General features: G+C 38.8%; 5 protein-coding genes across 9 annotated transcripts; 4 read left to right on the forward strand and 1 right to left on the reverse strand.

Annotated features, from left to right (window-relative positions):
• Nucleotides 1-4,225: 4,225 nt before the first annotated feature.
• On the reverse strand, nucleotides 4,226-214,087 carry LOC109411133 (oxysterol-binding protein-related protein 9). 2 transcript variants are annotated; one of them, XM_029872961.2, is made up of 15 exons: nucleotides 213,807-214,087; nucleotides 112,607-112,735; nucleotides 112,301-112,531; nucleotides 112,153-112,230; nucleotides 112,041-112,091; nucleotides 101,566-101,647; nucleotides 101,336-101,443; nucleotides 89,412-89,508; nucleotides 47,474-48,054; nucleotides 41,165-41,272; nucleotides 40,745-40,919; nucleotides 40,509-40,644; nucleotides 5,166-5,383; nucleotides 5,000-5,105; nucleotides 4,226-4,941 (listed from the first exon to the last, which is right to left on the reverse strand). In XM_029872961.2, exons 1-15 carry the CDS (start codon nucleotides 213,912-213,914, stop codon nucleotides 4,855-4,857), a joined length of 2,295 nt encoding a protein of 764 aa, XP_029728821.1. In that variant the 5' UTR covers nucleotides 213,915-214,087; the 3' UTR covers nucleotides 4,226-4,854. The 2 variants fall into 2 exon arrangements, with proteins under 2 accessions (XP_029728821.1, XP_029728822.1); XM_029872962.2 differs by lacking the exon at nucleotides 101,336-101,443 and having other exon boundaries at nucleotides 213,807-214,086.
• LOC109411138 (elongation of very long chain fatty acids protein 7) lies at nucleotides 101,505-117,844 on the forward strand. Of its 4 annotated transcripts, none has more exons than XM_062852020.1 (7): nucleotides 101,505-101,660; nucleotides 116,608-116,667; nucleotides 116,720-116,816; nucleotides 116,875-116,968; nucleotides 117,023-117,266; nucleotides 117,327-117,469; nucleotides 117,542-117,844. In XM_062852020.1, exons 4-7 carry the CDS (start codon nucleotides 116,879-116,881, stop codon nucleotides 117,707-117,709), a joined length of 645 nt encoding a protein of 214 aa, XP_062708004.1. In that variant the 5' UTR covers nucleotides 101,505-101,660; nucleotides 116,608-116,667; nucleotides 116,720-116,816; nucleotides 116,875-116,878; the 3' UTR covers nucleotides 117,710-117,844. The 4 variants fall into 4 exon arrangements, with proteins under 4 accessions (XP_062708004.1, XP_029728823.1, XP_019540140.2 ...); XM_029872963.2 differs by having other exon boundaries at nucleotides 116,608-116,653; XM_019684595.3 differs by lacking the exon at nucleotides 101,505-101,660 and adding an exon at nucleotides 101,717-102,171 and having other exon boundaries at nucleotides 116,608-116,653.
• LOC109408199 (elongation of very long chain fatty acids protein AAEL008004) lies at nucleotides 126,445-131,647 on the forward strand. The gene is made up of 4 exons (XM_019681439.3): nucleotides 126,445-127,588; nucleotides 130,536-130,873; nucleotides 130,935-131,074; nucleotides 131,143-131,647. The coding sequence occupies exons 1-4, from the start codon at nucleotides 127,404-127,406 to the stop codon at nucleotides 131,365-131,367; spliced, it is 888 nt and encodes a 295-aa protein (XP_019536984.2). The 5' UTR covers nucleotides 126,445-127,403; the 3' UTR covers nucleotides 131,368-131,647.
• Nucleotides 143,579-146,259, forward strand: LOC109411136 (elongation of very long chain fatty acids protein 4). Its single transcript, XM_019684593.3, has 4 exons — nucleotides 143,579-144,619; nucleotides 144,686-145,023; nucleotides 145,099-145,238; nucleotides 145,315-146,259. Exons 1-4 carry the CDS (start codon nucleotides 144,450-144,452, stop codon nucleotides 145,528-145,530), a joined length of 864 nt encoding a protein of 287 aa, XP_019540138.1. The 5' UTR covers nucleotides 143,579-144,449; the 3' UTR covers nucleotides 145,531-146,259.
• LOC109411137 (elongation of very long chain fatty acids protein 7) lies at nucleotides 185,106-203,987 on the forward strand. The gene is made up of 5 exons (XM_062852017.1): nucleotides 185,106-185,989; nucleotides 200,968-201,064; nucleotides 201,187-201,280; nucleotides 201,392-201,638; nucleotides 203,260-203,987. The coding sequence occupies exons 1-5, from the start codon at nucleotides 185,920-185,922 to the stop codon at nucleotides 203,568-203,570; spliced, it is 819 nt and encodes a 272-aa protein (XP_062708001.1). The 5' UTR covers nucleotides 185,106-185,919; the 3' UTR covers nucleotides 203,571-203,987.
• Nucleotides 214,088-230,520: the final 16,433 nt, after the last annotated feature.

Consider the following 230,520-nt stretch of genomic DNA (forward strand, 5'->3'; position numbering starts at 1 on the left):
TTTCTTGCAAATTTGATGTACTTTCATAAAATTAGGGCGACAAACTTTTTTGACTTTTCTTAATAGCATTTTTTGAAAATCGTAATTTTTTAAAACATTTTTTTTTCATTGTAACCTATTTTTCTCCAGAACAACCCACTGTGCACTAGATAGCATTTTTAGTCAGCTATAACATAAGGATAATAAAAAAAATATTGACATGTCACTTTTGAGGGAAAATCTATATTTTAGTTCAAATCACAAAAACCAAACATTTTTTTTTACCGTGCATATTTTCTCCATATAGCACCAACAATTGTCTAAAACTTCGCCGAAGACACCAAACCGATCGGACAAACCGTTTTCGAGATACAATTTTTTGAAGATATCATGTGCATTTTTCATAGGCCCTTCTCATAAGTAACGCTAGATTCAAAATGGCGAACCAAGTATGCAAAACGGCGTTTTTCTCCCCCAAAGACTTGTATGCAAGGTTTCATGCAAATCAAAAAATACAAAAAATAAAAACTGGAAAAAATTCCCACTTGTTCGTGGAATCGCTCAATAGATTCGCATGACTACTATTCAACATCCTCCGTAAACGTGTAATTTTCCACAACCTTGACTGTTGGATGTGTAAACGGACTGTGATATCTAGAAAATATATCCCACATTCAGATATTCGAAATTTTTATTGCATTCTTTTCATGTTTCATTTAGTTTTCCTCTCGTTTTGGACAATGTCCTAAAATAGGTTGCTAAGGATTTCTTGCAGCTTTGCTTTATCAGTAATTATGTTCACTAATCGTTAATTGCAAATAATCAGTTTAGTTAAATATATGTGTGTTGTTTGAAGATATCTCGATACTTCATTTTTTTTTCATTCGTATTTAATTAATTTGCAACTGCTCAACAAGGAATTGTGTTGTCGTTGATGTTTTTTTTATCTCATTATCTCATAGGGGTTCTCTTTGTTTGGTGCAACGTGTTCGAACTGCTTGCTGTTTGTGATCATTTTTTGTTGTATACCTGTTACTAGTGTGTAAATCTGCTCTCGTTTTTCACTACATTTAAGGTGCATTTTACTTGAGAATATAGCAACTTGTCCACCTTTTTTAGGCTTACGATGTAGATACTGATAATAATGACCCACGGTATAATACCTTTTGTTCGTCCTAGAGGGTAATTTCCAGTTGTTGTTCGATACTCTGCAAAACTCCAATGTTAACGTGTTCGCTTGTTATATCGCTTTGAAGCGTTTTTGCTTATTTTCATTGATTCGGAATCAGGTGTTTTTGTTTCTGTTCTAGGTAAAAAGGAGCTACTGTGAGTGAGTTATAAGCGTTCTGTTTATTTTCTTTACTTGTATATTCAAACTGTAGTAGCTATGTAACGATACTTGTTGCATATAAAACAGAGTTTTTTTTTCATTTAAAGTTTGTGCATATCACAAAAATCACCTTCTCCGTCAATAAAAATATGGACAAACCGTTTGTTGTTGTGTGTATGTTTTTTGTTTGGTTTTCTATATTACAGAACTAGTGGAAGAGTTGTGGTCTTAGAAGTTGAGGCTAAATGCTTTGACAAATCACTGCAAATAGATGTCCAAAGAGATCGACGGGCATTTCGCGGAAACGAAATAAGTCGTTAGGCTACACGTTTCTTACATAAAATATCGCCCGGTAACATTTGGTGGTTGTTTGCTTTAAATGAGTTTTGCGCCATATGATGTATTTGGCTGACATCATCTTATCAGATTGCATTGAACTTTTATGCATTAGAAAACTACTGCCTATTTGAAAGAGGCTTACGGTTTTCAGTTTGTGCTTAGTGTTATCCATTGATACACATAACGTTCCATTGCTACATAGTCGCACAAATTTGGATTTTAGTGTGTCGGCTACATGGCTGAGCAAATAATTTGGAAGTTACAGGGCTGTTACAACTGGCGCGGATTTTGCGTTTTGCGCGGTTTTTGCGTTTCGCGCGGATTTGGCGCGTTTTTGCTAAATACGGTGCGGATTTTGCGGAAATGGTTTTCAAATGCACTACCATTAAATTTTAAGACATAAAGTTCAACACAACCAGTAAAAAAGTATATTTTCAAATTAGAGTTTTAGAATATTCAGATTGAGGAAAAACAATGTTTATTTCCCTGGTTTGGACTACTACATAAGTTGCTCTGCATTAAAAGCTCAGTGTATTAACTGAAAAGACCCTCTTCTGAATTTTAGTGAACTCTTGAAGTAATTTCTGTCTTAACCCCGAGATTAATTTTCGGTTAAAATATTGGATACAATTAAAATTCGGATAGAGTAATGGCAGTGGTTTGAAAAAAAAACACTAAATCATGACAAGATGTTTGAAATAATTCGAGCTTTTTACTTAAATATCTGTTTTGTGGAATTTGTAAAAAAAAATCTACCGGAAATTTTGGAGAAACAATTGGTGGAATTTTTTAATCAAATTTTACAGAATCTCTTAAACATTGGTTTTGTAGACTGTGTGTCTTATAAAAATCAATCTAATTGGTGTTTTCTGACACAGTATGTCGTGAAATTTATGATATTCCTGATAAAGGATACAGGTGAGACGTTCGAAAGATTTTAAAGAATACCATAGAAACAGCTGTGGAAAAACTCTAATCATAATATTTTTTAGCGAAAGTTGAAAAATCCTTCATTTTTTGATTCATTATGGAAGAGTTCCAGAATGATGGAATTGACCAAATTCCTCAATCAGTTAATAGTGGAACTTCTGTCGAATGTTTTTTTTTCTTTGCTAAAAACTCATGATGAAATTTTTCTTTTATTTCCAATCGTAGCACTCGTTGAGAGGGGCGTTGAGGGTACATTTATTAAAGGGTTTCTTGGTGGATTTTTGGATGATTTTTTTTTGCAAAATACTTAAAGAAATCGTCGATGCTTTCGGAATCCCAAGACTTAGGATATTTTTGCTGAAATCTTCACTGAATTTCCAAGAATATGGTGTGGCCAGTAACTTTTCTCATAAAATTTTCTTGAATTAATACTTTTCTATATATTTTTAGACTTTTGTTCAATATTTGCCAGACATTTTTTTTTTTAATTCATCCTTTTTCAGAATTATTTCCTTTAGGAATAAAATTTATTTGTCATTCAATAAATAAATAGCACTAACATTATTCCAATCGTATTTTCACAAAATAAGTATCTGCAAAAAGAAATACATGAATTTCTCAAAAAGTTGCTGAAAATGTTCATGCATTTTTGCCGAATCAGATTTTGGGACTTACTCCAGATTTTTTTCAGGATTTCTACCATTATGTTACCTATAAATTATTTCAAAAGTTTCGTCAAGAACCTTCCTTTTTGAAATTGTTGCAGGGAACAGCAAATTCAATTCTCGTAAAACAACGTTAACACCCTGATTGATAAGCAATCAAAGAATTATTGATCCAAAACTGTTTAATTCAATTTAAAAAAAAAACTTTAACCTGTCATCACAATTTTGTCAACTCTTGTTTGAGTTGTCATTTAAAGTTCTAAATTTATCAATGAAAATACTCTATATGTGTATTATTGCAGCAAATGAAACAAATAGTTGATTTTCTCTGAAAAATTCTGTTGAAAAATTAGTTCGATTCAGTAAAGCCATATGTTGTTGTACTGGCGCGGATTTGATGACCTTGGCGCGGATTTCATATGGCTTGGCGCGGATTTTGCGGTTTCCAAATCGACACTTTTGTAACAGCCCTGGAAGTATCACGCCTAAGAAAAGTTGAACCTGGAAATAAAAGGCCCGGTCGTTACGCGCGGTGTTACGTACCGACATTTACCACAGTTACCACGGTGAGCGCCGAATGATACGTATAGGAAAGTGCGTGCCTTACCGTATATTAAGCGTCATCGCCTACGAAAAGCATGTGGGCCTACAGGTTGATACCTGCCCAACAAACATAATTGCTTTACAAAAGATGAATAAACCGCTCTTAAACTTGATTTTGAAAATTTTGGCTGAATAAGTTGTTATTTAGCTGCCATTGTTACTTGGGTGTACTTTAAGGAAGTAGTCTCCCACATCTCCTTGACACTAGTTTTATCTGGTCATTGTTGCTTTAGACAACAGCTTTAATACAGATTCGATCACGCAGGTTCATCAGCATCCCAACAAACATTTTAGCTTTATAAGAGTTGAACAAACAATTCTTAAGCAAACTTTGGCTTGAGTAACTGTTATTCATCTATCTCTGTTTCTTGGGATGTCCAGAGTATGCGGCTATTGAAGAAATTGCGGAGCACGTACTGTTTGATCAGCTTCTTTAGAATTTCCAGTTTCACACCGATTTGAAGAAACATCAAAAGCCAAGTTTCATTGCATTCCGAGAAGGTGCTGTCATGACCTGAGTTGTATTGATGCAAAGTTCATCTTTAACAAAAAGTTGAGCTAACTTTAGTACACAACGAAAAACAGAAACCGGTTTCGAGGATTGTAGCTTGCAAATACATAGACGATATATCTAATGTTACTCTGTTGTTGGTGGTCATCATCAGAATATAGCTAATAGTTGTAAATGACGCTTTCACTAGAAGGTACTGTGAACTAAGGTGCAATTGTGAGCTTTAGTAACTGTTTCGATTCGGGGTTTATAGAAGTTAGTAAACCGTAGATAATCAATTCTTGCACGGTCAGCGACCGACAGCGCAGCCTGATGTAACACTTACATATTTCCGTTTGCTTATCACCATTTCGAAAATCGATGATAGGGGGAAAGGAGGGGGATTATACTGATTCGCTTAACCCGTCACATTTTTATAACAACTGTTGTTAGCGCTACTAATGTTACCTTTATTGCCTATTTCTGCTAGAACTAGCACAGCTCCCATCGTTGGATTGCTATCTTTTGCTATCACGTCTCTCCAGTGTAAGTCTATGCAGCAGTGGATTATTGTAGATCCACGATTCACCAACTGATTTGAAATACTGTGAAGCAAGATGATTTAAAAAATAAATCAGGCCATGTATAAGACTCAACACTTACCCTATTTTCCCATTCTCCACTGTTTTCCTTCCGTTCGCGTGCTTCAACACGCTGCTTTTGTTCGACCTGAAACTTTGCATTCGTTGCTTTGTCGATATCGTTCATCCTGAAACGGCAATAAAAAGAACCTGTTGCAACCACATCACCACAACACGAGGATACTCACTTCAATCCGGCAGTGACCTCCTTCCACACGTTTCGAGACTCGTTTTCCGTCTGTTCGGCTACGGGGCGTACCTTCTTCTTGAAGATCGGTATACTGTTCACGTCGACGAACGTCTCGAACTTGGACGGTTTGCTGCCGTCGTTGAATTTGTACTCCATTAGGCCGCTCCATTCACCGGCGATCGAGAGGAAAGACTTCTTTTCGTTGGGGCTGTAGATCTGCAAGACGGAGGGTGAATGGGTTGTTTTAGTTATGCAGATTATACAGAAGGTTCAATTCGAGTTTGGTTAGTTGACCCTCGTAACAGTAGCAGACTAACGAGCCTGGATAAAACAAAGAGGAGAAACGTCAAAATTGGAACAGTCGATTTAGTGTCATCCCCATAGTTCCAATCGAGCAGGAGACCTGTCAAAACGACAAGGATTCGCCACTTTGGTATACTCGAGACACTTTATAGCAGACGAGAAGCGATCGAGCGCACACTAGCATTGGGCAAGTTTGGCTGAGACATCGATTTTTGTGAATCGATTCGAATCGGACCAGCAGAATCGATTCACCGATTTAATCGAATGCTTTGAATCGATGTTTTCACATCGATTCGGCATTATTAAATGTTGCAAAACCATAAAATGTTTGCAGCATGGAGTACAAGTTGATGGGATGATTTATTTGTCTAAATAAATTTAATATCAAAAATTGTACATCGAACCGTCTCTGGAGGAATTCCTGAATGAATCCTTGAAGCTTTCCTGGAATTCCAGGAAAATTTCCTCTAGGACTTCCAGGAGAAATTGTTGGATGAATGCCTGGAGCATTTTGCATTCTGGAAGAAATCTCGAAGAAATTCCTGGTTGAACTCCTAGACTAGAGGTTTCCCTAGAGGAAATCGCGAGACCATAGCGAACGCGATCGATTATGCTGAGATACTCACCCCTTACAGGAGCGATGCGTGCACAGCAAAGAACAACACGATACCTACTCTCGACCATTTTTCCTCAACAATCCAGAAAGAAAATCTTATCGCGCGTCTCCACCCCAATATGAAGTAGAAGTCTTTAGTTCAATCCACACAGGAATGAACTGAACGCAACGCTTAGTTTAGGAAAGAAAGCTGTTACGTTTGACATTGTTGTAGTTTAGTTAGATGCCTATAAGCTAAGAAAGCAAGTACAATTATTACTCGCCATAATTGGAAACAAAAGTTGCCACGCCCGCTAACACAATTCGCTCCGTGTGGGACCATTCGAACATCATCGGTCGCGCTTCACAGACACTTCACAGTAATAAAAAGGCTATAGCGAAAGCGAAAGCAGCAGCTGTCATCGGTCAGCACCGACAACTACTACCACACCGGCGAAAAGGAATCACCGAGCAGAAGCCGTCAGAACAAGAAAGTGCTTGTGCCGTACGCACGTGTTTCAGCGGTGGCATCGGAATGTTTTTCCGTTCCGTCGGTGCAAATAGCCACAAGTGCAACGCGGAGACACAAAATTGGTCCTCGCCAAGTGCCTAACAATCCGGACAGAAACATCGGACATCCGTCGCGGCCGAAAAGCAGGAGGAAAGACAGTATTGTTGGAGCACGTGGAGGCGGCCGGAACGACCGCTAATTACGGTGAAATCAATTGGCCGGAGCACGGCACAGAACTACGAACCATTTGCCGCACGAACACGGTGGGCTTCCTGCACGACACGAGCACCTTGTGCTACGCGGAAGGTAAGAAATTCCGAATTGTTAGTCGTTTCTCCGTGACCAATTGGAATGCCCTATTTACAGCTCCGTAGGACACCAAGAGCTTTGCCGGAGCCTTTCCAAAACCCCAACCAGCTGCAAGACCCACGGGAGCGACCAAAACGCACACCGAGACGAGAGGCCTTCCATTGGAGGTAATTATGAGCAAAGAAACTCGGTGGAATTGTGTGCTGATGCCAGCGGTCTCCCGCAGGGCCTCTTTTTTCTTATTTGTCGTTTTTGCTAGTGGTTGGACAATCGATCGGAGCATCGGACGTGAGGAGAGCTTCTAATTAACCACCGGGGATTCTCGAGCAGATCACTTGTTGAGAGGACACGTCAGCAAGGCACGGCGCGGTCGGTGGCCGAAGAATCCTCCGTGTATCCGTATCCGTCCAACAACTTCTGGGGACGCACGAACGATTGGAGACGATTTTGGTTCGGAGTTTTCGGAGGAGGCACGAACAGCTTCACGGATTCGGAAGGCAGTAAAACCCAGCTTCGTGGCCAACAGCCGTAAGGCCGCCCGGTAAAAGGGCGCGGTTCCGAAGCAAAGCTGCCAGCATCAGATAGGGGATAGTCGCCTACCGTGGGTGGCGTAAAGGCAGAGGTGAAGGATGGAGCGCATGCAGAGCTATGGCGGCGTGGCGACGAAAGAACGGGTGCACCCACAGTGAGTAAGAACAAAAAGAAGAATAATAAGTAGAATTAAGAAAGATAAGATGAACAAGAGGAGTAGGAGGCAAAGCAGGCTTAGTTAAGGCAAGAAAACTAAAATAAATGTAGTTTGTCAATGCTACTTGATTTGTTGGATCATTTTCAGTTTTGTGAGGGCAGCCAATTAATCGTCCCATAATAAATAAAAAGTTTTCCATAAATAATTCGAAAATTGCCAATAAATAAATAGGGGTGGAAGCAATAATAAACTATAAAAGTTCCATAAACAATTCAAAAGGCGCATAAATAAATCAAAACTTTCCATAAATAATTGATTTTCGAGCAATAAAAAATGTCAGGATTTCCACAAATAAATCAACAATTGCAATAAAAAACTATATTTTTTCCAACAAAAAATTTCGAGCATACTACATCATAGAACTATGATAGAAAACTGAAACTATTGTGCAATTTAACAGACAATCGCTTGCTGTCCGAACTCGCTAACGCTCGTCGGACTTTAAAAAAGGATAACATCTCTGTTCGCATTATACCGGGCAAATTCTTGGATCTGTGGATTGCCTAAAACCGAATCGACGCAGTTACGGCGCATCGGCTTTCGGAAACTTCGGCGGCCTTCTGCCGCCTCAGTTCCTCAATCCTCTATGCGGCTTCGCCGCATGGCTCGCGCGGTACTTTTACTTTTCTCATTATTTCGTATTTATTGCTAAATTTTCAATTGCTTTTTTGATGTTTTTCAATTGGGAATTTTTAAATTATTTATGGAAAAATCAGATTTATTTATGGAAAATTTAAACTTTTTTTTTGGAAACATATAGTTTTTTTATTGCAATCGTTGATTTATTTGTGGAAATTCTGACATATTTTGTTGCTCGAAAATCAATTATTTATGGAAAGTTTTGATTTATTTAGGCACTTTTTGATTTGTTTATGGAAATTTTATAGTTTATTATTGCTCCCACCCCTACTTTTTTATTGGCAATTTCTGATTTTGTTATGGAAAATGATCACTTTTTTATGAGTCGTTTTTATTTTAGCCGTTTTGTGAGCGCATTTCCCTTTTGAGCTTTCCGGGGCTGATCGAGGGTTTCTGTTCCCCCCCTCGACAGTCACTTGCAACATTGGCGCCCAACTGAAAATCCACACATTATAAACTATCGTTTAGCGTTTTGAGTTTTGGTTTTGTTGAAATTTGGTTTTGTGCAATTTCGATTATCTGGCCTACGATTATCGAAACAATTTTAGCCCTTACGCATATAAGATTCAACATAAGACATGGATTACACACACCTAACAGATGAGGAGGTGACGTATGAGTTAGCTCTGCGTCACGTGGTAAATTTAGGGCCTACCACCCATAGAGGAAAGGTCCTCCGTCTAAAGGCACTCGTCCAGGAGGAAGCCTTAAGAGATAACCAGCCCACTAGCTCAGCCCATGTAATGAGTCCACAGTCCAACATTGAACACTGTGAAACTCAAATACAGCAGCTGCACATTAGCACTGAAGCGGCCATTCGAACAGCCGATAGGGCTGCAATCAGTCAAAACCAAACGCGTCTTACCCACTATCGCGACAGATTACGATTAATCCACCCTCCGGATGAACTGAGAGAGCTGCATGGGATGCTAACCATGCACGTGACGGTTTTGCTCAACAAAGTGAACGGTACTAGTGTAGTGAGTTGTGTGCAACGAGGTGAGAATGAGGTGAACCACACAAGTTCAACGGGTGCCATAAGAAGAAGCAACAACGAAGAGGAAGGAGCAGTCGGTGGAACGGCGGATGCCACGATCCCAGTGGGCAACCATTCAAATCAAGAATCCACGCCACCGCCAGCCTCACAGCCGCCTTCAATGACGTCATTCTCCGGCGGACAAGGACGAGGATTGCTATTTTCTAGCTCATTCCGAGCGCGAGACAACGAAGACGCAGGGGAGACACAGCCTAGACAACGGAACACCTCACCACCGCCTCCCTATCTTCCCCGGGAGCGAGAAATATGGAACCGGCCAGCCCCAGAAGCACAGTCACGAGAAGTTCAGGAGCTGCAAGCGAGAATAGCGGAGATGCAGGAAAGAGAACAGCGGACGCGTGAAGAAAACTATCGAATGCGAGACGACCTGGAGCGGCTAATCCGGCGAGATCAACCAGCTCCGGAACGAGCGGACGATCGCCGAATACAGAAGGCGGTACACAACTGGCCTTTCAAATTTCGCGGCGAGAAGGACACGACATCACTCAACGTGTTCCTAGATCGCGTGGAGACATTCGCGAGGTCGGAAGGCATGAGCGATGCCACACTCCTGAGTTCGATCAAGCATCTACTCCAAGAGGACGCAATCGACTGGTACTCGCGAGCAACATCGCAAAACCTGTTGCGGACCTGGGACCAGTTCAAGCGGGAGATCAGAAGGGAATTCCTGCCCAGCGGATACTCCCAAATTCTGCGTCTGGAAGCCAGCTTTCGATTTCAAGGAAGGGAGGAATCCTTTGCGAAGTTCTACCGAGATATCTCAGCGCTCTTCCGCTTCGTCGATCCACCCATTCCAGACGACGAAAAGTTCTTCCTGGTGAAGAAAAACATGAACGAGAACTACGCAGCCATCGTCACAGCAGCTAGGCCTCGTTCACTGGAAGAAATGGTAGAAGTCTGCACCGGATACGACGAGACGAGGATGCTTCTGAACAGGCAGCGCAGGATTCCCATTCCGCACAGCGCACTTCTTGAACCGAACTTCGCCACGCCAGTAACAACAAGCAGACCACCACCGGTTCAGCATCATCAACAGCCACAGCGGTTCAACAGAGTTCACGCCGTGGAGGTAGAAGAAGGCGCATTCGAGCACGAAGCAGCGGAGGAAGGACCAGAAGACAATTGGCAGCACAACATCGACGAACTGGTGGAGCAAGTCAACGCGTTGAAGTTGAACATTGAGCGGAGGTCTGCGAGACCAAGCTTTGCCGCACGCGACGAAAGGCAGACAAGGCCAACGGATAGGTACAACCGGACAGAGGCTGACGTCCTGCGAGCAGCGCGGCAGAACACAAGAGAGGCGCAAACGCCGGCACAGCAGCAGCGGCCGCAAACCGCATCGTACCAGACTCGGCTACCACAACAACAGCAAGAACAGCCGCAAAGAGCACAGGGCTGCCCCGAATAAAAAATACAGTAGAAAAACCGAATGTTGTATTGTAACAGTACTATTTAGAACCATATTGTTACAATAAACACCACTGTAAAAATAAAAAATACAAAAACAATAAGATGTAATGTTAGACACCATACAGTGAATTGTAAATGAGATTTTTACAATATACTATACGGGTTGTTAAGTATCGTAACAATATAAAAAAATATTTTTCTCCATATATATTTTTTTACAAAACCATACATTTTATTGTAAATGAATTGTTCGAAATACTGATACGTGGGCTTTAATATACCGTACATTGTATGGTACACGTATGGTTTCAAACAATAAAATGTACCGTAAATATATTGTTTTTAATTGTAATTTCACTACTGGTTATAAATTTAATCATGGTTTTGGAATGGTTCTCTTTTGTTATGTTGTATTGTTTTACATTAGATAAACCATATAATGTTATATTATCTCGTCATGTTCCTTCGATAATGGCAGTTCTAGCCAAACTAACCTAAACTCGTCTAAGTCTGAGTAGCCTCTGATTGCATTAACAGTTGAAGCTTAAGCTCCCATGTCCCACCAGCCAGATAACCGGGTTTTGCAAACTAAGCATTATTTGTGGCAACACTTTGAGCGGCATGATGGAACTATGCCTAGCGCGCTAAGTGTTATTAGACCACTAATGTAGTTGCATGAAGTGGGTGACGAGGTACATAAGTATCATTACAGCGTGCTTAACCATTATTGCAATATTGAGGCTCCAATTTGACTGAACTATGAAATGTGTACATAACAACTCATGAGAAAACTGTCAAGTTCGATTCAACTATAAGTTAAGTTAAAAAGCGAAGACGAACTTATTTTAGAAGTCGTTTCAGTGTCCAGTCCAGTCCTTATGTTATTTAAGAATGTCAAAGATAAATCGCATTTAATTCGGTTGTTGTACAAGGCAATTTCACATGAGAGAAGAAGAGAAAGAATAGTGTTGAACTCATCCACTGATTTACGGTAATCTGGCCTGCGTCTTTCCGGGTTGACCTACATTCGTATTCCTCTCATCGCACTCTACATACCTAGCCCACCATATCTCTTGGATATGCAGTCCTTAGGACACCTGGTTTACCACTTTATTTAAACATTTTATTGACTTTAAATAGATGTTTCAACTTATTCACTTTTTTCTCTTTCATTTCCTTTGCAACAAAAATGTCACGGACATCAACAAAACAAAGCACGGAAAAAATCATAAACTGGATAAAAAATTAAAAATGCACGGAAAAATATTGTTTCGGAATAGTGAATGGTTCAAACGTAATAAAAACAGTATAATATATTGTTACATAAAGATCGGATGTAAATGTATAATAGCTACCAATGTGCAAAGCTTTTAGCGAACCATTCCATTACAATACACTATATTGTAGCTGGTACACTGTATGGTACAGGAATGGTTTTCACCAAATACCCTATGGTTAGTTTTTATCCGGGTGGCAGGCACGACAGTGGATGCCAAGTTCGGATTAGAGCGACAATAACCGAAGAAGCCAACGTCTGCTGCCAGAACCAGCCAGACAACGGGAAGATCGCCAAATACAACAGGAAGAAGCTCCGAACGGCCAACGAATAGCAATGCTTTGCTGGAACTGCGACGAGGAGGGTCACAGATTCATGGACTGTCCGAAGCCGCAAGCCATCCTATTCTGCTACCGTTGTGGAAGGAAAGGCTACTCGTTGCGCAGTTGCTTCACGTGCCGCATGGACGCGGTAAACTACCAAGCGGAGAACCAGCAGTAGAGGGGAGCAGCTCTCCGCAAAAATCTCGGAGACCCCTCCGATATCCCGGAATTTCAAAACCTCAACTCGATCATTATCAACCCCGGAAGTGACAATCGACCGCACGCCGTCATATCAGTGCTGGGAAAGGAGTTGACAGCTTTGTTGGACAGTGGAGCGAACTGCTCTGTGCTAGGAGGAAGAAAAGTCGAACTGGCAGAGGAATGCGGATTGCAGAAAGGAGCCGTCAGGCGGCGGGATAAAGACGGCAGACGGCACGAGACACAACATCGCGAACTTCGTCTACTTACCGATCGTGTACAACAACCGCAACGATGTTCTTCCAGTGCTATTGGTGCCTTCGATTCCAGACTGCATCATCCTGGGAATGAATTTCTGGGACAAATTCGGTGTAAAAGCGGTGTGTTGCACACTCGAAGCGAAGCAGGAAGATCAGATCAGCGAAGAACAGGAGATGAAGCAGCTCAGTCCGGAACAGCAGAGGCGCCTGGAGCAGGCGATTCAGAAGTTTCCGAAGGCGGTAGAGGGAAGATTAGGACGCACGAAGCTGTACGAGCATCGAATCGATGTAGGGAATGCACCGCCCCGCAAACAACGGCATTACCCCATGTCGCCGTACGTTCTGCAGGAGGTCAACAGAGAGATCGACCGGATGATTGCGCTGGACGTCATCGAGGAGGCGCAGTTCTCGCCATGGAACAACCCGCTGGTCGCCGTCAAGAAGAAGACTGGGCAGTATCGCGTCTGCTTGGACGCGCGACACCTCAACTCCGTCATGGTGAACGAGGGTTATCCGATTCCCCAGATAGCAGCGATCACCAACAACCTCCGAAGTAGCAAATACATTTCTTCGATCGATCTCAAGGATGCTTTCTGGCAGCTACCACTCCATCCAGGTTCGAGACAACTGACAGCCTTCACCGTTCCATCCAGAGGCCATTTCCAATTCAAGGTGGTGCCGTTCGGGCTGTGTACGGCAAGCCAAGCCCTAGCGAGACTGATGACCCACCTATTCGCCGATCTAGAACCGCTGGTATTTCATTACCTGGACGACATCATCTTCTGTTCCGAGACATTCGAAGAGCATATCGCGCTGCTCGAAGAAGTAGCCCGCCGGCTACGTCAAGCGAATCTCACGATTTCATCGGAGAAGTCCAAGTTCTGCCGGAAGAGCATGAGGTACCTCGGCTACGTAATCGACGAGCAAGGTTGGCGTGTAGACGACGAGAAGATCCAAGCGATCGTACAATTCCCGACTCCAACAACGCGCAAAGAGGTGCAGCGATTTCTCGGTGTTTGCAACTGGTACCGACGCTTCATCGCCGGTTTCTCGCAGCTAGCAGCTCCTCTAACGAATTTAACATCAGGAAAGACCAAGTTCCGTTGGAATCCGATCGCCGAAGAAGCGTTTCTGAAGCTGAAAGCCGCTTTAGTTTCGGCACCGGTGCTAGCGATGCCGGACTACAGCAAACCGTTCGCCATAGCGTGCGATGCCAGCGACACAGCAATCGGAGCAGTGCTAACGCAGGAGATCAACGGCGAGGAACATCCCATCAGCTACTTCTCGCAGAAGTTGTCAGCGTCGGAGAGAAAGTACTCGGTCACGGAGCGGGAGTGCCTCGCAGTGATCCGAGCGATCGAGAAGTTTAGAGGCTACGTAGAAGGAATCCGGTTCATTGTCCACTGTGACCATGCAGCACTCAGCTACCTGAAGTCGATGAAGAACCCGACGGCTTTGATGAGCCGGTGGCTGTTGCGTCTGAACGCGTTTGATTTCGAGATCCGGTACAGGAAGGGTTCCATCAACGTTGTTCCAGATGCTCTCTCGAGGACGGTGGCAGAAGCCGTTTTCACGGTAGACCAAGTTCAGGATCCGTGGTACAGAAAGCTGGTGGAAAGAGTGAAGAGCGAAGGAGATAAGTTCCCGGACTTCCGCATAGCCAACGACACGCTATTCAAGAACTGCCGTTGCAAGGACGAAGTGGAAGCAGTTTTCCACAAGTGGAAGCAAGTCGTTCCGAAAGAAGATAGGTTCCAACTAATCCGAAGATTCCACGACGAACCGGCAGCAGCGCATCTTGGTTTCTACAAGACCTGGCACAAGCTACAAGCCCACTACTACTGGCCACAGATGCAACAGGAGATTCACGATTACGTTATGAACTGTGCGACCTGCAAAGCGTGCAAGGCACCGGGAAGAAGAATGATGCCGCAAATGGGAAACCCAAAGCCAGCAAAGACTCCTTGGGAGATGATATCGGTAGACTTTGTCGGTCCGCTCACACGTTCCAAGCGAGGAAACACGGTGCTGTTGGTAGTAGTCGACTGGGTCAGCAAATACGTGATCGTTAAGCCGATGCGCACAGCGGATTCGCAGAAGATGGTGGAGTTCCTGGAAGAAGAAGTTTGCCTGAAGTTCTCTCGGCCACGGCTGATACTGTCCGATAACGGGAAGCAGTTCGAATCGATGGTGTTCAAATCCTGGCTAGCGAAACACAAGATCGGCCACATGAAGACAGCGTTCTACTGCCCGCAGGTCAACAACGCCGAACGGGTCAACCGCGTCGTAGTAACCTGCATCCGGGCATTGTTGGACGGCGATCATCGAGAGTGGGACGAAAAGCTACCGGCGATCACGGCGGCTATAAACGCTGCTCGGCACGAGGCGACGGGCGTCAGTCCACACGAAGCCAACTTCGGACGGAACCTGTTGTTGCACACGGATCTGTACACGCAGCAGGAACTCAACACGCCAGAAGACCCGAAGGTAGCGCAGGACCTGCGACTCTCTGCGATTCGCCGAATCCAAAAGCTTATCATCGAGCGGATTAAGAACAGCCACCAGCGGGCGAAGCAGCGATACAACCTTCGCACAAGATCAGTAGCCTTCAAAGTCGGAGACCTGGTTTGGCGGCGATCGTTCGTACTATCCTCGAAGGCGGACCAAATCAACAGCAAGCTCGAGCCAAAATTCGTTCCGGCCATCGTCAAGGAGATCATCGGGACGAACCTATACGTGCTAGAGGATGTTCTGAGCGGCAAGAAGGGAAGGTTCCACGCGAAGGACATCAAGGCGGACTAAACGAACATGCGCAAGCTATGCAAACAGGCGGTGCCTGTCAACGAAAAAGCAAACGCTGAAGAAAACACCATAATTGGGCACTATTACAGCGAACAGGAAGGCAGAGAAGCTTCGACCGGATTCTGCACTTCCGTTACACCGATTTGACGACTACATCTACTGGAATCTTCGTTCCCAGCAGCGAGATTCAGGGCTGTTCAAGCTATGTACACAGGCGGTGCCTGTCAACCACGAAGCAGTCAAGCTAGCCGAAACACCAATCACGGGGAGATTTGATCACGAGAGCTGAAGGTGAGAAGCCGTCGCAATACTGCTCCACCACAGCAACACCGATTGTGAGTCGACAGCAAGGATTTCCGTACATCCGTACGAGGTTCCACAATGTTAAAGCTATGTCCGCAGGCAATGCCTGTCAACCATGAGTACCACGCTCCAAAAATACGTAACAAACGGGAAAATGGTAGAAAGTCAGGTGTGATGAGCAATAACTTCTTTACGACTACCTCTCCACCTCGACAAAACAGCCAGAATGAACGATTTGTGATTCCATCACCCGATCCGTCAGAAGGCCGAACAGTAGCAAGTGGAGGATCAACATGCGGTACCCAAACACTTCCATCGCGCCAGGAGGTGTACCGTGAGCCGTTCGCCAAGCGAGAGAAATGGCACCCTGTGATTCTGGAAACGGGACGCAGGTTTCTCGTCAAGGCACCAGATGTATTCTCTGATAGGAGGAGTGGAGACCCGGAGATCGACGACCAAACATCGGTTCGGCGCGGAGTTGAAGCTTACGGCCACTATCAGGCGCAGGGAGACAGCAGCTGGAGAGCTTTGGGAGAGCAGGAGGATGTAGCAAGAAGCCTACAGCGGGCACGGGAAATTGGAACCCTGAAAACCATCGTGAGTAGGGAGGCTCCAAATACCAGGACGAAGACACGCCAAACACCAGGACGAATCGACAGCCTACTGAAGGCGAGGGAGACTGGGACCCTGAAAACAGCAGTGAGTAGGGAGGCTCCAGATACCATATCAAAGAGCGCCGCAACCATCAGCCTACAGCGGGCAAGGGAGACTGGGACCCTGAAAACAGTAGTGAGTAGGGAGGCTCCAGATACCAGTACAGAGAGCACAACAGTCATCAGCCCACAGCGGGCGAGGGAGATTGGGACCCTGAAAACAGCAGTGAGTAGGGAGGCTCAAAATACCAGGACGAAGATGCGCAGCAACCAACAGCCTACAGCGGGCGAGGGAGACTGGGACCCTGAAAACCGTCGTGAGTTGGGAGGCTCCAGATACCAAACGATCCAGATAACGAGTGAAGCGCAACAACACCCCGAGGAACCCTCACACCGAAGCACACTAAATGGTCATGCCGTTAGCCGATCGAGACAAATCGAGCCCATCTTCAAGAATTCGACCATCCTCACTACACAGAGCTATGAGTGGCACCACTACGAAGGAACAAAATACGATCTCGGCAATCCAAGCACATCCACGACTGGATGGTGCACACGAACCCTCAAGTGTTTCCAGTCAATTCGAATGCGTGGCCAAGGGTTAAAGATCTGGGGGTCGTCATGAAATCTTCATCCCAAAAGTAACGCGACCAGGGGCGCGGTAAAACCCTATTTCCCGGGCTCATGACGATTTAGATTAGTAAATTTTTCTTTTCTCAGAATATGCACAAACCAGAACAAACCAATTTTGTCCTTGTAGATAGTCTGTAAATATAGCTTCTTAATGTTTTGTGTGCGATTAAGCCTATTTTAGTCAATACAATAGGCTAGAATCCGATTTGAGTGTTTTGCCGTAGGATTCGTGGAAGCTGGACAAGGACATTGGTCAGAGACGATTTGTGAGGTCGAAGATTTTGCCAGGCGCAGCTGGCGTGAAGTTTAGTTAGCATTAAGATTATGCAGTTTGGAGGATAGAGAAGATTTGGCAAGCGACCAAGGCTTGCGTATGAGTTTGGTTTTAGTTGAGGAAACGATGTAACTTGAGGTCTGCTCAAGAGTTAGGTTGACCGACTTGTCTCTGACCATCATCCTAGGAGGATGAGTAATGATTTTGTGAATTTTTCATAAATCGCTTGATCATCGATTTATGAAAAATTCTTCCGCTACGGTAGAGTTGTGTTACGTTTGACATTGTTGTAGTTTAGTTAGATGCCTATAAGCTAAGAAAGCAAGTACAATTATTACTCGCCATAATTGGAAACAAAAGTTGCCACGCCCGCTAACACAATTCGCTCCGTGTGGGACCATTCGAACATCATCGGTCGCGCTTCACAGACACTTCACAGTAATAAAAAGGCTATAGCGAAAGCGAAAGCAGCAGCTGTCATCGGTCAGCACCGACAACTACTACCACACCGGCGAAAAGGAATCACCGAGCAGAAGCCGTCAGAACAAGAAAGTGCTTGTGCCGTACGCACGTGTTTCAGCGGTGGCATCGGAATGTTTTTCCGTTCCGTCGGTGCAAATAGCCACAAGTGCAACGCGGAGACACAAAATTGGTCCTCGCCAAGTGCCTAACAATCCGGACAGAAACATCGGACATCCGTCGCGGCCGAAAAGCAGGAGGAAAGACAGTATTGTTGGAGCACGTGGAGGCGGCCGGAACGACCGCTAATTACGGTGAAATCAATTGGCCGGAGCACGGCACAGAACTACGAACCATTTGCCGCACGAACACGGTGGGCTTCCTGCACAACACGAGCACCTTGTGCTACGCGGAAGGTAAGAAATTCCGAATTGTTAGTCGTTTCTCCGTGACCAATTGGAATGCCCTATTTACAGCTCCGTAGGACACCAAGAGCTTTGCCGGAGCCTTTCCAAAACCCCAACCAGCTGCAAGACCCACGGGAGCGACCAAAACGCACACCGAGACGAGAGGCCTTCCATTGGAGGTAATTATGAGCAAAGAAACTCGGTGGAATTGTGTGCTAATGCCAGCGGTCTCCCGCAGGGCCTCTTTTTTCTTATTTGTCGTTTTTGCTAGTGGTTGGACAATCGATCGGAGCATCGGACGTGAGGAGAGCTTCTAATTAACCACCGGGGATTCTCGAGCAGATCACTTGTTGAGAGGACACGTCAGCAAGGCACGGCGCGGTCGGTGGCCGAAGAATCCTCCGTGTATCCGTATCCGTCCAACAACTTCTGGGGACGCACGAACGATTGGAGACGATTTTGGTTCGGAGTTTTCGGAGGAGGCACGAACAGCTTCACGGATTCGGAAGGCAGTAAAACCCAGCTTCGTGGCCAACAGCCGTAAGGCCGCCCGGTAAAAGGGCGCGGTTCCGAAGCAAAGCTGCCAGCATCAGATAGGGGATAGTCGCCTACCGTGGGTGGCGTAAAGGCAGAGGTGAAGGATGGAGCGCATGCAGAGCTATGGCGGCGTGGCGACGAAAGAACGGGTGCACCCACAGTGAGTAAGAACAAAAAGAAGAATAATAAGTAGAATTAAGAAAGATAAGATGAACAAGAGGAGTAGGAGGCAAAGCAGGCTTAGTTAAGGCAAGAAAACTAAAATAAATGTAGTTTGTCAATGCTACTTGATTTGTTGGATCATTTTCAGTTTTGTGAGCGCATTTCCCTTTTGAGCTTTCCGGGGCTGATCGAGGGTTTCTGTTCCCCCCCTCGACAGTCACTTGCAACAAAGTATCGCAGGATCATACATAGTTCACTTCGGTTATATAACTTTTTGATTTTGAATCATACCTTGAAAACTTTTGCACTATTGTTCGCTTCACGCGGAAAGCAAACAATGGATCATCCATGTAAGATGATCGGTCAATGTTTCTTCTCAAAACGTAATCTAGTCTGCGAAAAAAAAAAGAGTCAGTGCCGTTACTTGGAGTGATGGACTATACAAAGTTCGCTTTAGAAAATAAAAAAGAAGTCTACGACTATCTTAGTTATGTTATTTTACAACGAATATTCACAATAAAATAATAGCATGAAACGAGCTCACCCATTTATGTGTCTCCATCGCTGGTTGTCTGTGTATCTCGACGTCGAACAAAGCACAAAAGCAAGCGTGCACTAATTTGAATGATTAGCTACAAAGCTAGCGCACAACTCCGATCTTAGGCTACCAACCCACGCGTGCCATATAGAAGCTGTATATGTAATGTATCCTAATATTTGGAGTAATGTCTGGAGGATCTTCTGGACAAATTCCTGGAAGAATCCCAGGTGGAACACTTGGAGAAATTCCTAGAGGTATTCTTGAAGAAATCCCTGATTCCCTGCTGGAGTAATCTTTAGAGGAATTCTGGGAGAAATCCCTGAAGAAATTCCTAGAGGAATTCCCCGAGAACGATTTATGGAGGAATTGCAGGAGAAATTTCTGGAGGAATCTCTGGAAAAATCCTAAGAGAAATCGCTGGAGAAATTTGTGAAGACATCCCTAGAAGAGTTCCCAGGGGAATTTCTGCATGAAATAAATTCCAAAACGAATTTCTGAAGGAATCAATGGAGGATTTCCTGGAGAAATTGCTGTAGGAATTTCCGAAAGAAGGAATTCCTGGATCAATTCCTGGAAGAATTCCTGGAGGAATTCCTGATGAAATACCTGGGGTAATCCCTGGAGAAATTCTTGGTGGAATTCCCAGAGCAGTCCCAGGAGAAATGCCTGCATGAAATCCTGGAAGAATGCCTGGAGGAATGCCTAGAATAATTCCTGGATAAATTCCGGAAGCAATTCCTAGGGGCATTTCTGAAGGAATCCGTAGAGAAAATCCAGGAGGATTCCTGAACAAATCTTTGAAGAAGTTCTTAGAAGAATCGCAAAAGGAACTTACGACAGAAATTCCTGGGGAAATTTCTGCAGGATTTCCTAGTGGATTTTTTGGAGAAATTGCCGTATGTATTGTGGAGGTATTCCTAAAGGAATTCCTGGAGGCTTAGAGCAATCTTAAGAAGAGTTCCTGAAGGTATGCTTTAAGGAAACCCTGGAGAAATTCCTGGAGACATGCCTGTAGGAATTCCTGGACGAATCTCTAAAGAAATTCCTTAAGAAATCTCTAGGCGAATTCCTGGAGGAATCCCTGCATACATTATATGGTGAATCCCTGGAGAAATCCTTGAAAAAGTCCCTGGAAAAAATCCTGGAGGATTTCCTTGAAGAACTTCTGGAGCACTTTCAGGAGGAATTCCTGGAGGAATCTATACAGGAATTCCTTGAGGTATCTTAAGAGGAATACCTGTAAAAATCTCTGGAAAAAATCAGAGGAATCTCTAGAGAAATTGCTAGAGGAATTCCCGGACGAATCCCTGTATGAATTACTAGAGGAATCCATGTAGGAATTCCCAGAGGAATCCTGGAGAAATTCATGGAGGAATCCCTTGAGGAATTCTTGGAGGAATCCCAGAAAGAATTCCTGAAGAAATCCAAGGATCAATTTCTTAGGGAATTCCAGGAGGAGTTTCTGAAGAAATCCAGGAGGAAGTACTGAAGAAATCACTGAAATTCCAGAAGAAATCCTGAAGGAATCCTAAAAAGTGGAACTTTTGGAGCAATCCCTGAAGGAATCCCTGCAGGAGTTCCTGAAGAAAACCCAGAAGGAAGCTTGAAAGCAATCCCAAGAGGAATTCCTAAGGGAATCTCTAAACAGGAAGGAATCCCAAAGAGAATTCTCGGAGGCATTTTCAAAATAATCCTGGAAGTTGTTCTCGAAAGAATCATAGAAGGAATTCCCAGGTGAATCCCTGGAGGAACCTTGGAGAAATTTGTGAGGAAACCCCATGATAAATCCCGCTTTTTTAGCGAATTCCTGGAAGAATTTATGTAGGAATCCCTGGATAAAAATTTGAACAAATCCATGTCTGCAGTAATTTCTGGACGAATTTTTGAAGGAATACTTGGACGGATTCTAATGGATTTTTTGAAGAAATTCCTGGATTAATTTTTGAAAAACCTCTAGTAAAATTTTCTGAAAGCATTTCTGGGAGACATTGCTGCAGAAATACTTCGAATAATTCCAAATGGAATTATTGGAGCAATCTCCTGCGAAATTCTGGAAGGAATATATTGGAAATCCTCGAAGAAATCTCTGAATTAATATCTGCAGAAATACCTTAAAGGATCTCTGGAGAAATTCCTGAAGGAAACCTCGAAAACAGCACTTGATCAATCACTTGAACAATCACTGGAGGGACCTTTAAAGATATCCCAGGATAAATTCCCGTAAAAATGTCTTGTGGAATCCATAGATGAATTGGTCGGCGTTAAGTCAGAGGGGACCAAGTAACAAAATTGACGAAAATGAGATTTTTAAGGCATTTGATTAAGAATTACTTTAGCTACTTGGAACATTACCCGATTTTCTTAATGTTACAATTAACGAGAGTTGTAGCACAATTTTCTTTTGATTGATTGCAAAAATCGATAATAGTGTGCAGTCAGAGTGGACCAAATGCTTGATGTTGAGAGATTTGAAAAAATATGTATAGGTTAAAATCCAATAATCAAAATAGTTTATCATCAAAATATAGTACATTTCCAAATCGTATGACTCCCTAACGCATTTTCTGATGATTATTGATCAAGAGAGCACGTGAAAATCCATTTTATTATGGTCAATATCGTATTTTACAGATCATCGTATTGAAGCATATTGTGGCATTTCGCGTGCAGACAGCGTGGACCATGTGTCTCTAAGAAAAATAGTTGAATTTACCTTTTTTCGTAATCATTTCTAAATCAAAATATGTTCGTTTAGTAGCTGTTGGGCATCATATTGAAGTGTACCAATACCCGTGTCATGAAGAACTTGATTTTATCGATTACTATTTAAGAATTGTGTACTTGGTTCACTCTGTCCGAACGAATTTTTGAAAAATGCCAGTCCTCTGAATAAATTATTATGAACTGTGAAACCACAATATTTCAAAAACGTACCGTATTATGAAAATACATTCAAAAGTTGTTAGCTATTAAATGTTCAAGTTATGGAATCTTGAATAGCTCATTAATTGACTACCCTTCATGTGATATTGAACTGTGGTACTTGGTCCACTCTGACTGAACATGAAAATTGAAAATGTTAATCAACAGTGTAATAACAGATATATCAAATTCCACACTTCATTCCCAGTTGTGCATTTGGACGAGTCGGACGTGTGCTCCGTATCTCACCACGCGATAGACCTCGTATAAGTGGAGTTTTTTCCCCCGCAAGTGCGGAAGGTTTTTTATATCGTACGTTTTCCTGCTTGTGCGAAGTGTAGTGTCGCAAGGTGGTATCCAGCGCAACCCGGGAAGCGAGGTGCTTGCATCATCGTACATCAAAGAAGAAGCATCGCATCCAAGAAAGTCATCTTTATCGCCATCATCAGCCCCTCCGTCATCGAAGAGGACGGCGGCGACGGGTGCGAAGGCAGACGCGACGGACAGCTTTACCATCGACCTGCCTGTGATAAATATCTACCTGCTTCGGTCAGATAAGTATCACTCTTTCGATACACTCTTTTGTCCGCCCAATTTGTTTTGATCGCTTTTGTCTATTGTATCCCCAGTCCACATTCGACCACGTGTTTTTTTTTGACATCCATAACAGTGGTTCCCAAACTACTGTATACGGGTAAGGGTGTACAAACTGTAAATAACGGACCATTTTTTTTTGTTTTTTTTTTATTAGCAATTTTTTCTTTTTTTTTTTCTCAATACCGTTTTTTTGCATCCTACAGGGTGCGCTAAAATAAACATAAGAATTGAATTCGTATATTATTAGTACAAGTTTTTTTTTTTTTTTTTTTGCTTTATTTTTTTTTTCTATATATTATTAACATTGTTTGGTTTACAAACCAAACAGTTGTCGTCCTAAGGAAGAAAGTGCACTGTAAATACTTTAGGGTTTTTCTCTTCCTCTTTTGCACTTTTGAGTTATTTTCCATAAATTTGTTTCCACATGGACGATTCGATTGGAGGCGAAACGCCTCCTAATGATATCATTGCTCGTACGCGGTTTTATCAGCCATCTTCGCCTGGACCTTGGGTTGTCTATTTCCGGCGCAAATGCAAACCATTGAATATGCTTTCGATTTCTCGAGAGCTGACGCGTAAGTATCCCGGGACCGTTATTCACCAAGTGAAAGCATCCAAGCTGCGTGTTACCGCACCTAGCTACAAAGCAGCAAATGAAATTGCTCAACACGAAGCGTTTACTGTTGAATACGCCGTCTATGTGCCAGCACGAGAAGTGGAGGTGGAGGGGAAGATCCTCGACGAAATGCTGACATGTGAGGACATCAAGACCGGCTTTGGTCGATTCAAAAATAGGTCAATTCCTGATGTGGCTATCCTAGACTGTAAACGCTTATCTAAGGTTTCCATGGAAGGAAATAAAAAGGTGTACTCGCCTTCAGCGTTTTTTCGAGTGACTTTTCCAGGTTCCGTCCTCCCGGAATTTGTTGTAATTGATGGTGGTTTTTACCCAGTGCATCTTTTTAGGCCGAAGGTTTTTAATTGTACCAAATGCAAGCAGTTTGGTCACAGTGATAGCTTTTGCGACAACAAGCCCCGTTGTGGCAAATGCAACCAAGCTCATTTGGAGGACTCTTGCACACAGGAAGCGGAAAAATGTAGCTACTGTGGCGGAGATCCACACGACTTGCAAGTTTGCCCGGCTTACAAAAGACGCATTCGAAATGAGAGTCGCTCTATTATAAGGCGCTCCAAGCAGACCTATGCGGAGATGGTGAAATCTTTTAAAACACCAGATTCCGTGTCTGAATCAGCTGTCCCAGTTGAAAATCCCTATCAGGAGTTGTCTTCCGATGATCAGGACGATGGCGAAACTGATGAGGGTGGATCTCTTTCGGAGGTACACGCACCTGGAAAAAGGAAGTCATCATCTTCCCCGGGATTGCGCCGAAAGGTCTTTTTGAAGTCTTCCCTCAAAAGTTTGCCTAATGTCAAAGGGGACGGGGTAAACTTAAAAACTCCGAAGAATCAGGTTCCTCTAGCATCAGATCCATGTTGTAGCAAGAACCTGTCACCCCCGTCTCCGCCTGTTAAATACACTTCAAAGAGAAATAATCGACAAGGTAGCAAGAAAAAAGCTACCAAAGTTCCTCGCAATTCAAGCAAGCCTCCTAGACCCAAGCGAGGACTGTTTACTTTTAGGGTTCTCGTGGATCGCTTATATGATGCCCTCAGCCTTCCAGAAACATTTAGAGGCATTATTGATATGTTTATACCTACAGTAGAAGAATATCTTCGGAATCTGACACAATCATGGCCCCTCCTTGCTGCGATCATATCTTTCGATGGATAATTCATCAAGTGAGGTACAAGATATGATCACTGTGCTACAGTGGAACTGTCATAGTCTAAAACCTAAATTAGACCAGTTTAAGTTTTTGATTCACAACTCTGATTGTGATATATTTGCCCTTTGTGAAACATGGCTTTCTTCTGAAGATGAACTCAACTTCCACGATTTTAACATTATACGCCAGGATAGAGATGACCATTATGGGGGAGTTCTTTTGGGGATCAAAAAGACTTACTCATTTTATAGAATTCCAATCGCGACTCATCCTGGCGTAGAAATCGTCGCTTGCCAAATAAACGTAAAGGGTAAAGAACTTTGCGTAGCTTCCGTTTACATTCCTCCAAGAATTTCAATTAACCGCCGTCATCTTTGGAATGCGGTTTCTGCACTATCACATCCAGTTTTAATTCTGGGTGATATGAACGCGCATGGTACAGGGTGGGGCGAACCATATGACGATAATAGAGCGGCCGTTTTCTATGATTTGTGCGACGATTTCAATTTGAACATTTTAAATACAGGTGAAGTGACACGTATTGCATCTGACGGCAAAGAAAGTCGTCTCGACCTATCACTGGGGTCAAGTTCACTATCATTCGATTGCTTGTGGAAGGTAATCGAGGATCCTCATGGTAGTGATCACTTACCCATTATAACCACCATAAAGCATAATAGTGAAAGGTCAGACCTTCCAATTCAGGTTCCTTTTGACCTCACAAGGAATATCGATTGGCAAAAGTATGCAGAAGCGGTATCTTTTGGCATCGAATCATTCAATCCCCTCCCACCTTTGGATGAGTATCGATTCCTGTCTGAACTGATATATAAGAGTGCATTAGAATCACAAAAACGACGTGTTCCAAGTGCAACCTTCAAAAGAAGACCAGCCACACTAGGCTGGGATGATGATTGCACCCAGTTGTATCTTAAAAAATCGGATGCTTTCAAAACTTTTCGTAGGCACGGTACCTCAGATCTTTATCAAGAGTACGCAAAGCTCGAAAGACAGTTGAGAAACCTGCTGAAAGCGAAGAAGCGTAGTTATTGGCGACACTTCATTGAGGGTCTCTCAAGAGAAACTTCAATGACAACGCTTTGGAGAGTGGCTCGCAACATGCGAAACCGCTCTTCTTCTAATGAGAGTGACGAATACTCCAACCGTTGGATATTCAGCTTCGCGAAAAAGGTCTGCCCAGACTCAGTCCCAGCACAACCGATTTCTTGGGAAACATCCCCAAGAGACGGTTCTCTGGACAGACCCTTCACTATGCTGGAACTTTCTATGGCTCTTCTTTCATCAAACAATTCCGCTCCGGGACGCGATATGATCAAGTTCAATCTTCTAAAGAATCTCCCAGATATCGCGAAAAGACGATTACTGGACCTGTTCAACTCATTCATGGAGAACAACATCGTTCCGCATGAATGGAGACAGGTCAAAGTAATAGCTATTCAAAAGCCTGGTAAACCAGCGTCTGATCATAATTCATACCGTCCAATTGCTATGTTATCATGTTTAAGGAAATTGTTGGAAAAAATGATCCTATCACGACTCGACCATTGGGTCGAATCGAATAACTTGCTTTCAAATACACAGTTCGGGTTTCGCAAGGGCAAAGGAACAAACGATTGTCTAGCGTTGCTTTCAACAGATATTCAACTGGCCTTTGCGGAAAAGGAGCAACTGGCTTCAGTTTTCTTGGATATTAAGGGCGCCTTTGATTCAGTTTCCATAGGAATATTGTCAGAAAAACTGCACAATAGTGGACTTCCAGGAATTTTAAATAATTTCTTGTATAATTTGTTGTCAGAAAAACATATGAGTTTCAATCTCGGACAACTGACAACTTCCAGAATTAGTTACATGGGCCTACCCCAAGGCTCATGTTTAAGTCCCTTGCTTTATAATTTTTACGTGAAAGACATTGATAGTTGCTTGGAAGGACAATGCACGCTAAGACAACTTGCAGATGATGCTGTGGTTTCTCTAAAAGGCCCACAGGCAGAAATGTTGCAAAGACCATTGCAAAATTCTCTAAATAATCTGTCAATCTGGGCAAGAGATTTAGGGATCGAGTTTGCTCCGCAAAAAACTCAATTGGTTGTGTTTTCTAGAAAGCGGAACCCAGCCCAACTGAAGCTCAATCTTTTGGGAATAGAAATCGACCAATCTTTGACTTCGAAATACCTTGGGGTCTGGTTTGATTCAAAAGGCACTTGGGGTACCCAAATCAAGTATTTGGTGCAAAAATGTCAACAAAGGATCAATTTTCTACGCACAATTACCGGAACATGGTGGGGTGCTCACCCGGAAGACCTCATAAAACTTTACAAAACGACTATTCTCTCTGTTATTGAGTATGGCTCTTTCTGCTTCCACTCAGCAGCAAACTGCCACCTAATGAAGCTGGAACGAATTCAATATCGTTGTTTGCGTATTGCCCTCGGTTGCATGCACTCAACGCATAATGCGAGCCTAGAGGTCCTGGCAGGGGTGAAACCTCTCCAGAACCGATTCTGGGAGCTCTCGTTAAGGTTACTTATCAAGTGTGGAGTGAGCAACACACTTGTTATTGAAAACTTCGAAGAAATGCTCAATCTGAACACTCAGTCAAAATTCATGAGAATCTATCTTTTCTACATGTCATCTGATATAAGCCTCCCAGGTTATAATCCTCCTCGTGTACACTTCACTAATGACAGTTCCTCTGTTAAATACGATCTGTCCATGAAACAAGCTATTCATGGAATACCAGATCAACTTCGATGTATATCTATTCCTCGCATTTTTAACGAAAAGTACCAAAATGTCAATTCCTGTAAGAGATTCTTCACTGATGGGTCTCGCATAAATGGATCCACTGGTTTCGGTGTCTTCAATGAAAATTTCACTGCCTTCCGCAAACTTCAGGAACCTTGTTCGGTTTATGTTGCTGAGCTGGCAGCAATCAACTTCGCTTTGGGGATGATTTCCAACATGCCCGTAGACCATTTCTTCATCTTCTCGGATAGCCTTAGTTCGATTGAGGCACTCCGGTCGATGAAACCTGTAAAACATTCATCTTACTTTCTTACAAAAATAAGGGAGCAGATGGGTGCACTGGTCGAAAGATCATACAAGATTACCTTTGTATGGGTCCCCTCACATTGCTCAATTTATGGCAATGAGAAGGCGGACTCTCTCGCAAAGGTGGGCGCACAGGAAGGTGAGATCTATGATAGAAGAATTTCACATGATGAATTTTTCCATTTTGTTCGCCAGAGTTCTCTTCAAAGTTGGCAAAATGATTGGCGAGATGGCCAGCTGGGACGGTGGTTACATTCCATTATTCCTAATGTTTCTTTGCGAGTGTGGTGGTATGGTTTGGATGTAAGTCGCAATTTTATTCGCGTGATGTCAAGACTTATGTCCATTACTCGCTAGACGCGCATTTACACAGGATTAACCTCGCGTTGAGCAATGTTTGTACTAAGTGCGGTTCCGGTTATGATGACATCGACCACGTAGTTTGGCAATGCCCGGATAATGACGCCTCCAGAGCGCTACTATTGGATACCCTTGAGGCCCGAGGTAGACAACCCTTTGTTCTTGTGAGAGATGTGTTGGGGACCCGCGATGTCACATACATGGGATGTATTTTCGACTTTCTTCGCTCTGCTGGTATAAAAGTTTAATTCGCTTGTGTTTTCTTCTCCAGTTTTTTTTTCTCTGTTTTGTCCTCTTTGTGTTACCAAGCTGCTCCTGGCCATCCGGAAGACCAAGTCCCAGAACAAGTTGGTACCAACACCACAAGGCACCGAATACGCTAGCAAGATGCGATTCACCACCGGATGAGCAGCAGTGAAACCTTTGACTCAATCCTTACCCTGTCCATCCCTCAAAATGTGACCTTCTAACCTCGAGCTGCCACGAGTACCCTGGCTTCCACCCATTACTAACAGATATCATTAAAAAGTTATTACTCTGTAAAATGTATACTATTAAGTACAAAGAAAGATCCTCGGCTCCGTAAAGCGTTATACGCGATTGAGCCCCAAATAAATGAACTAGATAAAAAAAAAAAAAAAAAAAAAATTCCACACTTCCTGCTCACATTATTCACCACTCCTTTTAACTGTTGTCCTACTTGTGCATTATTTTTTCATCAAATATGTAAAAACTTGTGTGTAAACTGTAGTTGGTTGTAGATTTTCCAAAAATCGGTCAGTCAGAGTGGACTATGTACAATCAATTTCTCGGTTTCAAGATTTATTTTAAGGTACCCCGGGGCAAGTGAGACCTACAGCTATAACTTTTTTTATTTTTTATTTTTAAGGCAAACATTCTTCATAGAAAACATAGGTATCACACCAGCGGATACTTTGAATTCAAAAATTGTTATTGTTCTCACCATAAAGAGACCATATATGTTATTGTTGTTCAAATGTAATTTTCAATTATAAGTAAGATTAACGTACTCTACTACATTCGTCGTTTAAAAATAGAATAACAAATAAAGTAAAACTTTTTCAGTTTCAGAATAATATTTGGAGTGCTTGCAAGTTATTTTAAGCGAAAAAGCTGTAATTTATTTTCATTTATTACCTTTTGTTAACTGCTCTCACTTACCCCAGTGTATTTCAGCATCTGGGGCAAGTGAGACCTATGAGAGTAAACAAACACAATTTCATAGTTTGATCTCGCTTTCTTCAGCCTAAGTCGAAATTCACACAAAATTGAAGTAAAAATCGGCGCCTTAAGTAATCAACCGTTGAATTATACTTAGTTACTTCTATTCTAATGGTGAAGCTATTGTTTAAAATGATAGAACATATTTGTTTTCTATGGTTATCTATTTTTCATATTTTAGTTCAAGCAAATTCTATTATTTTTCGTTTTTTGCTGCATAATGAGTTTTTCTGAATGTTAAGGAACTAGCCATAGAGTATCAAAAAATTGGAAAACGACTTATTCGGAGTTTACGATTTGAGAATCTTTATTTATTGATCGTAATATTATGTAAGGGAAAACATAACATCTGTAAATGTTGAAAAACCTTTTGGCGAGACTCATCAACTACGTAATATGAAAAGTAAGTTTGGAAATCTTTCGACATTTAACCTTAGGGCGCTTTTTGAATAAATAAAATCAATTTGTTTTGCACGAGCTGCTAGAGTTAAATCATTTTTTTCTCAGTGATTCGTTGTTATATGTGTTACGTAATTTATGCACGATACCACAAAACTTTTCCAACATAAATCGCTAAACATAGTTATTCGCATAACATATTTATAATTTATGCCACCTTACATATATGTTAAGCCATTATTACAAAAAATCCGAATAGGTCCCACTTGCCCCGTGATACGGTGTAAATGAAGAACTGTTCCACTTTTCATAATATGCATAATATACAGAATTTAAAAATTTTGAAACAGTTTGAATGCCCATTACTAAGAAGAAATATACCAACAATGTCTTTTAGAACCATTGGAATTATAAAATTATTTATGTTTAGAATTTTTTGGCTTGACAAAACCAAACTAGCATTTTTTTAGGTCCCACTTGCCCCGGGGTACCTTACGTTTTTTCGCGATCAATACAGAGCGATGCTTTGATGAATAGTAATTAAGATTTATTGCAAAAATTCAAGAACATTTGTTGAAAATCTCAAAACTTATAGAGTTGTAAGCTTTGAAGTCGTTTTTTCTAGAAATTAGGTAAAAGACACATGGTCCTCTCTGACTTAACGCCGACCAATTCTTAAAGGAATCTCTGGAAGAATTCAAGATGGAATCACTGCATCACTGCACTTCCATCACTCTATGAAAAAAAAAAATCCTGCAGGAATTGCTCATACTCATATAGTTAACGAAACAAGAAACAAATCTAAAACAGTCATTTTGATTCCTCAAAACTGCAATGCTTATTTGCATATCCACAGCCCATGCCGCTTAAAAGTCAACTCAAATCAGCCCTTCTTCCCCTGGGCACCCTCCAGACAGAAATCCTAGCTACGCCAATGATTTTACGACTCTGTGTTGAAAATTGATATAACGTTGAGACAATGCATTTTGAAGAAAAACGAAAATTTTATATTTTTGAATCGTGTGGGGTTTCAACATCGATTCAAAAAATCGACGCTAGCGCACACACGCTTTTGTGCTTGGCTATGTTCGTATAAACGAATTTGAACAAAGGATGGATCGAGTTCAGAAGAAGAACACAATGGATCAATGAAGCCAACTTTTCTAGGTTTCACCGCATGTACACTGAGGTGCCACCGTATATGGACATTAATATTGTGACAGCAGTGGAGTAATGTCAAACACACAAGGCTACGGCCGGCGGCGCTATCTGTCGATTCTTCAACATCAGTATAATAAACGTGCTCAAAGCCCACACTCCGAAGCACTGGTGATGACAAAGACGCATTTTACGCGCAGCTCGAACGCGAGTACGACCGCTGCCCAAACCACGACGTCAAGATCATCATATGAGATCTAAACGCACAGGTAGGCCAGGAGGAGGAATTCCAGCACAGGCTCCCGTATCGTTACACCTGGAGATCACCACAAAAAACGAAATCGCAAATCGACCACGTTCTGATTGATGGACGGCACTTCTCCGACATTATCGATGTCAGGACCTATCGTAGCACAAACATCGACTCTGATCTAGATCTGTGCGCCGACTTTATTTTGCTCGGCGGCGGCGTGAGGGCCATTTTTGGCCGGCGGCGGCGGCGTCATCGGCGTCACGCCGGTGGCAGCTTTCGGCGGCGGCGGCGGCGGCGTGAATCGGCGTGACCAAAATTTGACCGTAATGTCAACATTGGCGAAACAAAGATGTTGTCTCTACGCTGTAGAATTCGTAGTTCAGTCTTTGCTTTTCCATGACCATTTATGACATGAATTATTATTATGCCAGTACACAGGATGAAGTATTTGACCAAAAAGAAACCAATGCTCTAACATCTTGTTTGTTTCATTAGTGTCAAACAGATGTTTTTTTTTTCTTGAGTTCATTTGTCAAATATTTGACCCTGTGTAATTATAACCTTACGTTTGAATGAACACCTCTTTTTCATTCCTGTTCGGGTCCATCACTGTGGCCAGTAATAAGACCTATTGTGAAATTACCCGTATCCGTATTAGTACATGTTGCATTACTCCATTGCAAATTAAGGGCAAAAATATAGATTTTGCTACAGTTTTCGTTTTGTTTTCTTAGAACCTTCAGAAGCTATCACATTTGATAATAAGGTCGCACTATTTTCAAGGAATGATTTCCAAAAGAATTCCAGGAGGAGCCTTGAAGAATCTCCTGGAAGAATCCAAAAGAAACAGCTGGATCAATCCCTGCAAGAACTGCTGTATGAAACCCTAAAGGAGCTTCTGCTGAAATCACTGATATGTAGTTCAAGAATCTCGAGAGATCATTGGAAAAAAAAAAACTTATGAAGAATTCCTAGAGGATTCCCCAAAAGAATTAAAGCAGGAATCCCCGGAGGAATTTCAGAAGGAATCTCCAATGGAATTTTAGGAGTAATTCTGGAAGGAGTTCCAGGAGGAATGCTCGTAGGAATTCCATTAGAGAGCCCTGAAAGAATTCCAGAAGAATTTCCCGCAGAATTTGTATAAGGAAATCCCGGAAGAATTCCAGCACGAATTCCAAGCAAATTCCAGCAGTAATCCCCAAAGAAATCCCAACAGGAATTCCCAAAGGATTTCCAGAAAGAATCCTCGGAAGTATTCCAGTGAGAATTTCAAAGTGAATTCGAAAAAGAATTCCTTAAGGATTTCGAAGAATATCCAAGAGGAATCTCTGAAGGAATTCCAGGAGAAATCCCTGAGGGATTTCTAGGAGGAATTGCCGAAAGACTTCCAAGAGGAAACTTCGAAACCCCAAAAGGAATTCTAGGAGAAAACCTCAAAGGAATTCCAGTAGAAATCTCTGGAAAAAAAATCAGGAGGAATCCTCGTTAAGGTGAAACTCCTTCGAATCCACAAAGTTATGTTTATATGTACTGGTAAGCACACCGTTATTCTATCCTCGTACGGGTATTGGTGAAGCACTTAACATTGGACATGGTTGCCAGTATTTTAGTTATCATTACTTTCTTAGAGAAACATTTCCATGTTGCAGGAGATTGAAAAGCTACCGCATTAGAATACTGCTCCTCACCTAGTTATCATCAATCGGCTTAAGGATGCTTTCCAGAGCACTTTACTTTGCAAGCACGCTTGGATTTGCATTCTGTTTTAATGATAGGATGATTTTCATGACTGCGCTGGAACTCTACAGTCACCCCACAATGGATTTTTTTTCTACAAATTCGCACTACATGCTACAAACCAAAATGCTAAAATTGTATGTCACTTATGGATGCTCCTCAATTCTCACTGAAATTGAAAGCTTAAATCAACTAGGGAAACTTACGTATTTTCGCCCGTTTTGTTCTCTTCGTCTAGGTTTTTTTTTAAACCTAATGAACTCCAAATTGGCTCTCAATCTTTCCCAATCAAGCTGAATTATTTGATAAAGTTTCAAGCAATTTAGCGGACAAAAACCCCTCATGACGAAGAGAATAAACCTGACGATAATACCCTTTATCACCCTATATTCAAACGAGATTTAGCTGATCCGTAAGAATCCACAGGACTCGAACGGTTTTTACCAAGCTATATCAAACGCGTGATGAGATTGTCTTGAAAATTCCCCCGCTTCTTCTGCGGAATGTGTGCCGTGTTCGGATTCAGGTTTAACAAAACCCACAACTCCTCGGATTTTCAAAACTCCACACCGCAGAATCGATTACCTTAATTTCTCTTTTATCCCGTTCAAATGAAATTGCTGCATTTCGTTTTTTACGAGACGTGGCATTATACTTCCACCGAGAATGCGCATCAGCTGACGACGCTGACATCACTGCACAGCGTAAACAGAACAACACTGATGCATTGCACACATCGCAGCTGACATCAGATTAGAAAAATAAAAAACGCAGCATTTTACGATCGGGAGTTGTTCAACAGCACCGTTTTTATTTATTTATTTATTTATTTATTTTTTTATTTTTCGTGGAATACCCACTAGTGAGATGTGATAATTGTTTATAGTTTGACAGTAAATTGTTCCGGAGTGGCTAAGTGAGGTGAAAAAAGTATTTTTTAGTGAAATGTGTCGGTGGCTCGCGAGGGGCAAAATGTAAACAGCCACTGATGGTGATTCGAGTGGGGGTTGAAAATAAGCACGAAATTAATGATTTGGAGCTATTTTGTGCAGCAAATTTAATAAAATGAATAGTCAATAGTGTTCTAAATTTGCTAAAAGGAATACTGTAACTGAAAATTAAAGGTAAGTGGAATTTTTCGACCAATCTTTGTGAAACGGTGGTATATGTGGTAGTATGTGTGAGGCAGCCATTTTTACTGCCATGACATGGACGCCCTCCCATATGTCCTTAAAGTCCAGGAGGAATCCCCGAAAAAAGTGCAGGAGGAATCCCCGGAGAAATTTTAGGAGGAATTCTCGAAGGAAATTCAGGAGAAATCCTCGAAGAAATTCCAGAAGGAATGCCAGGAGAAATCCCCAAACGAAGTCCAGGAGGTATAGCCGACAGAATTCCAGAAGAAATTCCTGCAGGAATCCCAGGGGGAACCCCTTTAAGGAATTCCGGGAGGAATCTCCGAAGGAACTCCTAGCGGAATCCTCGAAGGAGTTTCAAGAGGAAACCCCGAAGAAAGTACAGGAGGAATCCCTGAAGATATCCCCGAAAGAACTCTGAAGAATTCCTGCAGGAATTCCAAGAGAAAATTCAGTAAGAAAACCTGCGCGTATCTCAAAGGAGTTCAAGCAGTACATCAAAGAAATTCCAGCAAAAATCCTTAAAATAATTTCAAGGAGGATTCAAGAAATAATCCCCAAAGAATTGTGAGGACGAACCAACGAAATATACCCAAGAGGAATCTTTGAATAAATTCCGGGAGAAATTTCTAAAAAAAATCTAAGAGGATCGAAGGGCCCATATAGCCGATGCGGTAAACGCACGGGTATTCAGCATGACCATGCTGAGGGTGACGGGTTCGATTCCCGGTCGGTCCAGGATCTTTTCGTAAAGGAAATTTCCTTGACTTCCTTGGGCATAGAGTATCTTCGTGCCTGCCACACGATATACGCATGCAAAATGGTCATTGGCAGAGGAAGCTCTCAGTTAATAACTGTGGAAGTGCTCATAGAACACTAAGCTGAGAAGCAGGCTTTGTCCCAATGAAGACGTTACGCCAAGAAGAGAGAGAGAGAGAGGATCGAAGGAATTCCAAGATGAATCCCCGGAAAAATTCCAGGAGAACTCAGAAAGGCGGAATCCCCGAAGGAATTCTAGTCGGACTCACCGAAGGAAACCCCGAAGAAATTCTAGGAGGAATTCCATGAGGAATCTCCGAAGAATTTGGAAGTGAAAGCTCCAAAGGAATTCCAATAGGAAACTTTGAAGAAATTACAGGAGGAATCCCAGAAGCAACTGTAGGAAGAATCTCTGAAGGAATTCTAGGAGGAATATCCGAAGGAAATCAAGGAAGAATTCTAGGAGAAATCTCCGAAGGAATTCTAAAAATAATCTCCGAAGGAACTCCAGGAGAAATCCCCGGAGGAATTCAAGGAGGAATCCCTGAAAGAAGTCCAGGAGGAATTTCCGAAGGAACTCTAGGAGGAATTCTAGGAAGAATCCCCGAAGGATTTCAAACCGAAATCCTCGTTGCATTTCCAAGAGGAATCCCCATAGGAACTCCAGGAGTAATTTCTGAAGAAATTCTGAAGAATCCCGAAGGAACTTTAGAAGGAATCTCCAAATTAATTCCAGGAAAAATCCCGAATGAATTTTAGAAGAAATTATCGAAGGAACTCCAGGAGGAATGCTGGAGGAATTCCATGAGGAAATCCAGGAGGAATTTCCAAAGGAGTTCTTAGAGAAATTATCAAAGAAATTCCAGGAGGAAACCCTGAAGAAATTCCCGGGGAACTCCACGACGGAGTATCAAATGAAAACTCTGAAAGAAATTCTGGTGGAATCCTCGTAGGAACTCCAGAAGAAATCTCCAAAGGAATTTCAGGAAGATTTCCTGAAGGAACTCTAGGACAGACCCAGAAAAAATTGTATGAGAAATCCCCGGAAGAATTCCAAGAAGGAGGTTTGGGTTGTATCTTCGAAGGAAATCCAGGAGGAATCCTCAAAGACAGTCCAGGAGGAATCCACGACGGAATATCAGGAGGAATCCTTGAAAGAATTTCAGAAGAAATCCTTGAAGGAAGTCTAGGAAGAAACCCTGAAGGAAATCTAGGAAGAATCCCCGTAGGAATTCCAAGAGGAATTTTCGAAATAATTCCAGGAGGAATTTCCGAATGATTTCTTTGAAGAATCTCCAAATAAATTCCAGGAGGAATTCCCATATGAATTTCAGGAGGAATGCTCGGAGGTAGTCCTTGAGGAACCCCTGAAGTAAGTCTAAGAGGAATCCCCGGAAAAATTACAGGGCAAATTGCTGAAGGAATGCCAGGGGGAATCCCCGAAAGAATTCCGGTAGCAATCTCCGAAGGATTCCCAGGTGGAATTCTTGAAGGATTTTCAGTGGAATCTGCCGAGGGAATCTTTCTGGTAGAGGGATCCCTGCAGGATTTGTAAGAAGAATTCCCGAAAGATTGTCAGGAGGAGTCCCCGAAAGAATTCCTGGAGGAATTCCAGAAGGAAATGCTTGAGGGATTCTTGTATAAACTCCATGAGAGATCCCTAAATAATATCCTGGAGATTATATTCCTAAGGAAATGCTCTAAGGAACTTTAACAAGATTCCCTGAAAGAACTCCTGTAAGAAATCTCTGATATAACTCCTGGTGCATTCGTTAGTCCTCCTGGAAAAATCTCAGAAAGAATCCCAAGAGCGATCCCTTGAAGAACTCATGGATGAATTCCTAAATAAACTTCTCGAGGAATCCCCTAAGGTTATCCTGAAGGATTCTGGATGAACTTCTGAAGGAATCCATGAAGAAATTCAGGAGGAACCTCTGAAGAAACATCTTCATGAATCCCGGAAACTCCTGCAGGAATCTATGAAGGAACTCTTGGACTTATTTCTGTAAGAACTGCTGTATGAATGTCTAAAAGAACTTAATAAAATAGCTGTATTCGAATTTTGTCCAGACTAGATTTCGAATGTCAACACTAGATAAGCCATTTCAAAGTTAAATTCTATCGCAGTCGAATCCAAAAATCGTTAATTGCTGTTCGACAGAACAACACTGGACGAAAAATCAGCAATATCTGAGTCCCTGAGGAAGTATTAAATGTAACCGAAACGTCGGACAAGATATAATAATAGCTGTATTTGAAATTTATCAAGACTGGAACAGGCATTACAACGTAAAATTTCTAAAGGAACTTCAAAAGGAATGCCTGCAGGAACTCCTAGACTAGTGTCTAGGACCTTCTTCCTGAAAGAACTTCTAACGATACTCTTGATGGATCTCCAGGAGGCATCTATGAATCCTCCTGAAAGAATCTCTGAAGGGACTTCTGAAAGAATACCCGAGCGAACTTCTGTTGAAATAGCTTAAAGAACCTCTGAAGGAATTCCTAATGAACACCTGGAGGCATTCCTGAATCCTCCTGGAATTGTTGAGGAGATACCTGAAGGTACTCGTGAAGAGGTCACCGAAGGAACTTCAGGAGCATTCCTTGAAAGAATTACTATACTGCATGAATCCTTGAAAATGCTCATGAATTAATCTATGGAGGAACTTCTGTAGGAATATCTGAAGGAACTCCTAGATAAATCCCTCAAAGAACTCCTGAAAAAATTTCTGAAAAATTTCCATGATGCATACCGAGAGGAACCCTGAAGGAATTTCAGGAGGGATTGTTGAAAAAAAATCAAGGAAAGATTTCTTGAAGGAACCCTTGATGAAACTCCTGGAGTGATTTCTGAAGAACACAGAATGCCAGGAGAAACCCGTTGTTGGAATTCTAGAGGAAATCCTGAGAGATCGTCTAGAGGAATCTCTGAAGAAACTCATGGACTAATTCCTGAAGGAACTCTTGTATGTATTCCTGAAGGAATTTCCGAAGAAATCCCTGGAGAAACTCTCTGACTTATCTCTGAAGGATTTCCTATTGGATCCCCTGATGAATGTTCTGGATGAATCTCGGATGTATTTCTAGGAGGAATCCCTGAAACCTCCTGAAAAAAAATCTGATCGTACTCCTGTCGAGATCTTCCTGAGAGATCTTCTGAAAAAAAAGCATGTTAAAACTCCTAGAAGCATCCCTGAATCTCTGAAGGAACCACTGGAGACATCTTTGAAGAAACTCCTGAAGAGATCTCTAAAGGAACTTCTGAAGAAGAATTCTTTGATTGGAATGTTAGAGAAATCTTCGAAAGAGTTTTAGTATTTTATCTCAACTTAATGTAAACAAAATTTTGTTCATGCACTGATCACCGGCGTGAAAAATGAAAATCGGCGGCGTGACAAACATCGGCGTATGGCGCGCCGCCGATATCACGGTCGGCGTCGGCGTGGGGCAAAAAGTGTCGGCGGCGGCGGCGTGGCGCGGCGGCGCACAGGTCTACTCTGATCACTACCTGGTGATGGTTAAACTGCGCCCAGAACTCTCCGTTATTAACGATGAACAGTACCGGCGGCCGCCCCGGTACGTTCTAGAGCGACTGAAGCAACCGGATGTTGCCATCGCATACGCGCAGAATCTCGAGCGTTACCGAAGGAGGGTGTGCTCAATGTGGCCCCTCTAGAGGACTGCTGCAGTACAGTCGAAGCAGCCATCAACAACGCAGCCGGGAGCACCATCGGGTACGTAGAACGGAGTCGACGAAACGATTGGTTTGACGAGGAGTGAAGAGCGTTTCCGGAGGAGAAGGACGCAGCGCGGGTGGTAATGCTGCAGCATGGAACCCGACAGAATGTGGAGCGATACAGACATTAGTTAAGGATGCCATCCATTAGCTCAAAAACAACAAAATGGCTGGTAAGGACGGTATCGCAGCAGAACTCATCAAGATGGGCCCAGAAAACTTGGCCACCTGTCTGCACCAGTTAGTAGTCAAGATCTGGAAAAACCGAACAGCTACCGGAGGAGTGAAAAGAAGGGATAATTTGTCCCATCCACACAAAGGCGACAAGTTAATGTGTGAGAACTTTCGAGCGATCACCATTTTGAATGCCGCCTACAAAGTGCTATCACAGATCATCTTCTTTCATCTTTCACCTAAAGTAAATGAGTCGGTGGGAAGTTATCAAGCCGGTTTCATTGATGGCTGGTCGACAACGGACCAGATCTTCACCGTACGGTAAATCCTCCAGAAATGCCGTAAATGCCAGGTCCCAACGAACCAGCGGTTCATCGACTTCAAGGCGGCATACGACAGTATCGATCACACAGAGCTATGGAAAATCATGGACGAGAACAGCTTTCCCGGGAAACTTACCAGACTGTTAAGAGCAACGATGGACGGTGTGCAGAACAGCGTAAGGATTTCGGGTGAACTATCCTGTTCATTCGAATCTCGACGGGGACTATGACAAGGTGATGGACTTTCCTGCCTACTATTCAACATCGCCCTGGAAGGTGTTATGCAACGAGTGGGGCTCAACAGTCGGGGTACAATCTTCACGAAATCCGGCCAATTTGTCTGTTTTGCGGATGATATGGATATTATTGCTAGAACATTTGGAACGGTGGCAGAACTGTACACCCGCCTGAAACGTGAAGCAGCAAAGGTCGGACTGGTGGTGATTGCGGCTAAGATAAAGTACATGCCGGTAGGTGGGACTGAGCGAGACAGGACAAGCCTTGGCAGCGATGTTACGATAGACGGGGATATTTTCGAGGTGGTAGAAGAACTCGTCTACCTTGGTTCCTTGCTAACGGCTGACAATAACGTGAGCCGTGAAATAAGAAGGCGCATAATCAGTGAAAGTCGTGCCTAAAACGGGCTCCAGAAGAAACTGCGGTCAAAAAAGATTCACCCCCGCACCAAACGTATACTAATTAAATGAAATTGTTTCTAAATAAGAACAACTGGCAACTTCCTCGGAGAATCCGGTTGTTATAAGATTCATACAAATAGCCTTAAAACAATATGCTTCATAATTTCATTAAGTTTTATGAGTTGCAAGTCAGGTTTCAAAACTGACTGAAAAATTATCAACTATTAAAAAATTTACTATTTAATAGTCATTGTCAGAGAAAGCTCTCATTTAATAACAGTGGAGGTGCTTATAGAACACTATGCTGAGAAGCAGGCTTTGTTGCGACAGTTACGCCAAGAAGACGAAGAAGAACAATGAAAAGATAATGAGTCCAAATGCACTAGTACATTTTATTTTAGGAAAATTGACGCACTTAAGGCGTTAGATCGTTTCTTTATGCATGTTGAGAAACAACGCGTTTGGCGCTGAATTTCTTGTTGTGATGATTGATATTGATTGATAGACGAAACTCAGCCAAGCCAGAAGACCGAATGCTCTTGGCATATCAAAGCACCATTTTCGCAAACAAAACGACCTTGCTATTATTGGCTTCCCATTGCATTGCATGCAACTAAAACTAATTGAATCAAAACGCTTTATGACACCTACCTCGCCCTGGATTTTGTTCCGCTTCCCACCGTAGAAAGGCTTCGTGAGGAAATCGATATCGGCGTGATAACCTGTCTGCGGGCATGTGATGGTAACCGTACCGCCCAGCTCAATCCACGGCACCGTCAAAATGGACCTAAAATGGAATGATTTACTCACTTATGTAGGTATTTACAGAACTCGAGGGGGTGGCAATGCGGGTGGTTGCATAATTCATAATCAAACGCACTACTGACCTGCCATAACCGTTTGGAAAGGTGACTATATACTCCTCATTTAGATCACACAGCGTCACGGTGCCTTGGCCAATGTTGTGCACTCCGATCGACAGCCCAAGGAATTTCGATTTCGTCCACACGTGGGCCGAAAAGCTAATCTTCTTGTTGTAGTGCTCAGCATAAAACGCTGAAACTGGTGGGGGAGCGAATGAAAGAGATAGAAATGTTAATATCATGTGAATCCATGACATTGAGGCAGAAGGTGAAACGTTGAAAGGACAAACGGTGGAAAAACATGTTGAATGAATTCGACTTTTTATGATCCGGCCTTCCGATGTAATCCATCCATCGATCTTTTGTCATTTTGTTCTTCCGCCTTTTGACCTTCTGTTCTTTACACATGAAACAAGTATTAGCTATTTCAAAATTTATACTAACTTGGAGGATGGTGCGAGACTTGTTCGGCTATAAACGTTAATTGATCCTTTCGGCACCATGGCACTGGACCATCCTTGACTTCGATGTTGGAACTGTCGTCTCCGGTGGCTGTACGAAAGAAATAAGAAAACATGTGAAAACAGTTTTAGTCCAATGTTCTCATTCACAGAAAAATATGTGGCTTCAATTTTCACACGAAAAATAATCCGTTACAAATCACTTAATGTACTGCAAAAAGGACACTGATTAAAAGTGCACGCGCACGGAGGCTGTCCCCGGAATGTACATACATGATTCATATATCATTCCAAAGATCTAATGGAGACAAAAAAAGTTGGTCTGATGTCAATGGTATCCATAAAAATAGCAGTGAAAGCCGTTCTCCATACAAAATGACCTTTTTTGCCATTCCTTCACTGTTACTGTATTCTGCTATGACCGATTGGTCTAAAAATTTGACAGAGAACTACAAATAATATTTAATATGCAATCCCATGGAGATTCCTGAAGGAATTTAGGGTAAAGTCACTGAAAGAACTCTTGCCGAAAATCCAGAAGATTTCTTAAAAAGAAAACCCTGAAAGAATCTCGTGAGAATATCTGGAGGAATGCAATGAGAAATCCCGGGTGAAACCGCAAGAGAAACCAGAACAAAATGAATAAAATAATCCCGGAATGAAACTCTGAACAAAAATCGAAGATAAATTCCTTAAAAAATCCCTGATGAAATGTTGGGAGGAGGCCTTGAGAGAATCCTGGAGGAATTCTTTAAGGTATCTTGGTAGGAATCCTGGAAGAAATCTCTAAAGTAATCCCGGGAGAAATCAACGAAGGAATCACTGAGGAAATCTCAGGCGAATTCCCTGGAGAAATTTCGAATTAAATTTCTGTAGTCTGTAGGTATTCCAGGAAACTTCTAAAAGAACCACGGGAGGGATCCCTGAAAGCATCCTGGAGGAATTCTGAGAGTAGGCACTGAAGAAATCCCAGGAAAAAACTGTAGGAATTCTTGGAAGAAATCAATCAACGAATCCCGGGAGGGCCCTTTTTTAAGTAATACCGGGAGAAATCATTGAAAAAATCTTGGAAGGAATCCTCACAGGAAAAATCTCCGAGGGATTCCAGGGATAGATCAATGAATGATTTCTGGAACCTGAACGAATCTCGTGAGCAACTTCTGAAGGAATCTAGAGAGGAATCCGGTTGGGAATACCGGGAGAAACCGCTGAAAGAATTCCGGTATTTCTATATAGAACATGTTACCAACTCTAATCAAGAATAATCGTACATTATATGGATTTAGGCGAGAAAGTAGTTTACAGTGGATAAGACAATAGTTTAGAAGATAATTGAAATTCATGCTGATCTAAACTAGTTGTAGTAATTTAAAAGGAATTTGCCTTACTCTGCAACAATTAACGGAATAAATAAAATAAAAAATAAAAATTTCTGGAGTAATCCCAAAAATAATACTTGACAAAACACCAAGAATTAATGGAGGAATTACTAGAACAATTGTGATCGAATTTTTGAAAGAATCTCTGGATAAATTCTTAGAAAAAAATCTAAATGAACTCCTGAAAGCATGTCTAGGCAAACTCCTGTTGAATTTGGGAAGGGCCTGTAGCAATCTCTGTAATAATTCACGAGGGAATCTTTGAAATAGTTCCTAGTAGAATCGAGTTCCTGGAGTTTCTGAAAGAATTCCTGGAGGAATTTCAGGAAAAAATCGTGATGGAATTTCTTGAATAATTGTTAGAAATATACTGCCTATAACCGCATTTCAGTCCCATATTTGCTAGGTGTCCTATTCATATGGGGCAGTTATGCTATCATACGCAGTAGTAGCTTTAGGCAATTCCTAGTCAAATATCAGAAAAACTAGCCATACGAAATCACGGAAGGGATTCTTGGACGATTCTCTGACTGGATTCCTCTCTAGATGTGAGAGAAAAATGCGTTTTTTTTTAGAAAACTCTGGACAAATTTCAAAAGAAATCCCAGAAAGGTGCATGTAAAAACCACTAAAGGTATTGCTATGAAAATGCCTGGTGGGATCTTTTGAGGAATTCCAAGAGAAATATCTGGGGGTATTCCTGTAGTAATCTCTACAAGTATACAAAAAAAAGTTTGAGTGAGCTTGTAGAAGAAACTTTGAAAGATCTAAAGGAACCAACGGGAAAATTCAAAAATGATCTTATTTTAGTTATCATTTTAGATTAACACTGACTAATGAGAAGTTTGCTGCCGTTCTAAGCATAGTTGTCCCATGTTACTTTTTGACGATTTTGACTTTTTTGCACCAAGTGCTCTAGTTTCACATATATTTTCATGAAACATCAAAAAATAAAATACTTTGTTCGAAGACTCTATGAAAAGCATGTCAAGTCAAATTGTCCCACTGTTGAATTTCTACGCATAACAGTCCCACTATAAAATGTCTACGTAAAACCGATACAATAAGCATTTTTGGTAGCTTAGCTTCACCTAACAGCATGGCTATTTCAATGCTGCATGGTATAAACCCTTCTTTTATGTTGGCATTACGCTCCAGCTGGAACAAAACATGTTTTTTAGTAATACAAACGAAAACTGTTATTTCTTTGAGACTAGCAGTAGCAATCTAAATTCAAATATTGCTGCAATGCGCGTTGAGCTCATAAACCAAACAAACATTTTAACTTGATTAAGAGGCTCAAATGTCGTGAAGCATGACGCAGCCCACCTAATATAATGACAAAGAGGATGCTGAATTGAATAACTGGTATATGTGAAAATTTTCAGAATTTAAACAAGCTTGAGATATTGTTGGTAAGTGAGTTAATGAGTTTCACTATTTTATTTCAATGTGCTATCTCAATAATTTGATTGAATTAGTGAATCGGTAAGTAAGTGGCTTGGTAATCACCCATTTATTTTTATGAATAAAAAGGAAACTTTTGGGTTAAAACCAAATCGAAGACCAACTGCTGGAACCTGGAAGTACTGAACAATCAATCAATAAATCAATTCATGAGAGATCAACCGAGTAAATAATTTAAAGAGTAAGTGTGTGTCTTGGAGAATGAGATTTTGTAAGTGTGTGAGTTGATGAGTAAATGAGTTAGTTAATAAGCGAGTGAATTGATAAGTGAGCTGGTTTATTAATGGGTTGATGGGTAAGTGACTGACTGTTTTGAATGAATGTGTTAATGAGTTATTGAGTAAATTGATAAAAAAGTGACCTAGACGCTCAGAGACTTGATGAATAAGCGAATTCTTGAGTAAACTTGCGACTGGGTGAATTGGCGATGAAGTTTATGTTAGTGAGTTGTTTCGTAGATAAGCGGCTTTCTGTGTATATTATGTAAGAGATGTGATAGAGTCAAAAACATTATCTAAAAAACATTTTTGCTGTTCAATTACTGAATTGCTTTTCAACTTGATTTAAAAATTCTTGGTTGAATAAGCCGTTATTAAGCTATCATTGTTTCTTGGGTATTCTTATTATTGTATTTTTTTATTAAAAGTGAACGTGGTACCATAACTGCTTGTTTTCGAATAGGATGAATATAGAACCGTAGCATTACCAACGGCATTCTGACCCTTCATATTCAAATAAAGATACATGAAGCAATTATAAAGACGTGACCTGCCTCTAATGACAAATCACTCCCAATCTTTGCTGGGGTTCCTATTCATATGACCCATACAAGCAGAGGAAGGCATGGTGCAGAATGTTTTGAAAACTTAAGCTGTTGTATTTCTAAACATATTTTATTTTAATGACATGTAAGGTACACCGGGGCAAGTTGAAACGGGTGGGGCAAGATGAAACACGAAGTTTTGAAATAGAATTCAATATAATTTGGAAATTTATCCTTCCCTAAAAGATTGTTTGAATCAAAAGCTATGTGTTGTGGCGATCAAACGGTTTATCATCATTGAAAAACATCATATTAACCCGCTGTTTCATCTTGCCCCACCCGTTTCAACTTGCCCCGGTGTACCCTACATATTTCTCGTCCTTTAAAATTAATACAAAAGCTTAATCAGTTGTATGCTGTGTTGGTCATAAGGCAAAAAAGGCCGTTAGGCCGGGAAAGTCATTTAGCCGAATAATTCAGGTATACAGGTACTCTTCGATATAACGTACAAAAAATAATTCTCTTTGTACGTTATATCGAAGTGTACGTTATATCAAAGCAGAGAAAAATTTAATATTTTTATGCTAATGTTGATGTATTCGACGTGAAATTAACCCCAATTAATGAGTTCGGTGAAACTCACAAAACAATAATGAAAAACATGAGTTTTCATGAAAAACTCATTTCGTTTTTGTGCTTCGATATAACGTAAGTTTTGCTTCGATATAACGTACACAATTTTTTCCCCCAAATTGCGCTAATTTTGGGTAAAAAGGTTAATGCTGCAACAAAACATTGATTTGAGTGATTTCGTAGTTTGTCGGAGAGTTATTCCTGGGAAAAAATAAAAAAATCAATGTTGTACATTACATCGAAGCAAAATGTACGTTATATCGAATTCGCTATATCGAGGGTACGCTATATCGAAGAATACCTGTATTTAAAACAAGCTCATTTGACCAATACCTCTTCGGGCTAAAGATCTTTTCGGCCTAAAGACCTTTTCGGCCTAAAGACCTTTTCGGCCTAAAGACCTTTTCGGCCTAAAGACCTTTTCGGCCTAAAGACCTTTTCGGCCTGAAGACTATTTCGATTTCATGACCTTTTCTGCCTAATGACGTTTTAATGATGTTTTTGGCCTAATGACTTATATTCGGCCATATAAATACTTGTACATAACAAAATTTTGCGGTCACATGACGTTTTTCCGACCAAACGATATATCGGCCTAGCAACCTTTTCGACCTTTCGGCCCAATGACCTTTTCGACCTTATAACGATGGAAGAGCTGTTTAAGTAAAAAAATGAATCCATTTTCGTAATAAGCATCCCCGACTTATTTCTTTAATGGAGGTTTGAGTGTACCACACGCAGTAGTGACCCAATGAAGAACTCTCGCGTTGAGTATCATACAGGCGTATCTACAATGATCGAATTCTCTTCATCGATTTTCTCTTTGGATTTTTCCGGGAAATACAATCAGGATGATCTCTTGATGTTTTTCGATGCAGGACAACAAGGACTAGCATCTAGAACAATAAAAATAACCGGAAATTATTTGCCGACCGAGTTATTGACCAATGAGAAAATCGATGAAGAGAAATCGGTCATTGTAGATACGCCCGTATGATACTGAACGCGAAAATTCTTGGTTTGATAGAAAGTTTTCTCAGACTGGAGTGAGAATCGAAGCCACACTACGTGGATATCAGTACGCCTAAATGGCTGGTGCTGCTAACCGCACGGCCACGAAACCCATACTTTATAACTCGCTTACTAACTCACTAATTCACTTGCTAATGCACTCACTTACTCCTACAGAACAGAACTCACATACTCAAAAACCAACAAACTCACTTACTCACTAACTTATTTACTTACTATCCCACACACACTCACCAATTTAATAATTCTCTTACCAACACATTAAAATTAACGGGGCAACTCCCTGTGAGCTGTAACTTTCCTAATTCGTAACTGACTCACTCATCAACTCACTTAATCTTGGAGCACCTCACATTCACCCTCTCGCCAATTCACTCACCTAGTTCCTACTTACCCGGTTATTAAGAAAGAGTTAAAATGTGAAGCCACTCTTATGTTGTCTTTCGGCTCCGTTTTGCCTCGAGACATTTGAGCCTTTTGCATGAGAGCCTTATAATGTTATAAGAGAAGCTAACATTGTATGTTATTAAAAAATATAACAAAAACGTACAGAACACACCACATAGAACGTGAAAAGAGACGACTGATTCTCGTGGGACTGATATGCGTAGAAATTTCACCAACAGGACCACATTTCTAGGCATAACAGTCCCACCAATCATCTTTTTACCTAAAAACACTATATTTATAAAAATATGAGATTGGACATACTTCAGACTTGAAAATATAAGCGATTTCTAACGATACTATGAAAACTTAAAACCAATTTGTTGAACCATTTGGCCATAAAACAAGAAAAACCTGTTTGAAACTTTAATCGCGATTTTCTCAGTTTCAAGTTTTTCAACATGGGACAACTATGCGTAGAGCGGCAGTTTGGTTCTTTTAATATTGATTACATACAAAAAATAATGCAAATAAGTACATCATCCGTCCCAGAGCATATGAAACGCCTTTTTGTCTTGAGTATATAAAAATTCTTACATTAAAAACTGCATTTCTATGGAGCATAACTTACGCATATCGGGCGTGTCCCAGTGACACTGGAAAATTTCACCGAGGATAGGATTGTACGGTTTCTTGGCGACGGAGCTCTTCCGGCCGGCGTGGTACGCGCTGAGGTACCACCGAACGACCTGAATCATCCGTTCGCGTGGATCGTCCAGGTCGGCAATCCGCAGGAACAGATCCGGGTGAGCAAAGTAGTCCGCGTACATTTCCAGCAGCGACCGCCGCTCTAGGATGAACGTTGGCAGTACGACCTTCGTCAGATCCATGCCGATCTTCACCTGCGAGAGCAGATGTGTGACCACGGAACCGTGCGATTCCATCGACAGATCGTTGTCCGATTCGTCTTCGTATAAGGCATCGTAGTCCAGACTTCCATCGTTTCGTATTGGCAGCGATTTGGAGTCGTAGGATTTCCGCGAGCTGGCGTGCGCTCCATGACTCAGGTCATTCGGGATGACAGAAGCGGTGGATGTTTCGAGACTGTCTTGCTTTTTGTGTGATACGCTATTGCTTGTGTTATCTTCGGCAGTAGCAAAGTGCTCCTCGGCGGACAAGCGTGCAGCTGGATCGGATAGTGTTCGTGTATTGCTGTAATTCGGAGAATAAAACGAGTAAACATTAAAATCTTCGTTTACGTATTGACTGTAAATCTACGTAGAGCTAGATATAATATGGTGGAGAAATGTCCTTATTCTTTAATTAAACTTTCGCGCATACACCAACAGGTGGAGTAGGAAGTATCTATTCCCCAAATGTTGAAATGACCGACGCTACATGTCTCGGCATAAACTTTTTGTTTACAGCTGGTCCAAATCAAATTTATGTTTTGTTACGTTTAGCATTCATGAGAATCTTTGAATGGTTTGTCACCGGAGATGTCGGTATTTTCACAATCTGTCAAAATCTCTATAAACAGATTACATAGTTCATATCACATACCAATGTGAATCCAGATCGTGTAAGTTATTATCCTTTTCCCACTAGAACTCCTTCCCGTGACAATCGTAGAGAAGCAGAGGTGATATCGGTTTCTAGTAGCAACGAACGTTACACTATTTAACATTTCTTATCTACTCAAACGACCTAATTCCCATCCCTAAGGACGTGGCCGGCGCCTTTATTGATTTGATTATGTTTGAAGTTCTTGAAGGTGCACATTGAGAACAGTAAGATAATCTCAAGCTACGCTTGTTAAATGTTACAAAATATAGTATCCGTCAAATAATAATAATTAGAGGAAATAAAGGCATTAATCTTCTGGAGGATCGACTGAGGATTTTAATCTACGATTTAAACGGCTACGCAGTCTTTTAATATGGGAAAACGAGGTTTATTATTTGCCCGACGTTCCGACACTGGGGCTTTGTGTCACCTGAAGATGACACAAAACCCCAGCGTCGAAACGTCGGGCGAATAATAAACTTCGTTATCCCATATTTAAATCGTAGATTAAAATTTTCTTAAAGTGCGAAGTGATATTCACGGTGAATATCATTGGGATTTTTCGAAGGTAGTCCATGAAATTTACCTTATATATTCGAAAAGTAGTGGTTTTTCCGTGACTTTCTTGCAGAACTGGTTTAGCCGCACAAGTTTTTCATATACCATATTCTCAGGTTCAGCTTCTAAAATGAGCTGTAGGTGGTTGAATTTAGATATGGGGAAATGAACTTTTCAGCAAAAAATGGTCTGTCTCAAGAGAAAACTTATGTGTCTCTGACAGATTTTAGGCCGCTGAATCCGAATCCAGGTTCAGATTTGCTCCAGCACGTCACAATTTTGAGCTATACCCAGGGATGGGATCATTCATTAGCAAAGAGTTACAGAGCGATTCCAAGCAACAGCATCAAAATTAAGGAAATTTTTTAATTCATGATTTTCTATTGAACTGAAACTTTGCACAGTTTTTCAGTTCCATTTAAATCGCCATTTTTCGATATCAAATTTTTATTTTGAATCACGACTAACTTTTTAAAAGGGTGTATGTGAAAATGGTTCAAAAATATTCAAAAATCTGCACAGCCAAAATGGTTCGTTCGATTGCTATGAATTTTTCAGCAAAGTAAGATAACTAAATGGTGATTCCTAAGAAAATATACACTGTGAAAAAACATCTTTTTTAATATTAAAAAATATCATTTTTGTCACAAAAACTCAAATATCTCAAAACCCTATCTTTTACCATCGTAATTTTTTTGGGAAAGACGGTCCATTGTATTAACAATCTACCATAAAAATTTGGTGATGGTAAACTAATAAACAAAAAAGTTATAACATTTCAAACATTTCACTATTTTCACATTTGGTAAATATTTTTTCTGTGTAAATTATTTCGGTCAGAAATCGCAGTTTGATGCTGATTTTATTGTTCAGCAAAGTTAGATAACTAAATGGTGATTTCTAAGAAAATATACACTGTGAAAAAAAATATTTTTTTAACATTAAAAAATATCATTTTTGTCACAAAAACTCAAATATCTCAAAACCCTATCTTTTTACCAACGTAATTTTTTAAGGAAACCGGTCCATTGTATTACTGCAGTAATTCTGAAAAGTGACGTAAGCGCCATTCAAAATTTCGATATTTTTTGGAATACAGTGGAGACCCGATTTTGTCAGCCCCCGATTTTGTCTACCCCCGATTTTGTCAGCTTTTTGACCCGATTTTGTCAGCCTTTTTTGAAGTAAAAAATAAATTTGTATTTCATTCAGAATTTCCATTTTATAATCATTATTAATGCAGTTGATGTCTTTAGGCGTCATAGAAAAATTACGCAATGAACAAAACTCGTGTAACTTTTGAAAACGGCCAAACTTTTTTTGCAAACTAACACATTGAGGCAATTTTAGGACCCAACCCTCGCCAATGTTTTAAACCAATGTTGTTTTAAATTGCTAAAAGATTCCAGCTCTCTCTCTTCTTGGCGTAACGTTCCAACTGGGACACAGCCTGCTCCTCAACATTATATTTTATGAGAACTTTTACAATTTTTACCTGAGATCCCCCACAGCCAATGTTTATTTTGCATTTGTACATACATCGTGTGGTAGTCATGAAGATATACAAGGTAGTTAAGGAAATGTCGATTATGAAATGAATTCTGAGCTTACCAGCAATCAAACTCGTCACCCTCAGCATGGTGTTGCTGATTGCACGTGCGCTTACCACTAATGCGCTTAAAGACTATTCTTCTTATTTTTCTCTGGAACAGAACAAACAATAAACGCTGCCTGTTGTTGTGATTTCAAGTCAATCCAAGTCGGGGCCCATGGTACAGTGGTCCACACGTTCGCTTCATAAGCGGATGGTCATGGGTTCGATCCCAGCCCCGGCACTTGCAATTTTTCGTCAGTTGCTCTTTCCCCCAAGAGCAACTGACACCTGGCCTTCTTCGGAGCATATGCTCTAATGAACCCGGAAACTTTGGATATCGGCGAACCGCAACTCATAATGGATGACCCCCAATCGGACTGGAAATGGAACAGCAGCCACACATCAGTATCATCGTGCTCATTATTCTACCGTGGACAGGGTAGAAAAGTTGAAGCAGCACAAGGCACCAGTTCGATATAGTTGAAATAGAATAGAATACATGTAGGCGCTGCACAAAGTGTAAGTGCAGCGTCCAATTGGAATCGCTCACGTAGTGCCCTAAGAATTAAAAAAAAGTCAATCCATTTACTTATTACCGGTATCTCTGGGATTCCTCTAGGTTTACTTGTTTGGATTGATCCAGATAGGCTAATATTTGAAAAGGGCGCAACAACCATTTCGAATTTTTGCCTCTCCCTTCCTTCTGAGCACATGGCTCATTTTTCATGTAATCTCTGACCAGTAACAGATAGAGCAGACTCCTTTCTATCTGATAACGGGATAAGTTTGCATAAATAAATTGAAATACGCCTAGACGGGTTTGGAAGAAGTTGAGACATGCAATGGTTGTTCCGCCCTTACATATTGGTCTAGATTTATTATGAGATGTATATTGTAGATTTCCTGCTTGGGTTGCTTAAAAAATTGTTGTGGGAAATGTATTCATTAGAGACCCTTGAGGAATTGGAGACGGGGTTCCTCCAAGAATTCTTGCTGCGATTTCTTCAAGAACTTTTGCGTGGTTTCTTGTGAGAATTTTTGCTGGTATTTCACTTAGAATTCTGCCGGAAATTTTTGAATGAATTCTTTCGGGAATTTTATAACGATTCATTAAAGTGTGTCTCTTTAAGATTTTTGCAGGCATTCCTCCTGTGATTTCCCCAGAACCTTTTCTTGAGACTTGTTCTGAGACTCCTGCTAGGGTTCCTCCAAAAGTTTTGCTGATTCTGACAGCATTTTTTCTCAAAAATTTTCTACATGAACTCCTACAGCGATCTATCCAGGGGTTTCTCCAAGGATATCTTCAATAATTCCTCCTACAATTGCAACGTGGATTTATCCAGGGATTTCCCAAGCGATTCTTTCAAGACATCCTGTTGGCATTTCTCCATACATCTGTTTGGATAGTCCTGGAACTTCTGCTGGTGTTCCTCCAAGACAATTTCTGGAAATTTCTATAAGAACCTTTTCAGATATTTCCCTAAAAATAATTCATGCATTCTTCCTATGATACCCCAAGGTTGACGAACTCCTGTTGAGATTCCTTCAGAAATTCTTGCCGGTATTCCTGTAGGACTTTATCCAGTAATTTCTACAGGAACTACTGTAGTGATGTAGTCAGAGAATTCTGTAGATACTTCTGCAATAAATCCTATATGAATTACTGCGTAGTCCATGAATAAATCTACGGACGGCACAAATTTCCCAAATGGAAGAGAACGTGCCCCTGGAGCCAACCTACTGATGAATAAATCTAGCGATTTTCTTAGTGTTTTTTTTTTTCAAGAATTCCTCTTAGGATTCCTTCACGGATCCTTCTAGAAATTTCGTAAAATGTTCTTCTATTAATGCTTTCGGTAATTACTCATACAAGAATTCCTCTAGAGATTTCACTATGATTCCTCTGTTAGATTTCTCAATTGATGATGAAGATGATTGAAGTGTACCCACCATCAGCGCAAGGATTACCTATGGCTGCAGAATGTTTCCGGAAGAGAATTATCTACCTGATGGTTTATTGTAGCAGGGTGAGTTGAAATAGCTGAATCCCTTCGGTAGTCAACATAAAGTCTCATGACAAAAGTCTGGCTACTCCACGAACTTAAGTCCGGTCATCAGTTCACTCAACTCCTTTAGACAACCCCTCCGTGTGTGTGATACCCGTAATATAAATGAGACACTTAAAACTTCAAACATCGTAAACTTCACCACAGGAACCCAAAATCCTCGATACCAGGAAAACTCCTCGGATCTTGCGAACTGCAGCCGAATCCCCAACGCTTGAATGATACCAGAAATTCGACAGCAACGCTATACCAATCTTGAAATAATTCACTCTTCTTGAGCTTTCGAACTGGAGCACTAATAAAATTAAGGCTTTCTTCCGGAACAGATCAAAACGTCACACGAAAATCCCGGCTGCAGAACTTTCCAATGTTGTATGTAAAATTCTATTGGATTTCCCGGGGGTCCCGCTTCAGATTTTTCCAGGGTTACCTCTTGGTATTTCTTTACGAAAATCCCTTGGTATTGCTTTTGAAATTCCTTTAGAAAATTTTGTTGGAAACTCTTCTGGAATTTATGCTACAATATAACAATTCATTCCTGGTATGGTTTCTCCTTAAACTGCTCCAGATATTTCCCCAGTACTTTTTCCAGGAATTCCTCCATGGATTTCCGAAGGAGATTTCTTCAAATATTGCAATAGGGATTCTTTCAATTACTTTTCAGAAAATGCTAAAGAAATGCCTCTATAGATTTCTACGGAGATTGCAGTAACGATTCTTTCAGAAATTACTTAAGGGTTTTATCCGGAGCTCCTGTAAAGGTTTTTGCAGAAACTACTTATGGGATCCCTTCGGGAATGCCTTGAGGGTTACGTTCCATATATCCTCGGGTAGTTTCTCTAAAAATTCCCCCGAACATTTCTTCAAAGATTTCTCCAGAGATTTTTTAGAGATAAGGCTCTGGAAATTAAAGTAGAAAGGCAGCGGAAACGTAGCCAATTCGGACAGTATGAGTGTCTATACTTGTCAATCAGATGTTGGTTCATTTTCATTCGTTGACAGCTAAAGTTAGATGTTATGATTTGAACTGCGCTAATCAGTGTCAACCGTCTTCTGTAGGCCACAATTGCTAAGCTAGGAGAAGGCTGTGTTCCAGTAGGGATGTTATGACAGGAAGAAAAAGAAATAATAGATTTAATAGTTCTGCTGTAGAAAAGCACTGAATGTTAACTTTGCAAAATACCATTTTTTCTGTGCCCTTAACACCGTTTCGATTTTTTTTTTACCATAAAAGGTTCGTTCAAATATTACGTAACGCAAAATTTGGCAATTTTAGACCCTATCCGCTATCCCTCCACCGCGTAACTATTTTTGAAACAGAAATTTTAAAATTTTGTATGAAGCGTAACACAGCGCTGGACCCCCTCATTGGCGTTACGTAATATTTGAACGAACCCAAAGCAGACCCTCTACACCTATCTCCGTTTCTGACGTGCTCAGAATAATTTTTCATGAATAAAAAAATGATTTTAAAAAATGTCCCGATTTTGTCAGGTACCCGATTTTGTCAGCCCAAAATGCTACCAGGGGCTGACAAAATCGGGTCCTTACTGTATTATTTATAATATCTGGGGTGAGAATAACACTGTGGTATTCCTGCTGTATTAGAATGCAAGATCTAATCGTAATCTATCATCTTTGGAAAGAAACTTAAAGGATGAGCAAGAGTTTTATGCATAATAACCAAAAAATGGACCAAAACTATCAATGTCGCTTACGTCACTTTGCAGAATTACGGCAGATTAGCAATCTACCATAAAAATTTGGTGATAATAAACTAATAAACAAAAAAGTTTTGACAATTCAAACATTTCACAATTTTCACATTTAGTAATAATTTTTTTTTAGTGTAAATTATTTCGGCCGGAAATCGCAGTTTGATGCTGATTTTATTGTTAATGACCTTGCGTGAGTAAAACAAGCTGTTTTTATTATGTATTATGTATATTATATGTACAGTAATGTTCCGATTTTATCACGCCCTCCGCGCATTAGTCGTTTATTCATTAATTTGCTGTTACATTTGAGGACAAGTGTTTTCCCTCTTCTTCAAGATGAATGTTGAAAGCGTGTTTTGCAACGTTAAAAATATTGAAATGGGTATAGATGTTGAAGTATATTTCAAAGCATTTTTGAAAAGGGGCGTGATTATATTGTTTAAACAAATGTCGCTGATGGTATGGTGGCATGACTCTCTGCACTTAGCACTTCTGGCAATTTCTCAGTTGTTGTCGTTTTCGAACTTCCTGCGCCCTGCTTTACCGATGATATACAGATGGCTCGTCTGTCAAAGTCTAGACGGCAGGACGTGCAAATGCGTAAATTTGTATTCAATTTGGGCATAACCAGTTTATCTATGGTGCTTTCGGTGAGATTTCGTAACTCTTTTGAACATTTTTTTTCATCAAACGGTCTACAAGAGAGCGTTGAGTTGAAGACCTTTGAGAAAGCGATTGTTCATGTTGTTCGTTAGATTATAATAAACAAAATCACTTATTAGTTTTAACTGACTAGTTTGGTGTTGTTTACTTGGCTGAAGAAAAAATTTACTATAAAATTTTTAATATCCATAGCGGTAGTATTTTTTTTTCCTTTTTCGTGAGCATTGTCATGGTATGTATACAGACAAACAAACGTAACACTGACGAAATTTTCATTGACCACGCCTTTAACGATCATTTTGAATCTTGGTTGTGGCTTTCATAACCAGAAGAGTGCCCATCGTTTTTCTTTGCGTTTGACGTTTCACACTAGCGCCTTCTGATGACGATATTGCACAACGCAGTGTTTCGTGAAACATTTCCACCAGGTGGTGGTAGTGGGAACTGGGCGATGGATTTTCACGAATATTATTCTAGGCGTTTCGTCTGTTTGTCTGTGGTATGTACCTCTCATGCATTTGTTGTTGTTGAAGTTACTCGCATTCTTCCGATCATAAAGTCTGTTCTCTAAGAGGTAATTTTTTTGCAGATCAACTAGACGTATACGCGAATATATAAAACTTTTATTATGCAGCTTTCGTCTTAAAAATAAGTTTAATTCCATTTTTCTTATGATCAACAGCTTTTCAACGCTATCAAGGGAACTTTTCACCAGTCACGTACAATAAAAAGTATGACACTCTCAATATTTTTGATCACAACACTGAATCGCGTCTAAGTTTCAAATAGATACTATAGTAATTATGAATAATCAAACAAAAATATCATGAAAACAACTTGTTTAATTCAGGCGGTAGCCTTTACAATAAAATCAGCATCAACATATAATTCTCGAAATAATTTACACAGAAAAAAAATTTTTTTTTGTTACTAAATGTAAAAACTGTGAAATGTTTGAAATGTTATAACTTTTTTGTTTATCAGTTTACCATCACCAAAATTTTATGGTAGATAGCTCATATATTGGGCCATTTTCCCTAAAAAATTGACGTTGGTAAAAAGATAGGGTTTTGAGATATTTGAGTTTTTGTGACAAATATCATATTTTTTTAAAGTAAAAAAAGAAATTTTTCACAGTGTATATTTTGTTAGGAATCATCATTTAGTTATCTAACTTTGCTGAAAAATTCATAACAATCGAACAATCCGTTTTTGCTGTGCAGCTTTTAGAATATTTTTGAACTATTTTCGCATACACCCTTTTGAAAAGTTAGTCGTGATTCAAAATAAAAAATTGATATCGAAAAATGGCGATTTAGATGAAATTGAAAAACTGTGCAAAGTTTCAGATATTTTTGAAATGGTCGCTCAGGATCGACTGACATGACTCCGTGGAACGCCTCTACATTCACTTGATACTATCTCAGTTCAGAAGCATTCTATCAAAAAAACTATGTATGGATGAATTGAACCTTGTAGTTTTATCTGGAAGCTCGCCGAATAGCATTAGAGTCGCACACACATACCAAATTCGTGAACGAGCTGTGAAGGCAACTCTCCACGCGGTGAATGTAAATTACATTCACGCCGTGGAGAGCTGCGTTTGCTGCTTTCTGTTGACTTTATTATTGGCGCTACACTAGTACATTGTTCTACAAAGTTTCAGGTAAAACAAGAATGAAAAAGTGCTCCATACATTAATTTTTGCTACGATGTTTCTGAAGCGAGTTATTCGCAAGTGAATGGAAATGATTGCAAATGAATGATCCCATCCTTGGCTATACCTCAATTTACAGGTCAAAATATGCGATCTTGGGCTTTTTTGACTGCAAACCATTAAGCATGGAAATTGAAAAACGGCAGCACTTTTTTTGTACCAGTAAAACCACAAAAACGATCCTTAAACAAATACGAAACGATCCATAACATATATTTGCATGTTCCACAGAATTGAACTGAAAATCCCTAAAAAAGCAGTAATGATCCATACAAAAGTGCAATACGATCCATAGTTTATGCGAAAAGAGCAATAAAATTGCTTACAAGACCCCATGAAATGATATTTTTATGGATCGTTGCGCATTTGTTTATGGATCATTTGGTTTGTTTTATATGCAAAAGGATGTTTTCCCTTTTTTAATTAATCAAAGGATAAATTAGTCAATTAACCTTTAAATTAACAACTCATACAAAATATTTCGTTTTACCAAATAAAATTTGATAGTTTTAAGCGATTTATGTTAGGTACGATATTTGCCATACAAGTCCAAAAATTACATACAAGTTTACATACAGACATAAAATGCTTAAATCTATCAAATTTGATTTGGTAAAACAAAATATTTAGCATTAGTCATTAATTTAGATGTTGATCGTTGGGCAATTTTAAATCGATGTTCGCAACTCGATGTTTTTGTTTTGATTAATCGATTTTTTGAATCGATGTTGAAGCCCCACAAAATCGAACGAATCGATATTTTACTTCCGACTTTTCTTTCGATTCAAAAATATTAAATTTTCATTTTTCTTCAGAATGCATTGTCTCAACGTTATATCAATTTTCGACACAGAGCCGTAAAATCATTGGCGCAGCTGAGATTTTTTTCTGGAGGGGGCCAGAATATGAGAATAGGCAGTTTTGAGGAATCAAAATGATTGTTTTTGGTTTGTTTCTAGTTTCGTAAACTATATATGAGTATGGGCAATTCCTCCAGAAATTTGTCCACAGCTTGCTGCAATGATTCCATTTTGAATTCCTCCAGAGATTCCTTCAAGAATTCATCTAGAGATTTCACCAGACATTTCTTCGGGTATTTGTCCTGGGATATCTTTAAAGGCTCCTCCAATGATTGTTCTAGTGCTGTTTCCAGGGTTTCCTTCAGAAATTTCTCCAGAGATCCTTTAAAGAATTTCTGCAGATATTTCATCAGAGATTTCATCAAGGATTTCTACATATATTCCTTCCAGAATTCCATCCAAGTATTCCTTCAATAATTCCTCCAGAAATAACTTAAAACATGGATTCTTCAGGAACTCCTCCAGGGATGCCTTCAGGAACTGCTACAGGGATTGCTCCAAAAGTTCCTCTGCGTACTCTTTTTGGGATTCCTACAGGATTTTCTTTGGAATTTCAACGATGTCTTCACTACTTCCTTCAGGGATTTCTTCCGAAACTCCTCTTATAAGTTCTAAAGAAATTGATCCTTGGATTTCTTCAGGAATTCTTCCTGGGATTTCTCCGAGAATTCATCAAGAAATTTATCCAGGATTCCTCTGGGAATTCCTATATGGATTTCTCTAAAAAATCTTACAGGGATTCGTCCAGCAATTTCTCTGTAGCAATTTCTCAAGAGATTCCTACAGATCCTCTTGAGATACCTAAAGGAATTCCTCTAGAGATTCCTCCTGCTCCAGTAGTTTTTCAAGGAAATCCTCCAGGAATTCCACCAGGGACTTCTCTAAGGATTCCTCCAGGGATTCCCCATGGAATGTATACAGGGATTCCTCCAGAAAATCGTCTACAGATTTCTCAAAGAATTTCTCTACAGATTTCTCCAGGAATTCCTACACGCATGCCTCTAGAAATTTCTCCAGTGGTTCCTCCAGGCATTCCTTCAGGAATTCTTCCTTGGGTTTGCATTCCTCCAAGAATTCCTTCAGGAATACATACCTCCACAATACATTCGGCAATTTCTCAAGAAATTTATCCAAAAATTCCTTCAGAAATGGCCCCAGGAATTCCTCCCGGAATTTATTCAGGAGTTATTCCAGGTATTACTCCAAGCATTCCTCCAGAATTTCATCCAGGCATTTCTCCTGGGACTCCTCCAGGAATTTCATCAAGAATTTCTCCAGTGATTACCCCAGGTATTTCTCTAGGAGTTCCTTCGGAAATTTTTACAACAATTCATCCAGGAATTTCTCCACGGAATCATCCATGGATTCCTTCAGAAATTATTTCAGGAATTTATACAGGAATTCCTCTAGGAATTTTCCAGGGATTCCTCCGGGATTTCTTCCAGGGTTTCCTCCAGGAATTCCTCTGGGACCTCCTCTCTTCTTCTTGGCGTAACGTCCTCACTGGGACCAAGCCTGCTTCTCAGCTTAGTGTTCAATGAGCACAACCACAGTTTTAAACTGAGAGCTTCCTCTGCCAATGACCATTTTGCATGTGTATATCGTGTGGCAGGCACGAAGATACTCTATGCCCAAGGAAGTCAAGGAAATTTCCTTAATGAAAAGATCCTGGACCGACCGGGAATCGAACCCGTCACCCTCAGCATGGTCATGCTGAATACCCGTGCGTTTACCGCCTCGGCTATAAGGGCTCTTTCCTCTGGGACCTCCTCTGGGAATTTCTTAAGGAATTCCTCCACGGATTCATCCAGCAATTCCTCCACACAATTCCTCATGTACAATCTCAGTTTTTGATATAAAATAAATCATCTCATGAACTTGTACTCCATGCTGCAAACGGATCATTTTATGGTTTTGCAATATATTATAATATCAAATCGATGTGAAAACAACGATTCAAAGCATTTGATTAAATCGGTGAATCGATTCTGCCGGTCCAATTCGAATCGATTCACAAAAATCGATGTCTCAGCCAAACTTGCCCAATGCTAGATTGAGCAATTTATCCTTTGATTGTTTAAAAAATATATTTCCATGCTGAATGGCTTGCAGTCAAAAAAGCCCAAAATCGCATATTTTGCCCTATAAATTGAGGTATAGCTCAAAATTGTGACGTGCTGGAGCAATTCCGAGCCCGGATTCGGATTCAGCGGCCCAAAAACTGTTAGAGACACATAAGTTTGCTCTTGAGATAAAAAATGTTGCGCTGTGTAATCATCATTACGACTTAAGTTCTTATTGAGATATTTCTCGTGGGCGTTGGAAATGATTCTGATATACCAAATGGCATTCAGTCTACCTTTCTATGAAACCGGAAGTCCAGCTTTTATTGAAGAAATGCAGTTTCACACACTGTTAGTAGGTATCCAGTCCCATTTGCTGTTATAAGTTATACAGCTACTCAAAAACAAGCGGTCTCCAGTCTGAGACAACAAACAAAATAAAATCGTCTTGAAGGGTGCCAAAAACATACACATTGGAGATAAATACAACGGTACCATGTTGTATTTAGTGATTTTAACCTTTCTGAGGAAATTTACTGGAATATGGGGTATCTGTTAGGTGGAGAGTAGAATAACGCAATATGCCATTCAGCATCCAAACACGACTGTAAAAAGCTGGGGTAGTAACAATGCGTGGAGATGTTTTTTTTTCACTATATATTGATCCCCTGATTTTATATGGGGATATGCTGAATGCTAAACGATATTTCAAAACTCTATCTATTGTCTAGGATAATGAGAACTTCCGTTATAATGGTGATATATGATATTTCCAGCAACCCGAGCAGGAGAAAATAGCTGAAGAAAAACAAACTCAGGTATGGAAAACAGAATACCAACAACCTGAATGAGGTATCAAGCAGCTCTGCATAAGAGGTAAAATACCTAAAATAATAACTGGTGGGTATTCTGTGCATTAGGGGTAGGCGGGGCATTATGGACACCCTAAGGTTTTTGCCAACTTTACCTGGCAAGATGTCAAAAAAGTTTAGTTTTTTGATACATGTATCCTTTTAAAGTCTATTTAGCATCTATTGCATAAGAATGCTCACGAAGAAAAATGACTTATCCACTTCAAAAAATGTTACGAAAAATGTTAGTTTTTCATGACCGTCTTCAAGCATACGGGGCAGAATGGACACCCCCATGGGGCAATATGGACACCATGAGACTTTTACGAATTTCGTACATTATTTACACCTATAAAGTCATTTCATTACAAAACAACTATTTTGGTTGAATAATACGCCGAAGTAGTTCATTTTTGTTCAGTTAATTTAAATTCAGGCTGTTTTGGATAAAGCTTCGTTTTTGTCGGCATGTACAGCTGTGCCTAGAACAACTATTTTTCACTGCTGTCGTTTTTTGACCAATTTGTTTCACCCTATGTCTACTATAGTGAACATTTAACCGGAAATGTACCGAAATCGAAGAATTTGGTTGGTTTGTGATTTAGCTTATATTTTTCCCTTGCCGCTTCTTTCAAAAAGGTGAGTGTCCATTTTGCCCCGGCAGCAGAAGATATTTCCAAACTTGATTTTTGATATAATAAAGAAGAAAATATAAACATATTAAGCATGTAGATACAGCAAAACTACTTGCACGTGTTCTAGAAATATCAGGTTTTAATCGACCTGCAATAAATTAATCACTTAATCTTATTTTAGATGGTGTGAAAATTATAATTTCCATGCACAAAAAACGGAGGACGCAACTTTTTCGTGTAAAATCAAGTATAATTTTAATTTCGAATGTTTCTTTCCTGAAACTACGTTTTAGACAAATGGACTATATTCTCCATTTATTAAAAGTTCAAAAGAGTTCGCATATTTCAAAATATTGAGGGTGTCCATTCTGCCCCGGGTGTCCATAATGCCCCGCCTACCCCTACACGTGAATAATGACATCAGGTATGGCAATACCTAAATAATAATCGGCAATTTTTCCATACAAACAGCGATTTTTCCATAATTGAATAATATCTCATGCAGTCCTCAAAACCAAACCAATAACTGGTTAAGGCATTTTATTGATACTTACAAAATACCAAATTAAGTTATTTTCCATACCAGGACAACCTATCAATACCTAGTCTAGGTATGATACCTGACTTTGGTATGCTGCAGTTATGTGTCAGTTATTCGCTCCTACTCGGGAAGATAATGCTTCATATCAATAGGTGAAATATCAATTCATTGGTTTCAAAGCCATGAAATTCCTGTCCTAGCTTGATCGCTAACTAGCATAGACAACAATCGTATTGAGAACATTTGAAGAATATTGATCATCGGTTGTAAAATTATCATACTAAAAATCGCCAGGTATTCGTTGTAGCATTCGTGGCTATTTGTTCAAAATGGCATAAACTTATGATACCGATTCCAAATTGTACTTAAAGAATATTGAAGGCTCGTGGAAGTATTATAACCTCGATGATTAGGAGTTTCTTAGATAGGACATCACACTTTCTTTAGTAGGTCAACATAGTGCCTGTAATTTTGGCCAGACAGTTTTTGATCAATTCCAAGATTTTAATTAATTTTTATATGTTGATATTTAATCGTTTGAAGTAAGATACGTTGTATTGTTAATATGTTGTCAATAGACTAATACTAAAACTATTGCATTTGAATAAAGCTATCTTAAAGGAAGATTTATCAACATAAACATCGCATCATGAGCATTGCCTTTAATTTTGGCCAGTACTGTATATTTTAAAAGTTTTGTCCATCTCCTAAACATTTGAAGTTGCGAAAACTGTGGGATTTTTTTTCTTATTTTTGCGCAGATATATTATTTTCTAGAATGCTCATGATATAGGAAATTTTTTTTTTAAAGAAAAATTTCGCAAAGAGAACGGAATGCTACAATTTCTGAAGATATTAAAGACAAAGCGTCAAAGTTCGACCAAAAAGTAGGTGTTTTTTGGGATGTTGGAATGTTGGGGATTTTTTTATCCGAAAAAAAATTTTTTGAAAGCTGGTATTGAGTGATTTGTTATGTGTACATAACTGCTAGTAATAATTATTATTTTCCATATTTTCACCCGTACAATTTCATTTCGCTACAAATGATTGAAACGTTAGAAAAATTAAAAAACCATAGGATTTTGCACAGATTGTTATTTTGTGTAGTGTACTCACATACCCATACTCCTAGAGGAACTCCTAGAGGAATGCCGGAATTTTCAAAAGAAGGAATCTCAGAAGAAACTCCGAGAAAGCCATGTAGAAATGCTAGAAGAATGGAGTGAATTGCAGAAGGAACTTCTGAAGGAATACCAGAAGAGGTCACGGTTGAAATTCTTAGGAGACATCTTTGAAGGAACACTTGGATAAATCCAAGAAGAAACTCCTGGTCAATCTTGGAAAATCTTGGAGGAATCCCAGAAGATACTTGGAGGAATAAAAAAAATCCAAGAAACTCGGTGAGGCTTCTCAGAAAAAACTTGAAAAAAAAACAGTGGGTAATTCTCGCTGAGACCGGCCCACTATTTACACCTTGTCTTCAAAAATGTTTAAGGTGTTGATTTTCTGAAAGCCCTCGCCTAGAAAGTAAGAAAAATGCATTTGGTTACTCAAATTAACCCTCCAATGGATACCTGGGGTCCATTGGACCCTAGAGCCACTTTGAAGTGGTCGCAAAAAAGTTTGGATTGACACATCGGTCCCGTTTTCACAGCACCTTCAAACTACACCACGATGAGTTATTTGTGCAAAAATAACAAATATTTCATGGCGTACTATAGATTATTTTTTATGTCACAGTTGAACCGGGCGATTTTGGTCCCCTGGGGTCCATTGGACCCCACGACACGAATGATTATATCTTGTGATTGTCACTTCCTAGAATAATGCTGTCTTCGACAAAATTGTTCAATAGACCAAGGGCAATCTTGTGACGAACAAATTGAATTGGAATTAGCCCAGTAGGTGGCGCTATTGTTTATTTAAATTATGGATTGAAAGTTAAATTTAGCTTGAATATCTTGAGATTCGGAATGTATAGAAAGTTTGTGTCTTCGGCAAAAGTGTTCAATACATCAAGGATTATTTGGTAATGAAAATTATTTTAAAGTTTTTCTGCAAAATAGCGCTAATACGTTCGTATATGCCCAGCATCCTAGATTACCGAGTGGCAAGCGTCCTCAAATAAGTACGCTTCTTTTGAAGTGAATATCTTGAGAATAACACAATATAATTACATTCTGTTCACAATACCAACACTTCCAATTTGGTGGATAATTTACTTCAGAACTGACTCACCCGGATACCTCCAGGAATTCCTCCCAAAATTTCTGAAGGAACTCCTACCAGGGTTCTTCCAGAAATTAATACAGGGATTCTTTCAGTAATTCTTCCCGAGGTTCCTCTACGATTTCATCTGGGAAATCCACTTAAAAGCCCTCCGGAAATGACTCCCAAAACTACATCTGGAATTCCACCAGGGATTCAACTAGGAATTCGTAAAAGGATTCTTCCACAAATGCTTTCCGAGATTCCTCCACGAAATCCTCCCAGAATTTCTTCAGGAATTTGTCTCCGAATTGCCTCCGGGTTTTCTCCAGAATTTCCTCCCGGGTTTCCTGCATGAGTTTTTCTAGGAAATCCACTTGAAATTTCTCCTGGGATTTCTTCAGGAATTCCTCCGGGGGTTGCTTCAGGAATTGCTCTTGGGATTTCTCCAGGAATTCTTACCGGTATTTCTCAACGAATTTCTCCCGGGATTCCTCCAAGAATTCTTCCTGGCATTCCTCCAGGAATTCCTCTCAGGATTCTTTCAGGAATTTCTCCCGGGATTCTCCAGAAATTTCTCCCGGGGATTCCTCTAGGAGTTGCTCTCGAGATTCCCCTAGAAATTTCTTCCAGGATTCCTCCAGGAACTCCTCACGGGATTCCTCCAGGAATTTCTCTTCAGGAGTTCCTCCCGGTTACGGGAAGGAAACGTTGAAATTTACATTCCATTTTATTCGATTTTTCATGAAAATATATTTTGTATCACAGAGAACAGACATCCAAGCCTATAGAAAATTGTCTCGAAAGCTGTGCAAGGATTCAATTTTTTTAGCGTTGACAACACTAGCGTTACCTATGCTGCAAGTTGCTACAATTAGTGGTGAGTACGCATATCTACATAAGTTTTATATTCACCACCGACAACAGCATGGGAACATTGGGATAGCAGCGCCACCACGATGTTGCCACTTGTGTTGCCATTTCAAATGAACGTTTAATTCCTTACACAGTTTTGAAACTGAGCTTGGATGTCTGATCTCTGTGCTGTGGAAAATTGTGTAGATTATGATCACAGTATAATTGTATATATCCCATAATCTGTAATATAGACACTATAGATTCCATATGCTTTCCAAGGTGCAGACAACTGTAAGGGGCCGTCCATAGATAAAGTGGCATCAGCGGCGTCATGGTCGCAATTTTTTCCGCAGTCAAGTTCGCAGATTGTGAACAATCCTCGGTACTCACTTTACATAATTTATGTTTAGTCCCTTACTGTCAGAGCTGTCAGATCAGTGTAACACGCTAAATAAAATTTACACAAAAGGCAATTTACACGGAAAAAAATACACGGTTATGAATATTTATTGGGTACCGGACTGGTCATTGAAAATTTGATCGCTTTCTTTGGTACATCGAGGTCTTGAAATTAGTCTATGGTGGCATTTTAGGATGGTGGGGAGAGTCTCTGATTATGCTACGAGAAATGTATTAGGTATTGTAAAATAGGGTGAGAAGGGGGGTGTCAAAAATCGTCAAAAAATGGTACGCCATTTATGGATGACCCCTAACCAAGCGATCTATCAATTCGTTTAGCCAAACGAGATTTACGGAACGATAACGACCTTGATAACGACTATGGGTTGTGTGACGTCATTTTCTATTAGTACACACTAAATTCACTATACACACTCTAAAGTTGAGTAATTCAACTATTTCTCCCCAAGTCTGTAGATTCTATAGTGTCTATATTCGGTAGGTCCATGTCCTGCCAAATAACAGCTGTAGACACCATCTCTATAAATAATAAGCATCCCGCACCAGCGTCTCCCAATAGGAGAATTCGTATCAAATGGCCCATCAACTGAACATTTTTGACCTACCCAATAACTAAGATACCATTTTTCTAAGAAATCAGGATTCTGAGATATTATGAGATTTAAATTTTAATAGTGTTACGTCTGTTTGTCTCTGATTCCTCTTGGGTTTATTCAAATATTACGAAACGCAAAATTTGACAACTTAAGGGCTCCTCCCTTCTCCGTGCAACAACTTTTGTATGGAAAATTTTGAATGAAACGTAACACAGCGCTAGACCACCTCCCACTCCTTTGTGTTACGTAATATTTGAATGACCCCTTTTGACCCGCTGGACATATATGTCTACTCGTCTACAGCAATGCGATTTACCCTATTGTTTCGGTACGTCTTGTCCTTGTCCGCTTGTTTAGGTACGTTATATCCTGTAGATCGGGGGCATTTTCCAATGCTCACTAGCACCACCTAGCGGAAACTTCCCGAACTAAATTGTTCATCACTAGATAGGCCTTGACTTTCCTAACATCTTTGCTGAAAACATCACCCTTTCAAAAAGTAAGGATCACGAGATACGCGAGAATATATGTTGGGGTCCAATGGACCCCAGGGTTCCAAAACGGACCTTCATTTAAGGTATCCTCTTGAGGGTTAATGGACCCCCCGTTAGTTGTAGCCACAACAATTTTTGCAGACCCCTCGATTTTGGTCAAATGGTGGCTCACTTAAACCGTTATAACTCGAAAGTTTCTCCAACAACCACCTCAAAACGAATTGTTGTTGAAAAGAGGAAAGATAGAGCTGCTATTTACAATAATAATAAGTTGGGTCGGCCATATTGATATTGGCCGCCATCTTGATTTTTTATACCAAAAATTTTTTTTCACCGTCCTCATGGTGAAAAAAAAATTTTGGTATAAAAAACCACCGATTTTCAAATTTTTTGCATCAATTGAAAGCTGGGACATTTATACATAACATATCAAAAAATTAGAGATGTCTTTTTCTTCTTTCAAAAGTTATCTGCAGTTAAGTAAATTAAGCCACGTTTTCTCCATACATTTCCATGCGCACCGGCAACGACATGCAACAGCATTCGAGTTTACGCCTGCATGTATACACAAAAGCGCGTGCCGCAAAATTTGGCCAAACCGGAGGTTCGTTTCCGTTTTTGACTGTTTCTCAATGATGCGGGCATTGTTTTTATAACTTTTTTAGTGTTTTGAAAAGCTTAAACCTTCAGCTTTCCAATAGTGGGTTCAGAATTTAAATTCGTGTTCGTAAACACTGCGAAATAACGCTGGGGCCCCTATAGCCGAGGCGGTAAACGCACGGGTATTCAGCATGACCATGCTGAGGGTGACGGGTTCGATTCCCGGTCGGTCCAGGATCTTTTCGTAAAGGAAATTTCCTTGACTTCCTTGGGCATAGAGTATCTTCGTGCCTGCCACACGATATACACATGCAAAATGGTCATTGGCAGAGGAAGCTCTCAGTTAATAACTGTGGAAGTGCTCATAGAACACTAAGCTGAGAAGCAGGCTTTGTCCCAGTGAGGACGTTACGCCAAGAAGAGAGAGAGAGAGAGAACGCTGCATTTATGTAAACGGCCGGCACCGGGCCCAGTGCGCAAAAGTGGCATGATTTACAAAACTGCAGATAACTTTTGAAAGAAGAAAAAGACATCTCTAATTTTTTGATATGTTATGTATAAATGCCCCAGCTTTCAATTGATGCAAAAATTTTGAAAATCGGTGGTTGCCCTCATGGTGAAATAAAAGTTTTGGTATAAAAATCCAAGATGGCGGCTGAAATCAATATGGCCGACCCAACCTTTTTTTTATTGTAAATAGTAGCTCTATCTTTCCTCTTTTCAACAACAATTCGTTTTATGGTAGTTGTTGGAGAAACTTTCGAGTTATAGCGATTTAAGTGAACCACCATTTGACGAAAATCGAGGGGTCTGCAAAAATTGTTGTGGCTCTAACTAATGGAGGGCAAGGTTGCAACCATTCATTTGCAAAAATTTACATTCATTTGCTATTATCTCAGTTCAGAAGCATGCTATCGAAAAACAATGTATGGATGAATTAAACAGCGTGAATGAAATTTACATTCACCGCGTAAAGAGTTGCCTTCACAGCTCGCTCACGACTTTGGTATACGTTTGCGACCCCAATGTTATTCGGCAAACTTTCAGATAAAACTACAAGGTTTAATTCATCCATACATTGTTTTTCGATAGCATGCTTCTGAACTGAGATAATAGCAAATGAATGTAAATTTTTGCAAATGAATGGTCGCAACCTTGATAGGGGGTCCATCAATTCGAGTAACCAAATGCATTTTTCTTACTTTTTAGGCAAGGGCTTTCAGAAAATCGGCACCTTAAACATTTTTGAAGACAAGGTGTAAATAGTGGGCCGGTCTCAGCGAGAGTTGCCCAGTGGAAACTTTTGAAGAATTACCAGAGGAATTCTCAACAAGGAAATCCTAAAAGGAACTTCTTGACGAATCCAAGGAAAAACTTCTTGTAGATTCCCAGATCTAATGCCAGAACTACTGGAGGAACACCAGAAGAAACTGCTGGAAAGCAGGAACTCCTGGGGACCCTCGAAGGAACCTCTGCAGAAATTTTAGAAAGTACTTTTAGATCAATCTCTGAAGGCACTCCTGGAGGAATTTCAGAAGCTCCTGAATGAATCTTTAAAGTGATGGAGACGCATGGTCGATCATCCCTCATACGAGTACAAAACTTGCAGCTCAAAAACGACTTGAAGAACATTTCTAATTTTTTGATATGTTATGTAAAAATTGGTACTTTTTCGTTAAAAAAATATGAAAAAGTATAGTTGTTGTGGTCTAACATAGTGAAAATCATATCATGCAAATCGGTCTATTTTAAATTTTACAAAGAATCCGAGTGTGAACCAATAGTTTGATGTTTACGGCCGTATTTATGAGTTATAGTGGACAATCTGATCTTGAATACGTCGAAACATTGTACATAATGTCACGGTTGAACGTATCCTGTACGTATCGAGTTAATTAGAAATCAGTATCAGAATGTTTAACTTTTCCACACTGGTTTATTATACAATTCAAATGAGTTGTATAAAGAAAAATAGAACCTAAATAATATTCGTTTTTTTATTCATTAAAATATTCAATCTCACCAAACCCAAAGGGGGCCGCAATAAAAAGCAACTCGCAAAATATGTTATTTTCCAAACAAACTTTTTTGTTTCTTGCAACAGAAAAAAAAAACTCCATCGTAAGTTCTGAGAGATCTATGACCGGCCGCTCTTTACTCTCGCCGTCGAGACTCACGTGTGCCGTGACGTCATTGAAAGCAATGCAGTTGTTGTGCTCTCTCGCGCGCGCCAGGTCGTACAATATAAATAAATGATGAAAGATTTCATCCCGTATACGGATGCCAAGAACGTACAAAGAAAAGCTGAAAACGTGAGCATCCGAAAACACATTCATATATCTAGTAGGTCTATAGGGCTAGGATAGATAACACGGCTTGAAACACGGGAAACAGGTCGACTGACAGGTCGGAAAACCATGCAGCAAAGGGATTGAATTTACCTATCAATAGCCACTGAGCTACTCCTGCGGAATGAAAATTTCTCTGCCAATGAACGGAACATGACTTTTGCTTCGTGGAAATTCGTCCGCAAACACAATTTGCATACACGCACACTTTTACGGCATCGTTGTTTCCGGAATCGCACTGTGGAAGCTCTCTAAGGGTTCACGATAAAATCACATTGCTTTTCGAAAGATTGGAGATTTTTTTCTGATTAGGACTAAATAAATCTGTCTCGTATTGGACCCGCACTTGATGTTCTGCTTGCTCTCTAGAATACGTGCGACGGTCGTGCCGTGCCGAGTGAAAATTGTAATAATATAAACTAATCGATAAACATACATATAGTTATACTTCGTGCAATATCACTCTATAGACCCGCGTTGATGATGGGTTTTTCTCATATTCACATGTGTCACACACCACGTACAATGTTCGGAAAAGGGAGAATTTCATGTAGACGTCTGTATACACAGAAATTTGGGAAAACTCGGCGGTTGGTAGAACCGCTTGCACTAGGGATGAACTACCGCCGCCGCTCACTAACTATGCCATCATATAAACAGGGTTAAATAACAGAAAATAACGCACCACGTTTGCAGCACGAGATTTCGCAGAAACGCGCAGAGAGTGTGTAAATGAAATACGGTTCCGTTTTGGTAGAACAACACTGCATGAATAAAGTTTAAGGACACGATGTGTTACTGCTCTGCTTACTTTGTGGTAAACAGCCAACGCGGTAAGCATATGGGTATTCAGACGCATTCCCCAATACTATGCTGAGGGTGACGAGTTCGATTCCCGGTAAATTCATGAACTTTTCATAATAAAATTCCCTTAATTTTCTCTAATCCCACCCGAAGGAGGTTTGGATTGTGAAAAGAAGCAAACCATGTGCGACTGTGTAATCCAGTTCAGTTCTACGCCTACGGGTACGTAGAACGGAGTCGACGAAACGATTGGTTCGACGAGGAGTGCAGAGCGGTTCTGGAGGAGAAGGATGCAGCGCGGGCGGTAATGCTGCAGCATGGAACCCGACAGAATGTGGAGCGATACAGACAGAAGCGGAAGCAGCAGACCCGTCTCTTCCGGGAGAAAAAGCGCCGCCTGGAAGAAGCGGAATGCGAGGAAATGGAACTGCTGTGCCGTTCACAAGAAACACGTAAGTTCTACCAGAAGCTCAACGCATCCCGCAAAGGCTACGTGCCGCAAGCCGAAATCTGCAGGGATAAGGACGGGAGCCTCCTGACGGACAAACGTGAGGTGATCGAAAGGTGGAAGCAGCACTTCGACGAGCACCTGAATGGCGAAGAGAATGTAGGCACGGAGGACCAAGGCGGCGAAGCAAATGACTATGTTGGTGCAGCAGAGGACGGGAACGAACCAACTCCCACGCTGAGGGAAGTTAAGGATGCCATCCACCAGCTCAAAAACAACAAAGCGGCTGGTAAGGACGGTATCGCAGCAGAACTCATCAAGATGTGTCCGGAAAAGTTGGTCACCTGTCTGCACCAGTTAGTAGTCAAGATCTGGGAAACCGAACAGCTACCGGAGGAGTGGAAGGAAGGAATAATCTGTCCCATCCACAAGAAAGGCGACAAGTTAATGTGTGAGAACTTTCGAGCGATCACCATTTTGAACGCCGCCTACAAAGTGCTATCCCAGATCATCTTCCGTCGTCTTTCACCTAAAGTAAATGAGTTCGTGGGAAGTTACCAAGCCAGTTTCATCGACGGCCGGTCGACAACGGACCAGATCTTCACCGTACGGCAAATCCTCCAGAAATGCCGTGAATACCAGGTCCCAACGCACCACCTGTTCATCGACTTCAAAGCGGCATACGACAGTATCGACCGCACAGAGCTATGGAAAATCATGGACGAGAACAGCTTTCCCGGGAAGCTTACCAGACTGATAAGAGCAACGATGGACGGTGTGCAGAACAGCGTAAGGATTTCGGGTGAACTATCTAGTTCATTCGAATCTCGACGGGGACTACGACAAGGTGATGGACTTTCCTGCCTACTATTCAACATCGCCCTGGAAGGTGTTATGCGACGAGCCGGGCTCAACAGCCGGGGTACGATCTTCACGAAATCCGGCCAATTTGTCTGTTTTGCGGATGACATAGATATTATTGCTAGAACATTTGGAATTCAAATCTCACCTTGTTCATCGAGCACATGTTTCTGTTGTGCAGATGGATGTTAAAACATTTTCAACAGTGTAATTTTCACATGACTTGGTCAGCCAAAGCAGAATCAAGAAATTGTCATTTTCCTTACTTTGTTTGCGAAGACTTTTAGAAAATTACCATCTTAAACATTTTTAAAGACAATGTGCAAATAGTGGGCCGGTATCAGCGAGAGTTACTCCCATACAAAATTTGCAAAATTTGTATGGACCGCAGACATCTACGACCTAGACCTCAGAGTCTACGTAGTTTATAAACGATCCCTAATAATATTATGGCCCATCTTTCTCCGTCCCGCTCTACATGCTGTATTTGCTAATAAATAAACAATAGAGCGAACCGGAAAACGCCAGATATTAAACAATCCCTTGTTGAAGGTGGCGGGTTCGATTCCCGGCCAGTCCAGTTTCGTAATGAAAATTTCCTTGACTTCCTTGGGCGTAGAGTATCTTTGTGCCTGCCACACGATACGCATAAGCAAAATAGTAATTTGCAGAAGTGCCTGTAGAACACTAAACTGGAAGGCAGGTTTTGTCCCAATTAGGACGTTTTTTATATTTTTTTATCAACGTGCATTAGCTTTTACTAGCTATTCTGCACTTCCAATTTGAACGTTGCACCGGAAACAAGAAGAAAATCATATGTACATATATTTCATGTTTTGTAAGCAAGGCTAACACAGGCATTATAAAAAAGTGTCCTCAAACTTCCTTCATGCAGTGTATATTTGATTTGAGCACTATTTATTCAGCATTATTCTTTCCTTATTTTGCACTTAATTTTCATTGGAAGACTAGCGGATTGATTAAACTTTTGTTATTCGTTATGGGCCAGTCGAAAAAAAAATTTCATTCCATTTGCGTAACAATTCCTTATTTCGAAACCACGGAAACTTTTCAACCCCTTCCGCCGGCACAAGCTTGTTGGTTCAGTAACAGTCACATCCTTCTCTCGTAATGACGATTAATTGCTCGTTTTCATTTCCATTAAATTTAACCGTTCACTCGACCGAAATCATCGCATTACAGAACCACACGAAAAAAAAAATCTGTGTGCCACCCGGTGCTAGCCGAAAAGTCCGTGGCGCTCTATCGCCGAGAGCTTGCGTTTCCAACTGACGGCGGCAGGATGTCCGTGGAGACAGAGAACCTTGAATACCATCGTCACTATAGGTACTGTGCTTTGACGAAAAATTTGCTGATGCCGAAGGAATCTGCGATAGTGATGATGATGATGATGATGATGACGATGGTGATGACGACTGGTTTTGATGGGGAAAACGAACGGATGGAGGCGCGTACTAATAATTGATGATATTTTTTTTCTTTGCGGCATAGGGCAAAGGATTCAATGATATTACATCAATGCGGTAAATGCAAGGGAAAGTGTGACTGTCTTCAAATTTAATAGATGTAGGTAGATTGACGTCACAACCCCACTGAAATAAAGCCTGAACTTCAGCTTTGCTCTCTACAACTATGAAATGTTATGGTTTCTTTGCCGTAATTGCAAGTTTTTCCATTTATATTTTCCGAATGCAAGCGTAGCTCAAATGAATCTTCTATCCACTTCTCGCCCACCACTATTTCTGGGCAGCCTTCCTTTCAAGATGAGTTTTTGGGGAGAGTAAATCAAGTTTTCTCCCAAAAAGAAATATGCAAATTAGGTCGACAGACAACCAATAAATTGCAGTTAGTGATAGCGATAGGGCTTTACAAGAAAGTTAACTATAACTATATATTCTGACGTTAATATTTTTAACTCACCAATATCAACATCAATATATTTCAAGAGAAAAAGGAAATAAAATGAATTTAAAATAAGAACCAATAACAAAGCCAAGGCCTGAAAGTCTCTTAAATAAAGACAAATCAATCAATCAACCAATAAGAAAATAAGTACAAAGAGTAAATTTGGCGAATGCTGATTTTGAAAAAAAAAATGAAATACTAAAAGTTTGTTATTGGAAAACTATCGTTTATCTAAAAAATGAACATGTCAAAATTTGAAGTCCGTATCTTAACGCTAAGCACCACACACACACATATAGACATTTACTCAGTTCGTTGAGCTGAGTTGAGTGGTATCGTCCCTCCAGGCCTCGGATCGAAAGTCGGTTTTTCGAGCGATATATATCTTTCTTATGGGTGTAATAAAGGTAAAAATTAATCAAATATTTGTCGTTTGTTAGATCCCATAGAAAATTTTTCGGAATAAGTCTAGTAAACATGTCCGGATGATAGTCTCTATGAGACAAATCAATTGGAAGCAAGTTCAACGGAATTTTATGAAAATATAAAGGAAAAGAACTTCCACGAAAATTGTAGCGAATTTTCCAAAAGAATACCAAGTGAAAGTCTTGCAGGAAATCAAAATGGAGTTCTTAAAAAATGCTTTAGTAGACTTTTTGTGTATATTTTTATCTAAATTCTCAATGGAATCCGAGAAGGAATTTTGGAAAATTTGTGCAGATAAATTGTCAAGCAGTTCCTGAAAATTTCTCTGTAGCCGCTCATCCGAGGTAGTGTTTAAAACTATCTGATATCAGACAATTTTGATAAATTACGATTTTACTATGAAATTTACTGAAAACATTCAACTTTCAATCGTGTTTTCGAACTTTTAAAGCAATGCAAGATTTTTTTCGAGATGATGCAATATTATTTATAACACTAACCTATGGTACTAAACCAACGTAAAAACATGGACAAACATAATACAATTTCACAAAACCAAAGAGGCACGAACAAAACAACGATCATTTTAATCGAAGCATCGATTTTAGATATTGAAAATGGGGACTTCATTAATCCTCACAACACTTTGCTTCTTTTTCTCACTTCTTGGCGCAGCGTCCTCACTAGAACAAAGCCTGCTTCTTAGCTTGTGTTCTATGAGCACCTCTGCAGTTATTATCTGAGAGCTTCTTCTGCCAGTGATAAACTTGCCTAAATAAACGAAGATTTTCTATGTCCAAGGAAGTCCAGGGTTGTTACGAGAAGCGTGAAAAAAAAAATCCGCGCCAATCCGCGCGAAAAAATTTGAATCCGCGCCAAATCCGCGCGATTGTGAAATTGAATTCGCGCCAAATCCGCGAGAGTGCGGAAGTAAAGTTTCATTACGTATATATTAAACATAGAATTTTAACAGTCTACAATAGTGTATGACGAAAAGGCACTTTCAATTCAACTTGAATGAACTATTTGAGTGCTGGGTGGGAGGTGAACTGTTGATTCGTGAATTACGGCATCTCATTCCACAACTCTATTTTTTGTTGTTTTTTTTTTAGCAATATTCCTTCAAGAATTTTAAGTAAAATCGCTGTAGCAATGTACAAAGCAAGAACGTGTATCTCTAAAAATATCCTTGAAAAAACCTGAATGAAACGGAAAGAATTTCTGAAGTTTTTGTATGCAGAATCTGATGAAAATTTTTCGAAGAATTCTTAGAATAAATAGCTTGAATTTGAGTAGGATATTGTGTGGGTAATTCGTAGAAATTAACTCTGTGATTTTAGTAATGTCTGGAGTAGGACATTCTAGAAAAAACTTAAACTTTAGATATTCTCCAGGGAGAATACTTTAGAGTCCGTCCATGAACTATGTAGACTCTTAGGGGCGGAGGGCGGTCTGGTCAAAATCTAAGCTTCATACTAATTTCGAAAATTTTGTATAGACAAAGTCTATGAGGGTAGTTCTAAAATGGCAAAAATTGAGTCTACGTAGTTCATGGGCAGCGTTTTAAGAAAATACTGAAGAAATGCCAAGAAGAACATATGGGGAGATGCCTGTACAAAGAAAACATACCTTCCTCCGCAGTTATACTATTAAAAAATCTTTACAGCAATCATTGGAGTAAACTCTGGGAAAATTTCTCGAAAGTCAATGTTGCATTTTTTGAAAATTTTCTTAATGGTTTAAAATTCCTTCAGGTTTTTTTTTTAATATTTCCAGTTATTTATTCCTTCAAAAATTTACCAGAGTTATTCTCCTAAGTTTTCATCAGCAATTCTCACAGAGATTTATATGTATTTCAAAAATTTCCTTCATTGTGCCTCGAAAGTTTTTCTAAAATGATATAAGGATTTCTACTTGAAATGGCTCTAGAAATATGCGGTGGATAATTCTGAAAATTTCAACGTTAGTGACTTCTGATGGATGGATTATTCCATATCAAATAACAAATTTTATTTTTTTTATTTGAGAGACTTGTATCAAAAAGATCAATTGTATCATATCCATGCGCGTAGCTACAGCGCATTTGTCCCATCAGTTTCAATGCCATGTGCGCTTGTTATACACTAAAGCCAGCGTGCAAGACTTTAGAACTAAAAATTATTATAGTTTTGTCAGAAACTCTTTCGAGAATTTTCTTTTTCTTTCGATTTTTTAAAAGATATTTTCCAGGCATTACGAAACAATTTACGAGAACTTTTAAGATGAAAGCATTCACCCCAAAAAGAAAACAAGATAAAAGTATATTCACAAAGATCTTAAGAACAATATCAGAAAAGATCCTTAGAGGAATTCCGGAGATACACCCTGAAGAAGATCCTTGATGATTTCCTGGATTTTGTTATAGAATTTCTAAGAAGTATTCGGGGTAGAGCTCGAAGTTTAGTTCATTCCTGTAAATCCAATAGATATTATATGTTATTGTCATATGATCATTTATAAAGGTGAGAAAGTGCTAGCGTGTTTTACTTAAATATGTTGTAAAAACTAAGTATGTAAAATGAAGTTTATTGTTACGACAATAAACTACATAGACGTAATGTAACTAACAAGGGACTATTTTTGATGCATTCTACATGTGGAAATATGAATAAATCCAAAGCCTTTCGGGTGATGGTCCAGTGGTGTAGTCAGGAGGGGCCCTCATAGGGGCAAATTAGGGAAAATATAACATTATTGAAAATGATAAAACGTCATCAAAATGCAAATTTCACAATGTATTGACGTAGAAACAAGCAGAATATGCATAAATACACGATTCCGTATAAAATTTAATTTACCACAGGCGTTGCCAGGGTAAGAACCAGTTAAAGTTATTTTAATAAAAATGTATCACCTTGTTTATCACCCATCTCACCCTGGCAACGCCTATGTAAATAAAATTTGATACGAAATCATGTATTCATGCATATTCTGCCTGTTTCTACTTCAATACATTGTGAAATTTGCATTTTGATGACGTTTGAGCATTTTCAATAATGTTATATTTGCCTAATTTGCCCCTTTGACAGCCTCTCCTGACTACACCACTAGTCCATCACCCGAAAGGCTTTGGATTTATTCATATTTCCACATGTAGAATGCAATAAAAACAGTCCGGTTAAAGTCCCCGGGGGACATCATCGTAACCTTCCCTTGTAAGCTGGTTCAGTTCATAGCTTTCTAGATCAATTTCGTAAATTATTACTGGAACATATTGCCTGGCTCTAGGATTCATATCAACAGGAATAAAAGTTATTTCAAGCATGTTAGGCTTAACTCTTAGTATTTTCATATGCAAGATTCACAGAACAAAGTTGGTCGAGGGGATTCTTCAAACGCTGGTTGGTAGATAGAAAGAAGGCAATCTCACACGAAAAAACTGTGATGCAAATCAGACAAAAATCATGTTCAAAATTCAACAAAATTTGCATGACGGAACAGCAAAACCAATTCCGCGCCAAATCCGCGCGAGGGCCAAAATCTAGGGGCAAATCCGCGCCAAATCCGCGAAAATCGCGAAATCCGCGCTGTTGTAACAACCCTGGAAGTCAATCAAGCGAAAAGCAAACAAATAGTTTCGAAGTTAAGAAAGAAGTATAAAATAGATTCCTTTGCGAATTATGAAGAATTGCGAAAACGAGTTTACCCTCAGTGCCTCGGATCGAAAGTCGTTTTTTTTCGAGCGATATTTATACCCTTCTTATGGATGTAAGAAGGGTAAAAAGATATATATTTTTGTTCTCCACCTTGAGCCACTGCGTTAGATGTCGTTAGATAAAAAAAACACAACACATATTTTTTTTTTTTGTAAAAATTGATTTTTAAGTTTTATTATTTAACCCTTCAGGACGCGCGCCGTCGTGAAAAGTACTTCCAAAACACTTGCAAAAAAACCAAGCTCGTCGTACACAGCTTGAGCGCGGTGCAGTTTCAGCTGCTTGATAGCGCGCGTCCTGAAAGGTTAAATAAAATACAAAATATTTTATATCTGAAAATTGTTGTAATCGTCAATGACAAAAAATGCAGCTATTTGTAGGAGATGCAATAAAAATAAACTTACACCTAATATAGCATAGGATTTGCATAAGACATCTTGAAAATATTTTACTTCAGACTTCTCGATTTGATATGTCAATGAACTAAACTTAAAGGGATGGTCCCAAGTTTTTCCGGCCCAAATTATATTTTCTTTTGTTATGAAGTTGTTTTAAACAGTAAACTGTATTCATAAACAGCAATCGGGAAAATATGTGAATCTGAGTAAAAAATCTTTCAAAACCCGACGCGTACATAATTTGTCGAATTTGCAGGAATCCATTAAATAGTCACAAAAAGCTACATTTTTTTCGCCTTCAACCGGACCGAATGCAATGTATAATAAACGAATGTTCTGAATCGTTGTTGCCCACATCGCTTGTGTAATATAAACATTCTTAATTGGGACGCTCATTCTATCAACCAATTATGTGTGCGGTTTTAAGGTCAACCCCCGTTCACTAGCGTCGATCATAAGCACTACTTTGTTGACAGATTTTACTGTACTACGGCTGACAGTGACCCAAAAGATGCTCACATTTGTATAATTTCCTATAATACTATTTATGCTTTGTGACATTTTTGTTTTAGCTTGGAATTGTTCAGATATAAGCAAATGCATGACAGGATGAAGCAGTACATATTTCCGAAAATAAATTAACGAGGGAGGGAGCAGTCATATTCCCAGGGGGTCACATGCTCTTTGCGTGACAAGCGTTGTTGATGACCGGAATTTTTGAGCTCTGGAAATATTTTGCATTCAGACAAGTTCTATTTAATTTTCGTGACTCAATAGTCGATAACCATGACTAACAAAGAAACAATATTTTTGTGAAATTCTAGAAATAGTGCCCATTTACATGAGATAGGGCCCATATAGCCGAGGCGGTAAACGCACGGGTATTCAGCATGACCATGCTGAGGGTGACGGGTTCGATTCCCGGTCGGTCCAGGATCTTTTCGTAAAGGAAATTTCCTTGACTTCCTTGGGCATAGAGTATCTTCGTGCCTGCCCCACGATATACGCATGCAAAATGGTCATTGGCAGAGGAAGCTCTCAGTTAATAACTGTGGAAGTGCTCATAGAACACTAAGCTGAGAAGCAGGCTTTGTCCCAATGAGGACGTTACGCCAAGAAGAGAGAGAGAGAGAGGGTATTGGTTTCCTTATTAAGCATGTGGCTCCCATTTTCATCCAACGAAAAACAAAGGATTGAAGCGCTGTTTGTTTTGTTTCTTATTTTTGTATTTTTTTGTTAGAAGTGAGCACCCTTTACTTACTTACCTTACCGGTCAGGCTAAGGCCGGGGTGGCCTCTGCTGTACATAGTAGCCGCCTCCATTCCACTCGGTCCATGGCTGTATGTCTCCAGTTCCGCACTCTGCGTAGGGTCCGCAGATCGTCCTCCACTTGGTCGACCCACCTAGCTCGCTGCGCTCCACGTCTTCTTGTACCGGTCGGATGACTCTCGAGAACCATTTTAGTCGGGTTGCTATCCGACATCCTGATGACGTGACCCGCCCACCGTAGCCTCCCGATTTTCGCGGTATGGACGATGGTTGGTTCTCTCAGCAGCTGATGCAGCTCGTGGTTCATTCGCCTTCTCCAAGTCCCGTCTTCCATCTGCACTCCGCCGTAGATGGTGCGCAACACCTTCCGTTCGAAAACTCCAAGGGCGCGTTGGTCCTCTGCACGTAGGGTCCATGTTTCGTGCCCATAGAGGACCACCGGTCTAATCAGCGTTTTGTAGATGGTTAACTTCGTGTTACGGCGAACTTTATTCGATCGTAGAGTTCTGCGGAGTCCAAAGTAGGCACGATTTCCTGCCACAATGCGCCTCTGGATTTCTCTGCTGGTGTCGTTGTCGTCGGTCACCAGTGAGCCCAAGTACACGAATTCTTCAACCGCCTCGATTTCATCACCGTCGATATGAATTCGGGGTGGCGGGCGCGGTAATTCCTCCCTGGAGCCCTTTGCCATCATGTACTTTGTCTTCGACACATTAATGACTAATCCGATTCGCCTGGCTTCACTCTTTAGTCGGATGTACGTTTCCGCCATCGTCTCAAATTTACGAGCAATAATATCAATATCATCGGCGAAACCAAGCAGCTGAACGGACTTCGTGAAAATCGTCCCACTCGTGTTTATCCCCGAAGTGAGCACCCACGAAAACAAAAAGAACGGAATCAAGCGGTGCCGTAATCGCTTGTTTTCGAATAGGATGAATATGGGAGCGTGAGATTACTGATGGCACACATACCCTATCATGTAAAATTACATAATGATCGTTCAAAATTCCACCATCCATCGCGTCGTCCATCATGAAGTCCAACCGGTAACGTGACTGTTAGCGGAAGTATACACGATCATAACGTTATTTTACTTGACTACTGATGTTGGGTTTTGGGTTTTGGTTAATAAAAGCATGTGACTCCCTCTTCATCCTACGAAAGACAAAGGATTGAAGCGCTGTTTGTATTGATTTTTATTTTTGTAGTTTTTTTTGTTAGAAGTGAGCGCGCATAAAAACAAAAAGAGCGGAATCAATCGGTGCCCTAATCGCTTGTTTTCGAATATGATGAATTTGGTAACATGAGATTACTTATGGCACTCATGCCCTAGATGTGTACTAAATTTAGCATTCCCTTTGCGTGCATGTTTTACCAAATTTTGCAATTGGTGAGATATTGTTGACCTTGAATTTTGGTTATTCTAATGGTAAATTTTGATATTTGTTTGCAATTACTTCCCATCCAAAAAACTTATAAGTTTTCATTTTGTTATTGGAATAAACAACTTAATATACCCTTCTTTTGGATGACAAGGGAATAACTAATTTTGATATTGTTCTATTTTCAGTAACTCAATAATGGTATATTTTGCAATTCTCTATCTTAATTTTTTTTTTGTTCTAGGTTTGTCATTGTAATGTCAAAATTTGACATTCTTTAGTTATTTTATCGAACAATTTCAGTTATTATTTTTGTCCTTTTGTCACTTATTTCAAACAAACCAATGACAAATTTTACCATTCAGTAATTCTTTTTGAATGGTAAAACTTGCAATTGTTTTGTAATTCATTTCTGCCCGGGTATCGCTTAAATTTACATGAATATTTTTGTGTGTGAATTAGACATGAAAATATTCTGAATCAGGAACCGATCCCAGACGCAGTTATCCTGATCTTATGAGATACCGATTTTTTTTCAAGTTGTGAAGAAACTTATAAGACAGTGACGACTATATTGTCACCTCAAAACATTATGTTTTTTTCTGCTCACTTAGACCAAGCCCACCCGTGGGCTTCATACTACACACGCAACAGCACGTCGTTAACGATTTTTAATTTCGTTATCCACCCATTTTCGCACCGGTCGTTCGTTTCCATGTGAGTAAAATAATGATCGGTCGCCTTTGCGCACCGGTGGTCTCTATTCTATCCGTACCATCGGTTCTGTAAACTTCTGTAAATCATCGCAATATTTTGTGTATTTCTATGGTGTTATTGCAAATCTTATTCAGTATAATAATCTGTGCTCATATTTTGAAAGAAGGGGTTTTGGATAAGACTGAAAACTGTTAGTAAAAATGAACTCAAATAAGTAATTCCCTTGGAGATTTGTACCAGTTTTGGCGCGTTTTAAAATATCATTTTCTCAATAATGTATGATTGTATTTAATCCCGGAATTCAGGCAATCTTTTTTTAAATTATATGTTTGTTACTTACTGTATGACTTGTAGGTTGAATTTTTATCTAAAATAATATCCTTCTCTTCAATATCCATGTTGCCTTTCTCGCAAGAAGTATATCTAAAATTTGAGATTATGAGCATCTTTTTTAATAGTTAGGTTTATTGAATAATTACATCCCTTGCATTTCCAACACATTTATAACGTAGTTGTCTCCTTCACAACTTCACGTAGGACAAGATTCTTGAATCCTGGTCATTTTTTTCCTCCCCTGTTGGGGAAATTAATGTCGAATTCGTTTATTTGCACCGCCTGCACCGCTTTGCCACCGGGTGTAGCAAACTTGCACCGAAACCGTTTGTTTATTCGCAGGTACTGTTCTGTTTTGACACCCGATTGGCACCGGTGCAAGGAAATGCTATACCCAGTTTGAGCGCGGTGTAGCAGGTACAAAGCTAGTTTTACCAATACATGCATATCGCTGAACTTGTATCGTGGTTTTGTTTGGATAGGAATGATGATTTTCTCTTCGACATTACGTAGGGGAATTAGGGGCATAATGGACACCCTAAGCAAATGAGTACGTTATGCCTGTATAACAGAGTAAAACTTAACATATTATCATTTGACTTACAACTTTTACTTGTTTCCTACGTCTTCCAATCATTTACAGGAGGTAGAATGTCTTTATTGTGAAGAAATAATGAACTGTAAACCGTGTGTTTTTTAGGGCTGGCAGGAAAGGTACGGGGCGACACCCCTGCATATTTTATGCTAATTCTTTGGTTACATCGACCAGTTTATTAATTTGCCTACGGAGATCAATACCACAGACATAATACTCCATGTTAGACGAGTTTACATAACATCTAAGTTAATTAAATAAATTTTAGGCTAAAATAATCGGATTGATTTTTTGCAAACTTTCTAAAACGCCTAACAGTATGCAATGCACGTACATTCATTCGTAATTGCCAGTGTTCATTTCGCCCCGAATCGACTACAGCATTAAAATTGTTATTTTAAGTAAATTCTGATCAAAATAAAAACTTCATCCTTTGCTAAATCTTCGTATACATGTAGATAAGGAAACAATTCACTTGTTTTTATGGTGGACACACTCCAACACTCGTAATACCTTATTTGATGCTGCTTCAAAATTATAAGAATTGCACCATATGAAAAACACATTTCAATTTAAATGATATTTTGATTATTTTGGAGCAATATATATGATACTTTTGAAAAATAGAACCATGACTTGTCCCTTTACACTTATGCATTAACAGTTTTACATAAAAGTCAACGGTTTCGGCAAAAACAGGGGTGTCCATTTCGCCCCGGGTGTCCCTAATACCCCTAAACAGTTTTCTTGGATGTTCGTTTATTTTGAGATGTTTTAATTTCCAGACAGCAAATCTGTGCGTTTAAAAATGATTTTAACTTGATCGATGATTATCACGCCTTTCAACTTCTGAGGAATCTTCAAAATATATCGGTAACATGAAATTTCAAAGAGTTGATTCAACGTATATATTTCCCATCACTATTTTTTTTTTGTTAATCGCAAATATGTGGGTTACTTTTAATGATTTTAATCATCAGAATTTTCTGTCGCATGGTGATCTATTAATTATGAAAAAAAAATTGACGTAATAAAGTTTTGGTAAGCCCAGAATAGAATAAAAATCTATTCATTCAAAATGGACTGAACTATTACTGAAGTTACATTTTGTAGGTACAACCAGTTTCAAAAACCGTAAATTCTATTTTTTTTTCTTACAACAAATATTGATTTTTTGAATTACATTGAGTCAAACAAATGTCACCAAAGGATGGTTAAAGCGTTTTTTATTCTATCTATGTTTTTAATATGAGTTGCGTTTCAATAACGTTATGTTTTAAAAAGCATTTATTTATTTTCATTTTCACGTTGTAGCTAAACGTTTTCTATTGAACTGCCTTTCAAATTTTTTGTGTTGAATTGTGTTGAATTGTATGTATCCTTTTTTATTGGGCAACGGAAATTGATAAATTCAGCACCAACATTTCAAAAGGGAATTATTAGAATTATTCTAAAAAGTTGCTTGTATTTGAAAAATTATGATATTACGAGAATTTATAGAAGATAAGTAATGTAGGAGTGTTAAAACATTGGATAACAATTTTCAAGTAACATTTATCATTAAAAGTTTATCATGTACAAGTGGATTACTGAAAACTTTTAAAAAATTGTTAAATTGGATATAGAAAGTAAAAAAAATAAAAATATATCAGAACATTTTTTTTCATCACGGAAATCATGAAAACATTGATTATGTTTATTTTTGATATCCTTTATTGTTTTCATTGACGCTCTCACGCGCTCTTACTAATACTATCATAAGCTGTCAACAAATTGCACCGAAACCGTTCGTTTTTCCGGTGTCAATTGCTACACCGGTGCAGTGCACCGTCGGGAATAAACGAATTCGACATAAGCCACTGCGTCCAATAGGCTGAACTTTTGTGGCATGTCCCGTTTTGATATTCGCATCTAGCCAGCTAATTACCATGTGTCAAGTAATCAGCTACTGCCACGGCGCGTCGTCTCCCAGTCAGGTGCAATGGAATTGATAAACTCCAAGACCTTCCCAGGTTTTGCAGACCAGATCTCACTGGGTTGCAAGCAACCACTATTTAGAAATCTTTGCCTGCGCGTGTATAAAGCACCACAACTGCAAAGCAGATGTTCCGAGGTTTCACGTTCCATATTACAGAAACGACAGATATCACTCTGAATATGGCCAATATTTTTCAAGTGATACCTGCTCGGGCAGTGTCCAGTTACTAGGCCAGTGTATGTACATAGAGCTCTCTTGTTGAGCTCTAAGAACTTTTTGGTTTTATAAGCATTTGGTGTTATAAATCGTTTTGACTGATTGCAATTTTTGACATCCATCCAATTGGATATCACCCTCTGCTCAGCCCAGCGTTTCAGATCCATTTTAATTGTACAGTTTGATATACCACAGAATGGTTCTGGGCCAGCAAACTGTAAATTGGAACCACTTTTAGCAAGCTCGTCTGCCATTTCATTCCCTTCAATGCCACAGTGACCTGGAACTCAGTATAAGTTTACTGAATTCCCTTGGCACAGCCTGCGCAGTGAAAGAATGCATTCCCAGACAAGCTTTGAAGTACATTTGTAAACGCACAATGCTTTTAGTGCAGCTTGACTATCTGAGAAAATACAAATATTTGCATATCTGTATTTTCTCTCAAGGCAGATATTTGTGCATTTCAAAATAGCAAGAATCTCTGCTTGAAACACCGTAGGATAGTGTCCCATCGCCACTGAAATTTGTATTCCAGGGCCGTAGATTCCTGCTCCTGTTTTTATTCCAACTTTTGAGCCATCTATATAGAATTTGATTGATCCTTGACGAACAGTGGGACCTCCGACTTCCCAATCTGCACGAGTTGTTTCGTGCAACTTGTAAGGAACATCATGGTTCTCCACAGGTTTCATCCAGTCTTTAATCATTTTCATTACTGGCCTATTTTGGAAGTATTGTGAAATGCTCAGGTGACCTACAAGATCACCTGGCATAAACATTTCAACTCGTTCAAGTCTCAGCAATTCCTTTTCTGCTTCTAATTGCACGTACTCGTGCAAAGGTAGCAGATTGAGAATCGCATCTAAAGCTTTTGATGGTGTGCTTCGCATCGCTCCTGTAACAGCAATGGACGCAGACGTTGAATTTTCGCAAGCTTTGATTGCGTGGTATCCTCTTTTGTTTTTGGCCACCAGACAAACGAAGCATACGTCACTTTTGGGCGGATTATGGCAGTATAAATCCACATTATCATTTTTGGTTTCAAGCCCCACTTCCTGCCAATAGTTTTGGAGCTTAACCAGAACGCACTTGTTGCCTTACCGATCACGGACTCAATTTGAGCATTCCAGTTCAGTTTAGCATCCAGTATCAAACCTAAGTATTTGACTCGATCACTAGGATGATGCTGGTATATGAATATTTTGTTGGAAGCAGATTCTATGCGCTTGAAGTAGACTGCGTATTTGTCAAAGTACATAATGAGCCCACTCTCCTTTTAGGCACTTCATACAACAATTGTTGTATTTTAACATTCAACACCTTGCTTTTTCTATAACCCTTTCGTGACGGAGCGTAAAAAAGTGAAATCTCCATACAAATAGCTCAACTTTGGATCTCCAGAACTCCAAGATTTTCCAACAAAACAACAATTATTTTACCTCATTTGAAAGAACTACTCTTTATCTTTCGATTTCTAGCTTTGACTACCTAGATAAATCGGAAATAAAAAATATGCGACAGATGAAACTTGTTCATGTTTTACGACTTTTGTCCACTTTTTGTTTACCTTGTTGTAGTGAATCTCACAAGCAAAGTAAACAAAAGTTTGTTTACACACAAACAAATATAAGTAATGGCTGAATTATAGAATCAGTTTACATCACATGAAAGAAAGTCTAAACAGATGAAAAAATATGCATAACTGTTACCGATCAACAGCACATTTGTGCTGGTTCGTCACGAAAGGGATAACGAGAAACCTACAATATGGCACTCCTGCACACCGCCTATTTTAATTGATGAAACTTGGCAGCTGGACTTCTTTATTAAGATTTTTATCGGTATGATTTAAGTATGTTTTTACAAAAAAAATATAACTGTAGTGTTTCTATGATATCTGAGTTGAGTTAGGTACAGTTAAGGCATCTTTGAAAAATCGTAACTACTCTTATCTAATCTTATACATACGCGGAATCACCCTGGAAAGCAATCGTGTTACTTTTCTTGTCAATACTGATGCTTGCAGCATATCACAGATATGACACATGCATCAAAGCGGCCTGGTCTACTGCGTTGTATTTATGCACAAAGATGAATCTTCGAAATACTTGGAATACAGAATATTTTATTTCGGCAAGGTACTTCTCGAATTTACAGGGGAGGAAGGACGCGTGGACATATTGTACCAAATGATCCAGATTACATGTTGATGAATATGTTTTGAATATATGAAAATGTGTATAATGAATAAATGTGTATTATGAATAAATGTGTAATATTGGAAAGATCTCCCCAATTGTTGGGTTGTTTTTATAGATCTAATGTCGAATCTCCTATTCTGTATGATCGGTGTTATTCACATGGGGTTCGCTAATTTTTTTCTGCTTCCTTATTGTTTCTACAAGGATGAAGTTACTTATTTCGCACACTTTCTTCCTAATGTCTCGCTTATTTAATTTATATTTTTAAATTTAAATTTAATAAACCACCCACTGACAACCACTATTTTCAAAAACAGCAATCAAACCAAAACTCCTTTGCCTTTTTGAAATATATACGACAAAACGAAACGCGAGGCACAGCTCTTTCAAAGCGGGGGATCTCAGCCCGGAAAGTGAAGAAAGAAATCCTTGTGGTCACTTATTACCGTCAAATGGTCAAATGGTATCTTTTCGGGTTAGAAAATACGCACATCTTCTCACCGGAATCTGCAACGGATGACGATAATTTTGAAACTTGTCGGAACGAACTTCGCGAGTTATTTATTTGGACATTTTTCTAAATGTGCGAAACTAAACTGTACTTGCTGCGTAGAAACCCCGGCTCAAACATGTACGTTAGAGATGGTCGGGTTTCAGATTTTTCAGACCCGAACCCGACCCGTACCCGAAAAAAAATAAATTTCAAAACCCGTACCCGACCCGAACCCGAGAATTTTTTTATGTCAAACCCGGACCCGACCCGAACCTGAAAAAGTTTCAGCGGTCAAACCCGAACCCAAAAATTTTTTTTCAAGAAACCCGAACAAAACCCGAGTTCAAAAATAATTTTTTAATATAACGTGCATGACAAAAAAAGCATTTTTAAGTACCCAAATATCTACACTGGTACTCAAACCCGACTTGAACCCGACGTTGAAAGTTTTGGAGCTTTTGAAACCCGGACCCGACTCGAACCCGATTTTTTTTTAATTTTCAAACCCGAACCCGGCCCGGACCCGTCGGGTTCGGGTTCGGGTCAGGTTTCGGGTCGAAAAACCCGAACCCCGATCATCTCAAATGTACGTGTTAAAATAGCAAAACTCACTGAATCACTATACATTTCTTCAAATATTAGTTTCGCAACGATCGGCCGAATCAAAAACTAAAGGCGCGATTATGAGCAATCGTTATTATTTTTGAAAAAATCAATACATTTTCGATATGCTTGATCCTAAAATGGCGAAGAAGGGAAAACTTTATTCATAACATACTTAAGCAAAGCTTGTCAATTTAAACCTATTATTTTTCTGAGTTTGTATTGTCACTCTATCACAATTGTATGTCAGACAATTTGTTGTGTTATTCGTGTAACGATCTATGATATTAATTGGTTAAAAATTTCAAATATTTGTTGCAAACTAAAATAAATTCCTACCTATACAAAACAAGAAAATCATTCTCTAGAAACGATATACCTGGCAACAAATCCATACTCATGTTCTTTCGTCTCCTCTTTACGCTACCCAGAGAGCTAAACGCGAGAGAGCGCACGAGCCTACGGATAGAGACCGTACTTTGCGTGTCTCTATATTCTAAGCCCTGCTACAAACCGTACGTAAACTTTTCGCATTCGAGCCCTACTTAGCAGCGACCGGTGCGGTTCGCTTCTTTGTTCGGGGCTCTACTTAACGTTAAAACGCTTGATTGAGCCCATGAGTGGGCTTGGTCTTAGTAAATCTTCTCAATTTCCGTTTTAAGTATTGGACACATTTGACCTTTATGAACACTCATGAGTTTTTAGCCATAATGAATATAAATTGGCCTTTTAAGAAAATCGATTGATGGCGCATAGAAAAAGTACTAGATACAGTACTAGTACAATAGACATGATTCTTCAAATAATCGTCCAATCGTAGCCTAATCCAAAAACAATATGATCAATAAACGCATTACAAACTAACAGCATTTTAAACTTTCTGGCAGGAAAACTGAAATTCAGATATTTTTATTCAATTTTTGTAATATATTTGAAAACAATATAGTTTTTCTTCATTACACTACGTGTGCTTTATATTCCACTGTAGTCTAATAAAGATTTAAATGACTGGAAGAACAATTTGATCTGAAATTTAAATAAATGATAGGGTTTCCAGTTAGCCTAGTGGTCAAGGTTATGGATCGCCAATCCGGAGACGGCGGGTTCGATTCCCGTTCCGGTCGGGAAAATTTTCTCGACTCCCTGGGCATAGTGTATCATTGTACTTGCCTCACAATATACAATTTTATGCAAAGGCAGCAAAGAAAGCCCTTCAATTAATACTTGTGGAAGTGCTCAAAGAACACTAAGTTGAAGCGAGGCAGGTCAAGTCCCAGTTGGGACGTAGAGCCAGAAAGAAGAAGAATGAAGCAAATTTTAATTTTTTTTTTAATATTATCGAGACCCGATGAAGTTTCATAGAATAAAACTGGCTATGAACTACTTAATAAATAAACAAAAAAATAAATAAATAGATAAATAAATAAATAAATAAATAAACACATAAAAATAAATAAATAAATATATGAATAAATAAATAAGGAGATAAGAAAGTTTCCAAATTATCCTCGTTGGCGACTGTTTGTATCTCAGCATGCATATGGAATGCTCCATGTTATGCGTACTGCAAACCCCAGCTCACAAAGCAGAGAGCAAAATATTGTGTACAGATGGGAACGCAAACTTGATGCGCATAACACAAAATATTGTCAATGTTGTCATACAGAAGCTGCCACCGCGGAAGTGCCTATAAACGGTGGTCGTGTACCATTACCATACGTATCTCACGAGACGGTTCGCTTGTCAGCGCTTCGAATGTTGATAGTTGCAGAAATTGGATTTAATTATGATTATTATATCGTAGCTCTAGGTACTCTCTGTGGTAGTTCGGATGGAACAACAACGTGTTTGAAGTGGGCACTTACCTTGTCGGAGTGTTCAGTTGACTAGAGGTGAATGGATCATCGTTTGCGTCGAAGAAATCGTCCTCTCCCTCCGAGCTGGAGTAGGAAGTTTCCGGAACTGTGGAAAACATTGAACCCTTGATTAGCATGGATTTTCGACACTTGGTCAGAACATTTCGTGCGAGCAGCAAAATCCACAATGTTGCGAGGGCGCCGCAGAACAGAACACATGCACACTCCAATATTTACGGGTTTTCACGGACCGGAGGAGAAGATTAGCAGACCGAAAGAAAATCGCGATTTTTGCTTTTTGTCGACCGCAGGAGGAAAACCTATACGACCACCTAAGGGATGATGACTGGTTCTGTCCGCAGTGGAGAAGAAGGTACTGGAGAGAAAAAGTGTGTATACTCTAAACTTGGCCACAACATAGATACCATTGTCGCGGGCATATATACAGACAAACACATGCTGCCCGTAGCTGAGCACGTGATTTTGTTTGAGAGAAAACACGCCAAACGGACGATGAGAGTTGGGTGGAAAACGTGGAGCATGGCTTCGTACGACAGGACAGAAAATAAATAATGCTTTTTATGTTATTTTTCAAAAGTTGATGTTGATAGATATTTGAAATTTCAACAGTGTGTTCTTCTAAAAAGTGTTTTAGAATTTTGTTACAAACCGTTTTAAAATTTTCCTATCCTTAGCAAAATTAAAAACGTTGTTGAAAATCCTAAAAAATGTTGTTATTTTTTATGAAAAAAAAATATAATGAACGGGATTGTCATGTTATGAAATGGACACTTTTGGTAAAACATATGCATCTACTCCCAACTTTATCCTTCTTAAAACAAAGTATTCGAGCGTTGTTTTTTTGCTTCTAATTTTTGTATATAATTTGAAAAGAGAGGACTAGGGTAAAACGCCAATTGTTGCGCGGCTTAAAATTCACCAATTGTTGCACACTTCATAAGAAAAGCATAGAGTGTGCAACAATATGATTACAAATCGGCAGCGTGACCCTAGTTCAATTTTAATTGTATTTTTTTTTTAAATTAGCTAGGACAGTATTATTAATATAGAAAAAAAAAACATAGGGAACTCAACGGAATGAAAATAATTGACCTGTATGTAAACCCGGGTAGAGGTGAATGGCAAACCAAAAACAAAAGAATAACAAATTTTATTGTCATAACTAATTTTACCATTCATGAGTTCTTCATGAAGAGCTTAAAACAACATATCAATAGCAAATTATGATATCATATCAAAATATGTCATTTGATTGTCATTTATCAAATGATTTGAAAATTGGAAGAATAACTACTGAATATCTTATTTTGTTATCATAACTAATTTTGCAATTGGCAAGATATTGTTGATCTCTTACGAATTTGATGAACCATTGCAGTTTTGGTACTTATTAAAAACAACATAATGACAAACTTTGAATTTTGATTATTCCAATGGTAATATTTGATATTTGTTTGCAATTGTATTCCATTCAGAAAACTTATAAGCTTTTTATTTTGTTATTGGAATGAATAACTTAATATACCCTTCTTTTGGTTGACAAGAGAATAACTAATTTTGTTATTATTCTGTTTTCAATAACTCAATAATGGTATGCTTTACAATTTTCAACCTTAATTTTTTTTGTTCTTGGTTTGCCATTGTAATGCCAAAATTTGACATTCTTCAGTTATTTCGTCGAACAATGTCAGTTATTATTTTTGCCCTTTTGTCACTTATTTCAAACAAACCAATGGCAAATTTTACCATTCAGTAATTCTTTTTTAATGGCAAAACTTGTCATTGCTTTGTAATTCTCTTCTGCCCGGGAATGAAACAATATGACTAAAAAGGTTAACCAAATTTTGTAAAAAGGTACTGCGACATCACCTAGTTTAAATCACTTTTTTCGGTTCCCAATTCTGTTCACGGAAAGTGGCGCTTTGGGCGCTCCGGCCGAGAGTTCTCAGCGTCAAACGTTGGATTTGAGCGTCAATCGCTCAAATAATAACTTCCACGTTGCACGAGGGCTTTGCAATAGCGAAGATCAACGGGGTGTACTACTGCAGTTGTTATGCCCCTCCCAGGTGGCCGATAGACCAGTTCTCGCCAATGCTGGATTCGTTATCAAGCGCAATAGTGGGATTGAGTCCCGTGGTCATTGGTGGAGACTTCAACGCCTGGGCGATTGAGTGGGGTAACCGTTTGACTAGCGCGAAAGGCTGGGCTCTCCCCGAAGCTGTGGCTAAACTGAACGTGGATGACGCGAACATAGACGATAAAAAAAAACTTGCAGTAGGAACGGTGCAGAATCCATCATTAATGTGACCTTCTGGAGCCCGGGTCTAAACCATAGCCCGGACTAGAGGGTCGACGATGGATACACGCACAGTGACCATCTGGCGATTCGATACAGGGTGGAACACGGAGGAAGACGGCCACAACCGAAGGTCATAGATTGTCATCGGGGATGGCTAACCTCCCGCTTCGATAAGCTGGCATTTGTGGAGCTTATGGAGGGTAACACCGACGATCTATCCCGCGACGATCTAGTCGTAACTCTACCTATGCCGTGCATGTGACGCCGAAAGAGACGAACCAGCCAAGGGCTGAAAGTCTCTATAATTAAGTTAAATCAATCAATCAATGTGACGCCGCAATGCCAAGCCGATTCCTATATCCATAAATGGACGCAAACCGGTATACTGGTGGTGTCAAGAAATCGCAGAACTCCGCGCATTCTGCCTAAGAGCTAGAAGGAGGATGCAAAGAGCTAGCACCGATAAGGGTAGAATGGAACGAAGTGAGGCCTACATGGCGGCTTAACTGACACTGAGCAAAGAGCTTAAGGCACATAAGCGGGCGTGCTTTGAAAATCTCTGTCAGGCACCCAACACGACCGACCCCTTAGGGTGATGCCTACAGAGTAGTCATGGCCAAAACGAAGGGCACGTTAGCACCCCCAGAATGCTCCCCTGAGATGCTGCAGAAGATTGTGGAGACGCTGTTCCCGCGCCAAAATACAAGACCATGGGCCCCCGTCTCCTATGGCCAAACCGGCCATATCTAGGTCACCCCGGTGACGAACGACGAATTCATTGCAATAGCGAAGTCGCTTAAGTTGAACAAGGGTCCGGGTCCGGACGATATCCCGACAGTAGCCATGAAGACGGCCATTGAGGTCTGACATGTTCAGAATTGCTATGCAGATGTGCCTAGACAGAGGCGAATGTCCGGGGAGGTGGAAAAGGCAAAGATTGGTTCTACTGCCCTATCCTGGGAAGCCACCTGGCGACCCGTCGACATACAGACCTATCTGCCTTCTGGACACCGCCGGAAAACTTTTGGAACGGATCATTATGTCTAGGAGTCCCGGTTAGCATATGACGGATACTGGAGAGTTACTTGCAGAATAGGATGCTTATCTATGACACCGATGGAGGCGAGAGGAGCTATTACATCACCGCGGGGGTATCTCAGATGCTCAGAATACCTCATAGCACTGTGGAACGCGGCATATGATGGCTTATTGAGGCTCAAACATCTATCGGGCGTAAAGCTGATCGGCTTTGTCGATGTCGTGGTATACGGCGAGTCGATATAGAAAGTGGTACTGCAAGTAACGGTCGCAATTGGCATAGTTGAGGACAAGGATCGCTATATTCGCTTCACTCCTTTCATATAATATATAACATATATAAGCGTTAGCTGCTCGCGACGTGGTGTTCATACTACGGTATGGCGCCGCTGCACAGTCGCAAAGGACGAGCTATGCGTGCTAGCGGGCATGATGCCCATAGCACATATGGTGGCAGAGGAGGAAGAGTGCTTCGACCGACGCGGCATAAGAAGCGCGAGACGGATCGCCAGAACATCGTCTATGTTGAAGTGACAGAGGGAATGGGATTTCTCCAGCAAGGGTAGATGGGCACACATGCTCATACCGAGCGTGTCTAAATGGACGAGCAGGTCCCATGGTAAGGTGAACTTTCACTTTACATTATATCTGTCAGGCCATGGGTGCTTCGGGTGGTATCTGCACAGATTCAGACATGGTGGCTCCACCGCATGTCCGGCATGCGCAGACTGCGATGAGACCGCGGAACATGTGCTTTTTGAAAGCCCACGCAACGCAGAGCAAAGGTAGAGAGTATGCAGGAGATATGCGATAGAGATATCATTCCGGACAACATTGTTGAAAGGATGTGTACGGGGGCGCACAAGTGGGTTTCCGTTATTTCCACAGTCTGCCGAATTGTACTTGAACTACAGAGAAAATGGCGGGCCGATCAACAGCAAGTTGAGTTGGCCCCTTCCCATCCGGGAGCTTAAGTCCAACGGATAGTCTACAGTACTAGCCGGGACTCAAGCTTCCAGGAAGAGAGGACAACTTAAGGCTGGAACGCTTACCAACAGAGAATAATAATGTACGCCCTCCCCCCTTCTCGAAGTTATCCCTAACGGATGTATCAAGAAGGTAAAGAAGAGAGAGAATGAGTTTTTAGTGGGTCGATTCCCACATAACCCACCACTTGGGTATCTGATCAGCAGATTTTCTCATTCTATAAAAAAAAGATAGAGTAAGGTGGGGAAAACCCTAGATGGAAATGTTATTCAGAAAACCAAAGAAAACAAAAATAAATGAATACCGTTTGGTGTTTCTTTCACCCAAAGCTTTGTTGAACAAAGTTACGTCTAATATTTTTTCAATTGAGTTTTAACATATTGTGTATGTGTCGCCTATTTTCCCGGAAAACTCAGGTGAAAATTCTTTGTTTTCCCCTGACACTATTTACTTTGAAAAATCATAACTCAAGATCGAAGCATCATACAAACAAAGTGTTTATTAGAAAATGAAAGCAAATTTTCTCAGAAAAAAAAAATATGAACTAGAAAAAGTTTTCCACAAAATTTACCACAGTGGAAAAAATTCGTAAAGAAAAGCCAGAAAACCAATGCCCGAACTCGTAAAAAATACCAAAAAATATTTTTGTGAAGGGTATTCCATAAGATTTAATCGCAGAAGTTTTTGGAATGCATTTTTTTTTCGTTTTTGAGTTATAGCCAATTTTGTTGAAAAATGTCCAGATGTTTCATATAAGCTTTTTCTTTGAAAAATCATAACTCAAGAACCTAGCATCGTAGAAACAAAGTTTTTTTCAAATGAAATAGAAAGCAAATTTTCTCAGGAATAAAAAAAAAAATATGTAAAGGAAAAAGTTTTCCACAAAATTTTCCACCGTTGAGAAAATTCATAAAGAAAAGCCGGAAAAACTATGCCCGAATTCGCGGAAAATTTAAAAAAAAATATTTTTGAGAAGGTAGTTTCATAAGCTTTGATGTTTGAAATTTTTGGAATGCACTTGTTTTTCGTTCTTGAGTTATGGCCAATTATGTGAAAATGACCATGTAATATATGCGTAAATGGTTATTTTTCATAAAACTGACCATAACCCAAGAAAAAAAAAAGTCCCATCCAAAAATTTCAGCGATCAAAGTTTATAAAATTACCTTTTCAAACATATTTTTTTGGAATTTTTTCACCAGTTCGGGCATAGTTTTTCCGGCTTTTCTTTTTGAATTTTCTCAACCGTGGAAAATTTTATGGAAAGTTTTCTCCAGTTCATATTTTTTTTTGATTTCTGAAAATTTGCTTTCATTTCTTAAAAAAAACTTTGTTTCTATGATGCTTCGTTCTTGAGTTTTGATTTTTCAAAGTAAGTAGTGTCAGGGGAAAACAAAGAATTTCCACCTGAGTTTTTTTTCACCAGTTCGGGCATAGTTTTTCCGGCTTTTCTTTTTGAATTTTCTCAACCGTGGAAAATTTTGTGGAAAGTTTTCTCCAGTTCATATTTTTTTTTGATTTCTGAAAATTTGCTTTCATTTCTTAAAAAAAACTTTGTTTCTATGATGCTTCGTTCTTGAGTTTTGATTTTTCAAAGTAAGTAGTGTCAGGGGAAAACAAAGAATTTCCACCTGAGTTTTCCGGGAAAATAGGCGACCCTGAATTTTTCTCATTTTTTGTTCATATATTCATGAGCCCAGCCTGTGAAAAAAATTTCATGAAAATGTGAGACCCTTCGGCCCAATTTGTACGATAATAAAAAAAATATGCCCTACTATGAAATTCCATATAAAGAGTTAAAGTTCTACTGCAATCTGGTGACCCTGTTATAGTTAGTAATTTTCAAGCGTATATCAGGAGCTATGATATAGAAACTTTATGTTTACCGGTGTATTGAAGTAACATCACCACAGAGTTCAAAATTGTTAGATCGAGTTCCCTGTAACAAAATGACCTCCATCGCTTTCAACACAATTCTCCATCGGATTGTAAAATTACAGGTTGTCTGCAGTATGGAGCTTGTTTAATACTTTGCGTGCAAGAGCTTCTTTTATGTAAAATCGTATGAAATAAAATGTAAATTAAAACGTTCTAATATTTACGTCACGTGTAGTTTTCAGAATTTCTTTCTGTGCAGTTATTGGATTATTTAATGTAAATCGATCGGTGTTGCCATCTGGGGTCACAATTCTGAATAGTGAATGGCCACACGTGATAACCCTTGGTCAATACGCAAACTTTGCTGAACACATGGAGAAGGTAAACTAGCATTTAGTACTTGTATTTTGACGCCAAGGAAGTAGGTAAGTGCTTTTTTATGTCCAATTTAACTTACGTCCTCCTACAGTGAGCGAAAATACGATCGTAATGTATACAATATTCATGCAATTTCACAGTAGGGGAACATGTTTCAAAGTGCACTGGTGGTCGGTGGGGTAAAATGGCACAACACATAAATCATCCTTGAATGTGATGTGATCATTACTATAGGTGAACGTTGCCGAGATATGTTTGCATGAAACATCCTTCTAGAAGCCAAGCAGACAAACCCACAGGTATTCTTCTGATTACCCAATGAAAATTGGAAACTATCTGTCTTTCGTGCTTGCGATTAAAATTTTCTGATGATTTTATTATTCCAAGGACGTCCCGTAACGTGGGTAGATCACCTTATAATGGTGCGTTACGGCGTAAGATCTACCAAAACAAATTTTGATCTTGTATTTTTTTAGCTTTGTTAAATGCAGAAAAAAAATCCAAGATCACAATTTGCTCTACTTTTTTTTCTTTTACATGTTATGTTTTTCATTGTTAATAAACCATCTCTTTCAGGAGGATTCAGGTAATTTGTAATTATGTTACTGTTGTGAGCCTATCACCATTTAAAAATCTATAATTTTACTTTTTATTTCAGCTTTGGAATCGAACAAGGAATTAGGAAAGGAACCAGACATCAACCAAAAATATTGCGTGCACCTGAACGTTGACCAAACGTTTCCTTTGAACTTTACCCTTCCACTAACATCCAAATTCCCGTGACGCCTAGGCCTGAAAGAATGTAGAGGTCTCTATGTACTTTCATAGGTGTCCAACTAATCTTCCTTTCCCATCCCTCAGCTGTCGCAAGGACGTGGCCAGGACAGCACTCGACCGTTGGAGGATTGCGTCAATCTTGTCTAAGAGTCAGAGATTAGTCCCAAATCTTTGTGCTTTGATAACGGACAGGAAAGATGCAACCCTCATAACAGCGATCCAGGGCTGTACCACCTACGAATTTGTGCGACTTGCTTAATGCTAATGCTAATGCTAATGCTAATTTTATTATTCCAAGGACATTGAGAAACACATGGAGGCGCATGGTTGTTATTGAAAATGCTGCCGATCTTACCCATGCCACATGACTTTTTTCCCCACTTCCATAGTACGGAAAAAAACGCTAAAAATCCACGAAAAAGCATGAGAATCGTAAATGTTTCCGCTGAAATATCAAGCAAATATTGTTTAGTTACCAAATATTAACACTTTGAATGTCTTTCGAACGAAGCTATTTAACATCGTAAATGAGGGAAGTTTGAAAATTGCATCTTACCTCACCTTACTTTAAGCAGCATGAGCATGAGCATGAGCATAGATGACCGTACTATTCGTAGTTGCTACTCCGTGATTGACCAGAACAATCGAAGTTGCACAAGGAACCAACAGACGGAGCTTGGGAGTAGCTTACCGTCCTCAATGTGCATCTTCGAGAATTCCAAACTTTATTAGGTCAATAACGGCGCCGGCCACGTCCTTACGGTCATCGAGGAAGGAAAGGAATGTTATTATGACGTGCGTTGCTTACTAAAGACCGAGATCACCTCTGCGTCTCCACGTCTGTCATGGGAAGGACTTTTTGTTAGTGGGGAGGGGAAAGGGCGCATGATACGAGTTCACTTTGGTAAGTGGAGTGATTCATGCAACCCTATTAATATCAAACCACTTATTTTCATTTGGACTAAAACAAAACACATGCCGACATCGAAGATGACGAACCATTCAGATAGTTTTCGAAGTGCGAAAATTAACGAAAGAGAAAATGTGGAGCCTCGTAGCCGTACGGTTAGGGTCACCAAGCTTATAATCGCACCATGCTATGGGGTGAGGGTTCGATTCCCGCTTCGGGTGTTGAAACTTTTCGTGAGAATAGTTTCTTCCCCGTTTCCACTGGTGCATGCTCCGTTGTCCGTTGTCTAATGTTAAGTTTAAAACAGTATGTACAGCCGAAAGCAGAAGACGTTGTCCGTGTCTCTTTCTTTTAAAAAATAAAGTGATTTGAACCAACGTGGCTTTGGAAATTGGGCCGACACTTGACTTGACGAACATTTCAATGTCTGTTGACTAAAATCGCAAAAAATGTTGTTTGTTGCATTTATCGTATCATAAATCGCCCCGTACGAAGATGAGCAGTCAAATAGACGACGACGACGTGCACGCGGACGATCCGAATGAAAACGCGGCCTGTACACTTTGCCACCAAAAACTCACTAAATCGCCCCGTACGAAGATGAGCAGTCAAATAGACCACGACGACGACCGAATGAAAACGCGGCCTGTACACTTTGCCACCAAAAACTCACTAAATCACCCCGTACGAAGATGAGCAGTCAAATAGACGACGACGACGACCGAATGAAAACGCGGCCTGTACACTTTGCCACCAAAAACTCACTAAATCACCCCGTACGAAGATGAGCAGTCAAATAGACGACGACGACGACCGAATGAAAACGCGGCCTGTACACTTTGCCACCAAAAACTCACTAAATCACCCCGTACGAAGATGAGCAGTCAAATAGACGACGACGACGACCGAATGAAAACGCGGCCTGTACACTTTGCCACCAAAAACTCACTAAATCACCCCGTACGAAGATGAGCAGTCAAATAGACGACGACGACGACCGAATGAAAACGCGGCCTGTACACTTTGCCACCAAAAACTCACTAAATCACCCCGTACGAAGATGAGCAGTAGCGTGGTTCAAAAAATCGTGTTTGCTCCACACCGCTTATTCGATTCGTAACCAGATTCTATGCCTTCTCCCAAAATTTGAGCTGAGTTGGTCGAAAATTGAGAGTGCACAAGCCCTTCGAAGTTTGTATGGGAATTACTATGGGAAAACGATGTTTTTCATTCAATCGACCGTAGTATTTCCCCAAGTGCCCTAGAGCGTTAGTTGACCCTTGGTATTTCTAGGTTACTCTATCAGCTACAACTTTGCCGAAGACCGCATTCAAATCGGACGCCTCATTAATTAATTATTGATTTGTATCCAGAATCGAAATCTTTACTCATGATGGTTAAACTAATCGGTGGGCATCACTGCATTTTGCATTGAAACATAGTAGCCATGATTTCAGTGTGCTATCTTTGGCGCCATATGCAGCAATGTTGCCTGCTGGGAAGCAGGAGGATCATTGCTAAAGTTTGTCCGGTTGGATAAAAATCGATAATTAATTAATGAGGCGTCCGATTTGAATGCGGTCTTCGGCAAAGTTGTAGCAGATAGAGTAGCCTAGGAGTACCAAGGGTAAACTAATCCTCTAGGGCGCTTGGGGAAAAGCTATGGTCAATTGAATGAAACACATCGTTTTCCCATAGTAATTCCCATACAAACTTTGAAGGGCTTGTGCAGTCTCAATTTTCAACCAAATGAGCTCAAATTTTGGGAGATAGCATAGAATCTGGTTACGAATCGAATAAGCGGTGTGGAGCAAAAACGATTTTTTGAACCACGCTAATGAGCAGTCAAATAGACGACGACGACGACCGAATGAAAACGCGGCCTGTACACTTTGCCTCCAAAAACTCACTAAATCGCCCCGTACGAAGATGAGCAGTCAAATAGACGACGACGACGACCGAATGAAAACGCGGCCTGTACACTTTGCCACCAAAAACTCACTAAATCACCCCGTACGAAGATGAGCAGTCAAATAGACGACGACGACGACCGAATGAAAACGCGGCCTGTACACTTTGCCACCAAAAACTCACTAAATCACCCCGTACGAAGATGAGCAGTCAAATAGACGACGACGACGACCGAATGAAAACGCGGCCTGTACACTTTGCCACCAAAAACTCACTAAATCACCCCGTACGAAGATGAGCAGTCAAATAGACGACGACGACGACCGAATGAAAACGCGGCCTGTACACTTTGCCACCAAAAACTCACTAAATCACCCCGTACGAAGATGAGCAGTCAAATAGACGACGACGACGACCGAATGAAAACGCGGCCTGTACACTTTGCCTCCAAAAACTCACTAAATCGCCCCGTACGAAGATGAGCAGTCAAATAGACGACGACGACGACCGAATGAAAACGCGGCCTGTACACTTTGCCACCAAAAACTCACTAAATCACCCCGTACGAAGATGAGCAGTCAAATAGACGACGACGACGACCGAATGAAAACGCGGCCTGTACACTTTGCCTCCAAAAACTCACTAAATCGCCCCGTACGAAGATGAGCAGTCAAATAGACGACGACGACGACCGAATGAAAACGCGGCCTGTACACTTTGCCACCAAAAACTCACTAAATCACCCCGTACGAAGATGAGCAGTCAAATAGACGACGACGACGACCGAATGAAAACGCGGCCTGTACACTTTGCCTCCAAAAACTCACTAAATCGCCCCGTACGAAGATGAGCAGTCAAATAGACGACGACGACGACCGAATGAAAACGCGGCCTGTACACTTTGCCACCAAAAACTCACTAAATCACCCCGTACGAAGATGAGCAGTCAAATAGACGACGACGACGACCGAATGAAAACGCGGCCTGTACACTTTGCCTCCAAAAACTCACTAAATCGCCCCGTACGAAGATGAGCAGTCAAATAGACGACGACGACGACCGAATGAAAACGCGGCCTGTACACTTTGCCTCCAAAATCTCACTAAATCGCCCCGTACGAAGATGAGCAGTCAAATAGACGACGACGACGACGACGACCGAATGAAAACGCGGCCTGTACACTTTGCCACCAAAAACTCACTAAATCACCCCGTACGAAGATGAGCAGTCAAATAGACGACGACGACGACGACAACGACCGAATGAAAACGCAGCCTGTACACTTTGCCACCAAAAACTCACTAAATCACCCCGTACGAAGATGAGCAGTCAAATAGACGACGACGACGACGACCGAATGAAAACGCGGCCTGTACACTTTGCCACCAAAAACTCACTAAATCACCCTCACCTCACCTCACCTTACTTTAAATAAAAAAAGTAGGTTCTTTATGAATATAAGAACCCAGACGAATAATTCTGTTAGACACTGTTGATGTTTTCATGTGTGGATGCAACACTCGAACAACCCATGCTGAGAACTGCAAAAGGAAAATCCTTCTTTGATTGTATTTTGCAACCCCCCACAGCAGAAGTGGAGCAGCGGAGGAACCACTTACAGGGTAAACGTCGGCTTGAGAATTTTGCACTATCACACGTCATCGCACGCATACTTTAGTGGTAGGAGTGGTGTTATTTGGAAAAACTGGAGAGAAAATGAGTGGAAAAACATACCAGCAATTGAGGAATGTGTGATATTGCTGCGTCGCCGGTTTTCTCTGCATTCGGAGCCCACTTCTATTCCAGTCTGCACCAAGCCGGGTGTTGGGACGGACAGTACGTCTGTTTGGTATTATTCGGGGGAAAAAGGAGCAATTCAGACCGGAGACTCATGTGAATTACAAAGGGTTTCGAGGGATACACACTCATAGGGGTGAAGAAAATCCTGCTGGAAGAGTACTTACCGATATCGCTGGCTTCGGTTTCCGTTTCCGATTTACTCACGATCGGCCCCTGATAGATACCGTTGATTGGATTAGCCGTGTTCTGTGGACGACAGGTGAGAAAAGAACATAACCAGGTGATTAATTTATTGGAGTGCCTGCAAGGCGATTCGCTTTTTTTCGCGTGCGAGCGGCAATCGGTCGGTTGTGCGGCGGAAAAATCAATTCAAACATTGGCAAAGCCCCGAAAGTGGTTCATGACTTGTTTTAATATCTCCTTCGTTTCGCGTGAGTTTTCAGTTGGCTTGGTCTGTGTCTTGGAGCGGTATGTTCTTATGTAGGTATGTCTCGGTATAAAGTCAGTACAGCAGAGTGGCACAGACCTGGCGGCCGGCGATTGGCTGCTAGGAGGGGGAGCGTGTGATGATATTTGCAGTCAAACGCTAAGGGCAGTCAACTCTATAACTATTCACTATATATGCAGATTGCGGCACAGATTTTGGTTAGAACTCAAAGTGACTTTACCGTTTCTAATAGTTCAGTTTGAGATAGCGATTGGTACGTGACATTCACACAGTTTTAGTGCAGTAACAAGATTTTAATATTTGAGACGTTCCAGGTTCTAAGGTGATTAATTAGCTTTAACATGCTACCTACATATTTACTGTTCGTGACACAGTAAATACTTTTTGTATACGCAAAAGTAGACGATTTCACTTTAAATAGCGTCAAATTGCTTTATCTAGGAAGGCAAATAGCATTGGCTGATTGACGTAGGTATAAGACAATAAACTGATAATTTGATTGGGGATTCTAAATAGAGAAAGATAAAAAAACAACATAAAGAAGTGTGCGTCACAAGTGATGTTTGTTTCTATTGGTTCGCGTTCTGAAGATATCGGTAATTTTCACAGTAAAATATGTTTTTATTAAGTTACAAACACATTCCTTTTTTTTGATGTAGGGTTACGGTGCACGGTGTCAAAATTTTGACTATTATCGAACTTTCATGTACCTCGGATTTTTCTTCATGGAATGTTAGAATTTCGGCTATAATGTATAAATGCAAAATTTGGAAATATTCTATCGGGGAAAATTTGAGTTAGCTGAGTTTTTGGCTATTTTCCATACTAAAAATCAATAATTACTATTTTAGCCCAAAAAACGTCCCATACAAAATGTATGGAAAAATTTTCGCCGATGAAATATTTTCTAGTTTTCCGATTATGAATATATAGCCCAAATACTACTCATTTTCGAAGAAAAATCCGAGGTACATGAATGTTCGATAATAATCGAAATTTTGACACCGTGCACCGTCTTTGATCCCCTGCAGACAAATATTGTCACACACAATGGTCCACTGCACGAATTTCTACTGGCCTGCTTACTCTCACACGAATTGCCGACACTGCTCAAACGTCAAATTTCGTGTGAGAGTAAGCAGGCCAGTAGAAATTCGTGCAGTGGACCATATTGCTCCGTTTTTTCTTCCGGGAATGTTTCCGCGAATTTCTACAGGAACTCTTCCGGGAGTTTTTCTAGGAATTTATCCGGGAATTCCTCTGGAAATGTCTCCGGGAATTCTTCCGGATTTTTTTCCAGGATTTCCTCTAGGACCCACATCTGGAACTCCTGCGGAGATTCCTTCAGGAATTCCTTCGGTAATTTCCCCAGGAATTCTTCCGGGAATTTCTCCAGGAATTCCTCCGGATTTTCTCGGAGAATTTTCCCAGGAATACCCCCATGAGAAATTTTTTCAAGAATTTCTCCTGGCTGAATTTCTCCGAGAATGTTTCTGGGAGTTTCTCCAGGATTATCTCCGGGAATGTTTCCGGGAATTCTCTCGGGAATTTCTTCAGGAAATCCGCCAGAAATTGCTTCGAAAATTTCTTCAAGAAATTGCCCGGGAAATCCTCCAGAAATTCTTACAAGTATTCCTCCGGGAATTTCCCCAGAAATTCCTCCGGGAATTTCTTCAGGAAAGTTTATTTTTTTTTTCAAAAAAAATTCCAAAGGGAATTTCTCCAGGAAGTCTTCAGTGACTTTTTTTTTTCAGAAAACCCTCTGAGAGTTTCTCCAGGAATTCCTCTGGGAATTTCTCTAAGAATTCCTCCTTTGTTTTCTCCAGGAATTCCGCCGGGAATTTCTCCGGGAATTCCTCCGGGAATGTCTCTGGAAATTTTCCCTGGAATTTCTCCAAAAATTCCACTAAAAATTTCTTCAGGAAATCCTTCCACATTTTTTTCCTGGAATTCCACTAGGAATTTCTTTACGATTCCCTCCAGGAGTTTCTCCGGGAATTCTTCTTGGACTCCCATAAGCAATTCTTCCGGTGATTCCTTCAGTTATTTCTCCAGGACTTTTTCCGGGGTTATTTCCAGGAATTCCTTCGGGGATTCCTCCAGGAATTCCCTCAGGGGATTCCTCCAGAGATTCTTCCAGGAATTTCCTTTGGGGAATCCCCCAGGAAGGAGGATTCCCTGAAGAATTTTCCAGAGGAATTGCTGGAGAAATCACCGGAGGAATTCTTAGAGACAATTCCTGAGGAATTCCTGGATGAAATCCTAGAGAGATTCTCAGAGGAATACTTGTTGAAATTCCCAGAGGATTTCTGAGCAAATCCTGAAATTTCCTTTTAAAATTCCTGGAGAAATTTCAGAAGAGTACCCGGAGGAATTCTTGAAAGAATTCTTGGAGGATTTTTTGGAGGATTTCCAGAAGAAATTCCTAAAACAACTCCTGGACGATTTCCTGGAGAAATTCCCGGAGACATTCTCAGAGGAATTCCTGGAGAAATTCCCGGAGGAATTACAGGATAAATTCCCGGAGGTATTCGTAAAGCAAGTCCTAGAGGAATTCCGGGAGAAATTCTCGAGGGTTTTGTGAGAAAAAAATATCACCGAAGATTTCCTGAAGAGATTACTGGAGAAATTACCAAAGTATTTCTTGAAAAAAAAAAAAAACCGACAGTTTTCCTTAGAAAATTCCCAGACATAGTCCTGGCGAAACTCCTGGAAAAATTCCCGGAGAAATTCCTAGGGAAATTCTTGGAGGAACTCCTATAGAACATCCCGGAAGAATTTCTGAAGAAATTCCCGGAGGAGTTCATGGAGGAATTCCCGGAGGCACTCATGGACGAACTCCTGGGTAAATTGTCAGTGAAATTCCCGGAGAAAATTGAAAAGTCCGAAAAAAAGTTGAAAAGTTGAAAAAAAAAGACCGGAGGAATTTCTAGAAAAAATCCCAGCGGAATTTCCATAGAAATTGCCGAAGGAATTCCAGAAGGAGTTCCTGATGGGAGTCCTAGATGAAATCCTGGGGAAATTTCTGGAGGAATCCCCGGAGGAATTCTTGGAGGACTTCCTAGAGGATTTCCCGGAGGAACTTCTGAAGGATGTCCTAGAAGAATTCCATGAAGAATTCCTGAAGGATGTTCCTGAGAAATTTCCAGTGGAATTCTTGGATAAATTGGTGGTGGGATTCCCGGAGAAATTCCTGGAAAAATTCCCGGAAGAGTTCCTGTAGAAATTCCCGGAGACATACCCGAAAGAAAAAAAAAACGGAGTAAAAGAAGCAATATTGTAGAGCGACAAAATTTGTCTGCAGGGGATCAAAGACGGTGTTAAAGTATTGCCTCTTGTACCACCGTACTCGACCGTCTACTATCCTGCCAAACGGCTCTTAGCTTGCTGAACAACTATGCTGAAAATGGAATACTTCTTGTTCATTAGGGTTTTCATACAAATATTTTTTCACACTAGACGGAACCTATCGAATAATATCAGAACTAAGGACACCAGATACGTCTAACTTTCTTTTAACTTTCGGAAAAATTTGCTGGACGTTTTCCGATTTTTGAGATAAAATTGTTTGAATGTTTTGGTTGCTGGTGTCACCTAGCGTCACCATTGCCGGATAGATCTCAACCTGCCGAACAGTTTCACAGAAAACGCCATGCTTTTAGCTTATTACAGTAACGAGATACACGTGTTTGAATATTATAAACATGGTGCCACCTAGCGAATAAATCACGAATCAAAGACTCAACTGTCAGACAGTTTTTAGCTTGCTGAAGAACTTTGTTGAAGACGGCATCATTCTATCTTATCAGGATTCTGAGATATAGAAGTTTGAAGATATTTTATTCTAGCGCCACCTAGCGGACGATTCTCGAACCAAAGACGCCATTGCTAGATAGTTCTTATCCTGCTGAACAACTTTGCTGAAAACGGCATGCTATGCCAGATATACAGATTTTTCTGTATTATAAGGTACCCCGGGGCAAGTGAGAATTCGGGGCAAGTGAGACCTACAGCTATATTTTTTTTTATTTTTTAGTTTTTAGGCAAACATTCTTCATAGAAAACATAGGTATCACACCTACGGATACTTTGAATTCAAAAATTGCTTTTGTTCTCACCATAAAGAGACCATATATGTTATTGTTGATCATATGTAATTTTCAATTCACTAAGTGAGATTAACGTACTCTACTGCATTCGTCATTTAAAAATAAAATAACAAGTAAAGTAAAACTTTTTCGGTTTCAGGATAATCTTTGGAGTGCTTGCAAATTATTTTAAGCGAAAAAGCTATAATTTATTTTTATGTATTACCATTAGTTAACTGCTCTGACTTGCCCCAGTGCATTTCAGCATCTGGGGCAAGTGAGACCTATGAGAGTAAACAAACACAACTTCATAGTTTGATCTCGCTTACTTCAGCCTAAGTCGAAATTTACACAAAAGTGAAGTAAAAATCGGCGTCTTAAGTAAACAATCGTTGAATTACACTTAATTACTTCTATTCTGATGATAAAGCTATTTTTTAACTTTGAACTTTTAGTGGCTACGCAGTCTTTATTCTTGAAACGGGTGCGCCATTAGCAAAAAGTCCACATAAGTTCACCGAAGTGTTATTGAGTCATGTACCAAACAATTAGAGTCAGGACAGTTAAAGTTAGCCGAAACACGAGAGACGAAACGAGAACATTATTTTCCCCCTGATGAAGGCACCATCCCTAAGTGCCGAAACGTTGGGTAGATAATAAACCCGTTTCAAGAATAAAGACTGCGTAGCCACTAAAAGTTCAAAGTTAAGAATTTCAGTCGATCCTTGAAAGTAATGCTATTGTTTAAAATGGTAAAGTCTTGGGTAGAACCGAAATCATCTATTTTTCATATTTTTTTCAAATTCAGTTATTTTTTTCGTTTTTTGCTGCATAATGAGTTTTTATGAATATTAAGGAACCGGTCATAGAGTATGAAAAAATTGGAAAACGACTTATTCAAAGTTCACAATTTAAAAATCTTTATTTAATGATCGTAAAATTATGTTAGGGTAAACATAACATCTGTAAATCTTGAAAAATCTTTTGGCGAGTTTCATCAACTACGTAATATGAAAAGTAAGTTTGGAAGTCTTTCGGCATTTAACCTTAGGACGCTTTTTGTATAAATAAAATCAATATGTTTTGCACGAGCTGCTAGAGTTTGATCATTTTTTTTTTCTCAGTGATTCGTTTTTATATGTGTTACGTAATTTATGCACGATACCGCAAAACTTTTCCAACATAAATCGCTAAACATAGTTATTCGCATAATATATCTATAATTTATGCTACATTACATATATGCAGCAACTTTATTAAGCCATTTGTACAAAAAATCCGAATAGGTCCCACTTGCCCCGTGATACGGTGTAAATGAAAATCTGCTCCACTTTTCATCATATGCATAATATACAGAATTTAAAAAATTTGAAACAGTTCCAATGCCCGTTAATAAGAAGAAATATACCAACAACGTCTTTCAGAACCATTGGAATTATAAAATTATTTATGATTAGAATTTTTTGGCTTGACAAAACAAAACTAGCATTTTTTTAGGTCCCACTTGCCCCGGGGTACCTTACAGATTTTTAGAGGTTGATACGGACAGGATACAGGGAACAGAAAAAATACAGATTTCATGATCATGATACAGATTTTTCTTCCACATATTTTTGTCCTCATACATTTACGCCAGATGGAAAAAAAGTGATAAAAAATATTGAGAGTACAAACTTATTTAATTATTCATATTTTTCACATTTGACTTCAATTTGCAATCATTCCATTAAAGTAAAATTTTTCTTTCGAATTGAATTAAATAAAAAGTATATTACTAAACATAAAACGTCCTAGATATGAAATAAGCATAAAGCCTGTATCCGCAATAATCGGGACACAGAAGTACGGCTGCAGCTGTGTAATGAATGGGTGAAATTGACCAAATAATTGGCTGAGAAATATTTGGTGTATGTTTATTATTTGTGCCAAATTTCATAAAAATCGATGCAGTATTTTTAACTGTAGATGAAAAGCAAACTGACGTGAATTTAAGCATTTTGTACAATCATGGCCAGTTTTCATTCGTATAACAGATGCTTTTTTTACTCTACAGTTCAAAGTTCTGTGATGATAATTATGAACTTTTGTAAGCAGTAATGCTACTTAAAGAGACACTTTCTTGCAAAATTTCATGGACTTTGATCAATTGGTTTGAAAGCTACTGGTGTTGATCACTTGCGTGCGTAGCCTTTTCTTTTTTCTCGCTCGTTCATTTTGTTGAACACAGGGACAAAATGCCCCCTCTATTATTTCACAGAAGGTAGTTGATTATGTTTATATTATACCTGCAAAATTTACAAAAAACAAACAATGAACACAAAAATGAACACATTTTGAGATGTCATTAGTCAAAATTTGAGCAATTTCAATGTATCTATTGCAGAGTTACAGCTGTATTTCTGTGTCCCGATTATTGCGGATACAGGCTTTACGTTAAGGGCGGGCTTCTTTAGGTTTTTATCACGTTGAAATCTTAATCTTGTAAAATATAACTTTTGAACCTTCGCCCTAAATTAAGTTTTTTTAGCAAGTTTTCAAAGATTATGTTGTTATAAGTATGAAAAAATCGAATAAACTATATCTTTGCTGTTTTTTTATGTGTATTGATGTTTGCTTAATAATTTGCAAGAGTCGCGAATTTTCAGTGAAATATGAAGTTGTAAGGAAAATTTAAGCTTGAAGTACTAAACATGAAAAATGAAATACAAGTTGGAAACTTTGCTAAGCAAAAGACCTTTCACCCTTTCAAACAACTGAGTTACTAACTATAAAATTGTGTTAAAGATTAAAAATCGATAGAGCTTTCGGAAACTACAGAGTACGATAACAGCTTGCAAAAATATGATGCATCGAATGTAGCAAAAGGAACACGTCATATGTGATGGATATTTTTGAACATTGTCTACGTTACCTTGCAGATGAAAAGAAAAGAATTGCGAACGCGAATTGAACTCAGGTCCTTTGGGTGTGAATATCACGCACTAGCTATTTCGGCCATCTTAGCTTGGTAAAGCACAGAGAAGGCGGCATAGAAGTTTTTTTTTCTAATTTCGGTAAAAGGCGGAGAGGCACCTAGTATATGGAACACCGGTAATGGGAAGGGTTTTTTTTAAGAAACTCTTGCAGAGATTTTTTTAAGAAATTTCTAGAGGGCATTCTTAAGATATTCCTTGATGAATTTCTCCAGGAATTTTTTTAAATAGATTTCTACGGATTCCTTCTTAAACTCCAACAAGAAAAACTTTACACACTCTTTTGGAGATTTGTTTAAAAAATTATCGGAAATTTCTTGTCGACGGATAACTTCATTAATATCTCCACGGATTCTTTGAGCAATTCATTCAGAAATATTTCCAAAGTATTTTTACGGAAATTGCTTAAAATATATCTGAAGAATTTATTGCTGGGATCTTTGCAAATGTTTTGTAATGCGTTCCACCAAGAATTTCCCGAAATGTTTCTCCAGGAAGTTCTTAAGAAACTTCTTCTAGGATGTAAAAAGAGAAATTCGGGTTAAGTACTGTTCCTTTTAATTCCACTAAGAATTTGCATCCCTTGACAGATACGTATTTTGACCTCAACTGTAAGGTCGTCTTCAGTGTCTCGTACTTGACTCAACTAAACTTGACTGGAGTCGAGTCAAGTACGAGATACCGAAGACGACCATACAATTGAGGTCGAAATACGTATCTGTCAAAGGATGCCAATTCTTAGTGGAATTAAAAGGAACAGTACTTAACCCGATTTTCATTTTACTTACCACTAACTTTACTTCCTCTAACTTTTTTTTTTGAGAATTTCCTGTTTTCTTTGAAAAATAAAAATTCTGAAATTCTTCAAGTAAATTATTCACAAATCCTACAGGGATTCACTCGGAAACTCTTCCCAGGGTTCTCCAAGATATTTTTGAGAAAATCGTTCAGTGATTCCTGCAGAAACTCCTTCATGTTTTTTTTTAGAAAAAATGAAAAAAAAGAAATCTTGATAAACTTGTGGAGTAACTCTATCAATGAAAGAATTTTTGAGAAATTTCTGCAGTGATTCCTGGAAAATCCGTGGAGGAATTTCTGGACAAATCTCTTAAAAAATGCAGACATAGCAGACAAAGGTACTTGTGGATTTTTCAAGAAATCCTTCATTGAATTTCTAAAGATTTCCTGGAGGATTTTCCGAAGGGATCTTTGGAAGAACTGCTGGAGGTACCTCTGAAAGATTGATCGAAACAAAAATCTCGAGCTGTTTATGAAGAAATTTCTTCAGAGAACCAATAGAGAAATTTAAAAAATGGAGAACCCTCTACAAATATTCTTTGAAACATTTTTAGAAAAAAAACTTTGAAAAATGCTTATTAGTTGAAGTTCTGCAGCAGTTGTTGAGAGAATCTTTTGGAAACAAAAAGAAAAAAAATCTGTAGAAAGGTCTGAACGAATCCAAAGCAATGCCTGGAGGAATACCTCAAGGAACTATTGGATAAACTCCTGTAGGAACTTTCCAGAAAAATCTTTTGAGAACATCTAGAGGAATTTCCAAAAAAAAACCTGAAAAAATGAAGTAATCCTTTAGGTAGAAATTTAAGCAATAATTTCTGGAATGGTTCTTGAAGTTTATTTTTTATTATCTTTCTATTTTTGTGTATTTTAAATTATGCTAGTTCTTCATACAAACTGGAAGTTTCTGAATTTCTGATAGAATCTCTGAATGTTTGTTGAAGAAAAATGTCTCCTGGAATTGCATCTTTTCAAGATACGTGGAAAGAATTTCATGGAGAAACCCCTGGAGAAATTCATTAATTAAATTTTCGGAGAAATTCTATAGAAAAACTCCTAGAAAAAAATTAAAGAAATTTCTCCAAAAATATTGAAAAAAATATATTAAGAAATGCAAGCATAACTTATGTAGCAATCCATGAAGGAATTTTCTCTTTAATCCTTTAAAGAATCCCATCAGGATTTTCGAAAAGAATTTCTGTGGAAACCCGTGAACCAGTTTCAGGATATTTTTTGAGAAACTCCCAGGGAAATTCCTGGAAGAATCCCTGGAGAAATTTTCACAAAAAGTGGGCGACGTAAAAGTTCAGAATTAATAAGAATATACATATTTATTTTACTATGAAAAGTCATAACGTTCTGCTATTTACACCATTTAGTGAAAACTTACTGCAAATAGAAATGTTCGTGCAAAATTCGGGACACGAAAATTTACATGTGCAACATACAGATTTCTTAGGGGGTCTGACTGGATTTACGGAAACTGTGTTTTTTGGCTTTCAGTCACAATTTCAAAATACAGACAAATACAGATTTTCTAAAATCCTGATACAGATTTTTGGAAAAATCATCTGGCATCCCTTTGTACCTCATTAGGGTATCGAGATAAACGTGTTTGAATTTTTCAGACACAATTCAGATAAATCTCAAACCAAAGACTTTACTGTCAGATAGTTCTGAGCTTGCTGAAGAAATTTGGCCGAAGACAGCATCGTTCTATCTTATCAGGTTTCTGAGATTTTGAACATTTTCGACACTGGCGCCGCCTAGCGGTCGAATCGCGAACCAAAGTCGCCATTGCTAGTTAGTTCTTGACCTGCTGAACAAATTCGCCGAAGATACTATACTTCTACCTCATCGGGATCTTGAGATATACGTTGCGCAAAGTATGTGGCCAATTTTGGTACCCCAAGACAATCCGGAATAACTCCGGAACCATGTGGACCAAGCTCCCATGTCCTCGGCATAATAAACTAGAAGAGTTTTTCGGGAAGTTGTGAAAATTTCATCAAAATCCATAGAAAAACAAAAAAGTTATGACCATTTTTGTGCTTTTCCGGAGGTGGAAAATGAACGTTGGCTGGATGAAGGTTAATTCTAAGTTATGTTACAAAAGTTTGTTTGCACAAATCATATCATAATAATAATTGATCCATTAAATTATTAAAACAATAAATATATGCCAATTTCTAAAGCTCTCGCGTTTCTGCCCACTAGCTACAAGTGAGAGTGAATTGTTTTTTGTGAAATCGAGGACTATTTTCAAATTCCGCCTGCCTGGCCACCAGTTTTTACGAATTTAATGAAGAAAAAATATGAATTATTGATAAACTTACCTTCGTTATCTGAAGAAGCACTATGGAGTGCTTGATGTTATCAAGCATTGCCTGTAACAATACGGACAATAATTATTGAAAATCATTGACAAAAATGTTTGCTACAACTTACATTTGCGTGCTCGTAAATAGTTTTCAGTTTTTGAGCTTCGTCACATTCGCCCAGCGATTGTATCCTGTTGTCAATTTTCTGAAAATTATGAAAAAAAAGACAAGTTTATTCATACTTTGTCGAACCTATCATCCAACAACATCCTCACCGCTGTGTGCTCGATCATCAGTTGCAAGTAAGCATCCGCTTCGCTTACTTTCTTGTCGAACAACACCAGATTGTTGGTTCGCTTTGTGCTGGATCCGGGCGTGCCGTGGGAATAGCTACTGCTGCCACCGCTGTACTGTTGATCCCAGAGGGCCCGACTTCGGTTGGCGTGCCGAAGGATGGTATCCTCCAGCCGGCGGACCCATTTTTCGCGTTCGTCAGCATCTCTTGCCTAGTGGGAAGGAGGTGGTGGAATATGAACGATCAATGATCAGGGATTTATTTTTTTCATGGATAACAAGCCTACCTGGAAATGGAACGTTTTGTGATCTACGGTGATGGTGAATGTGTTGACATCTTGGTCGTCTATTCCAATGACGGCTCCTTTTAATCGCACGCAGCCCCGACGAACACCTTTCATCATTTTTTCTTTAGACTGTTGGATGAAAAGGAGAAAACAAAGTTTGGTTCGGTAAAGAAAACAGGTATTAATTTGAACTAATCATTCATTGTTATCAAATTGTTTGCGAACTAGCCGATGATTCGTTATCGTTGGTTTCCATTCATAAACATGGTGAAAATATGGCGCAGTGTATTTTTTTTCGGAAGAGTGGTCATCCAAAATGCCTTTGAGTTTACATTGTGAAGTTTACTTGTGTAAACTTTTAACTTCTTACAAAGTTTCGATATGTTATCTATCGGGCCTAAATAAGCTTCCAAAAGTCCGACTTGAACTCACGACTCCCAATTCGCTAGACCGGCGCTTCTATTCCTTCAAGCCACGGAGTCACTCGACTATCTCTGTCGCCAGTAGACCTAGAACTGAACTCGATTTCACAGTCGCACATGGTTATTAGAGTGGGTCAACGTGGTATGGAGAAAATTTCAATTTGATCGCATCAGCCCGGAACAAAGCTATCTGAATCTATATCAGCATCCAAAACAACTGTGCAAAATTTGGGAGCGATTGGTTGCGTCACCGTATTGCCATTGAAATTTGTATGGAAGTTAGTATGGAAAAACGTACTTTTTTGCATTTTTCTCATAAGTTTTACCATGTAGCTAATGACGTTAAAGTATAGCCTAGGATATGCCAAAAAACTTTGCCGAAGACCGCAAAGTGATCCGACGCTTGTGAAAAAAGTTATTCGCTTGGTAGCTTAGGCCAAAAAATTTTTTTTTTTTTTTTTTGAAAGGTTCCTAGCGGCACGCCGACGGACGTAGAAACCTCTCCCATCACTGTACGCACAAGCGTCTCGCGTTTGCGCGGACAACGACAGTTCACTAGGCCTTTGGATAGGATAGAGTACGTAATCCTTCAGAAGCAGTTCACCAGCCGTGCACGGAACATGTCGTCCAGTAAGACACTGTTGCGTACTGACTCAGAAGGTTACGGTAGAAGGTGTGAAAGTTTCGGTTTTGTCATATGGTCAATTTTGTATTTGTGTTTTTTTTTGTCATGTCAAGCTTTAAAGAATGTAATTGTTCATATTTATGCTGTGCCCTATAATTCAGTAATCTTTGGTGTGCCTATGATCTGTTAGATAGTCGATGTGTTTGTTATGTCCATTTTCGTTGATCCTCATTTTAGTATTGTTTTTATTATCTTTGAAAGTTGTCTTTCGTCCACATCCCTATCATCACTATCAGCATCGGTCCAAATAAGTCCATATTAAAGAAAACCTTTCATACACTCAGTCGAAAAATCTAATTTGTCATAAATAGTCTACGTTAGTCAAAGTCGAAGTAGTCAGTTTTTGTCGATTTCGTCTTGATCACACGCAGGGCCGGATCTAAGGGGGGGCCGGGGGGGCCCGGGCCCCGGGCCCCCACATTTTAGGGGCCCCCACAAAAACCTTTTTTGGTTGCTAACTTTAGCTTTATTTTTCATATTGCTCAAGTACTGTTCAAAAATAAGGAAAAACATTTTTGGTCACCTCTCAGAAGGGCCTCCACATCCGCTCGGGCCCCGGGCCCCCACAATCCTTAATCCGGGCCTGATCACACGTTAGCTTCGAATCTATAAGCAAGCACTGTTAAATGCTGCACTTCCCACTATTAGTGACTTAGTTATTATAAATTGATATTGAAAATTATAGAGAAAATTGAATAACGATAGCACATCAAATGTTGAGAACTATGTATTAGCAAATTGAATACGCGAGATACTACTAATTATTTCATATTTGAATTAAATTTGTATTTGTATAGTGTATTTGTTAAAATTAACCGAATAGTGGGAAGCCCAGGAAACAGTTCAAAGTCTGCTAAAGATTCCGAGACTCGTCACAAAACACAAAAAATTGCATTATGATTCACAACGACTCTCGAAACCTTCCCAGACTCAATAGACCAGAACTGTTTTCTGGGTATAGAAACTACTAGGCCCCAGCAGGTCCCTCCTGTTTATCGAGCATTTCTGATAAATCAGCCATACTCCATCTGTAGCAGCCGGTTCGCAATGAACCGTTGGAGGCGCATTAAAGTGTTAAAGGTGATATTTTCATTACAAGAATTACAATTAACATCCTTCACTTTAATACCGTCGAACCCTGTGATCTTGGCCAGGGTGGTAGCTTAGGCCAAAAATTGAGATTTTATTATTGATGTTATTTCTTTATATGTTAAACGTTAAGCACCACTGAGCAACCTGTACGTTATAACTTTTTTCACAAGTGTTGGATCACTTTGCGGTCTTCGGCAAAGTTTTTCTGCATATCCTAGGCTATACTTCAACGTCATTAGTTAGATCGTTTTAGACAAAAAAATAATTTATGAGAAAACTGCAAAAAACACGTTTTCCTATACTAAATCCCATACAAATTTCAATCGCAATACGGAATACGGGGAAGCAACCAATGCTCCCAAATTTTCCACAGTTGTTTAGGTCGCTAAAAGGAATTGAAAGAGCTTTGTTCCAAAAAATCGACTTTGTTGACCCAGTCTAATGATTATCTTCTTTTCACAATTCAAACATCCTTCGGATGGGATTAGATGAACATCTAACACATACACTGTTGTGCACATGTACGTCAAAGCGGGAGAGACCCGTCTCCCAATCACTTATTGGTATGACAATTAATGTGCAGTCGAACTCTTAGCCGAACTATTAAGCTATTACGATAAGGGTGACCGTAGCACCTTACAAATGTTAATTTCTTGATTTTGCTTTGGATCCCTTTTCATAATGCAAATCTCAATTTGTCCATCGCACACATGTTTCTGTTGTGCACATGGATGCCAAAGCATTTTGAACAGTGTAATTTCCACATGGCCAGCCAGCTAAATCATCCAACAGATTAAAGATATGAGAGAATGAAACATTGCACACCAACTGGTTGGATGGCCTCATATGCCCAACCTCGAAAAAAGGCACAGGCTAGAGTATAGTTATTGCTGAGGGATTACTCTGTTAAGGACAAACGTCTTGAAATCACGCACAAATCTTAAGAAGCAAGCTTCAAATAATAATGCATTTGATTATTCTGTTCTTGCTCACTTGTAATAAGCTTAAAATCAAAAGCTCAGAGGTGCTGATTTTGTTTACGAAGAGATTTGTGCGTTCGAAATCGCGAGTAGGTGCCAAAGTCGGCCATTGTGGCGGCCATTTTGGGATTCTAACAAGTCTGTCCTTAAATACAGCGTACAATATACACTGTCGCGAGTCCTTTTCAACAAATTGAGGAATCCTTCGTTGGCAAATACCAGTCTAGTTACGATTGATCTTAGGCAAATTTCTAGAGTACATATAACTTGCAAACTTGCCATCAGTACATTGATTTCAAAGCAGCGTACCATTAAGTGAAAAGAAACGAACTTTGGCATATAACGTCAGAACATGGTTTTCCATCGAAACTAATTAAGGTGATACGCGCAACGCTGGATCAAAATCAGGATATATGTTCAGATAGCAGACGAAGTATCTACCTCGTTTATGACCTTTGACAATCAATTTGACAGTTACTATAAAAAAAGTGCTCCAGTGAGTAGCTTTCCATATGATATATTCAGTTGCGTATTTTTTCAATAACCCAAATTGTGAGCAAGAAGCACCGAATGATAAATGCAATAAACATCAAAGCTATTGTGTTAACGAGTCACCGTCTCGACAACTGACACGAGAAAAAAGCACGTGCATGAGAATTCTTTGCCGACGTATGTTTTAATAACAAGAACTTGCGCAATATTGTTTCGTGTAGCCCTCATTAACCTAAAGCACATTCAAAGTTCAACTTCTTTGTAGAGTACATGCAAGTTCAATAACCTACACAATTTTTAAAGAAAATATAAATTTTCGATTATTTTCAGATGATAACCATGGATTTGTACAATTACTACGTGTGGGAGAATGCAGGTAACAAAACGAGTGTAAGAATTTCATCATTAGTTAATCGTTTGATTTCATTCGTTACAATCGCAGATCCCCGGACACACGACTGGTTCCTCGCAGGCTCTCCATTCCCCGTGCTGGGTGTTATCGTCGGCTACCTCAGCTTGGTATACTACATAGTTCCTAAGTATGGCGTCACGTGGCGAAATCGTAAAACCCAGTTGCATAAACTAGCCTACTTTCAGGTACATGGAAAATCGCGAACCGTACAAGATGAAAACATTTCTAGGGTTTTACAATTTGTTTCAAGTAGGATACTGTGTGATGGTAGTTGTTAAGGTAAGGATCCTTTATATTGGAAGTAAGAAACGCTTACAATCTATATCTTTTTAGTGTTTCCAAGCCGGTTGGACGCCTGACTATTTTTACCGGTGCTATGAGACAGATTATTCCTACAGCCCAAAAGCTTTGAAGATGGCTGAAGTAACGTGGTATATCTTGTTTATTAAGTTTGTGGAGTTACTGGAGACAATTCTGTTCGTGCTACGCAAAAAACAAAACCAGGTTTCCTTCCTTCACGTGTATCATCATATCAGTACCTTTGTCATTGCATACATATTTTGCAAATATGTTGGAGGTAAAGAAGAAAGATATTTCCCCGAGAAAGTTTTCGATAACAACACTGTTCTTATTGCAGGGAGCATGTTAGTGTTTTCGATAGTAGCCAATTCAATAGTACACATTATAATGTACTCATACTATTTCATCTCGGCATATGATGTGGCCATGTTCAAGTACGTAGCCGGCAAAATAAAGCGGTACATAACCAGTATGCAGTTGGTAAGTAGTTCGTTGCTACCTATTAGCCGTGACCTTGTTTCATGTTCAAACCCCCTTGGCGACACATTGCAGATTCAATTCGCGCTACTAACGACCAACAACCTGTTTGGTTTGCAACCAGGCTGCAAGACATGCAAACCGTTTCTCGTCATGTACATCCCGAACGTGTTTATTCTTATCTATCTTTTTAGCGATTTTTACAAGAAGTCCTATGACAGAAAACGATCTAAGATCGAATAGATCATAAAGTTTGCAATCAGGTTAGTAGGGATTCAGTTGGTCCAGGGGTGCTGGAGGTTTCAACAACCAAGGTGAAACTGTGATAAATGAAATTGTTAGTAAGATTGTAATAGGCGCGTATTAGAACGAAGAAAATAGAAAATTACTTAAAATTTTGGCACTACCAATTAACACAGCACGCTTGAATTGCCTTACTGCAATAGGAAAACTATTTTCATTGTTAAAACCTAGATTCTCAGAGGCTAGTGGCTTCAGTTAAAGTGATATTGAATGCAACGAATTATAAGCAATAAACGTAGAAGCAAGATTAAGCTCCTTGATAAAATTGTGTGTTTTATTTTAGGTTGTATTCAATGCTGGAAAATGAGAAAATAATTACGGGAGAAACTAGTTATCTTGTACAGTTTGAGAAACACTCTTCCAGATCACGACCCACTTTAAACTACAAGAGAATGTGGCGAACCACCGTCTTGTTTTTTTTTTTTCATACTAAGCCATACATGTAGATAATAGAAAATTCTTACTCATTTTTGCACCAGAAATTCTTTGCATAAATCACTAAAAATCCCTTTTCCGTTGTTCACAGTATGAAGCTAAACAGTAATATAATTTCAAATGACACTCACTGTGGAAAAGTTCTGATGTATCACAAAACTCAATTGTTAAAAAAAAAAACCAAGGTATTGCAATAACTGAAGAACTTTTGGAGTTGTAACGCGTCAATAAAAAAATGAAATAGAAATATTCCCGTTTCTTTCGATACAAACCCGGCATCTCGGTTCCATCCACTTGTAGAATTCGATCAAACGATCAAATCTGTCTATACATGTCAATGGTTGCTCCTCCTTGATTCTGAGCTGGTACCAATTGCACTGAGATCCAAATGAATAAGGGCTGGGACACTCCACTTATTCTCAAGGTGCAATTTAAGCAGCTCATGCATTTTTGATCAATGACGGCGCCGGCCACGTCCTTATAGTCAGTTTTGAAGGGAAAGGAATGTTAGAGTGTGATGGTTGTTGCTACTAAAGACCGAGAGCACCTATGCATCCCCACAACCAGCACGGACTGGGGTATTTGTTAGACGGAAAGGGTGGGAGATCTGGGAGTCACCGTTGGGTCGGTGATGCGATCCATGGATATGGGTTATTTATAGTGTTCGTGATAGATTGTGTGGTGAATAAGGTGAAGCCCGTCACAATATTTCAACATGTATACTTTACATAGAGATCAATTTTCATTGATATCGGTTCAGTACATATTGAAAAAAAACGAAAAAAAGAAAAAAATATTTCGAAAAATGTTTGTTGTCCAAGGATTAGGGTATTGTACCATTTGGGCAGGTGTACCTATTTTGGGCACAGATACTGTACGTGCCTAACTCTATACAAAATTTCAAATCAATCGGTTTGAAATTGACTTAGTTATAGCGGCAAGTTGCCCAAAATAGGTACACCTGCCCAAATGGTACAGGACCCTATTTAAGAGCAAGTTTTATATTTGAACGATATCTCCGCTGTTGTTGTAAATTACAATACTGCATTGAAAGTTAAGCCGCTAGTACACAGGGTAAAATATTCGACTAAAAGCAAATCAAACATCTGGTTTGATTCGATCTCATTTTCGCTGGTGTTAACCCTCTAATACCCAAATTTTCGATTTTGATCTAAATATCTTCGTAATCTAAAATCCATTTAAACATGTTTTGGAAGATGATTCTTTTTAATTCTTGATTTCGTGAATTTCAGTTTTTGATTTTTCCAATTTTTATTTTTGAACATCCCCACAGTTTGTTATTTTTCCTGCAAGCCTATTTGGGGTACGGATTTTTTGAGATGAAAACATTTTTAAATTTAATGGTTATTGATGAAATGTTTTTATTTTGAATATTATTCATAGAAAATTTTATTTTCCGTGTAATTTTAAGGAAAATAATTTTGGAGTGTATTCGATTTCCTTAAACTATAAAACTAGGATATAATGGTTTGGGGAAAAAAATATGTTAATTGTAGCTAAAAAAACACTGTTGAAAATGCTTTGACATCCATGTGCACAACAGAACATGTGCTCGATGAACAAATTGAGATTTGAAATTATGAAAAGAAATCCACGTACTCCGGTAAGACTCGAACTCACGACTCCCAATTCGCTAGACGGGCGCTTCTATTCCTTCAAGCTACGGAGTCACTCGACTATCTTCGTCGCCAGTAGGCCTAGAACTGAACTCGATTCCACAATCGCACATCTTCTTTTCACAATCCAAACCTCCTTCGGATGGGATTAAATGAACATCTAACAGTGAGTTCGAGTCTCACCGGAGTACGTGGATTTCTTTTCATAATTTCAAATCTCAATTTGTTCATCGAGCACATGTTCTGTTGTGCACATGGATGTCAAAGCATTTTCAACAGTGTAATTTCCCACATGGCTTGGTCAGCCAAAGCAAAATCAAGAAATTGACATAAAAAAAAAGATTTTCACGAAACAAAAATTACAAAAATGCTCAAACTATACCCCGTTTAAAGGCGGGGATGGGTGTTAGAGGGTTAAACAGATGTTTACTCTTTAGATCATTGTTTGTCAAATATTTGACCGTGTTTAGTCGAGGCTTTATGCTCGTCGTAAATAGCGCGAGCGAGGTGGATTTTTAGGCTTTGAGGATAACGTACACCTGGGCTGCAAAACGGTGAGTCGATAAGGAGAGCGTCCAACATAGCTCTATTCCTCACAAGTTCCTACCTCATGCTTCCACGGGTCAAACGATGACAGAGACCGCCAGCTAAGAGTTGTGTGCTTAGCTGGTAGTACAGCCTGGGCACTGTTGTCCTTCTGACTTTAGTTAGATTGAGGAGGTACGACTCGAGCGTCTGTTCACCAAGGAGGTACGGCTCAAACAGCGTCTGTCTGGCATCCAGCGGCTGAGTATGAAATGCTGTATCGCGTCAGCTATACCTAAGAAGACAGCCCCTTCAACGCAATGTAGGCAGCGCGGCCCCGGTAAGGTAGCCTGCTGAAAACCTTCAAACACCCAGAAAAGCAATAGTAGAGTAAACGGATTGATTCAACGGCAACAGATCCGGCAACGAATAAAGGACTACGATTTGAAAGTCGGATCTTGGAACGTGAGAACTTTGAATGAAACCGCACGTGTTGGGCTCCTGGTTCGTGAACTGCAGAATGTCGGCGTTTGTGACTGCTATCCAGGAGATACGCTGGTCCAAAACTGGAGAACGCGAATTCCGAGCGGTGGATCCCATCGCCAACACTTCATTCAAGTACCACATCTAATACAGCGGCGGCGATAAGGCAGAACGCGGAGTTGGCTTTATAGTGATCGGGAAGCAGATGAAGCGAGTTATTCGGTGGAAGCCGATAAGCGACCGAATCTGTATGTTGAGGATGAAGGGAAAATTCAACTACAGCCTGATCAGCATCTATGCGCCAACGAACGACAAACCCGATGACATGAAGGATGAGTTCTATGATAGCCTTGATAAGACCTACGGAGAGTGCCCAAAACAACATGTCAAAATAGTCATCGGAAATGCAAATGCGCAGATCGGCAGAGAAAGTTTCTTTCGGTCTGTCATTGGAACGGAAAGCCTTCATCCTGTTACCAACGTCTGCGCCTTGTGACATTCGCTGCTGCTAGAGGGATAGCAATCAACAGTACCTACTTCGCACGTAAGAATATCCGAAAACACACCTGGCGACACCCGAGTGGTGACACTTGCTCCCAGATAGACCACGTGTTGGTCGACGGGCGACATTTTTCGGACGTTATAGATGTGAGGTCCTACAGAGGCCCGAACATTGACTCGGATCATTATTTTGTAGCCGCAAAAATTCGGGTGCGATTATCCAGCGTCACGAGTTTAAGGAACAATAGGACGATGCCTTTCAATATCCAGCGCTTGTCAGCCGAATGGGTTGCTGCACAATATCATCAAAAGCTAGACGAGAGGATAGAAGAGACCAACGGATCTGGAGATGTCAACAGCTTATGGGGAGTTATCCACTAAGCAGTGACAACAACAGCGCAAGAGGTGGTTAAGGCCCGTAGCCACCTGATAGCCAAAACTCATCTGGTCAGTTGAATTGATTGGAACCAGCGTTCGGAAATTTCGCTCATTCTCACGAAAATAGAAGTGACCCTCACGCCAATTTTCAGCGAAAATCTGGCTTGAGAAATCTACCACACAAAGAGGAGAGTGAAAATATGTTTTCACTCACTCCCAAAGCTGCGAGGATTTCGTTTGCCCTTCGATCATGTTGTCTTTCCTTGACTCCTCTGACGCCGACGATGATTGGTTTTATGCAGTACATTTCAGGCCAAACATGTCTAAAGGTCCTATCTGCAGAAGAGAGGCTCTTTTTGGTTTCCCTCTCTTTCGTTAATATCTCAGCTGTTTATTTGTATGATTGTCTCCTTGCATGGTTAAACGATGGTTAAAACAATCGTCTTTTGATTTGTACTGCAAAAATAGTTGAAAAGTGTACCATTACATTGCAATAATGGAAAGAGAAAGTGAACAAAGAGAGCCTCTCAAATGCAGATAGGAACCATTGAAATGTTTGGTCTGATTTTCTACTCTCTATGTGCGGTTGACGTGGTGGTGTGGATAGAGTGCGCGTGTCGCGGTTGTTTTTATTAATGTTCCAGATTCGAATCCCGTCGCGGGCACAATTTTTGTTAATCTGCTTTGAAAAGATTTTCGTGAGAATTTGGTGAGTGAAAATTAAACAGAACGTGAAGAAATTATCCGCAGGTTGGAGCGATTTTCAGTTATCATTAATCGCTACTCTTGAAAAAAGTGCTGGAGGGGAAAAGTGTTTCTCAAGTATAATAAATTAGCTCTCTCGCCGCCCTGAGAACAGCTTATTTCGTATCGCAGAAACGAGAATTACGAACCCTGATTGGAACACTTTGATCCTGCTTTTTCTGGTGTATTCAGTTCTTTAAACATTCAAATCAGCTACATCTTGCTTTGGCGTCGGTTCCAAGTGGCCACCTCCAATCGAGCCGGGTCTACAAAATTTAAGCCCTAACGATAGTTTTGAGTACAAAAACTTAATTATTTTATTGAGAACTGACTGTGATTCGTTGTGCCAAATCCGGGTCACAATGACCCGCACACCTTAAACGTAAATTTTTTGGTACACCCTCAGAAGATTAAAACTTAGAATGTTCCGTACTTTTAGGCTGGCACAAATTTCGATTTTGGTCGGAATTCGGCATTTTGAGGGGGGACACAAATAAATTATAGGGTAGGTAATCAAACTTTGAACCATATTGCGGCTTTCTAAAGCAGTGCAAATTTTAAGTGATTTTTTCTCCCTCATGGAAATAATTTACTACGGCAAAATCGTATGTACATGAAAGCCACGGGTATAAGCTTTCTGTTAAATGGTAAAAAGTTTGTATTTGCACCGAATTTCATTGAAATATTCGATTTTTCATCAACAATGATTTTAATCTTAATTTGAACCATCGTAATCATAATTTGAACCAATTTTAATCTTAATTTGAACTACTGGCGGCAGCAGCTCGAGCAACTCACAAAACAGCCAATTCCTTGCTAAACAATTAAAAATCACATGAATCTGCTAATTCGCATACCTATTTTTCATTAGGCAGTGGAATCTCACCTCAGAATGTCCGAAATTCTTTAGGAATTTGGAAACAAAATTTGGAAATTTTCATCCCCCAAGAGTAAACAAAGCAACCACTAGCGCAATCTACAGGCCAACACTAGAAGCTCACCCCCGTTTACTAGTTCAAATTTAGATTACAAATGGTTCAACTTAAGATAACATTCTCCAAGTAAGAATCACTTAAATTTGATAATTTTATGACGAATAATGCGGAATATTATTCGGTTGGTCGATTCTACGATAAATAAGCTTTCATTTGACGTATTCACTTATTGCGTGTGATACAATGCATGAGCTGTACGGGTGCATCGAAAATGGGCTTTCTCTGGGGGTAAATAGGTGAAACCACAGTGATTTTTCAATTGCCTGTTTTCCATGACAAAAACGCTTTTTTTCACTGCTTTCAAAGTCCATGTTATCAGGTTATATTACGAAAAGCTGTTTAACATCTTTTTCGGGACAATATTTGCCTAAAAAGTACGTCGTTTTAATGAATTTCGAAATGGTTCAAATTAAGATTACAATTTGACTAGTTCAAAGTTTGATTTCTTACCCTACGAATATTTAAAAATTTTGAACTGAAATTAGAGTTTTTGAGAAAATTTCTTAACAAATCCGATGAGTTTTACAAGTTTGCCTAATTGTTTGGGCAATTTTTCAACAAATACATTTAATATTTATTATGCACCCCCTTGACGAGTCAACGAACAAAGTGACAAAAGAAGAAAATGAGATTTGTTCCGACCTTATTTCAAATAAAAAAAAATGGTTTTTCTTAGTTTGCCCATATACTACTTAACCTTTCTAATTAATCACGTTGCGGACAGCTCGCTGACGTAGTGTACAGTTTGGGTAAAAAATTACCGTAATACACAAGTAGGGTTAAAACAATAATAAAGCGACTGTATTAATAAAAAAATGTGGAATTGTATCAAATTGCCTATTTTTGGAAATACATGATTTCAAAATGGCGCACCTTTTGTGCAAACTCTTTTACCTTAACTTTTACCAGACATGCTTTTATGATTCTTAACTGCTGGCATATACGCGATTCAGCGGAAATCAAGAATAGCTGATAAAAAATGTAAAATTTGCGTTATTTCAATTAATTTCCCTTTTTCAATCATTTTTTATAATTCAGTTCTGAGCATAAGCATGAGCATACATGACCGTACAATTCGTAGTTGCTACTCCGTGATTGACCAGAACAATCGAAACTGCAGGCTCTACCCCATTTGGCATAATGCCATTTGGCATAACGCCGTTCAAATGCCATCTGGCATAATGGTCATTTGGCATAATGCCGTTTGGCATAACACGAAGAACAGCCTTCTTGATAAGAATGTGCATATATAATATTTGTTATGCCAAATGGCCATTATGCCAAATGGCCGTTATGCCAAATGGCCATTATGCCAAATGGTTTTATGCCAAACGGCATTATGCCAAATGACATTATGCCAAATGGGGTAGAGCCGAAATTACATAGGGAATCAACAAACAGGTAAGGTGATGGTCTTTCGTGCTTGCTGTTCAACATTGCTTTGGAGGGTGTAATACGAAGAGCGGGGATAAACACGAGTGGGACGATTTTCACGAAGTCCGTTCAGCTGCTTGGTTTCGCCGATGATATTGATATTATTGCTCGTAAATTTGAGACGATGTCGGAGACGTACATCCGACTAAAGAGTGAAGCCAGGCGAATCGGATTAGTCATTAATGTGTCGAAGACAAAGTACATGATGGCAAAGGGCTCTAGGGAGGAATCACCGCGCCCGCCACCCCGAATTCATATCGACGGTGATGAAATCGAGGCGGTTGAAGAATTCGTGTACTTGGGCTCACTGGTGACCGACGACAACGACACCAGCAGAGAAATTCAGAGGCGCATTGTGGCAGGAAATCGTACCTACTTTGGACTCCGCAGAACTCTACGATCGAATAAAGTTCGCCGTAACACGAAGTTAACCATCTACAAAACGTTGATTAGACCGGTCGTCCTCTACGGGCACGAAACATGGATCCTACGTGCAGAGGACCAACGCGCCCTTGGAGTTTTCGAACGGAAGGTGTTGCGTACCATCTACGGCGGAGTGCAGATGGAAGACGGGACTTGGAGAAGGCGAATTAACCACGAGCTGCATCAGCTACTGGGAGAACCAACCATCGTCCATACCGCGAAAATCGGGAGGCTACGGTGGGTGGGTCACGTCATCAGGATGTCGGATAGCAACCCGACTAAAATGGTTCTCGAGAGTCATCCGACCGGTACAAGAAGACGTGGAGCGCAGCGAGCTAGGTGGGTCGACCAAGTGGAGGACGATCTGCGGACCCTACGCAGAGTGCGGAACTGGAGACAAACAGCCATGGACCGAGTGGAATGGAGGCGGCTACTATGTACAGCAGAGGCCACCCCGACCTCAGCCTGACCGGTAAGGTAAGTATCAACAAACAGAGCTCTCAATGTGAATCTTCGAGAATTCCAAACTTTATTAAGCCAATAATTGCGCCGGCCACGTCGTTACGGTCATCGAGAAGAGGAAGGAATGTTAGTGTGACGTACGTTGCTACTATCCCAACAAACTGGAGGAGGATATAAAGAAGCGAGAAGACGGTCTTGAAGACTTCGAGAGTGTCCTGAAGTTCCTTGAGAAGGACTTTATGTTCAAGAAGGGAAAGAGAGAAGAAAAGGTGGATAATTCAGTCCTGTACGGAAATATTTCACGCCAAACAAAAATATTTGGGATGTCATATAAAAAATCTAAAAAAAGCCTAGAACCATTTCTAGGGTAGTTTTTGAACGAGATCTCTTAAAGATGGCATAACACCATTCTTTCAATGATTTTGATTGAGCACAAATATTGAATCTAGTTTTGTAAAACACGTTTTGGTCTATCACCTGAGAAAGCTTGGTAAAGCCAGGGAAAATAGTGGATTTTTTTGAAAAAATCAAAAGACAATCAGGAAATTATGGATTCCCATATCATGGTTCTGTAGTTCTTTGTTTCTTTTTGGACAAATATTTGGCCCTGTGTACTAACAGCTTGATGTACCTTTAGCTTCAAACATATGTCTATGCTCAAAATATGCCTACAACTTGCCGCTAAATAATGTATAAATTATCCAAAATAATTCATGTGTAAACATTCAAATGAACTAATTTTCCATTACGGTACACAGCAGACGGAACATAGTGGCAATGCGGTATTTACTTAGCTTATGCAACCGTAACCGATACAGATTTGATGACAATTTTCCCACACGCTATCATAGATCACATATAGGTACGGCTTGTAGAAGAGACTCTCCTGAGTACTGAGCGATTGTAGACTGCTTTTTCCGCATTGACAAAATAGTATTACACACAATAACTTGCTTGTACTTGTGTACTTACAAGATTAACCTGCCGTAAGATGCTACTTATTCTTGAGATGTCAGCTCAACATACTTCCGTGACAATTCATAGAGAAACGGCACTGGCATGATCAAATAGAAAAGCTGCCCCAACCACCGGATATGGTGCACTGTGGACAATACGCCCAAAGAATAGAATTAGATGATAGGTACTAACTGTCGCGCAGCTGATTCTTTTTTTTTGTGTCGTTTGCGCTAATCTCCACATACGGCATTGAATGGCGAAGTGTTCACACGCGTGTTCAGTGTTTGGTATGGGACGACCGTTATCGGGTGGGCATTCTCAAAGGGCGTCTATTGTTTGGGAGAGTAATTTTCGGTAGTTCCGGCGCGCGGTGGCTTAATTTTCACTGAGCTGGTGTTAATCTGGAAAACGTGCGTTGAAAATTTGGTACGATAGGATATGATAGTCGCATGGGTTTGCGACACACGCCCAGCAAGAAAACGCTTCTTCGATTTGTTTATACCTTGTAACATGTAGAAGGTGTCTAGCCAACGATAAAGTAATTATTAAAAGGGCATCAGGTGAATGAAACGTTTCCAGTTACACAACAGATGGTTTCGGTTAAGCTGACTTTGTTGCCCTAAAGTGCTAGTTTTCGGAAATAGTTTATGATCAGAACAAATGGAACGAGACGGTACAATACACTACTTACTTCATAACGTCACAAGTATAAAGGGGTTGTACAACTTCCTGGTGGACGATTTGGCTGATCCTAGAACAAGAGATCTGCCACTGCTGCACAATCCGCTATGGATCATAGCATGTATCGGATTTTATTTACTGCTCGTGTTGCGGATAGTGCCAGCGTAAGTAGATATTAGACATAAGTAAAAGGTACAGAAAAATCCGTCAACAAATCTAATACGTTGATCAATTGTCGTTACAGTACAAATTTCGTATTTAGTGTTCATTAGAAGTGTATGAATCGGAGTGTGAAGCCTCTATTTATAATAATCTGAACACATGAACAAATCTGCAACTTTGTCAGAGATATAATCCAATTTCTAAAATTGTGATGGGGAACAGCCTGGTATGTGTTTATGACCAAAACGTTAGGGATAGAAAACTTTTTTTCTTTCCCAAAAAGTTTAACAAGTTGTAACTTTTCATAGAATGCATAAAAAATACTCAAATTTTGATTGTTTGTCAACCTTGGTACAAATTTTTGCTCCATTGATTAATCTTTCGCGAAGCTAGAACCATTTTTGTGTAACACTATAGTTTAGACAAATAATTTTTGAATTCTCATATCTCCGAAACCAGTGAATAGAATTTAATGAAATTTTTAGCACTCATTAACATTGTATTGGACACATTCTTCCGTGACGTTACAACGTTTTGACCACTTTTTGGCCAGATTTTTTACTATAACCCATAAATGCGTACCGTAAACCTCAAATATTTTTGCATATTCGGATTCCTTGTAAAATTTCCAGTTGATACGATCAACAGAAAAATGTTCAACAGAACATTTAGTTTTCATTGGAAAAGCTTGCCTCAAATAGACGTTACAACATAATTTTTATTTTTCAATGCAAGGACATGTTTCACATCCTTGTTGAAAAATAATACAAACAGTCAAAATCTGCACACCTGATTTATACCAGAGTAATTCCTGCTTAAACGCTCCTACAATTTATACTTTATTTTATTTTTTATATATAATTTTACGTAATCATTTTCTGGAGGAACTCGTTAAACAATAAAGAAAAAGAAAAAAGGTTCTTTAAATTGCTGAACACTCCGTTAGGTAGAGGCTTAACCATTTCTGAAAATCCTTCGATTATTGTCATATGTTAGGTCATTTAACCTATCACAACTCGAAAGTTTCTCCAACAAGTCCCTTAGGAAAAAAATAATAATGCTGACAAATGGAAAGATAGAGCTACTCTTTGCAGTTATAATAAATTGGGTCGACCATGGTGAATTTTAAGAGAAACATTTCATTTTACACCTTCTGTTTCTGTCCATTTAATATTTTATCTTTCTAACTTCGAAGTTTTGATCTTTGTATATGTTTAGTTAGATTAATTATTTTCGATTTAATTTCGTGTTTTGTATTTCTATTCTTGAAACATTAAGCTAAATATCTGCAATCCTAATTATAAAATTGCAAATTCAATTTGGAAATGATTACTTAAGTTCTGAATAGTATCTCTCTCCAATGTTATGGGTTGTTTTCTTACAAAATTCTCTTTAATGTTATTCGTTGTTTTCTCCCAAAATTTCCTAATATAAATTTAAATCAAAATATTGAAAGTTTGGGAAGTATTCTTGTGTGCTTTTTTTTTTAATTTTTGGAGTTAAACCTGTAGGATATTTAAAAAAAATCAGGGTCATTTATGGTTATGCTGTTTTCGAACATGAAAGTATTTTTTGTAAAAAGTAGTAAACGGAAAACAAAACTGTTTTTGTAGTTTTTAAGTGGAATAATAAATAAACTTTGTTTATCATCCATTAGTTACAATTCCGGTTGTTTAGGTAAGCAATTATATTGAGGTTTAGAATTATAACTGTCAAAATCACGCGGAAAAGGCTAACATTATATTTTTGCGGTAATCCCAAAAAATATTAGAAGGAATTCCTAGAAAAGTATGCGTATGTATTTCAGTTAGATTTTTGCCAATTTACGAAATTTAGATTGCGAAGTTGTGGAAAGACAATTTGTAGTTTTGTTTTTGTTTTCAAATATTTTGTTTTTTTTTGCGTCAGTCTCCTCCAGATTACGATTGGGCCATGAATGACCTACCAAGTATCGAAACTGCCATCAGAATAAAGTTCATACTAAGGACGGTGTTGAAGTATAAATTGAAACGCACTTCGAAAATAGTGCGGAAACTCGCAAATTCAATCTGCTTTTCTGTTACCAATACATTTTGGTATGCCATTTACATGAAGTTTCTTAATAAAAAAACGCCATAAAGATTTGTCCGAGAGTACAAAATCGTAAAGCTAGTTTATTTATATTTTCAATCTATTCTCACTTAAGAGTAATTACTCTTATTCAAGAAGATATTTCTAAAGATAATTAAAAAAGAAACTCAAAACTGTCTCAACTTCGAATGTTATTGTACGAAACGAAGTTTTACGTGCAATTATAATTGAAAAGAGTTTTGATACCACAGATTGTTGAAAAATAAATGCTCTTAGCTTTAAATATAATGAAACAAAAAGAATATGCGATGCATTGCTAAATTTAACACAAAACCAATAACATACCGAAACACTACTCGAGCAAAGTCTAACAACAAAATTATAGCAAATCGAAAACAAAATCTGGATTCTGCAGTAAATTGATATCACTTTTTGATGTCAGTTTAGTTTGTCATGATTTGATTACAAATTTTGATTTTGTTCTGCTGTTGTTTCAAATTTTGGTTAATATTTAGTTTTAAGTAATTTTAAAGTTTCTGGCATGCCATGTATATAACTGTTATAACATTTGTGCAATCATCTGACCGCATTTTAGTTTTGATATCAACCTTAAAACTCTACATTTAACGATTTTTTTTTTTTTTTTTTTTTTTTTTTTTTTTTTTTTTTTTTTTGTCTTTCCGCTGATTGCAAAAAACAGTTGTCAATTTGCTGTCACTGATGGCAGAAACTGTTTTGAACTTGCTGTCACAGGAATACTTTTTACACTCATTTTTGATGTTTAACTGTTGAAACGATCAAAATGACAACAACTTGAGTCATCACACTTTGCACTGTTAAAACATTTCATAATGCTTAGTGTTATTCAACTGTTTTCAGAATCATGCAAGACAGGAAGGCAATGCAGTTAAAATATCCGATAATCATTTATGACATCTTCCAAATGCTGGGCAGCGCATGCTCCATCTACCTATTCTATCGACACGGCTGGACTTTCCAGTATTTCTACAAATGCAGAGCACCGGATTTTTCCAACGATAGGGATTCGGTGGGATTCGTCTATGCTGCGTATTTTACGTTCCTGTTGAAGATGTCAGAACTTGTAGAGACTGTGATGTACGCATTGAGAAAGAAGAATGCACAAATCAGCCGTTTTCATGTGTATCACCACTGTTACGCTCTAGTCACATCTTGGGGCTTTGCGAAATATGGAGGAGGTAGGGTTTGCTATTCAGATATATTAAGAAACCAGTTTTAATTTTTTTTTGTGCTTTTCAGGTAGCATGCTGAGTTACACAATTATCGTCAACAGTATAGTGCACATTTTCATGTACGCATACTATCTTAGTTCCATATTTGCGAAGCAGCTTCCTTTCAGTTTAGTTCCTATCAAAAAGTTCGTCACACTTCTTCAGATAGTAAGTACCCACTTGAAACTCTATGAAACCCTAGAAACTAATTTCGAACGATTCACGTTTCCCCACAGACTCAACTAATAACCGTGCTGATAAATTTGGGCTTTGCGATGAGTCCCGGATGCCCTGTGCCAGTGGGCCATTGTATGTTCCATGGGCCCAACATGGCCCTGCAAATCAAACTGTTTGCAGACTTCTATTTGCGGACGTACGCGTCGAAGAAAACGACTAAGGATAATCTTCTCTCGAACGAGATAGTTGTAAATGTTACCAATAACACGTACAAGCGAAAATGAAAAAAAGTTTTTGTTGAAGAATTGCGTAGTGTTTACTGTTGAAAGAAATGCGGTTATTCTTTGTTATCCTTACTGTCGTGATGGTAGATACCGTGCATCCCCGTTCTTTTGACCACTTCTAATCCGAACACTTTGACTCTCGCTATTCTGTACATCTTCCAATTTAAAAATTGTTTAAACGTCATTCTACTTATGGAACGGGGTGAAATGTAAATAAGAATAAAAAAAGCAAGAAAGATTACCAGGAGTACGTTTTCCGATAACGCTGAAAAATAAAAACGTTCTGTCTCATTATCACATTTATGTGTCTACGGCAGATTTTTGGCCGCTGAATCTGATTTTGAGATATACCATAAAGGGTTATATGGAGGCGTTATGTAGGCCTTTCCGAAGGGTTTTAATTTTAAGTGTGTTACATGGGGTCCGAGGGGGTTTTAGGGGAATTTCGGAGGCTTTTCAAGAAGCTTCAGAGGATTTCCGAGACGTTACAGAGGCATTACGTCTTTAAAACCCGCCGAAAGTCCTCTGGAGCTGCTTGAAATGCCTCCGAAGCCCCCATAAAGACCTCGAACCCCTTATACCGCATATGTAACGCCTATGTAATGTCTGTTAAACCTGCCGAAAATCCTCTGAAACTGAACTTCCTCCGAAATCTCCCTAAACTCCCTCGAACCCCATATAACACCCTTGAAACATCCCTGAACCCCCTGACAACGCATCTGAAACCTCCCTGAAACGCCCTGTATTCTCTTGAAACACCCCTGAAACGACCCCAGGAGGCCAGTGAAACCCCTGAAACCTTTTCAAAAATGTAATTGTAGCGATTCAATACAAAATAAACAATGACTTCTAAAAAGCGACTAAAACATCATTTTTTCAACGATTTTTTAAAAATGTAAATACGCTTTACAATATACCAAAAACCATTTTGAGATATACAGAACAGTCCTAAATATCAGCCAAAAACATAAAAAATTTGATTTTCACGAAACAAAAATTACAAAAATGCTCAAACTATACCCCGTCTAAAGGCGGGATTGGATATTAGAGGGTTAACATTGAAAGATCCACAAGTTTGCCGAAGAATGTATATAGTTATTATTGCAAACAAAAAAGTTTCAAGTAGAGAAAAATGATTCCCAATTTATTTGAAAATATGGGCCATCTTATTTTTCGTGTACACATTGAAAAGAGGGGCTTATTATTGAAAAGAATATTGTAGAAGACCATATTTGTCTAAAAAATCATTTAATGGTGCTTAATGCATCTTTCCTCGTAAACCTGGATCGTCGACCTTTGTACTCGTAATGTGTGTCGTGTCCGTTGTCCAGTGTTAAGTTTCGTTCAGTCTGTACAGCCTCTGGCTGAAGACGGTGTCCGTGTTTTTTTTTTTTTTGTAAAAATGATATTTCTTAGGAGAAAAATTTAATCATAAATTTTATTTATGTGATCTATAAAAGCAGTCATTTCCAGTATTTTCGGGAATCATCGTTAATTTTGGCAAATGGTTATGACTTTCATAATGATCTAAAGGGGATAGACAAAATGATCGGGACAGGCAAAATTTTCACTTTTCCAAAAATGTTCAACTAGCTGTAACTTTTCGAAAAGTGCATCAAATATTCTCAAATTTTCACTGAAAGTTCATCAACTAGTTGTGTATCAGTGGACAAAATTTGGAAAGGATCGGGCTATTCTACACGAAGCTATAAAGATTCTAAAAATAGGTAGAATTATCCGATAGCCAACTTTGAGCTGTTAAATCTCCGGATTAAATGAACCGAATGCAATGATATTTTGATCATTTATGGTTTATATATTGAGCTCTGAAAAACGTTTGACACAACTTTAAATTATCAACAAGAGAAAAAGTTATAGCAATTTTATTTATTTTATGATTTTTTAGTAAATTGGTCTATTTTTAATATGCATCCCAATACTTTTTCAATTCATTGAAGGCTATGTTGTTACTTTTCTTCAAAACATATTTATATTAAAGACAATTAGAGGGAATTAAAATAAACTATAAATAGCATCTTGAATTTTGAAACGATGATGAAGTTTTAGAAAATTTGGTGTTTTATTATGAAAATAAACTAATCGTAATAATTTTCTTCCGTATTAAGAATTTTAAGTTGTGTCAAAAGTTTTTCAAAGTTCATTATATAAGTCATAAATAGTCAAAATTTCATTGCATTCGATACATTGAATCCGGAGATATAGCAGCTCAAAGTTGGCTATCGGATAATTCTACCTTTTTCTAGAATCTTTATAACTTCGTGCAGAATGGACCGATTTTTTCCAAATTTTGTCCACTGATACACAACTAGTTGATCCACTTACAGTAAAAATTTGAGAATATTTGATGCACATTTCGAAAAGTTACAGCTTATTTGAATATTTTTTGAGAACGGAAAATTTTACCTGTCCCGATCATTTTGTCTATCCCCTGTATTTCACCTTCACGATTTTTCAATACATACTCAAAAAAATTGAAAGTTTGTCCAACACGTGCAGCTACCAATTAGATGAAATTTTGCTTCTACAGTGCATTGCTTTTTATTATGCCGGTGTAACTTGCTCGGCGGTATAAAAATCGCTTTCCAAGCTTAGGAATATGAAAGCTTGCTCGATAGTCGTTTTGCACGCGGAGCTTTATAGCGCGTTTTGCTATAATTCGCTATGTACTACATCGGTTGAGTTTTGCTGTGCAGTAGTAGCATGAACGGCGGATATAACTTACGCGGATGATACAGCAGACATAGCGGAATAGATCTGAGAACTCACGTAGGCTCACTTGGATTCCAGAATCCGACAATACAATTGCAACTAGGCTGAGTCTAAGATATTTATTAACCGTTTCGACTAAAGCATCGACAGAGCAATTTTGTTATAAATTTTTAGAAATTCCTCCACGGCACACTGCACTGTTTGCTTAGGTTCAAACTTGTGATCGAAATTATTTCGGTCCAGGAAAAAATATTTCAGAGGTTTGAGTATGGACTATTTGTTTGAAATGATTCTTTCTTTTAAGATTGATTAATTCACAGCGATTAATTCACATAGAAGTGAGATGAAAATATTTTGTTCATAAGTGAAAATAGCATACGTGCCGAATATGTTTAGTCCTATCCAAACAATTTTGGGAGATATGTTCGATTTTTTTTTCTAGATTTTCCACATGTTCTACAAAGTTATTATGTATGTTTTAATATGTATTTCTTCGTAATAATCAACATCTTATAAAAAAAGTCTTATAATATTTTAATGCAACCTATATGCCTTAATGATCGAGAAAATTATTTACTCGTTTTGATTCTGGAGAGAACCGGAAATTAAATGCGCCTTATGCGGAGCAGTAATCAGATAGGGTAAAGTGAGGCAAAAGTTCGAGTGGGGCAAGAGTTCATCATGAAGTTTGTTGATATTCATTAAAATTGTTTCTTTCGGGTGTCATTGTTGTTCAAAACCTTTTTGAATATTTTTTTTTCAAAAATAATGAAAATTAAAACGAAACTGGAAGCATTTCCTCACTTTTTGGTTTTTGATTTTATATTAAATAACAAAGCTATATTTTTAAAATCGGTTTCGTACATATGTAGAGTATGGATCAAGGTATCTACTGATTTTTTTTTTGTGGTGGAAAATGTTTTTCGTTTTTTTGAAAACCATTTTTGAACAAAATTTCTCAAAAAAATGGTTTCTGCAAAAATGGAAAACATTTTCCACCACAAAAAAAAATCAGAAGATACCTTGATCCATACTCTACATGTGTACGAAAACCGATTTTGAAAATAATGCTTCGTTATTTAATAAAAAATCAAAAACCAAAAAAAATGAGAAAATGCTTCCAGTTTCGCTTTAATTAACATTTCGGAATGTCGCTTTTAGACAAAAAAAAAATGTGATGTTCCTTCCAACACATGCATTGTAATTGTAATTAATTTGAACTCGGTCTTTTTTTGTGCGTAACTAGGTATATTTTGGATATGCTTGGGCATGTATGTGTTTTCTTGCAAAATACATTTGGAAAATATATCTTACACATAGGGGGTAAAATATTGAATGGTGGGGCAAGACGTCTAGTCATGTGACAACTTTAGATAAAAACCTCTTTTTTTTAAAAGGTGCATATTGTTTCTAAAATTGATAAAACTAGTTAGTTCGTGCAGTTAATGTTGTAAAGTTTTGCCGTTTTACCTGAATTCAGAGAAATACAAACTTTTGTCATGGCGGTGCGGCCATAGTTCGGATTTGACGCACACTAACAAAACGTGTTAAAACTCAAAAATGAAATGAAATTTGACGTAATTTTGTTGAGCAAAGTTTTAGCTCATGAATGATAGAATCGTCACACAATATTCTTTTATTGTCATCTGCTTTAGTTCCTTGAAAATGAAATGAACATTCAACAAAGGTCTTAATTTTGCCCAACCTTACTCTATCTTGCTCACTAGACTAACCGGAGACCTTTGCTATAAAATGATCAATAAAATTATCGTGGCAGCGTTATTGACGAAAAGACCAATTAGAATTAAAATTAGAATATACATATTGATTGGTGGGTCGGAGCTAGGCGATAATTGTACGGAATCAACAAAACCATATTGGAGATGGATGGCTATGAGTTCCCCGTACAGTTGTTAACTATGTGCTCATAGGGAGATTGTTGCATCTGTTCAGCAGGATGCTCTAAAGTTTACGCAACTCAAAACCAATGGCGATTGTCTAACCTCAAATCTACTCGTTCTGCAAGCACAAATTTCAAAATTCGCTAGTTGTGAGTTAAAAACTTCTTTTTTAAATGAGTGAAACCAACGTGTTCATGTCTTCAGCAAAATTGTAGGAAATGCCGTATGAGAAAACATGCCAAAGAAATTTTTGCCCTATCTGCTCAACTTGTAAAGAGATGGGTTATTTTTTATGAACGGCTCCTTAAAATCAAATAATTTTTTGTATTGTTTTCCAGACATTTTTGGAAATTTTCAAATTATCTACAAACTTTTTCTATATGATAAAATACGTTTTTTCGCAGTTACCAATGTTGCATCTTTATTATTATGTTTTAGCTATTTTAGGATTCAAGTTAAAAACAACAAGAGGCAAAATGGGACAATACTTAAATTGAGCTTGAGTATTCTATTTCATAAACTTTTGAATTTGTAATTTTATACAATGCATTGTCATTTTTTGTTGTTTTTTCACGATATAATTATTATAAAATTAGAGTTATTCGGAATGCAAATGTTGCGTACCATTGTGGCTGTTGTCTTAATTTCTGTATACAATGAATCCCAGGGCTGTTACAAAATTTCCAAAATATCATCCGCGAAATTCGCGACTTAGGAAATAAAATCCGCGACTCGAGAAACAAATCCGCGACACGAATATAAATATTAAAATTTCATATTGAACCAGATTTGGTACTGAATAATGACATGTTTTTAAGAATAGTTTCGAAGATCCTATGAAGTTTTCAACGATTTTTCATTAGGGCCACATTTTTCGTCAAACTTTGTTTGTGTTATTACAGGAAACGTTTTAAGATTCCCAATGCTTCAAGAACAACTATCTCTGGACCCGATACCAGATTTTAGAATTATTTTATGATCAACCATTTTTCTGTGAAGTATCTCAGTGACATGTTTGTTGCTGAGACACCTTAGTATCGATTGAATTCAAGACCAGCTTATTTATGAATAACAGTGTGTTCCCTCATTCTGGTGAGACTAGCTTTATAAAGCCAACCACGTCCTTGGGGAATGAGACTCATATGGCAGCAAGCCCTAAGAAGGGTTTGTCAAGAGCTTTGAACCTACGATAGGTGAGTGCACTACAATAGCAGAGGATATGTTCTGATGTTTCTGTCTCCTCGTAACAGAAGGGACAATTTGGATTACTTCGATCTTTTGTAGATGGTATCTGCAGAAAGTTATGAATATGCAAAGGTCACACATGAAAAACACGAAACATTTTAACTACCACTCACCCCTATCAACACCTGTAACTTTCAAACCAATTGATCGAAGTCGATGAAATTTTGCAAGAAAATGTCTCTATAAGCATCATAACTACTTACAAAATTTCATAATTATCATCACAGAACTTTGAATTGTAGCGGAAAAAAACCATCTGTGTTCACAAAAAAAATGGTCATATTTGTACAAAATGCTTAAAACCACGCTTGTTTGTTTTCCATCCACAGTAAATAGTAATGCATCGATACTTATGAAATTTTGCACAAATAATAAACATACACCAAAGAGTTCTCAGATATTTTTTTGGCCCATTTTACCAATTCATTGCAGAATTATAGCTTTACCTCTGTGTCCCGATTATTGCGGATACAGGCTTTATGCGAATAGTTTGGAAATTAAATATGTCAAACGTTTCTACAGTTATTCGATTTACAAAATTAAACTATGAATATTCTATAAACTGACATGAACTGAAATGAAGCATTTATAAGTAAATCTTTGCTCGACCCTGGTTTTGCGAAATTTTCGGTACAGTGACCCCACACCAATGAATCACCTTAATTTTGTATACTATTTATGAATCACCATGTTGATCAAATGAGTGATCCATAAAGTGTGGTAATTTTTGCCGATTCATAAATTGTGGGGTCACTGTATAATCTATTTTTTCGAAATTGGAATGTTTAGTCCTGATCACCCATAGTGGAGCAGAGAACCGAATTGAAAGATCTCAATTCTGGATATAAGCCTATGGGTACAGGACAAAAAACTGAAATCAAAGTTGCGATATCTCAGCAGAGAATTTCAACCAATTTTTTAAGTTAATTGAGAAAACGATCTCTGGGAAATTCCATCAAAATCTAAAGAAATTGTAGAGAAACCATTAATCTTTTCATATTGTTTTTCTTACGAAGATATAAGATCGGTTCAACAAAATTGCATGACCTTTTCTTCGCAAACATTCGTGGTATGCTGTCATTTCATTTAAAAAACTTTTGACTTGTTGGAGAAATTTGCATAAAGTTGCGATTTTCAATATATTTTGTAGTTTTGAAAAGTTTCTTAAAACAGAAACAAATTTGAAGCTGCAAAAGATAACATTTGGCAGACGCTTCGATGGAAATACATCAGTTTAAGAAAAATTGAAAATGGTTTTAAAGTAAATTACAACGGCCATACAGATAGGCATCCGCGAAATGCGCGACTTAAATCAGACAAATCCGCGAAAATCGCGACCAAATTTCAAGGATCCGCGAAATCCGCGTCATGCCACATAAATCCGCGACAAATCCGCGAAAATCGCGATTTTCGCGAAATCCGCGACTGTTGTAACAGCCCTGGAATCCCTTTAAAAGAGGTTTTACTACACTGGGATTTAGTGCTAATAATATAAATTAGTTACCCACTAATTTTTTTTATATTTTCAATTTCCTTGTTCCATCTCAGCCATTAAATATAGTTTTTTTTTTGTGTTGCGAAACTGGCTGAGAATAGTTGCGTCCACTACCAGGAGGCTCAAAACGCATCATTCTTAAGCGTCAAGTCTTTAGATGTAGGAAAGAGTGGAGGGTCACAAAAAACAACTCAAAAACTTCTGCAGATAAAAATTGGGTCGTCTTGAGAGAAAGCACTATTTTGTCATGTACAACAACTTTATAGAACGTTTGAATAAAAACAATGGTAAAAGTTACAAAGAAAATAACTGACTTTTACAAAAAATTACACATATTTCTAAAATTGAGCAGATACAACATAAGCATGTTCGGAAAGTTATAATGCCATTTTCTACGATTTTTCTGCGATTCCACTTTTGGTAAAATTGTATTTTAATTTGACTACTATTCACCCTCTAATACCCGCCTTTATACGAGGTATTGTTTGAGCATTTTAGATTTTTTTTTACTGTGCAATCAAAACTTTTAAAATTTTTGGCAGATATTTAGGACTGATTTGTACATCTCAAAATGGTGTCTTTTGAAGCGTATTTACTTTTTTAAATCATTGAAAAATTGATCTTTTAGTCACCTTTTAAATATCAATATTTCCTTTGTACATATTGAATCGCAACTATAAAAATATTTTAAATTTTTCCTTAATCATTCTATTATAGTAAAAAGTTTGGGGGAGTTGAATACACTCCAAAATGACTTTTCTTAAAATTACACGGGAAATAAAATTTTCCATGAAAAAAAAAATAAAATAAATTTAACAATAATCATAAAATCTCAAAATATATTCGTCTGAAAAAATTGGTACATAGGTGACAATGGGTATTATTGGCAGGTTTGTTCTCTTCGTCATGGGGGGTTTTTGTCAGCCAAATTGCCTGAAAGTTGGCCATATAATTCAGCTTAGTGGGGAAGGATTTGAGACCAAAACTGAGTTCTAAAGGTTTCAAAAAACCCCCAAAGACGAAGAGAACAAAACGGCCGAGAACAGGCAATTTCCCCTATACCAAATATGATTTCAAGAAAAATATAAAAGTGTAAGGACGTTCAAAAAAAAAATTAGAAAAATCAAAAACCCAAATTCACAGAATCGCGAATTCAAAAGAATCACCCTCTAAATCAGTTTTTGTTTTTTCGTTTTTTTTTATTAAATAAAGAAGCAATATTATCATTTTGTACACATGTAGAGAATGGATCAAGGTATCTTCTGATTTTTTTTTGTGGTAGAAAATATTTTTCGTTTTTGCAGAAACCATTTTTTAACAAAATTTCACAAAAAAATGGTTTCTGCAAAAATAGAAAACATTTTCCACCACAAAAAAAAAACAGAAAATACCTTGATCCACACTCTACAGGTGTACGAAACCGATTTTGAAAATATTGCCTCGTTATTTAATGAAAAATCAAAAACCCAAAAATATGAGAAAATGCTTCCGCCTTAAGATCAACATTTAAAAAAAATTGGTATTAGAGGGTTGATCAGTAATTTTAAACATGGAATTGGTTTATTTTTAAACATTTATTATATTTCGTTTATCTTAAAAAGCATTGTAAATAAAATTTGACAGTCTCCAGAGTTAACACGTATTTTGTCTTGAATAACAACTTTGTAGAATATTCGAAAATCCTCAAAAGTGTCTCGAAAACAAAAAAAAAACAATAACAAGAGTGATTATAAAGGGGTGTCCACCCATTGAAGGTTATTATGAATCACCCCTACAAATATTGAGAAGATAGAACAGGAACTCAATTACAGGCCAACATATTTTAACCATCAGAGCCAACGGAAGTTTAAATAACTAATTGAAACTAAGTAGAGAAATCATCCTAAGGACTATCTACAAATTAATTGTAATTTATTTAAAATGCGAATGCATTTTCAAGAACATTCGGCACGTGCGGCGCGGGCCCATAATATAAGGCACGATTAAAAGCTTAATACCTAACACCAATTAATATTTGATGTTGGAACTGGAATACACTTTAAAGTTCGATCTGGATTTTACCCAAATCAGGGATAAATTTACTTCACCAAAAATTAGTAGTTTTCCGCCAAATTCAGATAAAACAACATTTTTTTTAAACTTTGATCAAATTTTATCACTTATTCTATCATTTTTAGAGACAATATGTGCATTTTGCAGATTTTTAGGGTTTTGCCTAGAGTTGCCACATGACTCGAACTCTTGCCCCACAATTCGAACTTTTGCCCCACTATGTGTAAAATGTGATTTCCACATCTTTTTTTGGTAAAAGTTATATACGCTAAAGCATCTTCAAAATATACCTAGTTACGCCCCAAAATAAAATATCGAATTCGATTTCATTACAATTCCATTCCATGCGTTGAAAGGACCATCACATGTTACAATTTTTTGATCAAAAACCAACATTTTGTCATAACTTTTCGAAATATTGATCAATTTTCATAATTTTTGGAGTGATTGGCTCTTTTTCAAAAAGGATTCGAACAACCTTGACACCCGAAATATATAATTTGAATTAAGCTCAAAAACTTCAAAAGAAACTCTTGCCCCACTCGAACTTTTGCCCCACTTTACTCTAATGGAATATTGCACTAACACCCCTTTGCCTCCAAACAAATCTCCTCCATCGTTAGGTGTCATTTTTTCGTTCAATGTGAAAACATGTTAAAAGTATTTTACAAATTACGGGTTTTTGGCAACAAAGTTGATCTCGTAGAGTCACGTAGGATGTGTATCTCAATTTTGAATTTTTGGTCACTCTAACCCTTTCAAATAAAAGATGAAAATTTACCTGGAAAATATACCTCTGCCTAATTGACCCCGTTACACCCTTAATTCTAACATTTTAATAACGTCTTATGTGTAACGTTACTCAATGGATTTGGGCGAGATTCCAGCGAAGTATTCACTAAAATCGTAATACATCATAATAAAGCAAATATTTAAATTTTAGGGGGAACTGGGATAAAACGGGCTCTATAACTTACTTCAGAGCAGTTGGCCGTACATGAATCAGTCATCAAACAATTCTTGTGAAAATTTGCTTTCGAATGAGCCATTGGTGGTCACAAAGAGTCTTGTATTTTGAAAGTTATTATTTTTCCACATTTGGGGTTGATTTTGCCCAATGTGCACTATTCATATAGAAATGATAAACAGTCAGTTTTATTATTAGAATAAAACTATTTTTTTACAGTGTGGACGTTTCCAACACAGTTCCATGAATTATCTAAGTATTACCGAAGATACAACAACAATCGGACAAACCGTTTCTGAAATATTTTTATTTTTGTACTTTTAGTTATCCCATATTTTGCATAAACATTTATAATGAACCAAAAAAACACAACTTGCATCATAAGTTCGCCAACTATCCTTACTTTTCAGAGGGGGCTTAAGCAAAAATATATTGAAATAGGGAAGTGGATCCATCTCGGCAGGGCTCTTTTTTGGGAACTTTTCTCCTATAACTCAGCCAATTCTGAACCAATTGACACAATTTTTGGAACGCGGTGAGAGTATCTAGGCGTGTACAAAATTTCAAGTTAATTGGTTTGGAAATCCCTAAGTTACAGTAAAGAGTGCCCAAAATACCGGTCACTGGCTAAGTGGCTCGCTGCCCTATAAACGAATTATACATAAAAGTGCAGTGGCATACATGGGACCGCGCATAATTTACGAAAGGAAGATCCGATTTGGGTCGTCTTAGTTTTGTTCCGTTATTTTGAACATTTTCATACATTTTGAACGGGGACTTGGGCTTGGTGAAACATGGCAAAGGAAAGTCATGCCGTTCGTCCTGGAATGAACTTGCTTGAATGGTAGAATTTCACTCTGTTATAACTTTCCAGAACGAAAAACATGAAAGAAGGAAAATGTTTATTGAAAATATGACACAGAGCGGGTCTCCAGATAGGCTTGTGGTACGTTATTCGTGGTAATGGGCTATTCGGGATATTGGATATTCGGAATAATGTCCTAAAGCCCTAACTTTATCGCCTGTCAAGTTATCACGACAATTAGCACAAATCATATAACAAAAAATGTGCGGCCAATGGTATTCGAACTTGCAAATTTTACAAAAAAAAAACGTATCTTTGCGCGACCCTCAACACAAACACAAACTGCTCTAGAGGAAGAAGGCATTTGGTACATAAAAACTATCTCCAGTGGCGATGGAAATACGGGTAGGCGATCAAAGAGCAGAAGAAAGCTTCCATTTTTCGTTGCAGATGACCATCTTTTCTTCAGCGCCACAGGACTATCGAGAACATCCTTTTTGGAAGAAAACCGGGTCTGAATTTACCGCACTTTTTTCATCAATAATGTACATGAGAGACTCATTGGCATTCTTAAAAAACATTTCATGTCCACCAAATGTTCTGACGGACGCATGAGAAAAAGTTATACTTACACTCGGCTTAGTTTGTCGTAATATAAATTTGTTATCTTCATTAACGAGGATTTTAGCCTGGCTCAGGGCTAGTTGAACATCACAGAAATCAAAATGAAGAAATTCTTCATTTTCTTGCATATCATAAACTAGAAAATGTTTTAAATGCTTCATAATACGCAAACGCCTTCAAACATTTCCTAGAGGGTATATTTTTCATTAGTGCCAGAACTCTTTGATGTTGTCGATGCTTCGAGTCCCTAACAACAATCACAGGTATAGACATATGATGAACGATCTATTTTACACATATCTCAATTCAAACTGTAATTGAAATTTACATCCAGCATATTAAAAAAAAAATTCACATTCAGATAAAAAAAATCAAAATAATACATTTCACGATTTTATGCGCTATGAGCTAAAAAGCAAACGAAGCAAAAGGAGTTCCCTTAATGGTTTCATTTAACAACTTGAACGCATTTAAGGTCATTGCGTCTAACAAAAAGTGGAGGCAAACTTTTCTCTGCAAAAAGCAAACATTAAACCGAATGTCACCTCAACTGCCAGTACATTCCAAGTTCAAGTTTAATAGCTATGAACACAACACATCAATCTTGCATAGTTCCATCGGCGATACTCTTAAAAGTGCGTGCTGTTTATCTTCCGGTTTCCCACGAAACGATAAAAGGGGAGACGATTCTCAATTGATATGTGCATATGATTGAGTTGATTAGTTTAATACGCCGGCAATTTTCGTTCGAAGCTTTCCATATCAAATAATTTTCCAGCGAAACCGCTCAAAGCTTTACGTGTTTGATATCACGCTGGGGCAAGTGCTTCTCTAGCCGAAAACGCCCAGCCCAGCCAGATCATTAATTTGCAAAATAAAAAATGGAAAAAAATATATATGAACGAAAAATAAGCTGAATGTCCTAGCCGGTAGCATCACTCCTTCTCGCAGTCGATCGGTACTCAGTCAGTGTGGCCAAGTGTGTCGCGAAGTAAACATCTTCTCTTCAGTTGCTGTATGGCCGGACAGACGAGCGGTCGCAACACAGCAACAACACAGTAGAGAAGTCGAAATATAAGACAATATCCATCGATTCATGCGCAGAGAGCTGAGCTGTCGTAACTACCGATGAGTTTGGAGCGAATTTGTCGTGTATGTCTGTGACAACCTGTACAAACATAAAAGTGATAGTGAAAACGTAGTTCAAAAAGTGGGAATTTATATTTTTCATGACAAAGTAGTTAATATATTAAATCTGACAAAATGGATTACAATTCTACGAATACGTTCGGAGGACTGGAGAATTGGTATACATTTTTAGTGGATGATTTGGCAGACAAACGGACAGATGAACTGCCATTGCTTTATAGTCCAATGTGGCCCATATCGATTCTACTTTTATACTTTGGAGCAGTTTACATTTGGGTTCCAAAGTAAGTTTTAATTGCGAACCTATCTTAAACGAGAACGTCTCAACTAATTCCCATTATCTTCAACAGCTACATGAAAACTCGGAAACCTTTCGAGCTGAAGAACTTTATGATCGGCTACAACCTCTTCCAAGTGATAGCATGTTATTTATTGATTAGACATTTTTTCAAACACGGTTGGACCTTTGACTACCTCTATTCGTGCAAGTTGCCGGATTATTCCGAAAGTGCAAGTGCTGTGGGCTTCATGTATGGATCGTACTTCAACTATGTGATCAAGGCGATCGAACTCATTGAGACGGTAATGTTCGCACTGAGGAAGAAGCAAAACCAGATCAGTGTGCTGCACGTTTATCACCATGCTTGCACATTTTCCATCGCGTGGATATTCGCAAAATATGTCGGAGGTAAGTTGATCGCGCGCCGGTCAAGTGTTGTCAGACTCATTTACATTGGCTCTTTCTTTCCTCCCACCCTCGCAGGAAGCATGTTGACATACACGATCATCGTCAACTCAACGGTGCATATGTTTATGTATTCCTATTACCTGGTGGCGATTTTCTCGAAACAATTGCCTTTCAAGTTAACTGCCGTTAAGAAATTCATCACGGTGTTCCAAATTGTAAGTGCGAAGCCGGCCCGGTTCGCGGCACAAATATTGAGTTTTAATTGGTGTCTTTCATTGCCTTTCTCGATAGGTTCAGCTGATGAGCATTTTGGTAAACGTTGGATTTGCTATGCGCAGTAGTTGCTCAATCCCTATGGTATTGGTGTTCATCTATCTGCCCTACATGGTGGTGTTGCTGTCAATGTTCTTCAACTTCTACTTTAGTACCTACAGGAAAGGTGGTAGACGTCTAACCAGTGGCAAAGAAACTAGTCCTAGCATTATGCAAAAACACAAAGAGTTATAAACAAAACGATTTGATGTTTGTATTGATAGAACGAAAAAGAACGTCTGCATAAATTATGATCTACTGTTTTGACAAATGATAAGCATTACGACTTACAATCTATCTAGAAATGCATTAATGTATGTTATCGGAATCATGCAATGCATGAACTAGAAAAAGAATGAAAATATCGTTCTTTGTAATATACCGTACAACAGGGAAACTTTGACTATATTCCATATTTATTTGTATCTACTTGTAACGTAACTGCTTTTGTGTATTATTGATTAAGAATCGAGACACAGTCAGTAACTGTTGATGAATGTTTAGAACAAACACATTGTTTAGTGACCCATGATTCTGGATCGAAAAAAAAACAGTCGGGTACACTGTTCAACTACTTCACTAGACTGCAGCCCATTTTGATATGTGACACTATACAGAACAAAAATTCTTAGTACTAAAGTACTAAAAAATTTGAACGTTCAAACTTTTATTTAATTCTCTTCGATTTTACATGAAAAAAACATTTAAGTGTGCAGTATTGTTAGCAGCTACATACTGCAGTTAGCCTGTAATTTTACGATCCGATGGCGAGTTATGTTGTATGCGATGGAGTTCATTTTATTACAGCGTACTCGATGTAACAATTCTTAACTGTGTAGGCGCTAATATGGCTCAAATCCAGCTTCATTGTGTGCAATACAGCTTCGAAATCGCACTGCGAGTGGAAAATGGGTAGCAATTGTCCACTTACAATCCAGACGTATTGCATATTTTCTAGGGACGTTCAATCTTCATTCTTTTACAGCAGTCAGATCCTACACTAGTCCGCTTTTAACCGTAGTGTGGCCAGCAAAAAAAACACCCGTAGAAGGCCGGCAGGGTACCCGGGTACCCACGAAATGGAAATGATCATATCTCAGCGATTTTTCCACCGATTTTAAAAGTTTTTGCCTCATTCAACTCAGAAACTCATTATCTATCAAGATCGTATTTGGTTGGACCGGTCCGATCACCATAGGTACCGGAAAATCCGGATTTCCGGATCCATGTTTTTATACAATACAATATACGGGATTTTCGGTAGGTTAGTAGCAATTTCGGTACCAAGCATCGTAAAATTGCTTTGGCATATTGTATCTGACCGGCCTGGAATCATAAAACGTGTTGACTTTGAAACTGTGATTTCGGAACACGCTTCCCGTGGGGCCATGGTTGACCATAAACACTTTAAGGTATCCTAGCCTTAACAATGTAGGTTTCAATATGGTATAAGGACATGCTCCCAAAAATATGGATTTTCCGAAAACCACGGTGATTGGATCGGTCTAACCAAATATTTTCCCGATAGATGATGAGTTTCTGAGTTGAATGAGCTAAAAATTTCCAAAATCGATGAAAAATTGACGGAGATATGATCATTTCAATTTCGTGGGTACCCGGGTACCCTACCGGCTTTCCACGTAATAAAAAAATGCAGGAGCCCCTCCCCCTGCCCCTCCTCACTTTAAAATTCGGTCAACCCCATTAATAGATGTATATTCACGAGTTCTAAGATGTAACAGAGCTCCAACATCCTAGTCTCAATAACCATTAAAATATCGAGATTTGAAATTGAAAAAGGTACCCGGGTACCCTGCCGGCCACATAAGTGTTAATGGTGGAAATATCATAGATTTTCTTGAACGAGTGCAAAGTTATTTTAGATTGAAGACAAGAGAAGGAAAAATCTTGTGCAAACACGTTGAAATTTAAGCGTGTTCAGGTCGACAGTCGCAAAAAATGTTAATATCTCCAAAACCGTTATGTGTTTTGTGCACAAATGTTGTTAATCATGGCATAAGGAAGTGTCCCCAGAAGATTATAGCTTGGGTTCATTGATTAGTCTGCTTAGAATTCGAAGATTTGGCAAGAAATTCAAACTCTGGGCATCGTTTTCCTAATTTGCGTCTCATTTCGCAATAAGAAAAATGTTTGAAAATTTTTCTTTTGAATTCTAATCAGACTAGTCAAGGCATTCAGGAAACTGCATAGACGACCCGATTGTTGGACTAACATGCCGAAGGAGTTGATGCTAAAATTTACCACCGTTGTGCAGATTTTTAATGAGATTAACACGCAAAAAGTAAGAAAATGTATTTAAAATAAAAATAAATATTTTTTTCATGAAACTACAATAAATAATCTTTGTTTTGAGGGCTTCACCTTTTATGTTCGTTATCCCATCCCTGATATATGCATATTTTGTCCGTCCGGATTCTAAATAAACAATGCCTTAGGAGATCCGACTGTATGGATTTAAGGTGTATTGACCGTTCCTGTATGGTACTCCAGTATCACCAGATCAGCTACACTCACACAAGGAACTAATGAGTTAGCTTCTTGGGACTAACAGGCATCTTCAGTGCCCACGACTGGCCATATATTTATACCCCTGCATCTGCACAAGTTCATTCTGGGACGTCGGCGTGTTTTTTGGGAAATGTTTGTGTGACAGGTGGTTCACGTTGGTGCATGGATGCCAGGCGTAGAGTGATAAGCTGTGTTGTTTATAACTCTCAAGATATTGCGCATTTAGTTCGCCACTGGACTGCACACTCAGTCTCCATAAGTGCGAAAACGTTAATAAAAGTGCGCGATTGCACCAAATCCAGTTGATGTCTTCGGCGCACTATTTCTTTGATTTAAGCTGAATAAGTGCTCAGAACCAGTGCTGAAAATTTCATTTCGTCATATCTAAATTCAACCACCTACAGCTCATTTTAGAAGCTGAACCTGAGAATATGGTATATGAAAAACTTGTGCGGCTAAACCAGTTCTGCAAGAAAGTCACGGAAAAACCACTACTTTTCGAATATTTGATGTAAATGTCACGGACTACCTTTGAAAAATGCCAAATGATATTCACCGTGAATATCATTCGCATTTTTCGAAGGTAGTCCGTGACATTTACATCAAATATTCGAAAAGTAGTGGTTTTTCCGTGACTTTCTTGCAGAACTGGCCTAGCCGCACAAGTTTTCCATACACCATATTCTCAGGTTCAGCTTCTAAAATGAGCTGCAGGTGATTGAATTTAGATATGACGAAATGAATTTTTCAGCACTGCTCAGAACACACCGAGTTGATTTGTTGCAATCGCGCACTGTTAAAGACGTTTTCGCACTCTTGAAAACTCGTGCGATAGTTCAGTGGTTAACTAAATGCGCTATACAATGCGGCACCGTTTGCTGGTTCGCATAACTTGTAGGCGTGACTATGAACAGATTGAATATTTATGTGTTTTTTTTCTGTATTTACGAGATTTTTAATCCTAGGCTAGTTCATCTCGGGACCCACGTTTTACTTCCCTTCCGAAGGAAGAACCCACATTTTGTGAGTATGTCGGGAGTGGGATTCGATCCCTGGTCCTCGGCGTGATAGTCAAGTGTTCTAACCACCACGCCAGGTCCACTCCCACTATTTATGTGTTGTATATGTAGAGAAAAGGTAGCCTAGCAAATGACTTGGATCAACATTTTTGGTGAGGATACGCGGAATGTTCTACACATGGAATTCGATGCTTTTCTGTGGCAGGAAAACGGAGTCTGAAGCCCTTTAGGATTAGCAATCATCTGGAGTAGAAGATATCTTGATTCTAAATTTGAGTGTTAAAAAATGTGCCTGATTTTACATACAAGACAGCATTTATACGATGCGTACTGCGTACTGTCCATAATAAAATAAACAGCGGCGTGAGCGCCTTTCAAAAAAATTGCTTGTCTCTAATAAGTTTTTGAGCATATGCTGAAAAAAACTCCCTTACTTTTTATCCACATGTAATGAATGGACAACCCCTAGGACAATCCCTCAGTTATATTTAGAAGAATATTTTATTCTCCCGGTCAGGTAACCAGGAGAAAAGAACGTTCAAATCGTACATGTGAATGAAACACTCATTGTTTTTCAAATTTTGAAAATTATCGGATATATGTAGAAAACAGATGAACAGCGGTTCCCAACCAGAGATAAAACCACATTCAGGGATGCATTTGCTTTTCTTAGGGGTTTCAGTGGTGCTCAGCACTGCTCATTTTATCAACAAAAATGCTTGGAACTTATCGACAACCACTTTAACAACAAGCAATTTTGCATCCAAACTGAAGTTTAGTATCAAAACTAATAGTTCAAGGTTACTAAACTGAAATTGGCTCCGTAACTTTTCGTTACTTGACGAAGTTCGGCAAAAATGAGAGATGTCCGCGGGCTGCACCTAATTTTTCACTATATTGAGCAAATCTCAAAAGAATGTAATTATGACTGACGTTTTTCTTCATAATTTGTTAGCTACAACACCACCCAAAGCCTGCCAAAGTTCTGATCATTTGACGGAATATAATAAATATAACATTTGTTGTAATACTGAAGTTTTGCATTTTGAAAACTCGTATACCATACCAACTAGAATAAATGTTGATACTTAAATGAAGCTTTTTGAACGATTGAATGGGAACGTATTTACCTGTCTTGTGACAAATTTTCATGAAAATAAAAAAAAAATCCTGTTTTCCTCAATAAATATCTTTGATCGTATTAAGTAATACAATGTAGGGTAATTGATAGAGGAGTTAAGCATCACAATTGTATCGCCCAAGCAAACTTGTTTACATGGATTGAATTGAAAGTAATAAAATCTATCCTTTATCTACGGGAAAATAACGAAATATTGCCACTTTGAGGTTGTTATGAGCGTTTTATTCGTTTTTATCTGAAAGAACACTGTGTTCCTATTGTTGCGGTATTCCATTGAAATCGTATGGGAACATTAGGAACACTACCGCAACAATAGGAACACAGCAGCAAACATATTAAGGTGAAACATCAAGAAATCCCATTGCAAATTTGCATACAAACTTCAGAGGCACAAATCTGACAAACGAAGAATCGAACCAAACCGCACTTATTTATCCTAACTTTGCTTACTTGCAAAAAGAGGCAGCTTTTCCAAATCTAGCGCATTTGTTTACTAATTTTTAAGATTGGTGCTCTTAAAAACGTGAGTAGGTGTCCAAGTCGGCCATTATGGCAGCCATATTTGTATTCTCTGAAGTATCTCTTTAAGAAAAATATTTTCTTTCAAATAGGTTTTTGGGCTAATCTTAAGCACACAAATGGGGCAATCTCATTATTTAAGCATAATACATTTATTAAAAATACCTTTTGCTAACATTTCAATCGAAAAAGTGCTCAGTTGCCATAACCGCAATCCGTCTGTGCTCGGGTTGTATTTGCTTTGGTTATTTTTTCGTTTTTACTACTCGATGAGCTTTCTAAATGTTGAAGAGCCGTGCATAAACTATGAAGATTTTTTTAAGAAAACAGCCTATCTATAGCAACGATCAGGGGGTGGCTAAAATAATAGTGACTTTAGTGACTAAAATGACCAAAAAAGTAGTCAAATAGTAATTGAATTGTAGTCATACAATTACTAACAAATTGAATTTATATGCTGAACGCTCAGTGAAGAAAAGCATTCCCTCAAAAATCAAGAAACGCGTAGGTACGCTAGGAGGGGCAAATCAGACTGATGATTGAATAGAAATCACTTTGCCGCCTTACTACTAACTACTAACTACTTTTACCACAACCAAGATCGCAAATCAATAATAATGGCGAACCAGCTCCACTTCATTAACAGTGTATGGTACCGACGGCTGCCTCAGTACAACCTAGAGATACACAAGCAACCGCATGACAATTTTGCCTACGCGCAGACTTTTGAGGCAACGTTGCCGGATAATGGCTAGCTCGATAGGATTTTAAAGACACGGACACGTTCAATGTTTCCAGTGAGCTTTTTTGCTCTTTGAAGGAAGCACGACACTAGACAACGGACTAGCATGCAACGCCCAGTGACACAGCAGAAAACTTTTCCTGACAGCTGCGGCGGGAATCGAACCCGCACTCCTCAGTACGATGCGACTAAGAGCTTGGTGAAACCAGCCGCACGACCAGAAGCCGCAGGGAAGATTATTTCTTTTCTGAAGAATTCTGTGTTGTCAGACAATATTTTCCATAATAAAGAGTTGATACAATTAATAGTACAGTCGAACAATTTTCAACTGCTCTTGTCGACAAAATCATGTACGACGCATATTTTTCCATACAAATACTTTTTTAATATTACACTTCAGGGACCTGCATCAAGATCCGTTTCAAATTCTTACAACTGTTGTATTACATAAGTAAATAATGAAATAAGATTTAGTAAAATACAAAACAGTCTGCAGCAAAAGTTTCATTCCATTGTTTTACATTTTGTCGTAAGCCAAATTTTGACTGGACAGGGAGCCAAATGGCGCCAAGAAATGGAAGATTTAAAACTCATTAATATCGAATCAAAGAATGCATTGTTTATATACCGGGCGGGCAATTACTTAGGTTTGCAATGCCTAATTTAGTTCAGTCTTGGTGACAATTTTAGTTTTCATCTACGACTCGAGCGCTGAATCAAATATAAATCACATATATTTATCGAGATCTTCGGACCAGACGCTCAGATTCCAACTGATGATGTACAATTTGAAGCGTGATCATCAAACACGCCTTCCTAACAGTTGTTTGCTTCTGTTTATGGTCCGCCGTATTGGGCAAGATGCCGTTCACGCTCAACAACAATATCACGGAGGTGTTGGGTGGTTTTTCAGAGAAAGAAAAAAAAATATGTGCACATCGTACGCGAGATCACACTTCAGGCTACACGCACCCAATAAATGCAACGTTTATAACATGGTCGTTATGGTCAGTATTGAGCGGCAGAGAAAAATTTGGCAAACAGTTTATGATTAACGGACTTCAAATAAACGGGTCATGGGTGCACTCATGTCCCGGTGTTTAGAGTGGCTCTGATTGTATATTAAAACTTCGGATCTTCGTTGCCAAAATTTAATAGCACAAATAAACTAATCACGCGATGAAATTAACGCATGATAGCAAACAATAATGTTACACGTTAACGTTAAATAATTTGTGCTACTAAAATAGAAACCAATTTAAAGGTCAGGCAATCTTTTGGCAACAAACATCAAGGTTATCATGAAGCCAGAATTAAGTATCTGTTTACAGCAAAAGTGAGATATTTTGCAATTTGGTCTGGGACCATTTGAACAGGGGATCTATTTTGGGCACTTGTTGCTATAACTAAGCCAATTTTCATGCCACAAAAGTTCAGCTTAACGGACGCAGTGGCTTAATTTCCCCAACAGCGGGAAGGAAAAAGAAGTCAATTTTATACATATGTAATAACTTTATTTTTGGAACATCGCTGGATTTTTCTGGTGATAAGAAAATTATAATAACATTTTTTAGGTTCTATAACATTTACCAGAAAACCATTTACCCGAAAGACATTTACCCGAATGACATTTACCCGAACATCATTTACCCGAATGCGACAAATACCCGAATGCGACATTTACCCGAATGCGACATTTACCCGAATGCGACATTTACCCGAATACGACATTTACCCGAATGCGACACTTACCCGAAAAATAAAAAAAATGTGTACTTGATCCCCATATGATTTGTCAATAATAAATATGTTATGGCCCGGTATCATATAGCAGGCTTTGGTTAGACCTAATAATCATCAGACTGAGTGATCATCAAGCACTCTGGTACAGGACTAACTGGCTATCACAATGCTATTTTAATCAAAGGATTTTTGTTGATATTCTGTTCTTTTACGGCTCCATCCAATTAGCCCGAACGTCAATCCGAATCAATCAGGAGGTCGCCCAAAAAATGCAAAATTAGCTGTTTATATACACGATCACAAACTGGCAGCCATACCGCAAGTATTATCCACTTCTTCTAAGATTTGCCTTCTTTTCAAAATAGGCTGTTCTTTCGAATTTACATTGTCCACCCGTAAACTGTTGATGAGTTGGTCGGCTGGTACTGGCTAAACTGGTCATTTCTCCATATAATGTATTCATTCTTTCCATAAGAGGCTACTTTTGCGAGTTGGAGTTGAAATGTTATTTAGTTTGTTGCGGACGAACTACTAACTCCATAGGAGACCCGTGAATCCATATTTCTATCTATATCCTTTAGGGAACTATTATACTTATCTATCGGGGTGATGACCCATTCGGGGAAATTGCTTTTGGAATAATGTCCTATTTGAGGTTATGATGGCATTCGGGGTAAGAGGGTAGAGTTTCTTTAACAGACATAGTATCACTGTGTTGTTTGGTGGCCAAACTATTACCTATCCTTCGGAGATTTTCCCTTCTTTTCTTCAAAGTCTGTTCTTTCGAGTTGCACTGCTGCTTATTTTGTAGGCGTTCGAACTACTAACTACACAACAAACATTGTTGCTGTACAATAGAAGAATAAGTCAAACATAAGCTTAATTTTTGAAATTTTGATTGATTAAGCTGTTATTCAGCTACCATTTTTGTTAGTTGAGATGCATATAAGTTTTGTCCTTGTTTTGATTATATGATGTTCTTTTAAATTACACTCTTACATGATTGAGTGATGGATTCCAAGTCTACATCTAAGATTTTTTCCTTCTTTTGATAATGGGATGTTCTGTTTGGTGAACAGTCTGCAAACTTTTCTGTCAAATATTATTTTCTAGTGATAGGGTATTGTACCATTTGGGCAGGTGTACCTATTTGGGGCACTTGCCACTAAAACTAAGTCAATTTCAAACCGATTGATTTGAAATTTTGTGTAGAATTAGGCACTTTCAGTATCTAACTCTATACAAAAAATCAAATCAATCGGTTTGAAATTGACTTAGTTATAGCGGCAAGTGCCCAAAATAGGTACACCTGCCCAAATGGTACAATATCCTATGTTGATTTTCCGAGGGCTGTTTCTAATCGTTTCGAACTAATAACACCTTGGTCTACAAACAGAGATTTCCCCTTCTTTAAATCATAAACTGTACTTTGCTTATCAAAAGAACAGCATATGAATCAAAGAAGGGTAAACATCTAGAGTGAACGCTAACAGCGTTAACATAACAAATGTAAGCTGCAGTTATGAGTTTTATTCAAGCATATGCCCTGTGTCAATAAACTATTCGGGTAAATGTCGCATTCGGGTAAGTGTCGTATTCGGGTAAATGTCGCGTTCGGGTAAATGTCGCATTCGGGTATTTGGCATTCGGGTATATGTTACATTCGGGTAAATAGTTTTCGGGTAAATATTTTTGGGGTAAACGGTTTTCGGGTAAATGTTATAGAATCCATTTTTTATTATCTTTGTTACAAAGTAATCGCTAAACATATTTTATTTATTCAAACAAATGTATACCAACATTTGTTACATTATGCATATTAATATAAGTGCCTATGAAATAATCTCGTAACACACATACTGTAATTTTTGTTATATTTTTTGTAACTAAATTATTTCAAAATGTATTAGATTATTTGTATTGTCTCAAAATAAAATGATATTTTTTGTTGATTTGGTTACTCGAGCCAAGGGATCTATTAAGTACGTTACGCTGAAACTGGGAATGTTCAACTCTCCCCTCTTCGTCCGGAATTTTCCTATACCTAATACATTGCTGGTCTCATTTGCACAAACCCCCTCCCCGTACTTGACGTACTCAATGGATAACCTCCAAGAGATTTATAATAAAACTAATAACAAATTAGTTCTGAAATAGAACTTGTTAAAAATAAGTTATAATTTAACAAGTTTAATCTAAGAGTTTGATATGATCATGTTATAATTATATCTGCTATATCTTTTGTCGTAGGAAGGATTTTTGTAAGACATTTTGTTTTTTTAACTACTGACTGACGGTATATACATGTTTCATAACAACCGTTCGTTACAAAAATCATAGCATAGCATAGCCGACCGCACACATCCTGGTGGCTGTCGATAGAGGCGTTTAATGCACCAGAAAAGTTGCCTGGAACTTGACAAACCTTTCATTCAACGAACTCTCGACACCTGGCCAGGTCCTTACGATCAGCGGGGATGAGGAGGAAATGTGGATTAGATATCTACTCAGAATATGTCCAAGAACTTGGCCCACTTCATAGATATCTGGACTCTGGAGTTGGAGATTGGATAGGGTTTAATGGGGTGCTTTCCTTGTCAAAAAAAGCGTATGTGAAATTGTCATGGTTTTATCATTAAACACTGAAAAAGTAAACATAATCATTAAGCAAAACGCACAAATTTCGAGATAGTACAGCCCTAGACCACAGTTAGATATGAGGATTGCCTCTTTCCCGCCGGATACTAAAATACAAAGATTGGAGACTTATCTCTGACTTCGCGACAAGAAAAACGCAATCCTCCAACAATCGAGAGCTATTCTGGCCTCGTTCTTGCGACTGCTGAGGAATAGGAAAGGATGATTAGTTAGGCACCTAAGAAAGATGTAGAAAGTTCTACGACCTCTCAGGCCTAGGTGTCAAGGGAATGTGGGTGTTAATCTAGGTGTTGTTAGAGGAAGAGTACTCCAAAGGATACGGTTCGTCAACGTTCAGGAACACCATTATTTGACTGCTTCGAATGAGTTATCAGTGCAATACGTCCTGGTTGCCTCGTCATCTTAATGGCATTTATTTGAATTACTTGATTTTTCGGTTAAAAATATGAAATATTAGATAATATTAACATTGACGTCGAATAAGCTACATATTAGTGATACGCTCGCCACTGTTATATATTTTTACAATATTATTTGTATCATACAACCGTTTGTTACAAAAATCATAGTAACAAAATAATACAACCTGCAATGATTTTGTTATTCCCAAATGTTAAGGGCTTTGGTAAACTTATCGTCTCACGAAAAACAAACCAAGAACCCGATATGTCGTTGATAACTTGAACAGTCCTGACTTTTTGAAGTTCCTTTGAGTCGTATTGATCGCACAATTGCATATTCGTGCTTGTTGGTCAAAATCAATCATTCTTACCGAACCCGCCAAATTCCCCGTGCAACTCTCAGCCGGTTCACATCAGTTTAACTTTCTTCCCAAGTCATTAGAATACAATCAGGTGTTTCAATAGTATACATTGTCAAGTGTTTCTACTGTTGCTGCCGGTACTAACGTCACCACACGGGCAGCCGGCGTCGTGATAGGCTATGAAGAACGAACTGAATGCCAAATTAAGCCCCAATTGCTTCCGATTGGTTCGAAAAAGCCGACGTCGTCGTCGTCTCCGTTGGTTGGCACGTCATCGCTTACTTTTCCTGCATGACTAATGACCACCGCAGCCGACTCCATTGTACAACAGTAGGTATGTGACCCAGCAGTTGACGTTGGCAATTTTATTACCGACGATAAAAGGTACACCCTCGCCCAGGTCTATTACTTTTACGGGGTTTTTGTGGATATTTGAATTAACGCGGCACCTTTTGGCGGGTGTTTTTGGGATTTTTTGATTGAGAACTTATTTCGGTTATTCCAGTGCCAATATTGATACAATGGTGATGAACTTTTAATTGAAAACTGCGCATCGCAGGCGGAATGGGCGGATCAATATGTACCTCCTACTATTGTTTGTATTTAAGGTAAATTGAAGGTCGGTTCTAATGGATAAAAATCTGAACAAACAAGGTTGATATTATCACCTTGAAATGAAAACTATTAGGCGAAGCTAGACAACAATTAATAGTACTCATGACCATTGGCGTAGCAAGGAGGGGCCACCAACTTCAGTCCAGGGTAGATACTTGTTCAGTTTTTCTGTTGGACCCCATAGACGTTTTCCAAGAATGTACCATTTTACAAAACCTATTTTTGCTGTAAGGATGGTACATTTGGACAGGTGGACCTATTTTGGGCACTTGCTTTCAAAACTCAGTCAACTTCAATCCGATTGATTTGAATGTTTGATGGCTAGATACTGTACGTATTTGATCGTGTCCCAAAATCAAGTCAATTGGTTAAACATTGACTGAGTTATAGCAGCAAGTGCCCAAAATAGGTGCCCCTGGAGATCATTCAAGTATTACGTAACGCCAAGAGGGGAGGGAGATGATCTAGCGCTGTGTTACGCTTCATACAACATTTCAAAATTTTCCTTACAAAACTTGTTAGGAGGGAATCTGAAACTGTCAAATTTTGCGTTGCGTTATATTTGAATGAACCCCTGCCCAAATGGTCTCAGACCCTGTGATAAAATGTTACCTAATTTTGCCCCACTGTTGAGGAAATTAAGCCGATGTATCCAATAAACTGAACATTACTCAGCTACTTGATTCACAAGTACTCGACGGCTTTAGGTACTTCCAAAAAGAACCGGCTGAATATGATGAGTTTGGTTTCCCATCCCGAGCAGAAGCGAATACCTTTCAAATACCATGCTGACAACAACCTGTGTTCTAATATCTAAAATTGTTATTATTATATTATTCAACAAAATGTTATGAGAACAAAGCAATAACATTTGGAAGTATGTAAGCAGAGTTTGGTATTGGTGTGGTATTCGTTGATTTTGCAGTGACATAAATGAAGAAGATATTTTGGTATTACACCATGCCGTTATCGAACAAATTCACGATTTAATAACAAAAAATGTTATTACTTTGTTATTGAAGACCTTTTGGATAACAAAAACAACACTTAGGTATTCATTTATTATTGAAATAACAATACTTATTATTTTCTAGGTGTTATTGAAACAAAATCATGGTATTCGTTTTTGTTATTTTGCCTCTTATATATGTCCAACAAATGAAGGGTATCTAGGTATGGTTGTATTTAAGATTAATACCTTAATATGTTATTCACTTGCTATTCTTTTCTGCTCGGGATTCCAGCTACACACTTCGGGGCGTTATATCGTTTGAACTTCGCTTAAGTTGTCTAGGGCAACAAAGTTGACAGGAAACGTTCAATGCTCGGGTCGGATTACACAATACGTTATATGGCGACCGTGACAGGACTTAAAACAGCAATCTCCGGATCCTTTTCATTTTTTTAATACACCTAGAATAACTCGTCAAGCGAGTAAAGGCGCTTAAGCCTAGGCATAAGGGCCAGGACACGGACCAAATACCTGTGTTCCATCCCAGGAAGCGAAAGACCAAAGGGTGACATTAACCTTCTGAGCATCGTCACCTCCATCAATTTTCACTTATTTTGCTTTCTCAATAGCTGAGTGGTTGGTACGAGATGTCCCCACTTAATGGCTTTATTGTAAAAAACAATAACGCTGCACAGTAGGCCTGGCCGCTTTAATGTTTGTAATGCATTTCCAATGTACTGCAAACATGGTAGAATTAGTCGATTCTATTATTTTGCAGGATTCTTTCAATGAATGGCTGTGTATGTGTAGACTAGACTAGACACCTAGAATAACTCGTCAAGGAAATTCTATTACTGCATAGCTAGAAATATTTTTGAATTCTCTAATATTTTTTTTCAAGAATATTACTATACTAGCTGTACCCGGCAAACTTTGTCTTGCCTACTGCGTTTTTTGACGTTTAAAGTTTCTTTCCCCGACCAAATTCCCGGTCACAACATGTATGGAAAATCGATTTCCAAAAACTCTCAAATTCTCCATGTTTTAGGCCTCATAAACCTTCCTTGGGTGAAAACTAACAGAGCAAAACTAAGACGATCAAAATCGGACCTTCCGTTCGCAAGTTATGCGCGGTCCCACGTATGCCACTGCATTTTTATATATATAGATTCCTTTTTCCAGAATTTTTTAATACGGGTTGGACTCGATTAGAGGGTGTCCCGTATCAAATTGCACCACGGGAAATAGTGTATAACTTTTGATTGCAAGCATCAGCCAGCAATAGTTTATTATGTGTAGATGATGCAATAAAAAAATTCATCAGAATCGGTTTTGTATTGATGGAGATATCTCTGACGCGAGAAATTTGGATTTTGGTAATCTTATACAAACAATACATAAAAGTAGGCAATATTTTATATATATATATATATATATATATATATATATATATATATATATATATATATATATATATATATATATATATATATATATATATATATATATATATATATATATATATATATATATATATATATATATATATATATATATATATATATATATATATATATATATATATAACGCTTGAGCCAGAATACTGAACCGATTACAATGATTTTTTTCTGTGGGTGGCATATGTATGTAGAAATATCGTTTTAAAATTTCATAAGATTTGGTCAAACGGATAAAAAGTTGTGGTCGTATATGTAGTCAAAAGTCGCAATATGCAAAACTGTTTTATTGTATTATGAACTTTGAAAGTTTTAAGCCAAAAATTTGATTGAAAACATGTTATTATATTTGATTAAAATTTTATCACTTTATATTTATTACTAGCTGTCCCGGCAAACTTTGTCTTGCCAAGCTGTGGTGGTTTGACAACTGTTGAGGTCATCGCAGCAACGCACTCTAGATTGATTTAATTTTGATCACGCTAAATTTGTTCCCGGTTCATAAGAAATCTGTATTTTCTCAATTTTCATACTTTTTAAGTTGATTTTTGTAACTTTTTCTACTTATAAACACAGCCACAACGAATACGAACCGAACCGTGAAAGAGTCATCCTGATCGGTTCAGCGGTTCTTGAGTTTTGTTGCCTCAAAGGGACTTCAAACTCATTTTTATATATAGATGTTGAAATTTTCAGACGTTTTTAAATACTAACAGTAAAGTTATAACCTAAACCATTGTCAAAATGATTGTACAAGATTCCAAAAATCTAATATTCTCGCGTCGGAGATATTTTCACCGATACTTAACCGATTCCGATGAAATTTGTATGTCATCATCTACACATAACATCCTGTTGCTGATGAAAAAACTACCATTTTGATGCATTCAATCAAAAGTTATGCACTGTTTCCGTGGTACAATTTGATTCGTTTGAGTTCCTTTATCCTGAGTCGGGTTCTAAAGCTTCCCAACCAAATATCTAACAAACGGTACACACCAAAAACTGGATTGAGGTTTCAGCATAACAATCAGCAGAATAACAATCAACAAATCAGATTTTTGCTGAAGATTCAGTAGTTCGGATTTGTTCACTGGAAAACCAGCAAATTTTTCGAGATAACTGAAATATCCAGGAAACCCATATCGTTAATCTGTCAGAAAAAAATAAATAGTTCACGTGTTGTATTTTTGTTTTTTTTCTGCGGTGTTTTTAATAAAGAAATGGACAAATGGTGGGCAATAATTAACTCTCGAGCAGTCGCGTTTTCGATCAGCTTCAGCGACACCACGGAGTATTAATGGAGAAAAAAAGATACAGAAAATATAATAAGGGTGAACTGTTTCTTCCTTTAAATCATGTTTGAAACAAATTGAAACTGCAAAATATAGGTTCAGTTCATTGAAACCATTCAGCAAAATGGTGACAATTTCACGGCAGTCGAGTTAACTAAAATTTCAGCAATGTGTACTGATCATCCAGTAAAGTGATGTCAACAATGATGACATTTGAATTTGCTGAACATTTCAGCATATTCTTTTTAACTGAAATGATTGCTGAAATTTCAGCTCGGCAGAATTCAGCCAAACTTTGCAAACTTTCAGCGAAGAAAAGTGGGTGTGTATGCTGTACAAAGCTACATTTTTGACTGATTACCAATCAAAGTTGGATTGACAACATGTCAAAATTTTCAGCATTCCGTTCGCCAGATATTTGGTTGGAAACAGTGCTTGAATCCGAGTGAATATAAAAAATACGATCAGTTACTAGCACCAACTATCACTACGAGCGAAAATGCACAGGGAGCAAAGAGAAACCGAACCAAGTTGGTTGGTGAAGCAAACTGACTGAAAACCATTTGTTCTCACTTGTTGCGGTGATGCTGAAGATGCGTAAATGGTTCAGTGGATTTATTTTTCGCTCAAAACTTGCAAAAACCATCATTTTGTCCGTAAGAGAATGATAGACGTGATTATTATAATCGATTTAATTGGAGTTGACATTGTTGGCACTGTAATAACGGAATAAAAACGAAGTATATTCATTGTCGTATACACCGGCAAAGAGATTCAGAAAGCCGCACAGCGCTGAATCGTCGTTCTTCAATCTCATTTTTAATTTTTATTGCTCCTGCTTGCTTCAGAAGAATGATAGCCAATGAAGGCATATAGCTACCGCTTTGGGTTGAAAAGCACCGGTCAAAGAAGAGCAAGTTTTGATAAAACGCTTCACTTTTCAAGCGCTGGTTGGGAAGCTACAGAACCCGACTCTGGATAATCGAGTTCGACCTGTAATTGCACTGAATTCTTTCAGAAATTTCACAACGCAAAATTCTACGAGATATGTAGACCATTTAAAAAAAATTAAATCACATTTAACGTGGAAAGGGTTAGGGAGCCACTAGAAATCTTACGCTCCCAAATTAACTCTATTCGAAAACAAAGCGAATACGGCACCAATTGATAACGTTTTTTTGTTATCATAACTTCTAACAACAACAAAAATAAGAAACAAAACAAACAGTGTTTCAATCCTTTGTTTTGAGTAGGATGAAATTGGGAGCAGCAAGCTAAAAAATGGAACAGTTTCGCTATGAAACGAAGTCACAGCCGAGGTATCTGTTGAAAAGTTAATCGATTGGCCACCACCAGGGAGTGACAAATTGTATTATTTTTTGGATATCTAGTTTTGTGATCTTGAAAATTTGAGTTGTGGCTTGGTTCTGTATTCATTTAAAATGTGTCTCCTCAGACTCTTGAATAGAATTTTACAAGACAACGTGAATGAAATTTAAACTCAACACAAACTACATTTTTTCATATCTGCTAGCAAAATAGGCTGGCTACGTCAATGCTTTCGGTTAATATTGCAATGAACTCGGCCCATTATAGATAAGATCTAAGTTCGTATGACATCGTATGCCCTTTCGTATACTTACGAGATGCTTTTTATCATCTAACCACCCCCGGTACAATCCAAGTGCATTGATGTCATTGCATGCTATAATGTAAGGCCCTAGGTAATGTTTCTTAATCGCTGCATAAGAAAAGAATCATTCTGGGAAATTCTATCAGCAAGGGGAAATTAAGACTTAGTTGAATAAATAGACACAATCACGACATTAACATTACGCAGAGCATCCAAGCCATCACAAACAGTTGTGAGATGAATCTAGCGATCAACTTTGATTTGAAGTAATATGTTTCACTAATAAAGGAAACCGGGTTCCGAAATATTAACACAAGATAATGTTATACTTGAACAACAATCTACGTTTAAAAAGGTTATTGTACTGCGATCATCAATAGACCTGTCATCTGTTTGCATGATTTTTCACGAAAGACTCAGACCCCGACACCAGTGACGACGACGATGGCGACGACGATGACAGCGAGAGTAATTTAACTTGATTAGTCACTGACTTGGTCGTTGCAAATGAATTCTGCGCATAAGCGTCATGCACAGCACAATTCAATCAGCAACGTCTTTCAATCGGGGAAGTCAATTGCCTGCACCTACCCTTGGCATCTAAAAGGAAAACGGAAAGCAAAACTGAACTTTCACTTAGGTACCCTTGACGCAGTGCAACAATAATGGAAAATGTGCATTCGGTTTTATCGGGTTCGTCGTTTTGGTATGGGAGCAAATGTTTATTATATCATAATACTTACACCCTATGTTCGACGTTAGCCACACGGACGATAGGAATAACATGCCTTTCTTTTGTTTGCGAGGGCTGTTCTTTCGAATTTTGCTGTTTTTACAGATCATTTCCTAAATAGTAGATTTTATTTTCTTTGATTTACTAGCATTCACATTAAGATACTTTAAAGGCTAATACCATCAACATTTTCTTCCCAGCAACTCCCCTCCCTACCTCCTCGTGGCGTCGGCCGGGCTAAGAGCACCTTAGGGAAGATCGGGAAACCAACCCTGGCGTAAACTTTGATCGCAGGTTGATAGGGAAGAGAGATGCTTCTGCAAACCCGAGCGTCTGCTACCCATGTAAGGGGCGGCTGATAAACTTCCGAGTGCCACTGAAGAACTCTAAGCTCAACTGTGGACCATGGCATGGTCCTCCGGAAGGATAGGTAGTTGGTGTCTGTAACCAACAAGAAGCGGAAAGGATTTAAGGCAAGAATATATGAACGAACCTGCTCTCATGGCAATGACGCTCAAAAATGTTACTCAAAGTTCTTTTACGATCTAATGTATCTGAAATTCCAGTATGTTTACCTAAACGAACGATCCACAGATCGTGGGGTTTTGTTTTTCAATAACCAATTCACCTGTGATGCCACTTGAGATTAATGACAAGAGTATTACTTAATCGATGATTGATTGATTCTCAGCACGTGCGAGCTTCTCAATTAGAACCGCACTAACTGTGAGATAAGTTTATGACGCGCATGTCCAATTGTATAGTATCGACTCTAAGTAAAATTAATTTTATGATTTTCGAGGAATGCGCACCAAGGCACATAAAATTTGGCGATTTACATATTAGGAATACTTAATATGAGAATATGAGTGAGTATTGTATATGGCTATGAGCATGTCATTGTAATGTTTATAGTTCGAAAGGCGAAGCTTCAATGAAGCGTATAAGGCAATCTAGCGTTTATCACCCTTCTCTCTCAAGCAGTCACAGAAGATAGCAATTTTTTGTTTAGTATTTTCATAGGGAAACGTTTCCGTATGAAAACAAACCTATCATCCACGGGAGCGTAGCAGAGAAAGGTGATCAAACGTCAGATAGCCTTATGAATTTATTCGATAAATAAACAACATACAGGGGGTGGCCAAAATGTTTGGGATAGGAAACTTTTTTTTCTCATAAAAAAGTTCAACATGCTGTAACTTTTCATGAAACGCTTCAAAAATATGTGCATCATTGGTACAAATTTGAACTCGATTGGTCAATCTTTCGCAAAGCTAGAACCGTTCTCGTAAAACACTATTTTTTAGGCAACTAATTTTTGAACTGTCATATCTCGGAAAGCAGTAAACCGAGTTGAATGAAATTTTGAACGTTTATCAACAATATACAGGTCATACTCAAAATAACTGGAACAGGTAGAATTTTCACTTTTCAAAAAATGTTCAACTAGCTGTAACTTTTCGAAAAGGGCATCGAATATTCTCAAATTCTTACTGTGAGTTCGTCAACTAGTTGTATATCGGTGGTCCAATTTTGGAAAAGATCGGGCTTTTCTACATGAAGTTAAAAAGATTATAGAAAAAAGTATAATTATCCGATAGCAAACTTTGAGCTGTTATATCTCGGGAATCAATGAACCGAATGCAATGAAATTTTGATCACTTATGACTAATATAATGAACTTTGAAAAACATTTGACTTAATTTGAAATTAAATATCGGAAAAAAAGTTATAGCAATTTCATTTAATCTATGTTTTTTTAGTAAATTTATCTTTTTTTCATATGTATCCTATTACTTATTCAATTTAATGCCGGAAATTTTGTTACTTTCCTTCGAAACATAAATATATTCAAGTCAATTAGAGCGAATTTAAATGAACTATAATTACTATTCATAATTTTGAAACGATGATGAAGTTTCGGATAAATTGGTGTTATATTAGAAAAATAATCTGATCGTTTTAATTTTCTTTCATTTCAAGATTTTTAAGTTTAGTCAAAAGTTTTTAATAGCTCATTATATTAGTCATAAATGATTAAACTTTTATTACATTTGGTTGGTTGAATCCGGAGATATAACAGCTCAAAGTTGACTATCGGATAATTATACCTTTTTCTAGAATCTTAGAAACATTATATAGAAAAGCCCGATCTTTTCCAAAATTGGATCACTGATACACAACTAGTTGATGAACTCACAGTAAAAATTTGAAAATATTCGATGCCCTTTTCGAAAAGTTACGCTAGTTGAAAATTTTTTGAAAAGTGAAAATTTACCTGTCCCAGTTATTTTGAGTATCCCCTGTATTAATGCTTCACAAGTTATTAAAACATAAGTACTTTTTGAACGTTGAAAAAAGTTATCATGTATTGACACTTTTTGGATCTTTCTCGAAAAAATGTATTTTTTTACATCAATGTCATTAAATTTTAGTTTTCATATCCAAAGATTTTCTACTTCAGTTCTCAAGATATCTCTAATAAGATATATTAGAGTCTATTACACACTTAATTTTGATTACCGAGTTCGGCAATTTTTTGACGAGATTAAAACTGCTGAACTCGTTCAGCAAAAATGCATTGTTTACCTTTTCCATACGATTTTGACAGTTGTTTTACTGAACCTCAGTAAAATCGATTACCGAAACTACCGAGATCGTACTGCTGTTATAATCTCGTCAAAAAAGTACCGAACAGGCAATTCAGAAATAAGTGTGTAGGATCAAAGGATGAACACTTTCAGTAATTTTTGTGTGGTATTGTAAATTTGACTTATTTTCCTCTATATGGGTGATAATTTTATTCGTCGTGAGAAAATATTACTTTTTATAACGTCGTTTCAAGAATCTATAGGGTTTCGAACTACTTGGGCACCCGCGTCAACTGCGGGCACCTTACAGCAAAACAAATCAAAATATCACTTGGCGCAAATTTTCAAACGCACTACCGTAGGTATCATCTCTCCCGCAACATTTCCGGAGCGAGATCCACAGTCAATAAGCTATACGTTTACTCCGAAGCTGCACAATTGCTCAAAACAACTTTTAAACACAGACGGGTGTACTTCGTCAGCACAAAGATGGGTGCCGAAGTGATTTCCCATTTGATTTGCTGAAATTTCGGCACTGGTGCCGAGAATTAGTTCTGGACTAGGTGCATTAAACTTGTTCAAAAATCAACTTTTCAGCAGAAAATCTTCACAACAATCACCGTTAACAACAAGTTCACGCATTAAGTTATCTGATTCAAATGGAAGAAGTGGACAAAAACGGTCGTTTCGTTGTGAATTTAAGTATTGAACAATTTTGTTTACCTGTAATGCCAACGCCGGGAATGGGGTCATAAACCCTATATAGCTGGTACACGTTAAAAATTGTATTGATTTCGGTTAACTGGTTTCCGAGACATGATAGTTCAAAAATTAGTTGTCTAAAAATAGTATTTTACCAGAACGGTTCTAACTTTGCGAAAGATTAACCATTCGAGCTCATTACCTCATTTTTTTTAAATGTGGTGAAATGTGTTAACTTTACATATCATTTTTATATACAAAAAATTAAATACGTTAAGTTAACGACATCAAACGTAATTTTAGTTAATTATCTTTGAAATGAGCCAAAACGAATTAAAATTATACTATAGATGACAAAGATATCATCAAATCACTTTTCCATGTTTTATGAAAGTGTCCCCAAACTTTTGGCTGATACATGATATTGAGAGGTGACCCCAAACTTTTGATCGATGACATGAAGAGTTAATTTATTTAATAACTTTTTTCCTAGATTGTTTAGCCAAGTTCGGTAAAAAGCAGTTGAAAGCTAAACTAAAATAGGTTATATTACCGCTCTCATATTAAAATTTGGTCGACCCAATTTCCAGCGACACTGCCGTAAGTTTATATCCATTTTTTTTTTTAAATTTGGCAACTTTGGGTTAAGTTTACATACAATTTTTTTTTGATAAAGTTTCTTTAAATCATGTTCAAAGTTTCTTTGACTTATTATCTTTTCAATGAGACCTAGGGTTTTAAAATCGGACGCAAATTGGCGGAGATATGGGCCTAGAAAAATGACATGTTTTTGAGGGGGTGACCCCAAATTTTTGATCGGGAGTGTACATATAATAGGTTAACAAACAGTAAAAATTTGAGATTTTTTGATGCACTCTATGAAAAGTTACAGCTTGTTAAACTTTTTTTGTGAGGGAAAAAAGTTGCCTATCCCAAACATTTGGCCACCTCCTGTAAGTGTTAATCTTGTACCGTGTATCCCCGCCAATCTGAACAATATCTCGTGCAATCAAACGGTAATAACTTTTTATGTGAAATTCATCATAAACATGTATTTTTGGTAACTGTGATCACAGAGTGTACAAATATCATTATTTGCATTTGCTGAGGAAATATTCAATATTTTACTGTATAACAGTAACACAATTGTTAAAAAAAAGTTTGTCTTCGAATTGAGTTGACCAGTTTGCTAATCATCCGAAACAATTTTGATGAGTATACATCAATTATCACTTATGCAATATTTTGCGTCGCAATACTTTTTATTTGAGTTTAAGTTGTTTTTCGTTGGGTCACATGTGCTCATTAGATTTGCATACATACACTATGACCACACGCTAGCCATTCAAGTTCAACACTCACGGATGTTAATTTTTAATGGGTAGCGGCGATTGATTTACCGTTTCAATCAATGAGTAACCATGACTCAAAATATTGCTGACGAAATTTTGTTCCGTTTAATTGAACGTTTTAGCATCAACACACCCAATTGGATCGAAGACACATAATTGCAAGAAATCATAAGAAATGCTACCACGGTTCACCGCATACACATTGATCTATCGTTACCGATTCCACCTTATTTTTCGATCATAATTTGGAATTGTTATGCATCGGGTGGCTCTGCAACATCGATCATGAAGACGCCTTCGCGATGACCTTGCTCGGATGATGTAATGCATTTATTGATGCGGTTCTTTTACTGCACGACTATTACAACGGCGCGCAGCTTAACGCCACTCGCTAACAGTAGGTATGACGAGCGGGCGGGCGAGCAGTGAGTGCGTTAAGCCTTTCGTGATTACTTTCTCGATTATCCCATCATCATCTCAATATGGGGTTCTACGGCGCGAGCTGAAGTGATCTTTTGATTCTTTTTGCCTACATTTTCGTTGCACTTCCATGGAGTTGGTTTGGCTCCATTAAATTGTCCAATCGCTGCGATTGGCACACCAAATAAATAGTGTTAATTATCACTTGAACATGAGGTTGTTTGGTACTGTACATCACCAGAAAGTGTGAAGAGAATTTTTCGCTTCGATTATGGCTAGGCAATTTTGAAATCTTGCGAAATAAGGTACCCCGGGGCAAGTGAGAATCGGGGGCAAGTGAGACCTATAGCTAGTATGTTTTTATTATTTATTTTTAAGACTAACATTCTTCATAGAAAACATAGGTATCATGCCTACGGATACTTTGAATACAAAAAATGTTATTGTTTTAACCATAAAGAGACCATATACGTTATTGTTGTTCATATGTAATTTTCAATTCACTAGGAAAGATTGACGTGCTCTACTACATTCGTCGTTTAAAAATAGATATGTTATTCTGCAAATACTTTTTTGGTTTCAGGATAGTATATGGAGTTCATGCAAATGATTTCAAGCGAAAAAGCTGTATTTTATTTTTATTTATTACTTTTAGTTTACTGCTCTCACTTGCCCCAGTGCATTTCGCTATCTGGGGCAAGTGGGACCTATGAGAATAAACAAAGACAATTTTATGGGCTCATCTCGCCTTGTCCAACCTAAGATGAAATTAGCACGAAAGTCAATAAAAATTGACGCGTTAAGTAATCTACTGTTGAATTATACTTTATTACCTCTATTTAGATGATGAAATTCTTGTTAAAAATGGTAAAACCTTGGGTAAAACAAAAAAAAAAACAAAAGCATGTACTTTTTGTTTTTTTTTTAATTTCTTTCATTTTTTTCACTTAACGCTGCATAATGCATTCTTCTGAGCATTCGGGAACCATTCATAAAAAAATTAAAATAGGGAAATGACCTTTTCAAAATTCATGATTAAAAAAACATTATTTAATGATCGTAAAATTATGTAAGGGAAGAGATATTGCTTTACGGCGCTTTTTGTATAAAAAAAATCAATTTATTTTGCATGGGCTGCTAGAGTTGATTCAATTTCCTCCAGCGATTTTTATGTGTTACGTAATTTATGCATGATACCATAAACCTCTTCTTATTTTAATCTCTAAACATGGTCATTCATATAAGAGATTTATGATTTATGTTACCTTATTTGTTGCAACTTATATTAAGCCCTTTGAACAAAAACTCTGAATAGGTCCCACTTGCCCCGTGAAACACAGTAAATGAAGATCTGCTACACTTTTCATTATATGCATAATATATGGAATGTGGAAATTTTGAAACAGTTTTAATGCACGTTAATAAGTACAAATATACCAACAACGTCCTTTGGGTCCATTGGAATTATTAATGAATTTGTGTTCTGAAACTTTTGGCATGACAAAACCAAATTAGCATTTTTTTAGGTCCCACTTGCCCCGGGGTACCTTATGTCTACCGTTTTCAACACTATTAAAGTATCCGTGCCAGTAGCCGTAGGACGAGGAATAATAAGTTCTTAGATATACATTAGGCCTTCTCTTATTTTGCAATAAATGGAAATGTTATAAGTTCGTTGTTGGAAAATGGTCGTTTAAGCTCAGATATGATCGAGTCAAAATTTGAAGTTCGTATCTCAAGGTTAAGTTGTCCCTCAAGAGGTTTAAAGTTGTCATAAATGGTATGAGACTAAAAACATGAAGTTTTTTTCGACGTAAAAAATACGATATTCTACTAAAACCAATGATTTCAGGACCCTACAGGGTCAAAAATGTGCTTAGAATTGCGATATTTCCACTCGTTTTCAAGTTATTAAGCAAAGCAGGGTAGGTTTCCTTAGAAAACTGTAAAAATGCTGTTTTTCTGCTATTTTTGCCGATAACTCAAAAACGAGTGGAGGTATTATTTTTTGGCATAAGGTATAATTTTTGACATCTTTAGGCCTCGACTCGATTATTTCTGAGCTAAAACGATCATTTTCCAAGAACGAACTTATAACATTTCCAATTTTTGAAAAATAAGGGACGACCTAATATACATTAAAGTTCTTAACCCTCGAGCAGTCGCGTCTTTGACTACCTACAGCGACGCCCCGCTCACGCTGTGTATCACATGCGAACATTTTTCATGGTGCGTGTACTCAGTACACGATGCGATCGCTCCCGGGTTAAATATGATATTTCTAAATGATGATATGGTAGTTCTAGATAGATTGTTTTCAATATTATGTATTTTTATAACAGGAAAAACCACAATGAACACGAATGGATAATTTTATCATGGTAGAGACTGACTAAGCATTTTTGAACTCGGTAAGCTGATGATCGTTTTTGGTGTGGCATCATGCCCTGAGTTCGAAAACGCGTAGGAAAATTACAGTAGAGCGGAAATTTTTTCGACTTTCCATACAAGGTTGATTTGAAATCGATTTTTGTTCTATTTTTTAGCAAAGCCGCTCACTTCACACATCTCATTCTCCGTAATCAGTGCTCCGATTGAGCTGAATTTTTTTACTGTAACTCGCCTACATATGATATGTGAAATAAACGTTGAGAAAGAATTTTTAAATTGTTTTTTTTTTCTTATTGAAAATACATTTCTTCATATATTTTTGAAAATTTTGCTAAAATTTAAGGAGATCGTCCCCAAAACTCGCCAATATCTTGAATTTCATCAACCTGACGAAAAACCTGCATTCAGATGATCGAATGGTATTATATTCAGCTTTCAATTTATGGAAAAAGATTTAAAATTGGTTGAACAAAACGCGAGATATTTGAATTTTATTTAATTCCATATTTTAAAAAGTTGTAAAACTCGATATTGAGCTAAAACTCAAAAACTGTTCTACTTTGAATTTTTTTAAGTACGGTTTCGATATTAGCGCTAAATTATGCTTCAAAAATTTTGGTCGTTGACAGAAGTTCACGACTTTCGTTTTATTTTGTAAACTAGTGTTATTTACTTTTAGTCCTGAGCACCCACGGTGGTGCAGTGGGCCGAAATAGAGACTGAGTTTCGCCTAATATAGATCCCATAGAAATTCCAGCAACTGCTAATTTAACCATCAGAAGCCCAGATCTTGACCAACCGGCAACCACAAAAACAGACAATTTAGAACGAAAACGATAGACTAAGTACGACTAATTTAAGAACTTTAAGTATAAGTGATATTGTGACCAACCAAAGCCCTCTTTTCCAAACATAGTTTTTCTCTTGAAAAAAGGTCACATCTCATGACCGAAACGTTGGAGATGAACCAGCCTCGGGCTGAAAATCTCTCTAATAAAGCTAATAATAATAATGACCGAAACGTCGGGCAGAATAAAAAAAATCTATAGACCTTTTCAATCAGAATAACTTTTGTTTCAGACAGAGTTGATGTACACGTGCTGTAGTCCCATGTACGAGAGCCACATTGCAGGCAAGCTCCCAGGAGCACAGTACATTTTGAGACTGAAAGTTGTGCGTTTTCTCAAGATGTGTCTCATGAGCTTCGTCTCATGCGCTGATTAAATTAGAAAATTTCATGACAAAAACTCCCTAAACGAACGAGGATTGAAACCTTAACCTTTGCATTGAGAGTCCCTAGTCGTATCTGCTAGACCAACCAAACACTTGAGTTGTGTAAGGAAAAAAGTTGTTGAGGTTCTTCGTTACCAAGAAGTTGTTTTTCACCTTAGATACCAACAGCTCACGCAGCGCATGAGACGAGCTCCCCGGGAGCTAGGATAAGGATGCGTCACGTAGTCAGCCGATTTGAGACCATTTTGCTGTCAAACGGAGACCAGTCGCTGATTGGTCGAAAAAGATATCCGTTTGCTGCGATCAGATCGCTTTGTTGTTGATTTGGCCGTGTTGCTAGTTTGCAGGTTTAGCATGTGATACCAATATTCAAAATCATTATATTTTTCTATTCAAGTTTAATCGACTCAAATACGTCAGCATTCAAATGTAATTCAACCCAAAGGGACTCACTCGTCTAAACATTGATAGAACTCATTGAATTGGTACAAAATCAATTGATTTTTTGATATATTTCACTATAAATGAAAGAACTTTTCATTTGAAAGCAATTTTACTTGCAAATTATACTATTCCAATTGTAAATAGTGATTTACGGTTTGAAATATGCACCCAAATTTCAATCGTTAAATTTAAATTGTGTGAAAGATTTGGATTAAAGTAAAGTGGCAGCACTGGATTTCCATCTTCGACAAAATCAAACGAAAAAATAACAAGGCAGGCGAATTTCTATTGTCACATCCTATCCTAGCCCGGAGCTTTGTGCCTAGCAAGCACCTACCAGATTTTCGTGAGCCTCCTAGCAGCGCAGCACACTGCGATTTTGAAGAGCTGGGAGACAATTTGGTGTGAGGCTCGTTGTCACATTTATGTACACATGAGCAATGGGAAACTCTGGTTTCAGAACAGCAACAATGTTCTTATTGATGAAAAACATTTTTCATCCATAACTCTTATATTTTCAATATATCTTTTTATCTTACAACTCGGAACATTTTTTAAATTCAAAACTTGAAAAAAGTTACAAATGCGCTATCAGTTATTTGTAACAATTTGAACAATACCTAGGTAACCACTAAGCATTTGAATAAGCCGTACATCAGCCCGTATTATGCATTTGAACTGCTTGCTGCCCTACGGAAGCAGTTCGAATGCATAACTGCCTTGAGTTAGCATAAGCTGTGCTGCTCAAAAACTTTTGGCTGTTAATTAGCATTTCAACTGCTTGAGGTGTTTTCACTTGGGAGCAATCAGAATTGAAAAGCATTCTCTTTAAATGCTAAGAGCAAAGAGGTTAGGAGATATGTTATGCATTTGGCAACACATATTGTCTCTCTCTTACAGAGCCTATGTTTCTGTTGACAAATTTGTGCATCTGATTTGTTTCTTCATTTTCCCTTACTCATCCTAAAGTCCCACAGAAAACATTACTGTAGCTGCATTGGATTGGGAACATGTCTATCAAAAAATCACCAATTATCATTTTGTCGGAAAATATGTGCCGAATATGTGGATGCTTTGGTAGATCATAAGATTGTTTGAAAAAGGGAAGAGAGAATCATATTCCACAGATAAATTTACCACAATGAAATTTCTCTTGGAAAAAATGTGTTGTATGTTGAAACTGAAGCTGTTACTCAATTATTCTTTATATTGGTATAAAAATCAACGCACGCCAGCGGAACAACTGTAGCATCGTGAATCAGGAGCAACAGAATCAGAAGCAGATATGATTGATCAATCTCCGGATTGTAAGTTCAAACCCACATCACAACAAAAATGAACAAAAAAGTACCACCTTAGCACCAGCTGTAATAATATGGAAGGACGATGAAGCAAGGAAGCAGGCTGAGAGAACGAGAAGCAGACGTCAATCTATTTTTGTTTTTTTTTTGCTCGACGAGACGTTACGCTTCTTTGACATTTCGTCACGACGTTCCTGAAGGGGTAGCACTAAGACAGCCCGTTATTTTGCCAAAACCCGCTGTGAGGTAGCACTATAGGTGCATATACGGCTAATCAGCATTAAACGCCTTGTCGTAAAGGCTACTCTAATGCTGAAGGAATGCTATTTTAAATGCTTACTGGTTACTTGGGTATGTTAAAGTTTTCCTCAACAATCTCTAAGAATCAGAAAATGAAATCTAGGTAAGTTTGTGATACAAAAAAATATTTCAAAGATAGGGTTACTTACAAAAGGCTGAAAGAGCAAAAGGCTGAAAATATCTAGAGGCTTTCATCACAAAAGGCTGAAATGACAATTCGATCCCGTCAATTAAAAAACAGTCGTTCTCAAGATCGTATCAAGTCTATGGTATGCTTTATTGATCAGCCACATGATTATGGCAATATTTCTAAAAAATAGCCTACTTTCGAAAGAGGAGAAATCTCTGATGATATTGTTAGCAACTACAATGCCAACAATCACCGCAACAGCATAACTCCGAAGAATAGCCCTTGTTTAAAGAAGGAGAAATTACAGATTTAAATAACACCAGTCACATTTGTTTTGATTGTGTAACCGAATAAGCCAAATCGTTAAGTGCGCAGGAATTAAAAAATACCATGCTGAGGATGACCGGTTCCATTCCCGGTCAGTCCAGGAACTTTTCGTGATGAAAATTTTCTTGACTTTGTTGGGCATACAGTGTTTTTTGTCCGCCACATACAGTGCAAACTGGTCGTTGCCAAAAAGTGTAGAACACTAATTTGAGAAGCGGGCTTTGTTCTAGTTAATACGTTACGCCAAGGGGAGGATTTGTAATTTTGGTATACATCATTATTCTCTTGTTTAAACCCAAACTTTTAACTCATTTCATGTGTTCATGCACTTTCAGCCTTTTTTGTTTTCAGCCTTTTGTGATTTCAGCCTTATGTTACGTTTGTATAGCTTCAGCCTTTCGTTTTCTACCTTTTGTGCATCCAGCCTTTTGTAATTCAGACTTATGTTATCATTCCTAAAGATTAGATGCTTGAAAATAGTCTGCCTGGTGCTCCATTAACTCTGTGATTTTTTTTTATGTCTATAGTCTTTCCTCGATGCGTTTTACGATTTCTCGCGTATTTCCTGGGTTTTCCCGAAGATTTTGAATTCCCAGGGTTTTCAGGTTTTCCTGGATGGATGGACACCCTGCGAATTCGTCTTTCGTTCCAGTCGGTGAAACTTTTCGTTAAATGAGAAATCGTCTTCTGGTCACTTTTGTAGACGTTTGGTGTTGTACGTTGCGTAATACATATTAGTGGTTTTCAGTACAACTTTTGGATGAAGACGGGTTAGTGCCTTTTTTGTAACTTCTAGATAGAAAAACATAATATTTTGTGTATGCTTCTGTTTGCGTTCAGAATGTTGACTTGAACAACATCGAGTTGCAAATTTCTATATGTTTAGATGTTTAACTCAAATTTTAAATGCCTACTTCCTTGTTTTGTGAAGCATGCTTTTTTCAGGCGTAAAATTCCAACTGGACTGGCGCGGCATTTCAGCACCTCCACAGTTATGCATTGTGAATCATCTTTGGTAATAGATTTTTCATACATTCGTAGTCGTGTGTCATACACGAACGAAGACATTCTTTGGTTTAGGAAGTCTGGAAATCTCCAAAAACCGAACTCAGACTCATATTCCTACTCGAATTCGAAAGATTTTAGACTGAATTGTATCCCAACTTGTTGCAAAACCTTTGAGCTGATTTGAGGACGAAATCCTCGATGATTTAAATGCATCATATATGGCGTCCAAAGAGCGTTCCATTTCTTAGCACTCAATTTCACGAGAACGGAATTAAAACGTACCAACAAACAAAAACTCGGAGCATGGTTGGATGGTTCAAGATTTTTACCTTCGTCATGCAAATGTATAACATTTCATGGACACATCTTTCAAGTAAATAAAAACGACGGCTCCAGTACAGTAATGCATGTAGATTTTTTTTATCTTGAAGATCCCCCTGAGTGATTAGTAGTTTGTCACAAGGAACGCTTTGGGGATATTTCGTTTGTAATTACATGTTTGTACGTATACTACCGGATGTAACCGTTTGCTAATTTAATTGCCATGACACCATGACGATGTGATTTTCGTAAACCTCATATTTTAATGGGACTTAGTTTTCCTAGAATTCACTTAGTTTGGTGGTTTTCCCTAACCCATGCAGTGGCTACAAAGTAAGATCAATTGTAAGGCAACTCTGCTAGATTATATACAGATCAATGCACACGGATGACAAAATAAAAAAAGCATCGACATTATTAATGTAAAAGATATTGGATTTTGCTGTATCAGATGTATTTCACAAGTTACTCGCAAATGTTTTTCAATATGTAAATAACTTTGAAAACAATTCAACAAATTCGTTTTGAAAATCGGTATATTATAAAAACTTTCATTTCACGTAGAACTTTTATTGGGCACTCTGTTTCACATTGATAGCCAAACAAATATATGGAAAGGGAAGAGTTACGGGCAATTTTTGCATGAATGCAGTTGTGGTGTCATTGGCTCGGTAAATCTGCCTGTGTCGATGAACGAATACAGTGGTTTCCCATTCAAAAATCAGGACGATAACTTTTTCAAGGACAATGTGAAAGGACCATTTTGAAGTGCAGTTGTACTTCGCTTCCATTAGTGCTGTTACAGCTGAATGAGATGTAAAAGTTGTTTTGGCGACATTCAATGATACGAATTCGAAACTTTGCGTGGAACCAGTTATTATGAAAGTTGATGCCCCTGAAATACAATTCTGAGTAATTCATGTGCCAATTACCAAAACCGTTCGGGTTTTGGTGGTTTAATCAACTACTATCAAGAATGAAAACAACTGGAAACGATTGCATATCCGTGATTCTTCCGAAACGGGTTTTCTCTGTTGCAACTGTAGCCAAAAATGTGTAGACGAACAGTGCACCAGCCGATAAACCGGTATTCGCATCGAGGCCCTTTTAACAACGCAATCGGCGAAATTGTCCGAAAGAAAGTGAAAATAAGGTCAACCCTTACTGCGGCAAGGCGGTCGTTGGCCACGTCCGGATTGTGTCCGGTAATTATGTCTGTATTTTGTTTATCCTTCTGCCAGTACTAGTGAGCGAAAAATTTCACCTTTGGCTCAAGATCGATGTGCAAGCGGCAGTGCAGCACAAATGATCGCAGTGTCTCGTCACGATGAAAGCAACAGCAGCGAATCGATTATGACAATGGAGACAAGTGGATAAGAGGGAAAATATGCAATTCAGGCTGTGTTGTTTGCAGGGAGCTGGCAGGCGGAAAATGCTAGACATGCTGTGTATAAAGTAAAACGTACGTATAAAAATCATCAATGGTCAAATTTATTGAAGGACGATCAGCGCCTTTGCATAAATAGTCACTAAAGACCCGTATGATCAAGAAGAATGCCAAATGCCAATGGCCCTTTTCCAGTTTATTTTTATTTTTTATTTTCTCCCAAAATCCCAATTTTAGCGTGCCGTACTTAACGGATGCTCTCATATGAAAACATTGGGGTGAATAAAATATTTTTTTTTCAATTTTTAATGCATAAGAAACCCTATGACAATGACCTACAATTTTTGTGTGTGCCAAAAGAACATAATCTGTGTTAGATAAACTCCTGGTAAAATGAACGCGCGGTGAGTTAGATATAAATTATTATTAAGAAAAAAACAAATCGGTCCAGGGATGAAATTTACGGGCCTCTGTGAATTAATACAATATACCAACACTATCAGTGCGACGAACCATTGCCGGGAAATTAACTTATTGCTAATTTGTCGTGCTCCCACACTTCAAGATTTTCATTATCAATATAGAAAAGAAACTTTAATCTAATTCCACAGCAAATCATGCAACAAATTACATTAGCGTCGTGTGAATTTCCGTATCAGCTAGGTTGGGTATAACGTACAAAATTCTTCAATAGGAAGCTACTAAGAAAGGGTAAACACGTGTGTTCGATCATATGTAGGTCTCCAAACTTACAGGTTCGTTACCTGTAAGCAGATATACTTTTTGTGACACATTAGTAAAAATTACGAAAAAACACCAGCCTTTTATTTTACTTGTTGCCAGGCTCGGATTAAGAATTGTGGGGGCCCGGGGCCCGAGCGGATATGGTGGCTCCTCGGAAAGATGAGCAAAAATTGTTTTCTTTATTTTCGAGCAGTACTTGTACAATATGAAAAATAAAGTTAATGTTAGCAACCAAAAAAGGGTTTTGTAGGGCCCCTAAAATGTGGAACGATTGCACGCTAAAGTTTTGATAACCTTTTGCTAATTTTACACGTTCTACTTAAGTAATAACTTATGGTAATGACTAATTCGCAAATGTCGTGCACATCCCAGATCTATCAGAGTGCCTAAAAGTGTCAATTTCCCAAACATGTCAAATTCGTGTGAATTATGGCACATCTATTCGTGGTTGACGTCCGTGCTGCCCCGCTGGTAAGTACTGTTACTTAGCAATTGAATTTTTCGATTATTCTGTATGAGTAGGTATTGCGCTATTCGTATCCCACTGGACCCCTTTCGCAGTAAGCATAAGTGCGGGATCATGAATAAAACTGTGATTTCGCATCGTGGAAAATGCGGAATAATACTAGCGCTTTCACTCACTCAGTTCTCACGCTAAACGATCCGACAGTTCCAACAAAAGAGCGCTATAAATTTAACATGTAAAGGAATGACATCGATAATAAAATCTCAGTTTTTGGTTACTGAACGTATAACTTTTTTCACAAGCGTTGGATCGCTTTGCGGTCTTCGACTAAGTTTTCTGGAATGCACTTTAGGATTTTACCCAAGTCAGGGTTAATTTTACTATACTAAACATTAGTTGTTTTCCGCCAAATTCAGATAAAACAACATTGATTTCACCGCCTCCAAAAATATGGCCATACGTAGCACATTTTTCCAACACAGCCTCCCTTATCGTTACACCTGGAGATCACCACATCATACGGAATCTCAAATCGACCACGTTCTGATTGACGAACGGCACTTCTCCGACATTATCGACGTCAGAACCTATCGTGGCGCCAACATCGACTCCGATCACTATCTGGTGATGGTCAAACTGCGCCCAAAACTCTCCGTCATCAACAATGTACGGTACCGGCGACCACCACGGTCCTACCTAGAGCGACTGAAACAACCGGATGTCGCCTCAGCATTCCCGCAGAATCTCGAGGCCGCGTTGCCAGACGAGGGCGAGCTCCATGAGGCCGCTCTAGACGACTGCTGGAATACAGTGAAAGCAGTCATCAACGACGCAACCGAGAGCACCATCGGGTACGTGGAACGGAATCGACGGAACGAAGGGTTCGACGAAGAGTGCAGAACGGTTTTGGAGGAGAAAAACGCAGCGAGGAAGGTAATGCTGAAGCAAGGGACCCGACATAAGTGGAACGTTACAAACAGAAGCGGAAACAGCAGACCCGCCTCTTTCGGGAGAAAAAGCGCCGCCTGGAAGAAGCGGAGTGCGAAGAAATGGAACTGCTGTGCCGTTCCTAAGAAACACGGAAATTCTATCAGAAGCTTAACGCATTCCGCAACGGCTTCGTGCCGCGAGCCGAAATATGCAGGGATAAAGACGGAGGCCTCTTGACGGACGGACGTGAAGGCGATCGGAAGGTGGAAGCAGCGATTCGATCAGCACCTGAACGGCGTGGAGAACGTAGGCACGGGAGACCACGGTAACGAAGGAAACAACAACGCCAATGCAGCGGAGGACGGGAATGAACCAACTCTCACGCTGAGGATAGTTAAGGATGCCATTCACCAGCTCAAAACCAACAAAGCAGCTGGTAAGGATGGTATCACAGCTGAACTCATCAAGATGGGCCCAGAAAAGTTGGCCACCTGTCTGCATCGACTGATAGTCAGGATCTGGGAAACCGAACAGCTACCGGAGGAGTGGAAGGAAAGGGTAATCTGCCCCATTCACAAGAAAGGAGACCATTCTGAATATGAGAACTTCAGGGCGATCACTATATTGAATGCTGCCTACAAAGTGATATCCCAGATCATCTTCCGTCGTCTGGACGAAAACGGCTTTCCTGGGAAGCTGACTAGACTGATTAAAGTAACGATGGACGGTGTGCAATACTGCGTAAGGGTTTCGGGTGAGCTATCCAGTTCATTCGAATCTCGCCGGGGACTGCGACAAGGTGATGGACTCTCATGCCTACATTTCAACATCGCTCTGGAAGGTGTGATGCGACGAGCCGGTCTCAACAGGTGGGAGGTGGGGAACGATTTTCACAAAATCCGGTCAATTTGTGTGCTTTGCGGACGACATGGACATTATTGCCAGAACATTTGGTGGCAGAGCTGTACACCCGCCAGAAACGCGAAGCAGCAAAGTGCGGACTGGTGATGAATGCCTCAAAAACAAAGTACATGCTGGTTGGCGGAATCGAACACGACCGGATCCGTCTGAGTAGTAATGTTACGATAGACGGGGATAACATATGAGGTGGTGGAGCAATTCGTCTACCTCTAGCCGTCAGTAGCTGACAACAACAAGAGCCGTGAGATTCGGATGCGCATCATCAGCGGAAGCCGGGCCTACTACGGGCTCCAGAAGAAACTGCGGTCGAAAAAGATTCTCCCACGCACCAAATGCACCATGTACAAAACGCTGATAAGACCGGTAATCCTCTACGGGCACGAGACATGGACCATGCTCGAGGAGGACCTGCAAGCACTCGGAGTTTTCGAGCGACGCGTGCTAAGGACGATCTTCGGCGGTGTGCAGGAGAACGGTGTGTGGCGGAGAAGGATGACCCACGAGCTCGCTGCACTTTACGGCGAACCCATCATCCAGAAGGTGGCGAAAGCCGGAAGGATACGTTGGGCAGGCCACGTTGCAAGAATGCCGGACAACAACCCTGCAAAGCTGGTGTTTGCTACTGATCCGGTTGGTACAAGAAGACGTGAAGCGCGGGAGCACGATGAACGGACCAGGTGAAGCGTGACCTGGCGAGCATTGGGCGCGACCGAGGATGGAGAGCGGCAGCCACAAACCGAGTATTCTGGCGTACTATTGATTATGTCTTGTCTTAAATGTGATGTTGAACAAATAAATGTATGTAAAAAAATTTAAAAAATTTGATCGAATTTCCTCACATATTCCATAATTTTTAGAGATAATATGTATGTACATTTTGCAGAATTTCAGTTTTTTACCTAAAGTTACCACATCCAAGGATGGGATCATTCATTTGCAATCAGTTACATTCACTTGCTGTTAACTCGCTTCAGAAACGTCGTAGCAAATATCAATGTATGGAACACATTTTAATTTTTGTTTTACCTAAAACTTTGTAGAACAATGTACTGGCGTAGCATCAATAATTAAGTCAACAGAAGGCAGCAAACGCAACTCTCCATGGCGTGAATGTAATTTACACTCACGGCGTTGAGAGTTGCCTTCACAGCTAGCTTACAACTTTGGTATGCGTGTGCGACCCTAATGTCATTCGGCAAACTTTCAGATAAAACTACAAGGTTAAATTCATCTATACATTGTTTTTTGATAGCATGCTGTAACAAGTGAATGTAATTTTTTGCAAATAAATGATCCCATCCCTACACATGACTCGAATTCTTGCCTCACTATATGTAAAATATGATGTCTAAATATTTTTGCAAAAAGTTATACATGCTAAAGCTTCATCAAAATACACCAAGTTACGCCCCAAAATAAAAGATAGTGTTCGATTTCATTACACTTCCAATCCATGCGTTGGAACAACCATCGCATACTACAATTTTTTGATAAAAACAACATTTTGTCGTAACTTTCCGAAATATTGATCAATTTTTATAAATTTTTATATTTTTTTAAAGAGACTTCGAACGACCTTGACACCAGAAATAAATAATTTGAATTGAGCTCAAAAACACAAGAAACAAAAGAAACTCTAGCCCCACTTTACTCTAACAATTAGTGGTGCTATTAGTAGCTCCTTGTAGTAAAATAATTGAATAAAATTGATAATACCATAAAATAAAAAGTCTGAAAACGTTAATAGGTAGTTTTACATTTAAATTTACTAGGAAAAATGTAAAAACCATCAGTTATTTCCGTTTTTTTTCTAATGAATCCCTTGTACCAACTATAGGTACACGGTTCTTATGATGGTGGTAAAATTTAACATTGATTAATTTAACCATTTAACCATTTAAATTTAACATTGGTAACAGTGGTACATCCCATTGAATTCACATGGGACTCACTACTATAGAAACACTACCTCCACTATAGGGGCAAAGGAGCAAAAATTTAAGGAAAATAACTGTTTAAAATATAAAGCCTGGATCCGCAATAATCGGGACACAGAAATACAGCTGTAACTCTGTAATAGATACATGAAAATTGCTCAATTTTGGCCTAATAAAATCTTAAGATGTGTTCATCTCACCTACAAAATTTCATGTGAATCGGTGCAGTACTTTTACTTTTTGTTGTAGCAATGAAAGAGTAGAATGTGCGCCATTGAATTTTGTACAGCCCCTAGTTTTGCTTGTCAGCGCTGCAACTTTTGAATTCGTCAAGGGAGCGTCCATAAATTACGTCATGCAAAAAATGCCAATTTTCAACCCCCCTTCCCCCCTATGTCACACTTTTTGTATGAGACCTTTGAAATTTTTGTATGGGTTGTCACACTTTACCGAACTCCCCCTCCCCCCTGAAAACGTGACGTAATTTATGGACGTTCCCCAAAGGAAATGGCTGAAATTTTCAACACAAACCTCTCAATCTACATTTGTTGCATGGGCTAAATTAAAAAAAAATCGATGCACTAGCACCTATTTTATAATCGAAACATGCATTGGGACTGAACGTGATTTTAGCCCCTCAGACAGCAATTAGTCAGCACCGTTTATTGTACCGATTGTACTATTGAAAGTACTTTACCAATAATCATCAAATTTTGGAGACATAATATACACATTATCAAATACCTTCTGTGAAAATTTCATGAAAATTTGTAGAGAAATTAAAAAGTTATGAATAGGCAAACATCGCACATGAAAAACACTCACCCCTAAATATCAACACCAGTAGGAAGCAATCAGTGAAGTACTAGATTGAAAGTAGTGTTTTGTATGGTGAGATGACCAGTTCTCCATTTCTGTAATGAAATGGTCCAAACAGCGTGGGTTATATGAATTCTAGACTAATTTGATGCTATTTGAGCAAAAGTTTGGGTAACTGTGATGTTGTATTATTTATTTCTTGCAACTTCAACAACACAGTTACCCAAAGTTTTGCTCAAACAGCATCAAATTAGGCAAGAAACCATATAACCCACGCTGTTTGCACCATTTCATTGCACAAATGGAGAACTGATCATCTCACCATACAAAAATCCAGCTCACTACTTTCAATCTAGTACTTCACTGATTGCGTCCTATTGATAAAAGATGATGAAATTTTGCAAGAAAGTGTCACTATAAGTATCATATTAGCAGTTATGCGAAGTTTCATAATTATCATCACAGAACTTTAAACTGTAGCGTAAAAGAACCATCTACTATGCGAATGAAAATTGGTCATGATTGTACAAAATGCTTAAAACCACATCTGTTTGTTTTTCATCCACAGTTCAAAGTAATGCATCAATTTTTATGAAATTTGGCACAAATAATAAACATACACCAAAGAGTTTTCAGTCAATTATTGGGCCAATTTTACCGATTCATTACAGAGCCACAGCCGTACTTCTGTTTCCCCATTATTGCGGATACAGGCTTTAGGTTTTTCGACAATTCCTGAACACAAAACTCAATTATCCCTCTAATACCCAATCCCGCCTTTAGACGGGGTAGAGTTTGAGCATTTTTGTAATTTTTGTTTCATGGAAAATCAAACTTTTTATATTTTTGGCTGATATTTAGGACCGTTCTGTATATCTCAAAATGGTTTTTGGTGTATTTTAAATAACATTTATATTTTTTAAAAATCATTGAAAAATTGATGTTTTAGTCACCTTTTAGAAGTCATTGTTTATTTTGTATGAAATGCTACAATTAACATATTTTAATTTTTTTCCAAATCATTCTATCCTTGTTTATTAGTTTAAGGGAAACGAATACACTCTGAAATTATTTTCCTTAAAATAACACGGAAAATAAAATTTTCTGTGGAAAAACATAAAAGTGTGGGAATGTTCAAAAATAAAAATTAGAAAAATCAAAAACAGAAATTCACGAAATCGAGAATCAAATAGAATCATCTTCCAAAACATGTTTAAATCGATTTTAGATGACGAAAAATGATATTTACATCAAAATCAAAAATTTGGGTATTAGGGGGTTAATGTCATTAATTAAATATAGTGCATCTATTAAAAATGACATTTGCGGGTTTTTTAGTCGAAATAGTGCTAAATTTCCACTACCGCCACTATTGGTGCTACCTCCACTAAAGGAGCGTTTACCCTATGAATATTTGAATGGATCAAAAAGAATTGTTTGAGCAGGATGAAAAGAAACGTTACGAATAAAGTATAAAAAATGTAATATCTAATAGCCACATTGAACTAGACGTCAATAGGAAAACGTAACATTGATCTTTACGTCTTGCGATATTTGAGAAGATCTTTGAAGAGGATGGCTATGGAAATATTGGGAGTTTAATCAAAATGAATCCCTCTGACAGTTTAACTCGAAAGAACAACCTATTTTTAACCCTCCTTTGGCATTACGGTCATTTTTTACCCAAAGTTAGGCTGACACAAATTTCGATTTTCTCTTATGTACCTCCCCCACCCCCCTCGGAAATTTTTTGTCGGATTTCGACATTTTGAGGGGGGGACACAAATAAATTATTCAAGAAATTCATAAAATGTTAAGTGACATTTGAGTCATCGAGAAAATTTCTTAAAAAATCAGATGAATTTGACGATTTTGTCTAATTGTTTGGGTATTTTTTTTATCAAATACATTCATTATTTATCAACCCTCCCCCCTCGACGAGTCAGAGAGCAAAGTGACAAAAGAAGAAAATGAGATTTATTCCGGCCTTATTGCATTATTTCCTACAGATCTCCGAGACGCATTTTGGAGGAGAAAACTTTAATACTTTTTTAGAAGTATTAACAAATCTGCGCATGAAAATATAAATAAAATTACTTCTGCGAATATTTTCCTTGTAAATTCTTCAAAAATATTTTGTTTAATGCTCTGTTTCTTCTGAAGACAATGCCTTTGATTTATATTTTTTGAAAACAAACAATTCAAAACAAAATTATAAAATATTTCAAATATTATAAACAAGCCATCGCGGAGTGTAGTATCTCAGCTTATAACAGAGAAAATGAAGACTAATTGGAAAACGTTGGAACTGTAAATTCGTTGCCAAATTTCGATCTCCTAGTTTTGGTGTGCACATGTCGCACCTAAAGATACGATCAGTAGTCAACGAAACCTAAGGATTCACATCCAATCGTCCCGGAGAGCGTCTTCAATCGTGGCGACAAAAAACTGCTGTACTGTAAGTATATACCACAGTCGCGATTATGCTTTCAGTATTTATTAAAAGAGAGCCGGGTCCACATGCGCTCAACAGCAGCAGCAGCAACAACACCTTCAATGAAGCTCGGACGGAGGTCGAACTGAGTTTCACACAACAGCCGCGCCGTTGTCTCATATCGTCGCCTTCTTCGTTCGTCACTGACTCTTACTGAGTGAGCTATCGGGGTTCGCCGCTTGGCAGAACCAGTGCGGAGCTTTATTTGGATAGGCGCAATTGGTGAAAGAAGTCGCGTGCGATCCGCGCCATCATTTTAGACACTTTTTGCGCTTCTTCGGTGTGTGACAGTGCACAGTTCTTGACGCACGTCAACTGACCGACGAGAGCTGCTGAGAGTTTTTTACGGCCCAACCGCCAGTCCGCCCGCCATTAGAATATCTGTGTTTTGTGTACTTAGCCTTAGCCTTAAAGTGTGCATTAACTAGAGAACCGGGCGTTATAAAACGTATCTACAACCGTCGGGCTGGTTTTAATTTATAATCGTGCGTTGCCAAAGAAGAGGCAGGTGTCAAATCCAGGCGATAGTGGTGTGCGAGGTGCTAGAAACTCAAATTAGGTTCGAAAATGGATTACCTCCAGCAGATGAACCTAACGGACTTTACGTTGTATGACCTGATCAATGTTAAAGGAGTAGGTGAGTATCGATTGTGGAGCAGTGAATGGGGAATGCCGCCGAAGGAAATGTCCTTGAGGGAGATGAAATAAAAATTGTTTATGTGTTGTAGTGATGAAAACACGTGGATGGGAAACAGCATTCGTTATCACGTATTACTAAAATACGCAAGACGAAGTATTGTTTAAACTTTTGAATAATTACTTATTTTGGACGATCGTATAAACAAGATTCGTATACAAAGTGAGCAGCATTGCTCGAAAATTTTTATGCTTACTTTAATGATGTTGTATCAAAAGTGAAAGAACATTGTTGTAGCTTTTGCTACTGCCTCAGATTCTGTGAGATATTTATTCATATATTCCAAGTGAAAAAAGTTTATATGTCTATATTGTATGTATGTGTGTGTATGTGTAGTATGAACAGTATTTTATTCGAATTCAGTATGGAGAGTCGAAAAAGAAAGTAAATCAAGTGTTGACATAGAGGTTCCATTTGAAATTTTTACTGTTATTTGATTTTTTTTCGAAAAAATACGCTTTTCAGAAAGTATGTGAACATTTCGGAAATCAAATATCGAAAAAGACGTAACTGTTTAAAGATACAATCACTTCTTACACTGTTACAAACTAATTTTATAAAAATAAATAAATAAATATATCAAAATAAACTATGGAATACGATTATTTTGATATATGCTTACCATCTTTCTTAACCCTCGAGCGATCGCGCTGTTGTATTTTGTACAACACGTTGAAAAAATCTCGCTTTTTTACTCAGCATCAGCGTGGTGCTGGCGCAGGTAGTCAACCGCGCGAGTTACGGAAGTTTAAAGACATTTTGTTTATTCTGGCAACGTACATGACTAAGCTGCAAATCCAGATGTTGTGAAAAACATAAATGATTCATAAAGTTTTTTAAAATATAGTTACTACAAGGTTTTAAAATGCTTTAACAACAAATAAAATCTGAAATGAGATCACTTCAGTGACTTGCAAGGATCAATCTATCCCTCCGAGACTGAATAATCTATCGTAGGCTTACAGTAAAAGAATACTTTACAAGTATTCAACATGTACTTGACTTGCATTGAAATGATCCTCTATTTTCAAAATATGCAGACAAATAACGGAAACGTAAAGCAATAGCTTCTACACCTTCTGGTAACGAGCAATTAAACACTGTTTTGTAAGGCAGAATGTTACAAATGCAAATATCGATTTGAAAACCGCAAAAATCTACGCCAACCCATTAAAAATAAAAAATGGAAAGGAATAAGAGTGTTTTTAGTAAAACATTTGAAACAAAAAAATGTTGGGACAATTTTGACTGAAATCCTGTAGAAAATCTAGGGTAGGTTCCAAATATTTTTTCGGCAAAATTTTTGATTTTTATAAAGATAAAGATGGAATTACTAGTTCGATTTCTCACAGGTATTGACTATTTTAGCTAAAATCCTGAAGACAAATTTTGAGTTTACCCAAGAGTTTTTTTGGATATTTTTTTTTTTAAATTTTAGAAACAGTTTCAGAAAGTGATTTTTTTTACAAAGATTAAGATAGAGTTATTGGCAGGAGTTCATTATGAGATTATCAATAAATTCCCAAAGCAATGGTGATATTGCAGAATAGGAAAGGGTTTCCAAACAAAACTTGAAAAAAATATTAAAATAATTTTTGTTTACATTTTTGGAATGTTTGAAAAGCATAAATGCCCCGGGAAAATTCGGGAGCTTAAAAGACTTTCCTCCAAGAATTATATAAATTATAAACTGCACTCACAATTCCTTCAACGAGTCCCCCGTTTGAAACCATTTTATAAAATCGGAGAGAAATTTTACTACGACTCTAGGGAAGTTTCGTTCTGCTTATATTCCAAAATTTGAAATTCTTGCTTTAATTTTATAAATTTCGCTTGCAGCCTTCCAAGACTTTTTTTCGAAACTTCATCAAGAGAATTCTCCAGAAATGCCTCCTGTAACATTTTTTTTAGTATTTTGGAAATTTACATAGTGAACCAGAAAATCAATCTGTAGATATACACATACTCCACGAAGCACCTCTCAAAAAACAAAATACTTACGCATGAAAAGTTGGTAAATCTCATTCTTTTCTATTCTAGTGCTTGCACAGTAGGCTGCGGCTTATTTTTCAAAAGTTGTTGAAACTTGAAATTCGTAAGCTCTTTTGGATTCAAATGACACAAAAAGAGAAACCTCTGAGTTTAAGCCAAAAATATTGAGATTTAGAGGTCGCGCAATCGCTTCAAAGTCGAATTTTCGAGTAATAAAAAGGTGTTTTCACTTCAAGTGCCATAACTTTCTCAATTTTCAACCGATTTTCAATCTTTATTATGAATTTCTCACAATTTAAATTTCGAATAAACTCGTAGAACATCATTTTTTCCAAAGTCACGCAAAATATGAGTTTTTGAAGATTTAATTCATTTTTTTTCTTGTTTTTACAAAAAAAATTAACTTTAGAGTCCTATAACTTTTTAACCGTTTGACCAATTTTAAATTTTTTAGCTTGCTTTTGTAGATATTTTTGTTGCCTACCTTTGTCCTTAACAAACTTTTCATCAAAGTAGTCATTTTTATGATACTTTTCACCAAAAACTGCCAAAACATGCCTTAAAACTTGATTTTTTCATGCATAATTGGAGTTTTTGACGATTATTTGCAATTTTTTACTCCGAACCAGATACTTAACATCATATTTAGGGATATGAAACACATTGGATGATTTTTTTTTTCAAATTTTTTTTCTCGCATTTCGAACATGGAAATATTGTTTGATTCGGAACACCCCAAAAACTGAATTTTAAGGCTTCCTAATGATTATTTAGTATAAATTTTTCACTTTGAGCTCGAAACTAAGCATGAAAACTATTAAAATTTTGCCAAAATTCTGATTTTTCCAATAAAATACGTTTTTCTGAACGGTTTTTTGTATTTATCTATTTTGAAACGTTTTTTTAAAGGTACAGTTTATTCACAGCATTCTTAGGCAACAAAAATATCTACAAAAGCAAGCTAAAAAATTTAAAATTAGTCAAACGGTTAAAAAGTTATACGGCTCTAAAGTTAAAAATTTTTGTAAAAAGAAGAAAAAAATGAATTAAATCTTCAAAAACTCATATTTTGCGTGACTTTGGAAAAAAATGTAGTTCTACGAATTTATTCGAAATTTAATTTGTGAGAAATTCATAAAAAAAAATTGAAAATCAGTTGAAAATTGAGAAAGTTATGGCACTTGAAGTGAAAACACCTTTTTATTACTCGAAAATTCGACTTTGAAGCGATTGCGCGACCTCTAAATCTCAATATTTTTGGCCTAAACTCAGAGGTTTCTCTTTTTGTGTCATTTGAATCCAAAAGAGCTTACGAATTCCAGGTTTCAACCACTTTTGAAAAATAAGCCGCAGCCTATTGCACAGCCAGTATTGAAGAGCATCCTGGAAATATCAAAATCTCTTCTGGTATTTTCTTGGAGACAATCAGATTATCCACTTATGAATAACATGATTGAAACACCTTTTCGAATTTGATGAGGAAGAAACGGGGACAACCGTACCAACCGTTTCATATAAGGAGGATGGATTTTGTACATAGAATCGGTGGAAGTGGCATCGCTAAGAAGTTTAATGAAAACTCTGTTCTTGCTGGTGGTCGTCCTCTTGGGGTGGGGCACAGGTATTTTGTCCTTGTGTCCAAGCTCTAAAGCCTATGCTAAAGTGACATTACTCGCTCTGTTTTTGAAGCGCAAAAGTAACACAAAATCGGACAAAAGCGGGAGAAACTATAGCTTTTGTAATTGTAATTCGAACGCTTACGATTTCCTTCTACCTGAAAAGTTGGTAAATCTAATTTAGAATTTAGTGCAGTGTAACTTATCTAGCAAGTCAATTATTTATGAGACTGTTGACACTCTGTTTTTAATCAATATTAATATTCCTAAATAGTAACATGATACTGTAGGACCTACAGTGTAGGTAATTATGTATATTTTGATCACTTAACATGATCATGTCTAAATTTTTAATGTGAGTACATTTGGAATCGATAATTTTCCAAGCTTTGCACATATGTACCGGAAGCGGTTTCTGTAGAATTCCTGTACCTTTCGAAATTCGGAAATTAAACTTTATCATTTCAGCTGTAATGAACAACAGTTTGTAAAGCTAACAAGCGGATGCAAAAGAATTTACCATCAATCACAATGAACTCAGTTGATTGTAAAAGAATCCAAATAAAACAGCACACGCGTGTTGGCTACCCAAAACATCCCGTAATTGACGTCACATGGCACAATTTAGACATTCAAATGAAGTAGAACGGTGCTGCTAGCACCGACCGCGGGCAATAAAACAATGGCTCGATTACGTGAGCAAAGTGAAAATTGGCCAAACCACGAAACGGATGTGCTAAGTATGTTCCTTTGCTCCCGTGCCGTATGATGAATGGGCGAACCGAACGTTGTGATAAACTTTACCCAAAACATGCTTTCCCACATGACTACTGATTAGAGAGTTGATTAGAGCCTTGATCTTTGGCTACATTCTGGCTGGCTGTTGCCGATTCTGCAATGTGCGGAACGAAACCGATAATAATCGGAACGTTTGAGAATTAGTTTGAAGTTTGATGACCTGTTTGAACTAATGAGGTACGCGTGTTAGAGAAAGCTGGGATTGAATTGATCCTTCTTATTGTGCAGCGCAAATAAATCTAAGGCTATTTTGTTCAGCAGTACATCACACATTGCAGATGACGCATGATTAATCAAAAGTTACGCTGAAATGTCTCGTTCTGTTGATTAAGTCGTAAACAACACAGTATACTCCAAACAGTACATGAAAACGTGCGTGTTTCCTGGGAACGAATGAGTAATTTGCTGGTAGGTTGCATGTTAGCCTGCCAAAATATCCTATATGTATTTTAATGACGAACTTCATATTTACCTGTGAAATAATGAATTTCGGTAGACTACGAAACGATGACACAAGGTCGGTTTGTTATGGTCATATTTCTATATCCGTCATCTGACTGAAATAAACAAATTGGAAACTTTCTCACAGAACCTTTTCAACAGGTGTTGATGAAAATCTATGTCATTCACTACCCGAGCAGTGGACAATAACATAAACATAACTCACCAATTTTGCTCTATAAGATTTCTGAGACTAAAATTAAGAAATTTATGGCAATTTTATGAAAACTCTTCAGGTGTATGCTCATTGTTTGCCACAATAGATCTTAATACTGGTCGCAGTGGCTTAGCCGAACAGAAAAAAAAAATTATTGCTTATACCAAGTCAACCATTCATGGCCAATTTTTATCTGCATGATAGTTCTTGCAAAACTTTATCAGTTTCGATCAACTGGTTTGAAAACATCATGTACGATGTGTATTATAGGCTTTAGGGCATTTGGTCGAATGACATTTGGTCGAAAGTACATTTGGTCGAACGGTTGGTCAAATGGACATTTGGTCGAAACCCATTTTTTGGAAGAAGAAGCATATGACATTTAGTCGAATGGACAATTCGTCGAATGGACATTTGGTCGAAAGGCACTAACTGATGAAGAGTTTTAAATGGAAAATAATTTTATAGATTTCGGTATCATAATTTATATGTTACTGAACTTATTCGGTTGAAAGTACGTTTAGTCGAATGGACGTTAAGTCGTATGTATAGCAATTTAATCGTGTTTAATTATATCAAACATAAAAAAGCAAACATTGTAGTGCAGTGTAGGTTTCGGCTCTTCTTTCCAGTTTCACCATTTCATTGTGTTTTTGTGTATAACATACTGGCTTTTCCATCAAATATTTTTCCTTCTTTTCAACATATGCTGTTCTTTCAAGTGAATTATTTGTGCAGAGAGTGAAGAGTGGACATTATGGTTGTGATTTTTTCATCTATGATTTTTACTTCTTTTGAACATAGGCTATTCTTTCAAAATTCGTATTTGTACTATGTTTGAATGTTATGGCTGCTGTATTTTTATCATGAATTTTTCCTTCTTTGAAACATAGGCTATTCTTTCACGTTTATTTATATCATTGCGTTTTCCTGTACCAAATACTGAATGTTTCAGAAGTAATTTCTCCTTTTGAATACGAGCTGTTCTTCCGTTTGATGTTTGGATGTTATAGCTGCAGACTTTTTCATCGGATATTTTTCCTTCTTTTAAGGACAGATTGGTAAGGATCCCAAAATGGCCGTCACAATGGCCGACTTTGGCACTTACTCGCGACTTCAAGCGTACAAATTTTTTCGTAAACAAAACCAGCGCACCTGATCTTCTTGTTTCAAGCTTATTATAAGTGAGCAAAAACAGCATTATAAAATGCACTGTTGTTTGAAGCTTGCTTCTTGAGAATTGTGCGTCTGAAGTTCTGATGCACTGTTGAAGTGGGATTTCAAGACGTTAGTCCTTAAACATAGGATATTATTTGACGCAGTGTTGCATATGAACTGGACGCGAGCCAAAATGGTTATTTATGCAACAAGTTGTTAAATGATGATTTTTTTTCAGCACGAGTCGTACATTTATTCAACGAGGCTTGCTTGTTCAATAACATATAAATAATTATGATACCGAAATCCATAATATTATTTTCCACTCACATGTCATAGATCCATATTATATTATATATTAGTCATGTCAGGTTTGATTGTGATTGTGTGATAGAATATCAAAATCTTGCATGGGCAAATGCTCAATGATAAACTTGTATGGACAAATGCTCAATAGTAAGGATATTGCAGAATATCAATAACAATAAACAATAACAGTCAAGTTTTGACGAGCTTTTCATTGGAAAAACCAAGGGCTGAAGGTCTCTATAATCAATCAATCAATCAATACAAATCAATCAAACAATTGATAGAAAAATGTCAACTCAGCTTTGAACCTTCGACCTCAGGATTTACAAGCAGCGATGCTTACCACTCAATAGTGGCTCACTGTTGTGTATATGAGGAGAATAAGGGCATAAGGTTCTTCGTTTCCACAGCTTAGAAAGGGGCGCATGAAATTTCACTAACATTTCGTCAAGAAAAAAACTGATGTGATATCGTGCGATATTCGTTAAACTTTGAATTACACATCAAAATCACATCGAGATATGACATCAAAAATAGATCGACGTGAGATATGATTTAGATATTCTCGAGTAGCTCATCTAATTCAGTCGTTCCGCAAATATGGCCGCATTACTCACAAACATTTTTAACAACAGATCTATTATTTCTTTAGGAAAACAATTTGATGAAACTGCTACAAAAGCTCACGTCGACATTTTTGGGAATTCTGAATTGTTTGCATTAATTTATGGCAGACTTGTTTAGAATAATCTAGGTTGAGAAGAATCCAAATTTAGTTCAGTGTTAGTTTCCTGTGCAAACAAAATGTTTGACATACTGTAACAAATTTCACAAAAGATATCCTAAGGACAACCTAGTTACAATCCCAAGATGACCGCCTTAATGACTGAGTTTTGCACCTATTCACGATTTTGAGCGCACAATCCACATAAAACACTAAATCAGCGCAGCGGATCTTCGTGTTATTCGTATTATCATTACAAGTGTGCAAGAACAAAATAAAAATTACATTGTCGTTAAAAGTTTACTTCTTGAGGTTTGGGCATATAAAATGCAATGTTAACCTGGGATTGAAAGACACTTGTTCTTGTTTTTTTTATCATTTTACTAGCAATCCAAACATTTAAACACAAAGTTATTTTAAAATTGATTATTTTTTTCAAGAAAAAAATCTTAAGATACAAGGATGGAAACGTTTCTAAAATTCTAGAAAATCAAACATGTTTCTAGAATTTCGCTTACAGTTTTCTATGGAATAAATTTCTAAATTCCCGAATTTTGTTGATTCTGTTGTCGTAGAAATTTAGGATAGCCCGACGTTTCGGTCCCGTGTATTGGACCTTTTTCAAGGGATAAGCAGTCAACCGTCTCTCGTTATGCGGTTTTTGAATGCAGTTTGAGAGTTGGAGCTTCTTGTAATGCCATTTAACATAAAACACATACATTTTTCTTGTACTTTTTGGGACAATTTGCACTGCACACTACAGATAACAGCGAGCGACATGCATAATTTAGTTTTTCTGCTGAAATACAAAAAGGGCCCGGGACCATTTGGAGCTGTTCATAAACCACGTTGATCAAATTTTGGCCATGATCTCAGAACCGCTCCCCCCATCGTAGACTTTCATCCATACAAAAAAATGTATGGCACGTAGGCTTTGACCACCCGTTATTTTCTGAGCCAAAAAACAACAATCGTTTGATTACCAATTAGTCTTGTAGAGACCGTCATAAAACCTAATACCTTTTATTTTGGTTTTATGGTGGTTCTAAGAACCTGTTCTAGCCTATTTGACTAAAAAATGTAAAGATGGGCATAAAAAGAAAACATAATTTTGTGGCTATATTTTTATGAACCACAGTTACAAGTCATGCTCCACTGCTTGAAACCAGGAATATATTCTAAATGTACATGCTCCGAAGATTTTGCCCTCAAGAGTAATAAGGGAAGAAATGTTACTAAATGCTTATACCTATTTAAGGTGTTTTGACTAAGATTCACGTGTTCCTCAAAATGATTTTCATTTATCTCAAATAAATAGCTAGTTTAACTACGAAACTATCTTTCAAGATAGTATAGTATAAATTCAACCAATCACATAATTGTCAAATTATTATCACAGTTGAGCACACGACGCTGACACCAACATATCTTGAATGATGTATCAATGAAAGACCTTGAACATACACTCGCCGAGATCTTACAGACGTCTAATCACCGCGCCGTAAGATTATCTAAGCTTTCTTGCCGACCGGACCATATCGACGTGCACCAAACAAGTAGCACAGAAGCGGCACCCGACCACCAATAGAAACAGAAAAGGATGAAGAGCCCAAGTGAATATAGCTGAAAGAGGTAACAAGTTGGAAAACACCGGCATGAATCAGTTGCAGTCCGGCGGTCGTCATATGACGCATCAGTGAAAATTACATACGTCGATGGTGCCGCCTTTCGACATTTTCTTCTGCGTAGACTTGCTACATTTAACAACATTCGGTAACTGGTTCAATGTCACCACGCACCACGACCATGTATCTCACGCGGGTGGTATAAGTAGTCATCCGTTGCTAACCCGTACGATAGCACCGACACAACTGTTGTTGCACGTGTTGATGGGATCGTAAATCGGTTAGACACTTCGGCTGGGGGTCTGGTTCCGTCCGATACAATTCCTGATTTATGAATTGCAAATCACACACCCCTTTTGTAAACTGGAATTTTACGAGTTCCGGTCAGCTATCGATTTTCAAACATTCCGAGCAGACGGACGGGCACGTGTTGCCAAAATTTGGAAAACCATGTGAAAAGGAAACCTCGGGATCAGTCGCGGAATTCGAAGTTAGATCGTAAAGTTATGATTAACATAAAGCACATTTGGCATACAGCCCTAGTATAAAATGGTTTGCTTTAATAAAAAAGCAATAAAGTTAAAGATTTTGCATTTTTACACAATGTCGCCTTTTCTGTAGAAAGGGTAACTTGTTTATGATTGGAGAAGCAAGTTATTTTCAGAAGTTGTAGGGTTACAATCACGTGAGATCTTCCTGTATCATTCAAACTGAAGCTTTGGAATCACATTATTTTCCTGTTTTCATTTTATTGAACATTTAGCAAAACCTTGAACCGACTACCTGGTGTGAGAATCGGACATCGATCCCATTGACAAAAGCAATATTTTGAACGATAAGGACCACTATTTTGCGTTGAATCAACTGATGGTATACAACTCATGAAGTTGTGTTTTCATAAGATTTTTGTTCTGAAAAGTACATAACTTGTATTTTCACCTGTACAATATATTCGAAATCAGGGACCTCGAGTTTAGTAAGTAAGGGGCCACCCATTAAGTACGTCATGGTCCTGGGGGGGACGGGGAGCTTGTGGAAGTGTGACAAGCAATGTATTAAGTATAGGAAAACCCCGTACGAACGGGGAAGGGTGAGGGGATGGTCGAAATTTCCCAATTTTAGCGACGTACTTAATTATGCTTCCTAAGGGAGTTTTCAACACAAACGAACATTGATCACTGATTTGGTAGTTGGAACCCGGACCGCAATCCACTACTTTTACGTATAGTTTTCAAAATGACAGTTTAAAGTTCGTTCTATTCATGTGTTATGGGGTAAGTAATTTGTAAGTAGTAAGTGACAATTAGATATTCCTTAATTAACAATAACTTTTTATAGCAAAAACAAGGAATGCCAGTTAAAATGTTTCAAAAATCAACTACTAGACGAAGAAACAACAACTTATTCGGTATGTGTTAAGTGTTGCAAAACGCGTTAAAACCCAATATAAACGTCCAATAAAATTACAGATCCCCTGAAGAAGATCCAATAAGGACCGAAACGTTGGAAATAGAAAACATATAGTTGTTTGTGATCTCCGAAAAAACTGAAACGCCACAAAAATACTTGAAAAGCACAATTAAACATGTTTTAAAATTTCAAAATTCAGCTTAACACTTACTCAAGAAGCCAGCACTAAGCTTAAGTTGAAACAAAATTTCAGCTTTTGCATAAGGATTTTTTATGACAAAAAAAAAAACCAATTTACATCATCAAAACGCTGTTTTGAGTCAAGCCTCACTTTCGAGAAGGGCCTCGGCAAAAAAATATTGAAAATTTTCAAACAAAGTATCTCAGAAATGCTCATTTGATTGATATGATGTCTTCGACAATATTTTAGATAATTCATGGGAATATGTTAAGAAAGCATGTACTGTAAAAAAGTTTTATTTTATTTAAATACCTTAAATACATCATGACTTGTAATATTTTGTCCATATGTTTTTTTTTACATTTTTACCTATTGTGCAATAAGTATTATTGTTTCATCCTGAAAGTTTTCATTACCTAAAAAAATAAGAACGACTGAAACCATACAAATTTCAGTAAATTTTATAAGTAATAAAATCGCTGTATCTCGGAAACGGTAGAATTTTGCAATGGTTCCTAAATTTCTTCTCTATGCCGTCATTATGCTTTGTTAATGTGCTATCATTAACATTAACAGTTGACTGGTTTATTTATTTAACACAGGAAAAACGATTGTTATCGACGATTCATTGGATTTTGTATTAAGACAATGCATCCTTTTGAATGATTGTAGCATTCCTCGAATGAAGGTTTGTTTTTCTTTTAACGTAAAAACACATTTTGCAAGAGCTGATAGTCAGGAACCTCTTTTCTTCAAAGTGGCTAGAGGGAATGTGTTAATTAGATTATTTAGCCGGAAACTTTGAATACATATTGTACCCGCACAGGTACATAAAACACAACTGTGCAGAGTATTGTGTTCTATAGATATTTTGGAACTCTCAACAACTACATACCCGAGAATGTTCAGCAGCAAATTGATATTAAATTTTAATATAAGTTCATCTTAATTCAATTTGATTATAACTTTGAAGCCGGAATTTTTCCAAGCGTTACTACATTTTCTACGTTTTTTTGTTGTTTTAATGCTCAATAGCATTAAAAGGTTAGAATATCATGCAGAATATTTTTTCTGGATATCCTAGGTTTGGACAGTTTGGATGGTTATTGAGTATAGATCCCAAAGTCTACGGGTGTAACGGTAACTTCTTTCATTATACGAAGCTACTATTTGTAACCTATCATGTTCAGTGAGTCTTCCGAAAATTCAATAGACAGTATCAGATCTGTTGGGATCAAGGTTGTCAATCGATAAATTATCGTTACCGGCGATAAAGTTAACGTCTGTTATTATATATCATCGATAACGATAACGTCTTCAGACGGAAACGTCATCGGAGATACAATTAACCGTGGAAATGATCGACTCGATAACGTCTCCGGGAAATTTTCTTCGCGATCTGAACCGTTGATGATACCGTCACTAGGGTAACTAGATTTATCGTAAAATTATCGAAGGTACGTTGATCTTCGTGATGATTTATCGTTTGATTATCGTTATCGAGAGCTTATCAAGCAACCTTCATCGTTATCGAGTTTGCCTTGAGTTAACTGTCGATAATTTATCGGTTAACAACCTTGGTTGAGATATCCTAGATCATCCAAACTATTCTTGAGTTTAGATCCTAAAGTCTACGGGTGTAACGGTAACTTCGTTTATTATACAAAATTACGATTTGTAAACTATCATGTCCAGTAAGTCTTCAGAAACTTCAATAGACAGTGTCAGTCGGATATTCTAAGTCCTCTGAACTGTTTTTGAGTTTAGATCCTAAAGTCTACGGATGTAACGGTAACTTCTTTCATTATACAAAGCTACGATTTGTAATTTATCATGTCCAGTGAGTCTTCTGAAAATTCAATAGACAGTAACAGATCTGTAGTAATATCCTAGTTCATCCAAACTATTCTTGAGATTAGATCCGAAGGTCTACGGGTGTAATGGTAACTTCTGGTAAGATCAGTCAGGGTCATCCAAACTGTTATGATGTTTAATATCTAGCATCTACAGCAAATTAAGTTTCAGTTTTGACTATATAGAGTTATGTTGCATGATCTATTATACTTACTGGAGCAGAATACAACCAGAGACTACGACATAGCTAAATTATCAAAAAAAAAAAAAAAAATTGTGTAACATTACTATCTGAAACGAAATCGCCTCATGTCACAGGGGTTGTTTTTATCAACTAAGCTTCATAACAGTAAAGAAGCTCATAATATCCCAAAGATATATAACAACGCTAATTGTTCCTCCACCTACTTTGGTAAGTACAGTGGATTATGTAACACTACTTAACGTAGTGGCAAAAGCTATAATTACAAGTGTAGACCTGTAGCTATGGTCTCCGGAGTAGTGTTGTTGATCTGGAATATCTCAAAACTATCTTGAAATGACTCATGATATGTCAGGGAGATTACAGATTACAAATTTTATTGTGAGAATAACTACTGTTACTATAAAGAGCTGAACTTATAGTTTGGGCGACTCTCAATGTCCCGAAAGTTCATTATAAAATATAATAGAGTTCAGGTTGGTCCAGTCACCGAAATTGATTATGAAACGTTACTCAGTATGGCAGATATAGATGATGTTACGAGTGTAGACCTGAAGTTCCGAACTCCAAGATAGTTTGGCTGACCTGGAACATTCTCATAGTGTCTCTAAATGACATTCGAGATTTCAAGAGCTTCATGGATCGCAGCTGATTATGTTATGCTATTATTTATGGTGAAAACACATAACTTTTTTCTTGTGGATTTGAAGGACTTCACTGTAGGATAGTTGGAACAGCTAGAACATCCCAGAATATAAAACATCTTTTGATATTCTTGACAAAGGTTAAATGAATACATATAAACGTAACCCACATCCAAGTTCAGCTTTCAGATCAACTGGTACGTCAATTATTTGGTTTCTCCAAATTTCATGGTATTTAGGATGTTCTAGGTTGTCAATGAAATACAAATATGCCTCAAATAACACTCAATTTGCAGCAGCTTTGTCGAAGACAGTATTCTGTTTTATCGAATGGGTGAATTTATACAACCGTTTCTATGTTGGGGTCATATATGACCCCTCCGGCTCCAAAGGGTTAAGTAACGTTATGCAATTCTATACCTTAATTTTATTTTATGCAATGTATCATAATTTGTATTTTATATAACTCATTTCGGTACCATAATGGCCAATATTTTCAAATTGGTTAATTATGCAACTTAAAGAGTTGCATAATGAAAAAAAGTTGCATAATGTTCATTACGCAACACACTTTCGTCGGATAAATGTACGACTCGTGCTGAAAACATAAACTTTTCGAAACTTGTTACATAAATAACTATTATATAACTCTTTTCAGTGTCATTGAAGCCTTCTTCTCCGTACGGGATCATTATGCAACTGAAATGAGTTATGACTTTGCTCGGGTAATGTGAAGACCATTAGAACCAAACTTTATTGGTGATCGATCGGACATTCTAAGTGATGTATACACCCAACCCATACTGACTCATAGGGCAAAAAAGTATTTAGAATGTATCATTGCACAATGCGCATAAATCTCAAAGAACCAGTTCTAACGGTCTTCAGGACCTATTAGCAACCATGAGAACTGTTCTCAGTCAATATCGAGTGATTACTGGCCACGTCTATTAATCTGAAGGCCTGTACTTCTGGAAGCTCTTGGATGACGAAAAAGGTACAAAACTGATTACACCATGGATTACACTCATTAGAAGAAGGATTCTGCTTAGAGGGTTCGAAAAGTCGGTACAAGACAAACTACAGGTAAACTCACTTAGATCCTCGGACGTTTCAAAAAATGCCAAACGAATTAAAAAAAAAAGTAAATTCAACCACAGACTGCACAGATCAAACATTACTGACATTAAAAAACGGATAGCAAAATGAGAAATGCATTTAATTATCTTTATTTTATTTATAATTGTTTTAGGTTATATTTATAATTTGTTCCATAAATAAACAGAACCCTGACTTCTAGTTTCACAGTTACGCATTTTATTATTGCTTGAAATTCAAAGGCTTGGGTTGAAACACGGGTGTGTATTATGCCTCTACTCTTCCTAATATGCATACTATTTTAAGGTGCTTCGATAAAAGACACATTAATCGAGGAAAAAAGTATCAAAAACCAATAAGATGCACACAAAATCACCCAAAATAATAAAATATGCGTTAAGTACATCAAATCGTCCAATATTCTTGCAACAGGTGTTCCACTTACGCCGGACAATGCTGCATAAATTAATGTTTATATTTGGGCTCTCCTACTGGTTCGTGTTGGCAACAGGCGGGACATTTCCTTCGCGAGGCGCGCGAACATGGGCACTTGGGGCTTGGGCGTTTGCAGGAAATTTCACACAATTACCATTCGAATTCAAATCCGTTCTTCTTCATTCTCGCATTTTCATTTTTTTTTTGTTTGCAGAGGACACTATCGACAAATACCCACTGATGGCTTCACCGGTACCGAGCTCCATACTAATCGCGATCTATCTGTATGTTATCTACAAATGGGGTCCGAGGTAAGTGTAAGCTTCGAAGAGGAGGGGTTTCGGGAGAGCCTAGGTACATGCCGAAATATGACGCATGGCGAGCGGCGACTAGACAGTTCAACGGTTTGTCATCTTTTTATTGTCACTTTCAGCTATATGGAGAATCGCAAGCCGTTCAATTTAAAGCTGATCATAGCTGCCTATAATATCTTCCAAGTGATGGCGTGTTCTTATTTGGTGTTGAACGTAAGTTTGCCTACCGGAATACAAAGCAGGGGTTTCCAATCGTCATGAAATAATTTCTATTCCTCTGGTTCTCTCCCTTTCCTGGTGACGCACGCACATCGCCCCATGCAGTACATTAAGGTTGGATTTAAATTCAGCTTCATCGGAAGATGCACGCCAAAACTGCCAGTCGAGGAATACGAATACGGTTACGATGCGGTGTATTATGGCTGGCTGGCGATGTGCCTCCGGATGGTGGAGTTTGTCGAGACCATCTTCTTTGTTCTCCGAAAGAAGCAGAATCAGGTGTCGGCGCTGCACGTCTATCATCACATCAGCACCTTCCTGATCGTGTGGTGGAGTCTTAAGCTCAGTTTGTGTAAGTTGGATCCAGGTTGAGTGGGTTATGAAACTACATTGTATGAATTTATATTTATACTGATTGAAGGAATTTTCGGGTAGCATCCACCCCCAGGGCATAACGAATGTAAAGTATTATGTAACGAATCTCGATATAAAATTTTGATCAGGAGTTTCTTGAGGAGATAAACAGGAGATAGACAGAATGATCGGGACAGGCAGAATTTTCACTTTTCAGAAAATGGTCAAATACCTACCTGTAACTTTTTGAAACGTGTATCAAATGTTCTCACATTTTCACTGTTAGTTAGTTGATCAGCTATTTGTGTATCAGTGGTCCAAATTTGGAAAAGATTGAGCTGTTCTACACAAAGTTAGAAAGATTCTAGAAAAAGATATAATAATAAAATGGCTAATTTTGAGCTGTTCTCCGAATCCATTGAACCGAATAAGCATTTATGACTAATATAAAGATATTTGAAAAAACGTTTCAGAAACTTGAAAATATTATATGAATCCCATTATTTTTTTCAATTTATTGCCGATTATTTTGTTACTTTCCTTAAAAACATATTTATATTCAAGTCAATTAAAGGATATTTAAATGAACTCTAATTACCATCTCAGATTTTAAAACGATGCTGAAATTTTGAATAATTTTGTGTTATATTAGAAAAAATTAAGCTTTTTTTCCGTGTTAAGATTTTAAAATTAAGACAGTTTTCATAGCTTTATTATAGAAGTCATAATTGCTCAAAATTTCTTTGCATTCAGTTCATTGAATCCTAAAATACAACAGCTCAAAGTTTACTATCGGATCATTATATCTTTTTCTAAAATCTTTCTAACTTCGTGTAGAATAGCTCGAACTTTTTCAAATTTGGGCCACTGATACACAGCTAACAGTGAAAACTTGAGAATATTTGATGCACTTTTCAAGAAGTTACAGCTATTTGAACATTTATTGGAAAGTGAAAGTTTCACATATCCCGTTCATTTCGTCTATCAAAAAAAAAAAAAAAAATACTGAAAGAATTTCATGATAATTTCTTCAGAATTTGTAGCACAAATATTACATTTTTCGTGAATTTATTCAAGAACTCCCTCACGGACTTCGTATCAACAAATATATCCTAAAGGATGTCTAAATTTGGCACTTAAAACTAGTATTGACACATCAAATATGTTAACTTACAGTACTAGTAGAACAGTACTTAGTGCAATTTGAACACTGTAATTTGGTCTATAAGTTTATCCAAATATTGAGTATTCAAACATCGCAGTGAGATTTGTGATGGCAATGCCAGTCAGAGGCAATATACCGCTTTTGTCCTTGTTGATCAGGAGCACATGATCACTGGACACCTGGATCGATATTTATCAATGAGCTCGTTCCACATTATTAAAATAATCAAAAGCATAAGATATTTAAAACTAAACAATAGTTTATTATTTTTCGTAGATATACCCAACAAATTTTGAAAGGTTCGTCACTTCAAGTGTCGACCCGAATGAGTAAAATTCAAGCGTTCAGCATTAGATCATATGTACATGCAATTAACTGTCAGACTACATTTCTATTTTTTTTCTACTTGCGCAAAAAAAAAACATTTTAACATTTTTTTCTCGCCCTTTTACAGCCTATCAGGAAATGTCCATTATGGTGCTCAACTCGATCGTGCATATCATCATGTACTCGTACTATTTGCTGTCCTCGTACAAGGTGTTCCATCCGCTGACGCGACGTGTGAAACCGGCCATCACCATCATCCAGCTGGCCCAGCTAGTGACGATGCTGGTCCACGTGTACGCCGCCCTACAGCCAACCTGCGCCGCCAACAAGTTCATTTACAAACTGCACGCCGTCAATCTCGTCATCCTGATCAGTCTGTTCAGCAACTTCTACATACAGACCTACATCAAGAAGAGCCGCAAAGTCAAACAAAGCTAACAACCGACACGGGGCCTCCTCTATCTCTCTCTGTAATGCGTTGCTGTACCACTTTGTACATTGGATAGGTGTTTATCTATTGGTCATTCTGTTTTCCCCCACGAATGACCCAATATGAGAAAAAAGTGAAACTTACAAGTCAATATTTGAACTTTAACCAGCGCGCTCCACTCTGATGTAATTACCGTGCATCACCGTACAAGGAGAGAACTACACTGATTTCTGTCGCGACTTGTCTGAGTTTTACTTGAAATAACGCTTCCCAACGTTAAAAGTAACAAAGTGTGATACCATGTTGTAACAATCAAAAAGTTTAATTTAGAGCTTTAGGTATGTAGTAGTTGTTAATAAAGAAAAAAAAAGTTGCTGCCATATTCAGTGGTTAGGATAATGCAGTGAGACAATGTAATCCACCGACCCACTTGAAACTCATTCAATATCACACCTCCCTGCTACTTATCTGTTCATACAGATTATGCCACCGAATGGACTGGACTGGTGGTGCGCTTCAAACACACCTATCCCATGCATTATCCGAAAACTTTTGCGCACCTTTCAGTGATTGAGCGCCTCCGGAGGATCAAGGCCAAACTTCGGATTGGGAGAAAGGAAGATAACCGTCACTTACGGTTGATTGGGGGCAACTATGGGGACCGAGTCATGATGAGATAATCGATATGTGTTTAACGTTACTGTCATAATATGTACGTGCTTGTTAATGTCCAAAAGGCAAACAGTTGGTCCATACGGCATAGGCATTACCAAATTTTACTCGCGTCTGAGATACTATTGACCAAGAGATGTCTGCGGGTGCTTCATCGGAGCTTGTTTGCGCTTATGACCTGCATGAATGGATGGACTACATTAATTATTGTGGGTCGATGGTAAATATACCAAACATATGAAAAATTAAATCGTAAGGTATTGAAAAAAATATGAATCATGGGCCTATATAGCTGATGTGATAAGGCGCACAGGATTCGGCATAAACGTGTTGAAGGTGACGGATTCGATTCTCGTAAAGTCCAGGATTTTTTTGTGATGGACATTTCTTTAACTTCATTGAGAATCTTCGTTCCTTCCACACGATATACACATCCAAAATGGTCATTAACAGAGGAAGCTCTAAAGCTAATATATGTGGAAGTGCTCTTAGAATAGTAAGATGAATAGTAGGCCAGTTGGAACGTTACGCCAAGAAGAAAAAGAAATATGAATCATGATGTTGCATCCAGCATTCCACTATTCGGCATTCATTGTAACATATTTTGTTGATATTTAAGTTAAACAGTAAAACATCTGTTAGACGAAAACGCAAACGTATCTTCGGTAGTGTTGACTAGTATATAAAACCCAATACAATTGGCTCATATACAGATCCCCTGAAGGGCTGCAAAACGGTGAGTCGATAATGAGAGCGTCCAATATAGCTCTGGTCCTCACAAATTCCTACCTCATGCTTCCACGGGTCAAGTGATGACAAAGACCGCCAGCTAAGAATTGTGTGTTGCGATTTTCGACTGGGAAGATTATTTTGAATAATTTGTTCTGGCTTGCAGTCTTAATAATTGGCCTACGAATTTATTTTCTTGGCTCCAACGTTTCGATCCCAATTTGGATCTTCATCAGGGATCTATTTTTATTTAATTGTTTTTAAATATTGTTTCTGTCTGTCATCACTTAAATAAAAATAGATCCCTGATGAAGATCCAAATTGGGATCGAAACGTTGGAGCCAAGAAAATAAATTCGTAGGCCAATTATTAAGACTGCAAGCCAGAACAAATTATTCATAAGAATTGTGTGCTTAGCTGGTAGTGCAGCCTGGGCACTGTTGTCCTTCTGACTTCAGCTAGATTGAGGAGGTACGATCCGAGTGCCTATTCACCAAGGAGGTGCGGCTCAAACAGCGTCTGTTCTGGCATCCAGCGGCTGAGTAAGAAACGCTGCACCACGCCAGATCCAGCTAGATCCAAGGTGGTAGCCCCATCAGCGTGGTCGTCCCAGTGTTGGTTGGGACGTTAAACAGAACTGGCACGATGGCCCTCCGGCGAGACAGAAGTGTTGGCGTAGGCCCAATAAGCCACCCGTAAAAATCCCCATTGCGAATAACATAGGAGAAAATACGACTCGATACAATCGGCAAAGACCCACGAGACGAAATAAGGACTACGATTGGAAACTTGGAACATGGAATTGCAAGTCACTAGGTTTCGCAGGATGTGACAGGATAATCTACGACGAACTACATCCCCGCAACTTCGACATCGTGGCGTTGCTGGAACTTTGTTGGACCGGACAGAGGGTGTGGAAAAGCGGGCATCGAGCGGCTACCTTCTACCAAAGCTGTGGCACCACCAATGAACTGGAAACAGGATTTATAGTTTTTTTTATTCTTAATCACTTAACCTAATTTACAGCTCTATTGTCCAGTGGGGCACTACGTGAGCAATTTCAATTGACAGCTGCACTTACATCATTTTGTACAGCGCCTAGATTCTATTCTACTTTATCGAACTGATTGCCTTTCTGCTGCTGTCACTTTTTCTACTTTATACCTAGTAGAATGATGAGCACAAGGATGATGATGGATGGCCGTTGTTCCTTTCCAGTTCGATTGGGGGTCCATTATGAGTAGCAGTTCGCCGATGTCCAGGTATCCGGGTTCGTTTGAGCCATGGGGCTCAAAAGAGGGCCAGTGTCAGTTGCTCTCGGGGGTAAAGCAACTGACGAAAAATTGCAAGTGCCGGGGCTGGGAATCAAACCCATGACCATCCGCATATGAAGCGAACGTGTGACCAACTACGCCACGAGCCCCGGCCAGGATTTATAGTGTTGGGCAAGATGCGACAACGTGTGATCGGGTGGCAGCCGATCAACGCAAGGATGTGCATGCTGAGAGTTAAGGGCCGTTTCTTCAACTACAGCATCATCAACGTCCACTGCCCACACGAAGGGAGACCCGATGACGAGAAAGAAGCGTTCTACGCGCAGTTAGAGCAAACATACGATGGTTGCTCGCCGCGTGACGTGAAAATCGTTGGCGATGCGTAAACTTTGCAGCCTCCCGTGGTATGGTAGTCCGAAGCACCTTCTTCCCCCGCAAAGATATCCACAAAGCCACCTGGAGATCACCCGACCATCAAACAGAAAACCAATCGACCACGTTCTAATCGACGGTAAATTCTTCTCGGATATAACCAACGTCCGCACATACTGCAGTGCGAATATAGATTCGGATCACTACTTAGTCGCTGTATGCATGCGCTCAAAACTTTCGACAGTTATCACCACGCGTCGTAGTCGAACGCCGCGGCTCAACATCGAGCAACTTCGTAACGTAGAAGTGGCTCAAGAGTACGCGCAGCAGTTAGCAGTGGCCCTACCAACGGAAGAGCAGCTAGGCGCAGCTACACTTGAAGATGGCTGGAGGGACATCCGATCCGCCATAGGTAGTACCTCGGCTACAGCACTAGGCTTCGCGACTCCGAATCACAGAAACGACTGGTACGACGGCGAATGTGAACAGTTGAAAAACGAGAAGAATGCAGCATGGGCGAGAATGCTGCAACACCGTACGAGAGCGAATGAGGCACGTTACAAACAGGCGCGGAACAGGCAGAACTCAGCCTTCCGAATGAAGAAGCGCCAGCAGGAAGAACGAGATCGCGAAGCGATGGAAGAGCTGTACCGCGCTAAGGACACACGAAAGTTCTACGAGAAGCTGAACCGCTCGCGCTGAGGCTTTGTGCCACAAGCCGACATGTGCCGAGATAATCACGGGAATATTATCACGAGCGAGCGTGAGGTGGTCGAGAGGTGGCGGCAGCATTACGATGAGCAACTCAATGGCGACGTTGCAAGTACCGAAGGTGGCGTGGTAACAGATCTTGGAGTATGTGCACAGGACGAAAGTCTTCCGGCCCCTGACCTCCAAGAGATTGAGGAGGAGGTTAGCCGGTTGAAAAACAACAAAGCCGCTGGAGCAGATCAACTACCTAGCGAGCTTCTAAAATACGGTGGAGAAACTTTGGTGAGAGCACTACACTGGGTCATTACCAAGATTTTGGAGGAGGAAGTATTACCGGAGGAATGGATGGAAGGTATCGTGTGTCCCATCTACAAAAAGGGCGACAAGTTGGATTGCGGGAACTACCGCGCGATCACACTACTGAGCGCTGCCTACAAGGTACTCTCTCAAATTTTATGCCGCCGACTATCACCGATTGCAAGAGAGTTCGTGGGGCAATATCAGGCTGGATTTATGAGTGAATGCGCTACAACGGACGAGATGTTCGCCATCCGCCAGGTGTTGCAGAAATGCCGCGAATACAACGTGCCCACACATCACTTGTTCATCGATTTCAAAACGGCATATGATACAATCGATCGAGAACAGCTATGGCAGATTATGCACGAATACGGATTCCCGGATAAACTGATACGGTTGATCAAGGCGACGATGGATCGAGTGATGTGTGTAGTTCGAGTATCAGGGACACTCTCGAGTCCCTTCGAATCTCGCAGAGGGTTACGGCAAGGTGATGGTCTTTCGTGCTTGCTGTTCAACATTGCTTTAGAGGGTGTAATAAGGAGAGCGGGGATAAACACGAGTGGGACGATTTTCACAAAATCCGTTCAGCTGCTTGGTTTCGCCGATGATATTGATATTATTGCTCGTAAATTTGAGACGATGGCGGAAACGTACATCCGACTAAAGAGTGAAGCCAGGCGAATCGGATTAGTCATTAATGTGTCGAAGACAAAGTACATGATGGCAAAGGGCTCCAGGGAGGAATCACCGCGCCCGCCACCCCGAATTCATATCGACGGTGATGAAATCGAGGCGGTTGAAGAATTCGTGTACTTGGGCTCACTGGTGACCGACGACAACGACACCAGCAGAGAAATTCAGAGGCGCATTGTGGCAGGAAATCGTGCCTACTTTGGACTCCGCAGAACTCTACGATCGAATAAAGTTCGCCGTAACACGAAGTTAACTATCTACAAAACGCTGATTAGACCGGTCGTCCTCTATGGGCACGAAACATGGACCCTACGTGCAGAGGACCAACGCGCCCTTGGAGTTTTTGAACGGAAGGTGTTGCGTACCATCTACGGCGGAGTGCAGATGGAAGACGGGACTTGGAGAAGGCGAATGAACCACGAGCTGCATCAGCTGCTAAGAGAACCAACCATCGTCCATACCGCGAAAATCGGGAGGCTACGGTGGGCGGGTCACGTCATCAGGATGTCAGATAGCAACCCGACTAAAATGGTTCTCGAGAGTCATCCGACCGGTACAAGAAGACGTGGAGCGCAGCGAGCTAGGTGGGTCGACCAAGTGGAGGACGATCTGCGGACCCTACGCAGAGTGCGGAACTGGAGACAAACAGCCATGGACCGAGTGGAATGGAGGCGGCTACTATGTACAGCAGAGGCCACCCCGGCCTTAGCCTGATCTGTAAGGTAAGTATGAAGAAGATCCAACATGGAATTTACCTTTTGATTGCTTAAAAAAAATTGCCATGCTTAATAACAAGCAGTCAAAAAAGTCCAAAATCGCATATTTTGCCCTATAAATTGAGGTATAGCTCAAAATTGTGACGTGCTGGAGCAAATCTGAGCCCGGATTCGGAATCAGCGGCCCAAAAGCTGTCAAAGACACATAAGTTTGCTCTTGAGACAGATCAAAAGTTAATTTTTGTTAGTTGTGTGATCTACCCATGTTACTGGCTCAGTTAAAGATCGAGCATCTTTTACACCCCCTCAACCATTCATCCATCAGTGCGGGTAGCCTGACACCTTGGATTGTGGTTATCTGTTTGTTGGTCTTTTACTCCCGGAACAGGTGGTCTGTAGTGCTATTCTAAGCCGACAGCTACACGGTCAAAGGAGGATTAACAATGAGTAATTTTCGCAGAGAGTAGACAGTAAGGACCACTTCTACTGTGGGGTTTCTAACAGAGTAACATAAAGGCCCATATTAAATTTGGACATAAGGTGTAGAAACATATTAAGAACGAGTTTATGAAGAATCCCGGACAATCAAAGAAATGTATAGTGCAAGTACGGAAATAATTAAATCAAAACTTTTTTATCAAGTAATTTCTGACAGATTTTCCGAATACACAGCGTAACAAAAAATAACTTTTGGTCTGTCTCAAGAGCAAACTTATGTGTCTCTGACAGATTTTGGGCCGCTGAATCCGAATAAAATAACATAACTTATATGGAGATATAGGTATATTTTTTTTGGGAGAACAAAAATTAATGCCCAACATTTCCCTTTCTGGACAAACCAGCACAATCGTGCTGTTTTTCTGCATAAGTTTTACATATTTTTTTCAACTGTTTTTCCTCAAAATAGGGTTTTGAGTCCCTTATTAAGCTCCCATTTTCATCCTACGAAAAACAAGGGATTGGAGCGCTTTTTGTTTTGTTTCTTATTTTTGTATTATTTGTTAGAAGTGAGCACCCATGTAAACACAAAGAACGGAATCAATCGGTATCGTAATCGCTTGTTTTCGAATAGGATGAATATGGGAACGTGAGATTACTGATGACACACATACCCTATGTGATGTAATTATTTTTTATGATCGAGTGATTACTTATACTTGTATATCTGAGCCTCAGCTTTGATTGCAATTGTTTATAAAAAAACGCTACAATAAGGCCGTTACACATATTTATTTCACTTTTTGTCCCACCACTCTTTGGCTGGTCGAGGGGGGATAAAATTAAGAAGCATTTAATCTGAAAAATATTAAAAACTCATCGGATTTGTTAAAGAACTTTTAGCAAGACCCGATAATTTGTTGATACATTTTTTTCATCTGCCCCTCAAAATGCGCAATCAAGCCAAACAATTTTGAAGGGGAGGGGGGGAGACAAAAAGTCAAAATTAAATTTGTATCAGCCTAAGTTAAACAAAAAGTAAACAATAACCCTAGAAGTTGAAAAAAAAATTTATCTGTCATATTTTTATAAATATTATTTTAGTCCAAGTATGCAGAGATTCAAATCGATTTAAAAAGAGTAGTTCTGCAAAACGGCGAAGAAAAAGCGATACTTTGTTGAAAAGCACAAAATTTCTGGATAGTCAAAGTTGGACCAGCACAATTGTGCTGGTTCGTCCTCAAGGCGGTCGAAGTTTCATCGGAAATTGCCTATTGTGAGGCGTTTTATGGTACAGAAGATTGATTTTATTTATTAAATCACTACAAAGTGTTAGTTTGTAAAAAAAATCGACGTATTTCAACTCAAGGAACACGATATCAGCTTGTACGAGTATTATAAAGAACTTTGAATACTTGGGTGATTAATATTAATCCATATTATCGAAATAATGTATTACATTATGTTTTGTTGTGTTTTATTCACTTCTATGATTTGAATACACTGTCAAACCTCGTGTTCCTTGGGTTTAAATTATACGTCTAAATTTCTACAAACTAACACTTTGTACTGATTTAATAATTACAATCATTCTTCTATAACATAAAACGCCTAAAAGTAGGCAATGTTCAGCAAAAACATCGACCGCCTTGAAGACGGACCAGCAAACTTGTGCTGGTCTTTATTTTTCAATTTAGTTAAATTTGTTTTTCTGTAGTCAATAACACTATTTCAAAGAAAGAACTTAACATTAACAAATTTAGAGATTTGGATGACCTTACAACTGAGAACAATTCAATTTCATTAATAGAGACGTATGTACAACATTTAAAAATTGCTAGCTACGAGTAGCTTTTTTAAGGAAAACGAGTTTTAAGAGTGATCTCATGATTCTTAACGTCAATATCACAGATGTCTTTATTTGACCCCAAAAAGTGCATAGGTGGATAAAGTAGCCGAAGTAAAGAATGTTTTATTCTAGAAGATGTTTAGAGAAAAAATGAGATACATGTAATCAGAGCCGTAGCGTGGTTCCACGGCGCCCTTGGCAAGCATCCTGATTTGCGCCCCATAGTAATGTCTATTGTTTTCATTTTTATAAAATGTCTTCAAAAGTTTTTTTGTTCTGATATTTTGGTGACATTTTTTGAGAAAAAATATTTTATTCTCGAGAATTTCATATTTGTTTCGAATTTCCATTAAAAACTGTTTTGAAAGCATTGTATTTAATTTGTTGTGTTTTCAACGTTATATTTTTTGAGATATTTAGACATTCATCTGTTTATTTCTACCAAACTGTTTCACATTCATTCAGTTTTTTTATATCACTTTTCAACACAACTTCAATAGCTTTTTTAACAGCATACTTCCTGAAGTTTATAACTATCCTGGAGTCCTCTAAGAAGCCTATTTCCGTGAAAAGTTCATTCAGTTTTGTGCGTACCACAGGTGCTTTATGAAATTTTCAAGATATTAAATCGAAATATTTCATAAGTAGATCTGTAGTAGTTAATTGCAAAAGCAATTGAGATTGGTAGGGGCTGTTTTTCGAATTAGTTGCTCTAATAACAAAATCTATCTTATCAACCTTAACTTTCATCAACTTATGTTGATTCGGGGGCACGGACTATGGAAAGTAGGCTTGGAATAGCCAATTAATTATTAAAAAAAAAACATAACTAAGACAAACAACTTGTAGCTATACAGCTAGATTTTCACAGGAACCATATTTATTGATGAGATCAAGTTTTAAAATGCAATGCTCAATATTTTTTGAAATGGTTGATTTGGTTGAAAACATATTTGGAAGATAACTTGAGACATAGTGAGAATGCTGATGGATTTAATAAAACTTCTACAGAAATTGTGATTTTTGAAAATTCACACAAAGCTTCCTATTTTTATTTCTTATTTTTTAAGCTTAAATTGGGAAAAATATAGAATAATATCTTAAAAGGGGTATGAATTCCCAGGAAAAACTATTGTAAACATTCAAAAGAAAGTCTGAACAAATCTGTATATGGAAAAATGCTACAACAGCAAAAACATGATAACTGTGGGGTGTGAAAATATGTGTGTTTCTGAGATACAGTGCATTAGTTTGAATCTTGTTAAAAACACCATATCATTCCTTCCAGCCTTTGGCCAATTTGCCGCTCCTCTGAGGCTGGCGCCCTTGGCGGGGGCCAACCCGGCCAACCCCACGCTACGGCTCTGCATGTAATCAGTCTTTTATGGTCCGCTTCGAAAGGGATATGCAAAACTTGTTTTGACGTGCATACGATTAAAACACTTCTGCGTTCGTGAAGTAAAAATGAGCATTACGATGAGGATCCTCAGATGTTGGTCTAGGATCAATAGCGAATCGCACCCTTAGATTTAATTTACTCTGTAGAAGCTCAAAGCCCTTCGTTCCTTTAAACTTTTAAGCTCACTATCACGGGTTAATTTAAATAACTTCCTACCAATTGACAAATAATGCAGCTATATTTCTGGTATACACATTTTTGATAAGGATCTTGAAGTCATTATTAACTCTCATAATCATTGCAAACTTTCGGGAATAAACTTTTCATAGTTCTCAGGAGTTTTATTTTTCTTGGCAAATCACATTTTCATCGCAATTTTTAAGAAGTTCCTTGTAAGACATCCGACAAATTTGGTAATTTGGTGTTAATTACTAATGATATACCTCGCAAATGTATTTCAACTTTCAAACTAGACCTTGTGACTACAGCTAATAATTTGAATAATATCAGTCAACATCTTGAATATTTTTTGGTTTACGTATCTGTTAATTTAAGTTTAAATCACTATCTTGATATGAATTAAGCTAAACAGAAGGCATTTTACTACTTGATAGGATCTAGTTAGAGGATTTTTTAGAATGCCAACAATTTATACATGAGAATACCTTTGAGATAGTCCATAACCAGATAGTTTTAAGGATGTAAGTTTTGTTTGAAACATTGTGGTAGTTTTTATACCAATGATTCATATTGACGATTTTAAATGAAAACATATCATGTGTATTTATTTGAATATTGGCCTCGTTAGAATCGAGTCACGTTCGCTTGTATGATTGGATATCCTTGAGCACCTGACCGACCTTAAAAGGGGCGGGGGTAATGTTTATTTTATGTTCCCATTGAGGAAGACAGTGTTGTGATGCGTCATTACTAATGTTTTGACTAACACTTCCCACCTTACCAACGATAACGACTCCGGTAACGGAAGAATCATCGGCAACTTTCGCATATCAACTTCCCCGGCGTGAAAATGGCCGATAACAGGCAGTGATAAGAGAGGGATAACGCAAAACAGTGTTCGTACATACCGTGTAGTAGGACAACAGCCCCGCATACTCATCCAGCACGAACCAACGATACTGCCATCCCTTCATTACGTTCGTCCACTTGGAGAGGGTGCCTTCTAGCATTGCCATTGTTGCTGGTCTGCTCGCTAATCCACCGCTTTTTCCCGCAACGATTCACTAAAATTTACCCGACGAAATCACTGGAATTTCACACAATTTGCGCAAGCAAAACACGACGCGATTCGAACTCGGACAAAAATCACACAAAAACTTGTCACCCGACGTCAGACGAGCGGCGAGAAACGTCAAGGTTTGTTGTTGTTTTTGTAACCAGAAAGCAGTGGCGTTGTGAACTGGAGGATCCCCTGGACGGTGCTCGAACTGTAGTTTACAATGCTTGAAAATGAAAAAGTGTGATTCACACAACACTGGTGCGGAAAATTTGCTTTGAAATCGATTGGCAGATGATCGGAAAATATGAGAATTATTTCACTGTGGAGTTGGTCGGCACTTGGGTGGGTGATACGTCAAATTGAATCAGAAAAACCAAGTACATTGCTATTGCGGCGAGTATCTGAAATGTAAATAATTAATTTCAATGCTATTAGGTCCGAAATTAGGTCTTCACGTTAATGTTCAATGCTCGGTTCAAAGGTTGCCTGAATGATGATTCACCTATATATTATAATCTTATACTATAATTATACTAATTATATATAATAATCTTATACTATAATACTTACTGATGCAAACAACGGCCAGTCAAAATGAAATAGACCACACGAGAATGTCACGTCCCGCATCTTTATCTGTAGGCCAAATGTAGACAGCTGAAACACATATCAAATTATTGTTTTATTTAGATACTCTCAATGGATCACTAAAATAACTAAAACGGCCGCTATGAAATGAACAGATAGCGCCACCGTAGCCTTGTTTGTTTGACGTAACTCCACTGCTGTCACTGTGTTACCGTCCATATACGGTGGCGCTTTTGTTTTGATGCGATGAGTAGCGGAAAAGTCGGCTTCAATGATCCATTAAAGACTAAAGACAAACAGAACCTGGAAACGGAATATTTAATCAAAAGTTAACAAAAATAATTAATAAGCAAAAAGTTAATAAAAATAATTAATAAAAAAAAGTGAGGCACATGAGCATTATTATGAACATTATGGAACACTTTTTCATGATGCAATTGAACCAGTGTTAAAATATGAGCCACTGATAGATATGTCAATACCGTATTAACTAATAGTCCTACATGTACGCCAAACTGGGCCGTAATCCAAATTTTCATGAAATTTCGTGCCCGGGAAGCATCCAATTCAAACTTAATCCAAATCCAATCCAAATCCAATCCAAATCCAATCCAAATCCAATCCAAATCCAATCCAAATCCAATCCAAATCCAATCCAAATCCAATCCAAATCCAATCCAAATCCAATCCAAATCCAATCCAAATCCAATCCAAATCCAATCCAAATCCAAATCCAATCCAAATCCAATCCAAATCCAATCCAAATCCAATCCAAATCCAATCCAAATCCAATCCAAATCCAATCTAAATCCAATCCGAATCCAATCCAAATCCAATCCAAATCCAATCCAAATCCAAATCCAATCCAAATCCAATCCAAATCCAATCCAAATCCAATCCAAATCCAATCCACATCCAATCCAAATCCAATCCAAATCCAATCTAAATCCAATCCGAATCCAATCCAAATCCAATCCAAATCCAATCCAAATCCAATCCAAATCCAATCCAAATCCAATCCAAATCCAATCCAAATCCAATCCAAATCCAATCCAAATCCAATCCAAATCCAATCCAAATCCAATCCAAATCCAATCCAAATCCAATCCAAATCCAATCCAAATCCAATCCAAATCCAATCCAAATCCAATCCAAATCCAATCCAAATCCAATCCAAATCCAATCCAAATCCAATCCAAATCCAATCCAAATCCAATCCAAATCCAATCCAAATCCAATCCAAATCCAATCCAAATCCAATCCAAATCCAATCCAAATCCAATCCAAATCCAATCCAAATCCAATCCAAATCCAATCCAAATCCAATCCAAATCCAATCCAAATCCAATCCAAATCCAATCCAAATCCAATCCAAATCCAATCCAAATCCAATCCAAATCCAATCCAAATCCAATCCAAATCCAATCCAAATCCAATCCAAATCCAATCCAAATCCAATCCAAATCCAATCCAAATCCAATCCAAATCCAATCCAAATCCAATCCAAATCCAATCCAAATCCAATCCAAATCCAATCCAAATCCAATCCAAATCCAATCCAAATCCAATCCAAATCCAATCCAAATCCATTCCAAATCCAATCCAAATCCAATCCAAATCCAATCCAAATCCAATCCAAATCCAATCCATGTTCTGATAAAAGTCACTGCTTTTTTGACGCCCAAGCTTTGAATAATTCATTATTCTCCTGAAAGGTTTAGAAATGTTCGGTTTCGTAGGGGAAAAGCACTAATCATCGTCACTGCTCTATTCTTCGCCCCCTCAATGCAATTTCAATTTTTCATCTATTTATCTTTCAAATATGTATATACCTTTTCGATTATCGCATCGTTGAACGTTTTCTGTTTGCTTCTTATGATCTGATGTACCACATCGCCAGAGCTGTGCAACACATCGATGGTGCTTGACGCCGCGTAGATGATAACCACTATTGTTACCATGTAGTAGATAATCCAAAATCCGTTGGCAGCCGCCATCAATTGAAATCGAATGGATGTAACGTTGAACGCTCTGGGAAGTAAAACCGATTATTGATCACCCAAACACAGATACAGATATTTTATGTCATTCAAATCAAGACCTCAGAATCTTTAAACTATACAAAAAACATAATAAATAAAACATAAATATTTTATAAATAAAGGAATAAATATAATAAAAAAAATGAATAAATAATCAAAATACATAGAGCATATAAAGTCAAATATTTAATACTGTAGAGTGAGCATAAATTTGAAAATAATGAAGCTACGACAAAATCATATAGGGTGTTTTGGCATTATCTTACTTGTACATAGCGAACAGTCCGAAAACTAGAAAAAGAAACATTGCTGCAAAGTGAAGCATTAATTGAAAAGAATACGTCCGATTAATCAGTACAATGCTTTCACATGCCGAATAATGCAGGCTAGACATGTTTTCTATAAAGGTAATGATCTCCGAAGAAAGCGAATGACGACCAACTTTGAGTTGCTTCAAAAGACTGAAAAATAAAATAGAATATAAAAGTATGATTATAAAGAAATTCTGAGTCCCACCAACATTTTACTATCATTCAACGGATCGAACAAAATGCGTAATGTATCGGCGAACGTTCTGACATTTGTAGGCTCCGGTTTGACCATTTCCTGTGGTTCTTTAGTCTGAATTTTTGCTTCCTTTAATTTCCCGTCGATGGTGAATATTTCCTCGTAGGCAATGGTTGGCGTTGCGATGGTCAGATCGCCACGGTTATGCTCAAAGTCTTCGAACAGAAGCTGCTTCAACAGTCTATTAACAATGGCTACTCGTGCTTTTACGGTAAAAGTGAAGAATATGTACTCCGTTACGAATACTAACGAGGTCATGTTCACGATGTAGTACGATGTGTAGAGAAGCTGAGTCTGAATTTGCAGCTTGAATGCAAGCAGGTAGTAGTATCCGAGGATCACCAGCAACAGAAATATATTTTCTGTGAGAAATATTACATAGAATCGACTAAAAGAAGATAATATATTAATATTGTTGCAAATTTTGATTTGAACCTAACATGTACTTACATTTGACCTATTCTATATTGAACATTAACGTGAAATTCGTTAGCTAGTCTTTGGTTGACATCATTTAATACTTCTAAGATGGTCCATTTCTTCTTCCTCAGAATGATATTCGCAATACTCATGACGAGCGCTGAAAATATTCAATAAGCATGCGTAATGTGATGCTTTAGTTTTCTTATAGTCTTTCTTAGTAGCCATTCCATAGAAAACCGATAAAGTGCAACTCCGATTGTCGTGAAACTTGGTGCGTTTGTAGTTCATCGAAAATCATTAGAATCGTATTTGTTTTTATTTCGTCATTTTTAGATAGGATAATCAAAAAAAAAAGGTTTTTAAAAACTAAAAAAAATGCAAAAAATATAACTTTGAACTAGTTTACCGATTTGAAACTTACATTGCATTTTTTTTTTGTGTTTAAAGGGTATTGAATTGTAGTTTTTAGGAAAAATATGTTAAAAGGTAGATTCTACTACTGGAACCATATTAGTTTGTCAATCAACTGTTAAGGTTTCCCGTGTAGCTGCCGGCTTTTTTTTCTTCTAAACCATAGGGGGATAATCTGCTCAACAGACACCCTAACAGAAGGTTAGGGTAGTGTAGGTCTGAGGCCGTCTTCTACATCAAAAGTTAAAGCCAGGACTACTCTCTCCTCGTACCCACTAAACCATTCCTATGGTCGCCAAACCCTACGTCTCTTCGGAACCACGAAGGTATTGCTTCAGAGGGGGTCTAGTGCACATCACACCCTCAAGGTTAGCTGCGTAGCCTAGCAGCAACGAACATCGATTACTCGCTCTGGAGAGTCCATTACGGTAACATGCTGGCGCTTAGCCAGTTTCCCGAGTGGTCTTCGCCACTCCCTTTGTCTTCGGAAGGCGGGCAGGGTCAACTCCGCCCGCGCTCAACTGCTTTGCAGACATCAAGAACTGATGCCCACGTGCAACCCGGTCTGACCTGCTGAAGGCAAGGGTATCACTACCCTTCAGGCCCTATCAGTCGCAACAGAAGGTTGCTGACAGCAGGGTCTCCATCTGCCCCGACCCTTGCCGGAGGCTCCTTTCCAACCGCGGGCTCAGATCTAACCCAGTAGACCGATGCCACAACAGCACCGCTACCGGGGCTTCCTCTCCGCGGCCACTTAATCGCTGTAAGGGTCGATCTCGACCGCAGGGCACCGGTACGACCTACGAAGCCAACTCCGAACCCCTGGACCACCTCTTGTACTGCATCTGGACTAGCCACTCTCCGAGTCCACGCGCCACCTCCTCTGTAACTCCCAGACGATATGGGTGATAGCCGTTGAAACGGCGTTCCAGCCAAACTCATCCCTACACACCTCTGGACCAAGTTGTCCGGGTTTGTTTCCTTCCCGCATGTGGCAAGCATGCGGTCACGCATTGTGCGAAAACGCGGGCTTACGAACAAAACGTGTTCCGCCGTTTCCTCTAAACCATTGCACACTGGGCATTCGGGAGAATCCGCATGCCCGAAACGGTGTAGATACTGTCGGAAGCAACCATGACCTGTAAGGACCTGTGTCAGGTGGAATGTAACTTCCCCATGGCGCCTATTAATCCAACTATCTACCCTCGGTATCAACCTATGGGTCCACCTTTCTTTGGTGAAACTGTCCCACGCGCGCTGCCATTTGACCATAGAGGCCATCCTGGCAGTCCTGCGTATGCCTCTTGTGCCGCGCATTTCGAAGCACTCCATAAGCACTGATAAGAATGCTGATAGGCACCATACCAATAATGACGCAGAGAGCGTCGTGTGACACGGTACGGTACGCGCTCGCAACCCTCAGGCACATAAGCCGGTAAGTACTTTCCAGCTTCCGTCGGTAGGATTTAGTACTTAGCGCGGTGCCCCACGCCGGGCCGCCATACCTAAGTATGGACGTAGCAACACTAGCCAGAAGCTTGCGCTTACTGGCGTACACCGCAGAGCTATTGGACATCATCCGGGACAGTGACGCAATAGCTGTGGAGGCTCTTTTACAGGCATAATCGACGTGGCTCCGAAGGTAAGCTTATCGTCGATCATCACGCCCAAGTGTTTAACGGAGCGCTTTGACAGGATAGTGCACTCTCCTACTGATCTCCGTCTGCTGCTCCGACTTCAGGTTGTTAACAACCGTCACCTCTGCCTTGTGGTGAGCCAGCTCCAGTTTCCTGGACCGCATCCACGCCTCCACAACCTTGATCGAGTGGTTGGTAGTCAACTTTACCTCCTCGATCGTTTCACCGTAGACTTCGAGCGTAATGTCGTCGGCAAATCTGACAATCACCACTCCCACTGGGTACTCTAACCTCAACACCTCGTCGTACATGACATTCCATAACACCGGACCCAGGATGGAACCTTGCGGGACTCCTGAGGTTATGTGAAAGCACTTCCGACCCACCTCCGTGTCGTAGACTAGTACACGATTCTGAAAGTAACTTCCGAGAATCTTGTACAGGTACCCCCAGACGCGAGAGCGCATCGGCAATAGCAGACCAGTTGGCGCTATTAAACGCATTCTTAACATCCAGAGTCACTACCGCGCAAAAGCGAATTCCCTTCCTCTTAGGCTCGAGTGCTTTCTCGGCGGTTTTTGTAACCGACAAGATAGCGTCTACGGTGGACCTCCCCTTCCGGAAGTCGTACTGGTTACTCGAAAGACCATTTTCTCCCTCGGTGAACCTCAACATTCTTTTGAGGATGATCTTTTCGAGCACCTTCCCCGCCGTGTCAATCAAGCAGATTGGTCTATATGCCGACGGGTCTCCGGGTGGTTTCCCCGCCTTTGGCAATAGTACCAGGCTCTGCCTCTTCCAAGCTTCTGGGAAAACTTCCTCGTCCAGGCAAATCTGCATAGCAGACCTGAACATCTCGGGAGCTTCTGCAATAGCTACTTTTAAGGCCAGGTTCGGAACTCCGTCCGGACCTGGGGCCTTACCTACGCCAAGGGACTTAGCTATCCCCGCAAGTTCCACATCGGTGACCCTCTCCTCATCGCCAGCCTCAGTCCCCGGCTGTCCTACGAAAGGACAGGCATCGATACGGTACCATCATTTTTAACTTTTATTGGCTTTTTTCGGTGATATGAATACTACTCGAAGTAAGAGGGAGCAACTTAGCCTGTCTTGGGGTAGTAGTATTCATCTGCCTACTATTCCCTAGCCGTTCAAGACTAGGTGACGTTAAAAAAGATCGTCGTTGTGATTGTGTTGTTCAATAGGACACAATCGGTGAAGTACTGGCATTGAAGTAATTTTCTGAATTTTTGTATGTTCCATTCTCCTTTTCTGCAATGAAATGGTACAAAAAGTGTGGGTATGATTCCTTGCCTAATTTGATGCTGTTTGAGCAAAACTATGAGCAACAGTGTTGTTGTTTTCTCCATTTCTTGCAACATAGTTACCCAAACTTTTGCTCAAACAGCATCAAATTAGTCAAAGAATCATAATACCCACGCATCATACACGATTTCATTGCACAAACTGAGAATTGACCTTCTTACCATACAACAATTCAGCTCATTACTACAAATCTAGTACTTCACCGATCGTGTCCTATTATGGCCCTCTGCTAATTTCAACTTCTATAAAAAAAAATTCTCTCATCGCTCGCTTGCGATTCTATCCACCGTTTCATTCATTTCTTTAGTTACTCCCTCTTACTTTGAGTAGTATTTATATCACCGAAAAAAGCCAATAAAGGTCATATTGATAAAATCATGCGGTGATCCAACCATAGGAAATAATTTGGTTCCAGTAGTGCAATTTAGCTTCAAACTTCGATAGCGCCTCTAGTGGCCAAGTTATCAACTAATCATATGCACCAAAGTTCTCGATAGACTCGAACCCTTCATCGAGGTCGTGCTGAATACCCGCGCTTTTACCGCTTCGACCAAATGGACCGTATCCCATTATACAGGTCAACGCATTAAAAATTGAAATTTGAGACCTCCGGGTTCGTCGTCTTTTGCGTTCTAAGTCTCCTCTCACTACTAGATGGAGTAATGGAGACGCATGGTTGTGGGTACGGTAGCCAATGATGATGCGTAATCAAACTGCATATGCAGCGACACTCGTGTGTTGGAAAAGCTCTACTTCGAATTCATCAGTAAGGGCCCGTTTATAAACCACGTGGACTTTTTGGTTGGAGGGGTTGGAGATATGTTTGGCCAAAGTTAGCGCTTCATAATATTTTAATTTTTTTTTGTAAGGACAAAAGTCTACGAGGGAAAGGGGGTAAACCAACCGTTAGTATGCCCAAAATTTAGACTACGAAATTTCACCCAGCGTAAATAAAAACACCATATAAACTTCTATTTCATTTCACTGAATTTTACACGAAATAATTTATTGTATGAAATGTTGAATGCAAGCTTCATACTAAGAGTATGCTGTAAATCTATAAACTGTTGGGAAAATGTGTGCAATATGACGGGTTCCTTTTGTTACAGGTTATATTATGTAACATTTTTTTAGCTGTAGGCACAGCTTTGCAGTTCTGCCATTTTAGAATGGATGCATGAAAATACTCAATTTTCATACATATCCTGCCTTAATATATTTACAACAAATGCCGAGTATTCATAGTTGCATTTGACTCTTCGTTTGTGTGCAGTAGATCATTCCTTACTAGAGTTTAAAAAGGTAGCGTAAAAATTGCCATATTTTTCAATTAGATTGTTTAACCAATCATTTACAGCAGGTGGAATGTATTTATTGTGAAGAAATAATAAATTACAAACAGTGTGTTTTTTATGGCTGGCGTGTAAGGTACGGGGCGAAATGGACACCCATCGGGGCAAACTTTCAGATAAAACTACAAGGTTAAATTCATCCATACATTGTTTTTCGATAGCATGCTTCGAACTGAGATAATAGCAGGTGAATGTTAATCTTTGCAAATGAATGGTCGCATCCCTGCACCAAAGTTAATTAAATAAACTTTAGGCTCAGATAATCGGTTTGATTTTTCCAAACTCTCTAAAACGCCTAACAGTATGCAATGCGCATACAGCTATCCATATATTGCCAGTGTTCATTTCGCCCCGAATCGACTAGGTGGGTTAGGGGCATAATGGACACCCTAATCAATTGAGTATGGTAGGCCTGTATAACAGACAAAAACTTAACATATTATCAGTTGCCTTACAACTTTAACTTGTTTCCTACGTATTTCAATCATTTACAGCAGATAGAATGTCGTTATTGTAAAGAAATAATAAATTGTAAATCGTGTGTTTTTTGGGGCTGGCAGGAGCGGTACGGGGCGAAATGGATACCCATCGGGGCATAATGGACACCCCTGCATATTTTATGCTGTATCTTTGATAATATCGACCAGTTAAGTAATTTGTCTACGGAGATCAATACCACAGATATGATACTCCATCTAAGACGAATTTACATAACATCAAAGTTAATTAAATAAACTTTAGGCTAAAATAAAGCCTGTATCCGCAATAATCGGGACATAGAAGTACGACTGAGAACTCTTTGGTGTATATTTATTATTTGTGCCAAATTTCATAAAAATCGATACATTACTTTAAACTGTGGATGAAAAACAAACAGACGTGGTTTTAAGCATTTTGTACAATCAAGATCAATTTTCATTCGCATAATAGATGGTTCTTTTACGCTACAGTTCAAAGTTCTTGTGATACTAATTATGAAATTTCGTTAGCAGTTATGATACATACTTATAGAGACACTTTTTTGCAAAATTTCATCAACTTTGATCTATTTGTTTGAATGCTACTAGTGTTGATAGGGGTGAGTGTTAGTGAAAATGTTTCGTGTTTTTCATGTGCGATGTTTCATATCTTTTGAATTTTTCTGCCAATTTTCATGAAATTTTCACAAAAGGTAGTTGATTATGTGTATATTATTCCTGCAAAATTTGATGATTATTGGTATAGTACTTTTAATAGTACAACCAAAACAACAAAGGGTGCTGACTAATTGCTGTCTGAGGAGCGAAAATCACGTTCAGTCCCAACACATGTTTCAACTATGAAATTGTTGATAGTGAATCGATGTTATTAAAATTTTGCCAATGCAACAAATGTAAGTTGAGAGGTTTGTGGGCTGCAAAACGGTGAGTCGATAAGGAGAGCGTCCAACATAGCTCTGGTCCTCACAAGTTCCTACCTCATGCTTCCACGGGTCAAGCGATGACAAAGACCGCCAGCTAAGAGTTGTGTGCTAAGCTGGTAGTGTAGCCTAGGCACTGTTGACCTTCTGACTTCAGCTAGATTGAGGAGGTACGACCCGAGCGTCTGTTCACCACACAGCTAATCGCGTTCGGTAAGTTTTACCGAAATCTCAACCGCTGAGTGTTCGGTAATGGGTTTTTAGCGAAATTCGGTGAAAAATTACCAAATTTCGGTAAAATGTTATCGTTTATCTGTCGAACTCTAACGAATTTCGGTAAAAGTTGCTACCTTTACCGAATTTTTCCTGTAAAACAAACTTAACGGTTGAGATTTCGGTGAAACATTACCGAAGTCGGTGATTTTTTCTAACTGTGTAAGGAGGTGCGGCTCAAACAGCGTCTGTTCTGGCATCCAGCGGCTGAGTAAGAAACGCTGCACCACGCCCAGCTAGATCCAAGGTGGTAGCCCCATCAGCGTGGTCGTCCCAGTGTTGGTTGGGACGTTGAACAGAACTGGCAGGATGGCCCTCCGGCGAGACAGGAGTGTTGGCGTAGGCCCAATAAGCCACCCGTAAAAATCCCCATTGCGAATAACATAGGAGAAAATACGACTCAATACAATCGGCAAAGACCCACGCGACGAAATAAGGACTACGATTGGAAACTTGAAACATGGAATTGCAAGTCACTAGGTTTCGTAGGATGTGACAGGATAATTTACGACGTTACTACATCCCCGCAACTTCGACATCGTGGCGTTGCAGATACTTTGTTGGACTGGACAGAAAGTGTGGAAAAGCGGGCATCGAGCGGCTACCTTCTACCAAAGCTGTGGCACCACCAATGAACTGAGAACAGGATTTATAGTGTTGGGCAAAATGCGACAACGTGTGATCGGGTGGCAGCCGATCAACGCAAGGATGTGCATGTTAAGAGTTAAGGGCCGTTTCTTCAACTACAGCATCATCAACGTCCATTGCCCACACGAAGGGAGACCTAATGACGAGAAAGAAGCGTTCTACGCGTAGTTAGAGCAAACATACGATGGTTGCTCGCCGCGTGACGTGAAAATCGTTGTCGGCGACATGAACGCGCAGGTAGGAAGGGAGGAAATGTACAGACCGGTAATCGGGCGAAACAGCCTGCACGCCGTATCGAATGATAACGGCCAGCGATGCGTAAACTTTGCAGCCTCCCGTGGTATGGTAGTCCGAAGCACCTTCTTCCTCCGCAAAGATATCCACAAAGCCACCTGGAAAACACCCAACCATCAAACAAAAAACCAAATCGACCACGTTCTAATCGATGGTAAATTCTTCTCGGATATAACCAATGTCCGCACATACCGCAGTGCGAATATAGATTCGGATCACTACTTAGTCGCTGTATGCATGCGCTCAAAACCTTCGACAGTTATCACTATAGATAGTAGAGTAAACATAGATCCGCGGACACCGCTGACTAAAATGTTTCAAGCGTGTAAGTAGTAATTTTCAAAAGTGCAACGATTGAACATGACGTCATGCGCTCCATTGATGTTGTCCAAATCGTGACGTCATGCTCGTTTGGATACAGATTTTGACAGTTCGTTTGGATACAACGGATTCATCTTAGCGGATCTATGTTTACTCTACTATCTATAGTTATCACTACGCGTCGAAGTCGAACGCCGCGGCTCAACATCGAGCAGCTGCGTAACGTAGAAGTGGCTCAAGACTACGCGCAGCAGTTAGCAGTGGCCCTATCAACGGAAGAGCAGCTTGGCGCAGCTACACTTGAAGATGGCTGGAGGAAGAACGAGATCGCGAAGCGATGGAAGAGCTGTACCGCGCTAAGGACACACGAAAGTTCTACGAGAAGCTGAACCGCTCGCGCAGAGGCTTTGTGCCACAAGCCGACATGTGCCGAGATAATCACGGGAATATTCTCACGAGGGAGCGTAAGGTGGTCGAGAGGTGGCGGCAGCATTACGATGAGCACCTCAATGGCGACGATGCAAGTACCGAAGGTGGCGTGGTAACAGATCTAGGAGTATGTGCACAGGACGAAAGACTTTCGGCCCCTGACCTCCTAGAGATTGAAGAGGAGGTTGGCCGGTTGAAAAACAACAAAACGAAAACTAAGAAAACTAGTCTGGATTAGTTAAAGCATATCTAGATAAAACCCGCAGATGTAAGAATGTAGTACCAATTAATTCGAAGCACTTTGCCGATAACTGCCACCGGGAGATGCATATCTAGAGCTCTTGAACGTGATGATATCGAAAAAAAAGCTTATCTGGGTAAGTTACAGCAAATCTATACCAAAAATGTAAATATGTTGCATCTATCAACCTAAAGTACTTTGTCAAAGACGCAACCCTCTAGGATGCAAATCCAGAACACTAGACCGACACACAAAAAGAAAAATTGTTGAGAGCAGGTACAGCCAATCTAGATCAAAATCGAAGGCTTGTAAATGTGGTATCAATATTTAAATCCAAGATCGGTACTTCTTCAAATACTCCAACCCTTCATGATGCATATCTAGAACACAACATAATCATTTCAAAAGATACAACTGATCTAGATGTGTTAAAGCATATCTAGATCAAAACAGAAGTCGTAAAAATGTAGTAACAACCAATCCATAGCACTTTGCCGAAGACTCCAACCCTCTAGGATGCACACCAACCAAAAACACTAGACCGTCGTATTGAAAGACAAAATTTATCTAGATCAGTTTTAGCAAATCTAGATCAAAACCGAAGACGTGAAAATGTAGTACCAATCAATTAATTAACTACATCGGCTGTTTTCCTATTCTCCGCATCTACTAATGTGGCGCTAGCTTCTATGCGCGAAAAATCGCTGCCGACACCGCTCAAACGTCAAATTTCGTGTGAGAGTAAGCAGGCCAGCAGAAATTCGTGCAGTGGACCATGGTGAAAAGCATCTAAACTTAAATTACTTGAAATAGAAAGCTTTTACTGAAAAAATATTTGGTAGGGTTAATAGTAGTCACCATTGTGCACAACTCCTACCAAATATTTTTTCGAATAATGTATTCCACTTCGATAAATTTGCCTTTAGATGCTATTCGCCATACAATATTTTTGCGATTTACTTTTAGCGATTTTTCGCGCATAGAAGCTAGCGCCACATTAGTAGATGCGGAGAATAGGAAAACAGCCGATGTAGTTAATTAATTGATTGGTACTACATTTTCACGTCTTCGGTTTTGATCTAGATTTGCTAAAACTGATCTAGATAAATTTTGTCTTTCAATACGACGGTCTAGTGTTTTTGGTTGGTGTGCATCCTAGAGGGTTGGAGTCTTCGGCAAAGTGCTATGGATTGGTTGTTACTACATTTTTACGACTTCTGTTTTGATCTAGATATGCTTTAACACATCTAGATCAGTTGTATCTTTTGAAATGATTATGTTGTGTTCTAGATATGCATCATGAAGGGTTGGAGTATTTGAAGAAGTACCGATCTTGGATTTAAATATTGATACCACATTTACAAGCCTTCGATTTTGATCTAGATTGGCTGTACCTGCTCTCAACAATTTTTCTTTTTGTGTGTCGGTCTAGTGTTCTGGATTTGCATCCTAGAGGGTTGCGTCTTTGACAAAGTACTTTAGGTTGATAGATGCAACATATTTACATTTTTGGTATAGATTTGCTGTAACTTACCCAGATAAGCTTTTTTTTCGATATCATCACGTTCAAGAGCTCTAGATATGCATCTCCCGGTGGCAGTTATCGGCAAAGTGCTTCGAATTAATTGGTACTACATTCTTACATCTGCGGGTTTTATCTAGATATGCTTTAACTAATCCAGACTAGTTTTCTTAGTTTTCGTTTTGTTGTTTTTCAACCGGCCAACCTCCTCTTCAATCTCTAGGAGGTCAGGGGCCGAAAGTCTTTCGTCCTGTGCACATACTCCTAGATCTGTTACCACGCCACCTTCGGTACTTGCATCGTCGCCATTGAGGTGCTCATCGTAATGCTGCCGCCACCTCTCGACCACCTTACGCTCCCTCGTGAGAATATTCCCGTGATTATCTCGGCACATGTCGGCTTGTGGCACAAAGCCTCTGCGCGAGCGGTTCAGCTTCTCGTAGAACTTTCGTGTGTCCTTAGCGCGGTACAGCTCTTCCATCGCTTCGCGATCTCGTTCTTCCTCCAGCCATCTTCAAGTGTAGCTGCGCCAAGCTGCTCTTCCGTTGATAGGGCCACTGCTAACTGCTGCGCGTAGTCTTGAGCCACTTCTACGTTACGCAGCTGCTCGATGTTGAGCCGCGGCGTTCGACTTCGACGCGTAGTGATAACTGTCGAAGGTTTTGAGCGCATGCATACAGCGACTAAGTAGTGATCCGAATCTATATTCGCACTGCGGTATGTGCGGACATTGGTTATATCCGAGAAGAATTTACCATCGATTAGAACGTGGTCGATTTGGTTTTTTGTTTGATGGTTGGGTGTTTTCCAGGTGGCTTTGTGGATATCTTTGCGGAGGAAGAAGGTGCTTCGGACTACCATACCACGGGAGGCTGCAAAGTTTACGCATCGCTGGCCGTTATCATTCGATACGGCGTGCAGGCTGTTTCGCCCGATTACCGGTCTGTACATTTCCTCCCTTCCTACCTGCGCGTTCATGTCGCCGACAACGATTTTCACGTCACGCGGCGAGCAACCATCGTATGTTTGCTCTAACTACGCGTAGAACGCTTCTTTCTCGTCATTAGGTCTCCCTTCGTGTGGGCAATGGACGTTGATGATGCTGTAGTTGAAGAAACGGCCCTTAACTCTTAACATGCACATCCTTGCGTTGATCGGCTGCCACCCGATCACACGTTGTCGCATTTTGCCCAACACTATAAATCCTGTTCTCAGTTCATTGGTGGTGCCACAGCTTTGGTAGAAGGTAGCCGCTCGATGCCCGCTTTTCCACACTTTCTGTCCAGTCCAACAAAGTATCTGCAACGCCACGATGTCGAAGTTGCGGGGATGTAGTAACGTCGTAAATTATCCTGTCACATCCTACGAAACCTAGTGACTTGCAATTCCATGTTTCAAGTTTCCAATCGTAGTCCTTATTTCGTCGCGTGGGTCTTTGCCGATTGTATTGAGTCGTATTTTCTCCTATGTTATTCGCAATGGGGATTTTTACGGGTGGCTTATTGGGCCTACGCCAACACTCCTGTCTCGCCGGAGGGCCATCCTGCCAGTTCTGTTCAACGTCCCAACCAACACTGGGACGACCACGCTGATGGGGCTACCACCTTGGATCTAGCTGGGCGTGGTGCAGCGTTTCTTACTCAGCCGCTGGATGCCAGAACAGACGCTGTTTGAGCCGCACCTCCTTACACAGTTAGAAAAAATCACCGACTTCGGTAATGTTTCACCGAAATCTCAACCGTTAAGTTTGTTTTACAGGAAAAATTCGGTAAAGGTAGCAACTTTTACCGAAATTCGTTAGAGTTCGACAGATAAACGATAACATTTTACCGAAATTTGGTAATTTTTCACCGAATTTCGCTAAAAACCCATTACCGAACACTCAGCGGTTGAGATTTCGGTAAAACTTACCGAACGCGATTAGCTGTGTGGTGAACAGACGCTCGGGTCGTACCTCCTCAATCTAGCTGAAGTCAGAAGGTCAACAGTGCCTAGGCTACACTACCAGCTTAGCACACAACTCTTAGCTGGCGGTCTTTGTCATCGCTTGACCCGTGGAAGCATGAGGTAGGAACTTGTGAGGACCAGAGCTATGTTGGACGCTCTCCTTATCGACTCACCGTTTTGCAGCCCACAAACCTCTCAACTTACATTTGTTGCATTGGCAAAATTTTAATAACATCGATTCACTATCAACAATTTCATAGTTGAAACATGTGTTGGGACTGAACGTGATTTTCGCTCCTCAGACAGCAATTAGTCAGCACCCTTTGTTGTTTTGGTTGTACTATTAAAAGTACTATACCAATAATCATCAAATTTTGCAGGAATAATATACACATAATCAACTACCTTTTGTGAAAATTTCATGAAAATTGGCAGAAAAATTCAAAAGATATGAAACATCGCACATGAAAAACACGAAACATTTTCACTAACACTCACCCCTATCAACACTAGTAGCATTCAAACAAATAGATCAAAGTTGATGAAATTTTGCAAAAAAGTGTCTCTATAAGTATGTATCATAACTGCTAACGAAATTTCATAATTAGTATCACAAGAACTTTGAACTGTAGCGTAAAAGAACCATCTATTATGCGAATGAAAATTGATCTTGATTGTACAAAATGCTTAAAACCACGTCTGTTTGTTTTTCATCCACAGTTTAAAGTAATGTATCGATTTTTATGAAATTTGGCACAAATAATAAATATACACCAAAGAGTTCTCAGTCGTACTTCTATGTCCCGATTATTGCGGATACAGGCTTTATTTTAGCCTAAAGTTTATTTAATTAACTTTGATGTTATGTAAATTCGTCTTAGATGGAGTATCATATCTGTGGTATTGATCTCCGTAGACAAATTACTTAACTGGTCGATATTATCAAAGATACAGCATAAAATATGCAGGGGTGTCCATTATGCCCCGATGGGTATCCATTTCGCCCCGTACCGCTCCTGCCAGCCCCAAAAAACACACGATTTACAATTTATTATTTCTTTACAATAACGACATTCTATCTGCTGTAAATGATTGAAATACGTAGGAAACAAGTTAAAGTTGTAAGGCAACTGATAATATGT

Source organism: Aedes albopictus, chromosome 2 (genome assembly GCF_035046485.1).
Source record: "Aedes albopictus strain Foshan chromosome 2, AalbF5, whole genome shotgun sequence".
NCBI lineage: Eukaryota > Metazoa > Arthropoda > Insecta > Diptera > Culicidae > Aedes > Aedes albopictus.

What these genes read in the sequence shown, in the direction of transcription:
- LOC109411138 (XM_029872963.2), top strand. Translation starts at nt 116,608, where the DNA reads ATGATAACCATGGATTTGTACAATTACTACGTGTGGGAGAATGCAG. An exon ending in CTACGTGTGGGAGAATGCAG is followed by an intron (nt 116,654 to 116,719) that starts GTAACAAAACGA and finishes TTACAATCGCAG; the next exon opens with ATCCCCGGACACACGACTGG. An exon ending in ACATAACCAGTATGCAGTTG is followed by an intron (nt 117,470 to 117,541) that starts GTAAGTAGTTCG and finishes GACACATTGCAG; the next exon opens with ATTCAATTCGCGCTACTAAC.
- LOC109408199 (XM_019681439.3), top strand. Translation starts at nt 127,404, where the DNA reads ATGGAACGAGACGGTACAATACACTACTTACTTCATAACGTCACAAGT. An exon ending in GTGTTGCGGATAGTGCCAGC is followed by an intron (nt 127,589 to 130,535) that starts GTAAGTAGATAT and finishes AACTGTTTTCAG; the next exon opens with AATCATGCAAGACAGGAAGG. An exon ending in CTTTGCGAAATATGGAGGAG is followed by an intron (nt 130,874 to 130,934) that starts GTAGGGTTTGCT and finishes TGTGCTTTTCAG; the next exon opens with GTAGCATGCTGAGTTACACA.
- LOC109411136 (XM_019684593.3), top strand. Translation starts at nt 144,450, where the DNA reads ATGGATTACAATTCTACGAATACGTTCGGAGGACTGGAGAATTGGTAT. An exon ending in ATTCGCAAAATATGTCGGAG is followed by an intron (nt 145,024 to 145,098) that starts GTAAGTTGATCG and finishes CCACCCTCGCAG; the next exon opens with GAAGCATGTTGACATACACG. An exon ending in TCATCACGGTGTTCCAAATT is followed by an intron (nt 145,239 to 145,314) that starts GTAAGTGCGAAG and finishes CTTTCTCGATAG; the next exon opens with GTTCAGCTGATGAGCATTTT.
- LOC109411137 (XM_062852017.1), top strand. Translation starts at nt 185,920, where the DNA reads ATGGATTACCTCCAGCAGATGAACCTAACGGACTTTACGTTGTATGAC. An exon ending in GATCAATGTTAAAGGAGTAG is followed by an intron (nt 185,990 to 200,967) that starts GTGAGTATCGAT and finishes TTTTGTTTGCAG; the next exon opens with AGGACACTATCGACAAATAC. An exon ending in GTTCTTATTTGGTGTTGAAC is followed by an intron (nt 201,281 to 201,391) that starts GTAAGTTTGCCT and finishes CGCCCCATGCAG; the next exon opens with TACATTAAGGTTGGATTTAA.
- LOC109411133 (XM_029872961.2), bottom strand. Translation starts at nt 213,914, where the DNA reads ATGGCAATGCTAGAAGGCACCCTCTCCAAGTGGACGAACGTAATGAAG. An exon ending in TGCTTCTTCAGATAACGAAG is followed by an intron (nt 101,648 to 112,040) that starts GTAAGTTTATCA and finishes TGTCGTCCACAG; the next exon opens with AACACGGCTAATCCAATCAA. An exon ending in GTGGAGAATGGGAAAATAGG is followed by an intron (nt 4,942 to 4,999) that starts GTAAGTGTTGAG and finishes CTTGCTTCACAG; the next exon opens with TATTTCAAATCAGTTGGTGA.